General features: G+C 38.4%; 7 protein-coding genes across 11 annotated transcripts in view; 5 read left to right on the top strand and 2 right to left on the bottom strand.

The window, feature by feature from the left end:
• Positions 1-3,415: 3,415 nt before the first annotated feature.
• Positions 3,416-21,542, top strand: rasl10a (RAS-like, family 10, member A; the record flags this gene model as incomplete). Its single annotated transcript, XM_081365775.1, has 4 exons — positions 3,416-3,477; positions 3,628-3,859; positions 19,377-19,501; positions 21,272-21,542. 4 exons carry the CDS (start codon positions 3,416-3,418, stop codon positions 21,540-21,542), a joined length of 690 nt encoding a protein of 229 aa, XP_081221901.1.
• A 3,411-nt stretch (positions 21,543-24,953) lies between these two features.
• Positions 24,954-96,177, top strand: osbp2b (oxysterol binding protein 2b). 3 transcript variants are annotated; one of them, XM_081366467.1, is made up of 16 exons: positions 24,954-24,985; positions 25,800-26,017; positions 37,557-37,765; positions 38,166-38,207; positions 80,145-80,395; positions 87,119-87,317; positions 87,447-87,570; positions 88,430-88,496; positions 89,629-89,781; positions 90,591-90,836; positions 91,822-91,942; positions 92,239-92,342; positions 92,713-92,808; positions 93,200-93,384; positions 93,925-94,145; positions 94,337-96,177. In XM_081366467.1, exons 2-16 carry the CDS (start codon positions 25,857-25,859, stop codon positions 94,477-94,479), a joined length of 2,322 nt encoding a protein of 773 aa, XP_081222593.1. In that variant the 5' UTR covers positions 24,954-24,985; positions 25,800-25,856; the 3' UTR covers positions 94,480-96,177. The 3 variants fall into 3 exon arrangements, with proteins under 3 accessions (XP_081222593.1, XP_081222591.1, XP_081222592.1); XM_081366465.1 differs by lacking the exon at positions 24,954-24,985 and having other exon boundaries at positions 25,543-26,017; XM_081366466.1 differs by lacking the exons at positions 24,954-24,985; positions 38,166-38,207 and having other exon boundaries at positions 25,543-26,017.
• Positions 93,196-115,124, bottom strand: atp6v0a2b (ATPase H+ transporting V0 subunit a2b). Its single transcript, XM_081366464.1, has 21 exons — positions 114,378-115,124; positions 113,650-113,728; positions 113,294-113,391; positions 111,902-112,039; positions 110,332-110,429; positions 108,914-109,040; positions 108,711-108,793; positions 108,335-108,428; positions 105,441-105,653; positions 105,178-105,328; positions 103,225-103,364; positions 102,876-103,033; positions 100,294-100,384; positions 99,759-99,877; positions 99,460-99,670; positions 99,249-99,368; positions 99,051-99,170; positions 98,838-98,955; positions 97,980-98,151; positions 97,709-97,847; positions 93,196-93,314 (listed from the first exon to the last, which is right to left on the bottom strand). The coding sequence occupies exons 1-20, from the start codon at positions 114,492-114,494 to the stop codon at positions 97,745-97,747; spliced, it is 2,550 nt and encodes an 849-aa protein (XP_081222590.1). The 5' UTR covers positions 114,495-115,124; the 3' UTR covers positions 93,196-93,314; positions 97,709-97,744.
• On the top strand, positions 114,445-120,394 carry trmt2a (tRNA methyltransferase 2 homolog A). 2 transcript variants are annotated; one of them, XM_081366470.1, is made up of 12 exons: positions 114,445-114,938; positions 115,860-116,488; positions 116,700-116,808; positions 117,253-117,434; positions 117,625-117,739; positions 117,860-117,975; positions 118,057-118,168; positions 118,645-118,767; positions 118,876-118,951; positions 119,041-119,157; positions 119,256-119,352; positions 119,959-120,381. In XM_081366470.1, exons 2-12 carry the CDS (start codon positions 115,866-115,868, stop codon positions 120,119-120,121), a joined length of 1,833 nt encoding a protein of 610 aa, XP_081222596.1. In that variant the 5' UTR covers positions 114,445-114,938; positions 115,860-115,865; the 3' UTR covers positions 120,122-120,381. The 2 variants fall into 2 exon arrangements, with proteins under 2 accessions (XP_081222596.1, XP_081222595.1); XM_081366469.1 differs by lacking the exon at positions 114,445-114,938 and adding an exon at positions 115,151-115,424 and having other exon boundaries at positions 119,959-120,394.
• dgcr8 (DGCR8 microprocessor complex subunit) lies at positions 120,323-130,234 on the bottom strand. Its single transcript, XM_081366468.1, has 14 exons — positions 129,787-130,234; positions 128,224-129,199; positions 127,745-127,907; positions 126,555-126,697; positions 126,085-126,418; positions 125,796-125,993; positions 125,609-125,710; positions 125,161-125,259; positions 124,951-125,033; positions 124,752-124,852; positions 124,498-124,604; positions 123,340-123,467; positions 123,130-123,243; positions 120,323-122,941 (listed from the first exon to the last, which is right to left on the bottom strand). The coding sequence occupies exons 2-14, from the start codon at positions 128,917-128,919 to the stop codon at positions 122,858-122,860; spliced, it is 2,352 nt and encodes a 783-aa protein (XP_081222594.1). The 5' UTR covers positions 128,920-129,199; positions 129,787-130,234; the 3' UTR covers positions 120,323-122,857.
• A 677-nt stretch (positions 130,235-130,911) lies between these two features.
• tia1l (cytotoxic granule-associated RNA binding protein 1, like) lies at positions 130,912-139,912 on the top strand. 2 transcript variants are annotated; one of them, XM_081366472.1, is made up of 11 exons: positions 130,912-131,190; positions 131,910-132,006; positions 132,421-132,519; positions 133,510-133,564; positions 133,697-133,784; positions 133,879-133,954; positions 137,103-137,211; positions 137,358-137,456; positions 137,698-137,782; positions 137,864-137,999; positions 138,105-139,861. In XM_081366472.1, the coding sequence occupies exons 1-11, from the start codon at positions 131,156-131,158 to the stop codon at positions 138,252-138,254; spliced, it is 1,029 nt and encodes a 342-aa protein (XP_081222598.1). In that variant the 5' UTR covers positions 130,912-131,155; the 3' UTR covers positions 138,255-139,861. The 2 variants fall into 2 exon arrangements, with proteins under 2 accessions (XP_081222598.1, XP_081222597.1); XM_081366471.1 differs by having other exon boundaries at positions 130,945-131,190; positions 138,102-139,912.
• Positions 139,913-236,010: 96,098 nt separating this feature from the next.
• znf703 (zinc finger protein 703) overlaps positions 236,011-239,175 on the top strand; it is a 3,825-nt gene continuing 660 nt past the window's right edge. The window contains exons 1-2 of the mRNA XM_081364819.1: positions 236,011-236,708; positions 237,530-239,175. The exon at positions 237,530-239,175 is cut by the window's right edge and continues 660 nt beyond it. Coding sequence (XP_081220945.1) covers positions 236,451-236,708; positions 237,530-239,050 — 1,779 coding nt within the window. The 5' untranslated portion in view covers positions 236,011-236,450 and the 3' untranslated portion in view covers positions 239,051-239,175. The remainder of the gene's footprint in view (positions 236,709-237,529) is intronic.

The raw sequence follows: 239,175 nt of genomic DNA, 5'->3' as shown, positions 1-239,175 counted from the left end.
TATGGCTAGGAACTATACTCTCAAAATCGCAACTTTTAATTTTCCGTCGGTCTTAGTACACGATGTAACTACAGAAGAGTCAAGTTTTAAATAGGAAAAATATCGAAACTCTTTGGTCATTTTTTTTGAGAGAGATGCTAATGGTCTTGTCCGATTTAATGATCTATCTATGCTAAGCTATGCTAAAAGTGGTACCGCCAGACCCGGAGATCGGCTGAATGGATTCGAAAATGGTAAAACTCAACTGTTTAACTCTGGGGGAGTTGTAAAATGAGCTTATTTCCAAAAAAAAGTGGAGTATCCCTTTAACTCTCTGGGTCAGAGCTTTCCTGTCTACTCCAAACTTCTTGGACAGATACGACAGGTTTCTGATGGCTCTTTCTTTGTATAGATGACATGCCTCTTTCATTTTTGGGCATACACTATAGTTTCGTCTAGCTTTTGTCATCTTACGACTGTGAAAGTAATTTATTAATAATTTTTTTGAAGATTAACATAGTGACAACCATCAGTTAATATTTAAATTCTGATTATGAAGTATTTACATGGACGTTCAATGTGGATGAGCTTAAAGGGAGCACACACTGTGCTTAATTGGAGCAAAAACAATTTTTAATTAATAAATATTAAATTAAATTTAAAGGAAAATATTTAGCTAAATTAATAATCTAGGTAATGTATTAAGTTTATACCAATTTTAATATGAACAACTATAATTGACAATATCTATGAAATTATGCTTTTTCTAATAGATGTCACACTGAAGCTGTGTGATTGTCATAGTAGTGCACCCTTTAAGCTCACCTAACAATAATATGAATTCTTTAAAAATTACAGCAGTTTAAAACCACAGACTATCAATAAAATGTAAAATTATAATATTATGGATTTAAAAGTACAAGCCATTAATGCCTGTGAAGTAATATATTAGTGTAGCACACAATCTTATACAGCTAGTAAGCTAGCTATGTTCGTAGCATCTGGGCTATGTTGCTAAAACTATCCTTTAGATCTAACTGTAAATATTTCCCACATCCAGGTTCCAGGTTATAATATGCAAAAGTCTAAACATTAATCTCTTAATTTTGCAATAAGAAGACGTACTTCTTCAAAATAAATCTTTAAACATATAAAAAATGCACATTTGAGGGGCTCCTCTTCTGGTGAAAGTTTTCAGACAGCTTTCAAAATAGCCGCCAGACAGTGTGAACACATGGATACACATATCTCAGTGTGCAATGGTATGATTGGTTTAAAATTACAGGAGGTATATAGTAACAAACACATCAATTGGTTAATACATCAAATAGGATAATACATTGCTCATTCTTTTTATAATCTGAGCTCCAAGATGGGATTGTGCTTAATGGGTACTTGAGCTTAATAGGTACGTTTACCCTAATCTCTTTGCAAAAGTTTATGCAATTCTTCGTATTTAATACTTTGAGTACTGACCATTGTTGACTGCTTCAGTTATAGTCCTAACACACTTTGTTTTATTCATTAATAATCTCAGGAAATATGATTCAAACTAAAACGGGCATCATGCTAAAAACTATTTAAACTAGACTTCAAAATATCATCTTTTTATATATTCAGGGAAAATTTAGAAGTAAATGTGAAATCCTGGGGGGAGCAAGCTGAACCTGTATCACATCTAATGACATGTTAACAAGTCAAGTTAGTGGGCGGAAGTTGAAAAGGTTTCAGGAAGTGTCGTTTATTATGGGTTCCAGGCATGTATCACCCAGTTATTCACTAAAACAACTCCATAGTTGGTAATTACTCATAAAAATTGGTTGTAGTTCTGTGGTGCTTATTTCTGTTATGTTTTTTTCTCCTGTTCTATTCTTTTTCGAACCTTTGATAGGCATGAACATACACCCCTTTCATTCAGTATGATTTTGTTAAACTCATGTTCAAGCACAATTTCCTATTTGTGTTGACCAGCCTGGTGATGAAATTACAGTGCAATGTAGTCATATAGGAGCTGGGGGCCTCATGTGTATCCAACCATATAATTCAGTGGAAGTGCAATCATAAACCGAACCTGAAGTGCAATTTTAAGCTGATGGCAAGCAATCTAAGCAAAGAAAGGAAGAGAGAATGTTTGGAATGTTATTTATTGTGTTACAAATGAACTCAGCCTCTAGCCTATGGCAATAGAACACTGTTTAGATGTTAGCATTCGTGACTGATGTTAAATTGATATTACTGTTGCATTGTGTGCATATTGACAGTTTGAGAACTGCTCCCACTAATTTCGATGGATTTGCCTTCATGTATCAGGTTTAATGATGGCCTGAAGCCTGGACAGAAAAGGGGAAAACGTCATTAAAATATGGACTGAGAGGACAAAACCCCAGAAAAATTAATCTTTCTTGTGTAAATCAAATTGGACTAATGGGTGAATGTATTCCAGTTAGTAATCCAGATATCATTAGATTATTACGGCCCATGCTATTTTGATACTCAACTTCTATTACCCAAAAGCTCCTCATCCGGATTAGAGAGACCGTGTGAATATATTCCTGCAGATGACAAAGCAGATTTGCAGAAAGTTAATCACAACTTTATGTAGCCTACTTACTGTGTCTTAAGTTCCTGCATTTTCTCTCCCGAGCGAAAGTGGAGTTGTGAGGTGCGAATTTTAGAAGCGGTTTTTGAAAACTCAGATTCTCTCTTCGTTGTGGCTTAAGGTAGGCTACGGTTTTGATATTGTGCTGAGTATCAGTAGGCTACTTTTTGTGTGCTAAACAAACAATATCTCATTATTCCTGCTTGAGATAGATAGAAAGACACAATACAGTTTTAGCCTATTCCTCCAAAACAATGCAAGTAAATTCGGGATATGGCACGTGAGGGACCTTTTAGAGCTGTTTATTGCAAGGAAACATTAGCGCAAGCTTAAAACAGCCATGAATGCGCGCGCGCGCCAACCTGAACCACATGAGTGCGCGCGGAGGATCAGCGCTTAGTATACAACACAGGAGGGTGAATGCTTCAGTGTAGCTTCAACGAGAGGTCTGTGCGGATAAAGTCCACCTGCTACAATCTTACGGAGCTTAACGATGGACCTATTTGCGCAGACTGCATTTGGCTTGCGGTGAGGTTTACGACCAAGCGAGCACTCATGCGCTCGCGCAGCACACACTGCTGAGATGATGTGGGAAGGTATGAGAGGTTACGAGGAGAAAGGGTCAGTGGTAACCTCGAGATCGAAGAGCACACATCATCCAGAGAGCAGCCAAATCGATACTGTTGAATACTGTTGACGTTTTCGAGCTCCAGAGCTGTGTGTGGGAATACTGGGAATACCGTGGAGCACTGAGGGACTGTTCCCCAATGGAATGCAGAGAAGACAGCGCAACTGCCGCAGTGACTGAAGTTGGTTTGTTGATCCATTCAATAACGGATGCTACCTACGGTGTATTTCACCAAAAGAGATAACGAAATGTGCCAGAAGACAGTAGATCTGTGAGCAAACTCTTATTTATTTCAGCATCCACGAAGTATGTTCTCGTGCTGTATGCACACACAAAAAGACGCACGCTCACAATTCATATGACTTGTTTTGATTTGTTGAGCAGTTTTCCAGGTGTCTTGATCGATAGTCGTCGTCTGCAGTCCTGATCCGCGCGGGATGGTCGAGACGCTGAGCATCGCCGTCATCGGAGCGCCTGGAGTCGGGAAAACTTCTATCATCCGTCAATTTATTTACAATGACTTCTCTGAGACTTACAATCCAACCCAAACGAGATACGTGTACAGACCCTCGGTCATTCTTAACGGTGTTATGTACGACCTGAAGATTTTGGATGTCCCGCCAATTTCCTCCTTTCCTTCAAGCCCTAGTCAGGTAACTTAACTGGTACAGCTACTACTAACAAAGTGCTGGATGCGTAAACACACATGGCATTAAGTGATTAATTACAGTAATAACATTCATTAAACAACATAAAATATAGAATAAACACATGGGCTAATGTATTCAACAGAGAAAACCTAAGATATTTTAGGCTACTGTAACAGCTAGGCGACATATTGTCTTGTTGAATGGGCTATAGGCCTAATATAGATTTTAAACGTAGCCTAAATGATGAGGTCATTCAACCTTTTCATCCCAAAAACATTTTTTTAAAGTATTTAATACATTTTACATTTAGGCCTACTACATGTAGTCTCGTTAAATCTATTGAAATATTTTCCACATAGCCTATGCTAAGTTTATTAAAACGTTTAAGCAATTTCACATTCACATTCACAGGCTACCATACACTAGTCATGTGGTTATAATTACATGAAAACAAAGTGGCCTATTTGAGCACTGGATTTAACATCACATATCAAATCAACCCCTGATGAACACAATTATTATTTGTCATTTAACCATGTAGGCCTATTGCTGTGTCTTTGAAACACATTTAAAACATCTCACTAGGGGCGTAACAATATATCGTGTCAATATGTTTTGGTGTCAGTAGCCTACTACATTAAACTATATAATGTATAATAATGCAATGGGGGAATATTTGTGTGTCCTGATAATGCCAAATCTCTTATGTTACCAGTAAAAAGTGGCTAACATTATTTTAAATATATCTAGTCAGTGGCCGAGTGCAATATTCGTCTAAAATAATTCTGAATTTTCAGCTTCAGAATCATGAATATTTTTATTTTGGTGTCTCTATTGTCCTGTGCATTGGGTTTCCAGCAAGTTTACACCCACAATGTAATATCATTTACACCCACAATGTAATATCAAATTCATTTACACCCACTATGTAATACCTATTCATTTACACCCACAAAGTAATATCAAATTTACCATTTTAATCAACAGTGCATTTTTTGTTAACTTTTTACCATATGTCTTGGAGTGTTGCAAAAATTTCGTATCGTGAGTTCAGTATCGTGATATGTATCGAATCGTGACACAAGGGTATCGTTACACCCCTACATGTCACTTGTTATTGTAATTTTTATTATTTTAAAATGATTTATTTCAATTTGAAATTTTTATGATTTATTTAGGCGTAACTATTAACTTTTCTCAGTAAACTCAAGAACCCCAGTTTGGTAAATCCTGAGGCTAAATTTAGGCTAATATTTAATGCACTTCATGTTGTTGATAACAAAGAATGTAATATATTTTCTTTCTCTTTGTATTTTTATATCAAAATAGTGCAATGTGATAAAGGAGTTAGGTCAAAAGTAATCTAAAAAAGTAATCAAAAAGTAGTCAGATTATTTCCTAAAATGTGTAATGTAATGTAAATGTGTAAAGTGGGTTATGTTGCTAATTACAATTTTTGTCATGTAATTTGGAATCAGCAACGGACTACAATTTGTAAGTAATCTACCCAGGACTGTTTGACTAAGTTTTTTATTAATTTATTTTTTTACTGCGTACAGTTCATGTCACGTGATTTGTGTGGTTGCGCTCAAACCATTAGCGCGTGTCTGCTGTCACTCGTTTTTTTATTATTATTTGGGCCTAAGAATCTGTATAAATGTGGTTAAGTTTTAAGGCACAGTGGAAGAGTTTTATTAATGAATTGTAAAATTTCCTCTCAAAAATATGCCACTTTTTTAGTGATGGAAATATGTTTTTAATGGGACATTGATTCTTAATCCACCAGTTTAACCTTGCACCAGTAAACTGTCTCTGGCATGCAATTATTCAAATTCACACTTTCCAATCCTTGGAAAAAAAAAAAAAATGTGTTGTTGTTTTGTTCTTGTAAACTTTAATCAAATAAAAGTAAATCTTTTACAGATCCATAAATAGATAGAGATTCCCGAGGTATGTTAGTGTATTGCTTCAGGAGAGAGGGGCTTTCCTCAGGAAAAAAAAGATCTCATTTTGGAGTATAGTTGCTATGGAGACATGGCTTGAACTGAGCATCTGTAAGCTTATTTTCTGTATCCTCCCTCTGGCAAATATTTCTCTCTCTCTCTCTCTCTCTCCCCCTGTCCTCCCCCATCTCTCCCTCTCATCTTTCTCTCTCTGTCACCAACACACTATTACTCTTCCTATTATTTTACAGTCTTGGCATTTAATGCACCCATCCAGTTATGCTTGTTAGAAGATCATCAAATTGCTAATGTTTTGGAATAATTCACAGTGGCAAAATAATCTGTTTTTGTTAAGGAAGTGTCAGAACTAGACACATCATATTTTGCTAGTATTTTTACCAATACATCTTCAGGTGTTCTTGCATCACTTGAGTTTTCTGTTGAAACCACCAACATATTCTGTCAGTCACCTGTAGCATGAAATACTTGCAGTGTTTTGCTCAATCCTTCTCTCTGAGATCTACTTGTCACTGGTTCTAATCCTGCTCAACTGATTGCAATTTTAATTTTTTTTAGGCTTGATTAGCTGTTTCATGTATGCATGATTGGAGCTGATAACAAACTCTGCAGGAAGGTAGATCTTTAGAAGACGCGCTAAGAAGTTATATGTAATTAATTTGTGCTATCATCATTTACATCAGTTTTAAATTCATTCATTTTGAACATGTTTTGATTTATCCAAAGCGATTTACAAATCAGAATAATTCAAGCATGCAATTAATCCAAGTGCTACTATGTCTAATTGCTAAATACCAGTATTACAATGCTAGATCCTACAAATCCTTACAAATCCAGACAAACCATTGCCGCTCAATTCTTAATACTGTCAGAAACTACATGCAAGACATGTCTCTTCAGAGCAAACTGCTAAAAAAAACAGAATACTGGCCTTTTCAAGAAATATGATCTTGTTCAATTTTGTATTTAAATGGTTATTCTTATATTCCCTTTTATGCAGTGTGTAATATAGCTGTTTGTGAATGTAAATATTCTGCAAAGTTGTAAAGTCGAAAGTGCACGATAAATGAAGTTATTGTCTCCCAAAAGAAAGAATGGACTCTGAACCGCCTATACCAGTCGTTTGTAATCCGAATCCCACTGTGTGACGGTTGTACGTCACTAGAAAATACATTTGCATATGTCTAATTTGTATGTTGTCAGCCCTCAAACAACTGGTCCTTCCTTCAAACACGTAATTTTACTTACGACTCCATGCTTTTCAAATCTCAATGTTCAATGTGGGATTCGCAAAACGCTTGCTCTTGAAAGATGGGTCAGTAGTAGTACCCAGTTTATTTGGACCAGCTTGCTCCTCAGAATCACAACCTGTAAGAATTATTGATGTGTATCATTTCTACCGGGCGTCAAAATCCGCAGTTTTGTGTTTTATATTGTGTAAGTTTATTACACGTTATTACTGTCTTTTTTAAATACTTCTGCTAAGCGGCTGTGGGCCACTATTACCTAAATCTATTAATTAATCTATTAATGCTGATTGTGCACCGCATTCTCATCCTTGGGCGTCATATACTGACGCTTTTGACATTTCGTCTACATCGAACGCACATGGCACCCTTTAGCGTCAATATGACACGCACAGAGCTTTGTTCGGTTATGGGTAGGTTTAGGTCTGGTGTAGGGTTAGGGTTAGACCGCTAGGAGGCGCCTTCTGGCCCATTTCTATCTACGTCTCATATTGACGCTAAAGGGTGCCATGTGCGTTCGATGTGCGAAATGTCAAAAGCGTCAATATATGACGCCCTAGGATGAGAACGGGCTGGATTGTCAGTCGTTCTTACTAATTTGAGGAAAGTTAAAGAATGGAGCAAGATTTGTGTTACATCAGTAATTCACGTTAGTGCTGGGCTATCATATGCACTGTTATTGATACAGTTCCCGCATGTGCACTGCAATAAATTAGAAATATACACATCTGTTTGTTGATGGACGTACAATTGTTAATGCTGATGGTGAGGAATTACAGATGCAACATCTCATAATGGACCTCAAATTGAGTAGTGTATCACTAAGCCCGTTTCCATTACAGATTTGCGCAAAACTTTTTTCCAAATGTCGACAAAAAACTTGCGAAATGATGGCGTTTCCATTAACCGATGTTATGCGACTACAACGTCATTTTTTCCTCTCGCGATAAGTCATTCCAAAAATCATGGCAACGGACTTTGTTAGGTTTATGTATATCCCAGCCACTGCACTGGCCATTATTATTAATCGAAGAAGACGTATGTGTGTTATCCAATCATTAATGGCAAGGAAAGCCCCTTATACTTGTGAGCGGCACATATGAGGTGTTTCTGGGTGTTTCTCCCTCATATCTGCTTCGAGGTCTTGATTGTGGCATTTCTTTGAGGTTTAGAATCCAGTATTCCTGTAATCTTTTATGAATTTAATAAAGAACTCTGTCTCGTATTCTGTCCAAACATACCGCGTCATCTACGTCAGCTGACCTGTAAATGCGCAAAAACTGTTTCCATTGCAGTTTTTCTAAATATTTCTTTTTCGAATTGCTTGAAAAACTACCTCCTGCGAGCGTAAAAACTTTTTTGCGATAAATGGGATTTTTTGCGAAATTGACGTGTTTTCATTGGGCGTATTTTTCAATTCGCAATTTCAATTTGCGCAATTTGAAGGGTAATGGAAATACGGCTGAGAAACGTCCTGCTGAAGTCGTCCTTAAGATGGAGGTTCAGGTTGAATAACTAGATATGGATTGATATGGTAAAATCGACGCCATCGTTACTCTCTTTACAGTGTTTACAATCGCTGAGCTGTAGGAAACCTCTGGACGCCGGAGCTGAAGTTTATTGTAATGGACGTTTTGTTTCCGACATGTGCTGCAAGTGGTAGACCATTTACACAGACTGGGCCATCTGACCAATCAGAGCAGATTAGCTCACGGAAAGGAGGGATTTAGAGAGACTGATTCATACGTCAAGTCGTTTGATAATCATTGAAAAATGTGGTGATGTGCAATGAATATTATAAGAAAATGAAAGTATTTTTGAACTTTGATGCATGTAAACCTGTTTTAGGAGACCTCCAAAACAAAATGAGCCTTTAAAAATAGCATAATAGGGGCACTTTAAGACTGACACAAATTCAACAAAATTATCTCCAACTCCCTTTAGGTTTGTAGGCCCGGCTCCAGCTTTGAGATGTAAGGTGGGCAAAGTGACATTCCTGTTCCTGGTGGACTGGAGTTTTAACGTTATTGTATTTTTTCCCCGTAATAGATTTTGAAACTTTATTTTATAACAAAAGGGGCAGGTCCTCAAAGGGACTCAATATATAAACACACAGGGCTTAACTCTAAGGAGTTTACTGGTTACTTACTTGCCCTGCCACACACACACACACACACAAACACAAATAATAAATATAAATAAAAAAATAGCATTTTATTTAAATATTTTATTATTTAATTAAATAAAGACAAGTAAACACTACAGTCAGTATAAAATAAGAACAAATGAACAAATTACAAGCAATAGCACTAATAAATTCAATAGAACAAAAATATACAAATAAAATAAACTGATTTCAGGTAGTATTCAGGTACGAAATACTATAATGTTTAAATTAAATATATATTAATCCTATTAAAGCCAAAGAATTATTCAGTCAAGATCAGATTTTATTTTATTTTGTTCTATAATTAACATTAATGACACAAGACATGCAGCTATTAAGCTACTTTCACTTTAAGACCAAATGCAAGGATCTGACACACATCAGATTTTCTCCCAACTGTTGCATTCATTTAGAGTTGTTTTTTTATTTTTTATCTCAGTTAAGACTATGCTTACGAGGCAAAATGGGCATTTTGCCGTAATTTTGTGTTTATTCATCCGTTTAAGACGCAAAAATGTAGGTAGGGCAGATTCTGGGTCTTAGCGCTATAGTTTATGTTAAACATTTTTGTAAGCTTTATTCTAATCGCTGAACATGCAGACACTTTTAGCAGAGGTCTAGTGTTTCCCTAGGTCTGTCTCCCTTTAGGTTTGTCATCGTCTGAAAGATTCTGTGAGGTTTACAGAATGCAAAATGCTACTTGTCAGGGTTTTTCTCACTTTATTTTCCCTGGAAGTCCTTTAGAGTAAATTCTCTGCATCGTGACCACTTCACACAGCTTGAAGTCCCACTCCAGATAGAGACCACCAAGGTCACCCCGGCAACAAGTGATTGTTTTAATTGTTGCTAGGTTCTTTATTGCATTGACAACAGTGAAAACACAATGAAAAAGAAAGATTATTTTTGACTGGAGATATTATTATAAACAAGGGATTGATCTTTATACATGGTGCCAGGGAATCAGAATCAGTGTAAGTGGTTTTGATGTCATGTCAGCAAAATGGAATTTAAAAAATTATGAACGCGCTGCAGTGGGGTGAGGTGGGGGGTGATTTTGGGGAGTTGGGCATTGCTTTCAGTTCTCAGAGCACATTAAGACACTGCAATCTAATTGAGCGGGAGCACACTGCAGCTTAACATCATTTAGCTCTCTTAAAGGCACGGATGGACTGCAGCACATGAAGGAGAAGGTGTGTGTGTGTTGATACATCTTTATTAAAATGCGTCTGGCTTCTTGTGACAGGTGCTAGTGTTTGCAGACATTTATGATGGGAAAAAAACAACAACCAAAAGGTCAGTTTCGATTTTTCTAACCACTAACAAATTCAGAGACAAAAAGTGAAGTATAGCTTAAACCCAGATGCTAATAAAAACTTTAAGAGAGTTTTGAATTCTTTAGCCAACTAAGAATTGACATAAAAAGCAACTGCTTGCTTCAAGCCTAAAAGTGATGCACTATAAAGCTCAACTCACTGTTACTACAACATTATGCAGACAAAAAGCATGACTGACCATTTATTTTAAAATTGTTGTTTTCAGATTTTTTGTGTGCAAGCAACATACTGTATAAATCACAAAAAAGTTATGTAATATAATTTCATATATATATATATATATATATATTATTATTATTATTATATATTTTTTTTTTTCATTTAGATATTTCAGACCTGTTTAGTTATGGTAACAATGGCTATTATCAAAGTAAATTTCAAGGGAAGTCTATTCCCTCGGCGGCCATATTTGCAACGCCTCTGGGCAGCTATTTCGGTCAACCAAGACCAAGTCCTATCTATTTGAATGAGGGAATCCTAAAATGTTGAAAACTGCTTGCTGAACTCACAATTAAATAACATATTTCAAATCAGCAAGAAAATCTAACTTGAACTGTCCCCTTAATGTTGTTTCTTATGCTCAAGTAGCATTAAAAAAGCTTGTTTTTCTGGCTAGACCCGCCAATGCGCATATAAGCGCCAGTCTCAGGTTTCTATGGGAACCGGAGCTTCTAACAGCAGCTTCAGCAATCACTGATTGGCTCTTTTATTTAGAAGGTGGGATGTATTACACCATATTGCGTGTTGCAGTTTCTCCCATTCATAAGTAAGAGGAGTGAACCGTCTTTCTATATCTATAGTCTTTGCTATTACAATGGTATGTGTAATGGAAGTGGAAGGTGTAATGCACAGGTAGTTTCCGGTCAGTTTAAGCACGTTCAATATTAAAGCGCTGCTTTCATTGAAGGGCGCACACACATTCATTTATATTTGATTTTTTTTCCTCCAGCTTTGACAGACCTGTTTAGTTATGGTAACAATAATTTACCATAATACCAATTCTCAATTCTGATTGGCTGGAAGGTGTGCATTCAAACCATGTAATGCACAGATTGTTCCAGTCAGTTTAATAACAGTTCTATATTACTGCACTGCTTTCATTGAAGCACACACACACACACACACACACACACACACACACACACACACACACACACACACACACACACACATCAATCACACAGAGAGATTGGAGATTGCGCTGTGCACACAAAGAAACAGAAACCTCTGCTTTACGTTGGGTGGTTCTTTGCCTCCACATTGTGCACAAGAATCATGTAATGCACATCAAGCTGTGGATTATCCCTGGCATATTCAATGCTAAAATATTCTAAAAAATGCTAGATCCTTAGATCTCCCCATAATGCATCATGGCTCAGCGAAATATGTCCTGTACTCTAAATCTCTGTACTCCAATGCAATGTGCAATAGTTTCACACAGATCTGCTGAGATTTATTGTATAGACAACTGTGAATAATAATTTTTGACTGCTTGGCAACTTTGGTTAGTGAATGTCACAGTTTGTTCGCATGATGCCATGGCAGATGGATCAGATCAAAAGCCAGCATGATTCAGGATTTCCTATTAATGCTCTAGTTCTCTGTGAATAATGACAACAGGGAGCTCAGTGACACATTCCCCCATGTCTGCAGCACTTGCTTGATCATGTAATGGTCCTCAGAATGTGATAGAATTAATTTTGCCCAGAGCCATGCACTTCCTCCTGAACTATGTTACTCTCCACTAGCTGAGGACATAATGTGTTTGTGTGCCTTGGGGATTTTGGTTGCACTTTTAGTCAGTGGAGTTTAAGAATATTAACTTTGGATTTTGTGTTTCCTGCTCTGTGCTCTGACACGACTGATTCTCAATGGCCGTAGGGTCTTGTTTCATTTAGCTCTGGGTTGTCACTTAGTGGCTTTGAAATTGACAATGCCAACTCTAATTTTGGGAATACTTTTTTATTGACATTGACTCTTCATTCCATTCTCTTCCTTTCATTCTATGGTTCTTGCTTTTTCTCTCAACTACACTGTCTATTTCAATCCTTTGATAAGGGTGATTTGTGATGTGAAAGATAATTTTGTTTCTTAAACAATGATCTGATAAATCTATCATTCTCATAGGTGTTTGAACTGCAAACGTGATTATGGTCTAACCAGTTTAGATTCATACAAAATATATACAAGTAGCCACTCACCCACAGCTTTAACAACTTTTTAAGCCCTCTTTCAACAGAAATAGAATCTTTATCGTGGAATATTCCTGCTAAAGTGAGATTTCTCAAGCTTTTGAATCAAATTTAAATTCATGGCTTTAAAACAAATGCAATTCAGCACTGGGTTGTCTCAAGGACAGATGTTCTCATTATTTTCGTCACGCCTGAAAGTGTAATCTCTAATTTAGGATGCATAGTCATACATCACAGTATCAGCGAGTAGTAAAAAGAAGAAGCCAATACAATAAATCTAGCTGTACACCTCAGCATAAAATTAAGAAATTTAATTCAGTAATTATAGCATCAATTATCAGGGACTGAATAACAAATAAAGATGATGCGTAATGATGTGGCATGTAATTATTTAACTCAGACATACAGTTATTTGTCTAAGTGCTTTTCTGGATTATTTTTACTTCCACATTTGGCACCACTGTATATTATGGAAGCTTGTTTCCGCCACAAAATAAAATAAAATAAAACATAATTGCGGCTTTTTATCTCACAATTGCGAGTTTACATCTCGCAATTCTGACTTTATTTCTCAGAATTGCGAGATATAAAGTCAGAATTGCATGAAATAAAGTCGCAATTGCGTGTTTTAAAGTCCGAATTCTGACTTTTTTTCTCGCAATTGCGACTTTATATCACGCAATTCTGACTTTATATCTCAGAATTCTGACTTTATATCACGCAATTGCGAGATATAAAGTCAGAATTGCATGAAATAAAGTCACAATTGCGTGTTATAAAGTCAAAATTCTGACTTTTTTTCTCGCAATTGCGACTTTATATCACGCAATTCTGACTTTATATCTCAGAATTCTGACTTTATATCACGCAATTGGGAGATATAAAGTCAGAATTGCATGATATAAAGTCGCAATTGCGTGTTATAAAGTCAGAATTGTGAGATATAAACTATTCTAAGGTAAAAAAAAAGAAAAAAAGTCCGTCTTTTTTTCCCCCTTAGAATGGGACTTTATATCTCACAATTCTGAGAAAAGATGTCAGAATTGCGAGATATAAACTCGCAATTATGTGTTATAAAGTCAGAATTGCGTGATATAAAGTCAGAATTGCGTGATATAAAGTCGCAATTGCGAGAAAAAAAGTCAGAATTCTGACTTTATAAGACGCAATTGCGACTTTATATCTTGCAATTCTGACTTTATATCTCAGAATTCTGACTTTATTTCACGCAATTCTGACTTTATATCTCACAATTCTGAGAAATAAAGTCAGAATTGCAAGACGTAAACTCGCAATTGTGAGATAAAAAGTCGCAATTATCTTTTAAAATGTTTTATTCAGTGGCGGAAACAAGCTTCCATAGTATATAACCTGGCTGTTTCATATATAAATGAATGCTGTGCTGAAAGAATTTGTTTTGTCTTCAGTCACGAATAAACAGTTGGCTTAGAAAGAAATATTCAGTATTAGGTGAGAAAATCAATGCTTATATGCTGTTAGAAAAAACGAATTTTAGTCTACTCCTTTATTTAAACCGTATTAAAGGTAGGGATAGCAATAGCAAGCTAGCTTTGAAAGCATAAGATCCCACCCTCTCTTCAGAGCGTCTCCAAAGCCACGTATCCTCAATAACACTGCCAGAGCAGATTCTGCAAAGCGCCATTAAATTATCTCATGTCTCAAAGCACATAACATAATGCAGATTCATTTCGGCGTTGATAGTGTTGACATAGAACGTCACGGGTTGCCATCTTTTTATTGCGGTAGTTATGACATGGTGTGAAAGGACATAGGCTTGTTGGTTTGCTTCAGAAGGGAACTGTAAAAGGCTGCTGCTGTTTGTTTGTGACAAATGTTTTGGTTCTGAGACTTCCACAGAAGATACATGCACATTTTTGCATTTTTATATGATTTTATTTATATTATAAAATTATATTTAAAAAAAATATATATATATCAAATGTAAAAATAATATAAAAATAAAACATTTTAATGTATAAACTACATTTTTAATTTCTTTCTTGTTTCTGTTTTAGCCTAATAGTATCTATCCGAGCTGTCCATTCAGGAGAACATCAAACGCGCACACGGATCAGATCACATGTTTTCGTGAACTCACTTGGCAGCTTTCAGCAGCACAGTTACCCATTCAGCAATTTCCGGTGGACATCTTCCAAAGTCCCAGAGATCTTTTTCCTTAAAGCGGATACCTTCCTTGCCCAGAGGAGAATGCTGAATCATGATGAAAGTGAATTTGAATGTGTCCTCTCTCTAACTCACACTCAAAGGGGAGAACGACACTGTGGCTTGACAAGGAGAGAGAGACAAGCTTCTATTTTTAGCTTTCACGGGGATGGCAGTGCATCTGAAACATCTAACAGGCACACTGATGGAGCGTTTATGTCAGAACAGTGCTCCACGGAAAAGACCAGAAGCTTTAAGGCTCGTGTTTAATTGACAGGGATTGGTTTTGCCCTCTAGATCCATAGTTAATGCCCAAAACCGGTGTAGATAATTGCTTCAATCTACCAATGATCACTGAGCTAGAACTCCATGAAATCTCTTAGAATGTTGAGTTTGTGCTTAATAGGGTCTGAGAACTGTCATATTTCCCAGTGGAGACGGAGGGTAAGGCATATGCTTTTGATATGCAGGAAATTGAAAAAGATGGAAAGAGCAAATGAGAAATGAGGGGGGAAAGAGAGAGACTTCATATTCAGCATCAAGGACTAAAGCTAAAGACACAAATTCTCTCCCCTTCTATATTTTTGGTTTTACATAAGATCAGTCAGAAGCTGGAGCGTGTGATAAGAATGCAGAAAGTGAAAATTCTGTCATGATTTACTGTTTTTGGAAAAAGAAAAAAAAGTCTGAGGTCCAAATGCTGTTTTTGACCCATCATTGTCTACACCTTATTTTGTGTTCTGCAGAAGAAAGTCATACTTTTTGGATTAACATGAGGGTGAATGAAAATGATGGTGAATTTTCATTTTCAATTGAAATATCCCTCCCTTGTCGGTTTATGCTATAATGATTTGCCAGTGTGTTTATCTGCACGCCTGGTTGCTTACATTATTACACTAATGAGTGAGTGTTAATCTCAGTGCAGCATCAGAGGGGTCATCTCTGAGTGTAAAATATTAGCAGTGTTCTGCTTTTCTAACATCGTAAAAGGATGAAGGTAATTATTCCCCTGTCAAGACGAATGTGCAAACACTGTCTTTGCTACAGTCGGCATCGATTTTCTTTACAAGCAAGATCAGCTTGTGACGAATGGCTTCAATTTGACTTCCCCCTCTCACTCGATTTTTCTTCTGTTCAACCCCAACACACACACCCACAAATGCAGACCACAATCAATATGGCAATTAAAGGATCTACTGGAATTTCACCAAATTCTAGCTCTATCCGGCACAATCACTGATTCTTTAGAGTTTGGTTCATATAGGGATGTTGTGTGGATAGTCTTGTGACTTTTGACAGCATGAAGTCTTGTCCTTTTTGAAGCTCAAGTTATGATCACAGTGTTTTGCATTGACAAGTGTATTTAAAGTCAGCGTGAAATGGTAATTGCGATCATCTTTTCTTTCCTATTGTGATATATATCAGAGTGAAACTGCTTCTCGAAAAAAAAAACAGTAGGGTGAGACTTGATTTAGTCCATTGATTGGATTGTTTTTTGTTTACTGATTGATGTGACATGTTAATGGAGGTGAGAGGTTTCGAGATGAAATACATTTTTTGATAAATAATTTTTATAAATGATGGATAAATCATTTATAACAAACAATGCAATATTCCATTAAAAAATAAGAAGAATTAGAGTAATAAAATCCATTCCACAGGGACTTTAATAACGTGTTAGTCTCATACAATCCGGGTCTATAAGTAGTTGAGGCGTTACTGTATGAACAAATAATCAATGTCAAACAAAAGATGTTGCACATTTATTGTTGTACAATATTCATTAAAAATGCACGCCAATGCAGATCATGTTAAAATCATTCCAATATCATATATCAAATAATACAATATTTAATGTCATTCTATGACATGATGTACTACATCTGATGCTGTAAATGAATAGTGGAATTGATATTCAGTTCATTTCATAAGAGCTTCCTTAGAAGAGGGGAAGGAGGGAGAATGGAGCTGAGGTCACTGTGTCACGGTTGAAGAAATTTGCTCGCTGCCTCTTTCAGCTGTCCCTCATTCAGGGGTGATATGTAATTACTGTGGGTAAATCATTACTATTCATTGGCTGCAACCTTACCAGTTCTCCCCCTCTCTATTGAACTAATGAGATTGGCCCTATAACACACCAGCATACAAATGACAATAGACACACACACACACCTGAGTGCATGTTGTGCTCTCAATGCCTTGGTCAGAGTATAGATAGCTGCCATTACGAACAAAGAAAACTGTTGTACAAAGAAATGTGATTCAACATAAATTTGTGCTATTTTCTTTACTTGTTTATGCCTTTCCTGTGATTAAACTCACATTCAGTTATATGGGCTTCTTTCATGATTACCAGCAGAGACCTAGTGCTTCATTAATTAAAGGTTTGTTCAAAACCTAAATCAAAATTTTTTTGACACATTTCAACAACATTTTATATTGTTTGGGCTATGTATTTTATTTCTCTCTTTTTCGGCCTTTTTCTAGAAATAAAATGTATTGCAATTATATTATAGTTACAGTGCTGGTCAGAATTATTTGTCCCCTTGGTAAATAGATCAAAGATGGCTGTAAAAAAAAATCTGCATTGTTAATCCTTTTGATATTTTATTTTTTTAAAAATAGCAAAAATCTAACCTTTCATTGAAGTAAAATAATTGAAAGTGGGGGGGAAATCACATTATGAAATAAATGTTTTTCTCCGAAACACGTTGGGAACAATTATTTACCCCCTTTTATAAAATCCTTTTTCCAAGATAACAGCTCTGAGGCTTCTCCTATATGCCTGATAGTTTGGAGAACACCTGACAAGAAATCAGAGACCAATACTTCATACAGAATCTCTCCAGATCCTTCAGATTCCCAGATCCATGTTGTGCTTCTTCTCTTCAGTTCAGCCCACTAATTTTCTATAGGGTTCAGGTCTGTGGACTGGGATGGCCATTGCATATGCTTGGTTTTGTGCTCAGTTACCCATTTTTGTTTTGATGTTGATGTTTGTTTTTGGATCACTGTCCTGTTGGAAGATCCAAACATGGCCCGCTATAAAATTTGTAGAACAGGCTGTCAGGTTTTGATTTTTTATCTGTTGGAATTTGATCGAATCCATGATGCCATGTATCTGAACATGATGTCCAGGACATCAGGCAGAAAATTAGGCCCACAGCATTAAAGATACAGCAGAGTATTTCATTTTACACATTGGGTACTTTTACACATTGGGTTCAATGCTCAAAGGAAACAAAAAAGTTTTTTATTTTTTTTATTTTTAAGGAGTACAAAAGGCTTGATTGCTTCATTTTGGTGGATATTTAAATACTTTTACTAATCCTCATCTAATCAATCTTAGCCTGCTTTAAATTTGTTGCTACGCTTGCATAACTAAGCTTACATTAAAATGTCTTCATTCTGTCATTCATTGCGAAGTCTTGTGTATGTCTGTACTACATTTCTGAGCCTTGTATCCTTGTTGTCCGTGTCTTGGTTTTGATTGGTGGTGGGCAGATCGAGGCTTTGTGGAATAGGGTTAGTTGAAACAAATGTGCTATATTGTGTCAAGGCTTCGACACCCGTCTCCACGGTGACCCCTAGTGGTCAGAACAGTGTAAATGCAACAATTTTTTTTATAAATTGTTTTGTTTGTTCTAAATGGCTCAGCTAAACAGGCCAATAAGAGACTATTAACTACCATTACTCATTTTAATTATACTAATGTCTAAATAAAACGTCTACAAATGTATAAAACTGATCAGAAATCAGGTAAAACCCATAGACACTTGTTCATTGGTTCTCAGTGACTCCTCATATTAATGGGTTGACTTAGATCATCGCCCCCAGCGGTGAACCATTGAAAATTCGAAGTGTTTCGAAACGTTCCGAAACAGTTATGACATAATGAATCCCCGTTTACTGAAATCACGTGACTCTGGCAGTTTGATACATGCTCCGAACCATTGATTCGGAACAAAAGATTCATGAAGCAGTGTTTTGAAATTGCCATCACTAGTTTTGATCTTTTGCTTGTTGCCCTGGATTTCTCTGTTTGCCTGTTCCTTGCCTGTCACTGTTTGGACTGTTTACCCTGTGCTTTTGACCTCTTACCTCTTTTGGACTATGATTGGGATTATCCTTTCGATAAACTACGTTAGGAGTTTCAACCTGTGTATCTCAGAGCGGTACGTGACACAACCTTGCTAGGCTGTACAGTTACAGTTTCTTGACCTTAAATGTTTTAGTTCTATGTAACCTAACTGCAACCAAAATGCAGCATCATGCAATGTGGTAAAAATGTTTTAAATTTGATTGGAAGATATTTGCACATTGGCCTCCTAACATTGCAAATAAACAAGTAATTAACTGTTGTTGTTTTTCCAGCAATCAATCAGTCATCATCTGTTTGATTAAGTGTTTTTGTCTGTCTGTTTGTTTCCATCAGGAGTGGTTGGATGCGCGGTGTAGAGGAGTCCGCAGCGCTAACGCCTACATTCTGGTCTATGACATCTGCTGCGTGGAGAGCTTTGAGTATGTCAAGATGATCCGACAGCAAATTGTGGATAACAGGTATGACAGAGCTCGTTCGGAAACTGAAATTACCCACCTCAAAGAATAATAGAGAATGATTATCATGTTATAGTAGATCCAATAAAAAGACATTCCTTCTGTTATTGTTAGAGTGGGACCAACTGTGGTTATTGAAACCCTTTTTTACTCAGCTTAGTAGCACATCAGCACAGATTAATGTGAATGTATCAGCTGCAGTGACAAACTACTTATTGGTTTTGATGTTTTTAATAACAGTTGGCCCTTGTTTCCCAAGCTGCTGCTGAGATAATAAGGTGACATTTGAGAATATGGTTGAGTGACAGTTACAGGGCATAGACACTGTAACCATTCACTAGAGCTGATAAGAATATAATAGATGCCAGTGAGAAAATCTTTTTACATATGCAGGTCTTGTGCCCATAAATTGTGTGCAGCATCATATATTTACATAAAGGCCTTATGTGAACTGAATGAATGACAGAAAATGCAGCCATCTCAACCCTTAACACTTTCCCTCGCCCACAATATCAAACCTCTGTTTTACAAATGCTTCACGTTCTCACTGCATTTCTCACTGCATCACTGCAACATACATCTCCATGCATTCTCTAGTTTATATATATATATATATATATATATATATATATATATATATATATATATATATATATATATATATATATATTTAAAAACTAGAGTTAGCATGGAGATGTATGTTGAATGTATACTCAATATACATGCAGCTGAGGTAGAAGATCTCTCAAAAGTGTTCTGACTAAAATATGGACTTGAAAGGTTTGAGAGATAGCGAGGGTGTAGACAGGAGAGCCATACTGAGAAAGCACAGATAAACCGTATGAAGGGGATAAATCAGTGTAAAAACATGGCACAAGCAGCCAGACACGGACATGACGGATTGGTGTGTAGACTTACGAAGCACAATGGAATTGGTGTGTGACAGATTATTCACTTCTTTTGTGCTGATATTACTCACTCACATTCTCTTCTTTCTCTCTATTTTTACACAAATATTGAAACACATATATAACAGCATAAATCCTCAGTATTTGACGGAACTGAAATTATCAGAATCGGAATAATAACAGTAATAGTATTCATTTTAATATTAAAATGAATAAGATGGAATGGCCTTAGGTCCTCAATTACACTTAATGTGTTAAATTAAACCATATTTATGATACGCAATTTGTGTACACATGGTCCCATAATTTGTTATTATATAAAGATACTCAAGGCCTATATTAATTGGCCTGACATTTATTTAATAGCTACATTTATTCATATAGAATTTTTTTCTAAGCAAATGAGAAAGTGCAATCTCTCAATTTCATTTGATCTCCTTGTGCACCATTGAATTGCCAATTAAATGTATTACACTTTTTCAATTGAACAAAATGCACACGCTTGCGTTTGAAGCCCCCTGAACATGAAACGCTTTCATTCTCCATTATGTGTGAGTGTGACCTTCAAGCAGTCAAGCGAGAAAGGACACACATCATCATTCTCCAGCACACATTATGAGCTCTGTGCCTTTTTTTGTAGAGAGTGACAAGGAGCTGAGAGGCTTTTAATGTTTGTGCGTGTGTCCGTGCATGTTTGCTGAAGATAGTTTGCAAACATGAACAAATATTATGTTCAACATAAATATCATGTCAGAAATGGATAAATACTCATGTGGTTGGTTTGTTTTACTTGATAATTCCCTCTTAAGCCTTTTTTTCTATCGCTCTTCCCACCTCTCTGTCTCTTTTTTTGTCTTTCCGTAAGAGTGGGCAACAGTAGTGAGGTGCCAATCCTGGTGGTTGGCAGTAAGCGGGACCTTCAGCGGCAGCGGTTCACCCAGCGCAGGGCCGTGTCTGTACTGGTGAAGAAGACCTGGAAGTGCGGTTATGTCGAGTGCTCCGCCAAGTATAACTGGCATGTGCTTCTGCTCTTTAAAGAACTCCTGGGAATAGCCGTGGCGCGAGGACTGCGCCCAAACCACACCTCTATCCGTCTCCAGGGGGCATTGCAGAGGAACCGCTGTAATGTCATGTGACAGATATGTAGCCTTTTTTTGAATTTATGCTTATTTAGGACCAGTTTGTGTTTTCAGATTTTCCGTGTTTTCTGATTTAAACTGGTCCTAAGTCAGTATACTTAAAGTCAACTTTGCTGAACCACGAGGATGGAGCTTTGGTGACAAACTGTCAATCGAAATGGCTGGAATACTACCACCTAGGGGCCTCTGTAACTGATGCATTCATCTGATGGATTACCTTAGATACTACTGATTTCACTTTTCTCCAGCGCTCTCTAACAAACAGAAAAATGGAAGCAGATAAGGGGTTTTTCATCTTACCAAAGTCTGTCAGGATGAGAGTGAGATATTGCATTGGTCTCAAACAGAGTATAATTTATTTCCTTTGATTTAGATTCAGATGCTGTGTATTCCAGTGTGACAGTTTTTAACTGTTGCTTGGAAACTGCGTTTATGAAGGGATAGAACATAATTAGGGTTTGGGAATAATGATGAGTGAAAGTTTGAGAACCCTTTGGAATTATCTGTAGTTACAGTGCCATTTAAAAACAGCAACAAATGAGATGATATACCTTTTTAAACCTGTTATAAAGTTCTTATGTATCATGGTCATCTTTAGATTAACATTCAGAAGCAATGGCTTCAACCAAAAAATTCCCTGCCATACTCCTCATTGGCTCGTTTCTCTTTTGCAAAACTGCTTCAGGACATTAATATTGAAAGAGCTGCACACTTCAGATCCTGCCACAACATTTCACATCATAAACCTGACTACCCATATGCTGCACCTCACAGACAAACACCTCTCTATTCTCCCATTCCCTGTGTAGTAATTCACTGGTCCACCCTACAGAGACCCGGCAAAAGTGTGTATAATATTTGTACAGTGTGGTTGGGGTGACATTTTCTTGTTGGAACAGCTTTCATTTTAATGGCAAAATGAATGGTTTTAATTCTTTCTGATGAGCTGTCCTTCCATGTACACCACTCCAGTTCAGTGTTTTGTCCCATGGTTGATATCTGAACAAGGGAACAGATGCCTGCAGATCTTTGTCTGCTATCCTGGACTTCCTTAAATCACACTCAATCAGACAGATGTAACAATGGCAATGAAGTTCTTCTGTGGGTTCACAATCTACCTGAGTGTGGATTTGTGAAGGCCGTAGTCAATAACTTAACACTTAAGCCTTACATCAAAACACTTCCTCTGAAGCCCATTGGTATATTCCCAAACAGGGGTCAGCCCTATGTTCCCACATTTCTAAGAATTTTTTTTTTTACGATTTGTCTAAACCCCAGTTACGGGTGGGCTCAGGGGTAGGCCATTTGTGGGAACATAGGGCTGTGGGAACATAGGCACGCTCCCCCAAAACATACTATATATTAACTGCATTGTAATTTACTCACATATGCCCTGCCAAATCTAGTAACAATGGCAAACATCCTACCTCCTAAATATAGATCATTGAAGAAATCAGGCACAAAATAAAGTCTTCCTCTGGCAGGATAGTGAGGTGTCATGTACAGATTTCAGCAAGCATGTACACATGCACTCGAAAAGCTGTGAGAAGTGATGATAAAGCTAACAGATCCTCTGGGGCTTCCCTAAACCTGAAGATTTCTGCTGAACCAAGATGCAGAGGAGGCTTTCGTCTTTTACTGCAGTGGACTGCAGTCTGTATGGCACAATCCACATCCTCTCTGGAGGAGCATTTCTGAATGCAGAACACATTAAAGTTAATGTGGCTCGTTCAGTGTCTGCAATGAGATTCTGGGGGTTAGCTTTTTCTATGCTACACTCTTCTAGCGTAGAGAACATGTAGACGTTTGGCCTGAGCTTCAAATGTACTGATATAGAGATTGTTCTCTGGACATGTACTGATAGTCGGCACGAATGATTGGTTGGCTGTGTGGAAGTGTTGATTCAGAGCTAGAGCTGTCGCACTGCTAGACTGAGAAAATTGATGGTCCCCGAATGCTTTGCTATTTTCATTTTCCTAAGACATATTTTCATACCAGACAGAGTGTGCACAGGAGAACAATCCCTCGTTCCTCGCAAATGCAACTCTGACAGCCATCTATGCACTTGTACACATCTTACATGACTTAAAAGAGCTGAGGACGTCTGTCAGCAGATGGAAACATAAATAAGTTAGTAACTTTGGTCATCCCTCAGACTTTTTTTATCATAAAGAATCTGTTTTCTGTTCAATGGAGCTGCATGCTTTAATTGGCAAAACCTAAATCATTCAGGGGTAAATTGCACTGACGCATATTGTATGCACCTACATGAGTGAGTGCAAGCAGATCTTTGTAACAGAACTTGAGCATCGTTTTTGTCTTTTTTTGTATAATGTTAGTGTAAAGCTTAGCATGTAGTTAAGTGTAAGTGATGGAGATGCAGTCAGGTTAGTGTTCTAAAACAGCAGAGAGGGGCTCATACATTTGCATGCCACACAGTGTTATGGTTGTGGACTGAGGACTAGACAACATGTAGCAGATGTCATGTTCTTGTGGAATGTGTCCTGTGCTAGTAATGTTAAAGACTGAACTTTCAGACATGCTGAATATGGATTCTCTTGGTAGGACTGTCTGATTTATTTATTTTTTATGTCAATTTGTTTTAGATTTTAAAGGGCTACCTGCTTTTTCTAATATGAAAACAAATGTTGTCTTTTTAGTAGTTGTAATGTTTCATCAATGAAAATTTAATAAACCCTTTCAAACGACGTCTGAGCTATTCTCCTCGCATGTTTATACATCACGTGTGTCTGATATCCCAATCTAAGTGCTTGTACCTCATTTGAAGCTCTGTGGCGACATCAACTGGTGAGATCCCAAAACATCATATGTTTGAAGTCTGCCGGACCTATTCTATAAAACATAATGCAAAAATATAAAATATTATATAAAAATATAAGTTAGCACAATGCTGCCTTTCTATACTTACCTTATTCAGTTCTAGACCAGTTAAAAGAAAGAAAAAAACGATGATAGTAGCCTACTAATAAATAAAAAAACTGTATAATAATATATAATAAAAAAAAATATAAAATAACAATTACCAAATTAGTTTAAACCTATTTTTTACAGTCTATGGTTTGAACACAGTTTACACTTAACACCCACGCTGGTAAATATGTGAATGACAAATAATAAATATTTACTTGCTTACAGAGAATTAATGGCAGACACTGTCCTACATTTCCATGATGTAATTTTTTTATTTTTTTGGTCATATTCAAATATTTAATATAACACTTTAAATAAGGTGTCCACGTTACACGTGCTACATGCTAAAATAAATAAAGTAGAATAGTTCCGTTCCTCAAATCTGATTGGATAAGCTAAACAGTGCTCCAAGAGCGTGTGTATCTCTCCGCTTGTTGACACACACACAGTACTTCAGCTGTGCGGAGTGAATGAATGCGAAGCTTGCTTGCAGTTAGAGGTTATTAAAGGTGAGCGTGTGACCGTCCCGTATTGAAAGATGGAACGCTCATTCCTCCAGTCAATATGAAATATGATTTGTCCAATATTTTTGTTCACACATTCACAAGGTTTCTCACCAGTGTGAATTATGTGGAACGGCTAATAGAAATCCTGGAGTGGAGTTGAAGCGATTGTGTGATAACAGAAAGCTTTGAGATGAGTCACCCCGCTCCACTTAGGCTATTGGTTCTAGTCCGTTTGGCTTTTGTAGGACTGTTTTCCCTGTCGAGAACTTGCTGGAAAGATTTAAGTTCATTTAACAGCGGAGCTAATAGTCCAGCAGAACGTGATATTATTTGCATGTACATAATACATAACCTTAAATAAATTAAATATAGCCTAAAAAAGGTGTCTACGATAGAAAACATTTTTAATGCACTTTATTATTAAGCACTTTCTTTGCATTACTCAGTACGTACGTATGTTTGTTTAACATGAACAGTGTAGAGTAAAATGCGACCAATTGTATGATGAAGAAACTCTGGAGGTATGCATGTGTGTGTAGTGCGCGGGTGATTTCAGAGCGCGCGCTCCTCTCGCGCCGCCAGTGGTCGTCGCTCCTGCTCTCACGCTCGCTCGCTGTTCTTCATCTCTCTATCATCGGGGAGAGTGCGCTGTTTCTCTCTCCCTGCCCCAGACCCAGACCCTCCTCCCCCGGCAGCCCGTCCATCTCAGCGCATCGGCGGAGAGTTTATGGGGAGAGTGGCCGCTCCCTACAGCGGCCCCGGCAGGATCGTGTCCTTTCTCACAGCAGTTCCTTCTTGTTTATCCTGCAAACAGCAGCAGCGGCGGCGACATCATCATCACTCTGCGGCAGTGGAGGACCGGGGCAGGAGGAGGATGAGCGAGCAGGGCAAGAGTGGCTCGTCCACGCCAGCGAGCGGGACACCAGCCCCGGGCTCGGACACGTACAAAGGCTGGCTCTTTAAATGGACTAACTACATTAAAGGTTACCAGCGCAGATGGTTCGTGCTCAGCAATGGACTGCTGTCCTATTACAGGTAACGATACGCGTTCAGATGCACGCATGGTCTTGTTTATCTTGCACCTGTGTTGGTGTCATTATTACAAGAATGCATATTTGCCCATAATTGGGCTATACTGGCCGACCAGTGTAGGGATCTGTCATGTCAAGGCAGGTCATGAGAGCTGTCAAATACACATGAGGACAATCAACGCACTTCATGTGCGCGTCTCTAGTGTATACAGATGCTGCTAGTCCATCCCTCAAAACTCTCGACTCATTTTGCCACCATGTGTTTCTCTTAAACCAGTTCCTCAAATGTCATTATGAACGGATAAACTACTGTCTAATAAATGACAACAGTACGCTGTGTTTTTATTAGCGCGTCAGCTAGCGCTCATGCTAACGTCAATGGATATTCTTATTCTGCGATCCTCTGTGACGCTTGTGTTATGAGAGTCGTTGCACTTTAATATTTGACAACCGACTTCTCCGTGTGTATGTGGGCGTGTCTTACAAATTCCGGTCTAATCATATTTCTGGCTTGTTTTTGTGGAGAAATGGGCAAACCAGTCATTTATTATGGTCCGAATTCAGCTTCTGGTCAGCTACAGATGTGGTAGCCAGTGTTAGCTTTTAGCCAACCATACACCAATCCAGGACATCCTTACAAAAAATTACCATGGTAACCAGTTTCCCTTAAAATATAACAAAACAACAATACTGTAATTTAGTCAAAAGTGACTTAATTAAAGTGAAAGGAAGAATCTAAAAAGTCGTTTTTCGAGGATCAACGTATATATATATATATATATATATATATATATATATATATATATATATATATATATATATATATATATATATATATATACTGTATATATAAACCACATTTAGGTCATTGTGTTGTTTTTTTGTGTGTGACATCATCTCGAATGACAGGGGCTGAGATATCTGATGATGTGAAGCCTATGTATGCAGTGATACAGTTTCTCTTTAAAATTTAAACCTCCCTCACATGTGTCACCTGTGAACTCGGGCAGTTCCACCTGTTGTTTAAGAGGCCCTTGAGCCAGCAGTGGTATCATGTTTCATCTCTCCCTGTGTGTCAGGAAGACATGAGGAGCACATGAGTTAACTCTCACAGAACCTAATTACTATGGACTTTTAATTGCTTCATTACCACAGCTAGGTCTGTCCCATAAGAGAAACATTTAATGATTTAGTCGAGCAGAAATATTGCCTGTTGAAATGTGTAAGTGATTGCTCATTATGTACCGTGGATGACGATATGCATACAGGACAATATCAATATCTCTTACCTGAGCTATGATGATTATAATTGTCGTAGAATGTCCTTTTAGTGGTGATTTTGTGGTTTCTGAAATATTGCTTAACAGTGGGCTTGAGATTATTGACCTTTTTAGCAGACTTTATTGCCCTGTAGCATGTTGAAAGTATTAGGAAATAGACCTCCTGGAAAGATGTATGATAAAAAAAAACCTGTACCGCTCCTTATCACAACTACTGTAAATAGAAGTCTCACCTTGAAGTCCTTGCATTTACAAGAACCTGTTTGTTTATTGTAGAATGTGCGTTTGTATTAGCCGGACCAGCCTGAAGTTTTTTTTAGGCTGATTTAAGGTAAAGAAACAGAATGTATGATGTTGTTTATTTCAAATATAATTTAAAATATCAGTTTTAGCATCCTTTGACAAATAGTTTTGAAGATTTTGGTATTTTCCTTTTCAGGTTGATACATAGAACATATGCTACCTTATGCTACCTTCAAGTGCACCTGGGAAACTTGTACCTCAGGGTCGGGCGTTCTTCATTATGACATGTCATGCATTTATGTCGGAAACATAACATGGAAGTAGTCTAAACTACACTAAAGAAATATGTTGTGAAGAATAAACCTATATATCTACATTTGAATTCCAAATGATGACAATTATTAGTTTCTATCACCTTTTTGTACATGGTATCACTAAATGTGAAGCAAAGTGAGTGATTAACATTGAGTGATTAAAGGGATAGTGCACCCAAAAATGGAAATTTTGTCATCATTTCCTCACCCTCATGTTGTTCCAAACCTGTATGAGTTTGTTAAACACAAAATGAGGTTTTATTTAACAAAGTTCGGGAGGAGCAGGTTCAGATAATTAACCAAATTATGCACAGCTGGAGATTAATCAGTAATCAACTCAATGACAGAGTATAAATTCACAGCAGACCTATCTCTGTTCATTGAAAGTTTGTCAGCATCCCTCCTTCACCCCATCTCCTCACTTACAGTTCCATCTACTCTTACCAACTGGGGGGAGTACTTTGGGTTCGGGCCGAGCTCGGAGCCCTCCCCCCGGACAGCACGCCAAATACGAATACACTTATTGTATTAATTATATGTAGATGTGAACTCGTGAAATAAAATATTTTGAAGAATGGTGGTAAGACAGTTGACGGTAGCCATTGACTTCCATAGTATTTTTTTTCCTCCCATTGAAGTCCATGGCTACCATCAATTGTTTGAATACTAACATTCTTTTTAATATCTTCTTTTGTGTTCCACAGAAGATGAAAACTCTCACAGGTTTGTATCAACATGATCAAGTAATTCCTTCATTTTCATTTTAGGGTGAACTATCACTTTAACATCATGCGCTACAGACTTGCTTACCACTCACTGATCTCTATGTAGATATATTAGTATCTGGAGAACAGTGACTGGATCTAAAACCTTCAGATGACACACAGCTCATATCTCTATCACTGTTAGTTAACGAAAGCGAAACCACACACGAAAATCCGCAACACCTAGGCCAGAAGACACACGTTTGTGCAGCGCTGAACGGCTCTCTTGCACTGTGTGATGTGACAAACAACTAGTGGTCCAGTCCTGTTCCGTTCACACAACGTGCTTTCCGAGAATGCGGTTGCGAGTCCTGAAAACGTGCAGGTGTGAGTTCGGCTATAGAATGCGTTTGTCAGTCCCGTAATTAACTGAACTGTGTGTGAACGTAACCATATTAAGGACTCAAAACAGGACTGAGAACCGTATTCTGTTGCTGTGTGAACGTGGCCAAAGGTACGAGTTTCACAAGTGCACTTGAAGGCAGCATAAAGGACTTTGGTATTATCCAATGCCATTCAGTCTTCAAAATTCTACCTACCAGCTTAAACACCAATCCAGCAAGGCATACTGAAGACATCCAGGAAGTGTTTGAGAGCCTTTTTGTTGTCAGAACTGTATTGTTATCAGATGGTCATGAGGGTCATCGTGATAGCGTCATGGAGCAGATCTGTAGTCAAGCGGCTAATGAAATGAGGGCAAAGGCTCTTGTAAGAGCACTGAAGCAATACCCATCATTCCGTATCTCTACTGGGCAGCCCCTGTGAGCCTACTGACTCTTCACACAGTGGGCCACCGGGTTTCCACCCTCTCTGGAGAGTCTGAAGGGAAAGCGACACTGCTGACTGTGAAAGAGAAGAAGCGTCTCTCTTGCTGCTCTCCTCTATTAATAGTCTATTATGGTGGAAGGTGATTGCAGTGGTGTAAGGCTAGATCTGCTGTCATCGGAGAGCTCTGGCAACCTTGCGCACGTAGCCAACACAATGAAGTGTCTGGATAACGTGCTGCGCTAATGTCTGCCAAATCAACCTGCCAAACACGCCGTTACAGAGCCAGAGAGAGCAACAGTAAATGTGCGAATATGTTTTAGAGCCAGTGTATGACAACAGTCATTAGATTATGAATGGTTTCTTACTAATTCCTTGGAATGATTGGAAGAGTAACTGTTCTAGTTAAAGGGATTGTTCGCCCGAAACCTACATTTCTGTCATGATTTACTCACCTTCATGTTGTTCCAAATTGAATGACTTTCTTTCTTCTGTGGAAATATGTTGAAAAAGAAAAAAAGAGATTTAGTAGAGGAGACTTCTGGGCTTATGATAAAGCAAAGGATATGCTTTAGATGTGAACCTGTATCCCTGGCCTGAGTATGTGCACTGCATAATGCACCATTGCTCAAATACAAGAGATGTATGTCATGCCTACATTTTTATTAGTCTATTAGTGGTCAATATATTGCAAGTCAAGCGAATGGAAAGATTTGTACAACTCAGGCAAATCTGCTTCATGCTGCATGCGAAATATGCACAATTACAACATCACAGCACTTAAATGCAGAGAACTGCCAACTCGGACTCTCTGGGTGGCCTCTGTATCAGCAATCTCTTATTTTCAGCTTATATCAGTCTAACCGGCCCCAAATGGTAATTTTGATAAGAAATCCACATTTAAACATTGTGCAACTGAGCCAATACAATATTCTATTGATATAGCACAATTTTATTTCTCACTATATTTCATTAAATATTTCAGATCATTGTATCAATATTTGTATCTATTTGTAATGCGTGTTTGGGGTTGGTAAGATTTCTTTGAAAAAAGTCTCTTATGCTCAAAAGTTTGATCAGAAATACAGTAAGGATAGTAATATTGTGAAATATTATTACAAGGTAAAATAACTGTTTTCTATTTGGTAATTTATTCCTGTGATCAATTAATTAAAACAGAATTTTCAGTGTCACATGATCCTTCAGAAATCGTTCAAATTTGGTGCTGAAAAAAACCCCACGTTTCTTATTAATTGTTTAGAACTGACTTTGTTTTTGTGGAAACCTTGATTCATTTTTTCAGGATTCTCTGATGAATAGAAAGTTCAAAAGAAAGTTTTTAAAAAATATATAAATCTTTGTAACATTTTAAATGTCTTTATCTCACTTTTGATCAATTTAATGTGTTCCTGCCGAATAAAAGTATTAATAAAAAAAACTTGCACTTGCATTTACACTTGCATTTTTGGTTTTCTGCCCAGTATGTTCATCATTTTTTAATTTTGACTAAGAACTTTCATTTGTCTTCATATAATTTCCTATGGTTCAGTCAGTGAAGAAGCATCTTAGTGGGGGATGAGAAAATACTGGGAGTTAAAAGCCTGCTGACTCCTCTAACAGCACAGTAACAAGAAGCTAATGCTTTTTTTCCTTAATCGGGCCATGTACCAGTTCATTCTGTTTGTCCATTAATTAAACTTGTTAACAGTACCATGATTTCTGAATTCAGTTTGACCAGAAATCACATGATCTTGTGGTGCATCATAATGCATTCAATCCTTCTCTGAACTCATGTGTCTGTGAGTCATGCGAGCGTTGTTGAGAGGATGCTGCTGATCTCTGTATGCTCACATTCACACTTTCTCTTTCTCTCTCTGGGCTCATTTCAATGGGCTGGATCGAACTGATCCTGCTGTCATATAGACTTGTGGATCATTACTAAGAGACACATTAATCAATGTGCACTTCTGAAGAACTCAGCTCCCTGTAGTGCTGTCACACTGACGCAGATGCTGAAGAAAATGCTGAGGCTTTCTATAGGAAGCCTTGGATGTGTTCTGCTGATGTGTTAGTTCTACCCTCCACCACACACAGTTCTGTCATCTGCAGTGCTAAAACACGTTAAAGTGTAATGGTCTGCGTAAATTGCACTCGGTCACAGCACTCCCCCCCTCCTTGTGATGAGTCACATATCTTCCCCTCCTGTTTTTTTTTCTTCTTACATGCTGACTGCTTCCTTTTATGCATGTTTGATTTCTTAACAGACTTTTCTCCCATCTTTATTATGTTCTGATGTTCTTATTGTAACCAATTGCAGTGGAAACTGCAATTGTCTGCACTGTTTTAGTCAGTGAGCCTGCCCGAATCTGATTCAAGGTGTCGGACGGTATCTGTATTTTTAAAGGGTTAGTTCACCCAAAAATGAAAATTATGTCATTAATGACTCACCCTCATGTCGTTCCAAGCCCGTAAGACCTCCGTTCATCTTCGGAACACAGTTTAAGATATTTTAAATTTAGTCCGAGAGCTTTCTGTTCCTCCATTGAAAGTCAATGGACGGCATACTGTCCATGTCCAGAAAGGTATTAAAGACATCATCAAAGTAGTCCATGTGACATCAGTGGCTCAATCTTAAGTTTATCAAGCGACGAGAATACTTTTTGTGCGCAAAAAGTAAACAAAAATAACGACTTTATTCCACTATTCATTTCCTTCTCTCTGGGCCTCGTGTGAGTTCACGTAGTGTTTTTGCGTAGCGCGTCTGTGTTGTACGTCACATGTAGGCTCACTATTGGCTGACGCTGGTCATGTGTGATGCGTGTGACGTACAACACAGACGCGCTACGCAAAAACACTACGTGAACTCACACGAGGTCCAGAGAGAAGGAAATGAATAGTGGAATAAAGTCGTTATTTTTGTTTACTTTTTGTGCACAAAAAGTATTCTCGTCGCTTGATAAACTTAAGATTGAGCCACTGATGTCACATGGACTACTTTGATGATGTCTTCATTGCCTTTCTGGACATGGACAGTATGCCGTCCATTGACTTTCAATGGAGGAACAGAAAGCTCTCGGACTAAATCTAAAATATCTTAAACTGTGTTCCGAAGATGAACGGAGGTCTTACGGGCTTGGAACGACATGAGGGTGAGTCATTAATGACATAATTTTCATTTTTGGGTGAACTAACCCTTTAAATGAAATCAGTCTTATTAGGATGTTTTTGGAAGCGGATAGTTACTCTTGTTTGCTTAGACCTTAGAAATACCCTAGCAACCTTTCAGAACATCCAGGCAACCGCCTCTGGGCCACATACACACCACAGATAAATTCGGTTGTCAGTTCACCTTTTAATCCTGTTCTGTACACACACAGTTCATTAATTTACGGGAGATGTAATGGAAGTAGCAGATAATGTCTTCCATATTGTGGAACATCTGAGTTAATGGATTATTGAAAAAGGAAAAAAAAAAATCCATATTGTGACTTATGAGGAAAAAAGAACGGGATTTGATTGTAACCATCAGTTGTTGATTGGATGGAGGCAGATTTAAGTGGACTAAATGATTGGAGAAGTCTGGCACACCAGAGAGAAGTATGTCATTTAACTGGAAGATTGTAAAGACAGATGAGAACAATAATTGGTATTAGGCAAAACTTGTAAAACAATAATCAGGTCATTAAAACAATAATTGCTATTAGGCTAATTTTCTGTTTTTAGGGCATCTCTAACTCGAGACAATGCTTGACCTTCTTTTGCAATGAGTGATAACATCTATTCTGCTGGGAAGAATGCGGTCACATGATCTGAGTGGAGGTTGTGTCCCTCAAGGGTTTATGGGAGGTTAACTGAGAAAAACAGGGTGTTTTGGAATGTCATTCAGACTCTTTGCACGATGTGTTCACTTACACTTGCACACTTCCTTCAGTTATTTTTGGACTGAATACATTTTCCAGTTTGAGTGATTGTCAGTCATTGCTGAGTGTGTGTTTGTCTCTTACATGTGAGAATCTACTTTTTGCATTTTTTTGTAAAATTGCAATTGCGAAAAAAAACAAAGTGAGATAAAAAGTTGCAATTACGTTTTTATTTTTTATTCTGTGTCGGAAACGAGCTTCATACTTTCCCATCCCCTTTTCTCGGTCTTATTTTTGCCACTTTCTTTTCCTCTCTCTTCCTCACCCTGGCTTCATGTTCTCAGTTCTGACCCACTTACAGCCATTTGTGTCCAGTCTGTCCCCTGCAGGGTGGGTGAAGCTAATTTAAGATCTCTGCTTTTACCCCTCCATACCTCCTCCCCCCGACTTTCTCTCTCTTTCTCCGATCTGCTTGGGTTGGGTTTAAGTATGAATTCTCCGCTCTAGAGAGGTTGGATGAATATGGTCATTGATGTTTGGTCTGTGAGCTGAATGTGTCTCTCCCTCCCCCTAGTGACTCTGTCACCTGAGTTTGGTTTCAACCAATTACTTGGTTTGCTTGACTATCAGACCATCAGCCCCCACAAGGCCTGAAACTGTAAATGTAGCCAGCAGACGTTCATCACACACAAACACGCTGTAGGGAGACCACAGTGCCTCTTATCTGTAAAGAGAAAATGCCTTTTTTTCCTGGTTTAGGTTTACGAGGGATGTTTTTTTATTATCAAACATTAAAATGTAGTAGTATTGCCATGAACTGCATAGGCCCCATACTGTATTAATTTTTAACATGACATAGACTGAATTAGAACATGTATAATTGTGCTTTCTGAATGACTATTGATGGTTCATGCACTCGGCAGCCAATAATTCAGTGCTACTGCTTTTGCAGTCATAAACAACCAATCAGTAATAATACAAATTTTTGTACACAAAACTTTATTTCAAGATTGCTGTCACTAAAAGTAATGAAAACTTTCAGATTTAGTGAGTCAGATGATGATTCAGTAAACGATTCAGTTAGTTTATTCAGTGGAAGATTTGTCTGACTGTCTCTAACTGGTTACTTTGTGAGTCTTTTTAAGTAATTCCTTAAAAGAACCACACCGAAAGAGTGGTTAGCATTTGTACATTTTTTGACATTTAGCATCCCACTAGTTGAGATCCACTGCTTTAGAAACACACTCATGCGCACATACGCTTTTGCTGGAAAATATCAACATAAAATTACAGACACAATCATTTCCACAAATGCAGTGTGTATCTGTTTTAGAAATGTCTGGCTGATTGAAAATTTAAAAAATGCAATCTCTGTACAAACAATACCATTTGTCTTTGGAATAAAAAAAAGAAAAAAGAAGAAAAAAATATGTTTTTGTTCAAAATTTTGTTCAAAAATCTGTATGGCTCTGACCTGTGGAGTGCTTCTCACAATTTCTCTGCCATTCCATTAGATTTGTGCAACAGATACGGGGTTACCAGAGCAGTACACACACACACACACACACACACACACACACACACACACACACACACACACACATAGGGCTGGGCGGTATATCGAGTTTGTACGATATATCGATATATTTTTTTGAAACGATATGGAATGAGGCAATACCGTTTATATCGATACAGTAGTTTGATATGAGCACATCTCAAAAACGCGGAAGACGCAGTGTGAGCTGCCGCAGTGAAAGTACATAGTACAATTTGTCCTAAACATGACACAAGCTTATATTAAGGGCTTCAAAATAACTGGTAAGATATAGTTAACAAGTTTAAAGCAGCTTGCCCTGTCAGATGCTTACTGACAGATACTGTTGCTGACTGACAGATAAATACTTGCGCTGTATATGCGTTTGAGATGTGTTGCTTTCCTCAGTGCTTAACTTACATTTCACAGGTATATTCTCCATCTGTAAATGTTAGAAAGTCAAACAAATATGTCCATTTCACTGTCAGGAGAGGACGAGCTTCTGCAATTGAATCTCCGCTAATATTCAAGCTTCCGTGAATGAGCGACGCCGCGCGCATGCGCGCCAAACAGACGGAGCACAATAGAATAGTAGCGCAATAATTCTGACTAAAATATACATATTGCTAAAATATTTGTTGTTGGAAACAATAAATATGCCATATGGGGAATTTTAAACCTACAAGTATATTTTTATGAAAGTGATCATTATAACGGGGTAATCAAACGCAGGCTAATAGTTTAAGTTCTTTTGTTTTTATTTTCATTTTTAGTTTAGCCTTTAGTCAATTTAAAAACAAAAGCATTATTTTTGTTAGAATGTAATGTGATTTTAACCACCTTTTTGCACATAATATATTGCATAGCCTACATTACATTCACTATATTTGTTTCCATATCCTCCAATATCAACATTGTTTGTAGGATATCATTGGGCAGGATGAAAATGGCATGTTTTTTAAATAAATACAGATTTTCTTTATCCAAATGGAAAAATGTAGAAAGTACCGAGATATATATCGTATATCGCCATTTAACCCAAAAATACCGAGAAAATACACACACACACACACACACACACACACACACACACACACACACACACACACACACACACACACACACACACACACACACACTTTACTATCTTTGTGGGGACTCTCCATAGACTTAATGGTTTTTATACTGTACAAACTGTATATTCTATCTCCTTACACTGACCCTACCCCTAATTTTTAACCCTGCATTTTTACATTACACACGCACACGCACACACACACACTCACTCACTCACTCACTCACACAGAGACAGACTTGCTCTTTTTGCTCTCTGTGTGTCTCCCCACCTTTCTGCTTCTCATCAGTGTTTCGTAATCTCGGTCTTTCTTTAACTGTGTATTGTGAGGCTTTAAGCTTTTGTTAGGCCTCTAAGGCTTGGTTAAATTAGAGTTCCTCAGAATGGCCTGACAGACTCACAAGAGGCTCTCGGATCCTTTCAGGCCTGAGATATTTCACTAAGACCAGACACCCTCAACCAGACATTTCACCGTCTGTCTGTCTGTCTTTTTGTCTATCTGTCTATCTATTGTTTTACCTATCGTTCAGTATATCATTCTATCTATTGTTCTATCTATACTACCTATCGTTCACTCTATCGTTCTGTCTAGCTTTGAGTTGTTTTACCACTCTATAGTTCATTATCTATCATTCTCTGTCTTTATTCCAAAATGTTAGGGTTGTTGATATGATGTCTAACAATGTTTCTGTTACATTCTTGTTAATTATTATACATGTCATTTTTTTAGAGCTCATATTTATAGAGAGAATAATTTTACTGTACTTCTATTTGTCTGTTTAAATGAACTGAATCTTATTTGTCTACTAGTCTTTTACTCTCGTTTATTAATAAATTAAAAACAGGAATAAAATGAATTCTGTAATCAAAACTCTTGCATTTGCCAATAATCTTCGAATGGCATGTTGTTGATTGATCTTCCTGAGTGATGCATCAGTCTCTCACTAATGGAGATTTTTATGAAGCCTTTGAGGTCAGGGATGTTGTAGAGAACAGAGTGAACAAAGCTAGTTCTGCATTTATCATACTGTGCTGCTTTTCTCTTTTGCTTGTTTGAGGAATGTTGTGTTTCCATAAGGATATGCCTCAGTAGTTTTTTTGTGGTTTGATAATGGGACTGTAAGTTCTCTTCCTGATCTCTCAATCAGGGTTTACATCACGCTCTGTTCTCTCTCTCTCTCTCTCTCTCTCTCTCTCTCTCTCTCTCTCTCTCTCTCTCTCTCTCTCTCTCTCTCTCTCTCTCTCTCTCTCTCTCTCTCTCTCTCTCTCTCTCTCTCTCTCTTTGACACTGGCTGGATTGTTTGAGTGTTGTTGTTTGGCCAGCTGACACACAATAGCCGCTAACCTCCATTCTCTGCCCGCTCAGTATGCAGCTGTGTATAGTAACGTAACGCTCATGGGTGCTCAGCGTTTCTCTCTCTTACACACGTCTGATCTATGTTGATTTACATTACGTCAATCAATGTACGTACATGTGATTTCATTCACAGTATGCTGTCCTACACACGTACAGTATATGCTTAAAAAGTAATGCAGCTTCATTTAGCCAAACTGGAAATTTGTATTAATGATTTAACAATGTTGTGCTTCTTCTTGTTGTCCTTTGTCCTTTATTTTTTTCTCTCGCGTGTCTTTTTTTCCCCGTCATGCACTAACACCTTCCTCTGATTTCCTGTCTCCCCTCCACGTTTTGGTCGCTCCATGGTAGGACGCAGGCGGAGATGGCCCATACGTGTCGCGGCACCATCAACCTGGCCACGGCGCACATCGACACAGAAGACGCCTGCAACATTGTTCTGAGCAGCGGGGGGCGCACTTATCATCTGAAAGCCAGCACAGAGGTGGAGAGGCAGAGATGGGTCACAGCACTGGAGCTGGCTAAGGCCAAAGCCATCCGAATGATGAACGATCAGTCCGGTAACAAGACTCTAATCAACACAGTTTGAGTTTTTTGAGTTCATATTTTTCAGCTGAAATGGAATGGGCTTTTAAATGATTATTATCCCTTAAATAAAGTGGGACATGCTATATGATTTAATGATTCAGCTATAATCAACATATCGCATAAAGGTTCCTAGCATCAACAGGTCATATTACAGTTGCTAAAGTTGCAAATCAGGACACTCACTGACCATATTGACAACATGGCATCTTGTCATGTGGTTGAAAGTGTGTTACTGTGTAACTGAAACAGTACAGAAATGTTCTTTTGGTTCCATGTTTTTAGACAGTAAGCTTCTATCTGCTCTGAACTGACCGATTGTGCTAATTGAGTTGCTGTATAAAGGGTTTGAGTGGAAAATGTTTGTGCTTTTAGACAATGGCCACACAGCCCCGCTAACACACTGTTATCAGTCTGGTAAGGTGAACGGGCTTCTTACAGAAGCTTTGCATCATGTTTACAGGGTTGCTGTGTAGTTCAGAGTAAAAAAAGGGTGTTTGCTTGCAGAACAAATGTAGGGCTCAACAACAAGGATTTTCTTTTCCTTCTATTGGCCCAGCTGGGTCAGTAGATCAAATTTGTACTTGCCCTGCCAATGGATTTCACTGGCCCCACCACAATCTTTGTATTTTTATTTTTAATTATTTAATTAACTAAAAGCAAAATAAAGTTTTGTTTACAAGTACTGTAGTTTTTAAGTCAATGTAATTATATAATCAATCTTTGAATTAATAATATAAGATGTAAGGAAATGAATGTAATTAAATGATTTCATTTTAAGTAATAAGAACTGGTAATCACAAGCTATAACACACTATTTCTGAAAAAAAAAAATTATTTAATTTATTGATTTTCATAAAAACAAAACAAAAAGCCTTGTCAAACAATAAATGCAATAATAATATGACAACAACAGTACTGTCAATAAAAAAAAAAAAAAAATTGGTCAATGGTCAATATATCATAGAAAACCAAATATTTAAATTTGAATATTAGACTTAGTGAGAATCCAGCACTGGCCTGATGAGACAATAGACAGCTCTGTCAGCTGGTGTGAAATGATCATGCTGTTCAGGCAATCCTTATTGTTGAGACCTGAAATGATTGCATTTGGACTGGAGTGGGTCAAAGAAGTTGTTTTCGTGGATTGTTTAGTTTGTGGTATCTTATTTAATTCAAATGTATTTGTATAGCGCTTTTCACAAAACATATTGTTTCAAAGCAGCTTTACAGAAAGTGCATTTCAGTAATGTACATAGAAAAAAATATTTTTGTGGGTCATTGCTTTGCTTCAGATAGGTCAAATCTCTCTTTTGCCTAAAGATGTATTTGACCTGAACACTGAGCTGTCGAATGGGTGGTAATAGTCTCTTGCTTGAATCACAAGATCTGAAAAAATTAGATCTGTTCATACTTCTCATTAACCGAGTGCTGAACCAGGCTAGATGAGATGGTACTGCATGGAGCATGATTTTCATTTTCACACGAAGTCATTATTTAGCCGTTATTTCCTATAGTAAAGCTTTTGCTGCATGTGTTTACAGATAAACACAAGCTCTAAATGTTATCATACAAGACAGTAGGAATCACTCAGTGTGTTGTGTTAGTTTTTTGGCAGTACTCGGGGGTCAGAGCAGGTCAGCACGTTCGCCATGTTACAGCGCTGTCCTATATTTGAGACCTGATACGCTCATCTCCTGTGACATACACAGCTGTCATTGAGCTCCTGAAGCAGATGGCTTCTGCTTTTGATTAGAACGTGTGTTTTATGATCTCGCCGCTGCAGATGTTTACTATACATGTACTTCATTTATATCTGACATAAAATAAAATACAAATATTTTTATAAAGCATATTTTTTATTTTTCATATTCATAAGATTTTTTTAACGTTAAGATATTTTGCTATAAGTGGGATAAAACGGGGGAAAAGAAGTCTTCTGCTTTTAACAGGTTCACCACAAGGGGACAGGAGTGCTCATTTTGGCACGTGATTTCAGTTCTCATGAGAACCTAGCCCGCGCTCACATGACAACAGAGCTCTTTTTTAATTTTTCCTCTCTAATCTCCCTTGTATGTCAGACTCTCGTCCATATGAAACACTGGCTTTGCTCCAGCCCCCTCTCTTCATTCCATTCCAGACGCTGCCCACTCTTTCCTCTCACACACAAACAAACTCAAGCTTTCTATTTTTGCGGTGCTCTGGCATTCTGTGTATTCTGTCTATGTGAGCATTATGTGTGTCAGTAAGAATGACAGACTGAATGCTGATGGTGTCTTTTGTGTTTGTGGTCAGTCCAAAAATCTCAAACAATAATGATTCATGCCCATTTTCTGTGTGCCATGTATTAGCATGAACACTAATAAGTCAGTAATAAATCATGTTCAAAAGAACAAATAGTCAAGGTCAGTAAAATCACCCTGAAACCTCCCCAGGTTCCACTTACTTTGCCAGTTACATTTGGAGAAGTACTCACAATAAAATTTGGACCCTTTCATTTAAGACTATATATAGATCATATAGCTTGCAAAATCCATAATAAATTACAAAATTAGTGTGATGGAAAGTCCAGTTATTCCAGTATTCAGTGTTACATGATCCTTTAAAAAACATTCTAATATGCTGCTTTAGTGCCCATGGGCATATTTCTTGCATTTGACTAGTATTTTTCTGACTAGTATTTTCAGCGCAATTTTCCCCCGGAAATTGCGCTTGTTAACTCATGATTTCTGTTCTGTGCGTCTGTGCGCACCAATCTTGCACTTCTATCTACTCCTCAACCAGACCACCTAGAGACTTCGGATTTTCGGCATTATGTTAAGGAAGGTCTAATCTCTGGAACGCACAAAAAAAATCCAGGAAAAGATTTACTATCTCTTAGTGTTGTGATCCCATGAGGTGAGAAAATTGCGCTAAAACACTCACCGAGTTTTTATTACTTGTTTCTTGCATATTTCTTTTTTCCATATTTCCCATATTTCTTGCATGAAACATTTCTTATTGAATGTCAATGTTGAAAACAGTTGTGCTGCTAAATATTTTGTGGAAACTGTTTTTGTCAAGATTTTTTGATTACAGTTTTTTAAAATGGCTTGCACACTAAAAGTGGTGCTACTTGAGGCCTACTCAGTGAAACCATTCACTCATATAGGCTGCATAATATTCAGACCAAGTCTGAAAACTGCACAGTTCACTACATTAGACCCATCATTCAAAACTAACAGCTCTTGTGTTTCAATTGGAAAACACTGCCATTTAAATGTCACACTCATTTACCAGTGATCATGTGTGAAAACAGTAAAAAAATGTACTCCCTTGCATTTCTGTTTTTAGTGTAAATATACCTAAATCGAATTTTGAGAAACAAATTGCATTTTGGTTTATTTTGTATATTTGTAAAATAATTTGTTATATAATATACTGTATACCGAATATGCATACAAGTGAAGTCACTTTTATTTCAATAGTGCTTTATACAATACCAATTGCTTCAAAGCAGCTTCATAGTAACCAATTCAAATTCTGCTCTAAAGCAGTTTTAACAGCCAATAGTGTCATTATTCAGCTCAAGTCAGTTCAGTGTTGATTCGGTTCAGTTCAATGACTGTAGTTCATCAATTGCGCTACAATTGTGCATACATACTTTATATCTGAGTGTATTTGTGCACATACAGTACATGTTAGTGTGAATACTATGTCAAACTGCTGTGCACACTGAAGACACAAGATAGTAGTGTTTCACATTTGTCATATCCGTGTGTAGTTTGGTGTGTATATGGCTAATCATATGTATGTAGAGTTACTATGCAGAAACACAATTTTTAGAAGTTAGTAAAATAGTTTTGAATGAAGTGTTTGCTTTTGAAGAGAAAAGAAGCCATGGTTTCAGAAATTGTGTGTAAGCAATTTGAAATAATTGAAACAGAAAGTTCAAAAGAACCACGTTTATTTGAAGTAGAATCATTGTAACAATATAAATATCTTTACTATCACTTTTGATCGCTGCTGATTAAAAGTATTAATACTGACCCCAAAGACCCCAAAAACTAAACAGCCTGCCCCAAAATTATGTCTGCACAATTTGGCATGTTTAATTGCTTTGCACAATTTACAATTTAATTCTTTTAAAACAAAATTATTTTAATAATATTTAAATAAAGTGTCTCTTTATAATTATGTAATATGTAATGTGTAATGTGTTTAATATGTAAATTTTCCCAGGCAGGACATCACTTTACCACGCTATTTATACATATATATACAGTAGACAACATTTGAAGTGGATCAAAAAAGTTCATTTAAGTTGTCCTAAGACAAAAACAGTGTTGTTCAAAATTCATGTATAAATTTGATGAACGATTTTAATCCACTTTAGATGTTGACTACTTTATATACAGTCATATACAGTCATGTGAAAAAGAAAGTACACCCTTTTGAATTATATGGTTTAATACAGGACATAATACAAAATCATGTGGTCCTTGGCAGGTCTTAATTTAAGGTAAATACAACCTCAGATGATCAACAAAACTTGAAACATTACACTGTGTCATGGTTTATTTAACACAAAATAGGCCAACATGGAGAAGTGACAAACAAAGTACACCTTTACTGCTTCCATAGGAATTAAGAGGGTAAGTAGCAGTCAGGTGCTCAGAAATGATCTCAGAGAAGCCATTGTTGCTGCTCGTCAATCTAGGAAGGGTTACAAGTCCATTTCCAAACAATTTGAAGTCCATCATTCTACAGTGAGGAAGATTATTCACAAGTGGAAAACATTCAAGACAGTTGCCTTTCTTCCCAAGAGTAGACGTCCCAACTGCAAAAAAACCTGAGAACTACATCTCAGACTCAGGCCTCAGTTAGCATGTTAAATGTTAAAGTTCATTACAGTACAATTAGAAAAAGACTGGACAAGTACTGTTTGGAAGGTTACCAGGAGAAAGCTTCTTCTCGCTAAAAAGAAAATGGCAGCATGGCTTTGGTTTGTTGCATCTGAACAAACCACACAAACTCTGGAACAATGTCCTTTGGACAGACGAGAACAAAGTGGAGAGATTTGGTCATAACGCACAGCGCAACTTTTGTGTAAACCAAACACGGCATATTAGCACAAACACCTCATACCAACTGTCAAACAAGGGGTGAAGGGGTGATGCTTTGGGCTTGTTTTGCAGCCACAGGACCCCTGGGCACCTTGCAGTCACTGAGTCGACCATGAACTCCAATGAATATCAAAGTATTCTAGAGTCAGATATGAAGACATCTGTACGACACCTAAAGCTTGGCCAAAATTGGTTCATGCAACAAGACAATGGTCACAAGAACATCAGCAAATCAACAACAGAATGGCTGAAAAAGAAAAGAATCAAGGTGTTGCAATGGCCCAGTCAAAGTCCAGACCTCTACCTGACTGAAATGCAATGGCAGGAACTTAAAGGTGGGGTAAGCAGTATTTGAAAAACGCTGTTTGGAAGTTAGTGGGACTGACACACAAACAAACAACAACAAATGTGTGTAGCCAATCAGCATTAGGGGGCGTATGACGGTGGAGGAGAGAGAACAAGCAAGAGGGAGATTTGAAGAAAGACTGCAGAAATAGAGATGAGACACAGTTCAAAAGAGAAAAACTCATAAGAAATCACTGGAAAATGAAGGGTTATGACTGAGCTTTAAGAAAAGCTTTCCAGCGCTAGAAAGAGCTAAGCGGTAAGGCCTGAAAACAGACTCGGAGGTTGCTTTGATTCGCTCCACACGTGAGTAACACCGGGTTTAAGTGTCATTGAGAACGGGTTCTTAGCGTCATTGATCGTGCATTCGCCTGACATGCCGGTTCTCGGGGTTCGAGACCGACTCGGAGCAGGGCGGTTAGGATTGGAGGCGGAGCAATGAAGAGAGAGATGTGTTTGTTTGGGTTGATTTCAAATATCAACATTGTCCAACAGTGTTTTTGAAATACCGCTTACCTCACCTTTAAGAGAGCTGTGTATAAACAGATGCCCACAAACTTCAATGAACTGAAGCAATGTTGTTAAGATAGTGGGCCAAAATTCCCCCACAATGATGTGAGAAACTGATAAAGTCATAAGAAAACAATTACTTCAATGTATTGCTGCTAAAGGTGGTTCTACAAGCAATTAAATCATAGGGTGTACTTAGTTTGTCACACATGGCTTCTCCATTTTGGCTTTATTTATCAGCGACGAAGCGTGATTTGGTCTAGACAAGGTTTGAAAAATCTGGTTGTCTTTGTCAGTCTGAGCTGTGCTGAAAGACGATGATGTTAGAGAGTGATTTCCTGAAGGAAGTGAGAGACAGAGAAGTGGGTCAGACTCACACATCATTGATCTCAAGCTTTTAGATCAGCACCATGAGCTCTAAAAGCCCGCTCATAACAGTATCTATTTTTGAACCGGTATTTTTGTCTGCGACCCCCACCTGTCTGTCACGATTTTTCTGCCTCAGTGTCCCAGCAGACCCACCTCACCCTGTTTGTTTTCATGCATTGTCTGAGTCACTCTGACAGCGGCTGATCCCTGTGCTCCAGTGTCTGGTTGTCAGGATGGTGGGAGTGGGTGTCATGGTGAGATCCTGCATAGACTGAAACACAGATTCGCCAACACCAAGGTCATGTGTTTAATCCCCATAGAACACGTAGAACGTGTAGCTTGAAGGCACTAGGTTTCTCCGGATACAAGCATCTGCCAGATTAATAAATGATCACCCACTAAACCTGTTCATCACCTGGTTCATGTAAACACATGCAGTTTATAGTGTAATTTAATCATAAAGCCAGCAGGTGGCAGGCCATCCCTGACCACTACTGACAGCATAGTTATTACACCAGGGGTGGGCAATTCCAGTCCTGCAGAGTAGCTTTATCCTTAAACAAGCTTACTTGAATCCTCTGGTATTTGAATTGCCCATCCCTGTATTCGATATTTTAGTTAGTGGGTCTTTAGTGGGCAAGCATCCCTATTATTATTGCTCACATAGCATGTTAGAAATGTGGCGCACATCTCCTCCACCCTGCTACTGAAATGAACTATGCCATCAGATTGTGTGAATTAAGGAGATGTGTGTTACTTTTCGAACACTTACCCATACCTAAAGACTAGAAATAAAGACTTGGGCTGCATTCAATCACATACTTCCCTATATAGTCGAAAAATAGCATGTGACAAAAGAAGTATGGCCGTATTCAACGTCCGGTGAGTTTCTGAAGTGTGCATTCATTGGACACTTTACTATCCCTTGAGACCACAGGAGAGGATTTGGTGATCACGTGATAAGGGCAACATGACAAATGTAGTACGTCCAGATTAGAGTCATACAACACACACTCATTCTACTGTATATAGAATGTACTTTTTAGTGGTCGCAAAGTACCTACTCAAGATAGTTTGTGATTTTCAATGCAGCCCAGGATTGCTCTCTTTTGACTTGGGCCAGTAAAAAAACACCTAGCAACCATCCAGAACACCTTAGCAACCACATGGCAACACCCTGGCATTGTGGTGAGTTTAGCACAGTTATAAAATGTGAGAAGTCCAAAAGTTCTTTTCACTAATACTCAAATCAAACACTGACAAAATGGAAATAACGCTATAGTTTGCCCATATGTTTCTTCTCACGCAGATCAATCAAACACAGCATCTGTTTGTCAGTAGATAATAGTGCAGGTTTTGCTTGCATTTTACATTGTAATTTTTCTGGAACACTAATACTTTGGGAACAGACTGCACTTTTGTGTGGATTTGTTCAGGTAAACTGATTAAATTTAGTCAGTTCTCACATTAGCAATGTGGCTTCTGACACTACAAAATGCTTATTGGCCTTTAATCCACTTCTGTTTTTAGTCAGCATCTGTTTTCGTTTCTTCCTTGTGCTCTCCTTCTGTTTTCAGTTTGAGCTGTTTAACAGCATGACATTGGGCTTGTTTAGAGTCTAATGAAGGTATGCAGACATGCATGTGGTTTTTCAGCTTCCTGTCTGTCACACTCAGAGAGAGTGTAGCTGAATGATCAGTTCTGGTATGTGCAGTCATTACCCAGCATTCCTCAAATGGCACATCACAAGGCAAGAAAGCAGCGTCTCGTGTCCCTGTCACCATTTCAAACCCGACATGTGGACATCACGTTCTCATTTAGCCCTTCATATTTCACTCTCGCTCTCTCATTATCGCTCTCCGTTCCTCTGTCCGTGGTGCTGAAGAATGTTCTTTGAGCAAAGTGTCAGTGATTAATTGGTGATGGTTTCCCTGGTTTTCGATTTCAATTTCAAATGAGCTTTACTGGCATCACTGTGTAAAATAGCACAATATTGCCAAAGCAGTAGACATATACAAACATATAGATAAATAAAAGGGGAAAAAACTATCCATATTATACATAAATATATCACAATAAAAATAAATAAATAAATACAAATTTAAAATAAGTACAGAGAGTAGTTTAAAGGGAAAAGAGAGTTCAGCCCTTGTCCCTCATATGATGGCAGGAAGACACATACTGCGCTGCCAGGTGCATACATTCTTCTTTCTCTTTCAAAATATAAGACAGTTTGTTTATGAGGCTCAATTGTTGAAATTGAGGTAAAATCTGTGCTATTTGTGTGAGATAAGTGTCTCTGATGTTTTATATCAGTGAGGATGAGGAAGTGCACCTCGTCCTCTACGACTCCATCAGAGCAGTGTGAACACAGTCTGAGCTCTCTGGCTCTCCAGCTCTGCTTGTGTTGACATGTACCTTGTCATGAGCTTTCTCTGACCATAATTACTAATATTGGTCAGGTATGGTGCCAATTTATAATCAGACTTTATTTTGTGGAGAGGTATTCTCTCTCTCTCTCTCTCTCTCTTTCTCCTTGCTCTTATTTTCCCACCTATCTTACTGGCTGCTCTTCCCCTCCCAGTCGTTCTACCCCTCCTTTTTCTCAGTAAGCTCATTCATTTTCTCGGAGTATAGACCAGAGCAGAGATCCGACAGAAGTGACCTCTTCTTTTTTTATGAAGATGAGCTCATAGACAAGCTAGTTCTCTCTCTCTCTCACTCTCTCTCTCTCTCTCTCTCTCTCTCTCTCTCTCTCTCTCTCTCTCTCTCTCTCTCTCTCTCTCTCTCTCTCTCTCTCTCTCTCTCTCTCTCTCTCTCTCTCTCTCTCTCTCTCTCGCACGCTCTTATTTCTTTCCTTTAGCTTCAACTGGATTCTTAACTGAGGAGTGAATCTCTTCTCCAGCAGAGAGAAGGAGGGAAAGGGCTCTCTCCTGTAAGTAATATCATAGCATGTGTCCAGTCCAGTTGATAAAAGCTCAGGATTGTGTTTCGGATTGCTTGAGTTGGTTGTGTCTAGTTAGATTGTCAGATCCACTTTGCATTGGATATATCTATGTCATTAATTAAAATATTTATATATTTAATTAAATATATTTCAAGATATGTGAAGAATTTGCCTCCTGTGATTCAGTAGTTTTTGTTAAGTGCGATTGTTTTTTGTGTTTTTAACGGCAAGTTTATTCATATATGGATAAGTTTCTGTTGCGTGCGCGTTGTTTGTAAATGGCGGTTGAGTGCGTGTGTGTTATTTGTGTGGTGTGTGTTATATGTCTCACCGCTGTGCTATGACTCTGTGTGCGTTTTATAATCTCACACAATCCAGCCTGACCTGATTTACTACATGCTGACAGATGGTGTATCTCGCTCTCTTCCTCATACCTCCATCCATCTCTCCTCACGCTATCCATCGCTCCTTCCTTTTTTATTGTCTGTCCGTTGGGCATTACAGTGTGATTTGCATGTGGTTTGTATGTGCATGAGAGAGGGATGAAAACCATGTATATGGGTCCTAATCTCCATTTTTTTCATGTTTAGGATTTTAACTGCGTTGTGGCTGTTTATTAGTCTTTGCCTATTGCTTCGTTTGTGCATTTGTGTGTGTGTGTGTGTGTGTGTGTGTGTGTGTGTGTGTGTGTGTGTGTGTGTGTGTGTGTGTGTGTGTGTGTGTGTGTGTGTTTGTGTGTGTGTTTTAGCCCACAGGGAGACTCACTGTACAGTTGAGAGACTCTGTATGCTTGGATACACACTCAGCCTGGTTTCTACAACAGTCGTAATTGATTATGAAACTGGCTGGAAACAAGGAAAAAGAAGGGAGAAAGAAGGAGAGACATGCTTTGGTGATGTTACAGTGTGAGACGTAAATCCTCATGCTGTTTATTTGTCCAGCCGTCTGGTCATTCACTCCCAGACTACAGTCTCAGATGGGATTAGCACGCTTTCTCTTGTGGACTTCCTTTCTTTCTCTCGCTTTTTGTCACTCTGTCTCTCCTCGTCTGTCTCATTTTCTGCCTGCTCTTTCTCTTCCTTGGTTACCTTTTTTCTTCCTCATCCTCTTTTTTTCTCCTTTCTCTCCCTTTCTCTTGTGAACTCTCTTGTGAGGTTGAGGTGGCAAATCTATCCATTGTGTCTTGTATAAGTCTCTTTGTGTCAGTCATAACTAGTGTTCGTTCATTTAAATTAGCCTAAGTTGAAGTACTACAATTGGTAAAACTCAAACTGAAATAAACCTAAATAGTTAAAAACTAAACCATTAAAAAATAAAAGCTAATTCAAAATATTATAATAGTATATAAATAATTATTAAGCATAGCGTCAGTTCTGGCAGGTCACGTTAGTCAAGCTCGCGTCAGCTGACTCTCAGCTGATCCACGTCTAACCTATAGGAATACAACGCCGGTCACTGTATTCATATACTGTATATATCCTTCGGTATTATCAGCAGCTATCGCATTTCTCATGAGCTAATTACCCTCCTCCATCCCCAGCTCCTCCTCTCGCCCAGTCAGGATTTGACATTCTGATTCCCCTTGAATCAGACTAAATTCTCGAATTATGTTGTATATTAAAACATTGACATTAATGTTATCTGCATACATTCTTGTTGGTTCTGTTCTGTTTACCCTAAGGGGGATATTGCTGCTCTCCCCGCTCTTATCCATGTTAGGCTGCATGGATGCGCAGGGAGTTCTCGCCCAGAACAGAACCATTCCGCCAATCCAAACTATAAGCTAATAGTCAATCGTATTTGGCGAATGGCGATAGTGGTCCTCCTGACAGAACTAAAATAACACTGCTTTCATCTCAGCCTCCCAAGATCTGTGATTATCTCTGCTGTCTGCAACTTTAAAATCACTGATTGCGATTCCTTTTCCAGTTTGCTGAAGATATGTTTGCAGTAAGCCATTCGAGATTTTTTACACTCTGAATCATCCCCTTACTAGTCATTAAAAACATTAAAGGTTATTATATTAAGTAGTATTCTTCTCTCTGGTCTTAGGCGAGACAGGGTGGCAATATTCAACATGATCGCCCACTCAACTTCATCTCTGACCATTTTCTGTTCCAGAAAAATTACAGTGTAAAATGCAAGCAAAACCTGCACTATTATCTACTGACAAACAGATGCTGTGTTGTTTGATTGATCTGCGTGAGAAGAAACATATGGGCAAACTATAGCATTATTTCCATTTTGTCAGTGTTTGATTTGAGAAACATCTGACTAGATGTTTATAAGACATTATATGCACTACTGTTTAAAAGTTTGGGATCACTATGTTTTTCCCCTTCCTTTAAAAAAAAAAAGAATTCAATATTTTGATTCAGCAATGTTGCATTAAACTTTTTCTTGATCCTGAAATCCTGAAAAAGACACCATATCAGTGTTACCGCATTAAGCAGAACAACCATACTAAGAAATGTTTCTTGAGCAGAAAATCAGCATATTAGAATCATGTGACTCTGAAGACTGGAGTAATGATGCTGAAAATACAGCTTTGTCATGACAGGGATAAATTATATTTTAAATATTTTAAAACAGAAAGTTATTTTAAATTGCAATAATATTTCACAATATTACTGTTTTACTGCATTTTGGTCAAATAATTGCAGCCTTGGTGACCTCTTTCAAAAACAGGAAAAATCTTACTTATCCTGAGATTTTGAATTGAAGTGTATTTTTAAAAATCCTAAAGGAAAATTGAAGGAAACACCGCCATGATGTCTTCACTTATGTTCCCCTGATCTCTCCCATCAATATCTCTCTTAGCAATGCATTTCTTTATCGTATGGTCCGTGACATTATTTTACTGCAGAGCTTTTTGGTCTGTTCTACTCCCTTGCTATTTAGTTAATGCTGGTTTGGTGTAATTCTTCCTCCTCTCTCCACATGGTCGAGCAGTTGGCACAGATGTCCTCTGTGATCTTTCCTCTCTTCATGTTGTTGCCTCTGCCCTTTTCAGACTATCCTAAAAGCACTAGAGTCCTCCTACATGTAGAATAGTCTAGACATTTAGAATCACCCAGAAATCCCTGCCCACACTGTTTCTCTCATATTTACACTTGCACACAAATGCACATATAACCCGGGGCGACTTCCGCCAACTACCGTATTTGGCTCTATTTATAGAAGCTATTTCTCTATTAAACGCTCCCTGGTGTGAAGTATAGCAAGAGTGGTGGGGTAAAGTGACAAACCGAGTTGCGGGGGGAGAAGTGTATGGAGCAGATGGACAGTTCTGTAACATCACAGCCCACAGAAACAGTGTCTAGCCGCCTCTCCCCACAGGACCATTCTCAACCCGAACAGCAAACACTCAATCCAGTGATCGCTCATGCCCGCTGGCCTCGCGTAAACCAAGAAACGATCTGTTTTGCCAAATTAACAAGAGTGAGCAGTGAAATCTCACCCTTTCATTATGCAAACACCGCGTTTGGATGCGGATGACGGGTGGAATATGTGTAAGAGAAGAGAGAGGAGCAGAGCATATGGCGTATTAAATGTTGGCAGAAGGAAAAGGCTGCGATATGAAATTGTGTCTCTGCGGTGGGCCGTCTTGAGCCGTATCCACTCTTCATTACAGCAGGATCCAGCCACGCTCAAACTCGTGCCCCTGTGGATTATGTCTCAAGCCGCAGACGACGACTTGAATAGCTGTCTCTATATCTGATCAAAAACAGTGGCATTTCTAAATAAAAATAAAAAAATCTCTCTTTGCCCTGGTGGTTTTGTTTATAGTATTTCTCTCTTCAGTGAAGATGCTTCTTCACACACTAATGAATATTCTCTGGCTGGTCTGCTGTTAAACCCAAATGGGCAAGTTTTGGCTGGTTGGCATGGCCCGTTAGCAGATGCTGTAACTGTACCGTCTGGACCCAAAAACATATTTCTCTATTGACTAGCATACAAAATGTGCAGTATATTATGACTAAATACAGTTTTATACGTTCATATTTCAAATGCTTCATTATTCATGGAGAGGTAAAGCAATAGTTCACCTAAAAGGAACCTTTTTAATTTAATTTTATAGTTTAAGATTGTGCTGTTGTCTTTTATATATATATAGATTTTTTTTTAGCTCAAATTTATTTTTATTAGTAGTAATACATTAGTAGTAATAGTAATAATTTCAGCTTAACATTTATAATTTTAATTTTAAGTTTTTCCATCTAATATTTATATTTTAATTTATTTGAGCTGTATTTCAATACTAAAATACTTTATATATATCAAAAAGTATCATTCGAGTCATGCATCATATTCCAAGTCTTCTCAAGTCACATGATAGATTAGTTTGAGGAACAGACCGAAATTTAAGTTTTTAGTCAGTGCAAAGGGTCTGAAATGGACTACAATATATATGATGCACGACTCGAATGATACTTTCTGAAGTTGACAGACCCATTTCTATTTCACGTTCATTATTCTGAAAAAAAAAAGCAACCGTGATATTCTTTTTTTTTTTTTTTTTACTCCCCTTTTATGTTCAATGAAAGAAAGCAAGTCATGCAGATTTGAAACAACATCATGGGGAGTTTCAGTTCATTTTCTTTTTCAAATAATTTTAAACGTATTGTAATAGATGGCCTCAAAGAAGACATGGACTTCTGAAGCAGTAAAACCTCAGCTGAATGTGTGTAAGCAGCATGTTTATTTGTACTTGAGGTTGTAAATAATCTGTCAGGTCTGTTCTGGGCTTTAGTAATTGGATTGGTGTCTCGTGGCTCTTTTAGATGAGATGTCATCTGCATCTGCTTATCGTCTCTGGACCGCTGTAACTCATCTCCTTATTTTTAGACTCACACTGTTTTCCAGTCATTTGGTTTAACTATCATCATAATAATACAGCACATAAGAGGCATCTGAGTGTTTTTGTGCCACTAATGCCTTCTAATGCATTCTGGATCATTTGGCGCTGCGTGTACCAGCGAGGTCAGTGGCGCTCCACTAACAGCCAGCTGGATCACAGCCAGGGTCTCCAGGGCAAAAGGGTAAAAGGAACTGAGGGGAGAGGCGACTCCATCCCCTAAAGAGGAGTCCTTTATAGTGCCTGTGTGATCTGAGACCTGCTTTCTCACTAATGATGTGTTCTGGTAGCAGGTGGTCTGTGTATCTCTCTATGAACTTGCTGATTAATACTTGGTTTATTTCCTCTATTAATATTGACTCCTATGACATTCACAGGGATTTAAGATGTCTGTGTGTGTGCGCGTCTGTATGAGTCATTATTTGTTTGTGTATCGGCGGGCTGCTGTTATTGCATGGGTGCGTTTTTGGATTAGGTCTGAGATGTTGTATCAGCCTGTAATTGAGGAATCATGGTGTGTGTGTGCGCGTGTGTGTGTGTGTGTGTGTGTGTGTGTGTGTGTGTGTGTCATTCCTCTGTAAGCAGGGGCCAATCAGCATATTTTAAGCCTGCATCTGATTGGCTCTCTGGCTCACTGATGGACTTGTGTCTCTGGCTTAAGTGAAAGAGCATTCACTTAAGAAGGTGCTGAGCTATTGACTCCTTAAGAACTTTTTTTTTATTTTATTTTTATTAATTAGATACAACTTTATTTAAATATTAAGGTATCTTTGTATGTCTAATTCAAAGTATTGAGTAATTAAGTATTCTGGCATGAGCTTTTAAATCAGCAAGTTTTAAAGATCGTAAGAAATATTCAGTTAAATACTCAGGCTGAAGTGAAAATGTAGAAATTTTTGATTTGATTATTTTATTTAATATATTTTCTTGTATTTAAATATTAAGTATTTACGTAAATCGCATTTTAAATATGAATTATTTAGGCCTAAATGTTTAGATTAGAAGGTCTAAAGAAATATTCATTCAGTCAGGTTTCTTCAAAGTTTTGAGTTTTGACTAGTGTATGAAAAACCTGCAAGATGTGATTTCATGTCTCTGCTCACAATGATCTTGATTTGAAGAGTATAGGGCTGTGAAGTCTTATCCTCTCTCTAAAGATGGGTCCTATAAACACCCCTTCAGAATGTGTTATTAAACCTGTGATTATGTTCCTGTGATTTTGACTTTCCACTTTTAGACTTTTCACATCACTGTATAGTTCTGAGAGTGTATTTGAAGTGTATCTCTGGCGGATATTTAGCGCACACACACACACACACACACACACACACACACACACACACACACACACACACACACACACACACACACACACACACACACACACACACACACACACACACACACACACACACACACACACACACACACACACACACACACACACCCACAGATCTGTGCTTGACAGTGCTTTTTTATGCAGTGTCCTGAACTCTCTTTTGAAATCATCTTATTATGGTAGTAGTCATAACATTTGTTTATGGAAGATTGTTTCCACCATGGAATTACATCTCACAATTCTGACTTTTTTTCTCAGATAAAAAGTCGCAATTACATTTTTAAATTTTTATTCAGTGGTGGAAACGAGCTTTGATTTTTATTTGTTCTTCTTCAGTCATTTTTCAGAGCTCCATTCATTCAGCTCAAGATCACACAACTCATCACTTACGAGTCTCTTATCATTGATCAGTGTGGTACTATTTGAGAGTTTGTGCTTCAGGATTTTGTCCTCCTGTGGATTCTTCCTTCTGCTGAGTTTTAAATATAGACTCTCCTCTTTTAGCATCTTTCATAATTATCTGTATTTCCTCTGGAACTCATCCACCTCTCTCACTTCCTGTCTCTCATTTCTACCAGAATATAGTCTAGCTGTAAAACAAATAATTTTAATTGAATTGTCTTTTGTTCATTTTTAAAGCAATTCCATTGTGACTGTTTAAGTTTGACTGCGTCAGTCTTTATCTGTAGTTATGCAGGACGTATTAAGCTGCTTTACTGATCAATCGGAGCCAGCTGTGATGCTCTGGTATCTTTTTGCTAAAATACAGTCTGTTGTGAGATAATTTACAGTATTGTTCAGCTCATATATGGTCATAATTTGAGCTTGATCCCACGTCTGCCGTACTTGAGTAGAAGACTTATGTCATTCTTCAGCTAGTTGTAATGGTTGGGGATTTGGGAGCTGTAGCACCGGTGCCACTGAGCAACAATAACGTGCAAAATCTTTAAATATTCTACTCTTATTAAATGTACCATTGTTCTTCTATAGTATCATACTGAACTGGCCTACAGCTTCAGTGATTTTAAAAGGATCGCTCTTTACTTGCTTTCTGTGTAATTCAGTCACAATTTTAAAGAAAATCGATTGATTTTCATGAGATTTTGTGATTTTTTTCTCTTTCATACTTCAGTACAAAGCAGTGCCAAACTTTGGCAAGAAATTATTTCTTTAGGATTTGGTATTTTATAATAGTGATTTCATAATGTCTTAATATAAAATCAGAAGCAAAACGTGTGAAAAAAAAATATTAGGGTGAGGAAATTGCTAATAAGCTGATAAGTTCTTCTCTTCTGTCATCTACAGGTTATAGTGCAAATTTAATGTCTTTTTTATTTTATTTTTGTTATTTAAATGTTAGGTTTCCTGCTTCTTGAAACTTTTAGTTTTACAAATGGGGACAATCTCTGAAGAATGAACAATTAATGTTTTTTGGCATTTGTAATAAGGTATCCACTGGAGGCAAGTTGAGAGAACCCAAGTGCAGTTTATTTATAACAGAAACATGAAACATGAAACATGAAACATGAAACATGAAACATGAAACATGAAACCTTACAAGCAGTGGTTACAGCTAACAATACTAGACAAAGACACATGGTAAACATGAGGGCTTAAATACACACAAGACTAATGACTAGACAAGGGACACCTGTGAACAATGAAACAATGAACCAATGACAACATGACACATCAGACAAGGGATGGCAGGATCACATGACTTACAAGGGATCACATGACAGACAAGGAAACATGAGTGAACAAACCCCAAAACAAAACCGTGACAGCATTGCATTAAAAAAATTACATTTAAAGTGGATACTATTTAGAGCTTTGAAGCACTTAAAGGAGAACTCCGGTCAATTTTAACATTGAGCTAATTTTTTTGTACATTTGGAGTGCTGTCAATACAGAGAACAACTACAAAAATCGGTGTTGCCTACACCGAGTTATTCTATTTTTAAAATTTGCACCCTGTTGACTTCAATAGGGCAAGTACTAAACCTGCTTTTAGGCTCTTAACATCCTTGATGTGTCATTACAAGTGCACAGAAAATGTGAGTGATTCCTTCTGAGTGAACACGAGTGGATCTGACTGCAGTAGATGTGAAAGATATGTATAAAAATGATGTTATTTAAGCAAGCGAAAATACCTGTTTACATCCTGTTTTTCGGTTGAAGTCCAAAGTAGTCGATTGCCGAGTTCACACGCATAGGTTTAGTTACCTATGATCACGCGCGTGAACTCGGCAATCGACTACTTTGGACTTCAACCGAAAAACAGGATGTAAACAGGTATTTGCGCTGGCTTAAATAACATCATTTTTATACATATCTTTCACATCTACTGCAGTCAGATCCACTCGTGTTCACTCAGAAGGAATCACTCACATTTTCTGTGCACTTGTAATGACACATCAAGGATGTTAAGAGCCTAAAAGCAGGTTTAGTACTTGCCCTATTGAAGTCAACAGGGTGCAAATTTTAAAAATAGAATAACTCGGTGTAGGCAACACCGATTTTTGTAGTTGTTCTCTGTATTGACAGCACTCCAAATGTACAATAAAATGAGCTCAATGTTAAAATTGACCGGAGTTCTCCTTTAAAAGTCTTCAAGTTGAACAGTGCTTGAATTTTACTCTCAAAAGGTTGAACAAACCCTGAAATGAATAATGTAACTGTTTCTACCACAATATCATGGTTACCGTTAGTGTTATTACATATTCCATTGTAAATGTTGGTGATTTGAGGATTGAAAATCCTTCAATAACTCGTTCGTTCATGGCACAATGTTTCTCATAATGCTTGTCACTAGATCTTGCAGCGATGTTAATACTGCAGTGAATTAAAACGCTTTCTTACTGGGGGGCTGTTTACACGACACCATTTAACTAAAAACTGTAAACTTTTATGTATCTTGGCCATTCAATGACAATGGTGTTTTGGGGGCCTGAATTTTTTTTTTTTTTTACTTTTGAAAATGGGTTTCAAAGTGCAAGTTTTTGAAAACAATATCTTTATCATCTCCATGTAAACTACAAAACCACAAATTTGTGAAAATGATGACGTAAGTTTTTGTGAAAAACCTTTCTGTGTTTAGTACATCGTTGTTGTGCAAACTTACCCAAAATTTTGTCGCACCAGCAGGAAAAAAATGTATATATATATATATATTCTTTTATTAAATATACAACCCCAAATCCAGAAAAGTTGGGACATTTTTTAAAATGCAATAAAATCAAGAATCTATGATTTGTTCATTCTCTTTAACCTTTATTTAACTGACAAAAGTGCAAACAAAATATTTTCAAAGTTTTCATTGACCAACTTAAGTGTATTATGTAAATATAAACAAATTTTGATTTTGATGACTGCAACAATTCAAAAATCACATTTCAAAAGGCAAGATTGCAGAGAATTTAGGTCTTTCACCTTCTACCATGCATAATATTGTGAAAAGATTCTGGGAATCCAAAGAAATCTCATGCTGTGTAGGGCAAGGAGACCTCTGTTGAATGTGCGTCCCCTTCGAGCCCTCGGATGGCACTGCATGAGAAACTGTCATGCTACTCTGTTAAATACTGCCTCTGGAGTTCTTGGGAAAACCAATTTTACTTAACACAGTCTGCTGCATCAAGAAATGCAACTTGAATCTATGTTACGCAAGGAGAAATCTATACATCAGTTCTATGCAGAGATGCCAGCGAGTTCTCTGCGCCCGAGCTCATCTCAGATGGTCTAGAAGACTGTGGAAATGTGTGCTGTTTTTTGATGAGTCCATGTTTCAGCTTGTTTTTTGGAAAAAAATGGACATTTGAGTTCTCAGTCCCAAAGATGAAAGGGACCATCCAGACTTTCATCAAAAAGCAAACATCTGTCATGGTATAGGGGTGCATCAGTGCAAACGGCAGTATGTGTGTGAAGGTACCACTGACGTGGAGGCGTATATTGGGATTGTACAGAGACACACACTGCCATCAAGATGACATCTTTCCTGGAAAGCAAGGCAATGTCAGGCTTCATTCATCTACTACACTATAGAAGGGATGTGCCTGTCTCTTATTGAAAATGTATGGCTCATTATGAAAAGGAGAATCAGAAAACGACAACCACAGACTGTTGAGCAGATGTCTTACATCAGGCGAGATTGCATAAAAATTCCACTTGCAAGAACTGCAACAATTAGTATCCTCAATCCCCAAATGATTCAAAAGTGTAATTAAAAGGAAATGTGATGACACCGTGGTAAACACGCCTCTTTCCCCAATTTTTTGGAGTGTATTGCAGCCATCAAAATCAAAATTTGTTTATATTTACAAAATACACTTAAAGGGGTTATATAATGTCATTTTTGTACAAGCTAATATGATTCTTTAGGGTTTAAATTAAAAGTTTGTAATATACTTTAATTCAAAATTCTCATTAGTATTGTAAGAAAACACTCATTTTACCTGGTCAAAAACAGCTCTGTTTTCAGCACGCCGTTTCAGTGCATGTGTCTTTAAATGATAATGAGCTTTACTCACCCCGCCCCTCTGTTCTGTGAGTACACCGTTTGTTACACAATAACACAATAATCATAACGCGTCGTTCATTATAAACGTGGGATTATGAATTATATTGATAACGTCGTACATAGAAAACATGCCGTAATGTACCTGAGTGTAAAAATAGTCACATTCATTGTGAAGCGTGCAAGCGATTTGCAAAGATTAATATAAAGATTAATATAAAGGTTAATAAAACGTTACACTCACTTCAGTTCTTCTGGAGGTGCAGCAGGAACACGAATAGTTGGTACTGATCCTTTTTTTAGGAGCAGCTTCATAGCAAATAACCAGCTTTTTACTGATCCTCGTTTGTAAAGCAGTGTGAAATGATTTGCGCAAACATGAAAGCATTGACGTTGATCGTGGGGAATATTCCCTTCGAAAACAAACTCAGCCACTGCGTCTTCAGCGGTTCGGATTTAGGAACATCAAAATGACTGCTGTGTTCGTTATTACACCCAAGAACAGAACACCACAATCGCTTAGACTGACGCCATTCTACTCAGTGCTCCAGCTATCAACAATGAACGCGCGTTGGCGCGTGCTATGATTGACAGCTCGCTCACGAGGGCGCGAAGGCGGGTCTGTGTTGAAACGCTGCTGTCAATCAACAATCGTGGGAGGGGCGTCGATTTTGTGACGTCACAAAATCGAACCGCTTGATTTGAGATGGGAGGAAACATATTAGAAGATAAAAAAAAAACACTGGATGGATTTTTATCATTTTATGATGGTTGTGTACAGGCACTGCCAACACACATTTCAGTACAATCAACTTGTAAAAGTGCATGTACCATTATATGACCCCTTTAAGTTGGTCAGTGAAAACTTTTAAAAACTTTTCTTTGTACTTTTGTCAGTTAATTAAATAAATGTTAAATAGAATTAACAAATCACAGATTCTTGATTTTATTGCATTTTACAAAATGTCCCAACTTTTCTGGATTTGGGGTTGTAAATACACTTTTTAAAATATATATAAAATATAAAATTTTACATAGATTATTTCAGTGATTATTTGGTTTTGCATGGTAACAAAGTATGTAAATACATTTGTATGGTCACTTTCATATGTTATGTAGGCCATAGCTTAAAATACAATACTTGTATTGGTCCTCGAGTTTGGCGGATTTGCTTATTTGGATGGAAACATCTGATGATGGAATCTAAAGTTGAGCATAATGATTGGGGTCAGGAGATCATGTAATAATTGCGACAGGCCTGTCTGTGGTTTGCTGTCTGCCCTTCATTATTTTCATCTAGTACAGTGGTTCTCAAACGTTTTACACCAAGTACCACCTCAGAAAATACGTGGTTCTCCAAGTACCACCATAATAACCAATATGAAAATACAGTAGCATAGTGGGCCTAACTATTCAGCTACAGTTATGCACAGCTGAAAAATGAGGCAGTTTTATTTCTAATAAGAATATTTATTATTGCCAGCCACTTTAAACATTGTAAAAAGTTTGAATATTAATACTGCACTGTGCTGCTTACATACAGGTAAATAAAAAAACTTAACGATTAAATTAAAGGACAAGTTCGGTATTTTACACTTAAAGCCCTGTTTACAGATCGTTTCTGATGAAATAGAACGGTTAAGATTAAATTTTGGACAAATGCTGCTGTCCCGAGAATTTTAGGTTTCTTTCGCTTTCCCTGCCCACAGTAGACTGGTTGCATAGGTGCACTGGGACAATCCTTCCTAAAACGCATTAAACTTTAGTTTACAAAGACGTGAAACTCACCGAGTGGTCAGGGGTGTTCACTGATATGCTCACACAAAAATCGCTGCAAAAGATGCTTTCCAACAGGTGTTTTACCATTCGTTGTAAAACTGTGGACCTATTTTTCCAAACGTCTCACACCCGTAGATTCTTCCGTTGAGAGCTTGAATAATAGACACTCCAGCCCAGTTGGTGGCGATAATGCACCTTTGCAAGCAAACCACTGGCATTTGTTTGCGATCCGCCGTAAAAAAAAAACACAAGAAGAAGAAGAAGAAGAAAACAACCCCATTTCAGTTTCCGCGGCGGAGTAATACCGTGCCTCACATCACATACAATACAAGTCAATGGAGTTGGACAAAAACTACGATAAAACCTGTTGGAAAGCATCTTTTGCAGTGATTTTTGTGTGAGCATATCAGTGAACAACCCTGACCACTCGGTGAGTTTCACATCTTTGTAAACGAAAGTTTAATGCGTTTTAGGAAGGACTGTTCCAGTGCACCTATACACCCATTCTAGAGGTTTTGGGGAAAGCGAAAGAAACCTAAAATTCTCGGGACAGCAGCATTTGTCTAAAATTTAATCTTAACCGTTCTATTTCATCAGAAACGATCTGTAAACAGGGCTTTAAGTGTAAAATACCGAACTTGTCCTTTAAAATGTATTGCACCTAAAAGTGATATAAAAACTGTAGCCTACTTAAAGATTATATTATGAAAATGTATTGTACTGTACTTAAAATATTAAGTTAAATAAAGTACTGTAATTAATAAAAAAAATTAACACAGGCTGTGTATTCATATTTAACCTTTTTACATGTACATTTAAAATATTCTGGCTGACCCCCGTGAGTTCCCTTTCGAGGCGGTAACTTCAACATTACGTCAGCGTGACGTAATGTCTCGTTCCCGCCTCTCAGGGAACCGAGGTTACGATTGTAACCGGAGACGTTTTTCAAGGCGACCGTTATTTAGAACTTATCACTGTGTTTCAATGGTGAAGCGTCATTGCTTGTCATGTGACACACCGCAGCCACAATAGCGCTGAATTACGGATGATCTGCTTTTATTTACTTTTTTATTCAAAATATTCACAAATTTGTTAGCTATAGCATGATATATCTGATATTCCAATTGTCAAATATGTGCAAGTGGAAGTGTTTTGTTGTTTAACACCTTTATAACAATCGCATTAGTTGAGCTACATGCACAATGGGCGCCATGTTAGTTTGTGCCGCAGACGCAGTTCAGAGAATCGAATCTGTTGAATTTACAACACGTGAATTCATCCACTTCTCCCAAAATACATGAAAGTGGCCGGTGAACTGAGAGAAGAATAGAGTAAACCTTAAAGTTACTTACACAATTTGTATCTGACATGAATAAAATGTGTCGTCTAATTATAATGGAAAGGATTATTATTGCCGCTTCCATACAGTAGTGTGTATTTTACAAACTCTAAATGTATTGATTTTTTAGTACTTATGTGAACTTAAATGTCTGAAACCTATAATAAACTTTATTAGGTTGAAAACACTGAATAGTGATATATGACAGTGCTGAGCGCGTCAGTCTCTGGCTCAGCGCCAGTCAACTGCGAAAGTACATTTGTTGGTGATCATGTGATGCACTGACCGTTCTACTCACACCAGTGTGATCGTACACTCCAGGGACCAGCCAAGACTGATCACACCAGCGTGATCGTACACTCCAGGGACCAGCCAAGACTGATCAAACCAGTGTGATCGTACAATCCAGCGACCAGCCAAGACTGATCACACCAGTGTGATCGTACAATCCAGGGACCAGCCAAGACTGATCACACCAGTGTGATCGTACAATCCAGGCACCAGCCAAGACTGTTCACACCAGTGTGATCAGACACTCCAGGGACCAGCCAAGACTGATCACACCAGTGTGATCGTACAATCCAGGGACCAGCCAAGACTGATCACACCAGTGTGATCGTACAATCCAGGGACCAGCCAAGACTGATCACACCAGTGTGATCGTACAATCCAGGGACCAGCCAAGACTGTTCACACCAGTGTGATCAGACACTCCAGGGACCAGCCAAGACTGATCACACCAGTGTGATCGTACAATCCAGGGACCAGCCAAGACTGATCACACCAGTGTGATCAGACACTCCAGGGACCAGCCAAGACTGATCACACCAGTGTGATCGTACAATCCAGGGACCAGCCACTCCAGGGACCAGCCAAGACTGATCACACCAGCGTGATCGTACACTCCAGGGACCAGCCAAGACTGATCACACCAGCGTGATCGTACACTCCAGGGACCAGCCAAGACTGATCACACCAGCATGATCGTACACTCCAGGGACCAGCCAAGACTGATCACACCAGCGTGATCGTACACTCCAGGGACCAGCCAAGACTGTTCACACCAGTTTGATCGTACACTCCAGGGACCAGCCAAGACTGATCACACCAGTGTGATCGTACATGCGAAATTCAGTGATTCCTCTGCGTACCACTAGAGGGAGCCACACTTTGAGAATCAGTGATCTAGTACACTCTTTATTTCTGTTGCCAATTACCAGGCTGAGTCATTGTCGCTGATGGCCTTCAGCACAGAAACTCAGTGCTGGTAAGTGCTGGTCTGAAACGGCTGCGTAGGAGGAAGGTGAAAAAGTCTCCTCGATTTCAGCATGAAATAAAATCTATCTTGGGTTTATGAGGGTTTTAAATTGCTATGAGCAGGCACAAACACTTTTACATGTCAGAAGTCTTCAATTATAATGGATTGGATATATATATATATATATATATATATATATATATATATATATATATATATATATATATATATATATATTGTGTGTGTGTGCATGTGTGTGAGAGAGAGAGAGCATGTATTTGGCGTGTGCACTGGCATCCATGTTGTGTTGTATTTGTCAGTGTAGATCATTTGAATTGAGCCTGGTGGATTCCATACGTGTTCACACACACATTACTGAAGGTGACTTTGTGGTTCAGCAGAAGTAATTGTGTATTGCACAGTGGCACACGACTCTTCTGGTGTGTGTGTGTGTGTGTGTGTGTGTGTGTGTGTGTGTGTGTGTGTGTGTGTGTGTGTGTGTGTGTGTGGTTGTTTCAACACATCAGTGACCTTGCCCTGCTTTAAACGGTCAGAGCACTGCAGCGGACACAGAGCCCTGCTGAGGCTGAACAGAGTGACGTCCTCTCAGCAGTTTGTAATGAGAATTTGAGGTTTCTAATTTAAACGTTTTGTTGTTGTTGTTGTTGTTGTTGCTTTTACACAAAGTAATGTTAGTTGTGTTAAGCACTTGTGATAATAAATTTGTAAAATTTGTATTTAATGACAGCAGTGTTGGTGTAACAGAAGCAAGCTAGTAGCCGCTGTGCATGTAAACCTCACTCCCCTGGCCTTAAGAGGTGCACTAGTGACTTACCCTAGAGACTGATGCTAGAGACTGCAGTCTTTAGCGTCCTTGTTAGCGCGCCCTCCCATTCCGGTGTGGTGAAGAGATGAGTCCCACCTTAGGACCCAAGCAATCCGATTGGTTCAAAGCATGTTTTATGGGTAATCGCTGTAGTGCTTGGTTACAAATCAGACAAAATCCTTTATTATATAAGTTGTTACTACGTTATAATGACCATTAATGTCTTTTAACTTATACGTTTCATATACTATGTAAGCAAAGCTATAGATTTTGAAATTAAATTGTGTTTGAAATTAAATAGATTGTGTTTTTTTTGTTGGCTTACATATACAATTCAATTACTATACAATAGCTGTACTGTACTGTATGTCTTTCTGTAAAGCTGTGTGTACTGTGAAAAGCGCTATACAAATAAATGTATTACTTGATGGCAGAAAACTGCTAGACTACCTGCTTAAAATGTTTTTACAAACTGATTTTATCTTATCTTGTACATAGCAGCGGGATTTAGCAGTAGGCCTACATAGCAGCGGGATTTAGCATTCTACATAAAGCTACCACATCAAGCTAAAACAGCTCACGTTAGCTACAACAAGTTATCGCGAGAACAGCTTTAGATCAGGCATACTACTGGGATCCTAAGGTGGGTCTCATCTCTACCGTGGGACTCATCTATTTACCACATTGGAAACACCGGTTTAAGTAGGACTGGTTACATCAGCAATGTTGCTTTGATTATTACTTGGGTGTTTCTTCAACTAAGTTTTGGGGCTGTAAGATTTTGTTATGTTTTTGAAAGAAGTCTCTTATGCTCATCAAGGCTGCATTTATTTGATCAATAATACAGTAAAAACAATAATATTATGAATACTATTACATTTCAAAACTGATAAACCTAAAATTTGTTCAGTTTTACTCAAATGAAAATCAACCCGTAGGACATAAATGTGCCTGTAGTTGAAGAAACATCTACTTATTCTCGTCACTAAACTCAGGATAGTCATTGCAGGAGGTGTGTGAATGCGAAAGCAAGGACAGAAGGTGTGTTCAAGACAGCAGTGTACTGCAGACTACAGTATCCCTCCCTCCCCCTCACTCTGTCCTACTCTACACTGCATTAAGCTGTGCACGAGGATAGGAATGCCAATATGCTGCGCTACCGGAGTGTGTGTGTGCGCGTTCTGAAGGTGAAGTGGGATAGCGAGGATGTGAAATCAAGGCCAGTGAGGTCTATAATTGTGCTGGCTCTAGAGAGAAGTGTTTGCTCCTTTGCAGCATGACATCGAGCGTGTGTATGCGTACGCATCTGTGATGCCGGATGAGAAGACTCCGCTTCCCCCTGCACTCACCAGCTGATATAGTAGTCCGGCATACTTCCTGTGCAGCGGTTGGTTGAGCAAGTGTATGTGAGTGTGTGAGGAGCGGAGAGGAGGGAAAGAGGAGTGGCAGGCCTGTAGTGTGGTGGAATGAAGAGTGGAGCATGCTGGGGGCCGGGAACGGTGCGCTCCTTCTGCAGCTCGGGCTGTCTGAGCCGCTTCAGCCGTGGTCAGTGCACTCACACCGGAGGAAGAGATGACACTTCCTCATCTATATCGCATACTCCTGCTCCTCTCGCTCTCGTACGGGCACCGACTCATTCCTCTTCGTTCTGTCATCTCCTGAACCTCACCTGCCTCAGAGGTAGGATATGAGCAAACCGACTCTTAACTGTGTTCTGCTGTAATCAATCTCTGTGTTTCGTTCTCCTGGTCTTCTTGCAAGGGAGTGTGGGGTCAGCACTTCCTCCCCCCGCCTCATTTTCATGTCCAGTGTTTGAGTGACGTGTCCAAACACACTGTAACGTGTGCGCATGATGATCCTGACTTCATGTGGAGCTTTACTTTCTCTCTCTCTCTGTCTCTGAATTGTGTTTGTGCGTAAATTTAAATATTGCTTTCAGTATTGTGGATTGTGAATGAGCTCTTCTTTAGTACAGCACAGCTGTTCAGTCTTGACGTCAATTTGAAAAAGTTTTAGGAATTTAGGAATAAAATAAGGTTTGTGGTTAATATTACTAGAAGAGACTTGCACATTTTGTCCTACAAAAAATGACATGCTCTCATACCTCAAACTTGGATTTTTTAACGTAAGTTGCTAATAAGTTGTTACACATACACTGCCATTACTGTATGTGATTTTTGCCTATCTGAATGTGATCTGTATCAAATTCTTGGTGCATAATAGATAGTACTGCACAAGGTGTACAAAGAACGTGATACATTATGAATGATTATGGTCTTATGTTATACAGGGCATGATGTTTCATGACCCTTCAATTGCATCAGTGTGATCAATGCAAGTCAGTCGTTGTCTTGGATCATTCCTGAGCTCTTCGTGCGGCAGCTGTGAGACCTTTAGCAGTACTGAACTGAGATTCACAGACAGGTTTTGGCTGACAGGGAGCTCAAGTTTGAGCTTGAGGAAATGAACAGTCAATTCAAGTCTAATTTAAGATGCCAGAGATTTAGACAGGAATCTGTATGATCTTAGAGCTGGAGACAGACTGTGATACGATGCAGAATAAACCATGGGGTAACAAAGTCAAGGGATCTTGACTGGATTGACATGCAAAACTTCAAAATATTTTCCTTAAAGGGGTCATATAATGGTACATGCACTTTTACAAGTTGATTGTACTGAAATGTGTGTTGGCAGTGCCTGTACACAACCATCATAAAATGATAAAAATCCATCCAGTGTTTTTTTTTTTTAAATCTCCTTATATGTTTCCCCCTCTCTCAAATCAAGCTGTTCAATTTTGTGACGTCACAAAATCGACGCCCCTCCTACGATTCTTGATTGACAGTAGCGTTTCAACACAGCCCCGCCCTTGCTCGTGAGTGAGCTGTCAATCATAGCCCGCGCGGACCGGCGCGTCATTGTTGATAGCTGGAGAACTGAGCTGAATGGCGTCTAAGCGATGGATGGTGGTGTTCTGTTCTTGGGTGTAATAACAAACACAGCAGTCATTTTGATGCTGAACCGCTTAAGACGCAGTGGCTGAGTTTGTTTTCGAAGGGAATATTCCCCACGATCAATGTCCATTCTTTCATGTTTGTGCGAATCATTTCACACACCAGACTACTTTACAAACGAGGGTCAGCATAAAGCTGGTTTTGCTAAGAAGCTGCTCCTGAAAAAAGGATCGGTACCAACTTCGTGTTCCTGCTGAACCTCCAGAAGAACAAGTGAGTGTAACGTTTTATTAAGCTTTATATTAATCTTTATATTAATCTTTGCAAATCGCTAGCACGCTTCACGATGAATGCAGCTATTTTTACACGCAGGGTACATTACGGCATGCTTTCTATGTACAACGTTATCAATATAATTCATAATCCCACGTTTATAATGAACAACGCGTTATGGTTATTGTGTTATTGTGTTACAAACGGTGTACTCACAGAACAGAGGGGCGGGGTGAGTAAAGCTCATTATCATTTAAAGACACATGCACTGAAATGGCGTGCTGAAAACAGAGCTGTTTTTGACCAGGTAAAATGAGTGTTTTCTTACAATACTAATGAGAATTTTTAATTAAAGTATATTACAAACTTTTAATTTAGACCCCAAAGAATCCTATTAGCTTGTACAAAAATTGCATTATATGACCCCTTTAAATTGTAACATTATCCTTATATTGTAATCATTACGAGCACAAGTGGTAAACGTGTTAACATGTTAGCTGTCTGCTTAAATGCACAATATGTAAGGTTTTTGCATTAAAATACCCCAAAACACTAGCAACTATATGTTATATATTTTGTTAACTTGTGTACTTACATTATACCAAATGTTTCCAACAATGTTTAAATCCAGAGAAATCATTGACATTGACATCATATCTGCGTTACCCTCGATTTCCTCAATCAGCTCCCGAGCTCATGAACCAGTATATTGTGTTCACGAATTCGCCACTGGTAAGGACAGTAAAGGACACTGTCTAACTACACATTGTGGCACTGATGAGACTATTTCCGGTGATGTGACATTGTCCTCATTGTGCAACATCACTGCTGGTGCTTATGAACAACAGCAGAGCGGATATCTTTGTCATTACTTGTAATGTACATTATGATAAATACTTTGCTTGCTATGCATACGTGCAACATTTCAGCCGTAAATAAATTATAAATGTTATCTAGATTATGTTCATTTCCTGTCTAACAAGGTATGTTGATGCTGAAATACAATAAAATAATGGTTTGTATTTTTAAAAACATCTATCGCGTGTCATTATGTGTAGTGATTCTGCTCATGTGATTTAAAGTTTCGTGCTTTAGACCTTCCGTTAAGTGAACATAGTGAGCATCCATGCTCCCTGGTTTTCACGGTGCATTGTGGGACTTTTAGGGAGCGAACTCCATGATCAGTGCCCTGACTTCTGAACTAGGGAACACACACCAAAGACACTTTAATGTGTGTTTTATTAAAGCAACACGGTTAGTCTTATTGTATAAATAATAAGACTCAACACGGTTAGTCTTATTGTATAAATCTCTTGTTTTCTTGATTTACCGCAAGTAACATGTTTGTACCCAAAAAGTAAATTGGACAACACTATTTTGTCAAGTGGTTAACATAGCATAATCAGAAAGAGCTTTATGTGTAATAACAGTAATACAGCATTTTATTTTATTTTGACTTATCGCGAGAGGAAAAATTACATTTTAGTTGCATAACATCAGTTAATAGAAACGTTCCATCTTTCTTATGCAGAGGACAAAATAAAATATTTTTAAAGTGTCCATACAATGAAATTCAGTGGGCACCAATGTTGTTTGGTTACAAATGTTTCTTTAAAACATGTTTTGTCTTTTGTATAAGAAAAAAAGATTTTTCATTACTGGGCTTTTAACTTTTGCTTTAACTGGACAGTCCTTTTAGTGAGGCTGGGCCATATTTCCTGATTTTAGTTCTCAAATGATGCTGTTTAAAATAGTAATTTACTTGTTGTCCCCTCTCTCTTTGTATGGTTATTTATGGTGGAGTATTTTAGTTATTGCATCATTTACGCAATAACTAAAAGAGTTACTGTGCTCTACATTGTGAGTGTGTGAGAGTCTTGTGCGTCAGAGTGACATTGAAATGAAGGATATTCCTCCACACATACGATGGCCTATCATGAGACTATTCAAACATGCATGTTCACCCTCTTAAGACTGACGGTGATGCCCTGTTTTGACATGATGACCCAAAAGCTCTCTGTCCATCTGTGACTATTGTACTGATGTGTTCAAAACAAGCATGCAGATGGTAATCTCTGACTGTACATATACGGTTCTGTGGATGTGTGATCCGTTCCTCACTGACAGTTGTCACAGTCTTTGCTCTAATTTTGAACTGAACATGAAGCCCTTTTCTCCTGTATGTCCTCCACACAAAAATCAATAATGCTGTTATACAGCAGCCAGTTTATTTAGTCAATAACCTTTGTTTTTAGAAAACAACACCACTTACCAGCTTTTATTTTGATATTATATTCTTACTATGACTCTAAGTAAACTTATTGTATAGTGACCTTTGTTATACACAGCAACCACTAGCCAGTTGCCTTATTAAAAGACTAGTAAGTTTGAGAAACATTTTTGGTTTAAAAGAGAATAACTTAAGCTACACTGTAACAAAAATAGTGTATATGTGTTATATTTGGCTTCTGTTTTGCAATTTAAATAATAACCATGTTTTTCGCTTCATTTGACAGCATTAGCTTCTGGGTTGTTTGGATGTTTTGACATGTAAGATGATGGCAGTAATGATGATCATTTCAGCAAGGGATTCAGTGCATTTAGTTAATTTAATCAAATCATTTTACTCTTCCGATTAGTGCAAACAGTCCATTGAAAAGAACCTGGGGAGAACGCCCTAAAATAATAATAATATTGTATGTGCTGAATGCTGCCTGAAAATTGTCATAATTATAAAATTAAAAACGAGGTCCCTTTTTAACTTTTTTTTTGTATTGTTTTTAATTTTGTTGTTCAAAATCATGTCATGCAGAATCATGACCAATCATTGTTCACATTATCAATCATTGGTGTCATTCAGATAACTTCTGTACATCCCTATTAGTAATAATATGTGTTATTGCTGTGTTATGTTGTAACACTTAATATATGAAACAACCCAATAAGTTCATTAACAGTAACATCTTAGCTTTGGGGATTTAAGACAAGTTTGAGGTAATCCTACAATTTTTATTAAGGACATTCTTTTCAGGAATTGAATCTGGCCCATACAGGTTGTACAATTCCATCAGAAACAATGTGATGTCTTTGTCATTGTTGTGCCGTTAAACCGTTAATTGTAGGGTTATTTGTGACCATTAACACTTTAATACTCAGCTTAGAGTCCAAAGTAGTAATTTATAGAGAGAATGACTGTGATTTAGTTAATTGTCTTGTCATTATACCACTGTTTGTTCTCATTGGGAAACTACTGTTTCCGGCAGTAAGTAAAGGTGATCCATAGCAGTTCCTGCGTCGATTAATCCATGGGAGTCAATACCAAGCTTTGTTGTCAGTAAATCAGCTCTATTGTCGTTCATTCTAAGTGGCATATCAAGGACCTGAGAGCTTTCACAGAAAGGAGCAGCGGCACTTTTAAAAGGATTTTTACCACCTTCTCACCTTTGAGCGACAAACAGTATAACCATTGTTTGTCTTTGTCTTTTACAAAGATATCTCTAGCTCCATATGTGCTGCTGTTCTCAGATGTAAATTGAGCTCCTATACGGAGTTTGTTGTGACACCTTTTATATATATATAATTTTATTTTTTGAAAAGTACAGTTCTACTAAGCACATTAGTTGGCCCTTGATTTCTATCCTAACAGGACCTGATCTGTAAATAATATTGTTTGATGAATAAAAGTCGAAATTACAGTCATTATTCAGGTTTACCAATGTGTCAATCATTATGTGTCTAGTGTCACTTTCTCATTATCATTAATGGATCTGATTCGCCTTGAGGGAGGCTGAGTCTTGCAATTGAGTCAGTCTATTGTAAGTTGCATGTGAGGGTGAAAATGAATTATTATGGTGGCATACAGTATGACGAGACAGTTTTACAGTATGAACTACACAGAAATAAACAAGTGAATTAGTAACCTTTATTGAGAGATACACACTATTGTTCATTTTGTGGAGCCTGTATCTAAAATCTTGGCTCTAAGTAAACTTATAGTGACCTTTGTTATACACAGCAACACTAGCCAGTAGCCTAATTGAAAGACTAGTAAGTCTTGGAAACATGTTTGCTTTTTGTCAGTCATGATATGACAGAGACTGTCTAGTAGTGGAACTCTCTCATTATCATTAGTGGATCTGATCCCACTTGAGGTATGTTGAGTCTTGCTTGTGGAACAACAGCAAGAAAGAATCCACACCAGCACCCATTTTTTTCTCAGTACATTGACATTTATGTATTTAGTAGACACTTTTATTCAAAGACACTTGCATAGATTATGCAGCACTGGCCATGAGCACCCAGCATCCATGCAAATTTATTCAGATAAATGACTTAAGAAGGCTGGATTATTCTTAAAGACCCCAGCCATTCCAGTCATTGTCTGTTTTCTCCTTTAACATCTGAGAAACAGAGCAGAAGTGCCCAGGCACAGCTTTTACCCACAGGCAAGAAGAATTCAACCTCACTGCTATAATTTAATTACAGCAAGAATCTTTCCAAAAACCCACTTTTGAGTGTTCATGTATGACAGTTTTTTCTATTCTGTCCAACCGTATTAATAGCCTTAAGTTAACACAATTTATTTTTATGCACCTTTTTTTGTGTGATTTACTTCTGTCTAAATCTTGATAAAAACTGCTGCTATAAAGAAAGGTGATGTGACGCCAAGTATGGTGTTCCATACTCTGAATTAGTGCTCTGCATCCAAGTGCACATGCACAGCAGTGAGTAGTGAACACACACACACAGAGTTTTTTTTTGCTGCAGCGCCCGGGGAGCGATTGGGGGTTAGGTGCCTTGCTCAAGGGCACCTCAGTAGTGGGTAATGAGAGTGGAAAAGAGTGCTCTTTCTTCAATCACTCCCCCCACCTACATTTACTGCCGGTACTGAGACTTGAACCTGCGACCTTCGGGTTACAAGTCTCTAACCATTATGTCACTGCCTCTATAGATTGTTGTGGAGGTGATTTACATAATTGTGTATGTTTAATAGACTCAGGAGTGGCTGGAGAAGGTTGATCGCTGCCTTCTGCTCATTGCAGTGCTACATAATATCTGCATTATCATGTTTCATCTGCAGCACATCCACCTGAGCTGGCCATGCTTTTATCACTCAAATTGACAAAAAGCAAAAGAGACTGCATCCTTAGATCCAATTTAAATCATTTTAAATAAATGCAAATACAAGCTGAAACATGATGTGCTTTCTTAAAGGACTGGGCAATTATTTGGCATGTGTACTATAGAAATTTATATACATTGGAGGGACATTCTTGCATTTTCTAAATTGAAATTTCAAATTATAGTCTGTATTATATCTCCCACATTACTCCCTGAAGCCAGTCAGACAGTCCTATGCAATAAAGACAAAAATGGCACACACAAAAAAGTACAATTGTTTGGCATTGCAAGAAGTTCAGCTTCACTAGGACATTGCTCAGTTTGACCATCTTCTGTTTGTAACCTTACAGTGAAAGCTGGCAGAGTTTATCCCAACTTCTTACATGGGTTCTTAAAATCCTTTTTAATCTTTTGAGTTCTGTAATAGAAAACTTGAAAACCGTTTTAAATCCAATGTGAATGTGAATTGTTGGCAGTGGCATCAGTACTGTACATTTGGAAGCATGTTAACCAGCTTATACATTTATTAATTCTGAAGTAATTCCTTTCTCAGATTTATTACCAAATCATTATAGGCTGGTAGGTTGTACACATGGCCGTAGCCAGCTATGAGGTCACCGAGGTCCGGACCTCGGTCATTTTTTTATATTCAAAAATAAAATTTTAAGCTCTCTGAATGATTAATTAGCCGTTTAAGCTACGTCATATGTGTGTTTGCAATTCATGTCGCTGAGAGAAGGAACAGTGAACGGGGCTTGAGAGCGCGTTGTGAGCTTACAGTCTATGGTTGTGAGTGAGGGCGCGGGTGCAGCCTCTGTGTTGCCAGATCCACCTATTATACGTCTTTTGGACTCGTTTTTCCCATTTATTGTGACACTTTAGGACGTTAATAAAGTGGAAAGTTGAATGTTAGGGCTAGTGATATATTAATTTTCTTTTCCAAAACACAAGCTTTGAACTTTTTTCTCATTATTATTATTTTTTTGTTTTTTTTTTAATGTTTTTCGTGGCATTAATAAAAAGAAGAAGCTTAGACAAACTGTAATTGCTGACAGGAAGATACCAAATTCGGTAAGACAAACGCAATGATCATGATTATCTGTAAGAAATGTAGGCTACAACACTATCAAAAACAATAGCATAATACAGATCTGTATCATTATTCTAACGTTATTTGTAACTTGTTACGAAATAAAAAGTCTCTCACCTAAAAAAAACGTACTTTCCTGTCCCGTCAGTCTCGTTGCGCGTCCTCTTCAATTACACGCGCAAATGCGGCAGAGCGCTTTATGTCACTTTATTATAAATAAAGCGCAAAAGAAACTACAAGCATGATGCAACAACATCGTAGTTGATGTCAATTTGTAAGTCATGAAATTACCAAAAAGTGCCAATAAATTCCGCAACTTACTTCATGTTTGGAATGATTTACATGCAGGTTTATGTTCATTCAATTTTCATTCTATTCATCAGGATCAGTGGTCATGTTCATTAACAGCTCATGTTAGTATTGTGTATTTACCATGGTTACTGTTGTTTCCTTAACCCAAAAATGCCACTTATTTTCACTGTGTTTTTGCACTATATTTCTAAATGATTGTGGTCTGACATACCAACTTATTTGTATTTACAAAAACTATTTTGGAACTGCTATTTAATAGCCTTATACTTTATTCATCATCAGTAGGCCTATGTGTCATATTCTTATACAGTATATATATATATACATATAATATATATATATATATATATATATATCACTAATTGTTTGGCATACTAAAACACCAGTGATAATGTAATGTAGACAAACTCTATATCATAACTAAAAAATAAGTTTGAGCCCCCTTTAATGTCCAGGTACAAGTCAATGTTTTTTCTTTTTGCACAGTTCATGGGTTGAAGCCCGTTGAAGCTCTTAATTTTGAGCTCTCAAAGAGCACCAGATTGATGCATTTAGCCTTAAAATGTACAAAATTTTCTTACCGGGGGAGCATGCCCCCGAACCCCCCTAGAGGGACAGAGGTCCACCCATCATAGTTTTACAAAATCCTATGGGAAAGAACGATCATTTATGAAATTTACTCCAGCATAGTACAACAAAGTTCCTTTTAAGTCAGTAAACTAAAACTGTTAATGCAAAATTCAAATATCCTTCGACAAACTATACATTTGGCCTGCCTAAGGGGGGCCTACAACACATTGTGCCCAGGGGCCTCCGAATTCTTAATCCGGCCCTGCACCTCACCCCGGACCTCACTAATTTTCAAACCCTGGTTACGGCCATGCTTGTACATCATACTTTAGTATAGTTTAATGTTCATATTTCATGCATACATGAACTAGGGAAATGTGTAATGGTCAAAAGGTTCGTTGTACTGAAAGATAATGTTACTAAAGTGCCATTTAATGTGGGAGTTAATTCTTTAATCTGATGTTAAGCTGATTTTAGATTGTAAATACAGACAGGAGGTGCCAGATGGGTTTGTATCGAGCTCCTTTTTCTGTAATGTCACTCTTTGTAAACAGATATTTGTGTGTTGTGCTTGAAAACTGTGACATATCTAGGAACAGACCTCTATGATGACTGGTGTCTTGCAGCTGGATAAGGCCTGTAAGTATTATAAAATAGCAAGCCACCTTGTCCTTCTGCCGAATGGTTTCCAGACAAGAGAAGCTGCTGTGGAAATGAGCTGTAATCTCCAGCATACAGCAGATTTACCCTGTGCCAGCTGCACATTACCCTCAGACCTTCATCAGCAGCTCTTCTAAAGCTAAAGGGTGACAGGGTGAAAACCACTCTAATGTAAAGCTATTTCTGAATTCTGTGTGTGTGTGTGTGTGTGTGTGTGTGTGTGTGTGTGTGTGTGTGTGTGTGTGTGTGTGTGTGTGTGTGTGTGTGTGTGTGTGTGTGTGTGTGTGTGTGTGTGTGTGTGTGTGTGTGTGTGTGTGTGTGTGTGTGTGTGTGTGTGTGTGTGTTTTCTGGCTGTACTGTATGTGTGTGCATTCAGGATTAAACCTCAGAGTAAGGGAAAGAGATTAAATACTTTTATACTGCATACTGTGCAGTATATAATGTATACAGTTTATAACGATTGAAACAATATGCAACAAGAATAACCAAAAAACATTAATGGTGTATTCTATTGTAAATATGGTTATTTATTATTTGGAGTTATATATACTAGTGCAAAATGCCTGTGCAAAATCAGTTTTTAAGTGTGTTTTTAGTAATTGTTGGTTTGGTGTGTTTGAGTGCTCATTGTTACAATTACACAGCAAAAGTTCAGTGACATTTTTATTTGTGCATGGTAGAAAGCACAAAGTGAACTCACAAAGTGAATAGGCTACTACAAATGATGGCCGTCAAAGCGAATGTGAATGCACTGAAATGGATATGTTTAGTTGGTGATTAGCATAGGCTACTATTACACAGTAGCGATAACGTTAAGCGCACCAGAATGAAATATGATATTCAGAAGTAAACAGCATAGCTGACTTATAGATTCAGTTTACATCCACAAATGAATAAGCGCGTCGATTCAGGGAGCAGTGCAAAGTGCCTGTGCAAAATCAGTTTTTGTGAGCTGATCGGCGTCAAAAAAGTTCAGGAGATCTTTCTTAGCGATAGCTGATTTCAACAGTTTCAGTATGATAATAAAATAACTTTTATATTGATTCAATGGATTAATTGCATTTTGAAAATAAAAGTGTCGTGAATTTATTGCATTTTTGGGGAAAAATAATCCGTTTTTATAATAAATCTTTGAAAATCAAAATCTGGATTTGAATTTTTTATGTTATTATAACCTAAAGATGCTATGTGAAAGTTTGAAACAGTAAATAGTGTTTTTCATCTTGCCACTTTCTTGGTAAAGAAAACACATTTTTACTCAAATGAATCAAAATGGATTTATCACGTTCTGGAACCAAACTATAATATTCAGAAGTAAACAGTGTAGCTGACAGAGTGTTCATGTCAGAATGTTTATTTTTTTAAACCACAACCTTCTTGGAGCTTCTTTGACCGATATATATTAAACGATATCTTTTGCATTTCTCATCAAAACAACGTCAAACTTGGCACTGCACTTACCCGTGCCCGTAGCAAGACACCTGTCGAGTTTGAAATCCATCGGACTAACAGTTCGAGAGATATGCGAATAAAAGACATACAGACACACATACAGACAGACAGACGTTTCTGTAATTTCTAGATAGATAATGTAAGGTAAAATGGCAATTTGCTTTTGTACACATTTAAAACATTTTACATAGTTTATATATATTTGGTTGCCAGTTGCCGCTCGCATCAAATTCAAGAACAACCACTGGCTCTGCTCGCTTTTACCTAAACTCATTACTTCAGACTTACATCCAGAAACTTGCGCTCTGCAAGTGAACACCGTCTTGTGGTGCCATCTCAAAGAGGCACTAAATCTCTTTCTCTGACCTTTACCTTGACTGTTGTGGAATGATCTGACCAACTCAACTGAGTCCGTGACCATTTTCAAGAAACGGCTGAAGACGCATCTTTTTCACTTGATCCATTAATACTAACACTTCATCTTCTATTCTATATCTATTATCTTTAAAAAGATAGGGGTCATAAGGGTCATAGAACTTGCATATTGTTGTCCTATTGTTAGTTGAACTGCTTCTTTTGTTCTCATTTGTAAGTCGCTTTGGATAAAATCGTCTGCTAAATGAATAAATGTAAATGTAAAATATATTTCAGCATGCCATTTTACACTGCATTTTATTTTCCTTTTTTTTAAATAATTTAAAATGAAAAGTAACCATATTTTATTACTGTAATATATATTTATATGAACAATACAAATCAGTTACTATTTCATTTTAAGTCCATTATCCAAGTTGCATTGTGGGACAGACATACAGTGTGCTCTGGTTGTATCCTGCACATTTTGCCATATGTAATTGATTCTAGTGTTTCATGCGCACACAACCAAATTTGCATATTGTGCACAATATAGGACTACATACTGCACAAAAAGTACTTGGTATAGTAATATGCTGTTCGAAACATTCCCACAGATTCCTCTGTCAGCAGTCACACGACACACGGCTCACAAATACATGATGTATGCGCAGGGTCAGCCAGTGTGTGTGCGCATGTGTGTCTGTTGTGGCTAATGGAAAGAGAGAAAAGAAGAAGCTCTAGAAATGGACTATTTAATTGAATGCACTCGCCATTCCAGAGTTTAGACCCTTGAGATGTCATTCTGTTGCTGTTTAGATTAAAACAGTCAATAACTGTCTCAAGGCCAGTGGTTAATCTGGCACCCAGCACAACAATGATCAGAGAAGCAGGAGAGACCTTTTTAATGCATAATAATTACTGTTTAAATCTGGAATTAGGTCATAGAAGACACTCATTTAGTTAGCATAACTAAACTTATTTCTACAGGAAGTGCCTAAAGTGACTCCTTTGCCTCCACACACGATGTTTTCTATCTACGTATGTTATTGTTGAGTCATGAGAAGGTTAATGTGTTCAGTCTCTGAACAGTTTGCTGACGGCTGCTCTGCTCTCTGCTGAGGAGGAACAAACACAATCAAATCAATCTCACCCTTGCCCTGCTCCGCTGCTCTGAACGAGGTTGCCATGTCCTCGTCTCTCACACGCACAATGCCATGTCTTTTCCCCCCAAACGTTCTTTCTTGTGTCAGACATTAGCTGCAGCGTCTTTACCTTATAAACATGCATTTTCTAAATTCATCTTGTTATTTGTATGACGTAATAAATGTGACTGTGAGTAGCTGTCTTATTGCATCAGTGTTGCATGATTCTGTCATGGCCTCTGCTCAGCATCAGCAACTCTGCTCTGATGCGATTTCTCCAGATTTATGTGACTTCTGTCACTGGAAGGGAGCCATTGTGTGTGTGAAAATGTGTAATGCACGTGTGTGTGTGTGTGGGAGCGTGTCCACACATGCCAATGAACTTTAATGATGGCAGCTGTGAAATCATGCAGAGTGAACACTTGGGAATCCAAATTATTTATCATTTATTTTTAGCACGTCCTTTCCACTAGCAAATGTTTATAGCCTAGATATCAGGTACACTAAGTCATTTTATGTTAGCATTGCTTATTTTTTTACTTAAATAAATAACCAATATGGTGGTCTTAGACTCTAGCTATGGAAATAGATGCAGGTCAGGATCAGATGAAAGCTAAAGTTTTCAGTTAACAAAGGAATGACTTGAAAGAAGGAAATGGAGGGTCTTGGAAGAGCCATGTCAGTGTCCGGATCTCAATTCAGATGAAATATTTTTTTGGGGGAAACCCTCTACTATTCCAACAAGCGTTTGTGATTCTTACGCATTTGGTTTATCTTCACAAATGAACACAACCTATGAATTTTGAAGCCTAAATACAACCACCAAGAGTAACAATCTAAATTAAGGCTATAAACAGACTACCCCATCGACCCAACTTCAACGTCACCACTGCTAAGCTTCCAACGACTCTTGCAATCTTTATTCAAAATTGACAAGTTGGGCTGTTTGAGTTAAGAGTTTGCCAGAGAACGAGTATAAATACAACAAAGCCGTAAAAATGGACTAGTGTGCAGATGATTTCACTTGTTCTGCGTGATGCCATTTTATGTCCCTGATAACCTCTGTAGTTCCATTTAGACACTTGTCAACCACTGCCTTAAAACATATACATTTAGTCATTTAGCAGATGCTTTTGTCCAAAGCGACTTACAAATTAGGACCAAATTAAGCGAGTCATCGTGAAGATGCAAAAACAATGCAAGAAGTGCTCAAAATACAAAGTGCAGGCATTGCTCAGAGTAGCATAAGCCAGATAAGGGAGGATTTAAGGGAAAAGGAAAGAATTATTATTATTTATTCTTTATGAGGTTAAGTGCTCACGGAAGAAATGAGTTTTCAGTTGTCTTTTGAATGTTTCCAGGGATTCTGCATTCCGGATGAGGGTGGGGAGAGCATTCCACCAGCATGAAACCGTGAATGAGAATGTTCTGGAGAGTGATTTTTTGGCTCTCTGTGATGGTACCACGAGTCGTCGCTCGTTGACCGATCGTAGGCTTCTGGTAGTGAGTGAAAGTAGGAGGGAGCTGAGCCTGTGATAGATCTGTAAGGAAGCGTCAATGCCTTGAACTTGATGCGAGCAGCGAGTGGTAGCCAGTGCAGAGAGATGAACAGAGCAGTGACGTGGGCCCTTTTGGGCTCGTTGAAGACAAGACGAGCTGCAGCATTTTGAATCATTTGTAGAGGTTTAGTTGCACATGATGGAAGTCCACCCAGAAGAGCATTGCAGTAATCCAGCCTAGAAATGACCAGGGCCTGGACGAGAAGTTGTGTTGCATGCTCAGTTAGGAAAGGCCTGATCTTCCTGATGTTGTGCAGTGCAAACCGGCATGATCGAGTGGTCTTTGTAATTTGGTCTGTGAAGGTCAACTGGTCATCAAATATTACTCCCAAGATTTCTGACCGACCTTGATGGGGTGATTGATGATGAATCTAGCTGGATAGTGAAGTCGTGTTGTAGAGATGGATTAGCAGGGAGGACGAGAAGCTCAGTCTTTGCCAGGTTGAGCTGCAGGTGATGTTCCTTCATCCATGCCGAGATGTCCGCCAGACAGCTTGAGATCTGTGCAGCCACTGTGGGATCATCTGGTTGAAATGAGAGGAAGAGCTGTGTGTCATCAGCATAGCCATGGTAAGAGAAACCATGTGCCTGTATGATGTGTCCCAGTGATGTGGTGTAAATGTAGAAGTGGAGTGGTCCAAGAACTGAACCCTGAGGAACCCCTTTGGTAAGTTGATGTGCTTTGGATACCTCGCCTCTCCATGCGACCTTGAAGGATCTATCTGTGAGATAGGACTCAAACCAGTGGAGAGGAGTACCTGTGATGCCCAGTGATGAGAGGGTGGACAGAAGGATCTGTTGATTCACAGTGTCGAAGGCAGCAGACAGATCCAGCAGAATGAGAACTGAAGATTTGGAAGCAGCTTTTGCGGTCCGTAGGGCTTCTGTGACCGACAGTAATGCAGTCTCAGTTGAAAGCCCTTTCTTGAAGCCAGATATAAAAGCTTAAAAAGTCACGAGTGGGCTATTATAGCTTAAAACATGAAAATATCTTGAACTTGTTTAGGGTTTTTAGGAAAGCTAAAGATTTTTGTTGAAAAAAAAAAGATTTTAAAGTTAAATTCATTGTTTATTTGTTTCATTTATATAACCAATCAGTTATGTGCAGATACAATTTCAGTATCAAAAACAGACTAATCTTTTCATGAGCTATACTTTTCAGAGCACTTTATTTGTCAAAAGTACTAGTTTCTTTTTGTGTAAAGTATTACTTAAAGACTTTAAATTAAAGTTGTGTGTTTGCATCTTATCCACAGATGAGAATGTTTTGCCAGTTCAGAACTTCTGTTCTCTAGTTTGACTTTATTACGAAACATGTTTGTGTCTGAGAATTTTAGGTTTCTTAAAAGGTAATATTTTTTGTGTAGTCACTATCTGTCCACCATCTAGTGTGTGTGTGTGTGTGTGTGTGTGTTTTGATTTAGAATGGCGGTGCTTTGTTTGCATAAGTGACTATGGTAATATCGACCATTGGGGCCTCAGCCACCTGTAAAATCAGCATTAATTAATGAGGGAAATTAGGAGGAGCTGTGCCCTCGACTCATTAATGAGAACAGCTGGAAAACACATTGTGCTCTGGGGATTTGTTTCAGTTTTTAAAAGATTTAGAGTAAGGAAATAATGAAATTTACTTCTATTCTGACTTCTATTCTCTGTGTGTGTTTCTGTATGTGTAGATGACTCGGCGGACGAGGAACCCACGTCTCAGTCAGATCACAGTGAGATCCAGGGCACTCTCAAGACTCTGGCCAGTAAGTTGGATGACTTGAGCACATGCAATGACCTGATAGCCAAGCACGGAGCGGCACTGCAGCGTTCTCTGAGTGAGCTCGAGACCTTACGTGTGCCTCTGGAGGGAGGAGAGAAAATCAAGGCTGTCAATGAGAGAGCCACCCTCTTTCGCATCACATCCAATGCTATGATCAATGTAAGTACTGAACTAACTTTCTGTTAGCACAGAAAGAATATCAGTTGGGTCAGGTTTTAATTACTGATATTTTGTTCATTTCTGTTTTAAATTTATCTTAATTCAACTGTTCAAAGGTTTGGGGCCAGAAATAACACATTAAATTGATCAAAAATGACAGGAAAGTCTTTTTATATTGTCACAAAATATTTATATTACTAATAAATGCCTTTCTTTTGAACTTTCTATTCACCAAAAGAATCCTGAATATGTTTATCACATTTTCCACAAAAATATTAAGCAGCACAACTGCTTTTCACATTGATAATAATAGGAAATGTTTTTTAAGCGCCAAATCACATTAGAATTATTTCTGAAGGATCATGTGACTGAAGACTATGTAATAATGCTGAAAATTCAGCTTTGCCATCACAGGAATAAATTAGATTTTAAAATAAATTTAAAATAGTAAACAGTTATTTTAAATTGTAACAATATTTCACAATACTATTTTTATTGTAATTTTTTATTTAAAAAAAAAATGCAGCCTTGGTGAACAGAAGAGACTTTTTTCTAAATATTTAACCAGCCCAAACTTTTAAACTGTACTATATGTCACTTTGTATAAGCAAATGGGATACTGAGAATATTATTTCTGGAGCTTGAGAAATGTGTCTCCCTTTTCATGAACTACCTAACTTATATTTAGGACTGGTTGTGTTTAGTGTGTTCAATCATCTGAACAGTGTTTTCCTCGGTCCCTATTGCCATGGTCAGTTTGATTGAGCAATGTTCAGAAAGAGTGGGATGGAAGATTGTGGTTCATTTGTCAAAATGGACAAACTGAAACCTAATCCAGTATTAGCTCTCTTACCCAAACATACAGACCCATGTGTGAAACTAGCTCCAGAACAGCAGTTTTACTTTGAATCCTTTCCAGAGAAAATCCTAATCTGTACTCAAATTTCATGTTCAATGTGGCTCTAAAGTCAAGCGTAGTTGCAAATACCTGGATCGAAGATTGTTTTTCTTTTTTTTGTGTAATCAATGAAGGCAGAACTGGCTTCCACTGCTGTGATCAATACAAGTCTAGGAATAGCTCTCACTTTTATGGATGTCCTTTGTGTCTTTGATTTCCTAAATCAAATTTTGGATAGGTATCACTACTCTCAGTTATGGAAATCAATACTGAAGGTGATTTCGTCTTGTGTCTTCCCATTCCTACTCTGATGAACTTTCCTGAACTCATCACACTTGAAAAAGTATCTTATGCTCACCATGGCTACATTTATTTGATCAGTAATACAGTAAAAACAGTAATATCGTGAAATATTATTAGAATTTAAAATAGCTGTTTTCTATTTGAATATATTTAAAAATGTAATTTATTCCTGTAATGGCAAAGCTGAATTTTCAGCAGCCATTACTGTAGTGTCACATGATCCTTCAGAAATCATAATATGCTGATTGATTTTGGTTGTGCTTAATATTTTTGTGAAAACTGACAAAAAATGTAGGATTGTTTCTAATGTAGAAATGTAGAGATGTGAATGTAGAGAGATCAAGAATTTATTTGAAATAAATCTTTTTTAACATTATAAATGTATTTACAGTCACTTTTGATCACTTTAATTCAACCTTGCTGAATAAAAATATTATTTATGAATATTACTGACCCCAAACTTTTGAAAAGGTAGTGTAGGTGAATGAAATTTCATGCTATTTATTTTGATTCTGTGGGTTTCGCAAAAGGATTTTGAACAAATAATTCATAATCATAATTGTGATTGTTGGTACACCACTTTAGCCTTCACAGCCAGACCTTTGTGTATCAGCATCAACATTTGCTTCACAAAAGCCATAGGTAAGAAGTAGCTACACCGTCGGAAAACTGATATAGAGCAAACTATCTGAACAGGTGCTCCAATTCAACAGTCTTTAGATTTGTGTTCAATGATGATTTCTATACAATTCTTGATGCATTATTTTGTAAGAACCATTATAAGAATCTAATAGTTCCATTTCCTCACTTCTTGGTTTTAGTATCAACCATTAGCCTTGCAGACAGCAGTCAAGACCTGAGTGTTTGAGGTGATGTAACAGACAAACATGCTATAACACATTCATTAGTGAGATCTCTGTTTAATCAGCTGTGTAGACTCTTCTTTTGTTCATCTTTGAAATGATTAATTGCCAGCTGAACAGAACTACACATGCATAATGAAAAGTGCTGAACAGAATTGTGGATCCAGCTCATTAAAACACTTGGACAGGCTGAGCCACAGCAGTTTTAATGAGAGGCAGAGGGAAACCATTCTTTTCGGTGTGTGTGGTGTGAAGGATAAACAGATGATCTTATATTTAATAATATACATATTACATCTATTTGAAACAAGGAGAGAGAAAAAAGGGACTTTTTTCTTTTTGTCACTCTTTGAATGACACTCTTTGAACACCACAGGTTATACACTACTCAAAAATGTGGGGTTGGTAAGATTTTTCATGTTTTTGAAACAAGCCTTTTTTATGCTCAACAAGGCTGCATTTATTTGATCAAAAATACAGTAAAAACTGTAATTTTGAGACATATTTTACTATTTAAAATAACTGTTGTAACTTATTTCTGTGATGGTCCAGCTGAATTTTTAGCTGTGATTACTCCAGTCTGATTTGGTGCTCAAGAAACATTTCTTATTATTATCATCAATGTTGAAAACAGTTTTATTTATTTTATTTTTTTGTGGTAACTTGGTAGATTTTTCAGGATTCTTTGAATAAAGAGTAGCATTTATTTAAAATGGAAATCTTTTGTAACGTTATAATTATGTATTTACTGTCACTTTTGATCTATTTAATGCATAAAAAATACTGACCCCAAACTTTTGAACGGTAGTATATATCAGGATTGTGTGAAGTCCAGTGCGATTAGGGTGAATACAGGAAAAATGGGACACTTTCTGATCCTAAATGAAAGACATTTTAAATACAAAAACCTTGTCTTGCTTAACTTGTATTCACCCCTACTGAAACTGAGAGAAAGCAGCTGTGTGAATTTGTTGGTGCAGTGGCCCTAAAAACTAATTGAACACTTATTTCACATTTAAAAAATCTCAGAATCTCTTTGCATTATACAGCAAAATATCACACCAAGTGGCATTCTGAGAATCTATCTAGATTCTAGACATAATTATGTTGAAATATTATTGAGAATCTCACTGGGTATTTCTCTAAATTCAGTGAATCATCTATCAATTTTACACTCTGAATCACATGGTTCTCCCTCCCCCTCAACTAAGGGCATTTCTTGGATATGAGGATGTACGACACACACATGCATCTCTTTCCTCTAAACTCTTCCTGAAGTCACGAGCAGTCTGGGGCCCAGGGCCTCACTCAGCAAAAAAAAGTGGAAGTGTTGCTTAAGTTAAAGGTGAGAAGCTGTAGTTTCATGAACGTGTTAGCAAGCCGCAATCACATGCTGAGTGTAGCACAGAGGATTCTCTATCGCAGCAGAGCTCTGGACGCTCAGTGCTGACAGGAGTCAGGTAAGTGCTGGGGCTTGTCGCTTTCTTTGTGGAATTTAAAGGAGCAGAGTGTGTGGCCAAGAGCGCAAGAGTACTTTAACTTTGTTCTGTACAGCATCCAAAATTAGCACTTGCAAAGCGCCAAATGTGAGTAAAAATTGGCTTGTTAAGTGAATTAAACTTGTGAGTTGGCTGGAAACTTTATTACGGACTACAACATAGTAGTTTAAGTCGAAATGTAAGAATAGTTTTCTGACATTCGCTGATATGAATGATTTGAGCGATTATAGACGTTTACAAAAATGCGAACAAAGATACAAACAGAAGTCTGTAAAAAACATATGTTGTGCATATAGCAACTTTTTATCTATCTATCTATCTAAAAAAAAAAAAAATTCCCCCCTTAAATCCATGTGGCAACATATAATATTCTTTAAATGAATGCCACCAAAATAAAAATGTAAGAATCTAAAATCGCAATGTCTTTTATAATTTAATAAAAAAAATAATAATAAAATAATGCAAAATACATTGTCATGGTCAGTTAAAATATTTAGCATTTAAATATGAATTTTATTATGTAATCATTTATTAATTATTTAAATATATATAGAGAGATTCAGACTTCTATCCGAAGCAACTTAAACCGTATAAAGCTATATGTATTTTCATTTGTTGTTAATTGAACCCGTGACTTTTGCATTACTTGTCCCAAGCTCTACAGGATCTTATAGCTTTTTCGATTTACCTGCCAATGCAGGTGTGGAAAACGGTGAATTTTGGACATTGATTCTGTGCCTATTTGTTATAAACTGAGTCACTTATGTGTCTGTGGTTTCTGATCCAGCACAATAGGGTCAGTCAGTTTAGTCATGTCACTGTGCCTCCACAGGAGACCAGGGAGATGGACAAAGAAACAGTGATCAAGGGAGAGATGAAGAAAAGGGTACAGTCGAGAGATTTCACTGACACCCAGAGGCAGTGGCACTGTTAAAGACGTGATTGGTTGTGACTGTGAGCTGCCTTAATGATTTTGTGGCTGTACTTTAGTCTCAGTTATTAACATGATTGATGAGCTGTGATGAGAAAGATGCTCTCACAGATTCTGAGTTTGGTTACAAGAGATATTTTAAGTGAAACCTATGTGTGATGAGGGCTATTCTTCTTAATAATGAGGAAGAAACATGCCATTTGTCATATACTGCACTATTTATAGGGGGAAAAGTTGCTAGGTTGTCATGTTTCAGTGCTTATATGAAACTATCGGAACAAAATCATTTCATTGAGATGAAGAATGTCACAATATTGTCTTCTGCAGAGCTTAAAAGATATAATTATACTTAAATGTTTTAGAATTTTGCAACATTGACAGTTTTTTTGCTGTGTATTTCTGTAAAGCTGCCTTGAAGCAATCATGGATTGCCTTAAACATGCATTTTAGTCTGGGACTAGGCTTAAGCCTTGTCTGCTAAACTTTGAAAGCGCAGCCTCTGACAAATAGCATTTTCCTCTGGGTACAAGCATGTGACCATGCATGCTATTGACCAAGAGTAACCTCTCTTACATGCTTCTACATTGCTCAATACTGCTTGTCAGACTCAATAAAAAAAAAAAAAAAAATCATGACTCAGCCCATAGACAGTCTGTATGTTTGCGTGTTTCTGAACGTGCACTGGCCATCAGATTAATTCTTTCACTTCTGCTTTCAGCCCATGATCAATTTCAAAAACTCTTTGACATTTCTGTCACGTATAATTCATTATATGTCGTAAGACACTTCATTTGTTGCGAGACATTTCACAGACAATTCAATAAGAACAATAAACAAAAGTCAGTCAGGAGAGAAAAATAGAAGAAATGCAAAGAAAGGGGAAGATGGAGGGAGGAAGGTATTTCCATGATCTCTTCCTGTGGGGATCATTTTTATGAGGGAGACCAGAGCAGTAATGAGGAAACAGGTGAATTCATGTGTGGTGCCTGTGGCAGGAGGACAGATAAGATCCCTAGAGAATTTAGGAACCGGGATTATCGTGATGGAGATAGTGAGGGAAAACAAAGAGAATGAGGATGTGGAGGCAGAGTTTGCTCCACACCTCTGAAATCAATGATTTTGGCTTGTGATAATATATTTTAAAATAAAAAATGTGGAATATAGACCCTTATACAAAGTTATGTTATAAAACTGTAGATGGCACAGGCCCTTAACAATCTGCTTGCTGTATTTGTAGCCAATGAACTTGCTGCTCAACATTCAAATTTCGGACTATTGTTTGCTGTAGCAGTTTGCAGTGCGCTTTCAGAAAACCTCCACCTTCCCCAGCTCCACCTGTATAGATCTTCTACGGGGGTCATTCATGTATGCTTGTACAGCGGCAGCATGAAAATAAAATCATACCAAAAAATCTTTGACATTAACACCCACCAAATGCGGGTGGATTTCAGCAGTGGTGTGTAACACAGACACTTTTTTAACACAGACACAGTTGAATTTTATATAATATACATTTTTCAATTGCAATCTTTTAAAAAGGCATCTGAAATAAACTAAGTGCAATCTAGTGTTGTCAAAAATATAGATTTTTCAATACATATCTATACTGAAATATCTGACACCCCTCCGCAGGATCAACAATGTCAGCTGCGTGTTCTCACTCTCTAATCTCTCAGACAGCGAGTTGACACACAAACCCTTTACTCACTCGTTTCATTTGCTCCGGATGAAAATTGTTGGTGTTAAAGGATTGAAGTTTGCGTGAGGGCAGGCGCGTATTGAGCACGATTTCACTCATTCCTGCAGATTTTGTGCTCACACCCAAAGTGCGCACGCACAAAGACACAAAGTATATTGGCTATATAGGCTCGGTGTGTCTGGTCTTAAAGCGAAGGCAGCCTAATATACCGGTTACCAAATTATGAGATAATGTTAAAAATCTATGGTATCGATGTCAAAATTGTGGCCAGTGAAAATGCTGTATGGCTAGCAACTTTGGAAAACCACAAGCCACAGTGTCTGGTGAGCAAAAAAGTTCAAAAGGTTCATGCTCTTCCGGGTAAGGCTCTACTGTTTCAGCTCTATGTTTGGGTCAAAACGAGGTTGATCATGGAGGCAGATCTTTAGCAGCAGAATCAATCCCCTCTGGTTTACATTGCACTTATTTTATTCCTAAATCTTCTGTATTTGTGTTGATGTTTAACCCGTGTCTCATATCTTCCCGCGCAGGCGTGCCGAGATTTCTTGGACCTGGCAGAGAGCCACAGCCGCAGATGGCAGCGAGTACTTCAGCATGAACGAGAGCAACGCACCCACCTAGAGGAGACCATCGAGCAGCTAGCCAAGCAGCACAACAGCCTGGAACGAGCCTGGAGAGAAGCCCCCACACACGCAGTCAACACGCCCGATACGCCCACCACTGACACGGGTGAGACGCTGGAGCCCGCGATCATTCAGAACGGAATGAGCTCAGTTGTGAGACATGACCTGTGTTGATAACATGATAAACCACCATGACTGCTGTAGTGGTACTAGCTGTGTTTATTTGCTTGTGCAGGAGTGAGTGAAAGGTCCCGGAAAGAGGAAGCGAGTGATGAAGATGAGGATACAGAGTTTTTTGATGCCATGGAGGACTCACCTGCCTTTATAACAGTGACTGCCACGGACCCCTCTCAACACAGGTCAGCTTCATCCCACTCAATCCAGAAAGAAAGAAAATCATACAGGCTTTTCCACATCATGAGGGATTTGTATTGTTTGGGTGAACTATCACTATAAGTGTTGTTCTGCCAGGTGGTTTTAAACACGTGACTAAAGGATGATGACACTGATCTAGAGGTCTGCACTCCCACAGGATTCCCATGGGAGCCTAGACTAAATGTCTAAGCGGGTACTGGCGGCATTCATTTAAGTCGTGGGTTAGAGAGAGGCAGAAAATGGAGCATTTGAAAAATAGCAGTTAAAAATGGATTTTTTATTAACAAAGAATTCAAATACATTTCTTAATCCACCTTCCTACTATCTTTGACAAACTACAGGCTGGAAGTCTCGAGATGCGCGGAGTAGAAAACCTACAATGCTTTTCCTTCAGACGTATTGCCGGTCATTTGTTTTGTGTGGATATATTCATGCATTCACTAAGCAGAGGATAACTTTCTGCTTCATGAGCAAGTTGGAAGATCTGTGCGACTGCCACAAAGTGTCGAAATGCAACAATCGTACACGAATTTCGGAGATAGTGGCTTAGGTTCTCTGCTCAGTGAGCTGACAATGTGTAGTAATACAATAACCTAACAGGTCTTTTTTTAGTATATTTAAAGTATTGTGAACACCTGTGATGTATGTATTTCTTTCATTTTTGCTCATTAGGGAACGAGAAATCAAATGCTAGAAAATGGTACCTAAATTATGGAACGGATGGGGGCAAAAACTGATCTGGTCCTTGTTAAAGGCGTCTTTGCTGACTGCATGTGTTAGCAACTCCAGATACCTTTATTCCATCAATCAAACACAATGTCTCTCTCTTTCTTGTCCGTGCAGGCGTTCTCAGAGTAATCTCAGTGGTGCTAGCGGAGGACAGCCCAGTGACTGCAACCAGGAAGACAATGTGAGTATGACATGAAAAAGAATGTTGGGATCTAAAAGACTACTATGAAAATCTCAGACTACAAATCGAATTTAAAACCAAATAGTAAGACATTCTGAAATACTAAAACAAATGTACTTGCCTGAAATTTGTTTTGGAAAATGGGGGTGACAAAGAAGAATGCCTTACAAACATTCCAATAAACAGCACAAGGAAGTTTGATTTCATTTTTTGAATTGAATTTATTTATTTTAACAAAAAATGTAAATGAAACTGGAAAAATGAAGTGCTATTTGATTTGTCATACTGAGAGAGAGAGAGAGAGAGAGAGAGAGAGAGAATTCAGGCCCTGGTAACTCAAGTTGTTATGCTTATATTTTGTAATGAAAAGTTTTTATTAAGCTAATGTTAAGTAGAATCATTTTCATTATTGGCCTCAGACACATTATTTTATGTGGAGTAGGGATTCAGTAGACTCAGGGATATGGTTTTTCCTTTTTGTGTGTGTGTATGTGTGTGTACAGATGACAACGTTGTCAAAATGATCCCTGTTTACACGGATCCACAAAAATGACTCAAATGCTGTATTATGCTGCCTGGCCAGTAGTTGGCGATGGCACTTTGTAAAGAAACACTATGCGCCTTTAGACTGAACACGTAATATGCATGTGCATGTCGTCACCGTTTTCACAAATTATTTTGTAGTTTACATGGAGACAATAACGGTATCGTTTTCAAAATGTCCACTTTCAAGTCCTGTTTTCAAAAGTTAGCATTTGCAGGCTCCCAAAAAGCTGCTGTTGTGTAAATGAACGGCCAAAACGCATAATAAGTTTTCTGTTTTTAGTTGAAACCGGTTGTCGTGTAAACAGCCCCTCAGTGTGACTGTATTTCCTCAGGGGGTCTGTGTTCATCATGGGCTCTCACAGCTGTTGTTCGTCTCAATTAACCGACTCTTAATTAACTGATATCTGCTCCTCTCTTTTCTTCTCTCTCTTGGTGACTTTCTGAGACAGATGGAGCATCAGTCAGTGTTTATGTTCCTCAAGGGCAATGCGGCCCTTCAAATAATGTCTTTCAGCACAAACACATTACACATTTCTGATGTGTTTTAATACAAACACTCTTGTCTCTTGTTTTCTTTTTTTTTTAGTGTTCTGTGTGCAGTAATGACTTTTCAGGGAAAGAGTTGCAGCCTCACAGGAAGAGGCGGACCCAGATCCCAGAGAAGCCCAACTATTCTCTCAATCTGTGGAGCATCATGAAGAATTGCATTGGCAAAGAACTCTCTAAGATCCCAATGCCTGTAAGTTGCATACACATACTGAATTAGTTACTTTCCTATTGCCTTTTTAAACAATTTGACATCATTTGTGGTATCACATATTGAAGAAATGTTCCTAAGTGCAAGATTAGAATCAGTGCATTGCAGATCGTTGAGAACAGTAAGATGTGTCCAGATGACACTTTTTGCATGAACATTACCATTCAAAAGTTGAAAAATAAATAAATAAATGCTTTTATTTATATAAAGTGACAGTAAAGATTTCTAATTCAAATAAATGATGTTATTTTGAACTTTCTATTCATCAAAAATTTGGAAAAAAATTATATTATAAACATTTCCACAAAAAAAAAGGTTGAGCAGCTCAACTGTTTTCAACATTGATAATAATAAGAATTGGTTGTAATGGCTGCTAAAAATTCAGCTTTGGCATCATATGAATCAAGTACATTTCAAAATATATAAAATATATAGAAATATAGAAAACGAGACTTCTTTTAAAGACATTTAAAAATCTTAACAGCCCCAAACTTTTAAATGTTAGTATGTTTTTTAAGCTAATATTGCCTACAACCCCTTGCACTATGGAGGAGAAGTTTTAAATTAATAAAAAAATATATATATTACAAAGCTAAAGCTACCACAACTTCAAATATACAAATCTTTAGGGAAAGTGATTCATTTTAAAGGTATCAAATATAGGTAGATGCAAACGTGTCAAAGGGATCTGTGGGATTAAGACACAATTTCGTGACAGTAGCATCTCCCTGGCTTGAAGAATGTGAATTGGGACAAAGCCATGGTCTCTTTCTGTCTCTCTCTGTGTCCAGGTGAACTTCAACGAGCCCCTGTCGATGCTGCAGCGCTTGACGGAGGACCTGGAGTACTACGAGCTGCTGGATAAGGCGGCGCGCTGTGAGAACTCTCTGGAACAGATGTGTCTGGTCGCAGCCTTCTCTGTCTCCTCATACTCCACCACAGTGCATCGGACGGCCAAGCCCTTCAACCCTCTTCTGGGAGAGACCTACGAACTGGACCGCCTAGAAGAATTCGGCTACCGTTCCATCTGTGAACAGGTCAGTGTTTGAGTCAAAGGGTCTGTAATATACGGGGAAAACTATTTGTTAGCATTTACATTCATCTCAGTTATTTGGCTAGTACAGGACATGCGTGCACTACAGTTCTAAAGTTTGGGGTTGGTAAGATTTTTGAATGTTTTCGAAAGAAGTCTTTTCTGCTCACCAAGGCTGCATTTATTTGTAAAAACAGTAGTATTGTGAAATATTATTACAATTTTAAATAACTGTCTATTTTATTGTATTTTAAAATATAATCTATTCCCGTGATAGCAAAGCTGAATTTTCAGCAGCCATTACTCCACTCTTCAGTGTCACATGATCCTTCAGAATCCTTCTAATATGCTTATCCATTTTGAAAACAGTTGTGCTGCTTAATATTTTTGTGGAAACCGTGATACATTGTTTTATCCAGGATTCTTGATGAATTGAAAGTTTTAAAGAACATAAATTATTTAGAATATAATTTTTTGTTACAAAGGTCTTTACTGTTAGATTTGATTCATTTAATGCATCCTTGCTGAATTAAAGTATTCATTTCTTTCCAAAAGAATAAAAATCTGACCCCAAACTTAGTTTGAATGCTGTCTTCAGTTGATAAATGCAAAAAGCAACATCAAAGTCAATCATGGTATCATGAAAATTACATTTACATTTCATTGCGTTTATTTATTTAGCTGACACTTTCATTCAGAGCAGCCTATAAATGAGGAATTTAGCAATGAGAGAAGAAATGAGTAATGAAGCAATTTATCCTTAAGGAGCCCATGTGTAAGCAGTGTCACAGCAGTGATTTTCAGTCACCGTCATCCATCACTGGAGATGCTTCTCCTGCCAGGTTTAGTGTGTGGAGAGTAATAATGGCTGTGAGAATACCAGAATCACCCAAAGAAAGTCCACAAATGTCTGAATGAATAAAGAGACAGCGCCCCCTAGTGGTGTATTTTATATACAGCTGGGCTGATATTTACCCTTAATCTCTTAGGTCAGTCATCACCCGCCGGCAGCCGCTCATCATGTGATGTCACAGCGAGGCTGGACCCTGTGGCAGGAAATCACCATCGCTAGCAAGTTCCGTGGCAAATACCTCTCCATCATGCCTCTGGGTAAGTCTTATTTCACTATTCATCATACAAACAAATGTACACATGTACAAGGTTCTTTCACAAAAGTAACCCAAAATTCACACACATTGTTTGTTGATTTAATTTAATGTCACACAGAGTATTACTTTTAGATTTCTCTCTCATATGACTTGTACTGTATGTCATATTGTTAGAATGATGAATTATGAACTTACTGTCCAATCTGCTCTGAGTTGTATCCTTGTCAGGATCCTTATCATCCTTATTTGGATTAGCAGACACACACACATACACTGACTTTCTCTCTGTCTAATCAGGTGCGATCCACCTGCACTTTCATGCGAGTGGAAACCACTACGTGTGGCGTAAAGTCACCTCCACCGTCCACAACATCATCGTGGGCAAACTGTGGATTGATCAGGTTGAACTTCTGACATTATTAAGCAATCTCATTTTGGATAACTGATGTTTATGTTGTTTATTTCAAATGTTCAAAACCTAGCAATGTCAAGGAGAACTTTAGTTTTACATTTTTGTAATTTTCTAATAAAGTGGTTCTCAATTTTTTGTGATGTCCTCTTCTGAAACTACTAAAACTGACAAAAAACCATTTGGCAATTGAACAATGCAGCCAATGAAGTTTTTGATTGTAAAACATTTTTTTGGCTTTAAGACACTTTTTCTGTTCAATAACAAAAACTTTATTGAGGATAACACATACCTCCAAGACCCCCATATTTTGAGGACCACTGGGAAGTCTTTCTCACTTTTAATCTCATTTTTTCTTTTAGTCAGGAGACATTGATATAGTCAACCACACAACCAAAGAGACCTGTCAGCTCAAGTTCTCTCCCTACAGTTACTTTTCAAGGGAAGTCCCACGAAAGGTACGTTTTGGACTTAAATTGTCTACCCCAGGAGTGTCCCAATCCTGCTCCCGAAGAGCCACTGTCCTGCAGAGTTCAGCTCCAATCCTAGTTAAACACACCTGAACCAGATCTTTAAGATCTTACTAGGCATACTAGAAATTGTCAAGCAAGTTGGAGCTAAACTCTGCAGGACAGTCTCTAGGACCAAGTTTGGACACCCATGGTCTACCCTGTCCTTCTCCCTGTGATTAATATTTGAGTTTTACTGAGAACTGATAAGAACCAGTTTGAATTTAGCTAAATCATCTTTCTATCCTGCTTTTCTATCCTACTCTCTCAATCTCTTCAAGCTTCTGTAGTTCAACCCCAGAGCTTGTTACCCTTGTTCTCCTTGTTCTCCCACTGTAAGGTCACAGGGGTGGTGATGGACAGTGACGGCCAGGCCCACTACATCCTGTCAGGCACGTGGGACGATAAGATGGAGAGCGCCAAGATCGTGCAGAGTAGCCGAGGAAGCAGCAGCTCTGAGGGCAAACAGAAGACGGTCTATCAGACTCTCACACCCAAACTGCTGTGGAAGAAATACCCTCTACCGTAAGACACGTCAAGTAGTGCATGACACAGTCAAGAGGGCAAACTGTATGTTCAGTGGGTTCACTTCATATTAATGTCTGGCTTGTAATGCAATTCAATTTCCCGTATTAGATCAGTAAATTCCTTGCCTACTGACCGACAGTTCAAACTACCTACCAATCAACTGAACTAACTACCTGCCTATTGAACAACCAACAACCCTACCTATCGACCAACCAAGTTACATACCAAACTAAGTCCTATGGGTAGTAAATTTGGCAGGTAATTAGTAGTTGCAGTGGAAGCAACTTAACTACTTAAGTGCTAAACTACCGACTGACCGACTCCTTGCGGGCAGACCAATCTATCTACCTGCAGAACTAACTACCTTCTTCACCACTTACTTACCCACCAGACTAACTATTGAACTAACTAAAGATGTAGTAAGGCCTTGCTCAACAGATTAGATTCTCTGATTATACAATTTTTTGCATTTGTTAAAATTTTTCATTTATTTCTCTATTTGTTTGTCATTGTCCTCTCTCAATCACCATCACTCAGAGAGAATGCTGAGAACATGTACCATTTCTCGTCTCTGGCTTTGACCCTGAACGAGGAAGAAGAGGATGTTTGTTTGACGGACAGCAGGCTGAGGCCAGACCAGCGGCTGATGGAAGCGGGACGCTGGGATGAGGCAAACGCAGAGAAACAAAGGCTAGAGGAGAAGCAGAGAGCTACGAGGAGGAGGAGAGACGCTGAGGCATCCGATGCCATAGATGAAGGTGAGGGGAGGTCAAAGGTCACGTGGGACAGTCACGTCCCTGCGACATTTTGTTGGGTTTCATACCTCAAATACCTATACCATTCAAATATAAATTCTAGTTATCTGCCACAACAGTTTAGTCAGAACATTCCCAGTTGGCTGATCTTAGGCTGTTCCTCTGATGGTTTCATTTGTTGTTTTGTGTTCCAGGACGAGACTTTGAGTGCTACAGGCCGCTGTGGTTCCACCAGAGGACGGATGAAATGACAGGAGAGACTAGTTTCGTTTATAAGGGGGGTTACTGGGAGGCCAAAGAAAGACAGGACTGGAATATGTGTCCTATGATCTTCTGAACACACGGAACACTTGACTAACTCTGCAGACAAAGACAAAAGGAGAATAAACCCTCTCTACATGGACTCACCTCTTGGGACTGCAGAGATTGTGGAGACAGGTCGTCAACACTTGCGTGTGTGTTTGAGTGTGCGTGTGTTTAGTGTGAGTGCGTGTTTGCGGCCCAATGATATATATCTTTGCCTGACTCTTAAACGGACTCTGACGTTCACCTCAAAGATGAGTGTGTGGGAGAAATGTGCCGCTGAACTCTCCAAGTGCCGCCCCAGTTTATCTTTCCAAAGCAAATCAGGTTCTTTTTATTCAGAACAACCCTATCACAAATGCACTTTCCACTCTTCCCAACGTCTCTCACAGTGAAGTACAAGGCTCCGAGTCTGGATTAGAATGAGATCATATCAGACACTCCTCCCCCTCCTCTGCTGGCCAGGACAAAACATGAAGAAACTTACATATGAAGGAGGAGAATCAACACAAAGCATCTGCAACATTTATGTGAATTATCGGATTGCTCAGCTTGTGTACCTTAAATTTCTTATCACCAATACCATATTTGGGCAAAGGAAGTTATTTTATTTGCATATCCCAGAGAATTGAACTTTTATTGAACACTCAGCTGAAGACCTTCTCCCGGCTCCGCCCACTTTGCGTAGCTAGTGACAGATAAGATTCATGTCATGTCTTCAGTCAGCCAATGAGCTTCAGACAAGCATTAAAAGAGCCCTTGAGTCTGTTGTATTGGGCAGTGCAGGTATTCTGACACAGACATGTTTTCCACTCATGAATTGTCATGCACATTAATTAGCTGCTTCCTGCATTGGTGCAGTGGAGCCCCCAGTGGACATTTTCATGTTACTGTGACAGCCACAGTACAGTGCATAGCAATGCAATTAAAAATCTTTTTTTTGTACAATCAGGATACTTAATGAATGAATGAACAATCAACCAATAAAAGTAAACAAGTCACCCTGCTTGACTTTCTCAGAGGACATGGCAAACGATTATCCATTCACAGAACAAAGTGTGATACTGAAAACACAAGTGAAGTTTTGTGTTTATAATATGCTTGTATTTATTAGTAGAGGTGGTAGTTTAAAACATGCCCAAAGGTTCCCGAATTATGGGGCCGCTATATTTCAGGTTACAATGTGGTGATAGAGAAAAGCAGCACGTTGTATATTATCATCTTTTTGAACTGGTAATTTCAGTATCCCTGTAACACAAAATTACATTTCTTATTGAGGTTATAAATCATTAGGACTCAGGAGTGACAAATTTCCGTTTTGCAGATATTTCTATTGTAACGTTGTATAACTTCAGTTAGACTCACAGAATAAAATCATAAAGTTTTTATTTTATTTTTTTCATCTGAAAGTCTTCAAGACCTGACATCACTGGAGATCAGCTCTCACTTTATTTCTGATTGCTGGCAAGAATGTAGAATTAGGCTCACGCCACTATATGTATTTTGTGATAACCATATTATTAATACTAATACTGCTATTATGAAGGATACAAAAGTAATGATGCCATGCCATCCTAATAAATGCTGTGTTTTGGTAAAAATCTGAATTTTAACTAAGATGTTTACTCTTTTAATCTAAAATTATCCAGCTAGTCAAAGTTGAATTTTTGACAGGCTGTCAATGTATTTATTATAAATGTTAATATTTTCTATTAAAGCACACTGACTTGCATACTGGCAGGCACTTTTTATGTCTGTATACATTTGCTAGGAATGTTTTGGTATCATGCAGAATGAATGAAGAGGATATGGTGAGTTTAGACTTTTAATTGAACCCTGGTTCAGTCTGTGTTTTGGGAACTAATGAGCCACAAGAGACATTTTTCATCACCAGCTAGGCTGTTCTAGAGATTTTCTGACCTCTGAACACAAAGCAAAATCAGCTTAAATCTTTTTTTGCTTGGTTCACCGATTCAAGATATGGTAATAGAAAGAGTGTACTTTCAGCTTTGGATGAATCATCAACTGGAGAACTACCAAAGATGAAACTAATAGGACATTCAAGGACTAGTCCTACTATCAGCATGTGCTGAATTATAGAATAAAAGTGCAAAATTACAAGTAATCCTTTATGAATTCAATAATTAGGAATAAATAAAGTGATGTTAAATTTAAGTCTTACAAACAACAGAAACTCTTCAGTGGCACTATGAAAAGCTTTTGAGAGATCAAAAGAAATTCAATCAATCAAACAATCTTCACAGGTTTGATTTTTATTTTGTAATGTTAAATATTGAGCTCCTGTGCAAAATACGGAATGTAAGTTACCTAAGCACAGAATCTTCAAATGAAAGATAGAAATCAAAATTAGTATGATTAATACATTGAAAAAAAAAAAAAAAAAGGAATGAATTCAGTGGCTCACAATCCACACACCAAAGTGTTAAATTGAGTAAAAAAAAAAAAAAAAACACTATTCTGAAGAGTCAGAACAGAGTAATTGAACAGATCTATGACGGTTAAAACACTAAAACATCCCCATTTACGATTCAATTAAAATTATATGATTGACAGTTTCACAACTCTCAGGCTTTTAGCTTTGCCCTGAACAGCAACGCAGATGATACAATGCATTTCATTAAATTAATAAATTCTTGAACTGAACATTTTTATCCACCACACATTTGAATACATTCAGCATGTTTGGCACTTAGAAATATCAGAGCCTCCAGTGGGCTAAGTAAGGCTTCTGCAGGAGATTTTTCAACCACCAAGAAGATCATCTGCAGAAGTATTTGAATCGAACACTGAGCCTTATGAAGCTCTCTGATCTTTACAGCACTAGATCAACACTATGAATGATCTACGTGAGCCAGAATCATGTCTCAACGCTGTGGAGGATGAAAATGAAATCCTAATGTCACTCATGGAATGTGCTCAGCTATGGAGAAATGAGCATCTCTGCACAGCCGGCCGGCAACATGGTAGAAAAATGATATTCCAAAACTGCACTTTTGTGAAGAGCTGACAATACATTCAAGAGACCTAAAGCACTCAAGAGTCCTATTTACAGTCCAGAGTCTTTGCCTTTGCTTTACCTCAGTGTTTGAGTTGATGGTTGCCGCAGAGCATCTGATGTGGCTCAGTGTGTCAATGCTGATATGGAACATATATAATCTGGAAAGAGTATTTGGTTGGGCCAGTTTGGCATGTAGTGCAAGTGCAACATCACTGTATATAAATCAGGTAAAAATTAAGCTCACAGATCCGCTCAGGTCTGGTCTTTAGCGTCCCACAATTCACAACAGCCCTTCGTTTTCAAAGCTGCTGTGCATGAGAGAAAAGGCAAACGGTACAAACTTGACGCCAGCGCCGCTGTAGAACTTATTTTGAAACTCCACCCTGAGGAGAAAGAGATCATTTCCGTTTGAATCTTTTGTCCAAAACTGATGTCCAAATCTCGCCTGAGCGTGATGGACTACAATAATACATGGTTTTGGTGATAGTGGTGTAGATTTGAGGTGTTGTACTGACCAGTGGAGTCTGAGAGCATGAAGGAAGGCTGAAAGTCCCTCCATCACCAGCAGGATGGACACAGTGAGGACAGCAAACAGACCAAAAGCAGGCACAAGGAGCACAACACCCCAGCTGGTGTCCACACGTAGGCCGTCCCGCATCACCATCGCCCACAATACTTCAGAGAGCTCTGGATCACAACAAAACACATTTAGCATTCTTTTATTTTAAATGGACCATATTCTAGCCATTTTTAATGGCCAATTTGCACTTGACTGGCTGTTACAAATGGTCAGTACTATTTTAGACGTTTGAATCTAGACCAGCGGTTCTCTACCCATAAATAGCTCTCTACTTAAATGGTTAGTTTACCCAAATTCTGTGACTATGCAACTACCACTTTCAAGCCCCAGAAAGGTAGTAAAGACATCACAAAAGTGATCCACGTGACTAGTCTATGGTAGTTGCATAGGCTGTCAATGGAGGGACAGAAAGCTCTCAGATTTCAGGTTCCAAAGATGAACGAAATTCTGACTTTTCATTTTTGGGTGAACCAATCCTTTAGAAGCCGGTCATTGTCCAACAGAAAAATCAAAGGCCCCCCCCATTATAGGCTAAAATATTTCACCCAGTATTTCTGCTGTATTTAATTATGAAAAACCTTCTAGTTTCAAAATATTTTATTAACACACACTAAGAGATATGCATAAACAAACCACAATTTACTTTGTAACTTCAGAAGTTTTAAGAACTGTATATTCTTCAATAAAAAACAAAAGTTGTTGAAGGGAAAAGTTGTTGTTTGCAGTTTCTTTTTATTATTTTTTAGCGCTCCTCGTACAAAACGTAACGGTCATTCATGGATATGTTACTCACGGGCATGTGCCAGGCTGAGAGCCCACAGGCGGAGGTAAGACGCAGTGTTAGAGATGCAGCCCAGACAGTACTCTATAGTGTGGATGGACTGATTGAGGAACAGATCTGCAAAATCAAACTGTAGAAGAAAAGAAACATTCTTAGGCTCATAGTCAAAGTTGTTTATTCACACCAAACGGTGTACTGAACTGGTTGGTTCTGAATGTCTCACACCTCCTCTGATTGGCTGTCAGAGCTGGAGGAGCGGCTGTCCAGGCTGCTGCCTTCCTCCATATCATGAACTTGCATGAGAGAGAGCTCCTCCTCACTGTTCCGTCGTACACGCTGATAGCCCTACAGAGAGAGAGAGAGAAAATGAGCCAACAGGCTTCAGCTAACTGGAGAACACACACACAAAAAGAGGATCCCCACCCTGTACATGCTCAGGCGGTCTCTGCCCTTGTGTTGCCAGTAGAGGTAGAGAGGTTTGCCCAGTAATAACACAGGCACAGAGAGCACGGCCACAATCACCAGGAACACTTGAAGCCCGGCCTATGGGAAAGAGGGAAAGTAAATAAAAAGAAACCAATCTTTTTAGCATGTAAAAGTGGAATGGCTGCACATCTGGTTCTTTGAGTCTAACCTGTCCTGGGAAAAGAGGTCGGTTAGAGTCCCCCTGCATCAGGAACATGTTGATGAAGTGAATGAGGATGCTGGGAGCTGTCTGAGAGTCTCGGACTGTGAAAAACAGCCACTTATAGACGATCATGAAGACCAGATAGCCGAAGAGACACAGCAGGAAGAGCAGCTCAGGAATAAATATCAGGTACAGATTATATGGCCGTCTGAAGTGCCTGAACAGAGAACATGTGAAGCATTAGAAGGATCAAAGTCACAACATTTAACACCGATCTATTGGAAACAGCTTTTCAAATATCCCACGTGTGATTGAAAACGCCGAGGACGACTCCAAAAGTCATGTGGATTATTCCTACGATCACAGACATCTTCATCTTATAGGAGTTCAGGAAGGTGAGACGGTTTGATGCCAGGTTCCAGATCTACAGAGAGTGCAAATAAACTATTATTAAATGAAAAATAATTATACATTTTATCAAGATTATAAACTCATAGCTCACCCAGGAAACCAATTAAGATATCAAGTAAAGTGACATGCATACATTCCTAATCGTGCATTGTGGCAATATCCTACATTAAGTTGCAGCACTCCTGCATTTCAGATCTTATTATTGTGTAGCACTGTGTCGTTCACTGGTAAGTACTTGTGAGAATCTGTATGGTGCATTGTGTGCATATTGTACATTGATATTCCACCCCAGTATACATACAAAATATAATCTATGCTATGTACAAACCATAGACTTTCACCCTCCGTTACACTTGTTTTTATGGTGGTGATAGTAAATTGATTCATTTGTTTTGATTACGTAGTAATAAAATGAAGTCAGAGACCTACCGGGTCTATTCCCACAGGATACGGCCCTTTAAAGACTCCTGTGATGTTTGGATTCAGTGCAAGAAAGCGATTTGAGCTGACAGTGCTCAAACTTCGGAAGAGGAGAAAAAAAGAGCACATTAGAGCCACATACTGTACACGAGAAATCGGATGTTCCCTACAAATAAAATTGCATTGCATCATCTCCACCAGCACAAAGCTCCAAATTTTGCTGTCAGCATTGTGGATGTCTTGGTAAATAAATTTGAAATCCACTTGGAATTTTTACATTTATTGACTTCATCAGATATATGATTGCAGGGATTACGCTACCATTCATAAATTTGGGGTCAGTAAAATTTTTGAATGTTTTTGAAAGATGTATCCTTTGCTCACCAAGGCTGCCATTAATTAATAAATATACAGTAAAAACTGTAATATTGCGAAATATTATTACAACTTAAAATAACTATTTTCTAATTGAATATATTTTAAAATGTAATTTATTCCTGTGATGTCAAATCTGATTTTTTTGGCAGCAATTACTCCAGTCTTCAGTGTCACATGATTCTTCATAAATTGTTCTAATATGCACATACATGTTTTTCAGGATTCTTGGATATAATATAGCAATTCAATGTGTCCTTGTTAAATATATTATCTATTAAATTCATTGAAAAAAAAAAAATTATATATATATATATATTAGGGCTGTCACTTTTGTGAAAAAATCCTGTTCGATTTTTGAGACATAAGTGTTCATTGAATCGATTGTAAAATCGAAAATTGAAAAATAAAACGCCATATATGGGCAAATCCACGGACAACTAACAGGACGAACGTAAAGAGGGCGCGTCGTGCCTGACGTGCACAAGTCAGCAATATTTCTGATGATTTATTGCCGTGAAGTTTCGCGCACAATGACTAGTGCAACATTCTCGAAAAACAATAAGCAGAGTGGACTGCCATAGCAGCATATATGAAAAACATTACAGTCTTCAACATGGCTGTGTTTACAATTAGAAATGTCAAACAAATGTAATTGTATCTGAATGCATGAGACTGTCTGAATACCGGGAAAATTCACAGTTTTGTAGTAAAAAGAGACACATTATGCAGAAGGATCATTTGCTGTTATGCGTGTTTGTCAGAGCCTGCAGTTGCAAATGACACGCGTTCGCTGCGGGCATAACATGACGAGCTGAACGCGCTCCGAGAAAAGACCGTTAAAATCGATTCCCTATTTTCGTTTTCGAAACTTGTATTGGTTGGTCCGATCGATTGTGCAATCGATTTTCGAACGTAAAGTGACAGCCCTAATATATATATATATATATTAGGGCTGTCAAATTTAGCGCGTTAATAACGCGTTAACGCAAAATCATATTAACGGCACTAATTTTTTTAACGGACGATTAACGCAGCGCGTATTTTCTGTTTGACCCGTGGCCCAAAACCTAGTTGGAGAAATGCAGATACACAGTGTTGGCAACTTAGCCACATTGCAGACCCCTTTAGCGATTTTTTTCCCTTCAACAAAGCGCCCAAACCTTATTTAGTTTCTGAGAATATACCGGTACTGCCGGTACTGCTCTCCCAGCACGCGCGCGCGCCTCTCTCTCTCTCGCTCTCTCTCTCTCTCTCTCTCTCTGCGTCTCGCGCGGAGGAGCAGCGCTTTAATTCAGTTGAACACAGATATTATGTTGCTTCTCTAATTTTACAAATATAGCCGAAATCAGAGCACGGATATTGTCTTTAGCTTATGTGCATTTGATTTCACCAGACGACGGCTCGATTATCAGAATTTTTGTGCAGATTAACGTCTTGGAAGGGAGAGCTGGTTATGTTTATTTGGTCGCGTTTCAGTCACCATTTCAAATTCATTCCGTTGTTTGACAACAGAAACAGTAAAATATACGTTTTATTGAGAATGTATTGAGAATTTAGCTTCATCAAAATGGGCACAGAGAGAGACAAACTACAATGTAATAATAAATGCTAAATGTACATTTAGCATTTTCAGAAGAGCTGCCCTGTCATGCAAAAATCTAAACATGTTTGTGTTAGTAAATTGCTCAGTGCAAAGAAAGAGAAGTAATGGGAACCTGGTATTTCTTTTTTCTTTCTACATGTGTCTAATAGACATGAACAAGTTCTTTGAAAAACATCTATGACCTTTGAAACATGTCTCGTCTTCATGCTATATTGACTATGGTTTCAATAATAAACATACATTTGCATAAAGCATCTATATTTATCAATGCCCACGTTGATTAGAGTATTACAAACTTGAAAAGTATTAATTTAAGGTATATTTAGAACAAATAAAAAATGTGCGATTAAATGCGATTAATCGCGAGTTAACTCATGACAACCATGCGATTAATCGCGATTAAAAATTTTAATCGATTGACAGCCCTAATATATATATATATATATATATATATATATGTATATATATATATATATATGTATATATATATATATATATATATATATATATATATATATATATATATATATATATATATATATATATGAATATGACCGTCTTTTTTTTTTTAAGGATGCAGTACACTGTATTCTGTGCTTTGAACACTCACTTCCAGTCTCCATGCTTGAACATGGCGCTGACATTCCATCCCGAGCCGAACAGGTTGAGTGATTTGGAGAAGCAGTCGTTGTATATTAATCCGGTGTAGACTGAAAATACGCCCATCAACAGAATAATGTAACGGCCCTCGAAAAAAATGTTCCAGATCTAAGCAAATGAATACAACGTCAATCAAACTGTAATGCAGTTAACAGAAACATAAACAGTAAACTATTACTAAGGCTAAATAATGTCTAAGCATTCGATTTCTTTTTAAAAACCACATCTAAATGAAAGAGAGAAGGAAGTTAATGCTCGGTTGTAGGCAAATACATGTCAAAACAGCAAGCTGAATGCACCTCATTCCTGGTTCTCTTCAGTTTGCGGTCATTCTCATAGAGAACCATCCACAGAGCAAACAGTGCCATGATGATGCCGTGCCCGAGGTCTCCAAACATCACGGCAAACAGGAAGGGAAAGGTAATGATTGTATATGGAGCTGTGAAGTGTGACAAAAAAAAGCATTCACATCTTATCTAAGCATCTATATAGGGCTGGGCGATATGGCTGAAAACTGTATCACGATATAAGTGTTTCATATCGGTCGATATCGATAATTATTGAATTTTTTTATAACATATTTAAAATAAGGACCAGTCCAGGAGACAAATATATTACATTTAAAGATTTTTTATTTTAAACTTAACCTACCTCTGATTATAATCCCATCAGTTATAAAGGCAGAAATGTCAACACGACCATGGAAAACTCAAAAGTCTAAAATCACAATGAACACTTAACAATTATCTCTTAACATTAAGGTGCAAAATTAAAGAATACGTAAGAAATGTTTTATAAAGGGGTGGGCGAAATGGCAAAAATATAATATTACGATTTCTTTCAGGAAAATCACGATTCACGATTTTATCACAATTCTTTTTTATGTTGGTTTTACTATTTTGTGACTGAGCATTACAGCCAAACTAATGTCCATATTTTAAAAACAAAGCCTTAGGAAACAAAATATAAAAAGAATGGCAGACAGGGCGGATAAAAAATGTTCTCATTATTTTCTTTGTTATTAAATATCAAGATCAAAGCTACACATTACACATACACAACTTAATATACAAATTAAATAAACAGTGCTTTATGTTTTCAGCTACAGTATGTGTTTAACAGTAGCATTGCAGAAAGTAATTAAATATGAACAAATATGAAAATAAAACAAAACAGACTTCACTGTATAAATTATACATTGATACTTATTAAAGCTATTAATAAAGTTATCAGTCAAGAGCAGTGAGTGATTTTCTCTTTACATTTTGTTGTTTAATTAACACTAAAGGGATAGTTCTCCTAAAAATTCTAATTTTCATAATTTACTCTCTCACGTTGTTTTAAACTCGAATAAGTTTCTTTCTTCTGTTGAAAATAAAAGTTATTTGGAAGAATGACCAACAGTTGATGTACCCGAGTGACTTCCATAGTATATTTTTCTCCTATGGAAGTCAATGGGGACCAGCTACTGTTTGGATACCCACATTCTTCAAAATATTAATATTAGAAAATATTAGAAGGAAATGAATACAGGTTTGGAACAACATTAGAGTGCGTAAATAATGAGATAATTTTTATTTTTGGGTGAACTATCCCTTTAAGGACAAGCGGCAGCGTGTTTACTATTACTACTGTCTCTTTAAGAACTGCGCGCGACGCGTCTATTATACACGCATTTGACATGCAGATTTTCTCTCAATTTTCTCAAGTTTGCTTTCACTTTAGACATATCCGACTAGTTTATGTAAACCTTGTGTGTATATAACAGTATTAGCACAATAAGACTCGAAAGATAACTTAGTCCAGTATCCAGGCGCTGGTAGACAGGCTTTTAGTGCATGTGAGCTTCACATGTACGCGCTGAGAAACGCACACGCTAGAACAGCGCATCAGAACGCGAATAACAGAGAAACTGACGACGGTCTTGCATAATCTGCAGACGACATTGGTCTGACTACGGTCAGACTTGAAGTCAGGAGAGCTGACTTTTCCTGTTTTATCTAGTTACTAGAGAGTGAGTGCCTTTGTTCATGCAATCAAACTTGCTTTGCTGTTTTTTTCCGACGAAAAAAAATAAATTATCGAACGTTTTATCGAACGCATTTTTTATTGATATTGATTACGTGTCTATCGCGATACATATCGTTATCGTTTTATCGCCCAGCCCTACATCTATATGTATGAAGCATTGAGGACATGTATATGATCGAGGATGTAAAAAAAGAACAGCTTTTGAACAGCTGCCCTCTCACCTGGGTTGACCTCTCTGTAGCTGCCCACGCCGTAAGCGTCCACTATATTCTGAAAGCCTGAGGTAAACTTGTTGGTGCGTATGAGGGTCGGTGGAGTGTCACTGCTTGGGATACGATTGACAAATGACGGAACTGTGGCTCCACTCTTCCTCTGATGAAACAAAACAACAAAAATAGCACAGCAGAGTTAAGGATGTGTGCACACAAATCAATCAGATGAATTTGAATTAATGCGCCACCTGAAATAACGTCAGGTTGCTTACCGATCCATCCTCTAGCGCCCTCCGAAGAGCAGGCAGATCATTTACAGGACACCACCCCTCAGCTATGTGGCACTTGTTTGTGACATCAAAACTGCAGAGGTTGAGGATGTGGTATATGGCCTTCATTTTCTTAACCTGGATTACCCAAATGTACACAGACTCTGAGGCCTTGATCAACACCTGCCTCAGGTAATCCTCAGTGCGGTAAAGAACCTATGAAGAAACCACCAAAAGCATTTCAACAACGCTTTCAAGAACAGGTTCACAAACGCATCAAAATAAAACATTTTGCATGTCACTTTTTAAGGTTTAAACATAAAAGAGTCTTCTATAACGTCCCAAGAGTGGTGGCTCAAACAAGGGGCCTTAGCAAACTTCAAAAGGACTGCAGGATGACTTAAAATGAAATTTTATTTATTTATTCATTTTATTTATTTACTGGTCGTTTATTAATAAAATATGATGTATATACTTTTTTTTTTTTTTTTTTTTTTTTACAATATTTTTTCCTCTAACAAACAGTTCGTATTTCGTAATTTTTGTAATCACAATTAATTGTGCTAGATTCATTTAATGTCTTGCAGTTAATAAGAGTGTTAATGTGCTAAAAAAATAAGTTGAAAACATAATGTCATGAAAAACATTGAATGTCATAATTATAAGAGAAAAGATATATACAGGTAGAAAACCGCTGTTCTAGAAGTATTCATAATTAGGCCTATAGGATGTGTGTATTTTCCAGAAGACACGTGACACGAGCAGCCACACATGGCATTTATTGCCCTGGTTTCTGAACGGTGCGTTCATTCCGTTCGGTGCTGAACATTTTGCCCTGCTGATCAGCATATATCTTCAATCAATCGAGAAACATTTTAAGCACAGAAACAGCCCGATTTTCTTTTCATGATTGACTGGGCCTTTTCATTTTCATAGGTTTTCCTGTACTTTGTCCTGATTATGACACTTGAACAGGAACCTGAAAGGAACAGTGTGTGTTGAGAGTATCAAATGCACATGATTCACTAGTGGAGACTTGTCCAGAGCCTAGACCTCATGAATATCATGTGCTCAGCTGGGCCACTAACACATTCTTCTTTCTCTCTCTTACAGAGCGGTCACAAGCAAACTCAAATGCCTTTGAAGCTAACCTGCCCCCCCTCTAAATTCCTCGACTGCATGGCTGTCTTGAACTGTTTAAGGAAGATTGCAACTGAATTTTATTAGACTTATTTAAAAAAAAAATCCATTTTACCATAAAATGTGCGACTGCTGCATTTATTAATGTCAGGTAATAGTTTCAAGCACAGAGGTTTCAGTGTTTCCTACACTTTCCAGGTCAGGGCAAAACTGTGCTTAAAGAAATGACATTTCTGTCATTAATTACTCACCCTCGTGTCCTTCCAAACCAGTGAGACTCGTTTATCTGGACTGAGGGACTAAAACGGATTTCTCTTTCAGCGTGGAACACCACTATACCCTCATCAAGATCTAATGTTTGCTATTGTCAACCAAAGCATCAGTCCTCATCAGAGATATAAAGAAGTATGATAATACGATGTGGACTCAAGTGTATGGTTTAGTAACTTTATTTGGAAGCATTATTATTGCTAACTGCTAACTGTATTATTTAGTAATTTAATTATTATAGGTTTGGATATAATATTCCGTGTTTGTATTTCCCCTGTGCATTTCTATTAATTACAGCATTTAGCCTATTTTTGTGTAAGTAAGTAAGAAAGAAATGTAAGTTAATCACAACTATGTGTTAAGAGTACCCTTTTACAGCCCTTGTTTTTATCTAAAAAGATAATTGATGCAAAGAGAACAGGGTGTAAACGTAAAATATGTGGTGACAATATTGATGAAGCAAGTTGATGTAGGCAAGTGAAAATATGCGCAGAACTGAGAAAATAGTATTTATGAAGATAAATGAAGGTCTGTGTCTGGGCAAAGGAGTGAATGTTTACAGGATATTTTAGGCAAACAACTCTCTAATCATGGTTTGTCCTGTAGTTGTAAGCCTTCATTTGAGTAGTCTGTTCTCAGGGAAGCACAACACATATTGTTCTGATCCAGGTATAATTGTTTTATTGATATTTTTATACCCATTGCAGTTTAAATGTTGCACAACAAGTGCTTGTAATACAAATATTTTTGAGAAATTTATATATTTCTTGTTGGGAGTGGATGCTAACTGATGGGTATAATCTTACCTTGTTTTTACACAAAATGTTTTGCTATATTTTATTTTAAAATTTTGTTATATTTACATATTTGTATATTTACAGTAGGCATAATTGGTCAGGGAATAAGAATGCATTGCGTATGTACCATGAGTCCAAGTAAATTTTCTCTCATTCACCTGACTCATACATATGTGCTTTTTAAATGCCATTGGCTCATGTATCTTTGTAGTATTTTAAGTGATATAACAGATTCTATAAACAAATCTAAAGGTTAATTTTCGTCTTTCTCCGGCTCTCTGCACTGGCGTCATGCAAATACTCACTAGATCCAACATGTGGCCATATGCACCTTGCCCATTGTCATGTTTTCCGTCACCATTTGACAATATCCCACCCACAAACACTGAAATGACTGTTGATACGGCACATGGTGTGTTTCTTTAACCGTCTAAAGCATCTGAATACGAGGCACGTGTTTGTTGCTAAGCATCTAGTTTTAACATTCTAAGAGCTATTCACACAGAACGTGTTTTTTTCCTTTCACTGCACTGCATTTTAACTGACTTTCAATAGCTATGTTTCCATCCATCTATCACTAGTGACAGAATGACTAGTGAGATCACACTTACAATTCTTCATTCGTGTTCCACACAAAATGTGAGTCTCATAAACTTTAACAAGTGAGAAGACAAGCTCATCCTGACTCACCGTGTGCAAGTCCTGAATGCGTGTGCGGAGCCCCTCCACCACATCTGTTCTCTCCTCGTTACTGTTGGGGTACGGGTACAGGTGACAGTGGTAGCTATGGAAACAAAAAACAATCTTTTCAAAACTACAGCACTTCTACTTTCTATAAAAGAATAAAAATACTCATGAAGCTTCCCCTAAATGTAACAGGGAACAAGCCATTTATCTTTATAAACCGCAGCAGCTCCCCGTATGTCTCAGTGGCGCAATCAGTTAGTGTGTCATGGTTAAATGCAGCGGATATATGGTTGCTCAACAAATAAAGTCATTCAAAGCAGACTAACAGAATCACTAAGCAGAAGTAGAATATATCAATTTAATTTAAAAACCAAGTTACCAGTCACATATCTTCTTAACTTTCTGTCCAATCTGATCTCCCCAGTAGGAGATAAGGAACACCACATTCCTGGTTGGCTCCCCCTGACAAACCAGACAGAGAACAGACCATCACAAAAAACCTGATAGCTATAAACTGAATCAAGCATGCATTTTTGTTACCAAAAAGATTTGATGTTATAAACAAATGTCAACTGGTCTCACCGAATCAGGGTCGCACAGAAGCTCGTCTACCTCAGAGTAGCTGAGGATGGTGTAGCCCTTACACACTCTCCAGAGCATTCGCTCAAATGCCTCGATTTTTACACTCTGGATGAGCCCAGAAATGAACCTGAGCAGCAGGGACAGAGGATTACGAGCTCAACTTTACAACAGTGGCATGAATTGAAAACTTTTTGGATATTAACAGCACAGGTTTTGCATGCCTTTAAACATCCATACAAAAAACAGGATATACTAATATATATATATATATATATATGCATTAAAGGGTTTGTTCACCCAAAAATTTAAATTCTGTCATTAATTACTCGCCCTCATGTTGTTCCAAACCTGTAAGTCTTTTTAATGAAGTTTTTAATGAAATCTGTCCCTCCTTTGACAGTCTATGCAACTACCACTTTGTTCATAAAGTTCATAAAGAGATTGTAAAATTAATCCATATGATTTCAGCAGTTTAGTCCCAATTTTCTGAAGAGACTCAATCGCTTTATATGATAAACAGATTGAATTTAGGCTTTTATTCACATTTAAACATTGATCAGCGAACATAAACAGAAGCTCAACCGAACGTGCGAGCACAAACCTCATTTGTTCTTGCGTAAGCTCAAACGGGCTGCGTAACACGACAATGAACCTCATTGGTTCTCGCACGTCAAGCGAACATGCTTAAGCTTCCGTTTAACACAACTGATGTGTCAGCTGATGAATGGTTATATGCAGGGTTTGAAATTAACATTTTCACTCACCGGCCAATTTCGCTACTAAATTTTTAAGTTACTGGCCATTCCAAAAAAGAAAAGAAATGAACCAGATTAACTACGTTATATATTTCTTATTCAAACAAAATCCTGTCATCCAGCATCTTCTCACTTCCCATTTCATCCTCATGCTTTTCACCAAAAATGTGTTTTAGGTGGACAGATCAATACAGTACAAGGAAGGAGCATCAAAAAAAAATTAGGATGTAGGAAAATAATGTCTTTTCAGATAACCAAATACTTTTTAATCTTCGCTATTGCTTCAGTGCAAATGAATAAATGTGCCGTAATTTGTTACGTAGTGACGGGCATGTTTAGGACAGACAGATATACGGAGATTCGACCCGGGTATACGCCGTTTCCTGCATTTCACTCTGTTCACATACAGGTTGAGCGAGCAAGCCTTTTAAACTATACAACATTGACTGCGAGTGCAGAGGACCTTTCTTTTCAAGCGATCAAATCATTCACAAATACGCTGTTGTCCACACAGACACAAAACAATTGAGCTGCACACAGAAGGTGTGCAACAGCGGACTGTTCTGATAATGAAAATGACATCACATTATCTGTTGGTGAGCCAGAGCAGAACGCAGAGAAGTGAAGTATACTTTCAACTTAATGTTTTTAAACACTGCTCACCCAAGCTTGGCTCCAAGCCTCTGCATGCTGGTGTAGTCCATCACAGGTTCTTTCTCTAGAAACGGAAACTCTTCATACTGGGCCTGTGTCGACTCCCTCTAATCATACACAAGTAGAAACACAGCAAGAGATTAGAAACACAAACACATAGGGCTGAGTGGTATATTGAGTTTGTACGATGTATCAATATTTTTTTATAAACGATATAGAATGAGGCAATACCATTTATATCGATATACAGTAGTGTGATATTATGAGCGCATCTGAAAAATAGCGGAGGAGAGTGAGCTGCTGTGAGGAAAGTGCATAATCCAATTTGTCCTAAACATGAGATATGCTTTATATTAAGGGCTTTAAAATAACTCTTAAGATATAGTTGACGCTTATAGTTTAAAGCGGCTTGCCGCATCAGATGCTCTGACAGATACTTGTGCCGTTTAACGCTTTTGAGATGTGGCGTTTTCCTTAGTGCATAACTTTTCACAGACATTTTCTTCATCTGTAAATGTTAGAAAGTCATGCAAATATTTCCATTTTGCTGTCGGGACTGGACGAGCCTTCCCCAAGTGAGTCTCCGCTAAACTTCACACACTTGAAACTTCACACAATGAAAGAGCGCAGTCACGTGCATGTGCGCCAAACATTCGGAGAGGAACAGAATAGGATGCAATAATTCTGACAAAAATATAGCAACATTTTGCTAAAATATTTGTTGTTGGACAATAAATGTGCCATATGAAGGATTTTAAACCTACAAGTAAGTGTATTTTTATGACAGCAAAAACTGTAAAGTGACTATTGTAATGGGGTAATCAAATTTATTTTCATTTTTTAGTTTAGTAAAATTAACTGCTTTAAAAAACATTATTTTTGTTTTTAGATTGTAATGTTACACTGTAATGTGATTTTAACTCTTTTTTTGCAATCCAATATATAGCATAGCATACATGGTTACATTCACTTTATTTGTTTTCATAGCCTTTAATATGAACATTGTTCGTAGGGCAACATTGGGCAGAATGTGAAATAATAATCTTTTTTTTTTTTTTTATAATTACAGTTTTTTTTTTTTACCCAAATAGAAAAAAGTAGAAAATACCAAGATATATATCGTACAATACAGATATTATTTTTTGGCCATATTGGCCAGTCCTAGACACATTATAGCCTCCATGATCAAGAAGAAGAGGTCAAGAGTTAAAAGTTCTGGCAGTCTGAAAATCAGGTGACTACAAATCGCCAGCATGAAACCCACAATCCTGCTCTCTAGAGATAAATTCCTTTCAATTACACCAAAGAGGTCGAACGTGGTCATCCGTCATGCTTCAAAAACATCAATAGACACAGAGAAACAAAAGACAAAATGCAGACAAGACTGAACTCATTTTTTTTTTTTAACTTTGATTCATATGGAGCTGTTTGTTTAACAATAACATTGAGATAATGAAACAATAACATTGAGATAATGAATGACAAAAGCATGGTAAATCCTTCCACCAGTCAGACGTTCCCTTTTTATTTAAGCTCAAACAAAGGCTCCAAACTTGTGACAGGGAATCACACGTCCTACCTCTACACTGTGTTGCACAAAGTTGCGTGTGATACGCAGCATATGCGTGTACTCAGTCAGTTCTAGAAGGTTCTTCTGGAGTTTCTCCTTGTTCCTGGTGACCTCACTCAACTCTAGTTCCAGTCTCTGAAGTTGCTCCTAAAACAAAGCACAAAGGCCTCAGTCATAACTAAATATCAGCATTCATATCAATGAGGAAAGTGTTCCTGAAAGAGATCTAGTAAGGAACTGCAAAACCGACTTCAGCTGATTGATTGACATTAATGTCAAATACAGGCAATAAATTAATTAAATAAAGACAAGACAAAACAATGGATATGCAAATAGATTTAAGAAAGGGCCAATGCAAAATATTCTATCAGTGTAAATTAAAAGGAGTTAGTTCACCCAAAAATGAAAATTCTGTCAGTAATTACTCACCCTCATGTTGTTCCAACCCCGTAAGACTTTCGTTCATCTTCGGAACACAAATTAAGATATTTTTGATGAAATCTGAGTGCTGGATCACTCCTCCACAGGCTTATGGACACTATAACTTGCTGGCCCAGAAAATGTATTAAAGACATTGTTAATATAGTCCAAGTGACTCCAGTGGCTCAATCTTAAGTTTATAAAGCGACGAGAATACTTTTTGTGCGCAAAAACAAACAAAAATAACAACTTTATTCCACTTTTCATTTCCTTCTCTCTGGACCTCAAGTTTTTTTTTACGTAGTGTAATAGCGTAGCGCATCTGTGTTTCACGTCACCACGTATCACACATGACCAGATACGTGGTGACGTGAAACACAGACGCGCTTCGCTTAAACACTACGTGAAAAGACTCGAGGTCCAGAGAGAAGGAAATGAAAATGGAATAAAGTCTTTATTTTTGTTTGTTTTTGCGCACAAAAAGTATTCTCGTCGCTTTATAAACTTAAGATTGAGCCACTGGAGTCACTTGGACTATATTAACAATGTCTTTAATACATTTTCTGGGCCAGCAAGTTATAGTGTCCATAAGCCTGCAGGAGGACTGATCCAGCTCTCAGATTTCATCAAAAATATCTTAATTTGTGTTCCGAAGATGAACGAAAGTCTTACGGGGTTGGAACAACATGAGGGTGAGTAATTACTGACGAGTAATTTTTGGGTGAACTATCCCTTTAAGGGGAGTTTTTAAATGTTCTTAAAAGTTATCTTTATAACAAAGGTAAAAGTAAATATCTCGGCTATGAAAAGACAGAAAACAGAATAAGAATTATATAAATTATATTTAAAGCAGGACTCTAGTTTAACTAGGCAACTGCCAGTGAGAATACAGACCGGAGAAAAATAAAGACATTTGAATGTGTCTGAAAGGTCAACTAATAACACAAGCTAAACAAATGAACAGTGTTTAACAGTTCTCACCATTATGACCATCACATGTTTGGGTAATGGTGCAGCTGGGTTCACCTCCCCTTCTGGCAGTGGGATGTCTTCTTTTTTAATTTCCCTCAGAAGATATCCTGTTACACAAGTCCAATTTGAGTTCATTAGTTTCTGAGCATTGATCAAGTGCCATCACAACATATTATAATGAAATACACCTTACTGAATAAACTCAACTGAATGCAATGTGATTAACCTAATTTGTATATCTTAGGTTCAACCATCATGTGTTCAGAAAGTATTGAGACCTTTTAACAGATCTATCATTTCACTGAAATGTAACATGATTTTTGAATGATCTTATTACATTAAGAAATGAACAGCAAAGCTTTTACCTAGAATCCTCTCCATCTCTTCACATTTCTTGATTTCATTGACAAACTTGCGCTGAAAAGAGTTCACACTTGGGTTGAGCTGAAACAAATAAAAACATCAGATTAGTAGATCATGTACATTAAAATAATAAGTTACATTATGGAAATGAATGTTTCATGACATTTCTATTCTAACTATCTGAATTTACACAGAGTTAAACATTGTATAAAGATTCTTTGTTAATGACTTAATGAGAGATAATAAAATGAGTGTAAACTAAAGTGTGCTAAACATTTATACATCTTTTAGTTCGGTGCTTGATTTTAGTGTTCTGTTTTTTGTGATTGACTCTGTACCTTATTCTTTAAAAAGGTTGTTTGAAATAAACAAGAATTTTTAATAAAACATGTTGTGAGCTTATTGGCAACAGGGGTGTGCCTAAAGGGTACAAAAAATCAAATATTGTGTGAGAGATTTTAACACAAGTTCTTGTACTGAAACCAATATCCTGTGCACTAAAAATGTCTCAATGTAGATTTTGTTGAGCTTAATAGGTACGTTTACACTACTTTATTAAAAATGGAGAAATGTTCGCCTGATTAAAGACTTCATCACTTGTTACTGCTTTTAAATAGCATAATTCATATCAAAGCATCGGGCTGTGAGCCAGTCAGCTAAACACAAGCCAAGTCAATATTTCAAATAAGAAATACACATAATCAACACATTATTGAAACTATAAACTTACGTCTCTGAACTCCAGCAGCCCCAGTTCGCCGAGTTCATTAATACAGTCATAAGCGGATCCGGACTGCAGAAAGAGCTGGGCCAGACACATCTCCTCGCTCCGAAACAACGAACCCATGTTGACAAAACACGTCCTATCCTCACCAGGGGAGGGTTAAGAAGTGTTAAATTCACCAGGCAGAGAAGTTAAAGGTGGATAAGAAACCCTACAGGTCCAGGTTATGTCCTGACTGGACTCTTGGACTGGGCTGATAAATGAATGTCTGTCAGCGCTGGGGCTCTAACTTCAGCTTCAGCCGCTTTATCAGTGACACGTCTCCCGTCTCCAGTCCCAAAAGCCACATCTGAAAACCCGCTGTCAGTCCTTATAGGAATAAGATCCAAGGCTCCAGTACTGTTGGGTCGTCCATCCCAGGTTGAAGTTCGGCTGAAATCCCACAGCACTGAGTGGTTTAATAAAAGTGACTTTCCGTTGTAATTTGCGCTGTCTTGGTTCCAGATAGCACCGAGCTAGAAGCTACTGTCGAAGGTGTTTGGCCTCTCATTCAGTAATCTGATCTCGGTGAGTTATCCCCCCTGTTTTCTTTTACAGACTATCATGTAATGTTTAACAACAGTTGTTAGTCATTCGTGCTTGTTTCTGTCTGTCTCTTCCGAACACGAACCTCTTATGCAGCCAAACTTCTTGGTCCGTCACAGTAGAGTCACTCGGCACTTACTTTCCACAGTTGAGTTACACTTCAAAATAAAAGTCTCGGCTTTTTTGTGCTAGATACGCTGGAATTAAACGAATTTAAATGTCTAAATACAGTGCAATTAAATTACCTGTACTGTTTAAATTTAATTGGTATATTTAAAATTATTAGTATTAGAAGAACATATTATTAAAAACACCTTGACCGGTGTTCCCACAATGCGCTGCTTTTGACACGTGTTTCTGTCTCAAAGATGGCAGCTTGCATGTATGCATAAAGTGCACAGTGGTTTTAGAGCTCCTTCAGGACTTATAGTGAGGAACACTGAATACTAGGGTGATTTAACAGCGCAGGTTTGTTCAGACGATGTGAAGAAATATCAGAAATAACTTTGCTTTGCAATTAATTGTCCTAAAAATACAATCTGCTTTGTTTTTTAAGTCTTGTTCCGTCCATTAGTTGACATGTAACATGCGAATTAATTTTTTTAGAGTGTTAAAATGTACATGCATATGTATAAGGGAATTAGTATATCTTGTGTATATCCTGTATATAACTGTTCACTGTTTTTTGTTTTCAATGGTCCTGCTGTGTGAGAAAATAATTTTTAAAGTACAAATATTCCATTGTAGTCTCTCAATTAATATGATGTCTTAAATCTATGTTTAATAACTGTAGATGAAGCTAGGAATTTTGGTAAGTTTTAAGTGAATTATAGCATAACGTTGCTAAAACAGATTCTTGAAATTGAAGGTCTAATAATCAGATTCTTTCGGCATTTCATGCAGATCAAAATGACAGATGTGGCCGTTGACAAGAATGTTCCAGCTGGTTCATTACCAAGCACAGAAAAGGAACCAGATGACCTGATGGAGGAGAAAAACGAAGAGAATCAGACAGAAGCAGAAGGAGAGGGTGCAGCCAGTGATGTGTACCGTTACATCAAAGGAGATCTCTTTACCTCTGAGATCTTTAAAGTTGAGATTCAAAACTTGCCAAAGTACATTGGTTTTAATGACCTGAAGAAGTTCCTCAACAAGCATGGGATCAATCCTCACAAAATCAAGCTGTTTAGCAGACAGATGTTTGCCTTTGTCACTTTTAAGAACCAGGAGGAAAGGGACAAGGCCATGAAGGCAGTGCACGGCATGCAATGGAAGAGTAAAGTGCTGAGTGTACGGCTGGCCAAGCCCAAAGCTGATCCCATCCTCAAAAAGAGGAAGCAAGAGGAGGAAACGGAAGGTGGCCCGCCGGGTGCGAAACGTACTGCGGGTGGCCAGGAGGTAGAGGAGGATGAGGAAGAGCCTCTCGATACCCAGATTGCCAATGCTGTGACACCCTTGTGGAACGTGCCTTATGAAGAGCAGCTGAAGAGGAAAGAGAAAGAAGTTGAAGGTGTTCTCCTGAAACTGACCAGGTATTTCTGATTTTCTGATGGGTCTGGGGACATGCATAATTGCATTTGCATGAATGGCTTCCAGATATTTCCTTCAAAATAGAAAAAATGTATAAATTGCATGACATTGTCACCCATATAGTTCATACAAGAGCTTCTGGTGGTATAGAAAATGATGTTGGTCAGTAAAAGTTCTTTCAATACAACTATCTTCCTTGATGCTTGTTCTCAGAGAAATTGGCAACAACAACAAAGCCATGCTTCCCTGGCTGTTCGTTCAAAAAGAGAAGTACAACAAAATGTGCTGCCCACTCGAGGCCATAAGACCATCACCTGTGCAGGTAAATCATACGCATGCTCGCATGTATTATTCTAATTTAACACATCACATATTTAACTAAATAAATATCATAAACTATCATGGCATTACCACTGGATTCAGCCTAAGAATTATTCAATGGATTTCAGAATATTTAAAATTTCACGCCCCTTGCACATTTAACTTGCCATCAACTTTATTAAAGACGATTAAAAACGTTTGTAATGTGTAAATCTAAAATAAAGTGATTAATAATGATAACAGTCCGATACGGATCCTAACGGACCACGCTCAAGCAGCTTATTTCATGTATTTAGCACATTCTGACTGATTTAATGTCACTTTTAAGGTTAATTAAACACTATACACTGTAAAAAGAAATCATCCGTTTACTAAAATCTATGGTTACAGAAATAGTATGACTGAGTGTGATTGTCACTGTCTAATAAAGACCCTATACTTGCAGACGGAGTACAGGAATAAGTGTGAGTTTGTGATTGGAGTGGGAGCAGATGGAGAGGATAAGACTGTGGGCTTTCGTTTGGGTAAGTATAAAGGAGGATCCTGTGCAGTAGTGAGTCCATCAGAAACCACCCATGTGTCTTCTGAGGCCAAGAGGGTTGTGCAGGAGTTCCAGCAGTTCATCAGGTGAATGAATTTACTGTTGATTCTTTAATGTGCATCTAAATCTTAATCTAATTATATGTATGGGCCTATCAGTGAAATTTGTTTTGAAAGGGTGTTTCAATTCCAGGGCCTAAATATATGTCTACATTCCACATCAGCCAATGTGTATGTATTTATTTCTATTTTTTGTGTTTTGTGTTATCCTGAACAGGACCACTCCATATGCAGTATACAGTCCAGAGACTTATGAAGGTCATTGGCGGCAACTGACAGTACGAACAAGCAGGATAAAGCAAACCATGGCCATTGTTTTCTTCAATCCACAGGTAAATAAGAGATTTATTCAGTGGTTATTTTTGTGTCCACTTTAGACATTATTCATTTGACAAATCGTGGAACTATTGTTGCTGCTGAATAATTAGTATTATTTTATTTTTACAAACTAGAAACTCCAAGAAGAAGAACTTGAGGAACTGAAACGAAACCTGCGTCAGTATTTTACCGAAGGAGAAGGAAAAGAAAGTGGCCTCACATCTTTGTACTTTGTGAGAATGGGACAAAGGTAAGCCCCCCAAAATTTAAAATGAGATTCATTTAGATTTTGGAGCACTTTACATTAATTTATTAACTTGCATCAACCCAGGACATCTGCGGGTACAGAGGACCTGCCATGTGAACATGTGACCGGAGAAGAATGCATTCACGAAGAACTTCTCGGACTGAAATTTCGCATTTCTCCTCACTCATTCTTCCAGGTAATTTCTTGAGGATTAACAATACACTAAAAAACATCAGGAAACTATTTCCTTAATGCCATCATGTATATGATTCAGAATATTAAGTAATAGGGGCATCATAGCAAGCATATTCGTCAAAAAAATGTTTCAGCTTCAGAATCATGAACATTTTTATTCTGGTGTCACTATTGTCCTGTGCATTGGGTTACCAGCACCAAGTCCAAGCCTATTCATTTCCACCCCCAATGTAACACCAAATTTAGCATTTTAATCAACAGTAATTTTTTTTGTTAACATTTTACCATATGTCTTGGTGCATCGCAATAATATTGTATCGTGAGTTCAGTATCGTGATATGTATTGAATCGTGACATGAGTGTATCATTACACTCCTGTTAAGTAGAGGATATTAATATCGATTAAATGTCCTGCATTATTGCTGTTGAAAAGTTTACAATATTATGATTTTTTTCTTTTTTTTTGGATACTGCCAGACGAACACACCTGCTGCTGAGGTTCTGTACTCTGCTGTGGGTGAATGGGCTCAGCTGGACCAGGACAGTACTGTGCTGGATGTGTGCTGTGGAACAGGAACCATCGGCATCTCACTGGCAAAGGTGTGGCGTTTGCTTCTAAGAATACACAAAAAAAAAAACAGAAAACTGTTCTCAGAACAACAGTTAGCCGCCTTAGAAAAATACTAAATTCTGTGTTGTCATTAACAGAGGGTGAAGAAGGTGATTGGCATTGAATTGTGCCTGGAGGCAGTGCAAGATGCTAAGGCTAACGCTGAAGCTAATGGTAAGCCAGAGTGACATTATCATTGTCCTATTTTTCTCTCTCCATCTCATCTCCCATGATCTACTCAGACTTCAAATGTATATTTTCAGGCTTGACCAATGTGGAATTCCACTGTGGAAAGGCTGAAGATGTGTTACCCACTGTTCTTAATGCTGTGGTATCCCCCAACGTCACGGCAATCGTAGATCCTCCGAGAGCAGGGCTACGTACGTAAAGTACTCTATCATAGTATCTTGATATTACTGCTTTTAACTTGTAGACGTGGTGTTTTAAAGTTTTGACCAAGGTTCCTCACTCTTACCAGATTCCAAAGTTATTCTAGCAATCAGAAGAGCAGAGCATCTGAAGAGACTCGTCTATGTCGCCTGCAATGCCAAAGCTGCTATGAACAATTTTATTGAGTAAGTTTATTTTCTATTTAAAGTCAACACGAAATGCATTTGCAAACAAAATTTACTTCCAGAATGTTAAACGGGTTATATAACAAGTACAAATTTAGGGCAGGGACATCAAATCTATCACAAATTGATTGAACTGTTAAATATCGGTATTACATATTAGAATGTTGGTGGTCTGAGTGCAAAAGGTGAAATATGAGAGGGATTTGTGACACAAACCTCATTAAATTTCTTTGGTTACACTTTATTTTAAGGTGTCCATGTAGCACTGAGTAATAATAATTAAACTACATGTACTTACTATAGGGTTATGGGTTGGTTTATTTGCATAATTTATAGTTTATAGTAATTACTACACTAACTACATGTACTGTAACAAGGACAGTAAAATAAAGTGTTACCATTTCCTTTTTGGTTTACTTAAACAAACCTCTTCCCCTAGCACAATAAGACCAGAAATTTGCATTAAGAAAACAGGGTAAATGTTTTCAGGCTGACTTTCCTCTGACAATATATCGCATTTTAAAATGTTCCCATTCAACTATATTACTTCTAGTGAAATAAGCACATCAGAGCCTACTCCGTTTTAATAAATTGTTTGTCTAAAAGTCTCTGTAGAGCGCCTTCTAACCGTGTGCGAGGAGCCCCTTTCCGTCCAGTGAGAGCTATGGCTGTTGACCTCTTCCCTCAGACCATGCACTGTGAAACCATCCTGCTGTTTGAAAGAGTGGACTACAGCTCCAATACTGACAGTCAGACCACAGAGACCTGAAGCCCTGCTGCCCTTACCATGCTGACACAGAAGTTTCTCTTCTATTAAAACTCTTGGATGGATGTTTTTTTGTTGTTTTTCCCCCCAGATTTGAACTGACTTGATCAAAGTGCACAAACCATTACATATTTTTGTATATGTTTCCTTTTTTTCCTCTGTTTGCATTAAAACAACCCATTCAAAAACAGCACAAGACATCAGTTTCTGGTCATCAATTTATTTGCATAAACAAATCACTGTATCAGCAATCATGTCACATTAAAAGAAATGTATTTAGGCAGCGTTACTTGCAACTAAATCATTCAACATTATCCCTTCAACGATAGCGCATTAAAAAGCACGCATTTCTTCATAACTAATACTCACTTGGCAAGACTGACAGGACAAGTCGTACACCCCAGACATATATTGGGAAAGTATATTCTCTAAGCACTCTTAGTATGGCATCAGCCTTGTGCTCATTGAAAACAGGAAAATTGTCTTCACAAACATTTAACATTCAGAAGCACACAAACTAAAACACTAAATTCACTGACAGTGCACTGCATTTAGTCGCTGTCCCAAGAAAACCTGATTCACTTGTTGCGTTAAACAGACTTTGACCTTCCTGTCATTTCTTAAGGCTAGAATATATTTTTTCTCCCCTAATAGTTTCTAGGGCTGGGCAAAACAATTTCATTTTCGATTACTCGTTTTTTAAAATGTGGTCCATTCAAAATCGATTCTCAAAGGCCACGAATAGATTTTTTTCCCTTATTTATCTATTACCCAAAAGCCAGTATTACTTTTTCTACATTGTTCATAGGCCTGCGGCCTCCATGTTACAGATAAAGCTGTGAGATTTTATGTTTATCTTAAACATAAAATAACCTGATCCTGTTTGATCAAGGAATGCAACTGTTTTACATCCAATTTTCAGCATAAATTTTCATCTTGCATCAAAATCATCTTCATTGTAAGCATTTGAAAATAGATTTGGGTTTTGTTTTAATGTACCCAAGTGTACCTAAAATGTTTAATATATGTTTGTGACTCTTAATTATTTTTTTTTTTTAATTAACCACTAGTAAACTTATGTGCACTGTTCTTTTTTATAAATATAGGATTTGTATTAAATCTATATTCATTCAATTCAAAATCGAATCAAATTGAAAGCTTGCGAATCGAAATTGAATTGGAACATTTGAATCGATACCCAGCCCTAATAGTTTCAGGGAAGTGGTGGTTTTCTTCAAACAGGGACCATCATTTTATTCCAGCAGTTATTGCATTTTTTTTATTATTATTTAATAATTCCATGTATGTTTAGATATATTATGAATAGCTATGCAGCAATATTCTATAAAAATGCATAAGACTTAAAGCTTTGGTTCACACTGCTCTTCAAGCTATTGAATACAACGACATGGTCTGATTTTCTTCGAGGTATGGAGTTACCACCTGTTTTTAGGTAAACTGCCTTCTGAAATAATGAATATGGTTCAAACTATAATACACCATGATACGATCTGAACAAAACAAGCACAATCACCTCAGCAAAATGTCCACAAAACCATACAGAATTTAAGACAAACTCAAAAAAGCACATGCGTAGAAGGCATTTTCTCTAAAATATCAATGCATAAAGCAAGCGTCACTCCACAAATACATAACGTATAGCATCACAAATGCAGATTTAAGTGAGGCGTTTCCCTTTTGAAACAAGGTACCATCAATGAAAGGGGTACTAACTAAGGCAACATATGCCATTTTTTGAAGATTACCAACCAGTATCTAATGCAAGAGTTAGATTATATCAAAGTTTAACGAAAATGTAATTATAAAAAGACCACAAGAAAAAAAAATAGCATACACAAGCATCCTATATCCCTGATGTCTTCCTCAACGAACTACAGTACCTCAAACACTTGTGCTTTCTGAACAAGTAGAGCAACTGGTCAAGTTGTCCATTGGTATGCATCACCCCTTAATTCAAATTAAAACAAAAGGCTTGTTCATTTCACACAAAAGGAAATAGTTCCAACATTAGTGCATTTCTTAACAGCAGTTGGAAGGTAAGTGTGCATATGAAATGCTTTAGAAATACAACATTTAAATGCTTCACATGCCAATAAGAACTAGACATGGCCACTAAAGAAAACCCACACTAAGTCCAACTATTTTCCAGATAAAAGATCACGTGCACTGAATGAACAACTCTGCATGCCACAGAAGCTGACAAAAAGGAACCGATCCTTGTAAAATGACAGGCATGTCTGAAAAATGCATCAGTAAAGAGTACTGAGTCTCGCGTGTGAAATCTGTAGTTCCACAGTAAATATGAAATGAATTTATTTGCCGTTTAAGAAGGGAAAAGCAACATTTTTATTAACATCTAAAAGCCACAAACTTAAAAGCATCTGTAATACTTAATACATATTTTCTAGGATTTTCATATAGGCATTATCAACAGCCATCATTATGTGTGCACTTTTCAGGTGCAGAAGTGCATCTGGAGGTATTTAATGCTCATTCTACCTTCCCTGTGCATGTATACAACTCTAACTGAACCCATTCATTATGGGCAATAATTGGACTGGGAATAGAGCTCAGAAATCAGATAGAAATGTAACTAGTATTGCCATTTTGCACTGCAAAGTAATGCATAAGTCAGTAATGCTGCGTTGACCTTTTGTTATAGAACTATTACCATTGGTCAGTGCTATCTGCTATCACAAGTTGCTGGATGAGGGTTTGCTAGACGTCAACAGTACACAGAGGTTCACTGCCAGGTTGAGCAGACTCCATTATAGTCATCTTCGGCTTCTTTCTTGCCTCCTCCTGAAACGAATATAAAAAGACAAAATTAGTACGCACTAGAAAAGCTGTTTAGCTGTCACTTTACGGAATTTATTTTTGGTCGACTGCAATGCATCAACTCGTCCAAAGAGGATGTTTTTAATCTTTAGCCAACTTAGTTTATCCAAAGTGCGAGATTTGGCTGGAAGAGGTCAAGTTTGCAGCTATACCCTTTCTTGAGCCAGTTTCATCATCTCCTCTCGTAGTTTGTTGAGGATGTGGAGGTTTGGCTTGTTCTTTTTGGCATACTGCTGAAGCTCAATCACACTCTTATCTGAGTTCTCCTGAAGACGACAAGAATTCAACATTACAACCACATAAAAAAAAAGAATTCCCTTTATGAACACATATGCAGAGTATGATTTAAAGATAGCGCTGACCTTTTTTACCATCTTGTTGCTTTCTCTGCCGTACATGCGCAGCAGTGAGCCCCAGTTCTTCACGTGAGGATGAAGCATCTGGAGAATCTTCTGTGACGCCAGCTGCTTTCCAACCCTCTTATTTTTACCTGCAGTCAACAAGAGTTAACAGCATTAGCTATGTGGCTTGTGAATGACCTGCAGGGTGGACTCAACACTTATTTCAAAAGTCTAGCGCTGTGAAACATTGGTTTTTACTTGTGTGCTTTAAACAACCCTATACGGACACACTGAAGCTTGAGTCGCCATTGCCTGGTAAATTTAATTTTACTCGCCAGACTTTTTACATGGAATGCAAGAACAATGCAAATGAAAAGATTCTACACTAATAAAATAGAAATTTCAAACACTATTAAAGACAAGTAAACAGTCTGTAATAAAATAAGAACAAATTATCAAACTACAATAGCCCAAATAATCAATAGAACAAAGATACAAATTAAACAGTGTTTTTCAGGTAGATCCAACAGTTGTTAGATACAGATTAGGTACAGAAATTGAATAAAGTTATCAAAATGTAAAATAACACTGCATAGTTGTCACGTTAGTCTTACATTCGCTTAAGACATTACCGACTATGTTTACAGGGACGAGCATTTTGACCATTTTGTGTGAAATTGTCCATTCAAGCGCAAGACGACGTGAAAGAGCTCAATTCAGTGTTTCTGGGTGCACACAGCGCCTTTGCGTTGTCTTGCGTTTGAATGTTTAAATTGGCAAGGCTTAAACACGTGCAAATGATAAACTTTCATTTGATATGATAAATCATTCAATGATAAATCGGGACTCTCTTGACCATCGGGCAGTCCTTATTGTCGAGCCCTCTCTTTCTCTCACGTTCAAAGTGCATATGTGAGAGAAAGCGACAGAGGGCGCTCTTAGCCAAGCGACGAACTAAAAGCTCAGCAGGCAATGAAATTATCTGCGCTAAACTTATTTTTTGCCTCTAACTCAAATCACAAGCGACTGCAATCATACAATTTACTAGCCATTGGCTATTTAAATTAGCAAACTAAAATAAAATCGCCTAGCGTGAAGTTTGGTCGCAAATGCAAGTGATTTACACGCAATTGTACAGGGTTGTTTAAATGAAAGTTATTTTTAAGCATGGATACTCACACCAGCCGCGTACAGTGTGCTTCCCACATGTCATGACGTATTCACTCTTCTGGTTCTTTCCTGGAATCACCTCAAACTTGATGCTGGTGTCACCCATGCCATGGTTTCTATGGAACAGACAGTAACAGATCTTCAGTTGCTTTTCAAACAGACATGATGATAATCATAAGGACCCACAGACTGTCTGGTTGTATTAACAGGTGTGTTTCTTGTAATACTGAATTGTGTGTAATCAAATGGGAAACATAACATACCTCTTAAGGCACTCATGAAGGATCTGATATGGTGAGAGTAAACCTGCTTTGTTTGTCAGCTCGTACACCCTTGAATCTTCAATACTGATATGATTAAAATACTGTGAGATGGGAGAAGGAAATAAACGACCTTAAGTACCACAAAGAAAAGAACTCTGACCAAAGATAAAATGTCTTCATTCAGAAAGAAGAGCAGTACCTCCAGTTCATCTCCCTCTGCGGGCTTCTCCTCAGACGTCTGCTTCACAAAGTCAGGAATGAGGATCTCCAGTGTTGCTCGAGCTTTCCAAAAGAGAACGACAGTGTGAATAATTACTGTTCTCCAGTCAAATAAATGTTTATAGTAATCAATTCATAAAAAAATATATATTTTTGCAAAAGATTTAAATGAAGAGGGGGAAGAAGGTACCAGCTTTATTCTTGGCAAGTTTTTTACTACTTGCTGTTCCTGTGCCATAAGTAACACCATCTATAATGACTGAGGCTCCGAAGGGTTCACTTGGGTTTTCTGTGCAAAGAAAATGTTACATTAAGACGTTTATATTTCATTCATTTTTTTTTTTACCTCAACAGGCCATGTATTACAGCAATTTCACCATGATTAGAGGAAATTGGCACAACGTCAAGCCCAAAATCCCTTCAACCGTTCGGCATGGCCTTAAACGGCTTATTGCTTTTACAACAGCATTATAACACAAATGATCAATTGCAATGATAAAATCACAACCCATTTTCTGCCAAGTGACAGTTCATTAGCATAACTGCAAATTATACTGCAGATATGATGTACTAAATTCAACTCATGCTTATTACTAGCTTTTTTTATTTATTTTAGTCTTATGCATTATTCTACTTACCACATTCAAAAAAGTTGTAAACTGGTCGCACTTTGAGTACTCTTTGCATATACTCATGTAAAATGCACACTTCTGACTTCCCATTGGGGTTGATTACAAACTCTGAAATATAAACATGGTCAGTCTTGTCAAAACACCATGTTCTGTGCCATACAATTCATAAATGTACAGACTCTCAGACAGGTACCTTTCTTTGTGGGTGCGTCTTGTACGGACAGTGTGATAAGTTTCTGATTGGCCGGTAGAATGGGCCTCTCAGACTCAGCCTGCTTCCTCTTCATGTCCCTGTTGAACTGTCTGCGCTCGGCCCATGTGCGAAACTTCTTCACTGTCACTTGCTCAAAATCAAAGCACTTCTCTAGGTAGCTTCTAAACTCCTCAATTTCTGGGATGCAAGTCACAAGAAGATAGGGTTTACAAACCATGTGTATATTGAATAATGATGTACAACAGAGAATAAAACCTAATTCTCTTACCAACAGACTCATCTTTGCAAACCTCCACCTTGGCTCTGACCTGGCCCAGCGCTCCCTGTGCAGTATCACAGGCTTGGCTCTCCTTCCCCTCGGAGGATCCTCCTGGTTCTATGATGTCAGGATCTGGATCTTCTGATGTTGGTCTGCCAGTCGGCTCTTCTGTGGCAGTAGAGTCAGGCTCATCAGCTCTCTCTGATGAGACGCCCTCCTCTCCAGATTTCACTGGAGACACCTCTGCTGTCGGAGTCACCTCTCCATTCTGTTCCCTATCTTCATGTTCCTTCATTTTCTTGTAGTGCAAGCAGGGAATGCTACTGGTTGGTGGGTCATGTTTCTAGGGGGGAAATGAGCAGAATACAGGGATGAGGTGCATGAGAAAGTAAAGATCAATTCAATTTGTAAGTAGAAATGATGCACCAAGACAAAATACTATCATGAAAGTCTTATCTTAGATGACTTAAACCATTTACTCTAATGCTTCCTGTTCCAAGGAAGTAAGGTCTGGACCAGGTCACAACTCTGGTTTCCCGGTGGAGGTAGACTGGAATGCCAGAGTTATGGAATGTCATGATCCACCCATCGGGTAACGGCTCAGTTGGCGGACGCCCACGACCTTAAAAAAAAAAAAAAAAAGCAATAAAAATAAATCAATAATAATATTAATGTCAATCAATAATGACAAACTAGAGTCACAGAGTCATATGTAGGTTTCTGTTCTGAATAATCGTTAGTCACTAGCAAAAACTAAAATAAGCATTTGTAAACTGAAACAACATTAAACAGTATAACTGAAAAACTAAAATATATTTTCACAATGCCAAAATGGACTTTAAAAAAACATGCCCACAACTTACTTTTAGTCTGATACAGAATATACACTACAATTTAAAAGATTTTTTTTTTAAAAAGAAATTCATATTCTTACTCACCAATAATGCATTAAATTGATTAAAAGTGACGGAAAATACTTTTACATTGTTACAAATGATTTCCATTTTAAATAAATGCTGATACAATTTGAGCCAAAGAATCCTGAAGTGAAAAATATTTATTAGAGTTTCCACAAAAATATTAAGCTGTTTTCTGCATTGATAAAAAATTTCAGCTTTTGCTGCCACAGGAATAAATAACACATCAAAATATATGAAAAGAGAACAGTTATTTTAAATAACTGTATATATATATATATATGTGTGTGTGTGTTTGTGTATATATATATAACACACACACATATATATATATATGTGTGTGTGTGTGTGTGTGTGTGTGTTTGTATATACATATATATATATATATATATATATATATATATATAGATATATATAGATATATACATACACACACACACAAACATACATATGTGTGTGTGTTTGTGTGTGTATGTGTATATATATATATATATATATATATATATATATATATATATATTATATATATATATATATATATGTGTGTGTGTGTGTGTGTGTGTGTACACACACACAAAATTCTAACTCAAAAACTAAATTATCAAAGAGAATAAAAGTACAGAAAACTATAATATCCATGAGTTCAAAAAGACCCATCACATAGTTTGGGTGAACTATCCCTTTAAGGCATTTCAAAGTAATGCAATCTAACATTTTAGAGTAGCAACAGCGTTTATGACTAAAGGGCTCACTCTTAAGAACGGTCTTAATTTTGGTCATCATGGGCTGGACTCCGGACTCCCCATCCGAATGGTGATCACTGTCTCCAGCGAACTTGTCTTCAGCCAGACGCCTCTTCTTGGGCATGGGCATGCCTTCTTCCAGCAGGGCATCTACATCATTATCAAAGTCCTCCTGGAAGAGTAGGTGGGTAAGAAACTGGCAGCCAATGACATGTCATCAACTAAATGTACGCTGAGAAGCCGATTTGAATCAAGCCCACTTTGGGAACTGTAATTCAAATGTTCTTCAAATGGACCACCTTGTTACACTCCAGGATCCATCTTGATGAATGAAAGACACGTGCTCTATTTGTGGTAGATACACATTTCAGTAGTTGTTTTGAATGATGGGCATTTAGAGGTTTAGATGACAATAATTAACCTACATTATAACGTAATATTTCAATTTGAACAGAAAGCAAATGACCAAAATCAATCATGCATTTTACCTCATAGCAGTAATTCAGGTCCTCCTCTTGCACTTGCTCCTGCTGAGCTATCATCTGAGACCTGAAACCACTCTGCTCTCCGTCTTCCACTTCCAGAAAGTTCTCGCTGAAATCTTCCAGGTCGTCCAGCACGGCAAACTCAACCTTGTTCTCCTGCTCTGTCTCCAGCTCGTCGCTGTTTCTTGCTAAACCTAAGGAACCGCCACTCATGTTCGAGCTGCCCGGAACACTTCTCTGCTTTAAAGAATCATGCAATTCGCCATTCAGGCCCTCTAGGCTCTGATCTTCATTCCTAACCTGCCCCAAACCAGTATACAACACCTTCCTGTCTTTGCTCCTGCTGCTGTCAGAGAAACTGACACTGATCTTGACATCTTTGAGGAGTTTTAGATCAGGTAAGAACTTGGTAACTGGGGGAGCGTGGCGAGCGGTTCTAGGGCACTTGGCCATGGGCTCAGAAGTATCTGACAGGCAGCTACTAACGGACAATGTGCGCTTGTTGAGGAGAAGCTGTTCGTCCCTGTCCACTGCTGGGGTGTGTTGGTGTCCATCACCACCAGAGCTAACGTCCATTTCCTCTGCGTCACTGGACGTTTGCAGGGGAGGTGGTGGAGGTGCTTTACAGTAATCATTCCCCGCAAATAATGCGTCTGGTGGCTCCAATGGGAGGGGAGGTAAAATCTCATTAACATCCATGTTAAATTTCTTTAAAAGAGCTATGCTAAAAATTATACGAGAATGCAATTGGGAAGGGATCTAACACATGCATGAACACATTACACAACTCAAGACACCTATTTAATAATATTCATGTGAATGGTTGAATTTGCTAAGCTGACTACATTGTTCTTTTCATTAATGTAGACAGCTTTTTAGAAATCACTGTCTCAATTATTGGAAATCACAATGCATTCAGCTTAAAAGTTGACCACATCTAAACTCTGTCCATCCTGGGAAGCCAGATCTTCTGTCAGTGCTGAAAGAAAGAAAGAAAGAAAAGAAACATCAGAAGAAATTCAAAGGGCACCATAAAAACTTAGCACGGATCTAGATGGCTAAACTTCTCAGATGCATCTTTAATTCCCCATATGCTTATGATGTATGCCACAGACAGCAGTATTAACACAACCGACTATGTGTGCATTTGTATGTCGCGATGAAAATAATTGAGTGTTGTTGCTAAATAAAAGGCTCGGCAAATAAACACTGTAACTTATTTGCAAGGTGTTAAAATGTACCATAAGCTTAAAGGCCTTTGCTAATTGGTCGGCTAGGAGTAACTAAAAGCGATATGGCTACATTTTACCAAGCAGATACAAAAAAAAAAATGCAATTTAGAGTCGCATCTTCTTGTCATAAAACAATTACCAGCGCGCTTTTTGTTTTGTTCAGCAGAAACCGATTTATGCTTCGATTAGTTGATCCGTGTGTTAGCCATAGAAAGGAGACGGCCATCAAGGCACTCAAGGCTTTTCAGCTGAACTGAGCGTGAATCTGCTAACGTTAAATGTCGACAGGAATAAATATCAGAGAGGTTTCGACACACTCTTCTCTTTTACTCACCTAACTACACAAATGCTCTACTGAAGACCGCATGCACTCAAAGGCTTTCTCTGTTTGAGGGCTTCAGATGGCCGTCTCCTCTCTCCGCCATCTTCACTGCAGAGCGGCATCAGGGTATCTGAACACGCCTCTCAACCGGTGCCAACGTGCGTTTGATTGGACCAACGTGGTCCATTTTTACTCAAATATTCGCTTCATATTCTCCTAAATAGCACTTTAGGAAGATTTGAAGTTGTTTTTTGGCTTGGTGAAATCAAAGACTACACCACAACATTAACAGACATTATTGGACAGATAAATAACACATTTACAGAGTTTTGTGGATTTGTGAGTGAGCAGTGAGAGAAACTTCAGGCATGTCTAGTAACACTACTAAGTGTTTAGTAGTGGTGTACATTTATATTATAAAATGACTCAGTAGATATGGCTATTACAAGTTTTTATTGCTAAATGCAAAAGGCATGAAATGAAACTCAAAAAGGGCTGGATATGTGTCAGCTATGAACGATTCGTGCTTCGTGAACGAATCGTGCTTTTGAGTCGGATCTTTTCAATGAATCGGTTGACTTGGAGACAGTCGCTGTTATCTGTTGTCCCCTTGAATGTCTTTGGTCTGTCTTACCTCTATCTTATATTTTAGAATGCATTACTTTGATGTGAAAAGTAAGAGATACAGGAGGGTCACCAAATCCGACAAGGCAACACGTTACGAAAATATGTTACCCTCCTCTATTTCACACAAAATGGTTTAATAATGTTACCCGCATTCATTCTGGTGATGCCTACACTTTGTTTATATTTTTATATTCTAGAAAGCATGTTGCTTTGAAGTTAACAACACAGAGATTCACCAGGGTCGCTATTTCAGAGATATGTATTTGAGTTATCATTTAATGTAAATGCAAATAAAGTATGAAAATTAAGCAGATTTTCTAAATGACTTAATTTTTTGTAAGCAGATTCTCCCCTGGAAAAAAATAAATTGGGACAGATGAAATCACAATAAATTCCTTTATAAATACAAATGAATAGATTTACTTATGGCTTTACTGGAACGTCAGACCATGCCACGCCGAGATGTAACGTAAACGATTCACTGAATCAAAAGAATCGATTCTCGGAAATGAGCCACCAGGGTCAGAGTATGATCTGATAGGGGGCAGTAATCGGTCTCTTTCTCCAAAAACAGCAGACGCTGAAGAGGAACGCTTGCAACGTCATGTGATGACGTTTTATGAGTAACGTCAGAGGAAGTTATTCCAGTAAATTCGCGTTAACTAACAAGTTAAAACCTTAGAGGCTTTATCCACTCCAACGTTAAAAACAGAACAGTTTTTAATCAAAGCGTCAACCTTTTCCCACCAGCACGATGATGATGATGGACGAGGATCAGCCCAGGACATTGTGAGTGCTGCTGTAGTTTAGTCGGCCGCTTTGCGAAGCCAAACTCGTGTTTAAACACGTTTATTAAAGCGGCGCACAGGTCGCAAGCACAGCGAACCAAACTTCACATTATGAGCTCAAGAGCACGAGTCCGTTAATTACTCAGTGTTATATATATTAATTGTTATATGGTCCTGGACGTCCATGCTTTCAACGCCTGCAGCATAAGCCGGCTAGACAAACACAAAACTGGGGCAGCGGAACCGAGCCTAGCAGAGGTCTCGGATATGAATGTTAGTCTGTTAGTCTTAACGCTGATTTAATTTATCCGGTTATATCCACATGGCTGAACTAAACTGTCCGCATTGTGAGTAATTACAGTGCAGAAGAGGCTTTTGCTAGCATACAAGTTCCGTCGGTAGCGCTAGGTTTCCGTTACCCAAAGAGCTAACTACTAAAAAAGCGCTTAAATGTTAATATACCCCCCCACAGGGCCTTTATCGTGCTTTTCCTTTGTGTAAAAGATGGCATTAGAAAGACAGCGTATTTGCTAGGCGTCGTTTCTATCACATATATAGCTTTAGGATCACATTAGCTGTTCGCTCTTGTGCGCTGAAAACGTGGCAGAAATGAAACCCCGCGGAATGCGCTGCTGGCGGGAGAGATGGAGGAAAAACTGTTCTGTTCTGTTAAATCAGTGACCGTGTTTCTCAGCTGGCTTTGCTCTCCTGTGTTTTTAGGTATGTCGGGAACCTCTCCAGGGACGTGACGGAGGCCCTCATCCTGCAAGTGTTCTCCCAGATCGGACCCTGCAAAAGCTGTAAAATGATCATTGATGTGAGTTAAAAGAACATCTGAAATCCAGGGATCCCACAATCATGGAAAACGGGGAAATATTTTTTTTAAATTGTGCTTTTCAGGCCTGCTAAAGTAATTCAAGTTAGTAGACTCTTAAGTGTCATGGACATATCTCTAGTTGATACTTTTCTAACTATGTTCAGGTCTAGCTGTTGTTGCTCTTTAGTTGTTCTTTTTGAATTGATGAATCGGTTCACAAAATGGTCTATATGATTTGATGGATGAACAGTGGATTGATCTGCATCAGAATGATTTTCAAAAGAATTGTGGTAACTGGATAGGTCATGGAAATTCACAAAGATCAAAAAGAGTGGGAAGTGGGAATATTGGAAACCTGTAACTCCCCAAAAACGGTGTTTGACTTGGTTCAATTGGTCTTTCTTTCTTTCTTAGACGGCCGGCAATGACCCATATTGCTTTGTGGAGTTCTATGAGAACAGACACGCTGCAGCAGCTCTGGCTGCCATGAACGGCAGGAAGATCTTAGGAAAGGTAAGAATATATCTCTCACAAACCCACAAAGCTTGATGTGAAGCTTCACCTAAATGTGGTGGTAATGCTGTTTACTAAGATGGCACACAGAATGTGTTTAGTTAGCACATTTATAGTGTGTTAATAGGTAAATCGCTTATAACTTGTGCATCAAATCCTTCATATAATCAACTATCTAAAGTATACAAATCACAATGATCAAGGATTTACTGCCATTTTAAAGAAGTTTGCTCAGTTTGGACCAGGCCAAATAACAAAGACTTGAAGTGTAAGAAGCTGCACATACGACAATGTACAGTGTCAAATCAAAATCTAGTCATGTGTTCATTGTACATGCTCATAAAATTAAGCTTATGGCTTTAACATTGTAATTTAAATGTAGCTGAGAATATTATGGCTGCATTGGTATTTATAAGCAAAAATATTTCCCCAGAAAGTTCTTGCAACAAACCAAAACCCTTCATTTTTCCAATGGAGTGGCTCATTATTCTGTCATGTTCCAAACTTCACAAAGCATGTGAGAACGTGGCACATCCTCTTTGTTTCTTTGAGTCATCTTTTGGGTACAGGAGGTTAACCATTTTTATTTTTGTCCCCCCCCCCCCCCGCATGTCTGTTAACACCTAGCCTTGCTTTATAATCATAAACACCTGTACCAGGCCTTCAAATTTAGCAAATCCTTGGCAAAAATATATTTAGTGCAAATATTTGATATGGTAATGAATTACATTTTGAAGAATAATACAAGTTTATAATATCACTCTGTTGTAAGTCTCTTGCTATTTAGACTCATTAACTATAGTAAATAATTCAAGTTTTATTTAAAAAAAAATATATTTTTCTTTGAGTGATCACCAGGGTTTTTATTTTGTCAGATTATTTCTTCTGCATTTGGAGGCTCACCATATTATGCGGCTAAGTAAGATGAAGGTGATGTTATGCTGATGTTTATCTCACTCTTCCCGGTCTCTGCTCTGCTTTCTTCCATAGGATATGAAAGTTAACTGGGCCTCAATGCCAAGCAGCCAGAAGAAAGACACAAGCAGTAAGTGTCCTCCTTATGAGATGGGTTTTAATTTGACTTTTGAATATTGCTAATGGATGCATGTGTGGTCAAACTGTAAAGCATGAATTATTTGTCTTTGTCTAACTGTTTCCCCTCGAACCATTTTTGTAGATCATTTCCATGTCTTTGTCGGTGACCTGAGCCCAGAAATCTCAACAGATGATGTCAGAGCAGCCTTTGCTCCATTTGGAAAGATATCGTAAGGAGAATATAGTATTGTGTAAATCAGGTGTTATTTAAAACTCATTAGAGCTGGATTGTCTTACCATTTGGATTCTTCGTTTTTGGTGCAGTGATGCCCGCGTGGTGAAGGACCTGGCCACAGGCAAATCTAAAGGATATGGTTTCATCTCCTTCATTAATAAATGGGTAAGTTTTCATGTTATTCGTTAACCTCTTGAAGCACACTAGCCAACCTCAGGCTTGACGTCACTTTGTTTACTTTTCTTTACATTTACTATGTAGACTAAAAATGTTAATAATATTAACAAATACATCATTTGGAAGGTCTAGGGGTTTAGTGTCAATATACAGTGTCTGTTTTATGATATAGATGCTCCAGCGACAGTAATATAGTCATTTTGGGAGTACAAATGACAACATACAAAATCAAAACAGGACTTCATACCTGTGATATGAAATCTCGACTGTGAGATGAATCGTGTTTGTCGCACTTGGGTAAACTGTCCATGACTGGAGTCCAATGGAAAACACCCAACAGCACTTTTTGTCCACAAAAGCATTAAATCTGTGAAATATTTACATATTATACATTGTTTACATCAGATTTTGTATGAACAATCTGCCCTCCATCATTGTTGTTCAAGAAATTATGCAATCTGAGCAGCTTTTGTAAAACTTTATCTGATAGTATGCATTACACTCTACAAACAAAAGAGCCTGCCTCAAGGTTTTTTTCATAATAGGGTGGTAGTTTTACTCAGTATCCAAGGCCATCAGGTTTTGTGACATCTTTTTAGAGGAATAGCCAGTCATTTACTCTGTAATCAGCCATCCACTATCTTTGTGGTAAAAGCTTGATGGACAGAACATTTAGCAAATGCAAAGACTATTCCAACAACGCACTTGATGTCTATATTCCGCGTGTGAAGATAGTTTTATGATTATGGATGGCTGTCTCGACCATATTCATCTGAGAGCTCTTGAATGACGCGCACCTGTGACTCATTGTTTTTCTGCCGGGCTCAGATCAGGCTATCATTGTAATCCTCATCACTGTTGTGGATCCAAGTCGCTCAAAGTTTTTTCCCCTCATGAGGATGTGTTAGAAAAGAAGTGAGATGTAGAATGCATCAGAGAGTGAAGGCAGTGAAATCATATCGATGGTGATTTCTATGTGGGCGGAGACAAACACCCGTGGAATGTTTGTATTGAGACAAAATACTTATTTGGAAACCGAATGCTTTCTGCTGCCTGAATGACATGCCATTTGTGTATGTTTGGAGATGACAGATTGTTTTTGGAGGCCGATTGCTGTCTGAATCGGTCATCTAGCGTCCGTTTATGTAGCATGTTTATATAATGGAGCAGGGATGCTAACAATTAATCGACGATCGATAAGATCTATTGATTCAATTCTAATCAATGGTCAATTATGCAAGGTCATTTAAGTAGTTTTGAGGCGCGTGCAGCTCATGCACAAAATGTGCAGCAGAGACACGTGGAAAAATTATGCGAGCGAGCACGCCATAGTTACGTATTCTAAATGTATTAATGTCTTCAAGTCATGCAATGGATTAGGTAGGCTAGCTGTTTATTGAATCATAATTAACCTAGGGTCCAAAAAATCCTCCAAATGTGATTTTACAAAACATAAGAAAGAACTACTTGTGTTAATGCCACAATAAAAGTGCATAGAATTAACAGTAATAAGATCCCGGTTGATGAATTATGATCTTCCAACACAGTTTAAGCTGTGCACTTCTATTCTATGGCGAATGGTAAGTCAAGACCCATCAATCTGAGCAATCAAGCCAATCCAAGTGCACTCCAGCTGTAAAACGGTGCCCGATTACTCTCTACACATCATCCCTACCAACTATACCCACCCACCATACCCGAGATCCAGTTTTCATTGGTTGAACTTTCAAATGAAGTTGGAAAACACTGCGTCGTGATCGCGATCCGATCCGATCCCTGAAGTCCTATAATTGAAGCCAAGCAGCATGGCATGTCACACCGTGGTCTACGCATTGTCTTATGTTGTGTTTGGGCTCGCTCGAGACTATCATGATTTAGAGCAGGTACTGATCTACTATGGTTTAATGTTTCATGAAAGTGCAAACAAAAACGTGGCAAAAAGCATCGTGTAAACTGCTTACACGTGTGTTGTGGCGATTTTTCATACAAACACTTGGTATAGTTTTCTAACTGAAGCAAATGTGCTTGTATTCTGTTAGTTGAGACCTTTTCATTGATATGAGACCCAGTCTGTTATGTTCGGCTACTATGATTTTACAGATAACATTTTCTTGAAAAGCAGTTATTTTTCACACTATGAAAATAGAGCACTTATAATATGTCAGCTTATTTTAAAGCACTTGTTAAGTGATGGTCATATACCCTATTCACTGTAAAGCTAAGCTTCTAAACTTTAAAAAGACACCCATTTTGTGTTGTTTAAGCAAGAGGTTATGTGACTTGGCGCCCCTGCTCCGTATTTAAGAGGTTATGGTAAACGATTAATCGATTGTTAATTTAAACATCCCTGGTATGGAGACAAAAGAGGAGGCTGATGCGCTGTGAATGACTGGCAAACAACTTTTCCAGTCACAGTTTCCGTGTATGTATGGCGACAGAAAAAAACTCTTGTAAAGGTTTTTTTTTTTGTAAATACTTAACAATAAAATGTGTGTGTGCATTTTTTTAATGACAATCAAATTAAATTTTGTAATTTAAGAAAGACTGGTTTAGTACACATTGTGTTTGTAAAAGTCACTGTAATGGCTTTCTCTAGCCCTCAGATAATTTTGCTACCAAAGGCACTTTAAAGCTCAAAGTGGCCGTTTTCAGGAAAGGCACCAGTCATAGTAAAAACCTTGCAGGAACCCCCATACCCCCCCACTCTATTTTGTTATATCACCCTTAAATTTGAAACATAACTTTAGACTTGTGGCTCTTTTAGCCCATTGTTTCTAGGTGTTGCAGCCATGTTTATTAATAATATTTTTTTTAATGATTAAAAGACATCTCCATACCAATGTCCTTCAGCTTCTCTAACTTTTTTTTTTTTAACTTAATAATTTGGGAAAATAAAGCTCAAATTGTCGTATTTCCAGATACCACAACTTTGCACATACTCGAAAGGGTTCAGGAAATACAACCATTTGAGTTCAAGTATGTCATTTTCATGGTGTGGGCTCAAAAGGGGGAAGGGGGTGCAGTTCAAGAGGTTAAGTGCCAAAATTATTCTCTGTTCCAACAGGTTAATATGAATGTAACTTTTTGTCTTTTTTGTTATTGATAAGTTTGATTGTTTTTTTTTTGCAACTCATAGGATGCAGAAAGTGCCATTCAGCAAATGAATGGCCAATGGCTGGGAGGAAGACAGATCAGAACAAACTGGGCCACAAGGAAGCCATCCGCTCCCAAACCAAACAATGAAGGTAGATCAGTTTAAACTATCATTTGACAGTTTCTTTAGTTTCCAATTTCTTGACCACCTATTATGGAACTAGGTATTTATTTTAATTTTTTTTATCATGTGTTTGTTATACTACTCTAAAATGTTCTCTATCTTTACTTTATAAAGCGTCCAGCAGCAAACACTTGTCCTATGAGGAGGTTCTGAACCAGTCGAGTCCTAGCAACTGCACCGTGTATTGTGGTGGCATTGCTACAGGCCTTTCAGGTTAGTACAGATGTCTAAATGTTGTAAATTAGCATGTTTTGAAAATTATTATGGCTATTTTTTTTAATGCGATCTTTTAAGCCCTAGTCAAACTGAAAAGTTTTGCAGTTTCAGTGAATGAATAAGTGTCATTCAATTAAAAGGTCTTAAAAGATGAATCTTTCAAAGCACATTTCATTATCATGCAGATCTTATATGCAGTCAGTGTGATGTTTGAACGTGTTTTTCTCATCCACTGTAGATCAGCTGATGAGACAGACTTTCTCTCCGTTCGGGCAGATAATGGAGATCAGGGTTTTCCCAGAGAAAGGCTACTCATTTGTGAGGTATGCGTCACGCTACTACTCTAAGACTTGAAATCCTTCACCTATGCGTATATATGAAAATTTAGCATGTTGCTTTTTCAGGTTCGATTCTCATGAGGGTGCCGCCCATGCCATAGTGTCTGTAAACGGGACCTGCATTGAGGGCCACACTGTGAAGTGCTACTGGGGAAAAGAAACAGCTGATATGAGATCCATGCAACAGATGCAAATGCCCCAGGTACCCCTTCACCTTGATCTTGACCTCTCAGAAACATGTCTTTCCTCTGCCCCATTGCACACTCCTCTAAACTCAAGTCTTACTGTTTCTTCTTGTCCACAGCAGAATAAACCCACCTATGCTGCCCAACCTTACGGACAGTGGGGTCAGTCATACGGCAACGGTCAGCAGATGGGTCAGTATATGCCCAACGGCTGGCAGATGCCCACTTACGGCGTCTACGGGCAGGCCTGGAATCAGCAGGGATATAAATAAGTACAAATGTGGCTGACTAATCCCTCAGTCCAATCATTAAACCCCACTTCAGTGTGGCATCTGCCCAATGGGACTCACCATTACACCGGTTCAGGGGTTATTGAAAGGGCTGCATTCAGCCCACTGTACATTATACTCAGACCATTAACTTGGAAGGAATCCTGTCTTTTGTTTTTAGGCCCCAGGATTTTTTTGTTTGTTTTTGTCAGATTTTCTTTTCTTAAAAGTACTGCATTTCGGGGACTTTAATTGTCTAGGTTTGCAACAGATGGAATGTCTTTTCAATGTGTTGAATCTGCAGGCTCAATTTAGCTCACACCTCAAATGGTGTAGAAAGTTTGAGGTTTAATATACTGCATTCTTTCTATGGAGTTCTTGTCTCTAAACCTGATTTGTTCACGAATATTTTTTTTTTTTTCTGTCAGTACGGCTATGCTTTATATTTTTACAAGAAAGGTTTCAAGAATTGAGTCGTGTGATCCTGTTAATCCAATATAAAATATTTTATCTCGTGACGCCTAATGATAAAAAGTATTCTGCATATATAGAGGACATTATTCCGTGGCCTTGAATACTTGAGGTTTCAGGAAGTTCTTGATAAAGTTTTGGACACAATTACTAAAGCTTTTAACAAGTTGTATTAACACAGAGGTGCAGAAAACATGCTTCCTTTTTGTTCAGTTTAAACGTTAGACTTATTCATTTTTGTAACATGGAATTGTTAGCTCAATTTTTAAAACGTTTTGTTTCATGTTTTTACAAAATCATGTTTGCTCGGATCAGTTGAGGGTGTGACGGCACAGCGGCTAATCAGCGGGAACGGCAGTGCTGTAGCATCTTTGTAAAGATTTTTGTAATTCTGTGTAAAATGAGGTTGTGAATTATTTCTTTAAATCTTGTAAATTCAGGGTTTGTTGAACATCTGTAATGTAATAATGTTGCATGGACATTCTGAGCTCTGTTCTTGTTACAATCTCTTGTGAAATCCATAAAAAGGTGTTCATTAGAGTTGCTGAGATGAATTATTTTTTTTTTTTTCAATGCTCCCTCCCCGTACTTCACCCTCAAGAGTCACTGTTGAATTCACAAGCCAAAGACATTGACTACAATGATGCGAGATCTTGCATGCTTCCACCTTGCTGTATTGAAACGGGGATTGTAATGTCAGTGTTTTTGAGAGGCGTAATATGGAAAGGTAAAGAAATGCGAGATGCTCCTAGGTTTCAGCCACACGCTCGAGTTGCTCACAAAGCCTAATTATATACCGGACACTGATGTTTTTCCACCATAATTCACTTTCTTTTTTTCTTGCTGGGCCCTAAAACTGAGTCATGCTAAAAAAAAATGGATTGTAACAAATTGAAAATGAGCAACTGTCTTTTTTTTTTCCCCCTTTAATTTTTCTTCTGTGTCATGTAAATTTATCAACATAGTTATTTAATGTCACTTTTTTTTCTCTCTAACTGGGATTTTTTTTTTTAATTTGTAAAAAGCTAGAGAGATTTACTGTTATTTTTAAAACACCCCGATTATATGCTTCCATCTAATGTTGTTCTATTTACTCTATTTCATGTGTAAAAACACTTAATAATAACCATTCAAAACTACTTTCAGTTGTCTTGAGTGTTCAATGAACGAATATTTACCAGTATTTCTTTACATTTGTGTGATAATTCATGATGCTTTTTGGTGAAAGATGACTAATACAGTGGGAGAGTGGGGTAAGATGTGGCACTTTCTGCTATGGGGCTTTTACACAGTGAGAGAAAATGCATCAAACAGAATACATTATAAGAAAAAGTGTTCTGGTCATATTTTTAAAACAAAATTCTAGACAGGAAAATAAAACAATTTTAATCTTTTATTAAAATAAAAAATTATAATATATAAAAGTGAACTATCGCGATGCTTAAACTAAAAAAAGATTTTTTTTTTAAAGCTTTAAATCAGGTTTTGATCTTTCTCAAAATCTGGAGCTGAAATATTGAAATCGGTTACGGTTGTTGAGCTTCTGATTGGGAGCCGGGCCTCCAATATGTGCTTAGCAATAAGGTAATAATATGAACTATTTGTAGAACATTTGAAGTAAATTTAATTAGCAGATATATTTCTCAGTTGACAGAGTAGAGTTTCCATAAAATAATTCATACTTAGTGCATGGAATGCTGTGACCTCCATTTTTTATGCACAAGCTGTTACACCAAAGTTGGCCACTAGATGGAAATAACACCCAACACTTGATGGTGCCGTCCCAAATATTCTTGAATTTCTCTGAATAAAAACATATTCAATGGGCAAGAACATCAGGAGAGAAAACAAACACAATCAATAGCGTTGATAAGTTCAGAATACACTGTGCGATAAACATTTATTATGTTTCAGCCTACATCGCAAGTCAATTTGCAGTAGGCCCTGCACTCTTCCAAACATTCTTGAATAGTTGGAGTTTGAGATCAGAAAGGATGCAATAACATTTGAATATCATTTATATGTTTGATAAGGTAGTTAGTGAGATGGGGCAGTAAATGAATGAGAGAGAAAGCGAGGCAGCAAGGTGTCTTTGGTCTGAAACATCATTTGTCAGTCTGTCAGTGTGATTCAGTAGAGTGTGTGTGTGTGTGTGTGTGTGTGTGTGTGTGTGTGTGTGTGTGTGTGTGTGTGTGTGTGTGTGTGTTGCTGAGAACAAGGTGTCTTCAGTACAAGCCATCATTAGTCAGTGTGTCAGAGCAGTAGTGTGGAACAGAGGAATGGATTGACAGTCTGATAAATGAGGGCAGCTCCTCTCTCAACAGCACTGCTAAAAACAGACAGAGAGAGAGAGAGAGAGAGAGAGAAATGTCAGCAGATGAGTTACTGAGCAGATCAGAACTGACATAAATCAAATCTGTCCATGACTTGCTTCATCTTCTCTCCCTCTGTCTAACGTCAGCTCTAAAACTCTCAATACATCATAACAGTCAAAATTGAGAAAATTTGTTTGAGAGATCTTGACTAATCTCTTGTACTATCCAGGTAAATGAGCTGAATTCTGTGTATGGCATATCTTAATCGCTGGATTCAGAGTGTAAATCACACACACACACACACACACACACACACACACACACACACACACACACACACACACACACACACACACACACACACACGCGCACACACACACACACACACACACACACACACACACACACACACACACACACACACACACACACACACACATGTCTGGTGCACTATCTTTGTGAGGACTCTCCATAGACGTAATGGTTTTTATACTGTACAAACTGTATATTCTATCCCCTTACACTGCCCCTATCCCTAAACCTACCCATCACAGGAGACATTCTGCATTTTTACATTTTCAAAAAAACTAATTCTGTATGATTTATAAGCTTTTGTACCCATGGGGACCTCAATTTAGGTCCCCACGGTGACACGAGTCCCCATGAGTCTGTGTGCATTCAGGTTTAAGTCCCCACCAGTGTAGAAAAACATGTCCACACATACACACACACACACACACACACACACATGTTGGTGCATCTATCAGTAGTAGCCTACATTCCATAGGCGAAATGGCTTTTATACTCTAGCCTGTGTATTCTATCCCCCTACACTAACCCTACCCCTAAACCTATACCCATCACAGAAAAACTCTGCATTTTTACATTTTTAATAAAACATTGTTTAATAAGCTTTTTAAGCCATTTTAATTACGAGCACCCAATTACGTAATACCCATGTCATTATACAAATTTGTGTCCTCATAAACACAAACAGACACACATACATATATAATAGTAAGGATTGTCTATCAGGTTAATGATATTTTTCTGACGTTATCCAACTTCTACCTCAAAACCTGCCCATCACAGGAATGTGCAAAACACTACATTTAAATAAAAACATGTTTTGGCTAATCTATAAGCCTTTAATTTATAATTTATAAGTGAGGAGAGGACTAGTTGGTTGTCATAATATTTCAGAATTAAGTGAATGTTGATATTACGGAGTATGAACCAGGATGCCCCCCCCCCCCCCAAAAAAAAAACAGCTTCACACACATATGATCTGAATGGGAGCATAACATAGACATTATAGACAATAATAAATATAATTTAGCAATTATAAGCAATTATTAAATAATTATTATTGAATTATTAAAATATTGAATACTAGTTACATTATTATTGTTAATTAATTCATTATTATTATTTATGCATCTATTATTTTTTTTAGAAAGTAGGACGTCTCCAAATAGAGGTTTTGTCTAATTTAGCTCAGTACAACTATGTACACATACACACACATATTTTTTTAGGCAAGAATCTTGTTTAAATGCTTCTTGTTAAATATAAAATTGAATGTAAAGTAGTGTTTTGATCTTGATAAGAGATTGGCCTTGTTCATTAAAAATCCACAAATAAAATTCTCTTTATCTACCCCTTCCAAGACTCATGTATGGATGTCATGCAGTCCTCTCCTGTTGTAATCTGACCATGTCAACCATCATTTCTTATGTGTCTTGTTCTCAACTAAATGACTGATGGTTGTGAGTAAAAAACATTTCTCCAACACTCCAGATGTATGAGAATATGAGTGCTCAGATTAAAGAGAGAGCGAGAGATGTATGTGTTACTGCTGTCCAGGTTCCTCTCCATGTAGCCGTGTGTTTGAAGACTGAATCCGCACGTGTGTGACAGCTCACAGCAGAGGCTGACACTAAATAAACACATTACAGTAATTAACCTCGACAGGCTCAATGCGGCCGCCAGCAGCAACTTACTACTAATGATACAATTCATTTATAATTAAGGCACACTCTCTAACCAGAAACAGAGAGAGAGAGAGAGAGAGAGAGAGAGAGAGAGAGAGAGAGAGAGAGAGAGAGAGAGAGAGAGAGAGAGAGAGAGAGAGAGAGAGAGAATACTTTTTTATACTTTAAAAAAGCTTGTCTCATTCATAGACTATGGTCACACATTTGGATGGCTGTATTTACTAACACACATGACCCTCACATTGTAGGCTACTGTACTTACAGTACCACTGCAGACAGGAGCGGATTAAACACAGGTAACCTCATGCTATAGCCTACGTTTGTCAATGACTCGACAGATAGCTACGTTTTTACAACACCAAACTTGCAATTTCAAATTCAGTTGTGACTATGAGTGACTTGACTGTGTGGTCAATGATGTTTGGCTGCTAGTAGATGACATTGCTACACCATCTGGTTTCCAAAAGTATCTTTCTCCATTGATTACCATTAAAAATTGGCTGTGTATTCCAACAAAATAGATGGATGATCCACTGAGTGTAGAGAAAATGTCGTTACTCTAGTGTTTTTTTTTAGTTTTCTGTTTCTTTGCTCTAATACTCAGTCTTGCATCTGATACTTGCATTTTGTTGGTCCCTCTGCTGGTGAAACAAGGCATTACACTGTTTTGTGGCATGAGGTGTTTCTTGTGTTCATTATAGTGCACTATTAAAGACTATTTTTAAAAGCCTGTGACTCAAAGCAATCCAACAGCACTTTTCCTCGAACCCTTCTCTCTGCTACCCACCATTGTCCTTTAACAGAACTCACAATTCCCACCTCTCTCACATTAATTTCACAGGTGAGTTTTTGACTCTGTAAAGGCCAAGCACATTGTTCATCATATCTGTTTTATACATGTAATATTTATTGCTGAGCATAAGGATTCATTTGTAGTCTTCAGAGAAGACAGTTTTATCAGACCATATGGCCCTGTCTGGAACACACACATTCCATCTGTAGGATGCCTGTAAAACACACACACACACACACACACACACACACACACACACACACACACACACACACACACACACAGTCTAACAGACACATGGTCAGCGTCAGGCTAACACAAGCCTATATCAGAGCACTGTTTTTGATATAAATACAGAATATGAGTCATGTGCATCAGAATTACTACGCCTGGCGTGAACATTTACTGCAAATATTTGTGAAGAATATCACGATTCTGAATCAAAGCAATGCCTTCCCATGAAGTGGTATTTATATAGTTTTTATTTGTATTTTAAATGAGCTTTTATTTTTATATTTTCAGTTTTCATTTAAATTTTTACTTTAATTATTTGGTTATTTTGCCTTTTTTATTAGATTTTGTTTTGTTAATTATATATATATATATATATATATATATATATATATATATATATATATATATATATATATATATATATATATATATAATTACAGTTAATTATTTGATTTTGTATTTTTTTATATATATATAGTTACTACAGGGGTCTGTATTTTCCACTTCTAGAAATAAAAGAATTTTTTAATAGTTTTTGTTTTAATTAACGATAACAACATGGCATGGAGAAATTCCCATGCATTAGGGTTAAAAAAATTGTCCAACAACTGAACTCATTTGTTTTCTTATCACCTGATTCACAAGCTTACCTGTTCATATGATTCTTGCATAATGAAGGTAAACACATTTGTACAAGATGGAGGCTGTTTATATACTCTTGCATTATGACAGGATTAGATGAACAAGATACTTTACAAACCTACATTCACAAGTTCTCCCAGAATGCCCTCTGAGCTCATTGATTGATGTATTGTTGGGCTTAAAATAGAAAAATTGGCAAGACAAAAGGGCAACCGAAAGCTTCTTTTCTTCATTTATGTCCACCTCCCTAAAACAGGATTGAAGATTTTCCACAAAACAGTCCCAATAAGAGGGATTGAGTTTCCACTTAAATACCACAGAGAGGGATCTAGTTTAGCTTCTGGTTTTCTTTACCTTTTAATACATGGAAGTTCACTTAGTCTCTTTGCTCAAGAGCAGGAGACAGGGATCAGGAAAGGAAGACAGCAGAAGCGAGGGAGAGAGAGAGATGTCTGTATCTGTCAGCATGAGGGAGACTAAGCTCTGACAGGTGTGTCAAGCAGTCAGTCACCTGTCAGCACTACAGAGAAATGAAAGCGAGAGTGGGGACAGAGGCTGTCTGCCTTTGAGCCTGACCCATTCACCACACACACACACACACACCTGTCCTCATACAACACCAAAGACACACACTCTCTGTCAGAGTCCACCTATGTAGGTCAAAGGCTGCCTGGGGCTATCCCAGAATTCCCAGAGATGAGGACAGAAAATACTGTGTCCTTCTAAATCTCTTTTCGTCTTGTTCCAATTCTCTTTTCCCCCCTCAACACAACGATCAAAATTTGCATCCTGTCATCCTCACCTTGTCAGAAAAAGCAAGACAAAATTAGAGAGTCTGAATGTCTACACCAGACAGGCTCTGCTCTGTGTTTATGCACTTTTATTTTTTTTACAGTGGAAAATGAGATGTGCAAATGGAGCCAAATAAATGCATCTTCTTTGACAGGCCTTTGTGCTTGAGCTCTCCCCTCCAACACCACAAGAGTGGGACTGCTGACAGTTTTATGGCTGTATAGAACCAGAAAGAGAATGATAGAGGACGAGTGGAAGCAAAAAGTTATGCCAAAATGCTGGACGAAGCTTATGGCTCCATCCGAAACCAAAGACAGCTGCCTTGCAGCCTTGATATCAGTCAGTCATTGACTTAACAGATGCTGTTTTTAACCAAACACATATTAGAATACAAAGCATATGAATATGCATACTTCTTAGCAGAAGTGGAAACATATGTTTTTATGAAGTATTTATTTATTTTACAATTAAATACAATTGAAATATATAATATAAAAATATTATAAAATATAATATAATTTGGAATTGAATCGCAAGTTTGAAAAAAAAAAAAATACACACACACACATATATTACTTTTACTTAACAATATATTAAAAGAATTGGTCTGATGCTACTTGGACACGTGGACTGCTTGGACTACTTTCTCCCCCCAAGCATTTTTCAGGTTTTGGACATGGCCTATGTGTCTCAGTGTCTCTCCCAGTCCAACTTTACTGAGTGTACAACCTCCCCTTTACATTTAACACAAGTTCGTAATCATCCGATGACGTCTCCTGGAAGTAAGCGTTTGTGTGGGAGTGTTTCTTTCCGTGGCCGTGCGGCTGTCCTCGTTCCTCAGAGAGACTGCCACTCAGACTGATGTTCCTGGGTCTGACAGCACCCGCTTACACATGTCACTTGACATTACACACACACACACACAAACACACACTTACACACACTGACTGCCAGAATGATTGGGAGGGGTGCCCACATCCTGCTGGGAGCCCACATATAGACACATACACACTGTTCTCACTGTCTCACGCAGCTTGTGCTTTCTGTGAAAACGTCTTTACCCTTGTGATCTGACCAAAATCACATTCGCTATTTTAGTCGACAGACCACTGAAATTAATAAGACATGGTTTAGGGTGGAAAGGAGGGTAGCGTATGCTGAATTAGTGTGTGGGCTGGTGCCCAATGCAGATCACATGACCAACTGGATGCCACAGCACCCTACGGTCAATCAAACTGTTATCAGAGCGATCAGTCGTGTTGTTGTGTATGCACGCATGTGCCAGTGGGTGGTACGATGGCAGATGGAGATAGGTGTGAAAGTGTGTTTAAAGAGAAGTAGGCAAGCAAGTTAATTTGTGTTGAGAGTCTGCGTACGCGTGGGTGAGAAAAGCGAGACAAGGGGATGATGGGATTAATATACATAGGAGAGAAAAATCACCAATGAGATAACTCGTTTCTCAGACAGCAATGAGATTAAATGGGAGATCGAATGAAGACTAAAGACTCTTGTCTCTGAGAGTTTCAAACTGTGTTCAGTTTGCTAAGGAACCAAATTCTGAACTCAAAAGACAGGAACTCAAAGATTTCTTATCCAAATCATCCAAGACCAAATAATCCACACTCATTATAGAGCTTGATACTTTTATTGTACACTACCATTCAAAAGTTGGGGGGGGGGGGGGGGTAGTACGATTTTTAAAAGGAAATTTATATTTTTATTCAGCAAAGATGCATTTAACAGAACAAAAGTGGCAGTAAAGAAATCTCTAATATTACAGAAAATTTATGAAAAAATCATGAAATAAATAAGAAGCAGCACAACTGTTTTCAACTGTAATAATAATAAATGTTTTCCACAAAGGATCACTGAAGACTGGATTAATGATGCTAAAATTTAATCAGGAAATTCCTAATAAACATTACTAAAGCAAGAGGCCCTTTGTAAATAAATGTATGGTTTATTCAAACACTTTAACTTTTTTAATTAATGACAGGTATCTAATGTACGACATGTATCTCATTACAGTCATTCGCAACATGGGCTGTGTCCGAAAACCGAAAATGCCTTCGGAGGCTGAATTTCATGGTCGGAAGGCATCAAGCCATGTCCGAATCCAATGTTAGCTTCACTTCCCGTCTCCTGAGATACCTTCATCTGATCGAATTTTGAAGGCAGCATAGATGTATCAATGTCAATCTCAATGTCACCTTGTCAATGTCTGGGCTCTGTGCAATAACACTGTTCTCTCTGTAATGTTGTAAGTATGACTGACATGGTAAGTGTGTTTGTTTAGGTGTGTATGGCCTGGGTTAGGGAGGGCAGGCAGGTCTATGATTGGTTAAAGAGTCAGTGTCAGTGAGTACCTGCAGTGTGTGTTTGTGTCTCGGCCTGTGGTTTGTGAGGAGGTCATTCAATCAACAGCTCTGTCCACCTGACTGATATATTTAGAGAGAAACTGGACGGAAGACAAAATGAAAGAAAGAATGATCACTTCAAGCAGGCAATGTGCAGGTGTGAGTAGGCGTTGCTTGTGTTTGTACAGGTTTGTGAGTGCCAAATTTTTGCATATATGGTCTAGTAGAACATGTTGAAAACTGACTTTTGAAGTGGTTTTCACTATTTGAAAGACTCATAAATCATGCCTTGCCTAAATCAAATCATGATTAAATGGTCATCATTAAATCTAATGCTGTCAACAAGTTTCTGAAAAGGTTATGTTTAGGGGTGAGGTACAGTAAACATTATCTTCATATAAAAACCATTGCGTCCTCACTAACACTAACGTGTGTGTGATGAATGGAAGAGAGAGAGGATAAAGAGAGAACTCTTGAAAGATCGCTGTGTGTGTTTGTATCTTATCCAAACACACATATTCCCCAACCTCCGCAACCGCAGAGTGAGAACGAGATGATATCAGAATAAAGAGGTATGCTGAAAGCAGACAAATCTGACTGCAGAGAGAGAGAGAGAGAGAGAGAGAGAGCACAGTGAACACAGACATCACCCATCACAAACACTCCTTCACCCACAGCAGCCTGACAGACACAAAGGGAGGGAGGCGAAGATGAGAAAGAAGTGATAGACAGAGGTAGAGAGTGAGTGAAAGAGTCATCACCAGGGATCACTTCATTGCATACCGTGAAAAATGTGTCTCTTTTTGTTGGCGGAGGGCTGAGATTAGGCTGTAGCCCGTGGCCATAACAGTGCCGACTGAGACGCAAGAGTATTCTCTTTAACTAATGAAGATCCGCAGACCGTATGATTGTCTGTCTGACACTCTAAGATGAGTCCTCACTTGTTGGCACGGCTTTTAAACCGTGCCTGAATGTCTTCGGAGAGAGCATCAGTGTCTCAGCTATTAAAGTCTCAGTAAAGCCTGTATGATTTCCTTCTTTGAACTTCTGAGTGGGGAGAGGGTTTTTTTCCCCCTTGCTGAAGACACTTTCTGATTGACAGTTTTGGTTTGAAGGCCTTGAAAGAGGGAGAGAAGGAGAGGAAGACTATCTCTTCCTTGCAGCCTATCAGACTTATCTTTACCTCAGTGACAGGCGTAGTCTGGTTAGGGATTATGACTCCAGCGCACAGCCGAGGATGTGGTGTGGGCTGATCACGGTGATTGACAGCTGTCTCTGAGAGAAGGCGGACTCAGACGGCACAATCTGGGCATCGCTCATCTGAGCAGACCTCAGATCAGACTGGCCGCTCTTGCGCTCATTAATATCTGTCATGACGCCCTCTTCCTGCTTTACAATGGTGTCATTCAGCACTGAACTTACAAACACAGTACTGTGGGCTCTCTGTTGTGTCATGAAAGGAATTATTAGGGTGTTTTTATTCAACATACCCATCCAGAGGAAAGATAAATCACAAATGGGATCTCTTTAGTTTTGCAATAGTTTCTCCTAGCCTTCAGTTAGATTAAATTGAGAAAAGGGCTCCAATGACCTCACATGCGTCTCCTCTTGAAGCAATGTCAACAATGTTTCTCATTGTGCTAATATGCCAGGATATGAAAGTCTATCAAAGGAAGATTTTAATGTGAACTCGGGTATTTCTCATCAAAATCCTCCAATGACCAAAATGTATAATATGTGCTATATCCACATTACATGTATAGCTCTATACACTTACTACACTCACTGTAAAAATATTTTCAAAGTTGTTAATAAATCAAAAGTTATTGGAGTATGTTCTACAATAAAAATACTATATCAGTCTTTCTACTTCATAATAAAATAATTATAATAATTTATTTACTTCAAAAATTCACTTTTAAAGGGATAGTTCACCCAAAAATGAAAATTCTGTCAGTAATTACTCACCCTCATGTTGTTCCAACCCCGTAAGACTTTCGTTCATCTTTGGAACACAAATTAAGATATTTTTGATGAAATCTGAGTGCTGGATCACTCCTCCACAGGCTTATGGACACTATAACTTGCTGGCCCAGAAAATGTATTAAAGACATTGTTAATATAGTCCAAGTGACTCCAGTGGCTCAATCTTAAGTTTATAAAGCGACGAGAATACTTTTTGTGCGCAAAAACAAACAAAAATAACGACTTTATTCCACTTTTCATTTTCTTCTCTCTGGACCTTGAGTTTTTTTTTTACATAGTGTAATAGCGTAGCGCGTCTGTGTTTCACGTCACCACGTATCACACATGACCAGAGTCACCCACTAGTGAGCCTACGTGGTGATGTGCAACACAGACGCGCTACGCTTAAACACTACTTGAAAAGACTCGAGGCCCAGAGAGAAGGAAATGAAAAGTGGAATAAAGTCGTTATTTTGCGCACAAAAAGTATTCTCGTCGCTTTATAAACTTAAGATTGAGCCACTGGAGTCACTTGGACTATATTAACAATGTCTTTAATACATTTTCTGGGCCAGCAAGTTATAGTGTCCATAAGCCTGTGGAGGAGTGATCGAGCTCTCAGATTTCATCAAAAATATCTTAATTTGTGTTCCGAAGATGAACGAAAGTCTTACGGGGTTGGAACAACATGAGGGTGAGTAATTACTGACAGAATTTTCATTTTTGGGTGAACTAAGCCTTTAAATCAATGTGTTACTTGCTGTTTCTTGGTCATTTTTGAGGAAATTTACTAGCAATTTCTGAGTGAAAATGTTTCAAAGTTTTCACTTTATTTTGTTTTTCTTTCAGTGTATATGTCAATAATTCTCTCAGCCATGTCTCAAACTGGGGTCCAGGGAGTCCATAAACAATTTTAGAGAAAGAGAAGTTCAACACAATGTTAAGTTTTAAATTCAAATAAATTGCACAATTGCTTTCTAAAAACTGTCAAACCAGCAGGGGCCCATTTCACACACAGGCTTCCATGTGCCCCAATAATAACCAACTGCAGAACCGCAGAGCCATGCATCACAGCAGTCTGAGGACAAAAGCCCCAGCCCAGCAGTCTCACCTTTTATGTATAAAATACTAGAAAAAGTTGTGTCCGCTCAACTGGGCTCTTTCTTACAAGAAAATGACGTCTATGAAAAGTTTCAGTCTGGGTTCAGGCCGCATCATAGCACTGAAACTGCGCTCGTTAAAATCACAAATGATTTACTTTTAGCTTCTGACCAAGGCTGTATCTCAATATTAGTTTTACTTGATCTTAGTGCTGCGTTCGATACTATAGATCATACAATACTCTTAGATCGATTACAAAATTATACTGGTGTTCAAGGACAAGCATTAAGCTGGTTTAGATCGTATTTATCTGACCGCTACCATTTTGTTTATTTAAATGGAGAAAAATCTATCATAACTCCAGTAAACTATGGAGTGCCGCAGGGATCTGTGTTAGGCCCTCTATTATTCTCAATATATATGCTGCCACTTGGAAATATTATAAGGAAACATGGAATTAGTTTCCATTGTTATGCTGATGACACTCAAATCTATATTTCATCACGGCCGGATGAAAATGCTAAATTATCCAAATTGACATAGTGTGTTAAAGATATAAAAGATTGGATGACGCGTAATTTTCTTTTATTAAATCCAGACAAGACAGAGGTACTACTTATCGGTTCAAAAAACCACCCACAAAACCTTTCAAAATACAACTTTAACATAGTAGGATGTCCTGTTACTTCATCCTCTACAGTAAAAGACCTGGGTGTTATATTAGACTGCAACCTGTCTTTTGAAAATCATATTTCATATGTAACAAGAACAGCCTTTTTCCACCTTAGAAACATTGCTAAGCTATGTAACATGCTATCAGTTTCTGATGCAGAAAAGTTAGTTCATGCATTCATGACTTCGAGACTAGATTACTGTAATGCGTTATTAGCCGGTTGTCCTGCATCCTCAATAAACAAGCTACAGTTAGTCCAAAATGCCGCCGCTAGAGTTCTAACTAGATCAAGAAAATATGATCATATAACACCGATTTTATCATCACTACATTGGTTACCTATAAAGTCCCGTATTAATTACAAGGTATTGCTACTGACTTATAAAGCCCTAAACGGCTTAGCTCCAGTCTATTTAACGGATCTTCTATCGCCCTATAATCCATCGCGCTCTTTAAGGTCACTAAATTCATGGCTTTTGGTCATACCTAGGATATCCAGATCCACCAAAGGAGGGAGAGCATTTTCACATTTAGCACCAAAACTCTGGAATAGTCTTCCGGATACTGTTCGTTGCTCAGACTCGCTCTCCCAGTTTAAAACTAGATTAAAGACGCATCTCTTCAGCCAGGCATTCATATAATACTTTTAATCTTACAGTTAATCCGACCTCTAGCATATAAACGCCAGAGGAGAACTGGCCCCCGACTGAGCCCGGGTTCTCCCAAGGTTTTTTTTTCTCCATTAGGTCACCTGATGGAGTTTTTCGGTTCCTTGCCACTGTTGCCTTTGGCTTGCTCAGTTGGGGATATTTAATTTAATTAATCAATCAACGATACTATTGATCAGCATTACCAAACGTAGACGTTCCACTAGAAACAAACATTGATGTATTGTTCTAATTTATTGCTGTGAAGCTGCTTTGATACAACCTGTGTTGTGAAAAGCGCTATATAAATAAACTTGACTTGACTTGACTTGACTTCTCACACCGGTGTTAGGGTGGTTGGGTGTTGTTCACATTAGTGTTTAGGGCGGGTTACACGATCATCACTACAGGTCTTACGCTGTTGGCCTGGCACTGTTGTTCTCAAACTGTGTGACATGTGGTTCTGTGGTTCAGTGGTTCTGCAGTTACAGATATATATCCAAAGACTTTATATACAGAAAGATGGTGCACTCTTATTACTAAGAATAGGAGAAAGTAACAACACGCAATGTGGCGGAATAAGTCCCTCCTTCTAAAGAAAAGAGCCAATCGCCAATTGGTAAAGTCACAAAGTCACTGCATTTGCCGTTAGAAGCTCCAGTTCCTATAGAAACACAGTGTTCTGCTTAGGACTGTACATGCGCATTGGCTGGTCCAGCCTCATTTTTTTGTTTGTTTGAGCATTTAGAAAATAAATGTATGAGACAGTTGTTGTCAGATTTCTTTGGTGATTTCAAATATGAAATTTAATTGTAAGCTTGGCAAAAAGTTTCGGAGGATTTGATGTTTCCCCATTCAAAGAGATTGCGTGCCCGAGAGGCGTTTCAAAATGGCCGCAGAGTGAAATGACTTGTCTTAAAGTGACTTTGATATCTCCAATGGGCTGAAGCCCAGGGGACAACACTGGGGAGGGGCCTACTAGCTGCATGAAATAATATTTTCCAAATAATTATTTTTTATACATGGGAGTTTACAGCAGTGACAACTGCATTCTATAAACAAACTCACACACCCGTACATTTTCAGGACTCACAACCATATTCTCGAACTGGACAGCTAGTTTTCCGTAATGTCATACCTTCGAGAGAGCCGGTCTGTGCTGAATGCGAGTTCAATCATTTGCAAAAGCGTGTCATCTGAAGGTTTAATATCCAGTCAGGGTCTTCCTTTGCTGCTTTAAAATCTTAATTTTAATTTCAGGAGTTCTTAAATTTGTTGATGGAAAAAATCGCGATATGGCTTAACGTGATAAATAAACTTAAAAAGGCTATGATTTAGGCTAAAGAAATTAAGTAAAAGTAAAAACACTGTGCTGTTGCACATTCTACATCCTCACACTTTCAGAGCGGTTTGCAATCACTGAATAACCCACATTTATGCCAAGCGATTGCTTTGATCTACTGCTGATGAATTATAACTTTATGTTTAAATTATGGTGTTTATATCGTACCTGTAAACTCGTCACATTTCGACCAGGAAAGTTCCGATGGCATTTTTTTTTTTCATCTTACCTCCGTAGAATGCCTAATAATGTATTATTTATAAGCGCAGCACCGGTGTAACCGCATACCGCTATAATTCTGCTGTTCCATTTACCTTAAGGCACCCCTGCAGACCAGATATGATATTTTATTACATGGAGAGTTAAAACAAAATCTCCAAAAAATAAATAAATATGGTCTTTTGGTCATCTGAAACATAATATGGGTATAACGCACAGCTGGATGCTTTATAGTTTGTGTGCATGAGCATAATATCAGACATGTGGTAGGCTATGTTGCGATGTGATGTGATAAGTGAATGTGTGTGATCTAATGTGCAAGACATAATAGGTCTTCAGTGTCTGTGTTTCAGTGTGAGTGCGATAGTGGGCAGCTTGTGTGCATCTACCACCAGAAGAGATCAAACACACTGCTCAACACCCCAGCAGCTGCCAGAGTCTGCCTTTTATCTCTCTCTCTCTCTCTCTCTCTTCCATACTTTCTGAATTAACCGTCTCTGGTTCACTTACCATGAGCCCATGTCTCCACCCATATCTGTCTTTCTCTCCTTATTCTTTTCTTTACTATCAATCTTTCTTCCCTTTCCTCAGTCTCTCATCCCTGTTACTCTGTCTCGATCCTTCATACCCCCCCCCCCTTCATCCTACATCACAATTTATCTCTCCCCACTGTCTCCCCACTGACTCCCTCCCTTAATCTCTCTCTTTCTCCTCTCTCACTCTTAATCTCTCTGCATCCCATCCTTCTTCTTCTCTCTCTCTCTCTGGTGTTAATGTGGGGGTGATTGAGGAGTGCTGGATGTGTGCTGTGACAGGGCTCATCTCTTGCAGTGATGCATGGTCCGCCCGCTCCTCCCTGTAGCCCCATTACACCCTGATTAATCGCCCCTGTTTAACTCAATAATTCATCCCTTAAAAAACAAAACCTCCACTGGGAGCGATGCTGGGAAGAGGGGGCTGAGCAGAAAACAGGCAAAAAAACAAAAAAAAAACAGCCGCAGAGCAAGAGATATGGGCGGAATAAAACGAGGGAGGCAAAAGGAATGTGTCCTTGTTCTTTTATGTGATGAACTAGACCACAATGAGGCGTGTTGTGATGTCACTGAGGTGATAGCGGAACCTTAAATTTGATATGCTGAGAGTGTGATTTAGACGTGACTTGTCATGCTCTGTTTCCTATACAATAGCATGTTCCAATAATTATGCAACTCAATGTTCTCAATGTGGCAAGTTTGTGCTCTCTTGCAGTTTGTTCTTTGGTGTTTCTGTTCCTTAAAGGGACAGTTGATCCAAAAATTAAAATTGTCATCATTTCCTCACCCATTTGTTGTTCCAAACCTGAATGATTTTCTTTCTGCTGTGGAACACAAAACATAATGTTAGGCAGAATGTTACCTGTGGTTTTTCCCAAGTTAATAGGGACCACAGTTGTCAAGCTTATAACAAGAAAAGCAGTTCGGATTGAGCTGATCAACAAACGGACAGGGAACTACGTCATCAATGGCGCAGGCGTGACCTTTCAACGTGATGACGTAGTTCCCTGTCCGTTTGTTGATCAGCTCAATCCGAACTATTGAAGGTAAAAAGTCTATAAATTATATATATTTTTTTTGAAAATGACCTATCGTTTCGCTATAGATAACAACCTCTTCTTCAGCTGTGATCGCGTACAGCCCGTTTAAACACTTCAAAAACTTTTGAAACTGCATTGATTTGGACTTGAAAACGATGGTAACCAATGAAGTCCATTGTTAGAAGAAAAATCCAGAAATGTTTTCCTCAAAAAACATAATTTCTCTCCCACTGAGGAAAGAAAGACATGGATATCTTGGATGGCATTGGGGGTGAGTAAATTATTAGGAAATTTTCATTTTGGGGTGAACTAATCCTTTAAATGTAGTACATATAACTTGTGCTCTATTATTTTAAGACTTCTGAAGTAGCTTTGTGTGAGAAAAAGACTAAAAATATTTTCAAATCTCACTTCAGGGATTTGAATATTCATTAGCAAGAATAAGTCTGCACGTGCACTATACCATTCAAAAGTTTCAGTACGTTTTTTTTCTTTTGAAAGAAATACTTTTATTCAGGAAGATGCATTAAAGCTGCATTGTGTAATATTTAGGAGGATCTGTTGACAGAAATGCTATTACATAACTATGTTTTCAGTGGTGTAGAAAGACCGTACTTGATGAACCGTTATGTTTTTATTACCTTAGAATGAGTCATTTCTATCTACATACACTGCGGGTCCCCCCATTTTGCACTGACATGTTTCTACAGTAGCCCTAAATGGACAAACTACTTTCGTAGACTATGTTTCGTTGTTGTTCTTCGTGCAAAGAAGCTAGCTAAAGTCAGCGAATAAAACACTGACACAATGATGAACAAGTAACAATAATATATATGATATCGTTTTACTGAAAAATTAACTAAACATCATTTCTTAATTTATCTTTGTAAAGAAACCTCATTGCTTAAAGGGTTAGTTCACCCAAAAATGAAAATTCTGTCAGTAATTACTCACCCTCATGTTGTTCCAACCGCGTAAGACTTTCGTTCATCTTCGGGACACAAATTAAGATATTTTTGATGAAATCTGAGTGCTGGATCACTCCTCCACAGGCTTATGGACACTATAACTTGCTGGCCCAGAAAATGTATTAAAGACATTGTTGATATAGTCCAAGTGACTCCAGTGGCTCAATCTTAAGTTTTTTGACGTGAAACACAGACGCGCTACACTATTACACTATACGTAAAAAAAACTCGAGGTCCAAAGAGAAGGAAATGAAAAGTGGAATAAAGTCGTTATTTTTGTTTGTTTTTGCGCACAAAAAGTATTCTCGTCGCTTTATAAACTTAAGATTGAGCCACTGGAGTCACTTGGACTATATTAACAATGTCTTTAATACATTTTCTGGGCCAGCAAGTTATAGTGTCCATAAGCCTGCAGGAGGACTGATCCAGCTCTCAGATTTAATCAAAAATATCTTAATTTGTGTTCCGAAGATGAACGAAAGTCTTTCGGGGTTGGAACAACATGAGGGTGAGTAATTACTGACAGAATTTTCATTTTTGGGTGAACTAACCCTTTAACTAGCTATTCTCTGCTGTCTCAGACGACGATATCTTTTCCTGTCGGCCACCATAACTTCTGTTGGTTGCAATTTGCAACCTCATCACTAGATGCCGCTAAAATGTACACACTGCACCTTTAAATTGATCAAAAGTGACAGTAAAGACTTACACGGTCTTTACTAAACCAATATCATGGTTTCCTAAAAATAAATATAGCAGCACAAATGTCTTCAATTGTTTTTGCACTAAGTTGGCATATTAGAAAGATTTCTGAAAAATCATGTGACTGAATGGCTGCTGAAAATTCTGCTTTGCCACCACAGAAATAAATTACATTTTAAAGATATTAAAATAGAAAACAGTTTTTTTATTGTAGTAATATTTCACAATATTATTTTAGGTTTCACTGTATTTCAAATAAATGCAGCTTTCATGAGCATGAGACTTCTTTCAAAAACATTTTAAAAATCTAACCGACCTCAAACTTTTAAACGTTGCTTCTGTCTGTTTCTCACACAATGCTATTGTATTTGTATTCGATATTGACTTATCTGAAGACTAAGAAGACTAACACAGTATCATAAAGACAACTTTATGGTTCCTTTTTGTCTTTTTTGGAGCACCAGTCATCATTCACATAATGGAAAACATAACAGTAGTGAACATTTCCAGCTAAACTTTTCCTTTTGTGTTCCACATAAGAAAGAACAAAATTCATGCAGGTTTGGAACAAAACAAGTGTGAGTAAATGATCATTTTGTGTGAACTGTCCCTTTAAGGGAATCTTTTGTTTTCAGGATTGTGTAACAGCAGTTTGCAGTGAAATGTAACTAACCTTGTCCTCCCACCACTCCATGTTTATCTCTCCCAATTTCTCACCAACATTCTTGCCTCCACTGCCCAGTGCTAATAACCTTTCCCCAATAGTGCTCTAAGGGAAAACCTGAGCGATCAAATGAGGTCATGAGTTGATGGCAGAAAGGAAAAGGGCCCGGTGCCAATCATTCAATCCAGTGAGGAAAGTAAACACGGGCAGGTTAGACATAAAAGACCTAATGGAGTTTTGTTATGGCTCATATGGCTTAGACCGACGTGTTTGACAACTGCACTGGCTTGTAGCAACGTTATGACATGCCCAGCTCTGTCTACAATAGGAACTTGTTTTGCAAGGTGTTCAGAAATGTCAGTGCTTCGCTGAGAGGATTGAATTTCAAAAAAGCTGGTTTACTCACTGTATTCATCAGTCATAGGTGTAGATTGTTCAAAGGTGAATCGAAATGTCTCCTTCAGTCATGTGTCTTGAATATTTTAATCAACATTAATGTAATGCTTGTTTGTGGGTGTTCTCGGGGCTATAATCCAAAATAACTTTGGAAATATGTGCTACACTTTTAACTCTTACATTAAAAATAATTTGATATCAGATACTAGTAAATTAAGCATTAGGAAGATTCCTGAGAGAGTCATGCAGTCAGTGGATGTTTAACTTTGAATGACTGCTCATCAAAGGCTTAAAGGTAGGGTAGGAATTGTCTAAAAAACTTATTTTCCAAATTTGTTTAAACTTTATTTATATATCAATACATAATTAAAATGTAAGTACTCTGAAAAAGAAAGTATAAAAATCGAGTGTCTGTAGACCTCTCACGACGGTTGTAAACACAGCTCATTATTTCCATTCACTCCACCCCCTCCCTTCTGGGCTCCTTCCAAAGCCACGCCCCCAAAACACATGAACGCGCGACTCCGACCGCTGAGCTGGAAGACGCATTATTTACCTGAGACGAGTGGAGAGGAAGGAGCACAGTGCATGTAGTGACATCATGCCAGAATCACATGTAATAAAAAAATCTAACTTTATCATAATGAATATAAACAAATAAGATGTATTTTAGTACTCACTATCAAGCTAGCATATTGATATTGGTAAAGTTTAAAATATATTTTTTTTTATTCGCTAACGAGCTAGTTATATCTATATGGCAAAGCTAAAAACAGGTTGCATTGATACACGTTTTTCCATTACCATCAGTTACACTGTGATGAAGATGAATTTCGTGTAAGATTCATAACATATATGGTATTCTATTCTGCATGTAAGAGTTTCCATGATGAAAGCATTGTTGACTCTGATGAGGACTAACGTTACACTCCAGAGACAAGTACCGCATCGTCAGCTCGAGGACAGGTCCGGGGTCGAGGGCGAAGCAGAGGAGGTCGTGCAAGAGGCCGTGCAACTAGGGTCCGAGGATATTGACACGCGTTTTATTTCTTTGTTTATCAAAAGACTTTTTGTTCATTACCTTTTCTAGTACTGTCTTCCTTTTTTGCCTTGTTTGCCTTCGCTAACTGCATATGCCGGTAATGTGAATTTTGATTGCTCTTTCTCTGCCATTGTTTTGCTATTCCTAGGTTCCGTGCCTGTTGAATTCCTCAAATCAAACGGGTGTGCGCAAGTGGGCAGATCCTGTGGCAAAAGGGTGGTTGCCATGGTTGCGAGAGAGTGACAGTCGCCTAAGCCAATCCTTTGTTTCGTCCCGAATGGAAATAATGAGCTGTGTTTAATGCAGATTAAACGGTCTAGAGTCACTCGATTTTTATAATCTTTTTTTCAGAGTACTTACATTTTAATTATGTATTGATATATATAGAAAGTTTAAACAAATTTGGAAAAAAGTTTTTTATAAAATTCCTACCTACCCTACCTTTAATAGTGGACAAGTGCAACATTCTTTAAATTAATAAACAGAATATACATGAATCAGTAACAAAGTCACTCAAATATCTGCTTTGATTTAAATAAACATCAGACTGAATATTATTACTGGACAACCGTACAACAATTTCTCAGACGTACAAACAAAGCTTGGGGTTGGTACGTTTTTTAAAAGAAGTCTCTTATGCTAAATAAGGCTGCATTTATTTGATCCAAAATACAGTGAAAGTAATGTTGTGAATTATTATTACAATAAAAAAGATTCTATTTTCAAGATTCTTTGATGAATTAGAAAGTTCAAAAGAGAAGCATTTATTAGATTTTTTTGCAACAATGTGAATGTCTTTGCTGTCACTTTTGTCCAATTTAATGCTCTTTGCTGAATAAAAGTATTAATTTCTTTAAAAAAAAAATTTACTGACCCCAAACTTTGAACAGTAGTGTAAATTAGCATTTTTAGTGTTCAGTCATGTCTACAACATACCTGCGGTTTTAAACTAGCAAGGTTTCTACTCTGAGTCGCAGGGATCATTGATTTGAGTATGAGTGTCTATAATAAACACACAACACAAGACAATGACAGTATATGTGTATTCTGCCTGTCTGAGAAAGCAGTGATGGTATCACTCCTGTCCTGCTGTACGCCAGCTGATAACAGCCAGACTCCGGCTCCTTCCTCTCACAGATAAACACGGCCTCCATACCAAACTGTGCGCATGTGAGTGATAGGCGATGTGTGTGTTTATTGTGCGAGTGTGCACAAGTGAAGTGTGAGGTTTGTTGCGCGGATTATCCAGTCGGTGTTCATCTAACAGATGTACATCGCACAGATAAACACAGCTATCTCTTCATTTGCTGAGAGACACGTCTATCTATGCTGGAAACAACAGATCAGTGTTTGGTGTGAGAATTCTTTGGTGTCATATAAAAGTCCAAGACAAAAAGAAAAGAGAAACACAAGTTTTGATATGTAGCCTAGAGATTAGAACACAATGAGCTGTGGTGTTTATGTGAGAAGCAAGGGTTTGAAAGTAGTCTGTGTCACATTCGGATCTCATTCCCCTCTGTTTTCTTTCAACAATGAAATAAAATAAAAATAAAAAAATGTTTAGAATGGCATACTAGCTTACTATTTACTGAGCACTGTCCTGTACTGCCTACTTTTTAAATAGTTGGTGAAAATGATAAATGAAGTTGAAAGTAAACAAATGAATTGAAAATGAAGTATGCAAAAAATCGCGTACTATGTGAGCTCACTGATTGTCACATGACCTAACCAAATGGCAGGATTCAGAATAGCACATCACATAATGGTATCCAATTATGTGTCAGTCTGATCAAATAATGAGTCAGGAAGGAAATCACAGCCAATGCTTCCAGTTCATCCATTCCTTTGCTAACAAAGCGCATGGGAGACAAGCACTGTTGTGTACTGCACATATTGGCAGATCTAGTACACACAGATAATCTACATTCTATGCATTCCACTCCATTCTATATACTGCAAAAATAGCAAGCATACTATGGTAGTATGCTATTCTGAACTCTGTTGTATGAAACGCATTCAGGCACGTGATAATGTTCAGGGGTGTAGATTTGACTCCCTTTCTTTTTCTATCTATCTCTACTTGTCACACTGAGTGGAGCTGTCATGGCATATATCAGCAGTGCTACATGGCCTGGGGAAACACAGGGCAATTATGCTAATAAATAATAATAGGATTGGCTACATGACATCATGAGTGATGGGGCCTCTCAGAACTCATTTACATGACTTTGTGCAGCAATCATCGGCCCCACTAATGTAATGCTAAGCAAATGAGCCCTTTCTGAATATTGTGCAATTTATGGCAAGTCGACTGGCACGGAGAGCGAGTCTATAAATCATGTTGAAACACATGCCCCCAATGACAGCTAAATCAACACAGAGTAATTGCTTTGAAATGTGCTGGAACAGTGCTGGCTGGACAGAAAGAGAGAGAGAGAGAAGGAGAGGAAGGAGGGAGGGAGTGAAAAATAGAGGGAAGCAGTCTTTGAGTGAGTGTGTTGTGATTCTGACCTCCCTGTGACACCTCAGATATACATTACAGAAGTTTTTTGGGCATAGGCTGCTTTTTCCCCCAACAAGTTGCACAACAAAATGCTACTTCACAATTGTTAATGTCACGTATTGTGCATGCAGCCTTACAGCTGAGCGAGTATGCTCTTCTAAACTGTCTACTCTCTCAAGCACTTGGAAAGTCTAATTTAATCAAGTGAATAAGTTTGTTTGCATGATTCATGTCAATTGTCATGTCATGTTTATTATTATTTGAAACAACAACAGCAATAATAATATATTTTATTTATTTGATCATTTATTTAAGGTCTCTTCACAAGAAAATTGCAACATCTAGTTATATTCAAGTAAATATTTGATCATTTATTACTATGTGTTAAGGTGTATTCTAGTTACTTTTATAGTTTTAGTTATTACAAAGCTACACTTTGTAACATTTACAAAGGTCGATTTTTCTCATTCGTTGTGAAGACAGACTTTCAGTGTCAGGCTATTCCCACACCATAAAAGCACCACAGTATCTGGAGCTTCTTTTCTCTGTGTATGAACATGTCACACATGTTTTTGGTTAAAGGCACGGTCTGGAAGTTGGAATTTTTGCACTCTCTTATTCATTTAATTATTTTCCATAAAAGTTACATAAAAAAATATCGACCTCTTAAATAAATTGAATGTGGTCAGCTACTTTTTGTTAGAAAGTGTAGTTTAACAACCTTAATTATGAAGCATCTCCAACAATGCACCATGCAAGATTTTTTTACAGAGCTCAGAGAGCGAGTAGAAATGATTGCCCGAAGTTCCCTGCTCCTCCACTAGAGGGGGCGGCTGAGGCCCAGGCATTAGTGTTTGCCAATGTGCCACAGTGAGTTAGTGAGCTACATACAATGGCCATGCTGTATCACAGAAGGGGCTTACTGCTAACACTTCACCTCTACACCACACTTCCACAAACACACACACTTCAACATTATACACACACACACAGCGCAGATTTACCATCAACCCACTGACTGATTGCTTTAGACACTGTCAACAACTGAATGACTGAGGGTGTGTGTGTGTGTATGTGTGCGTGTGGAACTGTCAGTGGGGCACCATGAGGGTTTCTTAGAGTACGTGTGCAGTGATACGTAGCAAACACTGGCTTGTCCATCATCATCCATTACCCTGACAAGGAGAGAGATTAATGACCATGGGGTCAGCGAGGGGCGCCCACTGCCCCCCCACCCCCCAACTCCTACACACACACACACTGTCTTTGAAGCAAAGCAGGGTGTGCTTCACACACACACACAAAACCAATAACGTACAGTATAAAATAAGTACAGAGTGTGAAGGAGAAAAGAGAAAGATCTGGATTAATAGTCATTTTCCCTGGGAAGTATTGTGGTTATTCTCCTGCATTTCCATGTCCTTTAAATGTATTCATGGTAGCATATTGAGTTACGCAGCGCTGTCTGGTCTTTCAGCGGTGTTAAGTCAGCTTTTGAGTTTGAGGGGAGGTTTTCTTTCCAGCTCTGGACTTTCTCCGACTTTCAGTTCATTCCCTCTGTCTCTTTCATTACAGACCTTGAGCCACACAGAAATTATTTGAAGTTGATTAATATTCGTCCTACAGTCAATTGACTGGTTATATGGACAGAAAATGAGCTTTTTTATGACTGTGGGGCTTTTTAATGAAGTACTATGAAGTTAGAAGTATGATTATTATGATGTAAGCAATGCCTAGGTGATGGGTTTAATTCCCAGACTAATAAAATGTATTGAATTCACTGAGGCAGTTTGGATAAACAGCATCTGGCAAAAAAAAAGTCTTGGAAAATCAACCCTGCTGACAAAAAAACTGCTGGTTTATGCAGCATGTGAACTAGCATAGCCACTACAGTTGTCCTGGTGGCCACTAGCATGCTAGCATCTTGTGTCTAAGACTTAACAAAGTAACAGGTTTATAAACCTAGTTCATCCCTGGATCTTCGTCAAAAAACTTGCCCTCAAAGCCACCTTTAACATAAACCACATCATTGTCACAAGCGTGGTGAGGCGATACAAAAGCTCAGCTAGATCCATTAAACAAAACTTGGCAGCCACTTCAGTTATTAATTTCTATGCTGCTTGATGATCTTTATTATATTTGCATAATGACGGAGACTGCTGATAAGCAACATATCACGGCTAATGCAGTGGGCCTTAATTAAAAACAGCTCGTTAAGATGAGTGTGTTCATTACTGGGACAGATGGCTTCTATTAGTTCTCTTGCCATCACTCATTCCCATGTAATCACACACTGCGGCCATTTTGAAACGTCCTCCTCAATGAGCCTGAAGGTCTCATGAAGATTGAAGAAAGGAATACTCTACACTTAATGTTCATTGTTTGTTTTAGTGTTAGCACTTGTACTGTGTTCGTTAACTAAATCCTTGATGGTGTAACTTGCGCTGTCATGTAGATTGGTGCTTGGTCTCATTGCTAGCAATGGCCTTTTGTAATTTTACCTCGGCAAACCAAAAAAAACACTTAAAAAACGGACCGTGGGAGTATCATGGTATACAGTCATCCGATAATTCCATGATACTTTGATACATGATACTGAAGTACTGAATGTTAACCGTTGTATTAACTAATACCATAGTAGTAGTAACCAGTAGTAGGCTATAGTATAACTCCTACTTCAAAGAATACCATGGTACAAACACGACCATAGGCTCTTATGTTCCATGTCTAAAATTCTACAAGCATGGTTCTTTTTGGTAAGTGTTAGAAACTTTCAGGATCATGTAATTTTTGCATGACAGAGGTAGATTATATCAATTTAACAGTTTTATTGTAGTAACTATGATATTTTGGCTTGTGATTACCATGGTCAATTCCAAATGTTAGCATATATGCTAATGTAAGATAAGCTAAAAGCATAACCACAACCACAAGCAGAGGCTAATGGCCAGCCAGCAGTGACAGCACTGCCAAGGCCTACAGGCCTGAACTCTCAGCCTCGAACGGTGACTCTGTAGGACAAATCACGTTCAGCGGCCCCAAGAGAGATATTACATCAGGTTAACTGGGAACCAGCGTGTGTGTGTGTGTGTGTGTGTGTTACTGCTGAACATTATTATCCTCTGAGTGTTACGTAGTAATTGTGCCTCGTGCTGTTCAATCGAACTGTCGCTTTAGCTTAGCCCTCTGCTCCCTGGCCTGACAGGTTCATACACACACACATTCGCTCAAGTTCCCGAAGGCTGAGTAGACTTGACATAGGAGTCCTTGGAGCTTGGCAGTAGCGACTAGCCAATGCTGACTATGAGCTCTAATTATCCACTCTTCGTCCTCATCTTCCTCGTCATCGTTAGTGCCTGCTCGCCTTGTCAGAAGTAATCGGGCAGCCGTCACCTCTCCCCACTGCCCACAGGGTTGTCAAGGCGACCACGGAAAGGTCAACGCCACGCAATTAAATCTCCCTGCGGTGGGCTGGAGAGAGAGGAGGATAAGACCGCTGACTGCGACACCAGGCCCCTAATGCCTCACACTGTATGCTGCTCATCTTAAGAACACACACAGGGGTATCTCTTTACCTCTGTCCCTTCTTTTGTCTTCAGCCTCCTCTTTTCACTCTATTTTCACCTCTTTACGTTTTCTCTTTCATCGTGAACCGCTTTTAAAAGAAATGGATGTGTTTGTTTGGCTTTCTCCAAGTTGAAAATGGAATGTATTCTAGATTACTACAAGATTAGACAAGAATGTTCATTTGTTCAAAAGGTTTGCTTTTCTTTGTTTTGTTTGGATCTGTTTTAGCTAAGAATTCTGTTCTGGGTCTCTCTCTCTCTCTCTCTCTTTGACTTTCTCTCTTCTCTCGCCCTCTTTCCTTTGGTCCTTCATTTGTCTTCTTTTTGTTAATGGGATAGTTCACCCAAAAATAACAATTCTGCCATTATTTACTCCATTTTATGTCCATATAGTTCAAATATGCGTTTGTATTCCTCGTATTTTGTATCATTCAGCAGATCGCAGTGCTGTTAAGTGCCAAAAAGTACCAACACACACCATGAAAAGCACTTGTTATTGTTAACTAAAACTATTAAGACCGTTTTTTAGTAATTGAAATAAAGCTGAAATAATATGCTTAAGGTGAAGTTCCAAAATGACTAAAATTGAAAAAAAAAAAGCCATATAAAAACTTGGCAAAGGCACATAACAAAATTAAAAATATACAATTAAAACATGTAAATATAAAACATTAAATATTCATTAATATTCTAATAGCATATAAATACTACTAAAATTACATTGATTCAAAGCCATACGATAGCTTTATGTGGGGAAATGTAGAAAATTGTGTCTGGTTTTGGTTTCAATCAAATCAAACCATGCTGCAACAAAATTGTCAGACCATTTTTGAATTTTTGATTTCCTTCAGTTCAGTTGGGATTTTTGAGCTTGACTGGCATTGTCACTATGTAAAATGCTTCAAAAAGTTTTCCTTTTGTGTACCATAATAATAAAAAAAAGGTTTTGAAATGACACGAGGGTGAGTAAACGGTGACAGAATATGAAATATTAATTTAACCTTGTGTCATGTAAGCATCATACATCTCTTCCATTCCATCCTTATAGCCTGTAACCAAACAAATACATGCACACACCTCTTTCTTTGATCAGAATCTCCCCCCCCCCTGACCTTCTTCTACACACACACTTCCCTGTGACCTTGTTGGCTCTCTCCCTCTCCTCCCCTTTGCCATGTGTGTGTGTGTGTGTGTGCTCGGCAGTGACTAGCCTGAGTAATGTGAGTGCCGGCCCCCACCCTCAGTGTGTGTGTGAGTGTGTGTCGTCAGTGGCCAGCCTGACTAATGTGTGTCCTGGCCCCCACCCTTCCCATCCATCAGGCCCTGCACATTGTTTTGACGTCTAGTTAATTCTCGCCTGATGATTTATCAAACTCTTATTACGGCCCGCTGAAAGCCTCATTTATTGTCTTGATGTATGGTAATGATAGGCCTACTGCAGCCCTCCTGAATCTTAACTAACTCCTCTACTTCTCTCCCTCTCTCTCTGCTTTTATCATCCCTTCCTCTCTCTCTCTCTCTCCATCTCTTCTGTTCACATTAGGTCATTGCCAAGTGCTTTATCACTTTCTAAGTCATTGTTTCTACAGTAATCTCTCTCTAGTTTTAATATCCTCTCTCTCTGTTTTAGTTGAATGTCTCACCACAGGAAATTATGTGTGAGATTATTCTGTTCCACCTGTGACTGAAACGGTTCCTCCATCTTTAGCCTAGCACACCAGTAAATGTCATAGATTTCCACGCATAGATTCGCCACATCGCATTAGCTTTATGTTAGCCTGTAAATTCTATAGGCCATTGGTTTCCGTTCTGTCCGATTGCCGCTGACAGCGGATCAGAGAACTGCTAGGGTGTGCGACTCCTCGGGAGCATCGGATATCAGCTATAATAAATCTACAATGACTTTGTTACTGACACATAACAAAACACTCTGTTTAATAATTCACCATACAGAAGAAACAGGGACTATTAGCTATTTGCTGCAATGCAATAAAAGGCTTGTGAAAAATCAATACAGCCAGACTATTTCCTGGCCAGTCTTTCGGCCATGTTCTTAATGGATCTGCGATCATTATCATTGTGCGCACGTCATTTAAATGTGGCCGTGTCTTGGATTTTTCAAGTTTAAGGTTCAAATCGATGTCTTGAATGTCCTGTTTATCAATAGCAGGGATTTGCTTCAAGAAGCCTCAGATAAATTAGCATTCATTTACAAGTTTGTTAGGACTTAAATGAACAGTTTAATCAACAATGCTGTCGTCATTTACTCACCATTACGTAGCTCGTGTAAAATAAATGGCTATGATTCGCCGCAGGTAATCACAACTGTCGATATTCTGAAAAACAGCATGACTGCGAGTGTGATATTGCTTTTATACAACATTTTGATAAACAAGAAGTTAATAATAGATTGGTGACGGTGACATCTCTTTGTAGGTTGTATGCAAGTTAGCATTTTAGCACTTCCACTGCCCCAGAAGTCAATGGGTATATAAACTAATCTAACTCAAAAATTGAAAGAGTTGTCTACAGCTTGAGGTGGTGACGTGGGACCGTGGTGTAGTTTCTTTATAGCAACTTTTGCACACTATGGTTGCCTGTTAATTGGTATGTCTTTGCTCAACCAATGAATAGAATTTCCAACGAAGCCACATTATAACTGCTGCACATGTCTGAGGCAAGTCTCATTTGTGAATGAATCAGCATTTTTCAGAAAATTGGTTGCAATAGTATGTGAAACATGTAGTAGGCTATGTTCGAATTCACAGCATTCATAAAAACAGTAAAAAAGTACCCAGATGACCTACTATTTCCAGAAAGATTTATGAGGTGCGCATTTCAAGGTGATGAACCATTTTGGGTTCTCCGAAGAATCTTTCAGTGAACAGTTCTAAAAATAAAAAAAAAATTTCTAATCTAAAGAAACTTTTTCAATATAAAGAACCTTTTTTGCAATTAAAAGGTTTATATGGATAAAGGTTCTTCATACAACCATAAGCCGCTTTTCCATGAAGAATGGTAAGGAACAGAACAGGTAGAGTTTCCACTTGAGCTTGGTTCGGCACGGCACGATTACAAACCGTTCTTGACCCGGAACTCTCAGCACAGTTGGCTAACCATGCTGAACCGGGGATGGTAGAGTGCGTTTATTGACGTCGCCACTCAGGATTGGTCACTTGTCTTTTGCCTGGCTGGCTACCAGTTTCTTTCCAGCTGGCCAAGCGGACTATTTGAGCGAAGTAAACACAAATCAATAATAAAATTAAAAATAAATATCTCATCGTCCTCCATTACACGATCTCTATTTACATATACCGTCTGTAAACTCTTGCTTTACCAAGGCAACGAATGACACATTTGATATCAGACTGGACCGGATCAGCACGGAATGAATCGGTTAAGAAATGAAAACGGTTTGGCCCGACGGTGGAAAATGCCAATATAGAACCTTTAGTTTTAAGAGTGTATATCAGTGCCCTTGGAATGACTGAAACTAATTAGTAAGAAAATAAATGTGGCCACAAGATTTGAGTGCTGTATGAAAAAAAATAGTCACCAATAAATGACAACTTAGCTTTGTGTGAGGAACAGACTGAAATATATGACTTAATTAAGAAGACTTAAGACTTAAGTTTTATTGTTTTTTTTTTGTCATTTTTAAAGCTTGGCAGTAAATATAACAGTTCAGTTTCAATGTATGAAAAGCCATTTTTTTTAAAAAATGATAAAAACTCATCTTGTTTAGTTTTCAATGGAAGAATTTTTTTTTTTTTGAATGACATAAGTGAACTGTCACTTTAAGATGAGACGTTAAACATCATACAACATAATTCCTTCTTTTTTAACTACTATTATTTTACACTGAGAATAAACACACGGCCATGTAAAGACGGAAAGGGAGATAATCAAGGTACTGTAGCACGACTATCCTTCTGTTTCACTCTTTCCACTCGTTCCTTGGTCCCCAAGAGAGAGAGAGAGCCCCTGGGGGTCTTTAAATACTTTATTGGGCTGTAACATTACCTTAATGTCTCTCAGCATTTCATCTGCCTACAGCCTAATGGGAGGTGATGGCAGCCATGTTCCTCTGCAACAATGACCTGAAACACATGTGGGTTCAGTTTCTGTTTTGCAGGTGTGTGTGTGTGTGTGTGTGTGTGTGTTTTCTTTTAGGTAATGAGAACATGATGATGTCACTTAGCATTTGGGGTATCGAGTGTTCCTTTTTGTGCAGGATAATCGTATGTCTTATATATCCCGCTAAGACTGTGCACACTTACGTCATCTGGATTTACGTCTAATCTAGACAGGAAAAGAAATTTAAGCAACTTGTTTTCCTCCTTTCATCATCATATCTCTCTCCACTCTCTCACCTTCTCTCTGTCTCTCCTTCATTCTGCAGATGAGCGATGAGAAGAACAGTGAAAGAGGTCAGACATTAGCAGGGCTATCTAATGACTGTTGCAGCTCGGCATTATGGGATGGGTGATCTGTCAGCGCCTGTCAGAGACAGGCCTTCCATTAGGGTTGCACTTGAGTGATGGGACACACATACACTCACACACACACACACACACACACACACAGCGTTTCAGACACCTCACAACATAACGGTTCCACCACTGCTATGCATCATGTGTCATTCTAGAGCCCTCTATTTAATGACCCTGTCCATCCACACACACACATCGCTCAATGTAAATTACACCTGACCCAAGGGGACAAGCAGGAGGACAGCGAGAAGACAAGAGAGTGAGACAGTGTGAAAAGAGGAGATGTCTTTATTAAACTGAACATGAGACGTGGGTTATCAGACATGTATGCGTGTGAATGCATGTTATCAGTCATTTGCATAGGTAATCTATGTACCCTTTGAGGGTTGTACATCGCTTATTGTGGCGCTGATATGTTTATGATGTTATCTGTGAATTAGTCAAGACCATAGCAACTATTATATCTAGGGGGGACAGGGCCTTTCTGGAAAAATCATTATATGAAAGAATTTAAGACCAAGCATAAGCCTCTGCCAACAGAACTGAACGAGTGCATATGCGGTACTACATTACTTTCCTACATTCCAAATCCTAGTGAGCTGCCTTTACTCCCTACCTAGACATCATCATAAATAGAACCTCGTAGGTGGCTAAGATGGGACACTCTTTATTAGCACTATTTTAAAGTTTAGTAGAGTCTGATGATAGCATGTTGCTATAACAATAACTAGAAGGTGAACTAGACTATATCTATCTATCCATCCATCCATCCATCCATCCATCCATACTATATCATCAGCCTTTCTTTGCCATAGGCCCCTCAGTCCTTGTTTATTGATTAGAACGAATCGCCTGTTCTTTCATTCTTTCTCTCTCGTCTTCTCTGGCCCTCTCTTTCACTGTCACCCCATCCGTCATTTTATCCCCAGTTATAATACAGCCCATATGAGTTGATTGGCCTGAGATGGTTTCTACACACTTTCATTTACCCTGTCTCCCCTCACACATATACTCTGTCTCTGTCCTTCTCCTCTATCCTTATTTCATCTCTCTCCCTCTCCGTCCCTCCTTCCTCGCCCCAGCTCCTTATTGCTCTATCAATCTCTCCTAGCAGAAGATCAATGCATGCTTGCTTGCTTTCCTTCTCTGTCTCTCTTTTCTCACTCACTCTTTGTCTACCTCTTCACCCAGGGGGACTCTATTGGTAAAAAGAGAAACTATTGATTTCAGGCTGCCATTATCATTAAGAACAACTGTTTTTGCACCATAGAAATCTCTTAATTAAATTTTAAATTGTGTATGATGTTTAATCAGTCTGTACCGATGCGCACTTATGAGCACGCTTGCAAATGTGACATTGATTTTATACAACACATATTAAGTGACATACATTTGAGACAAAATATTGACAGTTTTTGCTCTAATTTGCCAATGAAAATAGTTCCAAACAAAGCCACAGGCCAGCAGAACAGTTGCCGTCTCCGATCAACACGGCGGTGTTTCGTTACTGAATGAATCAGGTGAGTCAATGATTCAATGACCCATTCATAAAGACAATCACTTGCTTCATTCTTGAATTAATCATCCGTTTGAACGATGAACAATGGGTTGACTCACTCATTAGAACACATACTGTATATGCGTGAATAATATGTCAGGAAGTCATTTCAGAGGCTGATAAATTTGTACAAAAAATCTATCTTTAAAAGACACATTTATTACGAAGGTAAATGAGTTATTACATTGACTTTAAAAAGTTCTTTAATGTTTTCACACTTGACATTGTCATTACTGATCACAAAAAACAAAACAAAAAAAAACATGACTAACAGGACCCTGATATAAAAGCATTAAATATAGCTTTGGTGACATCTCTGCAAAGATACGACACACATGACAGCCCAGCGGTAGACAGACAGGCCTGCCAGCTCTCCAATTACAAAAGGCCTATACAAACACACAAACGGGAAGGTAACACACAGCCTAATTTGACAAGCTGAAATGATGCCCATTCATATCATTTTACTCCAGCAGGCCAAGGTAAATATTTCAACTACCCAAGTATAAATAGCACACCAATATTTGAACAGCTGAGAAAGAAAGAGCGACAGAGAACGAGAAAAGGAGAACAGATCTTTATCCTTTGTACATGTTTATACATATTCATAAACTGTCACTCTTAACAAGACACAGAGGCTGGAATATTGACTCACTGCCCCCTTAGTATGTGTCTCTCCGGCTTTGGAGGAGAACGAGATAATGAAAAAGTATCAGTAGATTTTGATCCGCTTGTCTAGAGAGCTGAATAGTTGTCTGACAGCTTTTGTTGTAAGGTGCAGAGGATCTGAAAGTAATTCATCAAACCCTGATCAGTAATGAATGCACACTAATCCCTATAGCTGTGTTAGAAGGCCTGAGGGATAATGGGGATTCCTGTCCAGAAATGACAATGGCCTGTCAATCAAACTCGCCCATTAGGTGCCACTTGCGCTGCCTGTGTAAAACTTCATAAAAACAAAACGGTCCTGACATTTCACCAAGAGAGTGTGGGAAAGAATTTTAAGTGGGCGAGTTATTTCGTTTGCTTTCTACATGTCGACGTAGGACAGGTCCAAGGGTTCTGTCGCAAGGACATACAATATGACAAAATCTTGAACAAAGCATCTCACCCGCCTTCCTTCCAGTCTTCCAGTTCACTTTTCTCTGAGTCATGTGTCCCACAGAGAGAAGAATTCCAGCTCTCCTCTCACTGGCTTTCTGTCTGAGGTGGAATTTGGTGGTGCGGGTTGAGCTCATTGTTGTGAAGAGGCAACGATTGATTCTGTCAGTCAGGTGACTGCCTTACCAGCTCACTGAACCACAAGATTATTGATTGAGAGTGATGGATACACGGCTAAATGGTGAAACACTAAGAGAGAAAGAGGTGCTTGTCAAACTGTTATTGATACCCCTTACGAAAAAGACGGTTATTCAAGTGTGCTATTAGTATACGTTCTATTAAACTAAAAATAAGAGAGTACTTTCAGTCTACATTCTATGTACTTCTCATATATATTTTATGTAGCCTACTTCTCAGAAATATACTTAAAATTGCACTTAAGTATACTGACAGAAGAGTCTAAGTATATTTGGCTTATACTTGTACTCAATCTTTTGATTGAGACATACTTAAAAGTACAAGTATTCTAAATATAGTTTGCTTGTAGTCGTTTACTATTTTGATTAAACAGCCCATTAAACCCATTTTCACATAGTTTTACATACTGTCTTACTTACATTGGTTGATAATATTATACAAAAAAACTAATTTGTTCCTAATTGTGAGTATCTGAATTTTTGTGTAGGCTAGACCACTGGTAGCCTAGTGTAGGCTACATGGGAATTTAGCCCACTTTCAATCTACTTTACTCTTTCCCTGCCTTTGACTGAAATTTTTTTTGGTTATCCATGTTTTCACTGTTCTACGGTAGGGGGCGCTATTACGCATATTCTGAAATAGTACTAGAATCTACAGATCAAACCACATGTGAAGAAGCAGAAACAAGCAATAAAAGACGTGATGAGGCGTTTTAACAGTCATCAACATCGTAAATCCTGCAAAGGATTTTTAAAAAAAATTAAGTTTCAGTGAGGCACGTATCTTGGAAGTAAATGTGGCCCATTTTGGACAATATTTGGAGGATTTAAAAGAACAAACTTCATTATTTTTATTTTTTTTTATAAAAGCTAGAGGAGACATGTGAGACTGGCACTCTTTCTCTTTATTGAAAAATCTTAGAAGCAAAAGACCCAATGTCACAGTGATGGTTAGTTGTAGGGTACATTTACACGTCAACGATGAACTAAATACGGAAAAGTTTTTCCTTTGCATTTTACAGATGACAACGTTGTCAAAATGATCCCCGTTCACACGGATCCACGAAAACGACAAAAAACGCTGTATTATGCCGCCAGGCCAGTAGCTTGCGATGTCACGTAGTAAAGAAACACTATGCGCCTGTGGACTGAACATGTAATACGCATAATGCATGACATCACCGTTTTAAAAAAATTGAGTTTTTGTAGTTTACACAGACACGATAATGTTATCGTTTTCAAAAACTTGAACTTTGAAACGCATTTTCAAATGTTTGCGTTTTCAGGCACCCCAAACGCCATTGTCGTGTAAATGAATGGCCAAAACGCATAAAAAAGTTTTTCGTTGAAAATGGTGTTGTGTCCATTTTCATTGTCTGTCATTGCCTGGGTTCTAGATTTAATTTGTTGCCAGTCCCTGATTAGTCACACCTGTTCCCTGTTCCTTTGATTACCTTCCTCGTGTATTTAAGCCCTCACTCGTCCTCAGTTCATGGTCTTTCATTAATGTTATGTGGCGTCTGTGTATGCTATTGATCTTTGTGTTTATTAAAAACTATTATCATTAATTCTGCGCCACGCATCATCTTGGAATTATCTACACAGGCACAGTGACACCCATAACTGAGACATTAAATAGATTATAACCAATAAATGATTTACCAAAATGTTACATCAAGTAACTTTTTATTTAATTGAAAAAGCAGATGTTCTCTGAATGCCATAGTGTGCTGAACTTCAGCATGTGCGTCAGCAAAGGGCCAGAATGAGAGCGAGATCAAGACAAAAGGAATGAGAGAATTGTGGAAGAATAGAGCGGAGGGGGATGAGAGGAGGGATAATAGAGACATAGCGGGCTGTCAGATGCTGTTAGACAGCCATGAGGATGGAAATGATGGATGATCTCCCCCTGGACCACCGACCTCCAACTCCACTTCTGATGGCTACAATATGTCAGCATTTGTCAAGTTATAGCGAAACACACACACGCATATTAACACGCCGACTCTAGCTCAGCTGGACTCTTAATGTAAACATGCTGATATCAGATCAACACAAGTGCTCTGTGTTTATACGGTAATTATAATGTTTTATTAACTTAAATGATGTCTCTCACAGTTTATTTACATACCCTACTTTGAAATCCCAAAAAGTTGGTATTAGCGCAGATGCTGAGACAGCGCTCCATCAAAACAGAGCTGTTTCTGCAGGTACGTGTGCGGTGAATGTGTATGTTTACGCGTGGCTTGACGGCGCCAGTCTAACTGATGTTGACTGGCAGGTCACGCCCACCTGTAACTCACCTGCCATGACACATGCCATAGCTGTCGTCCTCGTCACACCTGTGTCCTGTCACCTGTCATCTCTGCCTGTCTGTCTGCAAACACAACCATAATACGGCACACATTTTCCAGAGTGTGTGTTATGAAGGAGGAGGAAGTCTGTTTTATATCTGTGGATGAGATGACAGAGACAGTCTGGGATAAAGTGAATGTGTGTGTGTGATATTGTGCATTACAGTGCATGTGAGTGCAGAAAAATAGTTTCCTGCTGTCAGGTGATCTGTGCGTCTGTGTAAACTGCCACAAACTGAACCGTCCTGGTGAAAAATACCATGCACCAGATCCATGCATGCACATGCTCTCAAACACACGCAATAAGTCCATGGTCGAAAGCTTATGTTACAGCACGTGAACCAGGCAACATTAATATATGGCAGATCAACGGCCACATGTGTGTTTTAAGATAATGTTCCGTACATATGCCAAATATCAATTCACATGTTTCAACTGCACAGTAAATTCACTGGTCATGGGAAAGTACATACAGTGGGATGTAAAAGTCTGAGACCACATTAAGAATCCGGGTTTCAAAATCTTCTTTAAATAAGATGAGTATGAAATATTTAAAACAAAACAAAAATGTTATTCATAATTTGGCTCTATTTATAGGTCACTATTTGTTCATTTGTAACACTCACCATGTGAACTCTCTGTATTTTCCTTTCAGTAAAGCACAAGATCCACTTTGTAACATTCCTAATAAAAATCAACCACACAAATCATGCTGGGATAACATCTCACTCTCAATCCAGCTTAAGTACACGCTGACACTAAAGCACAAAAAGAGATAAAAAATACAAAGACATTACAAGCCATTACTGAGACATATCGCCTAGTTATAAAATGGTGCCTTGATAGACATATGGTTTGTTTGTGACTGAGGGCTTATAGATGATTTCAAATAAATTGTTTAATAAAACTTTTTATATATCAGTCCTATGAAAACCAGTTTCACGGTTTCTACAAAACTATTAAGCAGCACAATTGTTTTCAATGATGATAAAAATAAAAATGTTTATTGAGCACAAAATCAGCATATTAGAATAATTTCTGAAGGATCATGTGATTCTGAAGACTGGAGCTTAAATTACATTTACATTTTTACAGTTATTTGGAATTGAATTTTTTTTTAAATCTTACCAACCACAATTTTTTATAGTGTATATCTAAATTTTGCAATTTTCCTCGAAAATGTTCTCCAAAATAAAAGTATTTAAATATAAAATAAATAAATAAAATGAAATAAAAATAAAATTACTGAATATACAAAACTCAAAATCTGTTTAACATATAATGCAACCATTAGCATCTAAATGTCTTCATCTTAAAAATACAGGACTTTACTTTGATGTTAATATATTTAAAAACTGAAAAGCTAAAAACGTTGATGGAAAACTGTTACAAACTCCTCTTCCTCTGCAGCACGATATTTTAAACGTACTATGACTTATCCTGATTTGAAACAGCATTGGTTCTCAGTCGTGATCCTGAAGCAGGCCTGAACTGCACATTTTGGATATCTCCCTTATCTTACACACTCACTTGGGTCTTTGAGTCTCTATTAATGAGCTGATAAATTAGGTGTGTTAAAGGAGACATCCAAAATGTGCAGTGATAAGGAACTCCCACTGTCATGTACTACTCAGGACAGATGGTATGTGAATTAAGGCAGCCATTCAGTTTGGACATAATGAAGTTCTAAATGAATTTTGGGAAGAGAATATAATAATATTCTCGTCCTGTCAATCACAAATCAAGTGCACAACAGTCGCTTGCTGTTCCCATTCTTCCTGCATCCCACCATCTCTATTTCTATCCATGTCTATAATGTATTATATAATTTTCATTAATTAAAAGGTACAAGTGGGTATTAATATCTTGAATCAAGGTTCAAATTCTCCATCACGGGCAGCCAAACACACTTACCTTCATCAGTTAATATACAATCCTTAAAGATTTTCTGCACTCATTCCTCATCCTTACAACTAATATTTTGAAGTGGAAGCAGCTATAAGACAAAGAATGAAAAACAACGGACAAGCATGTTTACACATTCAAGACAGTTTAGTTGTGTGGCCTGAAAAATCTCTCTCTCTCTCTCCTCCCTTTTCTGTAGACGCTGACCTCCTCACCTCTCCTGCATTAATCCGTTGTTGGTAATAAATCAAATGTGACAGAAAGGCTTGCGCCGGCGCGATTAAAATCGTTTGTTTAAATTCACATACTTTCCACTCCTGCCATAACTCTGTGACAGCCCTTGCAGAGAGAGAGAGAGAGAGAGAGAGCTGGGAGGAGCCTCATGGGTAATTACTCTGAAGTTTGGAGCTCTTTATTTCAATTCCCATGTTTTCATTTTTCCCCCCACAGAGCATTGTCTCTTTTGTATTCTACTTTGGAGGGAGGAGAGCTAAAGGAGGATATCTGTGATAGCATACTTCTGAAAGGTTTACGATACATCTAGGCCTCAGAAGGGAAACCCGCTCCGAGTTAGCTTTTTTGTTATCCGAAGAAAAAGCAAGTCGAATAAATCAAAGAATTGGCCGACTTGCGTTGCTTTAAAGCAAAGTCATTTCGCTAAAGAACTTTCAGTTCTTTTTGGACGAGACACACAGTGCCTCGTCAGGCTTTCCTGTTCTGTCAGCCTGTTCTCCTCACCACGACGCCTCCTCTGACCCTCGAGAGACTGACTGGAATTGTGGATGCCTGACGGAGCTGATCTATGATCAGTTCCTTCTGTAAAAATCTATGTCGGGGTTTGAGAATGTTTCTGCTCAGGGATCTGCGGCCGGGTGGAAGGCGGAGATGGAAAGCAGATGCCTGCTTGCTGACGACAACTCGATCCAGGAGAGGAAACTTTTCATTCCTCTCCATCCATCATCCAGGGAGAGAGGGAGGGAGGGAGACCGAGTAATGCCTTGGTTTCTTCAAACTGACAAAGGCATGAGAAGACACACACTGATGCATGTGAAAATATTTGTCCCCTTATTAGTGGTTTTGTCCCGCATGCTGAAAGCACTCCTACTCACTGTCCAGAGGGAGACGCATGTTGTTTCCTCCACCTTTTTTCATTCGCCAGTCTTTCTGTTTGTGTCTGTGGTGTCTCTGGTATAGAGAGACAGAAAGAAAGAGTGTCAGTGAAAAGGAGAGGTCATGTGAGTAATGTACCTGACAGCTGAGAATCATTAATCACTGTCACACTTGAAAGGGAGGGAGGAAATGCCACACACGCGCGCACACACACACACACGCACACACACACACACACACACACACACACACACACACACACACACACACACACACACACACACACACACACACACACACACACACACACACACACACACACACACACACACACAGAGTCTGGTTGGGACGCCTTCCTGTTCTCTGAGTGGGCCTGCTCGCCCTTTTCACACTCATGATCCCCCTTATTTGATAGCCGTGTGTTTTTCTAGGTGTGTGTGTGTGACACTAATGGGCCGCTCTAGCTGTTTGACTTCACACACACAGAGCCGTCTCGCAGCAGGAACTGAATTCACGACATGTCAACATGCCTTCACTGAGAGGAAAAGAAGGTGGATAACGATACGCCCCCTGTCTCTCCCTCTCTTTTACCCGCAAATCCACAATTTCTGTCTTCCTCTCACTTTGTTTTCCTGTTTTGATCTGAATTCTCTCTCTCTGTTATTATGTCTGCCTCCTCGGAGGACAGACAACCAAGCTGCCTGTGTGTGTGTGTGTGTGTGTGTGTGTGTGTGTGTGTGTGTGTGTGTGTGTGTGTGTGTGGAGAAGCCATTCAGTATGTAATGACAGCCCTGGCAGGTCCCAGTGTAGTCAAACCGTCCCACCTCCACCCCCGTCAGCAGATGAATATGTCACACTCCAGACTCCGGCACTGATCGTGGCTCAGAGAGCAAACACTGCCACTGATCTGAGATCAGGCCTGGGTTTTTTCGTTTAATAGGGGGGAACTGAATCCAGATTGGGGACGGCTGTTCTCGCATCTGCATGAAGGAAATGAAGTAGACGGAGGGCCTTAAAATACAAAGGAAAACAGAACGTGAATGTAAGAGAAGTGCTGAGGAAGAAATAAGAGGAGATAGGTTCTACAATTGTTTTTCGATTTAGCAAAGAACACTTATTTAAAGGTACAGTTCACCCAAAAATATTTTTTATCTGTGTAACACAAAAAATGTTATTTCAGATCCCATTGACTTTCACTATATGACACAAACAGTCAGAACATTTTTCCAAATACACTACCGTACAAAAGTTTGAGGTCAGTAAGATTTTTTTAATGTCTTTGTGTTAACTTAAATTTGATCAAAATATTATGAAATATTATTACAATTTAAAACATTTTTTAAAAAAAGTATTTATTATTATTTGAATATAGTGTAAACTGTTATTTATTCCTGTGTTGGCAAAGCAGAATTTTCAGCATCATTACTTCATAGTCTTCAGTGTCATGTGATCCTTTGAAATCATTATAATATGCTGATTTGGTGCCCATGAAACATTTCTAATTATTATCAATGTTGAAAACAGTTGTGCTGCTTAATATTCTTGCATAAACTGTGATCCTTTTTTTCAGGATTCTTTGGTGAAAAGATGGTTCAAAATGTCAAGCAATATTTATTTGACATAGAAATCTATTGTAACATTAAAAATGTTTTTACTGTCAATTTAATGCGTTCTTGGTGAATAAAATAATTTCTTTAAAAAATGTGTTTACTGACTTTTAAACAGTAGTCTATCAGAAGAAAGAAAGTCATAAAAAAGTTTGGAACAACATGAGGTAACATTTAGATTAACTGTCCCTTTAACTTTAAAGAGTACATCTAGTGTATTATAAATTTAAACTTATTAAAATAACCTCTCTTTGGTTCTATTTGGAGCCTTTTCAAGAAAATATAGAGTCAAAACCCAAAAGAGACATATTTATAAAGCCTGTTTATTTTGGTTTGAGCAGTGGTCTGATACAGTGATTCTTAATGAGAAATAATAACCCAGATCGAGAGCTAAATACAGAATAAATGTTTATGTTTGGGTCACACTCTCTGTGGTGGGCTTGATTGGACATGAAACAGGCCTGCAGAATAAGCACACTCGTCCATTCTGGATCAGTGTAGCCACAGTGTGATTTTCCATGTTAGGTTTGGACCGGTACGTCTGAGGGTACGTTTACTGTGTGCGAGAGTGAAAGCTGCAGTGACCTCAAGGCTTGCGTGTGTGTGGCTATGGGGTGGACGGATTGATGGGTGGTCCTTGGGACAGATAACATACACATAGGCACACACAATATTTAGTTACGGCGGTCTCCACCACATTACAGTTATTATTCTCTCATTTGGGTGATTTCTAGCTCAATGTACTGTTTGACAAATTGCACTGATGGAGAAACATGGGAATCAGAGGTTTTATGGTTTTCAGATCCGTCTTTTGTGGTTTTGAGCAAGTATGCAGCCTGAGCTATTCACTTTGAACTTCTATGAATAACTACAGGGCACATATATAGTAAACTGCTTTGGAAAATATCAGTAAATTTAATTAGAATTTTTTTTTTCTGTCCAAATAATGCCATATTCCACAAATATATATATATATAGTTTAACATTTTAGTGTGAAATTAGTATAACACAATTTACTGTAAATAAACAACATCATACTGTATTTCTGCAGTACCCAGGGTACCCAGCATGCAGTGCGGCATTAATGTATAAATATTTTTAAATTTGTTTGATGAGTGTCACCATTGTTATGTTTTGTATGTCAAGTATTGATGTCTGTGCATCATTAGGGGATGTTTACAAGATGATGTCACATCTTTCAAAGATGAATCTCAGCAGTTGCTTCTCTATTGTGAAAGATCCATCTACGAACAATTATGACAAATTAGAATTTGAAATAAGTTATTGGTAAATCTTCATGCTTAAATAATACTAAAACAAAATCTTCATGTTCATGCTAAGAATAGTTTGACTAAACTATTTCATATTCTAGCCTGTCATCATTTTAACAAATTTTATTTTATTTATCACATTTCTGATTGGCTAGAAAATAAATTTGAATATGAATACAGAGGGTCCAAGATCCCAAGCTAATGGGACACCAATCGCCATTATGGTGACTTCAAAACAATTACAGTGGTAAAGAATAAATGTATTACAGTGTCATAATTAAAGACAACATTATAATGTGAAATCACAGTAAAATAGAGCTGTGATGTCAGCATCATTCTGCAGTTGATTCACAGTAATTTGTAAGAAAATGAGCATTGATTTCAGAGTAAATTTCTGACTACACTAATTTATTGTAAAATAATACTCTTTAATCCTGTAAATTCCTGGCAATTTTGTACAGTATATATACTGATGGCTGCAACACACTCCGAAAAAGTTGGGACAGAGGCATGTTTCACATCACCTTTCCTTTTAATTACACTTTTGAATCATTTGGGGATTGAGGATACTAATTGTTGCAGTTTTGCAAGTGGAATTTTTACACAATCTCGCCTGATATAAGACATCTACTCAACAGTCTGTGGTCGTCGCTGTCTGATTCTCCTTTTCATAATGGGCCATACATTTTCAATAAGAGACAGATCTGGACTGCAGGCAGTCAGTCAAGCACATCCCTTCTACAGTGTAGAGTGTCTAGAAACCGTTCTGTTGTCGCGCGTGCTAGAATGAAGCCTGCATTGTCTTGCTTCCCAGGAAAGATGTCATCTTGATGGCAGTGTGTGTCTCTGTACAATCCCAATATGCGCCTCCACGTCAGTGGTACCTTCACACACATACTGCCGTTTGCACTGATGCACCCCTATAGCATGACAGATGTTTGCTTTTGCACCTGTCGCTGATGAAAGTCTGGATGGTCCCTTTCATCTTTGGGACTGAGAACTCAATGTCCATTTAAAAAAAAAAACAAGCTGAAACATGGACTCATCAAACAACAGCACACATTTCCACAGTCTTCTAGACCATCTGAGATGAGCTCGGGCGCAGAGAACTCGCTGGCATCTCTGCATAGAACTGATGTATAGATTTCTCCTTGCGTAACAGAGATTCAAGTTGCATTTCTTGATGCAGCAGACTGTGTTGAGTGAAATCGGTTTTCCAAAGTACTCCTGTATTTAACAGAGCAGCATGACGATTTCTCATGCAGTGCCATCTGAGGGTTCAAAGGTCACGCACATTAAACGGACATGTCTTGCACTACACGGCCTGAGATTTCTCTGGATCCCCTGAATCTTTTCACAGTATTATGTATGGTAGATTGTGAAAGACGTCCATTCTTTGCAATCTTCCATTGAGAAATGTAATTTTTTTTAATTGTTTGACAATTCTCTCATGAAATTTGGCACAAAGTGGCCCATCTTTGCTTGTAAAGACAGAGAAGCTGCTTTTACACTCAATCACGATACCCTCACCTTTTACCAATTCACCTGCTCATTGTGGACTGTTTCAAAAGAGTTTAACTTGGATATTCTATTATCTTTTGACTTTTATTATGCCTCTGTCCCAACTTTCTTGGAGTGTGTTGCAGCCATCAAAAATATTTTATATTTACAAATTACAATTATGTTGGTCAGTGAAAACTTTTTACTTTTTATTGTTTTTAAACAAAATAAAATTTAAATAAAATTGATTTTATTGCATTTTACAAAATGTCCCAACTTTTCTGTAATCTATCTATTACGGCTGTCAAAATGAACGCACTAACGAATGATAATTTTTTTCAGTTTAACTCATTAAAAATATTTAGGACAATTAATGCAACTCTTTTTTCTGTCATCCTTTGGCAACGGTTACATATGATCAAGCTCTAATTCAAGCAAATGCTTTTAAACCTTTCAAGTGCGACAAGACACAAAAGAGAACAACCATGTAGGAAGACACATCATGGCCATATTTCAGGATGACAATGTCAAGATTCATCAGGCTCAGATTGTGAAAGAATGGTTGGGAGAGAGCATGAAGAATAATTTTCACAGACCTTAAATTCATGGAAAGTCTTTGGGATGTGCTGGAGTAGACTTTACAGAGTGCTTGACTCTTGCATTGTCAAATACAAGATCTTGACTAAAAATTGATGCACCTCCTGATGGAAATAACATCACACAATTTATTTCCATCAAGAGGTGCATCAATTCATGTGAAAATGATTCTTCATGCTCCCTGCCAACCATTCTGTCACAATTTGAGCCTTATGAATCTTGACTTCTACATGGTTGTTTAAGAAATGAAAAGACACACACTCCATCAATTCGGGTTATAAGAACTGTTGCCAAACATATAATATGCTATAAACTTAATCACTGCAATAATTATCCAAAACTCAAAACATAAAAATTGCAGTCCTGGAACTACTCCAGAACAAAAATGAATTAATAAATAAAAAACATTGTATTTATTTTATAATAAACGTATAAAAAATACATCTTTGTAATTTGGTAATTAAGTGAAATATTTGTGGTATTTAAGATTACTATGGCAGCTGGCCTTTATCTTTGAAACAACTAAGAAAAAAACATCAATGCAATTCTTCTATATCAATATAGGAGAGCAATTGCCCCAGTTTCAACCAATTTCCACCCAACGTCCCTCAACAAATCCCCTTGAAAGTAAACATACTGCAATTTTAGGCATTTTTACATGAATTCCTCAAATCAACGGTAATTTTTTGGCAAGAATAGAGGAACCGACAGCGGATAAAAACAAAACCGTAACAGTGTTTGCCCAGAGGGCTCTCACCCACACTCTCTACTCTATACAGGTCTGACCACTCTTTAAATCCACATGATGCAATGAACCCCACTTCCACAGCAATGATCTCCTGCACCCACAGCTCCTCTTTGCTCACGTTCTATTGGTCAGTCTTACTTACACACGTCTTGCAAAGTCAGTCACTTCCTGTCTCTCACGGCGTAGTCCTGGGCAGTTACACACACACACACCTGCCTTGCCAGTCCCTCTTTCTCCTCCATTCTGTAGATCTGGGCAATTACAGGCCTTATCTGTGAGTGAGAATAATGAGGTTACACACTGAGCAAATTCTATCATGTCTCTGTAATGAGATTTGGGTTGAGCTGCGTTGCCGCTGTGGACGGGGTGGAGGACAGACACACTCACGCTCATGGCACGTTATCTGCTCCCCATCTCGCCGCCTGACATTCCAGGAAATTGCATTCCAGTGAAGGAGGGAGCAGAGGAGTCAGTGACAGTGTCACACACACACACGCACGCACACACACACACTACCTTTGCCTTGCTGTCTCTCTCCCTCTCTCTGTTTCTCTCTCACTCTCTGTCCTCTGACAGCCTTTTTGATTTATGGCTCCAATTCCCTGGTGCAGATGCAGTCTGCACTCATAACAGTGTATATGTATTTTATTTTGCTGCCCTCTCCTTGCCTCAGCTTCTGTGCTTTCACATTCTCCTGCACCGTCTGATTGATTATCCCATCCACACTGTCTACAGTGTTTCTCATCTTTCAGAAGCATAATCTCTCCCAACAGCATGGGAGAAAGTGAGAGAGAGACTCTGAGGCCCGAATGTAAAGCACCCGTATTAGTTTAAGACCTGTTTCAATCTTGAAAAATTCCAAGCTGGGTGAATGAATGAATTGGGCATGACTATATGAAAAGGTATTGGAAAGTGAGTGTCTGTCTCAAAACGGAGTTCATAGAGTTGATATCTTGGGATTCTGGCTTCACTGGGTTCAGGGAGATTTGGTAGGGATGACTTTGGCTTTAATGCTTTGTCTCAACTTGTGATTACTTGTTTGATTATATATATATGCATATACATATACATACTAACACTCAAAGGTTTGGGTGTGTCGGAAAGATTTTTGGAATGTTTTATGCTCAGCTCACCAAGTATATACTGTATTGTTATAATATTGTTATTTTTTAATGTTAATATTATTCAATTGTCAGTTTTATTTATATTTATAAATGTAAGTTGACCAATCAGCTTTACAACAATAATAGACAAATACTAAAATAATAACAAAGATAATGATAATCGTAATATAACGTATAAATAATAATAACATAGGATAATAAAATAGGATCAAATAACGACTCTCTCTACAACTGGTCATATGCCAAAAAAAAAAAAATAATAATAATTACATATCACAGACTGTGTCATCATCCGGACTCATTTTAATTATGTCAACCCCGGAGCTCTAGCATGAGCCACAGATGAGCTAAGGGCACACCCATGCTAACCACCACAGTGCGTTATAGCGTTGAGTTTAGCTGTTCTCAGATGCTAACACAGGCTTCCCATGCTTTAGGCCATAGTTAGCGCTGGCTTTTAGAATAGCACTTTGAGCTTTTAAAATGGGGATGTTGGGCAAGTAAGAAGACAGCAAAAGCAGACATTCCTCGACGCAGACAAGGAGGTGACAGTAGAAGACTCAAGGGGGCCAGCAATTATAGTAGAGATCACAAAGAATATAATTAAGCTGCCAAAAGTGTTGTAAATGGATTGTTTTTAAAGTGGTAAAACCATCATGGTCACAAGAAATGAATGCCCTTGTGATCATGATTTTGCTGTGAACACAAACATAAACTTTAGCCATTACATGTGTGTTTGTGTCCAAAAACCTCTCCAGACCCCCGTCATGGTCTGTTTCGTTCACCATAAGCCTAAGGGATGCTAATTACAGTATCATTTCTTTTACTAAAGATAAAGTTCCAAAAAAGGCTTTGGCTTCCATAGTGAGGGGTTATTATATTCCAACCTTCCTCTCATCCAGTTCACCGACAGATTTATATGAGTCAAATTAATAACGTATCTAAGTGCAAAATGATGTGCTAAAAAAGCAAGCTAAACTAATTATGGGACTCCTTAAACGTCACTCTAGCTCTCTTTAAGATGCCAGGCTTGGCCAATCAGAGTGCAAATACTGCTGATTTGCACACAGTCTCAGTTGTCTGTCATTAAATTGATCCTAAGTTTGTAAATGAAATCTTATTTACTTAAGTAGGCTGTACAGATTCAGCTGAACCAGTACAGGAAAACCTTGTTAGCTGAGTTTATTCACAAGGTTTATAATCAGAGAGCGAGCCCAACAGATTGGTTTTCTACTCTAATAACATAGTGGGGTTTCAATATATTAAAGAACTGCTGAGAAGGCAGTTGTTTACAACGTGTAGGATAAGATGGGAGGAAGTATTTAAATGTTTTTCTACTCCTCTCCTCTTTCCTTATGCATCCCCTCCACTCCTGCCCTCGTAACAAATCTCTCTCTCTCTCTCTCTCTCTCTCTCTCTCTCTGCAGACTCTCGTGGTCCGTGTAGGCAGCAGTATTGATAGGGTAATTCAGGCATGATGAACGACCCGATAATCACGAGACGGCTGAAATAAATCACACTCTGATCAATACACACACACGCACAGATCATTACCCTGCTGTAACGCATCCTCCATTAAAGCAGCACACACAAACACATATGCACACACGGAATGGAAAGGAGAGGGAAATTAAAATATTGTGTTTCTATAACGTAGAGGCAGAGATTGATGAGGGGTTTGGGCTTCTGTTGAACCATAGACAAAAATGGAGGCCGAAGTCTTTTCCCAATATCTTAGGAAATCTTACCAAGGTTACGTCGGGTAAAGGCCATGATGCTTTAAAATAGCACTGGGATATTCAGTCCTGTGCGCTGTGCCTGAGGATGTATTTTGCAATTCCATCTTAATTTTGTCTCTATTGCCCTCTATTTATCTGTCTGACTCATAGCATTAGCCACATGTCCGACAAAGACAGCCGGCAAGCAGCCACCAACCCAGTCTCGCTACGAGGAATTAAAATATAGCTCAACAACAACGGCGAATGCAACCAGTAAAAATAAATATGGAGGCAGTTTATCTGTGCGTATTTAAACTTGCATTCTGTCAGCCTCAAATGATTGAAGAAAAAGTTTCGCCCCCAAAAAAATTATAATGTTTACTCACCCTAATGTATGACAAACCTGAAAGATGTTTTTACTGTGGAACACAAAAGGAGAAGTTCTGTGTTGGTCTCTCTTTTCCATTCAATCACACTGAATTGAGTCAGAAGCTTATCCTTTAAAAAATACTAATTAAAATAGACTAGTCATAGTCTTCTCAAGCCATATGATAACTTTGAAGACCAAAATGCAGCCATTATTCACATATGTCATCATTAATGCCTCACTACACTTCTGCATATTTAGATTTTCTGCATCACTTGACACAACACCTGACATTTTCCATCTAGGCACATTTTTTAATTTATGTTGACTGCAGATGGTATCATTTTTGGGTGAATAATTTAGATTTTTCTTCACATAAAGCTTTTTATGGCTCCAGAAGACATGGAACATAGCAGACAATATATTTTATAATATTTTTATAGTGCGTTTTTGTCATTTTAGAGCTTGACAGTTCAAATTCTGATTTATTATGGAAAAGAGGCACCAGTGAAACTGTCACATAACACGAAGGTTACTGATATAAAGCGAATAATCGGCTGGTCATGTGATCTCAAAATGCTGCCCCCATGAGGTGGCCTGGTGCATGTAAAATAAATCAGCGTTTATTAGGCTAATGACACGAGTCTTCATTTCATGTGATTCTAAATGATTTAAACATAAAAAAATAAAAATAAAAAAAAATTTTAAAAAAGAACTGTTCATTTCGTTGTGTACAATTTTTTTTTAGTTCACCTCTACGGTAAACGAGACAAGAAAAGACAAGACGACGGAAAAAGGAAACATAGAGAAAGGGAAAGGTAAGGCAGAATGAATAGAGAGAAGGAGTGGAGAGGAGAGAACAGAAAAAGGGGAAGGGAGAGAGGCTTTGTCATGTTGAATGTAATAAGCAGTAGGTAGTGTGTCTTATGGAAAGTGATTTATGGGGCCTGTCCTGAGCCAGCCAGCACTTTGTCTCCTCTAGCATGGAGGATGAATGGGCTGCTGTCAACCCAGCCAGAACACCCCTCCTCCTTCTCTCTCTCTCTCTCTCTCTCTTTGTCACTGCTTCCCTCTCGTTCCATCTCTTTCTCTGTGCCTGGTTTTCTCCTCTAGTTTCTACCTTGTAGAGGTTGGTGATCCATCCCGTTTCCCTCCTTCTCTTCCTCTCATGTGCACGCAAAACCGTCAGTCACCTGAAAAATCTGCTAAACTAAAGCAGGTCGACCCCTATCATGTAATGCCTGATGTCACTGCTGACAAACTGAAAGACATATTAAATGCGTTAGTCATTAGAGTAATCCCCTCCATCATTAGAGCCCCCCTGTAGTATGGCAGGAATGCTAATCCATGGCAGCTGATCAGCTGTTCTCATTAAACCAGTTTCCTCGGTGAGCCTGCAGTTATCTCTCGACCTGTCATTGACCTCCACTCTAATCCAACAGAGACTCTTTCCTGACCTGAGAATAAATAGCAAGACCTCAGTTAAATTGTTCTGTGCACTTCATGTCCTGCTTCTAATTTTTTCCCCAGCAGAAAATGAAAGATGGACCGATAACCCCCTAAAACCTTCCAGAGACTTTAAAGTCAACATGAAACCAAAATCGACTATTTATTTTCCTAATGCACATTCCTGGTCTAATTGTGAATGATTTACTGATGTATATTATTCCAAACAAAAACATTGTTTGTCTTCTTAATCAAGATTTAATAGCTCGCTCTTCCTTTTGAATGTCTTTTCATTTCTGCTGACACCACTGATGCGGCACAGGTGGATGATGTTATATCATGTTATTAGATGATGTTAACCAATAGCTGAATAGCTAAAGTATTTAAGCATGTTTTTTGCAAACTCATGCTCACACAGAACAACGTGTCCTGGCTAAACTTTTCACTATCCAATCAATTCCCATTTCTCTCATTGAATATCCTGTTTCAGCTAAAAATACGTCACACTATGGAAGAAAAAACACGACGCAAAGTCTTCCCCCTAGAAGATCCAGTTATGATATTTTGATTCAAAATGACATGGTCATAATATTACATATGAAGCATAGCATGGATGAATCATTCACAATAATTATAATCAAAAATATGTATTTAGAAAATAGATGGAATTTCCAAATCTCATACACCTGCGTGTATTTGTTGGACTGACTTGTGTGCAAATGCATGTTTTGGTGTCAATATATGTGCATATTTTGGTTTCCCTGTGATCACTTGCATTTCAGTGTGCATTCTCAGCTCTTCTGCTGACTGCAAGCATGTCTGTGTGTGTGTGTGTGTGTGTGTGTGTGTGTGTGTGTGTGTTCACAGAAGCAGATGGCGTATTAATAGTGTAAAATACGATCTGCAGGAACCCAATATGCTTGCTTGCTTGTGTTTATGGAAATAACCCTGCACCATGGGAATAAATAATTACCTTTCTGTTCGACCGTAGTCCAAGCCACAAGCTAACCGGGAGAGTAGCGAAAACAATAATTATAACAACAATCAACTACATAAACTTCTCTCTAATTCTATCAGGTTTTGCACCACTATAAAAAAAAGACCAACTCATTCTCCTTGTCAGATAGAGGGCAGCGTTGCTAAAACTGAGCAGCTATTCCCACGGTCTCTCTCTGTCGCTCCCACTTCGTCTCTTCCATCTGCTGAAGATCTAATGGCTGATTAGAGTTGACAGCAGAGAAACAAAAGGAAGGGGACGCTAACAGAAGGAGGCACAACAATTAGCACACAACCAAGGTGAGTGTTTATCTGTTCTCGCTGCTACTCGTACCCTGTCCTTCTGCCGCTCTCATGCCTGATAACTGATGAGGAACCCAAGAGCTCTTGAGTCAATCCAATAAACATGATCAATCATAACAGCTACATTAAGACGTGCAGATTTAATTGCTTGACTTCTGCAGATAATGTGGTTTCTGAAAGACTAATGAGAATAGGCTTTTTTCATGCACTGCGAGAGTGTGAAAAAATGGAGAGGAATGGTTGTTGAAACGTTCTCCTATTCCAGCTTAATATGTACAGACAACTATAAGTAAGTTATTTTGTAGGTTGTTTTGCATGAAAAATGTAAACACCAAGATCCAACACTGGGCTAACCAATGCTGTAAGGTAGGGGGTGGGGCCATCTGTTGCTCTAGCCAATGGTAGATCAGGGGAGTGTTTGGGAAACCTGTGCAAAAAACAATCAATTTGCAATTCCATTTAATGATGTCAATAGTCATTTTATGTTCTACCTTAGCAACACATTAACAAATGTCAGCTCAGCACAACTGTTCATTGACAAATGCACACACACACACACACACTGCCCTCTAGGATCTCCAATGGATACCTCATGTACTGTTTTACTGAGCAATCATCAAAGGCCATTAAATCAAGTGAGTGTCCACAGAGACAGGAAATTGAGGAGGGATTACGATCTTTGCATGATGAGGAGGGGCATGATTTATGTGTCATTTACTGAGAAGATTGTAAAACTTAATTACAGAAAGTTCCCTCACACACCCCCTAACTGCTCATAAAGTACAATTCATCTATACACGCCCTCTCTCACATTCTCTCTATCTTTCCAATTCCCATCAATCCATCTATTTATCTAACCATTCACCCCACAAAGCCCAGCCCTGGAAACAATGAAAATTAAATCAACAAGAGAAGAAATGAAAGCAAAAAAAAAAGTTATAACAGGCAGAACACCTTGTTTGGGTCAGTTTAAAGTTCACTCAGTAAACTTCACTCAGTTTTTAAGAGTAAATTGCCATTTGAAAAATGTTTTCAATACATTCAATGAGGAAAAAAATGGGGTGGGACTTAATTTGTTTAATTAGGAATCTATCTGACTGTGAAATCTGGAAGATACGCTACAGGTCAAAAGTTTTTATTTATTTTTTATTGAAATAAGTATCTTATGGTCACCAAAAACTAGGCCTACATTTATTTGATCACAAATACAGTCAAATTTAAGAGAACTATTTTCAGTTTTATGTAAAAAAATGTATTTATTCCTGTGATGACAAAGCTGAATTTTCAGCATCATTGCTAGTCTTCAGAGTCACGTGATCCTTCAGAAATCATTCTTTTTAATATGCTGATTTGGTTACCACAACATATTAAGAAATAATAATTCAATATTGATAATATGATCATTAGAATGATTTCTGAAGGATCATGTGACTCTGACTAGAGTAATGATGCTGAAATTCAGCTGTGCCATAGCAAGAATAAATTACATTATGAAATATATTCAAATAGAAAACAGTCATTTTAAATAGTAATAATATTTCACAAAATTATGTTTAGAATGGAGCCAGATTGAGTGTGGGTCTGCTAAAATAACACCTAAATAGCTATGTAGTTAACATTGTCCAACAGGCCGCATGGCCTTAGTGACATTTTAGAATGACCAAATTTCGGTTAAAGATTACAATTTTTTTTTTTTTATAACAACCAATGAATCATTCACAATAAGACCAAAAATGTGCATTAAAAAAATAAAATTGACTTCAATTGAATTAACTTGAGCAGGCTCTTTAGATGAACAACATGCCCAGAACCTTTGCACCAGGCCTAATTACTCTAGTAGCTCTGAGGAGAAGGCGGCCCTTTTCTATTCACCCGGCCGGCCTGAAAGACCCTGCACCAGATGTTTCTGAAAGGGGGATCTCTTTTCTTCTCTTCTCCCCTTCTTTCATAAGTCAGTGACTAACTTTTTGACCTCCCCTCCTTTCTCCTGCAGGTCTTGTGTGTGAGGGTCAGAGAGAGGTGGTGAGGTTATAGTGAGGTCGGGGCACATTCAATATGGCACCAACTGCACCTCCCCTCCCGGCCTCCTCCGTGCCACATCCATCTCTCCTCTCGTCTCTCTCCTCCCCCTGTTCCTTCAGACAGCCGTGAAGAGCCACAGATGCGGTTCCCCTCTGTTTTCTGTAATTCGTCTTCAGGAGGGGGGACACAAAGAGGATGCTTGTCGGACCGAGAGGAAGAAATACGGCTCTCTCTACCTTCTCGCACAATACGACCAAACAATAAACAGTGCTTGTGTACACACATCATGACAGAGTAATGTGGCCATAAATACCAATACAGACACTCCCTCTCGTAATGTCTCTCTTTCCTACATGCAGAGACACACACATCGTAATCATACTACACTATCGGCTACTGATGTGCCAATTTGTATTTATTTTGACATTTTAATGTCAATAAAAGTTCAATACATGACACTTGTTCACTCCTTCCGTTTACTCCATAACAGTAACATTTGATGTATATTTGGTATCATGAACTTACAATGAACAATTTAAACAGCGTTTATTAATCTTAGTTATTGTTCATTTATAAATATTCTGCTTTTCTTTATTAGTATGGATCCACTATATGTTGGTTAGAGACTTTTTTTTTTTTTGAAAAATGTAAAATATTTTGTTAAATCTTTAGAAATATAAAAAAAACTGCTGCATTTAATTACATTTGGATAATAAAATGTTTTAATGTTTAACAGACAAACTAGTATACATGGCCATAACATCATTGAGCTATAATTTATAAACATGTGCAATATAACATTAACCAAGATTAATAAATGCTGAAAAAGTGTTGTTAGTTGTTAGTTCATGTTATACCTTATATCACGATAATTAATGTTGACATAACCTTTACTGTAAAGTTTGACTCCTCCATTGGACATGTTTCTGTCACCAACATTTCCTCTTCTCCCATGTAAGAAACAATTGGTGCTTATATTGAAAGGTCCTGTCTGCTTCTGTGTAAACGCAACACAGCTGATTTACATAACCCAGATATAACTACAGCTCCGACACAATGAACGGTGTTTAGACAGACCTTAAGGGCTTTCATACAACAGCTATATTTGTGTATGTGCTGCTTGCTGATGTTATAAAGCAAATGGTATTAAGTCTGTTTTGCTCACTTCTACGATTTGTTAACAACACAAGGTGACTAATGGCATTTTAAGTGTCTCTCCATCAGTTTGAGCTTTACTACACCATTGGCCTGTGTAAATACTTCCACACATGCATAAACAATGACCTCGGCTCTGATTGGTCAGCGTGTTTGCTCTGATGGAGTGAGCGGTTTGGCTTGGTGAAGCACAGGCTGAAAATAGCCAGGCCCCTGGCGTGGGTTTGAATCACTCATGCAGTTTATAGGGCACTGAACAGGTTTAATGAGCCACAGATAAATCTGATATTTCAGTCGTTTCCCACAACACGCGCCCTCAATGTCTAAAAGTGACTTATTTCACGATAGCACTTTATTTAAAGTCACTCCATTTAAGTACGAGCGCAAACAGTGGATCCTGCAGCATGGATTCAGTGTAATTCACCAAGTTTTTGGAAACGATGCAAATGTGCTGCTGTTGCTGTAATTACTGCAGGCTCTGTAAGCCTAAAATACAAAGAGGCCTGCTGTCCTGCAGGGGTCAGTTCCCCACCCATATCCCGGCTCACAGGTGAGCGAGGGTAAGGTTAAACCCACAGCTTTTACGCACGCATGCGTGGGAGAGTGCATATTAGCAATGGCAGTTTGTTATAGGGAGTCATCAGTAACTGTCCCCATGATGCCAGAAGCTTAATTAACCCTCTCTCTCATTAACACTCTCTCTATATGGCTCTCTCTCACCAAATAACTCTCTTTCGCCCTCACTCTCAGCTCTAGTCTCGGCCAATTACTGAGCCCAAATGGAACAGCATTAATCAAATCTTTAGTGCAGCAGCATGCTTTGAAATATCAGATTACGCAGGGCTGCAAAACTAATATGTCACTGTCACCGAGCTCGCGCAGGCATTTAGAGGCTAGCATTAACAAGATGGCTAACGTCACGAGCGTCTGCGCGCTATGTGGAACGCCGCTCTAGGGGCCATTAGTAAGACAAGGAAGAGGATAGCAGTGGGTTCTGCTTTCACTCCGTGCTCATTTTTTATGCCCCCTTTCTTCTTTCGCTTCCTCTCTTTCCTCTTTGTCTTCAGCTTCTCTTATTGTTCTGTCAAAAGCCCTGCGCCACAGACGAGGAAGAATGGGCAAGACAAACGGCCCGGTGAGAAAGGCTCGAAGGAGATTAAGCAGAGGGAGGAAACGGGGGTCAGCGAAGGAAAGGAGGGGTGCCGAAAGGAGGACAATGACGCAAAAAGCACGAGGAAGGAAAGAGGAAAGGATGAGTGAAATCTCGAGCGGATGGACGGACGAATCCGGGCCGCTCTTGTGGAAATGTGCTGACCTGTAGGCATAAGTGCGTGCCGTAACGGCTCCATCTACATGGTGTCAACAGACTTTTCTCAGGGTGAAAAAAGAGCGATTGAAGAAAAAAGATGGCTATGTGAGGAAAAAAATGTGCCGTTACACAGGGAGTCTGGGCGTGCTCTGTGGCAGGAGGCAAAATAGATGACAGTGTAATGATATTAAAAGCGCAAAGTTGTTAAGATGCCAAGTCAAGGCCCCATAAATCCAGCCAGGGCTCCCACTGCCTGTCCCCACACCGCGTAATTAAATCTGATTTATGAGGCGTATTACAGCAGTGAGAGATAGTTCATATTCCAGCTCTGCTTTATTAGACAGCCTGACAGGCGCCAAAAAATATTGTCGAAGTTGCCTCGGCCCTAGCCGCCAAAAAGCCTTGCTCCGCACTCTGTCTTTTGTTGTGTCAGTCCTCCCTTCCAGTGATGGATTAGGCACTCTTTCTCACTCTCTCTTCTTCTCTCTTTCATTCGCTCTCCATCTCCTCCCTCAGTTAGAATGTGGTGGAACAGCCCCCTGTGACACAGCCAGACAGCTTCATCTTCATCAGTAGCCCCCCAACACCTCCACGCAACCCCCGCCCCCCACTGGGCCAACAAGGAAAAGAGGGAAGGCACAGGTGTGGAAGAAGAGAGACGTTTATGAAATGAGAAGTGCAAAAAGAGAGAGAGAGCAAGAGAAAGTTTTTCATTCTTCCTGGGAGAGCAAACATTATATCAAACTGCCTGCTTTCACGGCTAATTACACTGCTTTACTTTGGAACAGAAGATGGTGAAACCTCAACATTTCTGCTGCATCAGTTGTCCCGAGGATGCTGCATCAACAGGTACTAGAAATCAAGATCTTGTCTGATGAAACCGAAAAAACTGATTATTCTTTCGAAAATTTGCTAATATCACTTACGTATATATTCAAAGAACTCTCATAGTCACCCACACAGCTCTCCATTGATTAAACCCCGAGAGACACAACAGGAGAGAAAACATGAAAACATCTCACCAGCAGACCTTAAAGACTGGAGAGAGAGAGAGAGAGAGAGAGAGAGAGAGAGAGAGCGCAAGAGCAGATAAAAGAAGAAAGGATGGGTGCAGGAGGAAAAAAAACACCAGCTGATGTTAACGAGCTGGGACACTTTTATTATCATTATTAATTAGAGCTTTTCAAGCAACAGAATTAAATCAATACGCTGGAGTGAAACAAATTTCAGAAGGCCGCTCAGATCAATCAGGAAGGGGTTTTATCTGCGTAACTGCCACTGAGCTAAGCTCGTTAGTGAAACAGTCGTTAACAAGGCACTTGCGGCAAGAGGATAGATCTGAGCTATTTCTAATTAGGAGGACATAAACCCAGCAACCATTTCTCCTCTCTGATTAACTGTTAAGTTCATTTGTGATTTTACTCCCTCCTACTATCCTCTTTTTTTGTCTGTCACAAACACACAGACAAAATCCCAATTACTCATGTAGATCTATTTTCTCTTCTCGTCGTCTTCTCACTTTCTCTCTCAGCGTAACCATTAAACAGGATTAAATGCTTGCAGAGATTCTTGCCTTGTGTTAAATGATTGCGTCCTTATAAGGGTAAATGAGACCATTTATCATGAGCCCGTCCTCTGGGTGCGCTGCAGGTCGTTAGCCATCTACCGTCATGAAATAATTAGTTTTACTATTAATGTAGCAAAGCTCAATGATCATGAGTGCCCACATGTCCCCTTACACTGGGATTAATTGTATTAATGTGCTCAGATGCTCACTAAAGGCCTTTAAAAAGGGATGAAATGTTAGCAGGGCTCTGAAACATGGAATAGTCCGGAGCAGATAATAACACAAAGATTCAGTGCTGCTTCCCTTTTATATTACTTTTAATACCAATAGATTATAATAATGCATATTGGTAAAAAATCTTGAATATAATGGGTGGCTATATTATGAAAACTCTATAGTACATGTAACACTTTATATAATTCTACTATAACATTGTAAAATAGTACTGTGCTGACTAAATTCTGATTGGATAATGTAAAACAATTATTATCAAATATTATTCATAATGTTTAATAATAATATATTATTAATGCTACTACTACTAAATTATTACTCATTTCTTAATTATTATTACATATTTCTTATTAATAAAACGATGTTTAAAATATAAAATGGAACATTGTGTCTGAAAATACCTTTAGTAACATCTTTGTAAAACAGTCACTCATAGCTTATAACATTATTTGAATGTTTGCCATTTATGATTAAAAGCAAGTTAAAAGAATGATTAAAAACAATAATAAAACAAACTGATTACCCAGCAGTTATCATTTCTACATATTTTAATTAGAGAGAATTGCTGAGGAATGCCTGACATCATTAGTGATTGTTGTTGATCACCCAGTCCTTGAGGCAGTATTATTAACCTAATGAAGAACAATGCTTGACTTAAAGTCCACAGCTGTTCCATCCTCGGAAACACCAGGAAGATGGGCTGGGAAAAAATCCTCAATGTCAGAGGTGACACTGTGTTGATGAGCAACCACTAAGGTGTAATGTTAACAGAGACATGAAGGCTAAATGCAACGGGTGACACTGGCCTTTTGCTATGAGCATTGTGATTAGCCTACTGCTCCTGGTCTGCCTTTTGCCCCTCTCTACATGCTGACCTCTATATTGTACCACTCTTTCTCAGTGTCTCTCTGCAGGCTGTAGCTGTAGTCATAGTAGGCCGCATCTGGGGCCTGTAATCAACGTCACTATGGATTAAAAACGGAGACAGAATATCTCCCCCATATTCGCTGGAGTTTTACTGTGGGACAGAAACAGAGCCAACCTCCCCTCAGCAAAGGAGATCTGTTTTTGTCCTTCATCTAGTTTCAAACTATATCTGTTTCTCTAAATGTCTATTTACACCAAGTCCAAATTTTCAGTTTTCAAAGGATTTTAAAACAATTTTAAAATTCCTCGAAACATGAGTGTTTTTTACATGTGTAAAACTGGCCTGCGCAATTCTAGGGTGTTGCGGTAAGTCAACAGGACATTGCTATGCAGCAGCTAAGATGTTCTGAGCAGTTAGCAGAACTTTGCACTTATTGTAAGTGAATACAGGGCATTACTAGCCAATTGCTAGGGTGTTGCCGGTGGTTGTTCAGCAGTCTAAGAGCTCACCCAGTCATTTCTATAATATTTTGACTACATGCCAATGTTATACCCAATGCTTAGGTTAGGAGTTTAGAACAAATAACTAGTCGTCATAAAATGGATATTCACCCAATCTATTTTCTAAATGCAAGTTATTGATCTTATCGTGAACATTTAAAGGCCGGGTTGGCAATTTGTTCTAGAAATTTTTTTTGTTATGCTGGTTGAAAGTCTCTTCACATCCTGATAGCAATCACTAAGTTGAGTGGTCTAAATGTATTTATATGTATATATCTCGTCTGGACCATAAAATGTTCATCCTATGTAGGATACAATGTCCTACCTGCTAGTCAGCGTATCTATTTCCATACCGTGATTTGGAGGCGTGGCTTTGTAGAGCGTTCTGAAAGGAGGGTGGGATTATGCTTTCAAAGCTAGCTCGCTATTGCTAGCCTCTCTAAAAATTACCTACCCTACCTTTAATCTGTGCATGTTGAATTTTTTTAAATTTGACCTTGTAATTTTTAAATCAAAATATCATTACTCTCTCTGCCGGACTTCTCCAATCATTTTGTCCACTTAAACCCTGCAAGCTTACATTCAGATCTATTCAGATCAAAATATAAAAGTGTGGGTAACAAAAAAACAACATTACACTGTGAATATTAATTTTGTGTCGTTTATAGTTCCATTACACTTCTGGTCCTCGATACATCAATGCAAAGTGTTTACTAATGTAGTAAACAGTCTGAATCCTTCCTGAAATCAGTGATCTAGAATCATACTGCAGTAGATGAGATCATCACTGTGGATAAATTCTTACCATTTCTGATTCATTTTGTCTTTCTTTCACTCCTACTTCCTAGATCTCCCGCTTTCTAGATAATTTCGTGTCCTATGATTGTTTTCTAATGAAAAGGCCATGTCTGAGTGCAAAGATCCTGCTCTACTCTAAGACAGATCGAACATCTGGACCCAAAAGAAAGATACAACATCAGTGTCATCACAGCCTGTGATTGTATAACAAATCCATCTGCATATACACAGCACATGTGCGAGGGAGCTGAAGTGAGCTGTTTTCAAAAGTCTGGTTTATGTGAATAAAATACACTCACATTTTTTGGTTGATGTGTGTCTGTGCACGCACAAGAATGAGCGGTTGCAACACTCGGCAGCTATGTGCAGCAGAGTGCAACAAAGCCACTACATCACTGTAATTAGTTTTGTCATTCGTTCTCCCTCACTCACTCACCAGCTCTAATGTAATACAGAGCTCAGGCCAGGCCAGCAAGGCCATTAATGAGTCACACTGACACAGCCTCCAGGACCCCAGTGCTTTTTACTGTCTATCTGCAGCCATGACATCAATTAATCACTCGTTAATCTTACCCCCTACACCGGACTTACAGAGAGGGGGCAGAGGGGCTGTGTATAATCCAAATTTTATCCATGAAAAAAAAAGCAGAATGGCTAAACGAGTTAAAAATAGACATATAATGAAATATTAGCTACTATATTCCAATGACTTAGGACACAAAAGAGACATTTCTACTGACTCCAGAAGATACCAGAATACAAAAAAAAAAAAAAAAAGAAGAAGAAGATCCTGGATCACCTGCGTGAACATGCCATAGACCTGTGCAGGGGCATGAGGACTGCAAATGTGGCCAGAGCAATAAACTGCAATGTCTGTACTGAAAGTACAGACTGCTAAGACAGTGCTACAGGGAGACAGGAAAGACAGCTGATCATCCTTACAGTGCCAGACCAAGTGTAACCATCTTTCACCCAAGACGTGTTTGAGAACTTGCAGATACCTTGGTAGAAGAGTGAAGTAACACATCACAGCAATAACTGGTAATCTGCTGCAGTCTGTAAGGATGAGATGCACTGTAGAACTTAAAGCAGCTGTTAGCCACACCAGATACTGACTGCTACTTTTGATATTGACCAAGTCAACTTCCAATCATCACGTCATCCAAGTCGTCTTCCAGTTATCTACAAAATGCAAATGCATATGGTTTGTCCAATGTAATTGTAATGTCCATGTCAAATAAAATAAATAAATGAACAGCAACACTAAAATAAGAGTGCATGGTTTATCTGTCAATCAGATGCGCATGATATAAATAAACCTAACTGCATGATATTCTAGGGTAAGCCAATCCATACCAATGGAATAAAATCCTTGCCTGCTTTTTTTCTCGTGAAATGTCCTCAAAATGCGTCACATTACAGAATTAAAATAGAAATTCACAATGACTTTAATCAGGACAAATTGTTTAAACTCACACCCAGTTTAACCCACTGCAAATTTTATTGCTAATTACTGGCTTTAAAAACAACACAGATAAGCAAAGAACATGTCCTTAAAAGGTATTGTGTGGTGTTTAGTCAGTGTGTACATCAGATCGTCTCCTCCACAGGGAGTGACTGAGGGGATGCAGGTGCTGGATGAACTAATGTTGTGCTAACAGGTGTTTCGGAGAGCCTGGCCATGTATGGGAAGAGTTGTCCACTGTGAATGTTGTGTTTATCCTCTCCGTTTCTCTCCCTCTCTCTCTCTCTTACTCTCTCTGATGATAAATGACACACTTTCTCTGGGCTGACTTTTCACAGCACTGGAATCTCTCAAAGCCGTTAGTCTCTAACATTTTGTTTCCTCCACAAAAAAAAAAGGAAAAGTAGAAGAAATCTAGTCATTTCCAGACGTCCCTTCACCCTGTAGTCTAGAGCTTTTGGGTTATGAGTATAAGCATGATTCCTATATCTCTGATCAAGATGGGTCATCACACGTGGAAAAGTTGTGTCACATAATATCAGAGGTGGGTAGAGTATCCAAAAACTGTACTCAAGTAAAAGTAATAATCTTAATAGTTACTTGAGTAAGAGTAAAACAGTATCCAATGAAAAATCTACTCAAGTAGCTATAGTTATTAGTTACTTCGGATCATATATAGCCGATATAATAACAATACAATAACATGTTTTTATTTAAATATTGGATTTACATTTATTATCATAATTAGATATCTTTGCAACAAACACAGAAGAGACAGGCATTATTTCAGGCATTTGTAGCCCAAATATCATTGCATGTCCTTTGCTTTGTATAATAATAACCTATACAGCTACAGTACATTTGGATTATTAGACATTGTCGAAATAAAGTGAACCTGCTGAGTTTTGCATTCAAAGGCATGTAAAGGGAATTGTAGTGTGTTTAATGTATGTAAACTCAGGAATAAACACTGTTTGGCCACTCTAGAGATTAACTCTGAGTTAGATTTTGGTAATTCATATTGTGCAGTAAACTAAAAGAACACTGTTGTCCCGATTTTTATTTGTGTTATTTGAACAGTACAGCAGGAACCACTGACAGTGAAAACTCTTGTGCTCACACCCATAACCGCTGCTGAATACAGAGGTTCAGCGGTTACTGTTACGACTCTGCACGTGAGAAACCGCTTAAACGATTCAGTGCGAGCAGGAAACCAATTCAGACAGTTTTGCCAACTTGTTTGATCAAGACTTTGATCGAGAGTGATTCATTTGTGAATGGGGCTTCGCTCAAGCCCCAGAAAAAAAGAGACAGTGCACGCTTAGAATAGCAAGGGCGTAGGTTTGATTTTGAAATTGGTGGGGACGGGGACATCCCCTGAAGCTGAGCTGCATCTGTCATTAAAGGGACAGTTCACCCAAAAATGAACATTCTGTCATCATTTACTCTTCCTCAAGTTGTTTTAAACCTGTATGAATTTCTTTCTTCTTCTGAACACAAAAGAAGATATTTTGACTCCCCATTGACTTCCATAGTAGAAAAAAAAACTCAATACTGGTTACCGACATTCTTCAAAATATCTTCTTTTGTGTTCAGCAGAAGAAAGAAATGCATATAGGTTTGAAACAACTTGAGGGAGAGTAAATGATGACAGAATTTTCATTTAAAAGTGAACTTACAGCAATTAACTGTTGGCATATTTGTTTCACATCAATAATGTCCAGTTTGTCCTGTTGGACATGGCACACAGCAATACTGTTAAGTGTCACTTGTGCCATTGTTCTGAGCCATGTTTTCAGTGTCCTAAGAGCACTGACACTTCTTTCAGCCTCAGCTGATGAGACTGGGATGACAAGGGTTTCAACTTCATCAAACATTCCTCTCATTTCAACAAGACCAAGCAATGTTGTGTTTTTATGTTTTATGGGGACTTTTTACAGACATAATGATTTTATACTGTACAAACGGTATATTATATCCCCCTTTAACCCTGCCTATCACAGAAAACCTTCTGCATTTTTACATTTTCAGCTGTTTTCCAAAAATAAATAAATCCCCATAAGGACAAGTATTTCGGATATTGCCTTCTTTGTGGTGACATTTCGTCCCTATAATGTAGTGTTACACACACACACTTAAACATACACAATCTCTCTCTCTCTCTCTCTCTCTCTCTCTCTCTAACAATTGTCAAACTAACGATTGTTCGCCACTTATCCCGCGAATCCGCGATTGTAATACAGTAGTAAAAACTGATTTGTCCTGCATTTTTGTGCACAGAACTGTTGATTTCTCCCTAGCTTACCGCATCTAGGTTTCCTCCTTCGGAGAAGCATTGCCGCTTTACACAAGAGCCACTCACAAGTTAGATAGAAAAAAACAAAGCCAATCAGTTTACCGATGTGTGTTAAGTAGGCGGGACTCAGATATAACCGTTTGTGTACCATGAATTGCGCATTTTTCTCAGAACGCTCTTGTAAGAGATTTTAATCTAAATAAGATGTTTCCTGATTAAATAAAATAAGGCTAATACATAAAAAACACAAGACACAACCGGACAACAGTGGTTATATATTTATATTTTAAGTTTTGATCAAAATTATTGATAGGGACATATCAGTGTCACTGGATATTGGTAGGGACACGTCCCTAGTGTCCCTACTAAATTCTACGCCCCTGTAGAATAGAATTATAATATAATAAAATTCGCAGAATTTTTTAATAGGAATGGAGAAGGAGGATTTTTGTAGTCAGATGGTGTAGTTACAGTGTTGACCAGCAGGAGATATGATAACTAGACAAACTTCATGACAAAATCATTTAGATCTGCAGGAAGAGAAATACATTTAGTCAGGTGTATATCCAAATATTTAAATGGCACTGACTATATAGGAATGTTCAATGAACTGCTTTAGTGGGAGCTACTGGTTGTTATACTTTTGCCACATCTTAGTAATTAATTTGTAGTTGCTCAAATTATACATGGACACACTGCAACACAAAACATAATCTGTTTCATGTACTTAATTTACCCTATAGGCTGTATAGAGAAGAGACAGAATGATACTACAACAAGCAAAAGAAAGATTTAATTATTTAAATGTATGCAAATGAATCCAATTAATTTGTAAGCAATACTGACAAAGGTCGAACTGACATTTCTAATGAGTAACAGACAGTGTGAGCGTCCATGTTTGATTTAAAATGTGCTGGGGTGCACTGACAGACAAATTCTAGTTAGTTCAAGCCAAATTGCACTGACTATATATATTTAGTCAAAACAGATTTTCTTAAGACTATGATCTGACCAGTGACTCCAATTCAGAGAAAACAGAGTGTGACAAATGATATCAAATCAATCCAAATTTAATTGAAAAAAAAAATATGATGCCATTTTAGACTGGGTGTTGGTGTAGTTGCGCTTTGCATTTTGTATGGCACTGTATTGTATGCAACTCATTTTGCGTTACACGTGAACAAGTGTTAAAGGGATACTTAACCGATTAGCATTAAGCTTTGTATCAGTAGAAACCCGGAAGAATTTTCGAATGACCGTGCTTCCCTCCCTCATGTCCCCCTGAGACCAGAGATTTCTGTATTGTATGTCTGGAAAAAAACCTCGGATGATGCAAAAATCGTCATTTTGCGTCATCTGAGGCTTTTTTGGCCAGAGGCTAGAGACTACAGCCAGAAGTAGGAACTAGTTCTGTATGTTTTCAACCCGCCCATAGGGGGTGGGATCTCACGATAAAACGGTGTCTTTTCAGTTTCGAGTCAACTAGTAGCCTAGTTGTATAATTTCTTCAGATACTGCCCTCTGGAACCAGTAGACATGGCTTGGGAGTTGCATTCTGGGAGTTGTTGTCTTTCATCCACATGAGCCAAAAATAATATATTCTCAGTCTAGAAGGCACCAACTTCTAAATTAATTTCACATTTCTACTACATAAATGACCCAATTTAAATACACATTCATCTTTCCAGCGGTGAAATATCCCTTTAAATACTTCATTTAAGGTACACTATCATTCAAAAGTTTGGGGTATGTAAGATCTATTTTTCAAGAATGAATTGTATTAATCAAAAGTGACAGACTTTTATATACAAAATATTTCTAATTTTAATAAATGCTTGTTCTTTTAAGCATTAATCAAATAATCATTTTAAACAAAAACATTAAGGAGCACAATTGTTTTGATGATAATCAAAGAAAGAAATGTTCCTTTTAAATCAGCATATTAAAATGTTTTCTGAAGTACTATGTAACACTAGCAAAGTTTCCATCCAAGGATTTTTTTGCCAAAAAAAGGTTTCAAAAGGTTTAATAATACAGCTGATGGAAATAACAATTATCTATTACATTTCTCAAGTGTCGACAATCTTTTTTCGTTTAACTTTAGCGCAATATTACATTTCAGTTGTCTCATTACTCTCTACATTTTACAAATATTTGGGAAAGATACGTTATAATTTGCGATATGTGAAATTATGTAAATATCTCAAGGGCAGATTTTTTAGCGATACAACAAAACATATGCGACAATGTGTTTTTTTTAGGCAAGACATCACACTGAAATAAATGTACCTGTAAATTTACAGTATAATAGCAGCTGGTTCCAGCCATTTACCGTAATTCAACAATACTGTTGTCCATTTTGTTACTGAGCTTTACTGTAATTTCAAAGTAGAGTACTGTAGAGTCTTTCAAACACAAAAAAATCTTACCAACCCCAACCTTTTTAACGGAGGTCTATGTTGAACAGAGATAAGTGGGAGTACCAACTAATCATTAAAGGGTTAGTTCGCTCAAAAATGAAATTTCTGTCACCCCCATGTCGTTCCAAACCCATAAGACCTTCGTTCATCTTTGGAATACAAATATTTTTGATGAAATTTGAGAGCTTACTGTAGTCACATAGAATATGAACGATTTCTTTACTACCTTTCTGGGCCTTGAAAGTGGTAATAATGTTGCAGTCTATGGGGGGTCAGAAAGCTCTTGGATTTCATCAAAAATATCTTCATTTGTATTCCGAAGATGAACGAAAGTCTTACGGGTTTGGAACGACATGAGGGTGAGTAGTTTTTTGGGTGAACTAACCTTAAGAAGTAACCCTAAATCTTTGTAGTGTGAAGGTCATGTAGAGTTGGTGGTGCACTCATTCAAAAAACAGGCTAGCTCGCAAAATCAGTCTTTCAAACTCTGACACCCACAAAGTCTCACCCATCTGCAAAACACAAACGCATGCAAACTTTTTTGGGCAACAGAAACAGTTCCCCCAATCTGAGCGCCACATAGCTCTCCCTGCTGCGGTCAGAAAAGTGTTTCCCGCTGCTGACAGGCAGGATAGATGACCTCCATTATACACAACTACAAATACATTCCAACAGCTGAAGGTGCAGTAAATTATCCCTCAGCAGAGATGGGAGGAGAGAAGAGAAGAGAAGAAAAAAAGAACAGAGAAAATACAGGAGCGAAAGTCTAATGTTTCAAGCTGGATTCCCTCCAAAAGAAGAATGGAGTCTTAAGTTTGTCTACTCTAAAGGTTGTCTAACAATAAGAGTTATTGGATTCTGATGACTTAAAAGAAAATCAATCAGGCAACCACAGAAGGTAATCTGTAACTGTGTTTGTATATATCAGCTAATTTTCCATGAGGCTGAGAGTTCAATTTGATCCTTACTGGTTGACATTAGCATTAGCTGTTCTGCCCATAAGGCCAGTATTCAACATTTTTGAAGGATTTTTATTTTTACCTTAAGTCGTCTATTTTCCTGAGGTGGCAAAAATTCTTCTGGTTTGCTCTTGCATTGTGCTGCTAATACTGTTTGGTTAGTTATGATAAACTGCTTGTATTGTTCCTTATTTGTACGTTGCCATGTATAAAAGTGTATGCTAAATTAATTAAAACATTTAAAAAGTGTAATATTTCAGTTTTATACAACCAATTTCCATCTTCTCTCTGACTCTTATAGTTACACAGGCTATTTTTGCTATACTGTACCTAAGACATCCGTGTAAATGACCCCTGTTTTGAATGGCTAACCTCCATGTACCGGTGTGTTTTATACTAGTTGAATAAGCGTTTATATGCTATATATGATATAAACACACAACCCAAATCTGTGTGTGGGCAGGTTTAGCTATGGTTGTAGGACAGTTTTCTAAAAAAAAAAAAAATCTGCAGAAATGTGAAACCTGACCAAACCACTTTGTGGAAAAGTAGTGTTGCATATGTGCTCGAATGTGTATGAAATATGTAAAGGCTTGACCTCAGAAAGAGTTACTCTGTGAAGAATAGTGAGTTCTGTCACGCACACCAACTCTCCCTGTTACACTATAAATTAGCCACAATCCCTGCAGCATCAATCTAATATAATTGCTCTGACGCCAGTCAAGACAACAGTTCTGTTTACGAGACCGTTTTCTCTTATCTGTTCGTATTATCCAATTATTAATGGTCTGCTTCATAAAAACACTTACATTCATTCTGAACTCTCAAACAGTCTCCTAGAGAAATAGACAGTAGACATACACACTCAAGTGTCACAGAATAGCTAAAGTGTCTGGCTTTGTCAAACTAATGTGCAGTGTCACACTGCGATGTCAAACACGATCATATGAAACTCTTTACCCATGGGGCATTTCATCGTGGCAGCTTGACAACACAACCACAGAAACTCAAAACACTTGCTTATCAAAAATATCACTGCAAGTTTATGGGACAATTGATGGAAGCAAAAGACAAGAATTCCTTTGATATGATGGCCTTTGCCACAATAACCAGATTTTGGCACTTATAATATTTTCCATAAGAAGTTAATGCAGATCAGAACCAACCTTATATATATATATATATATATATATATATATATATATATATATATATATATATATATATATATATATATATATATATATATATACACCTATATATATATATATGTATATAATAGAAATAATTAAGTATAGAATAAAAGATTAGAATAATATAATATAATATAATATAATATAATATAATATAATATAATATAATATAATATAATATAATATAATATAATATAATATAATTTAATATAATATAATATAATATAATATAATATAATATAATATAATATAATATAATATAATATACATTTTTTTTACAATAATATATCATTGGGGCATGATGTCACAAAGATTTGTTCAAATTTTTATTATTTTTTGTAGGCAAAGAAGTGACTTTCACGCTGAGAAGTAATTACTCTACATGTAAATCTTTACATTAGATTTTAGGTGGACTATCCCTCTAAATCTTCAGACATTTAGTGCTGATGATCTGTGTGAATAATGAAAAACCTTTTAAAAAGTAGCTTGATGTATGAAAAGAAAGAACAATTAAAAACTTTCTTTCTCTTTCATTTTTACTCTCTCGCTCTCTCTTCCTCTGGATCTCAGTCCTCAGTTTCCTGGAGAAGAGGTTTGAAGACATATTTTAATGAAACTGTCAGAGAGTGTGTGTGTGTGTGTGTGTGTGTGTGTGTGTGTGTGTGTGTGTGTGTGTGTGTGTGTGTGTGTGTGTGTGTGTGTGTGTGTGTGTTTGCCTCACTGCTGAGAGTGTAATTATGTCTCTTCCCTTAACAGACAGTCTGACAGACATATTCTCTCCTCCCTTCTTCTGTCGTTCCTCACTCTGTCCATCTCACGGGCCCCTTAAGACACAAATTAACATTGAATTTGGTTTGTTATCAGCCTTTGAATGACAAACAGAGTTAAAAAAGAAATTACTGAAACAAACCCATGTTTTATAATGGCATAGACTGTTGTTCCCAATCAGCTGTTAGATCTATAATAAGCAATATAGTCAATGAAAGCTACTCGTACACGAATGAGCCATGTCAACATGCAAAAGATGGCACTGTAAATCAAAGCAAGCAGATACGCAAGAGAAGGCAAGAAAAGAGAGGAGAGAAAAAGAGCCAAAAAAAGAGAGAAAGCAGAACCAATAATTAAGAAATACAGATGGGGCTTTACTTGAGATGGAGGGACCATAAATCCCATCATGTCTCGCTCACTCACACTCACTCTATCATCAGCGCTGTAAGTTTTTAATCACACTGAAATGATTTATTTTAACGTCAGCCGTGTGTCACCGCACTTCCTTTCATTTTTCAAATTGTTTGTGTTTTTTCTCGATGATAAATTTATCTTCAGACAACCCCAATATGACTAATTAACTCTGAAATATAGGAACCAGATGTTCGGGTGAAGGAAGTTTCTACGCAGCAGCCAAGAGAACATGCCAATCTCGCTCGCTCTCTCTCTCTCTCTCTCTCGTTCTCTCCCCCTTACTCATTTTATGTTAAGTCAGGCTCTTTCGGCTCTAATGTGTGACCTGTCATATTGAGGTCCAGAGTAAATTTCCTGGCTATACTGCACATCCTGCAGTTCACAGGCACTTTCCTCTCGTTTCCATCACCTCTCTTCCTCCATCGCTCATCACCCCGTACCTAATAATCCTCCTCCGTCTCTTGCAGACCACAAATTTCACAAGAACATTTATAATTATGTCTAATTTACCATTAGGATCAAAACATTTACTCTGAGCAAACACAGAATGGAAGCAATCAGAAATGACTGCTGTTAACCTGCAAACCTTGTGAGAAAATCACATATATATAGTACGTAGCAATTAAATAAACTGCGTATTTAGATGTGAACATGAAGTGCCAAGTTGAAAAGAGTCTTTTAGGGCCGTGCTTTGGCCTGTGGAGCGTGCGTGCGTGTGTGTGTGTCACTGCTAAAGCAGAGCGCGATGGCGCCGGGCCCCGGAGGGACGCGTTGCTCTGACACTCTGACAGTTTGCCATGAGTGACGTGTGATCCGTACAAATTTCAGGACTAATAAATCTACCTGTCAGTGCGGGGGACTTGAAAGGGCTGAGGCCCTCGGGCTGAGCTTTAACACAACTCGTGTTGATGAAATTCTGTAGGCTGGAGAATTATAGCTGTCAGAAAAACGCCCACGTCAAATCTTGAGCTTTTGGCTCACTTACTCTTTTTTTTTTCTCCCTCTCTCTTTCCTCTCTTTTCCCTTGCTCTCTCAACACTCATATATCGCTCACCCCCCCCCCCCCCCACCCCCCACACTCTATCGCCACAGCGAACTCACCATCTCTCTCTTCCTCCAGCTTGATGTAGAAAATGAGACGCAGACTTCTTTCATCGCTTGGTAACTATTATTACATCACTTTGACACCCTACAACCTCAGGCCTGCCAAACTGCACCTCATAACACTGCTCCTCAGCCTCCATTACTGCACTTAAAGCACACAAGCATACTCACACACATACTCACACACACTTGGGGTGACGTCGGTGTTATCTGTGTCTGGCATGGTGGCGTGAGAGCGAGTCCTGATCTCTTTTGTTTGTAGGTGTACAGGACATGGAGGATCGCTGTCAGCAGTTGGGGTTAAAAGAGGGGAAACATGTTGAACGATCTCTTTTTGCTCTCACTGTAAATTCTACACCAATACGCTAATTAATCACTCGTTCCTTCTCCTTTCTCCTTCCTTGAAGGTTCACAATGTTAGATTTATTCCTGTTTGTCTTTTATTTTTGGCCATGTTTGCTTAGCGTCTCCTCTCTGAGTGCTCTGAGTGTCCGCGGGGTGATAACTCATGTTGTTTGGACACTTCTCTACTGGTGCTGTCTTTCCCGTAAACTCTATAGAGGGGGATCTGAGGGTGCTTGTATTTACACTATGGAGTGAAGAGTTCAGTAGTGTGTGTGTGTGTGTGTGTGTGTGTGTGTGTGTGTGTGTGTGTGTGTGTGTGTGCAGATTGCTGCCTGGTTTGTCTACTTAAATGTCAGCAGCACCTTCCTTCCTGCAGTCACACTCATATAGGACTGATCTTGACTCAGTAAGATCAATGAGATGATGCACACTTTCTCAGAGACTTGTTCAAAATCCTTTGGCATGTAAATCGCAGACTTTTTGGTAAGGACTTGAATTATGGGTCATTTCTGCATTGCCACTGAAAATCTTACATTCATTGATCTTGTACATACTTTGTATGCCTTCCTTGCAAACTTAAATTTAATTCAACAAAATTCAAACTTGTCACATGGCTAACATAGATGAAACTGTCAAATGTAAAATAAAAGTGCAAGAAAAGTCTTAAAAAATGTGGTGAAAACTACATCAGTAATGTTTTGTGTCATATGCCATCGTTTACCAGCAAAAGTGTTTATGAATTGAGTAACATTATAGCTTTTGGTAGATTTTGGTACTTACAATGGACATCAATGGCAACCAGCGCTGTTTGATAACCAACCATTTCTAAATCTTTTATGTTCAAGAAAAGAAAAAAAATAATACAGGTTTGGAATGACATGACAGCGTTTTCGTTTCATTTATACATCTCGTGCCAACTTTCTGCCAGCATATTTATGATGCTTTCACAAAGCTGTTTCCGTAAAGTTTGACATTGACAGTAAGTCTAGTTAACATGCCATAAAAACGTGTTCTAAAGCACTATTAAAAAGGGAGTTTCATAACATCAAATGTTATGAAAAGAATTCATCAAAATGATGTTCCACACCCCATTCAATGATAATGTCATCAGATTAAGAAAATGAGTAACTACTAGATTAAAGGCTGATCCCAGTCATTCATTTATTGACCTCACCCCATCATCAACAGGTAGTATTAAAAAAAAGTCACTTCATGTCTCAATCTGTCAAAGTGTCATGCAGGGTGTGTCTGATAGTGTGAGTGTTTGACAGAGTGTTTGATCTCAGAGCTTTAACAGGGCTTGGGGTGAGGACCAAACGTTAAAAATCCCAGCGTTAAAGTGATCTCAGTGTAGGTCTTGGTAAGTACGTAAGATCTTTGAAGACAAATTAACAACTGGCGTGTGCACACACATGCGCATGACTCTGAAATGGGGCCCTGGCTAACTACAACCAGACTTGTTGCAAATGTGATTTCCGAGCCTAATAGACTGAAACTTCACTGATGTTTTTAAGCAGCTGAAACCACATTCTCCTGTTCCTCAGCCTCTTGACTCCTACATGAACTGGGGAGTTTGACCCAGGGGCATACGTGTGTGTGTGTGTGTGTGTGTGTGTGTGTGTGTGTGTGTGTGTGTGTGAAAGCAGTATCTAAACTAACAAACAGGAACCAGGATCCAGGGCTTTCACCCTAGTCTCTCTCTCTCTCTCTCTCTCTGTAGCCCCGGTGTTGACCTCTAAAGTCCTGCAGCAGTGGTCACGACCAGAGCCTGACCCAGACATCCACACCTGCCCGTCATTCTCACCTTTCACTTTTAATTCCTCAGAAAAGACACTTTTTGCCTCACTGAGTCAGACAGAAAGTGTGTGTGTAAGAGATTCATTAGAAAAATATTAGAGATAGCAGGATTTAGCAAAACCTTAAAGCAACACCAAAGAACTTTTCCTCTTTGGTCCCCCTACAGGTTGGAAGTGGAATTGTCCATTACCGCTGTCGTAAATAATTTAGCCTACCACAGCCTACCGTCGTACACACGCTCGCTGTTTATCCAGCACCGGCTTTGGAATGAACTATGTCCACAGACAAGGTAGAGTATGTTGCATGATTTTACGAAAGTATGATGTATTGCGACATCACAAACGAAGAAAAATAAAACTATATGACTATTGGAACTGTAACGCTTGCCATAAAGCAAGTCAAATTTGTAGTTTCTTATGTCTCATTCGAACTACAGAAACGCTACCCGATCTTGCAAACTTGCATAGTGCGGTTATAGCAGATATAGGGCTGCAATGCGAATGCAGAAGTGCCGTTCACCATGTTACAACTTGATGAACCACTGAAACGATTTTGGAAACATTATTTTAAAGTAAAAAATAATCTTTAGTGTTGCTTTAAAGTTTTAATTCATGAGTGTGAACTTGAATTGAACTGGTGAAAAAGTTATACAGGTTTGGGATTACATGAGGGTGAGTAAACGATGACAGCATTTTCATTTTTGGTTGAACTATCTAACTACTCATTTAACTACTCATTCATTTAACTACTATTAAATGAAAAATATAAATATTTCTAGCAAATATAAAAATTCATTGCTAAATAAGTTTAAATTGATAGGCCTACTTTAGAGTAAACAACAAGCTTACAGCTGTTTTTCATTTGTACTGCAACTATACACGTGAACTTATAGGTATACTGAGAGTTTACTGGTTAAATACTTCAGGCACATTTTTAGTTGAAAGTACTCTTTGAAGTACACTCAGAAAAATACTAGTTTAGTTGTTATTTTTATGCAACATTTCTTTAAGTGGACTTAACATCATACTTACACAACTACAAGCCAAGTATACTTAGAATTCTTAATTATTTTAAGTATCTCAATCAAAAGATAGGTATAGGCCAAATATACTTAAACTTTTCTGTCAGTATAATTCAAGTATACTTAAGTGTACTTGAGTAATTTTAAGTATACTTCTGAGAAGTACATAAAGTATATTTCTGAGAAGTACATAAAAAGTATAGACTGAAAGTACTTTCTTATTTTTAGTTTAAAATAAGTATATTAACAGAACACTTGAATAAACTTTTTTGTGTGGGTATGATATGTGCTCAATATGCAAAAATGAAAGTAAACACAGGAAAGTATGCGTGTAAATACCAATGTTGTAGAGTAGTACATTCAACACAATAACAAAATCCAAGCTAATGTTTGAAAGTGCCGCTGATATTATGAACATAAGCCGTGTATGGGTGTGTGTACAGAGTGACAACTGAACCGTGGAGATGACCTCTGAATAACCCTTCTATCATGCCTACTCAATCATGCCTGTCTCCTCACACACCTCCAACACTGCTTGGTAATGCAACAGGATGACACACACACACACACACACTGGAAAAGCACGAGAGGGGCCAATCATACTAAGAAGGGAGAAAGTGAACCCCCCTCCCACTGAGAAGTTCACACACACTCAAAGCGCTCTCAGAGGGTTGTGTGTCTGACCCGGCCTGTCAGTTGTTATTCATTATTCATCAGGCAGATCAAAGGACGCCCAGCAGGAACTCTGAGGACCCTGACAAGAGGCAGTCTGTCCTCACTATTGACAGGTCATCTCTCATTCCTTACTGACAAGGAATAGGAGTCACGGGAGCAAAGACACACACACACACACACACACACACACACACACACACACACACAATCTTTCAAAACACCAAACCCAAAGTGTGTGCTGATTCAAAGTACACAGAGTTTAGCTAACATACTGCATGGGTGTGTATCCTGGACTAGTGTCTGTATAAGTTTAGTATGTATGAGAATCTGTGTGTATGTATTTTCATACGGTTGTGCGCCTGACTGCGTGTTTTGCCTGTCTAAACAGTGACCCTTTCAGTGTGTCTGAGCGGCCCCCCTGCTGCATAGGAGGCATCCATTACAGCCTGCCGTCCCACTGTCACAGCCTTTAATTAATGAGCCCACAGCACACTCCACCACGGGGCTGGCCTCACCGTGAACTCTGCAGGAATTCAGGAACACACACAGGCCCAAATACACACACAGATGCAGATGCACACACAGCCACAGACTCTCCTGAGCGCAGAGAGAGAGAAAGAGAGAGAGAGAGAGAGAGAGAGAGAGAGAGAGAGAGAGAGAGAGAGAGAGAGAGAGAGAGAGAGAGAGAGAGAGAGAGAGAGAGAGAGAGAGACTCCCTCCCCTGCTGAAAAGCACTCCATTCGTCCGTCAGACTGATACACAGAAGCTTGTGGTCTGTGAGGGTCACTGGGTCATGGGACAGTTGTGGGTGAAATACAACTTCTGCATCCCTTAGATCTCCCCATGCACTCCTCCGCCTCCTCTTCCTCTTCTTCCTCCTCCCCGCCGGTCTTCTGCTCTCATGATGATCTCATCCCGGCCTTAAACTCGAGCTAAGTGCTGCTGCGTGTTCTGACTTCTGTGCTGGTCTCGGACGAATTCTGCAGGGACAAAGTCTGCGACTGTATTTTAACAACCCCTGGCTTTGACCCTCCTCTCCCTCCCTTTTCTTCTCTCTTCTTCTGTTACTCCAAAGGTTGGCACTGAGCATGACCCCTCTTTTATTATTCTAGTAGAACAGGAACTCTTGGGAGGGCAAGGACGGTGTGTGTGCATCTGCTCACCAAGAGTTAAAGAGAACACACGGATAGCTTACCCAAAAATAAAAGTGTTATCTCCCTTATTCACCCTTATGTCATTTCAAAAATTCGTTCTTCTCTTTGTGGAACACAAAACCTATTTTGAAAAAAGAATTATAATAATATGTCCATACCAGTGTGACTTCAGTGTTGTTTAAATGCCATTATTAATATTTTTAATTTGCTTTTATTTTTATATTTTCAGTTTTCATTTTAATTTTGCATGTGCTTTTGTTATTTTTTATTAGTTCATTTATTTTAGTACGTTATTAGTAAGTTTTAGTAAGTTTTTCATCTAATATTTCTATTTTAGTTTAGTTTTATTTCAATTAACAAAAACAATTTTTTATATTTTTAGCTTTAGTTACTGCAGTCCATGCAACAAAAGTCAATGGAGTCCAAAGTTGTTTTTTCTAAAACATTCTATAAAACATCTTATTTTGTGTTCCACAGCAAGAAAGAAAAAAGGTTTGTCATACAGGTTTGGAATGACATGAAGGTGAGTAAATTATGACAGAATTTTTAATTTTTGGGTGAACTGAGGAGAAACAGCACCTAGAGCCATAAAGCACCCTGACAACTAAAAGATCCAAATTACTCTATGTGACATTTGGACAACCTTACATGTGCAAACAGAGAGAGAAAAAAGTCTTAAAACCAGGTAGAAAACCCCAGCAAATAAAAAGGACGCCTGTTAAGTTACGGTCAAAGAGAGAGAGCGTTGTTAGAGGTGACATTTCGACCATTATACTCGGTCTGCAAAATATTATCTTTATTAATGTGAGCAGGAATCAAGCTCTCCACGGCACTCTGGAGTATTTGAACAAATAGCTGTGTGAGAGCTCCAGGCAGTGAAATAAATAAAACAGTAACACGCTGCCTCCATATTTCATTTTACAGTCACCTCAGAGAGCTGAGGGGAGGCAGAGCTAAACGGCCAAGCCAAACACTTGGAAGTTTGCACACTCATAAATTAACAGCCTGACAGTTGAAAGCGCACTAACTAATTCATCACAAAAATCAATCCCTCTGCCACATGCAAACTTTTTTCCCCCTCCTTTCATCGTTTACATTTATTACAGAAGGTTGTCTTTCTTCTTCCAGGAGGGATTCTGAGACAAGGTGGTCATTTTTTTTCCACGCGAAGGGGGATGTTCTTGAAAATTTATCATGGTCTGGTCTATACAGTGGGGATTTTTCATGCACAATGCCATAATTTACCATAAGTGACTTGGAAGTGACGGGAGGGATAGAGCCATAGATTAACCTCCAATGAGGATTTAAAGTCAAGACCGATTGCTGTAGGAGAAAAAATATTCCGTACATTAACCCGAAGATTTATTTTTGCTGTGTAAATCAAAACGTACAGAAACTGCAGCAGTGGAGCTGATCCCAGCTGTGCTCAGGAGAAAACGTTGGAATGAAAGCTTATCAATACGAAAGCATGCCGGCAACTTGTGTGGCAGAGCGCCTTCACAACCCCCTCCACCCCAGCCCATCTCTCGCGGTGGTTTGGCATGGTCATGGCACATTAACGTCCTATTCATTTTGACAGCGGGGTGAAGGTAGGTTCTGAGAATGCGGAGGTGTCTCTGGGGTGATTCCTCACGTCAATACAATGCTTCGGAGATTGACAGTAATACAGTCTGGCGGCCGCATACGTGTGGGGAAGACAGTTCGAGCGCTTGGCAGAGAGGTCTGGGGTGAAACAGAGAAGGTTCTGTTCTCCCGTGTAGCGCAAAACAAACTGCTGTTGACATCCCTGTCACCAGCTCTCATTTCAACGGCGCAATAAAACTGAAAGAAGCCTATTAAAAGGAGAGAGGTTCAAAAAGTGAAGTGAAAGATGCATTTATTCCAGGCCTACCACGCATTAGCGCATCAACCTGATCAAAGATGCAACCTGGGACGATCTGAGCTAAGTTTCGATGAATAAGTCATTCAAAGTGCGAAACACTCGAGATCAAAACATGTTACGGAGAGGAACTCTCACTTTTGCTTTGAACACCGCAAACACACCAACACACGCATCCTTCCTTTCACATAAAGAGGAGTTTTAAAGTATATAAGAGATGACAGACAGCATATTTTCATAAATCTTCCTTGTTGGCTTGTAGTTCACCGGTAGAAGGCCTGTCAGCAAACTGTCTCTTTAGTTTAACAGTCAAGCTCGGGCTGGATGTGTTTGTAGCAAGTTCTCAAAGAGGGAACGAGAAAAGGGGAGTGAAAAGCAGAAAGAAAGTGAACGAAAGTGGGAGAAGGGAAGGGAAAATATAGAGTAAGGGAGAGATGAAATGCAACTAAGATATTATTATCGACGCCAAACAGCAAGTATGAGGTCTTTCTTCTCTATTACTGGAACTGTAACTTAAGCCAAGGTGCTCGGAGCTACACGCGTCACTAAGAGTTTGAGTAAGTGACTTTGACAAGGTGGCCTGCAGCCAAGGCAGTAAGCCCACACACACACACACACACAAACACGTACGCCATAAACAGTATGCTTCACTTCACCTTTAGTTTGCTGCTTTGAAACCTTCCTGTCCCCAAAACACACCTCTATTGTTCTTCAAAAGATCTCACACATTCAAGTATAACTCAACTGAAAGACTCAGGTTAACACACAAGAACACTCCTCACTGTTCGGCTTTATGAATAAAACATGTAGCAAGCAGTGACACACAAAGACATAATGTCATGTATGACACGTTGTGTTGTTCGTAAGCGCATGGAAATATGACACTGTGACATGCTGAGCACGGCAAAGAAAAATGAATGGCATTAGAAAAGCTCTCTGTACTTCATGACTAAGATGGCTAAAGGCGGAACTGCCCGTACCATTCAATCCTCATTGTCCCTGGCCTAGAGGCTAACAGAGGGACTCTGCTATAAACAGGGGCAAGGGCAACCCACCTCATGTCTGAGCACACTACCAACAGGCTGGTATTAACAGGTTCTAATAGGTATTTTCCTTCAACACATTCCAGTATTTTAGGATCATCCCAGCAGATGATGTTAATGTGCCTGTGTCTGTTTTAGTATTTCACACTGCACTTAACCCTAGGTTAAAGATACTTTTAACCCTGAGTAAAGAAATGTTTTACGCTTAATATTTTGCAAGCCGGTTGATCAATGGTTATGTAACCCTCCTCCAGAGAATTACTGTACCAAAAACACAACCATTCAAAAGTTCGAGTTTTTAAAAGTTTTGTATTATTATTTGGTAACATGAATAATTTTATTCAGGACACATTAAATTAATCAAAACACAATAAAGACATTTGTAATGGTACAAAATATTTCTATTTTGGAAAAAAAATCAGTTTGAATTAAATAATCACAGAAAAAAATTATCAGAGTTTCCACAAAAATAACTGATTTTAACTCTAATAAGAAATGTTTTTTGAGCACCAAATCAGCACATTAAATGATTGCTGAAGGATCATGTGACACTGAAGAAGTAATGGCTGCTGAAAATTCAGCAAGAATAAATTACATTTCAAAACATTAAAATAGAAAACATTTTAAATTTGAATAATATAAACACAATATTAATATTTTACTGTACTGTTAATCAAATAAATGCAGCCTTGGTGAGACTTCTCTCAAAAACATTAGAAAATCTTGCTGACCCCAATCTTTTGAACAGAAGTGGATATAGAGTCTGAAACAGATAGCCAGTCGTGGGAGGCTGGCGCGCTAACAAGGACGCTAAAGACCGCAGCGTTTAATGTCAGTTGCTAGCGTGCCTCTTGAGGCCAGGGAGTGAGGTTCACATGTACATATTAAAATATGCAAATAACATTAAACCAGGGTTTTCAAATAAACAGTGTGAAATAAAGAAATCAGTCTACCCAGGGTAAAGTATGAGAAGTGTGAATGACAAAATAGGACAAATTTTTTCTGATTCTCCTCCTAGAGTAAATTAATAAATATAAAAGTAATGTAAATGTGAATAATAGTACAAAATAACCCAGGATTACAATATGCATCATTAAGAAAGATACTGGGTTAACAATTTCATAGGTGAAAAGCCCATTACGGTCCCGAATAACTAAAAAGCTTTTCTACTGATGGTTGCCCTAATGTTGTTTGTGGGTTGTGTAACTGACCATAGTTGTTAAAAATCTGATCACAAATGAGATGCCAGTAAATATAAGATGTCATTCCACTAAAATCTACTATTCTGGAGGGGAGGAGTTTACATAAATAGTAGCGGCACATAATACATCATGAACAAGACGAATGAATCAAACTCACTTGGAATGCTGGCATTTCTGATATAGTTTTCCACACATAATTTTCTCACAACAAATAATACAAAATCGCTCACAGTAACATAAACTTATCCAGTACTTCAGTGCTGAACATTATGCCAGTATCTCTCAGCTTCGTGGCATCACTAGACGCACCCAAATCGCATCACCTGAAAAATGACTGACTTTTCATTGCTTTCCTGCTACCGATCACTGCCTTATTAATAATTCACAACATTTCTTAAGTCATAAAGCCACCATTTCAGCCTGTCACTCACCTCTGCCACAACCAACATCTGGTCCAGAGATTGTGTGTGTGAGCACATGTTTAACAGGGTTGGATGTGAAAAGGGAAAATGATGGATAGCATTCATTTTCTTTTATTAGGGACTTTGGGTTTGTGAGCTTTGGCTGTTCAGAAAGGGAGAGAGAGAAGCAGGTCATGCTGGTGGAGCAACATGTTATTGGGTAAAAAATGGAGGAGGAGAACTGAGCAAAGCTGGACCGCTGGCAAATACAGCCCATCTCCATAGCTGTTGACACATTTTAAAATAGTGCTGAAGAATAACTGTAATTTCAGAAGACTAAGAGATTTGCTCTGTTTGGCAGAACAAAACCTTCCTTTTGGGCGGTAAAACACACTCCCAGTTCAAAGGCTGCCATGCAAACATTGCTCACTTCTTTCATCTTAAAACCAATGCTATCACTGTTCATTCAGCCTATGACTCAAATGCACACGCAAAAACTTTTGTTATGAGGAGAGAAGATAACCATTCCTTGGCAGTGTTGGTGAGAAACTGTTTAGCTACATCACAATAGCTCAGCAGTTTTCAAAAAAAAAAAAAAAAAGAATAGAAAAGTAGCAATGACAAATAATGTTACACTACGGGTTGTGTGAGCAGAGGCACAGTTGGTGTACCATGCACAACGATATTGAAATTATGGCCAATAATTCATTTTAAGTTATAGCCAATAACTAATAAATGGTGATAATAAAAATGTATACTATGTTGTCAATAAGGTTGTTGTTTTGTTTAGATTAACTTTGAGCGCTAGAAGACAGCAAAGGTAATCAAAATGTAAAAATAAGGGAAATTAGCCTGTATAAAACAATCAAAGATAATTGGGGGAAAAAATAACTGCTAACTAACTGATATGGTACTGATATATCATCCTTCCCTAGTAAAATACATGAATTTGTTAATCATTCAACTACCATGTAAATATTATAAAAAGTTCCATCTGATACCATCTCTGTGCAATAATACCACCTCAGTACTTTACTTTCTTTCTCTCCCTTGGCACATTTCAAAATGCAGTCCTGCCTTGTCAAATATAATAACCCCTCTCTTTATTTACCCTGCCCCACTTTATACTTTTGCTATTTTTCAATGTCAGCTGTGGACTTTTAAAGAATTTTTATTGGAAGTCCTGCTGGACTTAACAGCAAGAGCCATTTTTCCTGTCTTGCTCCCTCCTCTCTCTCTCTCTCTCGGTTTATCTACATTTTCACAGGTGTGACAGCCATAGTTCATTGGGTGTTATTGTCTTTTTATTTTGCCTTTCATTTTTTGATTTGGCATTTGCCTCTCCAACCTCACTAATACAAGGCAATTTCAACAGCAAATACGAAATAACCTTAAGCAACAAAACCAATGCATTTTAACTTTGAACGATTTATAACATACCTACTCTCTCATAACCCGGCATCCTCTCCCGGTCTCTGCACATGTGTTAGTGATCACACAGTTAGAGTTTTGATTCAACCTTAGCTTCATCCCCAGGCTTCCTTAAGCATGAAACATCCAAACGTAAACTCTAGTGGCTAAAAAGCCTTCTTACCTCTTTCTTGTGGTAACATGTTTGCATTTGCCGGTCCAGACTTTCCCTCAGAGAGCTGTGAGTGTAGGCAGCAAGAGCCATACGGCCGTAATCACATTACGAATGCCATATTGTGTGTCGAGCTGTCAGAGTTCATTTGAACCTCTGCCTCATGGGGTTAGGGCATTTCTTTTATTTTTATTTCTGTTTTGATGTAGGGCAGATAACAGTGGTAAAGCACATGTGTGACATTGATTATGGCAGAGGACTGTAAGTTTGTGATTAGTGTTGGTGGTTAGGGGCCAGTTTGTGTAACCTCTCTCTACTCGAGGGCATGTCTGAAGTCGTTGAGCTTTCCAGACTGAAACTCTGTCAGGAGGTTGAACCCTGTCGATCTGTCAGAATGCATCCACTTCGTTCACCTCAGGGGGAGAGGATTGAGGAGAGCAGAGAAAATTACATAGACAAAGACTAAAAGAGAGCAGACTAACTGTATTCTTTTCAAACTAGAGCTTGCAAATTTACCTGACGTACCTGCCTTTTCCTATTTTACCTCTTCAGTTGATTAGAAATGTATGGGTATAAAATGTATTGAATATGTTCTGCATTATCAAACAGCAGAGGTTTTCCAGGTAAAAACTACAGTGTGTGTGTATATATAGTGGGTTCAAAAAGTCAAAGATCACATTGAAAATCAGGGAAAATGTCATTTAAACCTAGAAATTAGGAGAAACTTCATGAAGTCAATAAGAAATATTTAAGATTCTGCACTATTTCTAGGTCACTAATCAAATAGGTAAATTTGTGTCACTGATCATGTAAACTCTGTACAGACAGTCAGATATCCTTCTGTTAAAGTGCAAGATGCTCTATGCATCATACTCAAATCATGCTAGCCAACATGATCATCAGGTCTTACCGGTAACTGAAGACATTAAAACTTTCACCCAAATTGTTATGCTGATAATATCATTTTCAATGGAAATTGTATTAAATTAGAAAATGCAAAATTGAAGAAATTATACTAAAAATTCTAGTAAGATATATTTTATGACAACTGTGTGCACAAAACTAAGATGATCTGATAATTAATACAGTGATAAGTGAGGTTAATTAATAAGTAGGAAACAACAAGGGTGAATTAGTCAAGGTTTTTTGTACCTAATTAACTGGGCTGTGTGATGTATCTGAAGCATCTGTAAAGACTTCTGAAATTCTCTGAACAGGCTGTGCAGTAATATATATTAATCATAAGTGAGGTGTAAAAAAAATAATTCGAAACAATTTTACAACAGGTAGGAAAAAAAATGTTTGCTCAAAGCTTTATGAAGCAACTCAGCAGTTCTGGGCATGAGAGGAGATTAAATTTTTCACAAGCCACTTGAATTTATGGAGGCTTATAAATATGCACACATGTGCAATGTGTAGTGACTTATTGGCATTGGCAGGTCACATTAATATGTCACATTAAAGCAGCAAGGCTGTTGACAGGTGCTGTTTGACCTCCATCAGAGCACACACACACACACACACACACACACACACACACACACACACACACACACACACACACACACACACACACACACACACACAAACTCAACTTAACTCTTTTTCCATTTCCTACCCTCCCTTGTACTCCGAACCACATTCTCACACATGTACATTTCTGACACCCAAGCTCTAACATAAACATACACACCTACATTTTAGACACAAACGCAAATTGTTTAAACCATCCGTGAAAAGATTAAAACCACAGGAGTTCAACGAAATGGAAAAGGGCATTAAAAAAAGGGCAAACTCATAAGCAATTCAGCCTGAATTAACACAACAGAAAGGCAGGTCACACTTCAGCAGATACTTGTCAATACAGAAGTACACTCAAGTGGAACATTGGCCACTTGAATGCTCTTGTGTTAAGCTAGAGGGGGTTAAAGAAAAAGAAAGAATGAGAGACACAGAGAGGGGGGGAAGAAAAGAGAGAGACATCAAAGGCCATGTTCCAGTCAGAGACCCCACGCAGACAGCGGCAGGTCCTCATCAGACAGGCCCCCTCATGAGTTCCCCCACCAGCAGCGAGCTGCTCTGCTTATCAAAGTGCCACAGAGCTATAGAAGGGCACTGAAGCAACGCTCAACACACACACACCTCAAATCCTTAAATAAGGCTGATTATCTCTGACCTCACCCATCAGCGTTTTTTTTGTACCATCTTTCACCCCCAGCTCCCTTAGGCACACCCACACAAATGTCTCTCTATCTGTTTGAGTTTTCTGCTCTCACTTTATTATTGTAGCTTTTGCTACTTATATAGACAGGGATATTCAACAGATTACAGGAAATAATGGAGGATTGCACCAGAAACAATGCAAGTCAGATTCAAGCCAGGGTTGGGCAAAATGCAGAATTTAAGTACCAACTACCTTTACATTCATTACTTGGAATTTGAATTGGCCACATACCACAGGAAGATAAATTGGAATTTGAATGGCAAGGACAGGAAGTTGAATTTACTGGATAGCATTTCAAAACAATTCAACAGGTAATGGCATCCTAGGAAATGGGAAGTGTTCTACAAAGCCATTCTAATTCTTGTTTGCTACCTCAATTAAAATTTTCAATTCAGTTCTGAGTGGCGTACACCCCTGGTTCAAACTGACAACGCCCACATGAGCACCAAGGCTCAATTTGTTCCTGTAGCACCTTAATATCTCACGTTTTTTGCTACACTATTGTTTAAAAGTCTTTTATGCTCACCAAAGCTACATTTATTTGATCAAAAATACAGTAAAAATAACTTTTACAGTTAAAAGTTAGTTACAGTAAAAAATAACTGTTTTCTATTTTAATATTTAATATATTTTAAAATGTAATTATTCCAGTGACGGCAGAGCTGAATTTTCAGCTCCTTCACAAATCATTTTAATATGCGGATGTAACAGTTTAAACATTTAACAGTTAATTGCAGAGTGTTTAAAAAGAACAGCATTTATTTGAAATAGAAATATTTAGTAATATTACAAATGATCAATTTGACGCTTCCTTGCAAAAAAAAGTATTCATTTCTTTAAAACGTCAAACGTTTGAACGGTAGTGTAAACATTAAATCTCGTCTGGTTCCTGTACACAACTTTTATGAGGCTGTCTACAATAAAGTGCTAGTACAAAGAGTATCAGAAACCCAAACAAGAGATCCTCCTGTCACTGACCCTCCCAGCATTCATTTTGTAGTGTCATTAGCGCTAGTGTTGTTTCCCCTCCTGTAATTGCAGGTCTAGTTATTTTCCTGCAGTCTCTCCGCCATCTGAAGAGTGCCGGTTTACAAGCTCGCCCCCCTTCTCGTGTCCTCTAGTGATCAAAGCCTCCCTTTCACAGATACATTTCCCCATCACACAATACCTTCTCACAAGCTGCTGTCAGCTCATCTTCTTTTCTTTAATTTCATCTTTTAAAGTTTTTTTTTTTATCTCTTTCTTTTTAATCCTCATTCCCCTGCCTCTCTCTCTCTTCTCCTCCTTTGTGTGTGCTGTCAAGCATGACAGGTTGTAGCTGGGAGGGACGAGTGCGCAGAGAAAGGTAGAAGCAAATTTACAACAGGACGCCACCTGGCCTTGCCTCAGTAGGACTGTCAATCACAAACAACACACACACACACACACACACACACACATATAGTTTCACACACATATGCTAAGCAAATCTGGTGTACTGCTACGGAGGCTTTGGCGATCAACAAATAGACCTAAGCTGCGTATCTGATCTCTCTTTGCTGTTGCATAACGTGTATTGTGTTTTTCAAGATCACCATGGTGATCGTCAGGAATGAAACCTGAGTGTCAGTGTTTGTGCTCTGTGCAGCGACAGTAACCGCGGTAACTCAAAGCGACGAATGGCTGCCACGGCACATTGATGGGTTCAGGATGATAGACAGTCACTGACACAAGTGCTCAAGACATGTCTGCTGACATCATGCTGTCGCCTGAGGGGGACCGGCGGGCCCCCGTGAAACTTGAGGACCTCTGTCCACCGCAACGACAAAGACACATACACAACACGAGAATTAATCCAGCAGCTCAAACAGGCGAATTTTTAGACTGGACAGAAATGAGAGGAAAGAAAAAGGAGAGTGTATCATTTCAGTCAGAGGAGAAAAGGGAACGATAAATAAAAGACAGAGAATAGAGGAGACTCATGTCCTAAGGGTAAGAGTTGGACATTAACTTTCTTTACTTTATACTCCATCTCTTTTGTTCTCTCTTTGTCACATCTGATGCTTGACACCTTGGAAATAAAAAGAGAACGAGAGAAAAAGAGAGTGAGAGGGAATTGAAACTCTTTGCTCATATATAGTATGTTAAGTGAGACAGATATGATATTTATTCTTTCACTCTTGTAGCATCACATACTGGCCTGTAAAGAATGATTTACCAACAAAACCTTATTTTTCAGAGGTCAACAACAAGTCTGGCCTAGTGGTTAGCTGCACATGTGGTGCTCATGTGAGACATGCAGGTTTGATTCCATTATGTCATTGTCCATTTTCCACTTTTTGCAAACTACAATTATTTACATGTCCTATGTTTTCTCTAAGAGCTCTGCAAACTACACTGCCTTTGTCACTGCAAACATTCTGTTTTGCCTTTTTTCCAGTAAAGATATCTAAACATTCTGCATTAGGTATGAAAATAACTGTATTAGGTATGAAAACATGTTTACAGAAAATATGTTTATGAAAAAATCCAATAAACAAAGTAATAAAATAGTTCAAATAAATGTAATTAAAAGTTAAATATTTTACTTACATTTAAAAAAGTAATTCAAGTAAAGTGTTTCAACAATGTTTAGATATTTTTCAAAAGAAAAACAAGATTAATAAAAATGTTTGGTACAGTACTAAATATGAGAGAAGACAATGTGCTGTCCCTCAAATGTGAAGCCTATAGGTGAACCACAGTTCCTGCAACATTCAATAAGTTTCCTTTTTTTTTCGGATAATGTAGATCCTCCGTACTTCAGGTCATCTGGACTCCAGAAGATCAGTCACTACACACATGAACTTTTGCAGGTTGTGATTTATATTCAAAGCCCTTTGAAACACGTATTCCATTTTGTACCTTTCATTCTCCTGACCCTGTACGCATACACTAGAGAAAAACTCACACTGACTCATGCCATCCACAGCATCAGCTGCCATACCACTCTACCCCTTGAGTTCACACATTAGTCTAACATGTCAACGTCATCCCTCGGTCACACACACACACGCGCGCGCGTGTGTGTGCGGTGAACACGTGACCTCGAGAGCACAGCATACCTCACCTCCCTGCAGTGCCAACTCTTTCTCTTTAGAGAAACAGCTGTCCGCTTCAAAACCCACACCTTCTCTTCAAAGGTCTCGAGTGCTGGGATTCACAGCTTTATAAATGTGTGTGCTGACTTTGATGAGCAAAGGCGTCCCATTTAGCAGCTCTCTTTAAAACTCCCATAGACGGCCGCCCACTGTGTCAGGATGAGGATATTAGCCTGTCAATGAGGTGTAAACTTTGTCACAATGCTACAGTTGGCTTCAAGAGAACATTAAAGGGGAGGATGGTGTTACTCAAGGTTGCTTCACACATAACATCCCACCTCTGTGAGGAAATGGATATGAAGCTGTTATGGCTCTGTAAAATTCTATTCCACCTAGTAAGCTGCGGTCATCATATTTGGCTTTGAGACAGCGCTTACGAAAAAGGTTTCTTTTGTTGTACGAATACGGAGTGTCATTCATCTCCCGCTTTTTCTGTAAAACGCTCTATGCCGTCAAAATATCATGAACCCCATATGAATGGCATATTTCCAGTGAACGCACATAATCCGATCCACATTATCGAGAGCAGAGAGGTTCCAAGTTGCACTCAGAACAGCTTGGACAAGAAACACATGGTGAGGTTTTATTCATTGGAAAAGTTTCCACTGGTGCCAGCTGCCAGTTTCTGTGCATGGATATGATCTGTCCTTCCTCACAGACATTATCTTGTCTTCCACAGGCTCCTCCTATCATCCATTCTGATCTAAAGCATTCACTCAAAGACTGAGAGAACTTCTCCAGACAGACGTAACTTAAATCTCACTAAATCCACACATGCAGCAAATTACCCGTCCTGACAGCTGCAGTCAATCCAGGATATTTACTTTCTTACTTCTAAGCACAGAGTACACAATGACAAAGTGTCTGAGAGGATATAAAAAAAAAGGAAACTTAAAAAAGGACAAAAAAATTCTCCTTCCATCAACCCTCCACCCCTCACTCACCCCAATCCCTCTCTTCTCTCTGTCACTCTTTTATCTGTCAAATCAATGCCACCAAATCTGTTTTGCTGGCACATCACAGAGCGCACAGTATATAATCCCTGGCAGTTTAATGGCAAACCCCCTTTTTTTTCCATTTCGTCTTCCCACATGCGAGCTGTGTTTGTAGATAGAATCTGCCTGCAGACTGAAATCAACGCATATCAGAGAGCAGCCACACGTAAACACACATACACACTCATCGCTGCAGCGAGAGATGTCAAAATAATGCCCCCATATAGGCCCTGTCACTGAAATGAGATCATTTTAACATGCCACCCAACAATTATATAAATATAAAAAATACTAAAAACATCCTACCACAGAAGATGAGCAATGTGTTTGGGGGGGCTTTTTTTATACGAGTAACATATTTGCTTTTTAGATGGCAGTCATATATCTTAGATGGATCAGAAAAGATTTACGATGGCATTACACCTGGACAGAACATCAACTGATAGTGACACAATGCTAAAAGATCTAACAGACAACATTCCTGTTGTAGTTCATATTACAGAACTCGAACAAAGAAATGGTTCACACAAAAATAAAAACTGCTATCATTCACTCATCCTCATGTAATTCCAAACCAGTATGATTTCCTATCTTCTGTTAAACACAAAGGAAGATATATATTTTTAAAACTCTCAATGATTTTCCCCCCACGTAATGAAAGTTAAGTGTTGTTTTGGACTTAAATGGACAAATCAGTGTTGTTAGAGTTAACTAAAACTATTAAAAATGGTTTTCACTAATTGAAATAAAGCTGAAATAAAATATAAATATTAGATGAAAAACTTAAAGTTAAAAAAAGAAATGAACTATTAAGCTTTAAGCTTTCCTGCTTCCACCAGTAAAGCTTAAGGAGAGCACAAGTCTACAAAAACATGTATGAAACTGAAATAAATCATATTCCATTGTGATTTAAATCAGGTTAAAATATTTTTTCCTGTGAATTGAAGAAGGATGGGGGTGTAGGTGTAGGTGAAAATATGGATAGAGGTTTCAAAAAAAGAACGAAAAAAGCAAAAGTTAACAAAGAGAAAAGGATTAAGTACATCCTCTGTGGAGAAAAGAAAAGAGGGCATTGGTGGAGGAGTGGAACAGAGGGAAGAAGGGGAGATAAGGAGGAGGATAGGCCGTCTTCGCTCTACCCTGTGGGAAGAGATTTGGGTGGAGAACCTCCCTCATATTCACACACAGGGAAAAGCGTATGTGCATTTTCGCCCCGCTGCATGTGCACGAGTGCATGTGTGCGTTTTAGATCTACAGAGAAATGTGATTTATATTTTGGAACTTTGATCTCCTAAAAGGCTTTGAGATTTACACAACAATAATTCTTCTTGGCCAGCGCTGAGATAAATGATGTGCCTATGGCAGAAGTCCAGAGCAGATTTTAATAGACTGTAGGGAGAGGGGCTGGAAACAGAAGACATTCACCCTACATGTATCTGACAGGCTCGCACAGACTACGGCGCACACTGGAAAGAGTCAGAGGTTAAAACAGTGTATAAATATCATAGGTAATAAAAAGCAAGGGCAGGGAGACTGCTGAATAACATTACGGGCATCCTGTCTTTCTCATCACTGCTTTAATATGAGCCAGTTAAGACCCTTGCGTTCCCCATGTTTAACAAATGTTAATGGACACAAATGATAGCTTTAGTTATGCTTGTGGAAGGAAAAGGGGTCATATATTGTAAACCTCAAGTTTTTTTAAGCTTACAAAGGTCAAATGCCTCTCACAAGTTCTAAAATAAAGAGAGGAAGGGAAGCTATTGAGGTGAATGGAACAAAATGGCTACCAGCATCTGGTTAAAACATTTCAACCAGCATTCCTGTAACTGACAGTAGAGCACAGCGCTTGCAACACAGAGTTCATGGGTTTGATTCCTATAGGGAATGTATTTATAGAATGTATATATTGAACAAAATGCAAGTCACTTTGTTTAAAAGTGTCTGCCAAATGTGTCTGAATTTCTACACTTTCAGAGCATGTACTTCATTTTAAACTACTTTTTTGACCCTTGGTGCATAAATAAAATGCAGTACATTCTAGTAAATATTAAATCCATATTTGCGCATTTCCTTTGACCTGTGATGTACTAACAACCACAAAAATGATTTACTCTAGTGTTGTAAAAGAAACACAATTAAACCACAAGGAACAACTTTACACTTGTAAAGACCCAGACAGCTCATAGGTTTACATTTTTTCATGACCTCCTGCTGCCCTTATGAGAAGTGTAACTATTTGCACATTTTGTTATCACTATTTACTGTATAAATCTGTATATTAAAAGTTCCAAAAAAAAGGCCCTAAAAAAGAACATTAAAGGCACAGTTAATACAAAGAATTCTGTCATTATTTACCCACTATTATGTCATTCCAAACCTGTATGACTTGTTCTTCTTTGGAACACAAATTAAGATGTTTTGAAAAATGTTTTGGTCCAAACACCACTGGACCCCATTGACAAAGACATTTGTCAAAATACGAAATATATAAAGCAAAAAAGTTTTGGAACAACATGAGAGAATGATGACAGAATTTAAGAAAACGTGAACTATCCCTTTAAGGCCTTAGAAATGGACTGAAGGCATAGGGTAAAGTCACAAGCATTTAATTTTGACACATGCGCTCCAAGTCCTCAAACAGGCAAGTGTGAAGACAGACAAAAAAAGAGAGAGGAGGCGGGGGAGAGACATAAACGAAGACAGAGAGAGCACGAGCGCCAGCCTTTTGTCGTTTCATGTGTAATTTGTGCTCTCTTTCACCTTTCGCTGAGGGACTGTTTCTGTCAGGAGAGGAATGCTCTCCAGCAGCTCTGAGAATGGATGACTGACAGGCAGCTCTGGGTTTGGTTTCAATAACACCAAGCACAAACACTGTAAATTTACAGCTACGGATGACTCTGAAAAGATCACCCAAATCTCAGCAGTCATAACTCATTCTCTCTCTCTCTTTCCCCACCTCTTGCTCTCTCTGTGTAGCAGCTGGTTGTACTCAGTATTGGGCCTGACACGGCACTTTGAAATAGCAATCAATGCCTTTATACTGCAGGGAGGACTCGTAAAAGTGTCACGGCCGGAATATACGGCACCGTATTTCATCGCTTTTCTCTATTTTTAAACGCTGAGTTATGGTGGTGGAAATGTGTACCTATTAAAGGTGATATGATGTATTCCCTGCCTTGTTCTGAGGCTCATTCATCAAGTGGGGACCGAAAAGAAAACTGCACCCACTTCTTCACCCTCTTCCCTCCCCTCTTCCTCTCCTTCAGCTCCCCAGTTCTAGCGGCCTGTCGAGGGTAATTTATAGCACGCAGGCAGTGTAACCTTCTGGCAGGCTTTGTGGAAGAAGCTTGTGCTCTCTCTCTCTCTTGGCAACTAATAACCTTTTATAAGGCTCAAACTTGGCCAGGTCATTGGGCACGGGAGACAAATCCAGACAGGACCAGAAAAGTAAAATGCGATTGAACCTGAGTTTGCTCTCAACAGAAAAACACAATCAAATGAATCATGGAAAACCAGGGGAATCGTGTCTAAACTAAATGGCAAAAGCAATCAGTGAGGACAGCGGTGACGATTTTAGCACAGCATCAGCTGATTTGGTCTTAGGCTCTCTACTATGTGTGATTTAGAGTCAGATAAAAAAGACAGTGAAAGAGGAGGGGGAAAGAGTTTTAATGGTAACGATGCTGCAAGACTAAGCTAAAGAAATATTTCACTGCTGTCAGCTTGCCCTTAACATTGCTTCTGAAATGAGTGTGCACATTCCCTGAGAACAAATGCCTTGCATATGACTTTATCAAGATCTTGTACAGCGAGGCATTTCACCTCTTTTATTAGAATATTTTATTTAGCGAAAGAGTTGTGCTACAACTAGGAACTGGATAGAAAACATAAAAAAAATTGTTTATTAAAAACCATTATACAGTAGTATGTTAAAATTAGAAGAATAAATGTAGTAATCCGTTCTCTTATCCAGCCTGTCTTATGAGTTTCTCGGTTGTGACCTCGTCCTGACAGCCGAACAGTGCGAGATTAATGAGGTGGGTGGAGCAGTATAATAAACGTTTGTTTGAAGTGACAAGGCTGATAGGTGTTGATTTACTTACACACTGATAGGCTTTTAATTGAGCGCCTCCATCTCTCATCACATCAAAGTCACTGTGACCGACAGGGCGCTCCTGCATACTGAGGGCTGTGATGACTGACAGCTGACACTCGGCCAGAGTTTTCCCTCATGCCTTAAGATCTCACTCCAGAAATTCATTCAAATCCTGTACTAATACAACAAAACAAAAGAATAACACGACAATACAAGTAAGAACACTGATTACAGTACAATGGGTCTAAAGACAAAAAAAGGTGTTTTTATCTCCCAGAGTATATTATAATAGAACATATTTAAAAAAATTGTATTTAAATAATATTAACAACATAAGATTATTTAAAATTAATATAATTAATAAAAAATATTATATACATGTAATATATTATATTTTAAATGAATAGCGATGGAGAAACACATACTAAGAAATACTAAGAGATTTTTATTATAATAATAATAACTCCTAAACTCATGGATCTGATAACAGATCACTCTAAATTGTAAAAATGAAATACTGTTGACTATGTCACAAAGCCTGGTTCCAATACAATATAATTACCGTATGTATTATGAAGGGGATGTGCCATTACAACCACAAATTCAGCATTATAAGATCGTGCATTTGTCAGTATATGAATATATGATGTAATCTTATTTTCAGAATTGATGGAGGACTCCAAGGAGGTGATGAAGTAAAACATCTGTGTTTTTACTGCAGTTTTTACAAGCCGCCAAGAACTAGGCTGTTGAGTTGTTATTGTTCATGCAGCAAGTTTACATCTTTTCATTATGTGCGACACAATGACATAACCTGTTTAGAGATCTACAGGCATTTGAGCCTTGTCAGTCAACTGTGAGCTGATTGACAAGTCTAATACAGGATAGGTCAGAATCATCTTTTAATTTTGAAGTGTGTTTTGTGGGACAAAAATGAATTGTTTCCGTGTGCGCCAGCGAGTGTGACTCAGAAATGAAATGAAAGGATAAATGTGGGACTTGTGAACTCTAAAAAGTGAATCAGAATAGCCTAAGGAATGGAGAGATTTCATTTGCGCCATGCATTACTCAAACGGAACGTGTCATGAGTCTTGTGAATGTAGTGACTGTTGCTCCATGCAAGCGTTTTCTGGGCCAGCAACAGATAAAAAACACCTTTTGATGTCTACTTAGCTTTCACACAACAATATGGAGCAATCTGATTTGTGGCTCCGCTGTGTGTAGCCGAGTAGTTCTCCCACCCCTCCTGATAACTTCACCATGTGGAGGACAATGGGACCTTTTGTTTGAGCGAGAGGGGTGCATTTAAGTTCATTGTGTGTGTGTGTGTGTGTGTGTGTGTGTGTGTGTGTGTGTGTGTGTGTGTGTGTGCGCGACTGCGCGTGTGTGTTTTGGTGCACATGACATGTTTGAAAGCTAAATAAAGATCTGTCATTAACTGTAGGGCATGTACATAATCACTCAGAGATAATCAGTGAGACAGGAAGATGAGTAGATCTGCTGGGCCCTTGATCAGAGATACAAGAGAGAAAACAGACGAGAGAAACGAGCCATTAAACCTGTGAGAGCGCTCAATGTCACTGATATCATAAAAAAAAAAAAAAAAAAACATGGAAATGAGCTTTTACTGGGTATATAACTATTACTCAAGTCTAGTTCATCCATCTTATGGTATGATATTCCATTCCGTCACATGTGCATGTGGTTTCATACAAATATTTATCCTGTCATCACACCATCAGTCACTTCTTTGGATCAGAGAGTCTCAAGATGTTCAAGTCTGATTATACCAAAACACAGAGATGAGTCATTAAATCAACCTGAGAAGCTCCATTCTCAGAGAATTCTGGGAAGAGCCTTTTCTGTCATTTGTTACCCTTGAGTGTATGCTGTATGCGTTATTCACACCAAACTAAATAAATTCTCGGCTTTGTTTTGGCTCTGTTTTGTGATACATTCCTTGACGGTGTTTGAAAGACTCTCTCTATCATCTCTTTCACACACACACACACCAACATTATTCTTAGTAATACTCCACCAAGTTTCAGAGTGGAACAGTGCAATTTGTTTTTAATTTGATTCCTAAAAATCTCACAATCACTCTGAAAGATTGTGAGGTCTGTGAAAGCAAAGAGAAAAAGAGAGTGCTACATTTTACAGTTCTCCAGGGTTGGTCTCACATGTCAGCTACACTCCATAAAGCTGTCCTGTCCCTCTTTTTTCACAGGATTATTATTTCTGGAGAACAGACCAGGCATAAGCAGCAGACTCCCTGCCTCTGGGCTCCCTTTTCATACCACTCACCTCATAAATCAGTCACAGGTAATTAAATGCAAGTGATTTGCATCCTTTTTGTTTGTTTGGTTTTGCCGTCTCTTAGTCTGTACCAAAGAGAGACAAACTGTTCCGTGCCAGTCAAGTATAAAAATATAAATTGTAAATTGAGATCTGCAAGCACAAAGCTATTTAACAAGCTATTTAAGTTTGAAACTAATTATTTGTACTTTTCTTTTCTTTTTTCTTCATATCCGTCTCCAAGTTTCATATCCATCACTGTTTCGCATTAACGTGAATGATGGCCTGCTATAAAATTCCGGTAGGTTTTCTGCACTTCAGTAATCTGTTCTGAGTGACCTCTCACAAAAAGCAGTGAGGGGATATGAGTGGGCTACAGTCAAGCAGGATGTCTAGCCTCTGCTTTTAGCCCTTTGTTTAGTCAAAGTTATGGTAAAGCCCCGTGCTTTGATACAGTCATGCATAGGCGAACGCCTTCAGGCTTAACAGGGATTGGTCAAACAGCCCTCTTAAAGGGGAGGCCTGCCCCTTAAAATCCACAACAGGAAATGACCATCCGTCATTTATACGTCAAAACAGCTGTTAGCAGCCCACTTCAAGGCCAGACTTGAAAGGAGCTGTTCCCCGTTGTTCCAGCCCGCCCTCAGTTCTTTCTCTCACTCTTTCTCTCTTTTTTTATTTTCCCTTCCTCCTCCTCTAGGGTGCCTTTAAACTCCCTCCATTCCACCCACACCTTTGCCCCCTGCCAAACTCACTTACCCTGAAAATGTTTTTGTAAGGCAATCCATCTTAATTCCAAACCATTGGAATTCTAAGATTTGAGGTTTTAGGTTTGCATTTCATGTTTTGAGCTTTTTAAGGAAAGCAGTGATTCTTCATTTTCTTTGCAGTCCTAAGAATATAACAATGGTTACACCCTGTGATTCTGGGTTTCTGACTAGTAACATAATTTGTAGACAAACGGAAACATTCCAGACATCTCGAGCAAACTTTGCAGAGTGGCAACAGAGATGGATCAACTGTAAAAGCAGAAAAAAAGTGAGTGTCTACCCACATTAATACGCTTGTCGACAGGTTAGACCACACCTGTCATAACCTGAAGTATCTGTTTGTGTGAGGCAAAGACAACTGATGTGTTCAAAGGAAGCGATCGCATCATCTCACTTAACCCTGAGCACATCTGAATTTGCATTTGTTCCTGTAGTTTTATAGATTTGCACGGCCATTCCAGACTGGCAAGTGATGGATGACACTTATAATGACAAAGCAAACAGCAGGGCTGTTGACAGAAGGAGAGGTGACTTCATTCAACCACTGCTGCTCTCTCTCAACACACACATGTGCGCGCACACATGTGCTGTACGTTAAATGGCTTTAGACGCCGCAGGTAAAGAGATCCTTGTTTAACCACGGCAGATGGGCTTGTACGTGGAGTCGACTATGTGTAGCTCCTGAATAAACAAGACAACGTGTGTTCAAAACCCAACAAACACTGTATGATGAGATGGATCTCTGGATTCCTGTGTTGTGAGACAGAGTGACAGTTTAATTAACTTAACAGCTTAGATTAGCATGACAGAAATAACTGTTATGTATGATTGAGTGTGGTTTAATACTTTGCCACACTAGTCAACTTTGATCGTCTGTAGGTACTTATGAATGTGTGGGAGGCTGTTTGTATGTGTGCTGTATGTGGGATCTAAAATGACAGGTTGCTGACAAGCTTAAAACTCTTTCTGCCTCTGAAATGCAGTGTCCTGAGGCTTACATTTCTCCCTGCACACCATTATTAAATGAATATTCACCTCTGCCACCCAGATACGCGAGACAAAGCCCTGCAACACATGTTTGCCTGTAGCTCCTCCTCTCCCTAGGTCAACAGTTCATGCATTCTGTCTTTTTGTCATTTTTATTGCACTAAGGCAGGCAACAACACCTTTCAAGAAGCTTCCCAGGTGCTCTTTGTTTTTAACCCCGAGAATGGTTCCAGAGATCAGGCCTTTCTCATCTCTCTGACTCACCTGACAGGTATTGCCACTCAGAGTAACATAAATATTCTCGTCCACAATTACACTGTGCAAAATGGAGCAACTTTTATGCTGTCAATTTGAAATATGGCTTATCCAAGCTACAATGCATTATCAATACATGAGTGGATGCAATTGATTATATTTCATTGCAAACAAAAGTCACAAAACAATTTAGTATATGGATGCAAGACTTCAGAAACACGCTTGGCTTGCCAAAATAATGTAATACAACCCGGTCCAATGTCTGGAATTTAATAATGTTGGGCATAAGCACTTACGAACAATCAAAGCTATTAAATATAACTGTACTTCAAAGTTACTTAGACACGAATTAGCACAGTCTCCCTGTAATAGCCTCTGTCAGGCTTCATTTTTCAATGATTAAGCCAATTCATTGCATAATTAAGTTAGCTAAATTACTTCAATGGCAAAGTAACATGGGATAATGCAATAAAGTTATTAACATTCCAGAACTGGAGGCGCACACATTAGGCATGTGCTGTTATTATGTATGAATGTATTACTCAGTATCATTTGACTTGTTTGACCTAAAAAAAGAAACTGCGACCATATTCTCAGCTTTTCCTTTATAGGCTACTATTACATTTAAGGTTGTAAGGTAAACCTGACATCAGCATTGAATCTAAATTTGAATTATGAAATTAAGTATGAAATACATTTTAGACTATACACATCCTATAAATAAATGTCTGGACCTTGTACAAAGACAAATTAAAGTACTATGAATGTCCTTTTGAACTACACAAAATATGTCTGAATGAGTCTACTTGTCAATAACTATAGATGTTTAGATTACTGTCAACTTTATACAGAATCTATAATATCTGTACAAAAGCCATTTTAACATTTATTCTTTAAAACTAACTTTGTGTCACAAGTAAAGCAAGTAATCCAACAGTGACTATTCCAATACTTTCTAGTATGCATTCCTTTACTACTTATTATTAGATAATAGATCATATTTATGAATCAATATATTACCACACAGATCTACACTGAATTAAATGTCAAAATGAGCAGCTTTTTACAATACAACATAATAGAAACAACATAGGGTATATACTTGGAGTGACTAGTAGCAAAGAAATAAGCACTAGCGTAAAGTCAAATCTAATGAAAGGTTACTACTGCAACTGCAATAAAAATAAAATGGTCTACTACTGAAGATAGTCATTAGCTACTAGTGATTAGAATAACTACAAAAAATAGCTAGGCTACTTGTAACAAAATTAGATAAAAAAATAAATAAATGGTAAAACGTCATGCCACAGTAGTCTTTGCATGTTTTGACATACAGTGATCGAGCGCTTGGCCAGCGGGTCCGGACTGGAGCGAGTCAGAGGAGAGAGGAGGACCGTCTCCGCCTCTGTTGTGCCTACCCACTTATTACCAATGCAGACGCAGGCGATTGGACGGCGGCTCAGCGCTTTGAAGTTCTCCCTCAGATCTTCAGTACGAGCAGAGTGTGTATGCGTACGGAGGGTGTAGTGCACACACCGACCAACGGAATGCCATTATCTGACATTTAGCAGTAGTTCTGCTGTGTCGTTTCTTTCTTTTAATTGTAATACAAGTATACAAAACTTCTCTTATTTCCCAAGTCGTCGTTTGCGCGTAAAGGACTCGCGATCATTTGGGGGTTTAAAGCAGCGCTGATTCGGTAACGGAACGATGCGGAGACGGAGTGTACGTTCTTCATAGAGACTATAACAGCTCTCTTTCTCTGGACTACAGACAGAACTGATGTTTCAACGGGATATTTAACTGTCTGCAGAATAGGATATAATGTTGTTTGGCTCTTTATTGAAGACACTGGATATCTCTAAATGAAAACTGAAGGACACCCGCCCCGTCGCTTCCCTCGACAGGTCTCTGATCCGCCCCGATCCAGATGAGCGAACTGCCTCCTGGATTTGCAGTCTTTACACGGAACCAGCAGACCCTTAAAAGTCGTTACATTAACAACGATAGTTTGCCAACCTGTTTAAGACCTCAGACCGTCTCGATCTTCTCACTGCCGTACCGTGATCCCGCGCGTCAGGAAAAAAGGCTGCCTATACGGATTCTCAAAATGTTGACCGCTCACACAAGTCATATACTTCACCCAGAGTATCTTCAGCCGCTCAGCTCCGCGCCAGTGAGCATCGAGGTACGAGTAACTCCTTTCTAAAGTATACGTTTCTTACTTCTTTATATATATATATATATATATATATATATATATATATATATATATATATATATATATGTATATATATATATATATATATATATATAAATTTACTTGTATTAAATTATATGTGTGGTTGTCCGAGTTTGTGGGTTTCTATTAAGCGAAAGGATTTTAGTTTCATTTCATGTCTCATGCGCATTTGTTACTTGATTTATCGTTTCTCGGCATTATGTGCTATATCAGGCGCGCCTCGTTTTAATGATTTAATTCGAAATGCGCCAAAAGGATCTGAATGGTAGCCTATTCAGCGCCAATTTGAAAGGATAGTCCGGATCTGGATGAGGCCGTTTTCCAGTATGAAGCAACATTTTATGGTTTCACATTTCCTGATCTGTACTGACTTGCGTTTTTACCGTACTTAAAATTCCACCGTTTATCTACCAGCTTAGCACTCGAAATTCAAAAACACGAAATTCATTTTTTAAATAAGGTCTTAAAACACTGCACAATGTACTTTGTGTATATGGGGTGACAACAATGTCCATTTATTCCACCAAAAGCAATTTATTTCATTTATTGTAAAATGTAAAAGCTTTCACGGAAGCATTTAATGGTGATGTCAGACTTTCGAACCTAATCTAAATATAAACAGAATGATTGGAATATTTTGAGATTGTGGCCAATGTTGCAATCATTGGAGACATTCCCTATAATTGGTTTTCCATAGAATTTGTCATTTCTGTCAATTCATGAGAAAAAAAATTTTTTTACTTAAAATGTCATTTTTCTCCCCATAGCTGGATGCTAAAAAGAGTCCCCTAGCATTGCTGGCCCAGACCTGCTCACAGATTGGCAAACCAGATCCTCCTCCCTCTAAACTGGGATCGCTATCCTCCAGCAGCCATGGAGACAAGGACGGACGCTCTACCAGCTCCAGCCTGAAGCCTGGGGAGCATCAGAACGTAGATGACAAGTCCAGCTTCAAGCCTTACTCTAAAAGTGGATCAGAATGCCGGAAGGATGGAGCTGGGATGAACAGCTCAGCAGATAAAACGGGGTTCAGAGTGCCAAATAGCGGTTCTGCAGCTGTGACATGCCCCTCTTTACCTCCGCATGCCCCCTCTCCACAGGCCAGCTCTCCTTCTCAGCAGACATCAGGACAGTCACACACACACCGGCAGTCTCAGTCTCCCCTGTCACAGAAAACAGCACATCTACAAACCACCCACATGGACTCCAAAGCTGCAGGTTCAGACCCAGGGAACGACAGCAGCAGCAATGGCGGTGATCGCAATGGGAAAAAAGATTCGGACCACAGTAAATCAAGTCTGGACATTGCACAGATCGCCAACTCGAGTCATACACGTGCTAGTGCGAACTCCAGCAATGCCAGTTCCTCTAGCAGTCCTCAGCCTGACCATAAGGCTGACCCCCAACCCCCACAGCCCAGTCTGGGTGCGGGCCACATCGCCCCTGTGTCTCCCTTCAAACCAGGCCACTCTGTTTTTCCCCTCCCGTCCTCCACCATGGGCTACCACGGCTCCATTGTCGGGGCCTATGCTGGCTATCCTTCTCAGTTTGTGCCTGGGTTGGATCACTCTAAATCTAGTTTAGTTGGCTCTGGGATGGGTGTTCCAGGAAAGCACCCCAGCTCCAGTCCTCTCACAGGGGCCTCGCCTCCCTCTTTCATGCAGGGTTTGTGCAGGGACCCATACTGCCTCACCTATCCCAATGCACCCCATCTTGGGGGCAGCAACTGTTCTTCCTGCGTTCACGATCCGTCATCTGCCCTCAAGTCTGGCTTCCCTCTTATGTATCCCACCCATCACCTCCACTCCCTCCACCCCAGTTCTCTGTCCTCTAGCGGCACCACGTCCCTGTCCCATCCTCTGTATACTTATGGTTTCATGCTGCCCAGTGAAACACTCCCTCACGCCTGTAACTGGGTCTCAGTGGGTGGCCCGTGTGACAAACGCTTCTCCACCTCAGAGGAACTCTTGGCCCATTTGCGTACGCACACGGCTCTGCCAGGTGTGGATGGGAAGCTGCTCTCTGGCTACCCTTCATCTGTCTCCTCTGCTGCATCCTGCCACCTCCACCTGCCTCCTCCTAGCAGCCCAGGAGCCCTTCCCAGTTCCCTCTCCCTGCGTGGATCACCAGGGCTAGGTTTGGCAAGGTATCACCCCTACGGAAAGGCACACTTGCCAGGAGCTCATTCCCTTCCTATGCACTCACTCCCAGCCACAGCGCCCTACTATTCTCCCTATGCTCTATATGGCCAGAGACTGGGCTCAGCTTCTGCTCTTGGGTACCAGTGATTAAAAGTCTAAGGACAGTGTAAAGATATTGGCATGAGCTCGCTGGAAAGCACAGGAACATGCAGGATTCCCCTAAAAAGAATGAAGCAAAAAAACACGGGATAGTTGTATTCGCAATGAGGAAT

Source organism: Scardinius erythrophthalmus (genome assembly GCF_964197995.2).
Source record: "Scardinius erythrophthalmus genome assembly, chromosome: 5".
Classification (NCBI taxonomy): Eukaryota; Metazoa; Chordata; class Actinopteri; order Cypriniformes; family Leuciscidae; genus Scardinius; species Scardinius erythrophthalmus.
Note: the sequence above shows the minus strand (reverse complement) of the source record. Positions and strands in the feature narration are given on the sequence as shown.

Bases quoted from the DNA above. Each gene is read 5' to 3' on its own strand.
- osbp2b (XM_081366465.1), top strand. From the start codon at position 25,710: ATGGGGAGAGTGGCCGCTCCCTACAGCGGCCCCGGCAGGATCGTGTCC. The intron at 38,208-80,144 runs GTAAGGTGAACG...CTGTATGTGTAG, and splicing joins AACACACTGTTATCAGTCTG to ATGACTCGGCGGACGAGGAA. The intron at 87,318-87,446 runs GTGAGACGCTGG...TTGCTTGTGCAG, and splicing joins TACGCCCACCACTGACACGG to GAGTGAGTGAAAGGTCCCGG.
- atp6v0a2b (XM_081366464.1), bottom strand. From the start codon at position 114,494: ATGGGTTCGTTGTTTCGGAGCGAGGAGATGTGTCTGGCCCAGCTCTTT. The intron at 99,878-100,293 runs GTAGGTCTCTGA...CACTCTCTGTAG, and splicing joins ATCCTGTGGGAATAGACCCG to ATCTGGAACCTGGCATCAAA. The intron at 99,671-99,758 runs GTGGGATATTTG...TTCTCTGTTCAG, and splicing joins CTCGGCGTTTTCAATCACAC to GCACTTCAGACGGCCATATA.
- trmt2a (XM_081366469.1), top strand. From the start codon at position 115,866: ATGACAGATGTGGCCGTTGACAAGAATGTTCCAGCTGGTTCATTACCA. The intron at 119,158-119,255 runs GTACGTAAAGTA...CACTCTTACCAG, and splicing joins TCCTCCGAGAGCAGGGCTAC to ATTCCAAAGTTATTCTAGCA. The intron at 119,353-119,958 runs GTAAGTTTATTT...TTTGTCTAAAAG, and splicing joins GCTATGAACAATTTTATTGA to TCTCTGTAGAGCGCCTTCTA.
- dgcr8 (XM_081366468.1), bottom strand. From the start codon at position 128,919: ATGGATGTTAATGAGATTTTACCTCCCCTCCCATTGGAGCCACCAGAC. The intron at 126,698-127,744 runs GTGAGCCCTTTA...TTTTTTTTTAAG, and splicing joins AATTAAGACCGTTCTTAAGA to GTCGTGGGCGTCCGCCAACT. The intron at 124,605-124,751 runs GTATGTTATGTT...TCTGTTCCATAG, and splicing joins CTTCATGAGTGCCTTAAGAG to AAACCATGGCATGGGTGACA.
- tia1l (XM_081366471.1), top strand. From the start codon at position 131,156: ATGATGATGATGGACGAGGATCAGCCCAGGACATT. The intron at 131,191-131,909 runs GTGAGTGCTGCT...CTGTGTTTTTAG, and splicing joins GAGGATCAGCCCAGGACATT to GTATGTCGGGAACCTCTCCA. The intron at 138,000-138,101 runs GTACCCCTTCAC...TCTTGTCCACAG, and splicing joins AACAGATGCAAATGCCCCAG to CAGAATAAACCCACCTATGC.